Source organism: Sinohyriopsis cumingii, chromosome 11 (genome assembly GCF_028554795.1).
Source record: "Sinohyriopsis cumingii isolate HCF-2022 chromosome 11, ASM2855479v2, whole genome shotgun sequence".
In the NCBI taxonomy this organism is placed as follows: Eukaryota; Metazoa; Mollusca; class Bivalvia; order Unionida; family Unionidae; genus Sinohyriopsis; species Sinohyriopsis cumingii.
This window is the reverse complement of record NC_142971.1, coordinates 26,931,349-27,219,706: the sequence shown is the minus strand read 5'-3', so window position 1 is coordinate 27,219,706 and position 288,358 is coordinate 26,931,349. Positions and strand designations below refer to the sequence as shown.

The 288,358-nt window shown below is 37.4% G+C and overlaps 2 protein-coding genes across 4 annotated transcripts in view; both read left to right on the top strand.

Annotated features, from left to right (window-relative positions):
- The first annotated feature begins 67,082 nt into the window (after positions 1–67,082).
- Positions 67,083–208,945, top strand: LOC149787814 (uncharacterized). Of its 3 annotated transcripts, XM_089974024.1 has the most exons (13): positions 67,083–72,628; positions 72,725–72,841; positions 77,258–77,388; positions 79,910–80,062; positions 86,644–86,856; positions 113,362–114,878; positions 142,560–142,683; positions 143,625–143,711; positions 150,315–150,349; positions 151,571–151,634; positions 194,531–194,614; positions 203,017–203,202; positions 206,520–208,945. In XM_089974024.1, exons 1-13 carry the CDS (start codon positions 67,222–67,224, stop codon positions 207,033–207,035), a joined length of 8,634 nt encoding a protein of 2,877 aa, XP_089830150.1. In that variant the 5' UTR covers positions 67,083–67,221; the 3' UTR covers positions 207,036–208,945. The 3 variants fall into 3 exon arrangements, with proteins under 3 accessions (XP_089830150.1, XP_089830149.1, XP_089830151.1); XM_089974023.1 differs by having other exon boundaries at positions 67,083–72,841; XM_089974025.1 differs by lacking the exon at positions 203,017–203,202 and having other exon boundaries at positions 67,092–72,841.
- Positions 208,946–279,540: 70,595 nt separating this feature from the next.
- LOC149787813 (UPAR/Ly6 domain-containing protein crim-like) overlaps positions 279,541–288,358 on the top strand; it is a 17,675-nt gene continuing 8,857 nt past the window's right edge. Inside the window, exon 1 of the mRNA XM_089974021.1 lies at positions 279,541–279,698. Within this exon, the coding sequence (XP_089830147.1) occupies positions 279,647–279,698 (52 nt within the window). The 5' untranslated portion in view covers positions 279,541–279,646. The remainder of the gene's footprint in view (positions 279,699–288,358) is intronic.

The following is a 288,358-nucleotide window of genomic DNA, read 5'->3' as shown; positions in this document are numbered from 1 at the left end:
CATACCATTTTCCGGTCTTCTTGTCTGACTATTGTGATTGTGCTCGTCAATTGGAAACGTTTCAAAAATGGCCTACGGATAGGGAAAGATGACCTACTTCGAATGTTTTTATCTAGAACATGATTTGTCTACTTGGGACATGAGACTGGATTGGGATACGAAGTACAGTGTTTCAGTTGTGGCCTGAAGTTGCGAATGGATCATTGTATCTATAAAGATTCAGCTATAATGGAACATATTCGATGGTCTCCACACTGACCTTACCTTTTTGTGACCTTTCCACCTATCATACTGCGGTACATTTATTACGGTACCTTAGAGAAGGTAGAACCGTTGTCCATGAAGAAAAAAAGGAACACTTCCAAAACTAGACATAAAAAGGAAAGATGTACAAGCTCGAGACTTCATTACGGCTAGTATAAAAAGGGACAACGTCCAAGATCTATAGTTCAATGTAACTACCAAGACCAAGCGAGAAAGATGAATCCGTTTAAACAGACAGCATTCAAGTTCGGTGATTCTCAAGTGGAGTGCGATGCTGTACCTTGCGATGAGAACGATGCAGTAAAGCATCATGGGAACTTTGTTATAACTACTACTACCACTACACCTATTATGGAAAGTGATGTTGAGCGTGTCAAACCTGACGGATGCGATAGCGATGCTACTCACTTTCGTGGACTCTTTACTGATTCTCATTGAGGATGTCAACCTTCACGTGACACCATTCAGCTACCACCCTACGGATGACATCAAAAACTGAACAAACTTCTGCGGATTTCACCCTATCCTCATCGAAACTCTGTGAAAGACGAATATTCGTTCCCTGTGCGTTTGCCTGAATTCTGCAACTTTGAAAGTCGATTCCAAACCTTGGAAGGAAAATTGCCCAAATATCTGGGAGGACCTACCCCCGAAGCCAGAGCCGGATAATTCTACTTGGGTGAAGGGGATAAAGTCAAGTGCTTCAATTGTGGTGTGTCACTACACCAGTGGGAACAACATGATTCAGCATACCTGGAACATGCTCGATGGTCTCCGAATTGTCACTACCTACCTTTAGTGGGACAGAGTTATTGAAGTGACATACCATGTTGTTTAAGCAACCAGATTGGCTTGGAGTCAAACTTTGGACACCACCGAGACCAGTATTTAAACCCCATTTAAAAATAATATTCAATCATTACCAAGCGAACTGCAAGAGAAGATCTACAAGGACGTTTGGCAGGGACTTGCCAGAGCAAAATCTCAATGGGTAACTGTAGAACGTTTGTGTCGAGAAATTAACAAGAGGAAAAGTGAAAAAAGTCAACAAACGTGTCAGATTTCTCTGGATTATGGATGCGTTCATCCTATTATTCCGCTTTAGACCGTTTACATAAGAAGATTTTATTGACATTCTTGACCATTACCCTGGATGGCAGTGGTCAGAAATTACTCACTATGTTCATTACCTTCGCTCTAGGAGAAGATTTTAAATAAAATAATCTTGACTGACATGATCATGGATACTTTACAAGAGAACATTCTTGGTTTTCCTGTGGAGTAGAGAGAACGCATTTACCGAGAGTTGGTCACAGTACAAGTGAAACTCAAGGAACAATTGCATCCGTTACGTAACCGATGTTTAAACCACTGGTACCTGAATGCTATAAGAGGACTGATTCATTTGAAACTGTTCCAGTGGTAAGACATTGTTCAACTGGACAAGAACCAGAAGACTTTGGTGTCTACTCATCCTACTTGTTAAATGTTGGTCATACTACAACGAGTTCCAGAGGAAGAGTTAGCTGATTTCCAAAATGTTTTACGTTATCGAATTTTGTCTTTAGAGGACAATTCTATGCGATGTGTAGTGTGTGAACTAGTGACTACAAAATTTTTTTTGGCTACTGGAGTGCAGTCAGTTTTGTGCAGAAAGTACACTTATTCCCTCCGACAAAAAGAGGTTTAAAAATAGGCTACCATGCCACAGCCTTTATCACTAGTGATTCAACAAATTCCGTGGAAATCAATGAGAGTATTAAAACAGTGGACGATTACCAACATTTATTACGAGAACTGTGTCCATTGAATTGAGGTCGTCATGTGGTGTGTGACTTAGTGACTTGCTTTCTGGGATTTCGTTTATCAGCCGATTCCTTGCGGACTCTTTACGAACAAGTATACTTACCACCAAATAAAACTTAAAATTGGTCCCTTTAAATGTCCACGAGAGACTCATTTTGTTCAAAGCTTTGCGTTTTCATCTGGATACTTCTCGACCTCAACGGGGAAAAAGATTCGTCAGCTTTTAGGTACCGAAGATATGTATGATGATGTGTGTGTGTAGCTTGTGCCTTACATCCTCATTGGACAGATGTACGTGACTGGAAAAATTGAGGTTTTGGGGATTGGACCAAAGAAGTGGCCCATTATGCCCAAGAGTTGCGATTCTCCATTCAAACGTCCAAGGAAAAATGTCACTTTTATCCCTGTGTTAGTGACAGTCCCAGAAGAACCCGTCACCGAGGACAACCATTCCCTACAGGATAGGACTGTCATAGACATTTCTGAAAGACCATTACGAGAGAACACCTGTATGACATTACCCAATGTAGAGCCTGTAAGAACATCACACACTGTCCCTAGGACATCTTGGTTACCAAAAACATGTTGTACAGTGACTTGTTTATGTTACACTTTGATCGTTTTGATATGTATTTTATCGTTGTGTTTAACCATTTGGCTTTTATGTATCTTTGTCATTCGTGTTGTTCCGTTTTAACTTGCAATACACGTGTCCTGAAAAAAGTATAAAAACTTATGTCTTGTCTGTCTTCGTGTCAAAAGTGACGTTCCTTTCACTATGACTAACTCTTCTGTCTCTGCTCCTTCTTCCTCCACTTTCAAAGTCATCGACGAACACTTAGATCGTGCCAGTTGGGAGGCCTTTTATCTTAGCCATCCCTTTAACATGTTAAATGCTGAGCCTAGCGGATCAGGAAAAAACAGAATTTGTCAAACGTTTGATCGAACATCATTTGATCGATCGTCCACCTCAACGAATTGTTTGGTGTTACAAAGAGTGGCAATCGGCGTACAGCCTCTAGTGAGAAAGTCAAGGCGATTCCATCGTGTTTGTGGAAGGCATTCCTAACGAAGACGACGGAATCGTGTCTGACCCCTGTCAAACCCATCTGGTTATTTTCGACGACATATTAGGAGAAGACGAAGAAGAAATGAAATTGTGGTTTACGCGCAAAGAGCATCGTCGTAATGCCAGTGTCATTTACATTACTCAAATTTTTTTTAAACAAGGTAAAGCCCATCGCACCATCAGTCTCAATGCTCATTACGTGGTCTTGTTTAAAAGCCTTAGAGATAAATTGCAAGTCTTAGCCAAACAGTCAGGAAGGCCTAGGCTGACGCATTCATACGACGATGCCACTCTAACCCCACATGCCTATCTACTCGACGATTTGAAACCCACTACCCCCGATTATTTGCGTTTTCGTACCCATTTGTTTCACCACTGTTGTCAAGACGGAGGACCTGTCCTTTACACGTACCCAACGTCAACTTAACCCTTCATGCTCATCTTCCCGTCATATTGATTCGTGCCTTGTATGGTCTTCTATGGCATCAGTCGCGACAAAAATCCACAAATACGTGCTCGTGTCTTAGAAGCCAGTCTAAAGAAGTCTTACGATGGTTTACGGTGACAGCGCGTGAATTACTAAAAGGCATCCTTCAGATTCCTCATCAAACCAACTGGCTGATCTCCGCATCCACACTCAACCCAAAAAGCAAATCATTTTGAAACCTAGAGATAGCGGTTCTCTAGGAGGGGTCATCATTCTCTCCCTCTTACTATGTAATGATTAGGATCCCCAAAGTTGTCCCCAAGAAAAAACCCACTCCCAAAATAGCCAAACGAAGCCCAAGAAAGAAAAAGAGCAACGGTGTCAAGACGAGGTCACAGCTCCAGAAAAAGAAAAGTCCACACAAGAAGAAAAAGAAAAGTCCACAGCAAAAGAAAAGTCCTCAGAAAACAGCTTCTACCCGCAAGAGAGACACTTCGGCCAGGATTCAACCTTACATTCGCAAACCACGACCTGCAACGACGGTGATCGCTCTCCGGTAGCCTCAGGTTCTTCAACTTTACCGTTGCTGATGATGACTTCCAAACCTAATTTGACACCCGTTCTTCCTCAGTTCATGAAACAATGGAATCCCGCGTCTCCAAAACTTCTCCTCCAGTGGTGACACCATCCTCCTCTTTAGCTGCAGTGGCAGCTGTTCACAAAGTACCTGCTACCAAATCAAAGTCCAAGAGAAATCGGGTATATTACAGAGTTTACTGGATTTGTCCAAGCAGGAAATATCCCGATTTGGTCCGTTGCGAACCCCTCCACGACGCGTGATGCCTGTCATCAAGTTGATACGAAGTAAAGACATTCAGTGGCGACGCGTTCCAGTATAAAAAAAGACCTGAGGCAAAGAATGGGAATCAGTAGTTTGTGCTCACAAACGCCTAAATATGTCTCCCCCACAAGTCATCCCTCTTCTGAACCCAACGGAAAGAAAAGGAAAGGACTGCCTCCTCGTTTAGTCAAACATGGGGACATGTCGTCTGGTCTGTCCAAAGCTTCTCCACCCATGCGAAAAAAACTAATTCAAACTGTCTCCAAAGATGTCATCGATACCGTGTGCGAATATTGTTTGAACGTCTTGAAAGGCACGATACCTTTGTCTAAGCACTAGAATCAATGCTTAGCCAAACATCGTCACGTTCTTCGACAAAAGGTTCAAAAGAAAATCCCGATTCGTCGAAAGAAGAAGATGTTGCTACAACGCGGAGGAATTTTGCCTCTGTTGTTAGGACACTTGCTATAAAGAGTATTGTGAACCATGCTCGGAGGACTCGTGGGAGCAAGATAAAAGGGACCTCTGGAGTCCAAACATCTCAGACATGAAATCGAATGGAATTACGAAATTGGCATTAGTGACTTACAAACGATGGATGGAATACCATCGTTGGTAAGAACAACGAACCCCACATTTGCCTCCCAATCCTCATTTAACCGAGATGTCACAGTTACAACACGATTTGCAATCGTTGATGGATCCCCACGATTTGTGCGAAACAGAAAAATCGCAAAAGTACGGTCAACTCTTGCAACGACTACAACTCTTTCACCAGAAAGCTTTAGACGAAACAGCTATACCCACTCTGAAAGATTTCAAAACTCTGATGAAAAATACATAACCACTACCCTAAGCAGTCAAGACAGACGCAGCCCCACGAATGTCTGAGAAAGAAGAGGCACGAGAAGTTTCTCAAACACCGTTAGCAGCTCCCATTCCTAGTAAGATTGTAGCGTCCTTGTTGACTCCTTCCCCAACACTCCAACGAGAAAGCTTGGGTTAAAAAGATGATGTCCACTCCTGCGTCGATAGAAGTGAAAATGAAAGAAGAGAAATCAGAAGTGAAAAAGAAAAGAAGACCAAAGTCATTACATTACCATCACTACATTTTATTTCTACTCCCGTGGCCCATCGGACACGTAAATCCATTTCCAAACCACCATTTCGTCCCGTCCAAAGTAGCATCAGCGAAGAGTGGGTGACTTATTAAAAAATGGAGAGGGTATTACCAGCATTTACTACGATCCATCCCATCCTGCGAGTTATGGAGGAGTTCAGAAATTGTATCGTGCTGCCAAAAATACGCCTGAAAAGTCTCCGTTTACCTCAAGTCCCACGATGGTTACAAGAACAAGCCACGTACACTATACACAAACCCATTCGATAAACATTTTCAAGAAGTCGCACCCGAGTGGAGGGTATCGATCATCAATGGCAAGCCAATTTGGCCGATGTCTCTCATTTTGCCACTTACAATCGTGGCTACAAATATTTGTTTTGTGTCATCGATGTCTTTTCGAAATTTGCCTGGGTCATGAAATTGACTTCCAAAACGAACAGTGAATAAGTGCGAGCCCACAAACTGGTGTTAAAACAAAGTGGTCGTCACCCTCTTCGATGGCTAACCGACAAAGACACCGAATTTCTGAACCAAGATGTCCAAAAAGAAGTAAAGAAACATGACATTCATTTTGTCCCCACCGAGAATCCCGAAACCAAAGCCAGCATCGCGGAACGTTTTCAACGCACCTTGAAAGAACTCAAGTACATCGACATCTTACCACACGTGGTTCAAGCGTACAACCAATCTTAGCATCGAAGCATTCGACGTGCCCTCAAGAAGTGACGCCCGACAATGAAGTGACCATTTCTGAACGTCTGTTTGGTACGTCCCCGACAGTGACTGTCCCCAAGAGAAGTGAAGCGTTGACAGTAGGAGATTGGGTGCGCATTGGCAAAACCAAACGCACTTTCGACAAAGGTTACTTATCCAACTAGACCACCTAATCATTTCGTGTCACTGGACGAGTGCATGGTTGTCATCCTGACGTCTATAAAATTTAAGACATGAACGGGGAAGTGTTAAAAGGAACGTTTTACTTGCCCGAGTTACAAGGCGTCACCAAAAACGAAGACAACGTGTACGACATCGAAAGCATTCTCGAACGAAGAACGCGTAAAGTTTGAAAACGACATGTGAAAGACGTCAAAGTGCGTTGGAAAGAGTCTCCTCCCAGTTTTGATTCTTGGGTCGACGCTTCGCAAGTCATCGACTATACAATGAAGTTACCTTAATGCCCTTTCACAGAGCCTCAGCTACTGCTACCACTGCACTGACCTCTCCTTCACCCAGTTCTTCTCTGAAAGATCTACAAAAACAACCCTTGTGTGTGTGGTGTGGAAAACATGTGCCTAAAAAGCAAATCGTCTTTTTCTGCCAAATCTTTGTAGTGTATTGTGTCGTCGGTGCGGCCATAGCCAATTTGAGTTTGCAACAAGGAGACAAACAACAGTTGCATCGGTATCCTTCTTCCCAATCCGTCCCTGAAATACCGCTCTGACTTTGAACAACGGGAATCTTGCGTCCAGTGTCAGTCACCACTCCAACAATAACATTTTGGGCTGAGACACTCCTCTGACTTCGAATGACCCTTCGGACAGTTGCAGAACTTTGGAATTATGAACAACCACAATCAATTTTACGTAACGTTCCCCAGTGACAGTTCCATGGAGGTGTTTCCCCACAATACTTTGTGTTGTTACACGGCCAAATTACCTCCGGCCATCCAGTTAGATCTCGAAGCCCATTGGAAAGTGGCTTTGGTGGAAATGATTCACCCGACACAAATCCAAAACATCACTGAAAATCAAAGCACCTTTCACGTCGAAATTCTGAACGTCCTATTGCAGGAAGAAATTGATAAAATCGGGGTTTCACGTCCCCCAAAACCAGCAAGCAATCCATCATTCACCATCTACACACTGAAAATTCCGCCAGGTAATTATTTTACCGGTCAACATTTGGTGCACACCATTGTTGACAAGTTTGAGGAAATGTTTGGCAAAGCCCTGAACAGAGCCAAAAAAGTGTTAAGATTGAATAAAATAAAGTGGCTCTTCGCCTGTTGATGAAATTTCAGGATACCGACACGTTGGGCATTACATTTAATGGCAAATTGTTTGAAATTTTGGGTGGACATCCACAAATGGTAACACAGAATTTGAGCTCGAAGATCAACAGTAATATGGATTTGTACAGGGCTTTTGGATCCCTGGTAGAACTGAACCAAGGATTGAATTTCATCTTTGTGTACTCCGATGTGGTGCAGTACAACTTGGTGGGACACACCTCTGTACCATTACTGCATGTCATTGCTTTCAAAGTGGATTCTACCACGGTCGCTGACGATGAAGGTGGAAACACCTATCACGTTCACCGCGAATTTGTACATCCTCACCATTTGCTCGTCAGTAAGTCGTATTTTGACACTGTCAACATTGCTATAAAAGGAGATCTGGGACAAAATAATAATCCGTTTATCGAAAAAACTCAATTTTCGAAAACGATTCTCTAACGATTCGTAAGTCATGTATCCAGTATATTATATGGAGGTGTCACTAGACAGCGAGGACATGGATTAGGAGATGTCCTGGAATCGGACTTTCGTTCGGTGGCTCCTGTATTGAAACCGATGGTGACACGAAAATTGCACGCTTTGAAAGATGTCGCATTGACGCACGGCAAAGAATTTCTCCAGAATGTCGTAATCGACAAACAAAACCCCAAAGAAGCTTATTTGAGAGCAGGCAAAAATGTCTTGCTGCAAATGGGCAAAGACATTTTGGGTCAACGAGAGACGCATATAAATGCTCTGGACGCTGCCGAGTCAGGCATTCCTGCTTCCCTGACGAAACAGCAAGGATAAGGCAGAAAGAGACGACGAAGAAAACATCCTGTCAGATGACTTCCCACTCATAAAGCTAGAAAGACTAAAAAAAGAAGAATCGTCAGAGACTTAGACGGTTTTGATTATTAAATCATAGATACAAAAAAATGATGCACAAAGAGTCATGTGCTTGTTCCAAGTCGGAACTGGATCTGTTTGCCATGCCACCCACCATGATGACGATGCAATAATCCTAATGGGTCGAATTTCATCCTGTCTCCTCTTTGACGGATTCAGCTCCCATCGAGTTTGAAATTAAAGGACAGCCCGCAGATTACATTGCTCTGAATAGCAGTTATTTATACTTGAAAGTTAAAGTAACCAAATCGGACGGTGCCAATATAGACGACGGATAAAATGTAGCCCCCGTCAACAATTTCATACATTCCTTGTTCAGCGAAGTAGATTTGTACTTGAATAACAAGCTCGTGAGCAGCGGCATGGACACTTACCCTTACCGAGTCTACCTGGAAAATCTCTTGACGTACGGAAAAGAGACAAAGAACACTCATCTGGATATCTGCGTGGTATGGAAACCTGACATAGCAGGGGATAACAAGTTTAAAGACATAACTGCGTCAGAAGGTGACAATCTTACAAATGTGGGTTATAATAGCCGTAAAGAGAAAATCAGAGAAAGCCGTAGTTTAGAACTGATGGATCGTTTGCATTTAGACATGTGGTTGCAAGAGAAATATTTGCTGAAAGGTGTCGATGTTCGCCTGAGACTGAATCGCAGAAGTGCCGCTTTCTATTTCATGGCTAGTGATGCCACTTACAAAACCAAAATCGAAGAAGCCAGACTCTACGTGCGACGTGTGGAAGTGGTACCTAAAGTGGGAAACGACATCAGTCACACTCTGAGCACAACGACCGCCAAGTATCCGATACGACGCGTGGAAGTGAAAACTTTCACCATTCCCGCTGGACATCGATCCGTGATCGACGATCATCTGTTCCAAGGACAGTAGCCCAAGCGTTTAATCTTTGGCATCGTCAAGAATTCAGCCTTCAACGAAGCCTACGCTGAAAGTCCTTTCCAGTTTCAACATTACAAAGTGTCCAAGATCGAAGTCAGTCGCGATGGCAAGATCTTGTGTACCAGACCTTTCGAACCTAACTTTGACCAGAAAACGTACTTGAGCTTGTACTTGTCCCTGTAACAAACTACCAGGAAAATAGGGACTAACACCAGTCACGGCATTACGTATATTCAGGAGGTTGCACCTTGTGTTCTTTTGATTTCACTCCAGACCAAGGCAGCGACGAGGGACATTTCCAACCTATAAAATCCGACCAGATTCGTGTAGTTTGCACAAGCTCTGCCCCACACAGTGAACGTCCTCTTGTACGCCAAATTCGATAATACCATAGAAATCAACAGTTTGGGAAAAGTCATTCTAGACTATTAGAAGCAATGGAAGACTGTTATCCCTCTTTGAATAGTGGAGAACCTAAGGAAATGGAATGGGAGGAGAGCGTGGAAACAGAACCCCAAGACAAAGACGAAAAGGACATAGTCATGAATTCCACATGGCCAGAACAAGAACAACATTTAGTCTTCTGTTTTGCCAAACACACGGCAGAAAAAAATTACGAAATTGATCAAGAAAGATTGCTATGGATGTCAAAACGATCATCCCAGTAAAATTCAACACGATAAATGTTTGATGCTGAGTCAAGAAGAAAAATTGGACGAGTATCTCGACGAAGCGTGGAGTCACATCTAGGAAGAATCCGTGTTGCATCAGTGGTATAAAGACTTGCGTGAACATTCCTTTCATCCATTAATGACTCTAGTGATCTATCTCATCGAAGCTCTTTTAGCTCAGAGTGCAGAGACAAAACGAAGAAACGGTTTCTTGTCAGACATTTTCAAAGAGAAAATCAGGATTGAATTGATCACGTATCATTACCTGTGAAGGAAAACAACAAGAAGAAAAATCTTCACAAATAATGGATACCAGGGAACTTTATTACCTTTTGAACCACAGTTCTTACGCTGCTTCTTGGAATCATGTCGTGTGTGCTAAAGATGAACTGCTCATCGCAAGCGTCAAGACCATTAAACTTATGTCATCAACACAGACGATATTCATCTCCCAGGAACCCACTGGGTAGCCGTCTACTTTCCTAAAGATGGTTGTGTGGAGTATTTTGATTCGTATAGATTGCCACCTTTAGAAGACGATATCATCGACTTTATGAGAAGAAATGCTCAAGCAACTCGACTGAGTAATGTGAAATTACAAGGCACATATTCAATGGTGTGTGGACAATATTGTGTGTATTTTCTTCATCAACGCAGTCTTGGATATTCTTTAGAACATTTAGTGACTTATTTTGATCGTCATTCTTCTAAAAACGATGGCAAAGTAGATCGATGGTTTTGTGACCATTATGGTTATCTTTTGTCTTTAGCTAGGAAACGTAGTATACATCAATGGGCCAATGACTTCCAACATTGGAAGTCAAACTTCGATTCCCAACGTTGTCAAACTTGTTCAAAACAGATTGTTATTTGAAAAATGTTTGTTGTTTATTGAATTGTTAATTTAAAAATTTGTTGATTGTTGGTTGTTAGTTATTTGAATAAAAATGTGTTTTGAAAAAGGCGTCTGTCGTTTCTTTGCCATTTGTAACATGAACCATGCTCTTTGACTTCTCTTTCTCCCTCAAATTATACTATTTAGCGTTCCGACCCTAAACAGTGTATGGATGTTTTCTATCGCGTACGTGCTTGAACCATATAAAGCGACGCAGTCTCCACTGTGACCATCCATTGTTGACTCGTTCTCCTATGAAGATGTGCTCACGAGTAGCCAAGTTGAACGTAGCAAACGTGAATTTACGTCGTGTCAGGCAAAGCCTGATACCGGAGCATAAAGAGATGGAGAATGTCAGAATGTTGAAAGTAACTGAAGACCTGATAGAAGAGCTCTTCAGAGAGGAAATCAAGAAGGAGAAAGAAGAATGGACGGAGAAGTACAAACTACTGAAACAGCAGAGAGAGAGAGAGAGAGAGAGAGAGAGAGAGAGAGAGAGAGAGAGAGCAGCAACATCAACAACATCAGCAGCAGGAACCAGACAGAGGTTTTGTCGACTGCCTTGTAGACACCAAAGAGTTATCCTTGTCTTTCCGAAGAAGCAGACCCTATCCTGTGGGAAAGCCTGCTACTAGACGGGGATGCAATCTTAGACAATAAAATATAGCCATAGCTCCTCGTCCACAAAAGCAGCCCTTTTCAGGTCTACCCAATACTCTAGACAAGAGATAATAATTCAATTGCCGATGGTATGTTAGTAAGTTAGAAAAATAGAAGTGTATCTATAAGCACTTCATTTCTTTATCTTTGTTAGAAGTGTGAATATAAGCACTTCGTTTTCAGTAGCTTGTCAAAATTTTAATTAATTTTTGAAAAGCAAAAATTCAGTGAGTGTTTCTTTTAAGTCCGCGCAATCCATGTTCATTGGGTTAATGCTATTGGATATATAAGTTCTAATGACAGGAGATGTTTTCCTTCACGTCCGTGCTTGGCATATAAGGGGAACCCTCGTCAGTCTGGCTACCCTTGTTGATTCGTTAACTACGAAGAATAAGCAGCAGACTAACGAAGCTTCTGGAACTTCAGATGCACCTGGAGTACGCACGACGCCTGTTGGATGTGCTGGCTATGGAGGCAGTTGAAGAAGAAGCCAGGATAGAGAAGAATAAGGAGTAGAGAAAAAAGAAAGAAGAGGAGGAAAAAAACTATCTTGCCTCACCTCATACTGAGAGCTGTGTGTGAGGTCAAACCTGAGGCAAGGACGCCTCCACAGTGACAAACACTAAGCCCACTACCAACACAACAGCCTCTACCAGTACCACAGGTTTTAGCAGTACAGGTGCGTGCGGAGAATATAAGGAGACACCAACATCCTAGAGTGTGGAACAGGAGAAGAGAGAGGGAAGTCTTCACTATCCCTAAATGTGAAGACTGGGAAAGTGAAGCAAATCAACCTCCTTCAGCGCTCCCAACCACAACGATAAATTGGGAGAACGATTGGAGTAGACGATGTGTGGTGGGGGGCACGGCCTGGGAGATGTAATCACTAACAGATGCATCTGGAGTTTAACAAAAACAGCCCTTCTCAGGGTTAACCAAATCTCTAGAAAAGAGACTATTCAAGTTGCCAATTTGTGTGAATACGGAGTAGTGTGATTATAAATACTCACTCATCTGCTGATGTGTATGTGTGTGTGTGTGTTTGCATGAGCTCACGTTCGTTTGTGTGTGGATAGTATATTAGGGTTTGTTTTTGCTCCTTCCCGTGTGTGAATATTATATTTGTGGTCTGTCTTTTCTCCTTCTCGTGTGTGAATAGTTTATTTGTGGGGTTTTATTTTTGCTTCTTCCTGTGTCTGGATAGTATATTTGGGTTTTTGATAGTATAATAATGGTTAGATTTTCTCCTTCCCGTGTGTGGATGGTATATTTTGTTTGATTTTGCTTCTCACCTATGTGTGGATAGTAGATAATATGTGAAGTGAATGTAAGGGATGTTTTCATTCACGTCCGTGCTTGACACACTTAAAGTCAAAGCGTTCGTTGTTCGCGTCATTCAACCTTTAATAAACCAAGATGGTAATATACTTGTTTAACAATGTGAAGGATAGTTGGTATTGGATGGTAGATGCGGCGTATGTAGTAGAAGGACTTGATAGAAAATGGAGGTTCCCAGGCAGCCTGGACTTTGTGAACAGCCTGAAAGTAGCCAGGGATGATAGAAGAGGAAGTGGAGAAGTTGAGAGGTTTCATCAATCCTAAATATGTAAGAGTCGGAACGTTGAAGCAGACCCTTGATATTGTTATCAAAGTGAGATGTTTTTGGATGATATCTTCAATTTGACAGAGTGGTCATTTGTCAAAAGGGGACTGGACAGACTAACGAAAGCCGAAACAATTATGAGAAAAGTAATGGAAGAAGAAGTAAAGAAAATTAAAGACATCTGGGAAAAAGAGAGAACAGAAAAGGAAAACAAAAACAAGAAAGAGGAATTGAATAAGAATTGGATGAAGGTCCAGGAAAAATTGAGAGCCATTGGCCATCCTGACTGTATATCAGAGGATCAAAAGAAGAAGAAGAAAAAAATCATTGGAAAGCGAGGAGCTGGTGGAACAAATGGAGAAAATAGAAGAAGAACCGAAAGGCCCTTTTCAGGGCCACTCATATGCCTCGAAAGGAGTTGCTTTCTTGCCTACAAATTTTAGTTGTTTGTATTATCTTTTGTCTGTGTTATCTCTGTCTCTGTTCCGCCAGTCCCGTTCCAGCCAAGCGTTAATTTTTCCCCCGCTCTTTGGTCCCGATTGATTTCAGCACCTTGCTACATTGTTACCAATCTTCAGTACTGTGACGCCTCCTTACCTGTCATGTATTTTCCATTGTCGCTACACATCTTGACGCTATATAGACACAACGGTGGTCTGTTATGTATATAACTCTTGACGCTATACAGGCCCAGGGTGGTGGTCTGTAATGTATTTTCCCACTGACGCCATTTCGCCCCACTATACTACTAGTAAGATATTATCTTCTCGCCGCATATGTTGTACTCCCCTCCCCCCTTTATGTAGCCCCAATTTTTGGAAATCGGTTAAACAAATTCTTTTAACGACTTTGGCTTATGTTGAAACAGATTCCTGAATATAATCTGACCATCAGAAGTTGCAATCAAATTCGTTTAGATACGGGTTTAATTCGCTCTAAGTATTATTACATTTGACTCACACCCAGCGTATATCATACACCTACCCGTATGCTTGTTTACCCAGTTCCAAGGACTTCAAGAACTTGAAATAATTCTTCTCTAAGCACATTATGACCACATAAGAGAAATCTCTAATGTCACACTTGTATGTTTTTTGTGGTTTCACGTTTATTTGAGTCATTAGTAAGCTTTTCGAACACAAATACTAATATTTCGCGCCATGCACAACAGGACGCGACCCCAACATCTAACACAAGTAATTAATCCTATCTCAAATTACTAATTATGTATACCCACCAATATCCTAACCCCTTCCTCCACATAGTCCGTGATTTGTCTCTAGTCAGCTTTATATAGCTGGCACCAAAGAACACTTATTTCTCTAACTGGGTTAGAATAACACCAATGCATGCCCTGAAGGACTTTTAATCTTCAATAAGAAAGTTCTAACCAATTACTGGAACTGTGAATAAAGGATGAATACCTAACTAGATGTGAATAAGCAACAAGTAACCAAATGTACGTAGAAATAGCTGAATCGGGAGTAAGTAACTGGTTACTTATTCTTTATTCAATCGCTAAATGATTACTTCTTCCTTATTCAATCGGCAATAATAAATAAGGAATAAATAACTAACTTGATGTCAGTGTTTTCTACTGACTTATTGACTGGCCCTGTTACTATAACCGCTGACTCTGTAACAAGTTCTGGTATTACATTTGTAATATCAGTTATGGGTTTTGCTATAGCACCTACAGACCAATGGACTAATTTCAGGATGGAATCATCTGACCTGAAAAGTTCTGACATTGTATCTACCGGCTTAATAACAAATTCCATTCTATCAGATGACCTAGTTTCAAGTACTAATATATCAACAGACAATTTGAAAAACTTGCTTAATGTTTCAGTTGAACCAAGAAAAAGTTATTTTGTGGAATCCACTGATCATCCTAAAGGCTCCAGTGTTCAATTAATTTACTCACTGATTAGCTCTGGTATGGTACATCTATCTACTGATTTACAGGCAAGTTTTAGTATTGTATCTATTGACTTCAAACGATCTTTTGCATGATATTCACTGATCTTTTGACAATATATAATATGGTAAGCTCTGACTTGCTAAGTACCAATGATACTATTTATATTAAATCCTCTGCACCCTCCAGTACATTATCGAAAGACCTGACAGTAAGGACTGAGCTACTGACAAGATATATTACAATTCCTTGCAACATTTTCTAATTCTGTATCCATTAACCTGACAAGATCAAGTATCCGATCAACTGTCTCACCGGTGAGGTCTACCTCTGACTTTCTTATGAGTTCTAAGTCAGTATCCAGTGACATGCTTAAACATTCGAGTACTGTATCCTTTGGCCTTTTGACAAGCTCCCGTGACTTTCCAAGAAGCCCAGGAACAGCGTCCATTGACCTACTGACAAGTTTTAGAAAATATTTATTGACATACAGACAACTTCTAGTACATCATTATCTGATCAACTGACAAGCTACAGCACATTATTCCACAGATTTACTGACTTTTCACCGAATAACAGCTACTGGATCATCATTATACCCTGTTAAAGCCGCAACTAAAACATTGAAAACATATAACATGGATCCACATCAAGTTTATATAGACATAAAAGGTTATGAGCTGATTGCAGACCCAAATTCTGATTTCACATCGTCAGCTTTTTATGACATTTTTGGTTACCTTTTTGGGGTGGCGATGAGGTGGGGGAGCAAGAGATACTAAAGGCTTTGATCAATAGACAATTGCTATTGCATGTTCAATGAAAGTTGTATGCAGTAGAACATGGGCTCGTGCCTTGATATGCATTATAATAAGCCTCTGCCTTCTCACGTCACATTATTGAATCTCATTCTTGGAAAAGTACATTTAAGATAGAACTCTTATTAGTTCTATTAGTAATCAATTACTTCTTCATCATTTGTATCGAATACACAAATTTCTTGCCAGATAGTCAACCATGATTAAAGTGAATTTAAATAACCATGATTAAAGTGAATTTAAATATCAGTATTGTCTCTGTCTCTCTCTGTATGTGTGTCTGTCTCTCTATCCATGCCTCAGAAATGAACAAAAATTTCCACATATTCCCTGGATATGAAATATTTATGTGACTGTTATTTTTGGGTTTCTTTTTTCAGGAAATCTACTAATTATGTTGTTGTTGTTTTGGGGTTTAGCGTCATTTTTTAGCGCAAGATCGGCTATACATAGAGGCCAATATAACTGGTAGAGAAAGAAACTTGGAAAAATGGGGAACAACCACCGACCTGGGGGAGGCTGCTGACAGCTTTCTCACATACCCACACTGGCCGAGCCAGAGACTCAAACCGACGCGGACAGAGGTCAGATGGTATTGATAGGTAAAGGCTAATGCTTAAGACCACTTGGCCACCCGGTGCCCATTTTATCTATTAATTATCTATTTTATTCTCTGAATGAGCAGGAGAGTTGAGTTTTCGATCTCTTAACAACCTGCCTCAGCAGACACATGTAAGTAAAGACATTTGATTTAAGGACAAAATGTTTCAACTTCTTTTTGTCAGTTTATCTACATATTTCACATCTATATAAAAAACACGTGTCCGTAAAGGAGAGTATGTATGTATGTATGTATGTATGTGTGTGTGTGTATATGTATGTAAACATGCATTCACATATCAAATAGCTATGATATACCATGCTAACTAATTTTCTATAACCTGGAATTTTTAGTTAACAGTCTATTCAAAGATCTTTTGCCTCTGTTGAACTTTATCTTATACATGAAACTTTTGTTTTTACAAGTTTACATTCTGCACTTAAAAATGAGCTGATAATTGTAACTAATAATGTTTAGCTTGATATATTTGTACACCCTAAAAGTAATCAACAAAACATGTATGAAAAATTATAGATAATATGGTATGTTTATATTTCTTTCTTTTTACGTGTGTCTAGTCTTATTTAAATATTAATATCCACACAGTTTATTCAAAGGAGCTTAAGCCAACTGCTGTGTGTCATTCTTAATGGATACTAATATAACCATTATTAATACAATGTTTTGTGGCATCATTCAAACCTTGAAATACGAATCTGACATGTTTGTGAAGTGTCTTTTGCAAATAACTGTTCATGATTTGTATATTATGTATATCACGTTTTCTTTGTTGCCTACTTTTTAAGAAAAATGGAATATCGCCTATTTACTTTTTTTCTTTTAATTTTGAAAAATATACTGCTTAATAAAATAGTGTGAACTGCATACATCCGTTTCAAATATGAACCAGCTTGAGGACATGATTACCGTGGGTCACTCGTTATAAAATATTAATTTCTACACATCGCGAGCACATTTAGCGAATTTTGCAAATACAATGGTGCTTCTTTATACTGTTGTTCAAGGGATATATATATATATATATATATATATATATATATATATATATATATATATATATATATATATATATATATATATATATATAAGTAGTGTGATATATGCGGCGAGATCCTGTTAAACTGGAGGTATATTACCGTGTTTATGCAACATAAATTTAAAGCAGATGGCTGGAACTCATTATCATACATGTGTTTTATTGGCGGCCGAGTTACATTGAACGCTCTGTAAGGAAAAACCACTATAATGTCATTGTTATCAGTGCCTAAATTCATCAATATACCGCTGACGGGAAAAGGAGCCTCTTTTGTCTTCACAGATTGATCATTGTTTGACTGAGTCTTTTATGAAATGTTGAGGACCATTATATTATATTTTTCTTTTGTAACGAGTGACCCACTCGAATAGCATTTTCATTAGTACATCCATTCATCCTGTAACGGGTAAAAGGACCTTGCTGTCTACACAGATGGATATCTGTTTGAGATTCGTCCTTGAAATATACACAGGAACTGGTCCCTCATGAATAATTGTGAATTCACAGCTATAACAGACTTAAAAAGTTGTATGAAAAATGTGAATAATCAGCAACTAATTCAAATGAACTGCAATTTTCAAGCATACACACAAAAATCCTGTATATAACACAGTACTAATACTTTAAATAACAACCACAAAAGAGTATCATGTATCAGATGACAATATATATCAATAACATTACATATTTGTTCTTGTAAAACACACACTCTTTTGCAAACAACATAGTCTCAGCTATGTGTAGCATAATGCTCTAGCATTCAGTTTACAGTGATTAAAGATAAAAGTTAGTAGAATGAATTTTGCATGTATAGACACTGATCTGCAAACACTTCATGTAACAGCAGATTGGAATCTTTGATGTTTTTAGTTGGTGCACTTTGTACACATATTTGACTCTAGGCTGTTTGAAGTTGGTGCACTTTGTACACAGATTGGATTCTATTGTATGTAGTTGGTGCACATTGTACAGATTAGAATCTATACTGTTTGTAGTTGGTGCTCTTTGTACACAGATTAATACCTTAATTTCCAACTTAACGTGAAGTTATCTGTTATGAGACCAAGGTATCAAGGATTATTTTTTAAAACAAATTTCCTCATTTTAATAATTAAAAAAGATTTTAAAAAATTCTTGATTTTAGTTCCATGTATGTTGGTGTGTCTTGATTTTGGCTCATTCTGTTTGCGTATCTGGATTTCAGAAATATTAGCATACATTTGTCAACAGGAAAATGTATTGATATATCAGATGACACTGTTAAGTAAAGTGTTCGTTTCACGGGCATTCTATTTCAGTGCGTATTAAATTATACGCATATACCCGTACTTTTAACGTGCTATTTTTTGTACCTAGCGCGCTACAAGTTGCAAATAGCATGCTGTTCCTTCATTTTATCGCGCCAGAAATGAAAACTTACGAGTGTCTTATTTTCATGCGCACTAGTTTTTGTAGCTCGAGTTTTCCTTTCTTTCTTTTTTCTTCTAGCGCGCTAGTTTTGCCTAATGCCTGTCTGGCTGGCAACTTGATGAAACTAGTGCGCCAGTTTGTAATGTTCAATCGTCCAATGAAATGTGTGAATGTATGAGGCGCCGTAACGGACAAAAGCTGGTCCAATGAGAACGTTGCAGTTGAAATTTCAATGTCATATGTCGAGAATTCCAATTTCTCGCGTTGAATCAAACTGCGTATCCTTAAAGTTCCATCCTCTAGGTCGAGATTTAAAATTTTATATGTTGAATTGTGCAGCTGTGGTTGAAATTTCAATGGCCTATGTCTAGAATTCTAAGTTCACGTGTCGAATTTAACTGTTTGTGTTGAAAGTGCCATTTGATACGTCTTGTATTTAGATTTCAACTGTTGAATTACACAGCGTTGGTTGAAAGTTGGACATCAAATGCTGATTTTTTTAAGATTTTACCTAACTGGTCCAAAGAGAATGTTGCAGTTGGCATTTCAATGCCGTATGTCGATAAATCAAATTTCACATGTGGAATCAAATTTTTTTTCCTTAAAGTTCCATTGTCTAGGCCGATATTTTAAATTTTACCTGCTGAATTACACAGCGTAGATTCAAACTTCAATTTCCAATGTCGAGATTTTAGATGTAAGCTGCTGAAGTGTACAGCGGTGATTGAAATTTTTACGCTGCACATTTTGAAATACGTTTGTTGTGCTGAAAGAGGTCCATTTCGTATGTCGAGATTTTAGATTGTATCTGCTGAATTACACAGCGTTGGTTGGGGTTTTAGTGACCTTCCTCAATTGGGCGGAACACTGGCAACAATGTTGCAAGTGGCTGATCTCAGTTGGGCGGAAAACTGGCAACAATGTTGCAATTGGCTGACCTGAATACGCGCTACCCTAGGTAGAGACAAATACAGGAGTGATATAGCCATAGACATATATAACACATACAACACATAAGCATAGATTGATACCGTAGGGCAAATGAGAACATATCAGGAAAAATACCCTGGGAACGTATAGGGACAAGAGGAATTTAACATGGGTGGGACTATAGCGGGACAAGGGAGAGTTGGGACTGTATAGGGACAAGGGGAATCGAAACATAGGGACTGTATAGCGACAATGGATGGGGACTGAGTAGGGACAAGGGTAATTGAACATGGGACTATCTAGGGGCAAGGGGACCTTGAACATGGATGGGCCTGTCTAGAGACTATGATGAAATTGTATAGGGCCTGTCTAGGGACAAGGATGGTATAGGGCCAAACACAACAGAAACAGAGACAGACATATACTAATACCAAGCCCGAGATTTATATATAAAGCATTACCTAGATCTAAAATCATGTTGGCGGTGTTCATAAATTTGCGTAATTGTAATGATGCTATGATTAGCTATAATCAAGAAAAAGACCAACGCCAAAATTGATGTGAATAAAAGTAACGCTAAAATGACCAAATTGTCCCGGAATTCAGACTAAAATGGATAAACCTAGTAACTATTTATAAGCTCATGTAGTAGGAAAGTCCTATGAACTAACCTAGTATCAATTTATAGCTATAACACGTTGAACTTTCTATGAAATCCACTATCTATTTATAGGCACAACTTATGGGAAATTCCTTTGGAAAACCCCACTATCTATTTAGGCCTCAACTTGTGTGACGTTCCTGTTTAAAAGCCGGTATCTATTTATAGCTACAACCTGCGGAAAAACTCAAGTCTATATTTATAGTCTCAAAACTTCCAGCTTTAATCATGTCACTGTACTGAACACTACGGGAATAATAGAGTTGCAAGTGGCTGACCTGAATACGTGCTACTGTAGGTAGGCAGGCAGGTGAAATGTATTTGATAGGGATAAAGGAAGTTTTATAGAGACAAACAAAGACCAATACATACGCACACAAACAAACATACGCTTGAACACATACAAATAAACATACACACGCCACAGAGGGAAGAAGATAAAACAAAGCCAAAATATACTATCCACACAGAAGGGAAGGGGAAAATATGCCCAATATCTATTATCAAAAAAACCCCAATATTTACTATAAAAAGTCCAATATCTACTATCCACACAAACGTACGCGCACGCATACAAGCACAATATCTACTCCCCATACAAACGTACACGAACGCATACAAACACAATATCTACTATCCACATAAACGTACGTGCACGCATACAAACTTACACTCTCCTATCCACACAGAAGGGAAGGGTAAAAAAACCCAGTAACTACTATAAACAATACTCCATTAGTATATGCTTATTTTTTCCCCGATAACTTTACATTGTCAGAATAGTGCAATATTGCCCAATATTGAACCCGCGTGACAATACACATATAGCATTCACGTGCATAAAGGAACTACTTTCTATTGTAAACAAACAGACGCAGACGCCAGCACTTTTGATTTGTACACAAATCACGTACACTCAAGTAAGATGCTCCTTACGTTGTGGTTGTTAAAATTTGTTTCTGAATGAACTAAAACAGATGTTTCGTGGACTGTCACATACCAGCTGCTTTGGTACATTTCGCGTTGATGCAATGTTTCGGATTTAGGCTAGCTACAGTACATAACAGACGCAAGATAAGGTCCTTACAAATAACACACAAGTGACAAGTCATATACTCTCTTCTTTAGCTGGTGATAAGAATGGCAAAATAAAATATACTTACAGTTTTACATCCTGAATTTCCTCAAAATGTATTTTCTTAATTCTGCAAATCCGAATTATATGAGCCATGTCATAAGTTCTCAATCTGGATTACACATTTCGAAATTGTACTGTAATTTCGATGATAAGTGCAATTACATCCTCCTTACTGCACTCAAAATGAAGTAAGCATTAAATTCCATAGCGTCTTTTTGATAATTGCAATTGAAAGACTTCATATTTTTCACACATTATGATTTCAAACATTCAATGACAGAAACAGAAACACATTTGCAAATGTCAACACGCTCCTCCCTAGCTTCTTTAATCTCATGTATTTCATGTGGAATTGTCACATACAAATCCAGTCCATAATCACATAATTTCCTAGAATCGAGAAAAATACAAAAATCTATTCATTCCAGATCAAATGGAAAAGTTGTTGCAATGCACATTCATTCACAAGATGACTCCAAATTTCAATTTTAACTAGACACGCCATTTTCTTTCGAAAGTTATTTATCAGGGCGGAGTTATGTGCGCAGTAATAATGTTGTTGTGTAATGATGAATATACACTTGTGTATTTAGTTTGGCATGCGGCATACATTCATTTACATTGTTTATTGTAGTGTATTTTGTTTATATAATTAAGCCCTAGGTAGAATTTTTAAAAATGAGCATATAACAAAAAGGTTACTGCATTTGTATGGGAAAATACGAACTCGTTTTGTCGGAAGGATATACTTCACTCCCAAGGTCGTGCAGTATTTCCATTTGAAAAACTCGTTAATATTTTCCCATACAAATGCAGTAACCTATAAATATTTGCTATCAAGAAACCAATATCTACTATCCACACAACGTAAGTGTACTCATACAAACACAATATCTAATATCCACACAAACGTACGCACATGGATACACACACACACACACACAAACACACACACACACACACACAAACACAAACACACACACACACAAACACACACACACACACACACAACAGAGGGAAGAATAAAACAACAAAGCCAAAATATACTATCCATACAGAAGGGAAGGGTAAAAACCCAGTATCTACTATCAAAAATACCCAAATATTTACTATGAAGAACCAATATCTACTATCCACGCAAACGTAAGCGTACTCATACAAACACAATATATACTATCCACACAAACGTACGCGCACGCAAACAAACCCCAAATATAATGTCCACACAAACGTACGCACATGGATACAAACACACACACATACACGCACAGAGAGGGTAAGAAGAAAAAAACAAAGCCAGAATATGCTATCCATACAGAAGGGAAGGGTACAAAACCCAGTATCTACTATAAAAAATACCCGAATATTTACTATTTAAAAAAAACAGTATCTAATATCCACACAAACGTGCGTGAACGCATGCAAACACACGCTCTACTATCCACACAGAAGGGAAAGGTAAAAAACTCGGTATCTACTATCAAAAATACCCCAATATTTACTATAAAAACCAATATCTACTATCCACACAAACGTACGCGCACGCATACAAACACACACACTATACTATCCACACAAACGTACGCGAAATCATACAAGCAAATATACACACATACAGACACATAAACACACACACAAACACACACACAAACACGCACTCACACAAACCACAGAGGGAAGAGGAAAAAACAAACCCAAATATACTATCCACACAACGTATACGAACGCATACAAACCCCAAATATACTATCCACACACGGGAAGAAGAAAAACAAACCCCAAATATACTATCCACACAGACAGAAGAGGGTGAATAATACACACTCTACTATCCACACAGAACGGAAGGGTAAAAAATCCAAAATCGTCTATCCCAAATACCCCAATATTTACTATAAAAAAACCAATATCTATTACCCACACAATCATACGCGAACGCATATAAACACACACTATACTATCCACATAAACACACACTATACTATCCACAAAGAACGGAATGATAAAAAACACCAAATCGTCCATCAAAAATGCCCCAATATTTACTATAAAAAACAAATATCTACTATCCACACAAACGTAGGCGAACGCATACACACACTCTACAATCCACACAAATACACACTATACTATGCACACAAGCGTACGCGCATGCATACAAACAAACAAATGCACACACACACACAGGGAAGAAGAAAAAACAAACACAAAATTTACTATCCACACGGAGAGAAGCGGAAACCACAACGCACACACACTGTATCCACACAAACCCAAATATACAATCCACACAACGTACGCGCATGCATACAAACACAATATCTACTATCCAAACAAACTTACGCGAACTCGTACAAACACACACTCTATTATCCACACAAACGTGCGCGCATGCATAAAAACACACAAATGCACACACACACCACACATAGGGAAGAAGAAAAAACAAAGCCAAAATATACTATCCACACAGAGGGAAGAGGAAAGAAAGCCACACTCTACTATCCACACAAACCAAATATACTATCCACATAACGCACGCAAACGCATAGGAACACATTATCTACTATCCACACAAACATTCGCGAACACATACACACACCCTACTATCCACACAAACACACACTCTACTATCCACTCAAACACACACTCAACTATCCACACAAACTCACATATACTATTCACACAACGTACCCGCGCGGATACAAACACACACTCTAATACACATACAAACGTGCACACACACACACAACACACACACACCACAGAGAAAGAAAACCTTAAATACACTATCCGCACAGAGGGAAGAGGAAAAGAAAACAAACACACATTCTGCTATCCACACAGAACGGAAGGGTAAAAAAAAACAATATATACAATAAATAATACCCACATATTTACTATTAAAAAACCCAATATATACTATCCGCACAAACGTACGCGCATGCATACAAACACACAAATACATACACACACACGACACAGAGGGAAGAAGAAAAAAAAACACCAAAATATTCTATCCACACGGAAGGAAGAGGAAAAAAACACACACTCTGCTATCCACACAAACCCAAATATACTATTCATACAACGTACACGCAGGCTTACAAACCCCAAATACGATATTCACACACGGGAAGAAGAAACAAACAAACCCACACAAACGTACGCGTACACATAAAAACACACACGGGGCCCCGAGTGGCCGAGTGGTCTAAAGCGCTCTTCGTTACGGATCACTGCCATCTCACCTCTGTCTGCGGCGGTTCGAGTCTAAGATTCAGCCAATGTGGGTATGTGAGAAAGCTTGCCAGTAGCTTCTCGTGGGTCGGTGGTTCTTTCCGGGGTTTTCTCTGGTTCTTCCTCCACCATTAATACTGGCCGCCATGTATAGCCTATCATGTGCTGCAAAATGGCATTAAACCCCACAAAAAAAAAAAAAACACGCACTCTATTATCCACACAAACACACACTCTACTATCCGCACATACACACACTCTACAGTCCACAGAAATACACAGACTCTACTATCCACACAAACATACACCCTACTATCCACACAAACTCAAATATACTATTGACACAACGTACACGCACACAGAGAAACCCTAAATATACTATCCACACACGGGAAGAAGAAGAAAAACCCAAACCCAAATATACTATACACACAAACGAACGCGCACGCATAGAAACGCACATTCTACTATCCACACAAACAAACAATCTACCATGCACACAAACGTACGCGCATGCATACAAACAAACACACTCACCACACAGAGGGAAGAAGAAAAAACAAACCCAACATATACTATCCACACAGAGAGAAGAGAAGAAAAAACAACACACACTCTACTATCCACATAGAACGGAAGGGTCAAGAACCCAATATCTACTATCAAGAATACCCCATTATTTACTATAAAAGACACAGTATCTGATATCTACACAAACGTACGCGAACACATACAAACACACACTATACTGTCCACACAAACCCGAATATATTATCCACACAACGTACGCGCACGCATACAAACTCTACTATCCACACAAACACACACTCTACTATCCACTCTACAGTCCACAGAAATACATGAACTCTACTATCCACACAAACACACACCCTACTATCCACACAAACCCAAATATAATATTCACACAACGTACACGCACACATAGAAACCCCCCAAATATACTATCCACACACGGGAAGAAGAAATCAAACCCCAAAGATACTATCCACACAGAGGGAAAATGAAGAAAGAAAATAGGCAAGAAAGCAAATCTTCCAGGCATATTAGTGGTCCTGAATAGGGCCTTTTTTAACATCATTCCATTAACAAAGAGGGCATCGCATATGTCTTCTTTGCTTCCTCAAGCTTCTTCTGACTTCTGGACCGTAGATAAGGACTCTCTTCAGAGAGCCTTGTCTCTCCACATATATTCTTCTTTTCCGAACGCTCGTATCGGTGATCCGGATGATTGTCCATAATAATCTGACATGCATGGGTAAGTCCGTAGGGAACAGCAGACGATACGAGGGTACATGACTCAACGTTTGTCCACATCATGTGACGAGAACAGGTGAATGGAATGAAGTGCACCGGGTTATATACAGTGGAAGAGCGGATCGAAACGGATACTTTTCTTCTCACAAATCCTAACAAGCGTTACCAAATTCAGTCACAGTGTGGAGTATGTCTTCCAATCCGAAGAGAGATATCCGTGACGTCACATTCCCTATATAGATGCGCAGTGAATCAATGCGACAAAGTTTTCAAACATGACGGAAACGATGAATTGGGTTGCACCGGCCGTGGATACGAGAAGCGATGGTATAGCAGTGGCTACCAAAGTCAACACAGTCCTACTTCCAGAAGAGACCGATTTTAATTGGGATTTAGTGGATTTTCTCTCTTCGCAAGAATTTGTTCCGGTACCAGCAACTTCGCCACCTTCTTCTTTACCATTCGTCGAGGATTTTAAACACAGGCAGTAAGAAGAATTTGAGAATTTTTTACAACAGCAGAAAGAAGCAGAACAAGCTTTGCTCCTTCAAGAGCAACAGCAACAGCGAGAAGAAGAGGCAAGAACAAGGAAACGACAGGAAGAAGAAGCAGCAGCAGCAAAGAAGAAACAATGTCTATGAGAGAAGGAGGACAGTGAAAGTCAAACGGTGATGGTACTCTTAGACATTCTGGCAGAGTTAAGAGTCTGAAACAATTGTGTCAGACGTCTTTAATACAACTAAAGAGAAAAAGAGCTTCCCGAGTCAAACAACCAAACCTTGTTACTACACCTGAGATACCAGCCCTAGTGATTTCAACCATATCATCATCGACAGTAGCAAGTCCAGAAGTAGGTCTTCGCCGTGGCAAAGGCTTTAGGCAGATAAAGCTGATTAAGTTCCGTACTGATTTTTTTTATAAAAATAACACCCAACGGTCCTTTTCAGGGCCACCCACTTCTCTCGAAAAGAGGTAGTATTCATTTGGCAACGTCAAAATCCCTTTTTTTGCCCCATGATGTACGTGCATGTGTGTGTGTGTGAGTAAGTGAGTGCTTGAGTGTGGGTTCTTATTATGATTATTAAAATCAAGACCAAGTGAGACTTACGTTTTCTGTCTGGTCTATCCTGTTACAAATTTTCCAATCCAATTCACAACACAACACTTTAAAAAGTTCATAATCTTATTTATCATTTTGTTCACTTTCTCTGTTTTTTGATTTTCGTCACTTTCACAGGTTTTTCTTTCTCTTCTTCCTCACTTTGTCACCGTCTTCTTTTCTTCCCTTTTTCTCTTTCTGAACGTGACTGGGTTCTTCCTTTTGGAAGGGCACCTCTTCTTTTATTTTGTTCGGATCCCCTCTCTGCCTTTTGCTCTTGTTGTTTCTTAAGACACATGTCCTTTCTCTTGACAGTAATAACAAGAATCTTGACCTTTGTCTCTTCTGACAACTGTCTCTCTTTTTTGACGGTCTAGACTCTCCGTAGCCCAATGCCTTTTCTTCTTACAGATAAAGCAAGCATCTTGACTTTTATCTCGAAAGGAGGGGGAGCAGTCCGTCGGTTTGTCAGAAGAAAATTTTTGTATGATACCTCTCAAAGTTCTGATTAGAAGTTCGATCTGTGTGGGCTCTTTCATCGTTCTGGTCGGTATGAGAGTGAAATGAATACTGAGAGGGAAGACACTTACCCTTTATATAAGTAAAACACTAGTCTGACATGGATATAGGTACCCGTAGCGTTTAAGATGGAGTCATTTGACTTTTGCAGTTAAGGTGAAACGATCGCATCAGTTCGTGGAGAAAGGAGAAGAAAGTAAGATGCAGAAACGTGATTTATCGCCTCGCACAGTAGCTGAAGTTTTGACTCAGATTCACGCCAGCGATTTTGAAGATGACTTGAGTTATCCCGAATCCAGACCCAGAGATTCTACACCCAACCAAAGTTCACCAGTATCACCACATTCGTACTACCACATTCGAGAGATGGAAACGCGCTATTCTAGAAAATTTACAACGACGGCTTACACGTACACGGTGAAAATTAAAGATTTCAAGTCCAAATTACCGTTGGAGACAGCAGAGGGGTACATCACTGAGGTGTGGGATTTTTTGTTAACTACACCGAAACGATAATATAAATCCAAAGAAGACGATCGCTTGAGACTTTCCATTCATGGCGACAGTTTGAAGTCGCCCGTTGGATCGAGTTTAGCAGCTCGACAGGATTGACAATTTTCATATCGCCGATGGAAAAGCGACACTGTTCATAACCCACGTGTTTCTTACCCAAGGGATCGGACAACTCAGAAAAGTATTATTGGTGGACGACCTTCGTAGCATCAAGCGTAGCCTCGTCTAAATTAACAACCCTCAAGACCAGATGTGTTTAGCCAGGGCTATAGTGGTGGGACGAACGTATGCCGACAAGAACGACACGGCAGAATGTAAAAGAGCCTGAAAAAAAATATTCAACGATCGCACCGCTCCCAAAAAAACGAAGAGAAGAAGAACTCCTGTTACAACAAGCGGGGATATCCAAAGACACACCCTGTGGTATTCCTGCAATGCAAAAATTGCAAGACGTCTTGGTTCCCGCTACACCTTGAAAGTGCACACTCAAGAAGTGCGCGGACCTCCGTTGTTTCGAGGCAAAGATTTCAAAGATGGAAAATACATTCATGTTTATCATCACGATGAACATTTTCATGCCATCATCAGTATCACCGCATTCCTGGCATACGGTTACTATTGTGAGAAATGTGACTATGGCTGTAACAACTGAGAGCAACACAAGCACTGCGGATCGAAATGCTCAGGATGTTTAGCCTCTCAACACTGTCTTGACGAAGGACAAGAACGAGTGCATTGCCCATCTTTAGACAGCCCTGCCTGTTACCAACATCATCTGAAGACGCAAGGTTCACAGCAGAAAAGTGCTTGTCAACTCCCGAGAGTGTGCTCTACTTGTGAACAAAGCATACGTACCAACAGTTGGGCACACGTTTGTCGAGGAAAGAAACGATGTCTCATTTGTCACCTAATCGTGGACTTGGATCACGAATGCTTCATTCAAAAATACCATTCTAAACATCAAGAGGAAGACGATGACCAGAAGAAGAAAGGGAATTTCATCTTTTTCGATTTCGAATGCATGGAAGAGACTGGCATTCGCATTCATAAGTTCTGCATGGTTCACCGAGTGTGCGAGAAGTGCATCCAAGAGCTATCTTTAGTCAGTTCCCTCATTGCAGCAAGATTCCAAGATGACGTGGAAAAAGCATTCGGGGACCTAACACGCTAGCCTATTTTGCCCGATGGATCTTAGACCCCATCAACGAAACGTGGAGGCAAGAAGACATCGAACGTTATGGATATTGTCATCGCCATGCCACGGTAATGGCTCACAATTTCTCGGGATACGATGAACAGTTTATTCTCAGATACTATACGGAACAAACTACCGAACGTCCGAAAGTGACTTTGAACGGAGCCAAAATCATTTCCATGCAAGTGGGACAAGTGCAGCTTAAGGATTCGATGAGTTACTGCCTAAAACGTTTGGAATTACAGATATGGCCAGACTATTTTCCGCACTTTTTCAGTCCGAAGCCAATAAACATGCCGTTCAACCATATTTGCCTGAGTCTCAGTACTACGACCCCGACAATATCCGCACTGAACAATGAGAAGCTTTCTACGCTTGGTACCACACTCACGCCTCGGACCCCTTCAACTTTCAGGAAGAAATGTTAAAGTATTGTCGTTCCGGCTCGATCCTTTGACAGAAGCCTGCACCATTGCCAAAGCGCGTCCTTTAGTATACCGCCAACGAATCATGCCCGAAAACAACCTGGCTATCATCAGCCCTCAAACATACAACTTTGTCAAACGTCGATACTCGATCAAAGCCCTACGCTGTATACATTACTTGTGCGACAAGGAAGACAAATGGATTCCACATGCCCGAAACGGAGGAGGCGAAAAGACCATCGGACCGTATTCGGTGGATGGCTGGGACTTAGAAAACCCCAAGATCGTGTATGCTTTTAACGGGTGCTTATATCACGGATGTCTCCTATTCTACCCTCAACGTGACACTGAAAATCAGTTTTTACAAAGTACCATGGAAGACTTGTACGAGGCCACTTGTCAGCGACACTTGAAGTTAGAACAGCAAGGATAGCAACTGGTAGAAATGTGGAACAGAAATGTGGTACGATGACTGTTCGAAAACCGATCACGAATTTAAGCGTATCGCGGAAATTTACAAGCTGGTGGACCCTCTGAACCCGCGGGATAGTTTGTACGGAGGATTTACGAATGCCACCTCTTTGCTGTACCACGTCGACGAGGAGATAGGAAAAGAAATCAAATACTTGGACGTGTGTTCGCTGTATCCTTACGTGTGCAAATATTGTCACTTTCCCGCATGGTATCCGCAACTGCTGACGCAAAACATCGAACTGGACAACATTCGACAATATTAATCAAATGCAAAGTCTTGCCTCCCACGGACTTGTACCATCCCATTTTACCTCACCATTACGTGATAGGATTGTAAGTAGTGATATCAACAGCTTACCGATGGAAATATAAGAACATGTCTAACTGTTTCATTACAAGTCAAGGGGATAGAAGTCCAAGCTAGTGAATAAAGATGATCTTGGCCAAGAGTTGCATAGGAGAAAAGTAGATCAAGTGAACAAATATATTCGATTTATATTTGTTAGAACTTTCTTTTGGAGCCTGTACTTGTCAAGAACAGATCTGACAGCTCAACAACAGCATGATATTCTCTCCATGTATCCTATTGAATTTACTGGAGAAGTTTGTAGATATATTATGTTCTTTAAAGATTTACTTCAACGTGCGCGTAATGAAGTAGAAGCAGAATGAGGCAGAGTATTTGTTTGTGAAGAAGATGAGGAAGTAGAAGTTAGAATTTGAGTTTAACAGTACCGTTTGTGATGTGAATTTGAGTGAATATAAAAGGTTTTAAATTGAAAGATGGAGGAGAAACGTCAGCGAAAGTTTATGTCGTTACATGTGGCTAAAAGTAGTACATGGAAAGGAAATATGTACAGACTTTACACGGATAAACATGAGGAATATAGGAATTATACATATGATTTGTATAAGGACTCTGAGGCATGGAGAGATCATGGTGTAAATGGATTTGGGAGTTTATAAAATTAAACATGTTGAGTAATGAGAAATGTGTCAAGTACTTTGCATAGGGATATACAGATGAATACGTACATAACTTGTGAGTATGTTTGTTACATGTCCAATTGTTATATATTAAATAGATAATGCTTGGATCAAACCACAGATCGTAGAACTCGTGTATGTAATTGAATAAATGTTTTCTAATCATACCAGATAATTGTCTTTTTGGAGTCACTACTATTTCTGTGAGTCTTTGTTTGAAAGATCTCTGTCTTTTTCTATGTCTTTCTACCTTCTGTAAATTGGAAGTTGACATCCTTTCCATTCAAACCTACCACTAAAAACGGGAAAGGTTGCAAGAAAAAAACAACAACAAACAGTTAGTGTCATCAAGAGTGGTAGAGACGCTACTGTGCCGTTAGGACACTTACGTACTCCAGAAAACCACACTACTCGAATACGATGTCTCATTCTCTCTGCATTTTTACTTTGTCGTTGACCACGATGTCTACCAACCCTGATTTATATCGCGTCCGCGCTTGAACAATAGAAAGCGTGGCAATCTCCATTCTGACCATGAATCAAAGGAAACACCATGCCGGAAAACACCCACAAATAATCAAGGACATTATCTTTACTACCTACTTCAATAACAACAACACCACCTTCAACATCGACTGAGGTGAATCAAATCATCGCCATGGCAAGGAGAAATCTACATGAGCAACCTACAATCGACCCGAGTATACCAATGATACATCCACTTACGAACTTAACAACAACAACATCACCAGACGTAAATGTGGCACCACATAATATCAAGGCACCTACACCATGTAAACCTGAAACACCCAAAACAACTAATGAAGCCGCTGTAGCCAATGGAGCCACTGGAACCACAATTATAACAAGAGGGCAGCAAAAGAAAAAGAAAACTCAAGGAAAACTGCCTTCTTCTTTCGATTTCCCAGAAAAGGCCAAACCAAAACAACCGTAGCAGCAGCAGTACCATCATCAACAACAACAACAACAAAAACGGAAAACCAGACCCACAGCCAAACAAAATGCAGACGTGGTCAATTACATATTTAACCAGACAGACCGAACTGGAATAGGCTACATGATTGATGACGAAACAAGTGCAACCAACTTCGTTCAATATCTACAATTAGTGGTGGATAGATACCAAAGAAGAGAACACACGGGAGAACTCTTTCGACCAAGGGAAACGCCTTTCTTGAAAGTAGCAGTAAGCCTCCACCAAACAAATGGTCGTTTCTTTCTGACTCCAGTGCGAATTGTGATATTGATTGCCAACGAATTGATCAATGTACACAGCATGGACACCCAAAAATTCCAAATGACACCTGAACTTGAATACATAGCAATTGGGGATATCATCTGTGCGAAAATCATTGCGACACAAGAAGATTACAGATGACATTTTTCACCACCGAAACATTTGAAGGGTCTACTATTTCCAGATGAGGATTAACCTCAGTCCTTGTCAGGGCTATCTAATCATTGCCTCTTACTAAGAGATTTCAATTTGGCTTGAAATCCCGACTTGATAATACTTTGATACCTAATATGATCTTTTGACCACCGTTCTAAATCAAAAACCACAATACCTAACTTGACATTCAAAACTTTTCATTTGATCGCTTAGACCTAAATTTCTTTTGATTTAAAGAATTAATGCACATTTTGTGCATTTTGAATAAATTAAGACAGGAAAATGTAATACTTAAATTCAAGACTCTAACTGCGATTGTGGCTAACACAGAATTGGTAATAGGGAATGCCCAATATATAAGCAACTGGGTTGAATTTGACAATATTAATCTTGGCGTTTCAGATACGTACCGGCGACGTTTGGACCTCTCCTCCGAGTCCCTTTCCTCCCTGCCCGCTTGAACATTTAAAGACGAGTGTGTGGGCCGATTCCCACTCGTCTATAACCAGGTGCCCCGATGAGCGTGTAAACACGGAACCGGGGTGACGTCATAAGATCAGTGCCTAATCCTGTGAGACGTATTATCCTGTTATATCTTCTAATACATACATTTATTTATTTAACTTTAGTGCGTGTTGGGTCCAATCCCACTCGAGTTAGCCTTACATACAGGTCGAAAGGGACTTACTGTCCCACGACCTGTCGGCTAATCAATCAGCACTCGAAGAGTGCATTAATGCGTTAGGGGGAGGTGGCACTATCCCCTCCCCCTAGAAAAAATCTAACATTCCCAAATGGGAAATTAACTGGTCGTGAATAACCGAAAGGGTGATATACGACCTAAATCCAAAAGACAGATTGACAGTCTGACCATCAGTGGAAATCAAGGAAGCAGGACCGGTTTATCAGGAGCGGTGCAGGGCATGCAGGCGGAAAAAGGAAAACGTGCATTTAGGAACACAGAACAAAGAATGTGTCCATAGCACAGAATAAGGAATAAGAAGAGTAAAAAATATGCTCCTCGCTGCAAAGAACATACACCAAATGCTGCTGATAAGAATCTGCACAAATAGACACCGCCATGTCTATAAAGCGGTAGAAAACAACTTTAGCTGTACGAAGAAAGAAGCGGCAGCAGAGAAGTTTAAATGAAGGCGTAACACTAGATGGTCTGCTAGAAAAAAGGGAGGCGAAAGTCCAGTGACGTCACCGAAGAAACAAGCTATGCTAGCCCTCTTATACCGGAGCAGCTAACCAACCATCCGGAAGATACATGTTCCACAGTAGCAGTCACAGAGAAGAACAAGGAATCAAAGATTGCTAACATTGCCTTAATGTATCTGGTTCTCAATTTGGCTCGAGGACCTATTTTGATAATATCTCTATCTAATAACCTAATTTGATCTATTCGACGACCGCCATTAAAATTTCACTTATCTTTTATCCAATACGTGATGCAAAATGCATATAAGTCAATATGACTTCAATGATTGGTATTTATTAATATATCAAATATACACTCAGTACACAAAATTCCAACTTATTAATGTATGAGTCATTTTGAAATTCTTTAACTTAATATATTTGATCAGTTGCACAGGTGGCTTACACATTATTGGGTTTATTTATCGTCCACTAGTATAACTGGACTTGATTTGAAATTAAAATACGTCCTGGCGTTTTATAGCTGTTAGTGCGTGCTCGGTGTATCAATTAATTGAAATTAAAAAACCGATTGGCAGTTGAAAATTTCGGTTCGTTTTCTTACTTGGTGGTATCAGTTTTGTAAACCGAATTTGATTGGTAGTTGAGTCTTTTGGTTGTTTTTCTAACTTGGAGGTATCAGATATGTAAACTCGAATTTGATTGAAAGTTGAAACTCTTTGGCTAGTTTTTCTACTTAGTCTAACTCGAACAGACTAATTATGAAAGGCTGCATCTGATTGGAGGTTGAATTCTTTGGCTGGTTTCTCAACTTGTAAGGTTCGATGCATTAACTCAAATATGATTGGTAGTTTAATACTCTTGCTGAAATTTAACTTGCAATGTACAACCATGACTGAATAAATCTAACTGAGGGCTGAATTCTCAACTAATAACTTAGTTCTTTAGTTGGGAATATTTGGTGATAACTAAGAATGGAAATACTAATTGAATAAAAGGCTCTCAGTAGTTGGCGGATTGAACATTATTTGTTTGAGTTTCAGCGCCGATCCTAAATTTCTTTCCGCTTTTGCCTCATCCAGACAGATCAAGTAAGAAGTGTGACACTCACACATAAACACGGAACTGTAGCGGCACCATTTCTACAGTTTTGACTAATTAAGAATCTCGACATCGAGACTTAACCAGTCGCAAAGGCACACGATGCATAGGCGACTTTAATTTTTTATCATTTATATCATCCAGTCTGACCATCCATTGTTGACTCATCCTCTTATGAAGATGTGTTCAAGACTAACCAAGCTGAACGATGCTTACGGAATTTGCATCGTGTCAGGCAAAGCCTGATACCCAGACCGAAGAGACAGAGAATGTCATATTGTTGAAAGTGACCGAAGACTCTGCTAGAAGAGCTCTACAGAGAGGAAATCAAAAAGGAGAAAGAAGAATGGACGGAGAAGTACAAACTTCAGAAGCAAAGAGAGCAGAGAGAACATCAGCAGCAGGAACCCGACAGAAGATATGTCGACTGCCGTGAAGACACGAAATAGTTCTCCTTCTCTTTCCGAAGAAGCAGACCATATCCTGTGGGAAAGCCTGCCGCCAGACGGGGACGCAATCTTAGACGATATAAGATTGCTATAAATCCCCGTCCACAAACACATCCCTTTTCAAGGCTACCACAATACTCTAGAAACGAGATACTAGTTCAATTGCCAATCATACCATTTTGTGTGTCTATTAGCACTTCGTTTCTTTGTTTTATGTCCAAAAAATAAAAGTGCGTCTATCAACACTTCTTTCCCTGTCTTGTCAAAAAACAGTGTGCTTTTGTTTGTAATCGGTAAAAAGTAATTGAGTGTTTATTTTAGGTCCGCACTTTTGATGTGGTTTGGTAATGATATCGGTCTTGCAAGTTTTGGTATCATGGGTATGTTTCCTTCACGTCCGTGCTTGACAAATATAAAGGGAGGTGCTCGTCAGTCTGGATACCCAGCGTTCACTCGTTAACATTCAAGATAAGTAGAATCAGAAAATTATTGGAAGCTACAGATGTACCTGGAATATACCAGGAGCCTCCAAGATGAGCTGGCCATGGAGGTAATCCGGGAAAGTGCCAGACCTGAAGAAGATGAGGAAAAGAAAAAGAAAGAAGGGGAGAAGGAAAAGAAAGAAATTATCATGCCTCACCTGATGCAAAGACAGAGCTGTGAAGTCAAGCCGATGGTGATGATATATCCACAGAGCCAAGCACCATCACCAGACCCGTGGTCCCACAAATAGAGAACTGGGACCAAGAATTGGAGAGGCAGAGTCAAAAGTGGGAGCCGCAGCTTCCACAAGTGTGGAATAGGAGAAAGAGGGAAGTCTTTACTATCCTTGAAAGTGAAAACTAGGATGATGAGGCCACTCAAGCTGCCTTTGCGCTCCCAAGAACAACTATGAATTGGGAGCAAAATTGGAGCAGCCCTTGTATCAGTGGTGCCCGCCCTGAGAGATGTTACCATTAACCGGGTGCATCTGAAGTTGCCAATTTGTATGAGTGTGAGTGTGGAGTAGTGTGATTGTAAGCACTAACTCCATTACTTATATTTGTGTGTGTGTGTTTGTGTTTCATGAGTTCACGTAATTTTGTGCGTTTCTGTGTGTGTGTGTGTGTGTGTGTGTGTGTGTGTATGCGTGCGTGCGTCGGGTACATTTGTGTGGATAGCCTATTAGCATTTATGTGTTTGTATGCATGCGCGTACGTTTGTGTGGATAGTATATTTGGGGTTTGTATGCGTGCGCGTACATTTGTGTGGATAGTATATCACCACACATCGTTTGAACTCGTCCAAACAACACTTACACTAGAACAAAGGTCAGTCCATTTTTTCTGCCGATATCGCCCTCCTCCTAGTAGAAAAAAACAAGCTGACTGCATCTCTCTTTTTGGTGCAGTTTCCGAATCTCCTGGAGTATGGAAATTCGATAGGTGGCAATCTGATTATTCTTGGAGATTTCAACTTTCACTTTGACTGTCCCGGAAACCCAAACACATAAAAATTCCTAGATTCCATTAATGTTTTCAACCTCAAACAGTCAGTTAACCAACCCACCCATGACATGGTCACATTTTAGACTGGATTATTCATATACCTGATAATAATATTCTACGTTCCACCCTGGTATCCCACAAACTTGCACCGGATCACCTCCGCATTATATGCCATCTTGACGTATCAGTCCCTAACCCTCCACCTTTTTTTGCTACTAATACAAACTTCCGTATGACAAATAGAACCAAACTAATGCATGACATCCAAGCAAACCTAACAACTTGCCTACCTCCTACAGCAGAACAACTCGATAACTGCCTGCGTTCATTGCTCGACAAACATGCCGCAGCCACCAAGTACAGGGTATCAATTCAAAAGTGATCTCCATGGTATAGCACTTTTAGGGACCAGTTTCGCACTGTTAAAAGAGACCGCCGTAAAGCTGAGAGGCTTTGGCTTTCCACCAGACTCACTATTCATAAGCAAATATATGACGCCGCTAAGAGGAACGTCACAAACATAGTCCATGAAGCAAAATCAGCCCACAACAGTACTAAGATCATGGAAAGTTCCAGCTGTAAAGAGCTCTTCGAGATTACTAACAAGCTAATGTCAAGGAACAAATGTACACCACTTCCAACTACCTTCTCTCTAGTCGACCTTCCGGACCTGTTTGCAAATTTCTTCCGTGACAAAGTACAAACCATTAGAGATAAGCTTGACACTACAATATCAATTGACTCGTCGTCACCATGAAGTTGGGATACAGAATTCAGCGGCAGCCATTAGCAGCATTTGAACCTGTCTCTGTGGATTTAGTACGTACAATCATGATGCACCAAGAGTGCACCAATGTCATGTGAACTTGATCCAATTCCAACATCACTGCTACTTGAGTGCTTAGATCCAGTATTGCTTTCACTAACTAATGTTATTAATACCGCCTAATCTTTCATCAGGGGAATTCCCATCATTTTTCACAACCGCCATTGTAAAGCCTCTGCTGAAGAAACTAACACTAGACCATAACGATTTAAAGATCTACCGCCCAGTTTCTAATCTCCCATTCATATAAAAAATCTTAGAAAATGTTGTTCTATACCAACTTGTATCTCATCTGAATTCAAACAGTCTTTTTAGCAATGTACAATCTGCATATTGCTCTTGCAACAGTACTGAAAGTACTCTTCTAAAAGTAGTTAATGACATTCTCTCTGCTTTGGATAGCGGAAAATTACAGTCCTCACCCTCCGTGGTTTGTCTTCAGCATTGGACAGAATAGACCATTATAGATTCCTTCACCGTCTCCAGCATGTATTTGGCATTCATGATACGGTTCAAGTCCTACTTGGTCAACAGGACACAAATTGTGTCTGCAAATGAAATACACTCCAGCCAAGTTAATCTATGTTGTGGTGTTCCACAGGATTCTGTTCTTGGACCTGTTCTCTTCATTCTATACACTCAGCCTCTCTCAAGTGGCATAGATCATCATCCAGTGTCTCACCAATTGTACGCTGTCGACATCCAAATAAACAAATCTAGCCACCCAGCTGAAGTTGATGCTACCATCCAAGGTGTAGAGAGGTGTATTTCTGATGAGAAATCATGGATGACATGTAACAAACTGCAGATGAATGATGATAAAACTGAGGCCATTCTGATCACAACACAAAGACTTTCTCATTCACATCCTTTACCTCAAACAATAAATATCAGTAACAATTTTTTTTAATTCACACAGTCAGTACGAAACCTAGGTGTTACTCTGGACAGTACTCTCACATTGCACCAACATGTCATGAACATATGCAAGGCTGCATATCTTGAGCTGAGACGCATCAGCTCCATTTGCAAATATCTTTCAGTTGATGCCACTAAAACACTTGTGTGTTCATTAGTACTGTCAAGACTGGACTATTGTAACTCAATTATGTCTGGTTCATCTCAATATCTACTTAAGAAACTTCAAAAAGTTCAAAACGTAGCTGCTCGGATCATTCTTAGAGTACCACGATCAGAGCACACCTCCCCGCTGCTATGTACCCTATACTGGCTATCCATTCGATCCAGACTCAAACACAAAATTTGTTTTCTGTGTTATATTTCACTGACAGACTCCAGTCCAACATACCTATCCGACCTCACCCATGTGCATACACCAAGAAGATATTTACCCTCTTCTTCTGACAATCGTATACTCATTATTCCCACTACGAAAAAGAAGCCATATGGACAGCGTTTTTTTGCATACCAGGGCCCACCAACGTGGAATGAATTGCCCACTTAACTTAGACACAAAGACAAAGTGATCCCATTCAAGAGTGCTCTTAAAACTCACTTATTTCGACTGCAAGAACAAACTTAAAGACCTAATAATGTTCCCTACCTTAAATATTTTCAGCATGTTTTTATGTTTTCTAATTTTATATGTTTGTTTTCTTTAATAATATCATTATGTATGTTTTTTATGTTATAGGTGTTGTCTAAAGATTAGGCGCTATGCAAAGTCCTCATTATCATTATTATTATTATTATTATTATTATTATTGGGGTTTTCAATAATAAATATTGGAGCAGTTTTGATAGTAGATATTGGTGTGTGTGTATGCATGCGCGTACCTTTGTGTGGATATTATATTTGCAGGGTGTACGTTTGTGTGGATAGTAGAGTGTGTATGCGTGCGCGTACGTTTGTGTGGATATTAGATATTGTGTTTGTATGCGTTCGTGTACGTTTGGGTGGATAGTTGATATTGTGTTCGTATGCGTGCTCGTACGTTTGTGTGGACAGTAGACATTGAGGTTTGCGATAGCAAATATTGGGGTATTTTTGATAGTATATATTGGGGCTTTCGATAGTAAATATTGGGGTACTTTCGATAGTAGACATTGTGTTTATTTTCTCCTTCCCTTCTGTGTGGATATTATATTTTGGCTTTGTTTTTTTTCTTCTTCCCTCGTAGGTGTAATTGTGTGTGTGTGTATGTTTGTTTGTGTGTGTATGTTTTAGTCTTTGTTTGTCTCTATAAAACTCCCTTTGTCCCTATCAAATAAATTTCACCTACCTACCTACCTACAGGTCAGTCACTTGCAACACTATTGCCATTATTCTCCTAGTGTTCAGTACAGTGACGTGATTGAAGCTGGATATTTTGGGACTATAAATATAGACTTGGGTTTTTCCACAGGTTGTAGCTATAACTGGATACTAGGGTTTTTAAACAAGAACGTCACACAAGATGAAGCTGGACATAGATAGTGAGTTTTTCCAAAGGAATTTCCCACAAGTTGTACCTATAAATAGATAATGGGATTTCATAGGATGTTCAGCAGGTCATAGCTATAAATTGATACTAGGTTAGTTCATAGGACGTTTCTACAAGATGAGTTTATAAATAGTTACTAGGTTGATCCATTTTAGTCTGAATTCCGGGACAATTTCGTCATATTAGCATTACTTTTAGTCACATCCATTTTGGCGTTGGTCTTTCCCTTAATTATAGTTATTTATAGCAGCATTACAAGGTAATGCCATATATATATATATATATATATATATATATATATATATATATATATATATATATATAGTGCTTGTATTAGTAGATGTATGTCTTTCTCTGTTGTGTTTGACTCCCAACCATTTTTGTCCTTAGGCAAGCCCTATACAAATTCCCCATAGTCCCTAGCCAAGCCCATCCATGTTCAAGGTCCCCTTGTCACTAGATAGTCCCATATTCAGTTCCTCTTGTCCCTAGTCATTCCCAATCCATTGACACTATACATTCCCTATGTTCGATTCCCCTTGTCCCTATACAGTCCCAACCTATGTTAAACTTTCCCTTGTCCCGCTATAGTCCCACCAATGTTAAATATTCCCATGTTCAATTCCCCTTGTCCCTATACGTTCCCAGGGTGTTTTTCCTGATATGTTCTCATTTGCCATACGGTATCAATATATGTCTATGTGTTGTATGTGTTATATATGTCTATGTCTATATCTATCCTGCAATTGTGTCTACCTAGGGTAGCGCGTGTTCAGGTCAGCCACTTACAACATTGTTGCAAGTGTCCACTACCGTAACGACAATTCATATTGAGTCTAAACAGGCCCGTGTTCAATTCCAGTTTGAGGCTGTAGTGCCGGGACCCATTTTAACATAGAAGTCTACGTGAGGCTAAAGTGCCCCACTTAACTAATTCAAACAACACAATTTAAATCCTCAACAATGTAACAGGAACTTTCAACCATTACTGTGTAATTCAACAGATTTAGAAAGTAAAATGGAACTTTAAGGACAAGCAATTTGATTCAACACGTGAAATTGGAATTATAAACATATACCATTAACATTTCAACAACCGCGATGTAATTCAAGAGATACAATCTAAAAACTCGAAATTAGATTTCGAAGTTTCAACAAACGCTGTGCATATGAACAAATATAATCTCAATACTCGACATATAAAATGGAACTTTCAACACAAACTGTTTGATTCAACACGTGAATTAAGAATTCTCGACATATTACACTGAAATTTTAACCGCCGCCGTGTAATTCAAACAACACAATCTAAAACCTCGACCTGGAAAACGAAATAGAAATTTAAGGACATGTAATTTGATTCAACAGGTGAAACTGGAATCCTCGACATATGACATAAAAATTTAAACTGCAACGTTCTCATTAGACCAGATTTTTCCCGCTACGGGGCCTCATGTGAATGCCATTCGTGGCACTGGCAGTCTAGCTGGAAGAAAACAGCAGGCAATACTAAAGTCTTCTGCGTACAACACCTTTCAATTCATGAACCATATAGACATATCTGTTGTATAAACTTGTTGTCATATTAGGATCTATGCTGTTCGTTCTAGCTATGCAATCCAGTGGACATAATAAACATGATCTGCAGCACACTTTACAGTAATATATCCGGATCTACACTGTGTTCATTTGGAGATTTTATATTGGGCAAATGTGGTACGTAGATTGCATGTGTTACAGACAGCACTACATACAACGATAGTCCATTACAGACAAGATATATGCTGCACACATATTAGGATATGATTCAGCTTTCGAATCAAGAAAGATCAATATTTCCTGATAAGACAATTTATCCACATTTGCAGAGAATGTAACTGATGGGCACATGATCAAAAATAATATATATATATATATATATATATAGAGAGAGAGAGAGAGAGAGAGAGAGAGAGAGAGATTCACCAGAACGAAAAGGATTAATGATCTATCACTGGATTTTACCGAAGAATGCTTGATAATACTGGGCATAATTAATATTTAATAGAAATAATACTCATACAGGTTAGATAATTTTTAATTCGCCCTCTACAGAGATTCAAAAACAGGTCCGCAGGTATGATAGTATTATATATACTAGAATAATTGCATTATCTTCTAAACAAAGCAATCCAAAGTCACATAATTTGTCAGCTTTATAATTTAAAACTTCCCAGTGTCGGATGTGACGTCATTTTTAAGTCATTAGTAATTAGTAACGTCATCCTTTTCTGTTATATGTGTAGAATGGTGGCAAATGAATCCGTCTTGGAACAGAGTGATTACAATTTCTAGATGCAAAATTAGGAATCTTTAACACACACAAAATCTGACTTTGTGCGCTTCGTGAACCTAAATCCGACAAATCTGGAGTCAGTAGATGTATGAAAATATTTAGTGATGGTAGTGGGATCGTTGCAGGTAATATGAGAAAAATTGGTCAAGGATATTTCTTTTTTTTAAAAGGTGCATTATAGTCAATTATGTGGAAGTATATGTAAAGGAAGACATTCGTGTTATTGTCCGAGAACGGGTGGCTTAGTCGGATCGTAGTTGGACAGGTATTTGTTGTTGGCCAAAGCGTGCATTTTTTAAAAATACTAACGACGGAAATTCTATCTCGTACCATCTGTTTGGTAAACAAAAACAAGTCCGGATCCGTGAACAGCTTGAGTTGCCTTCCACTGGTTTTCAGCAGTGCGTCGCATGCCAACCCGGGCGCGAAGTACCAGAGTGGGTTTAGCCGGTATTACCCCGAATCAAACCCGATATGAAACGTCTGGATGAGATCAAAGCCGGTCATCATTTCTCGCTTTGACGATTTCAGCGCTGTCTGGTATGGGCGGTGCTCTCCGTGTTGTATCCTGCTTCGGATTCATACAATGATAATGATGCCCCGTGTATGAGTTTTATGAGTTCTTCTTGATGCATGCAGGAGATGATGTGTTTCACGAGGAGATTTCTGGCGTTTACGATGTTGATAATGCCATTGTCGCAGAGCTCTTTTTGCAGCGTCGCTTTGAGCAGCACGGGATCTGTTCCTGTGCCAACCACTTTGGTGAGCGTGAAGGGCACACCGATATTGATGTTGAGAGGATACGTGTTCACAATGTCATCCTCGAGATCTTTACGATTTTCCACGATGGCATGAATGGGTATCGGGTGTTGTCGACCATGTCTCTCTGTGTGTTGAGACTGCGATAATTTTAAGAGTTTTTTAATTAAAAAAAAAGTATTCCGTTCCCATGCAACTCATGAGGTCTTTGTCGTAGATGACCCTAGTGGTATCGTTTTCGGACAGCTCTCGCCGTTGTTCTCGCGTGAGCTAGATTTGACTGTGCGCCACTCCGATGGCTCTTCTCGCGGCCAGTTCTAAGTCACAGGAACGTTGTTTCTGACTAGGGTCGCGATGGCTTCGTCCAGAATGTCTGGATTGTGTATGTTGACATCGATAATGAACACATTGTCGTCGCTGCAGGCATACATTTTTTTTAATTAGAGAATGACTATTTAAATAAAGCATAATGGACGAGGTTCTACATCAGAAAATCAATGAATTTATTGCGTGAGACCGCGTCAGGCAAATGTCCCCGGAATGGTATCAGCTGACGGAAACCACTCTGGGTGGATCAGAGCTCGCTACGTCATAGGATGCTGCCCTTTTAGTGACATCGACGCGATCGTGACTAAAACATTAGCCTTACCCGGTTGTAAGATCGTCTCGATGACGTTATTGTGTTTGTGGGGTTCGAGTCTATGCTACGACATTACACGAAGAAGCTGCTGAGAGGTAAGATCGTCGGCAACGACATCAGCATCGACAACGCCATCCCGCGTTCCCATTACTCCCCGGACTGGTACATCGTGACGGATCACCAGATTGTGTTTCAAGAGTTTACGTGTCTATTTGTAAGACACGTGGGAGTGATGCCCGAATAGTATCACCCACAGGTGTTATCAGGTCTAGCCGTGACTCTGATCGCGTAAAACGGTCTGCTGATCGATGCGTGTTTCGCAAGTGGCAGCTAAATTTTACACCGCGTTACACAAAAAGAAATCATTTCAAAAGCCACTCAAAAAGATTTTAAACAACTTATTTTCAGAATGTGCTCAACAGTCTGATCAAATCTGACAGAAAACATATTGCATTAATGGTTTTAAATACATACGATGACGCTTCGCCGTTACATATGGCTGTTGTTATTAATATGTAAAATATTCTTTAAATGACTTCTCAAAGGTCATTTAAAGGAATTTGACAAAATTTATCGAAGGCTTTCTGGCATGAATGGATTTTAATTTTATATAAACTATGCCAATCTGCAATCAGTGTCGCTGCTGTTACTAAAATTATGGAAACTTTTAATAATTTCGCTAGAAAGCCGCGTAAATGAATCTGACAATGTTTGTCATAAAAGTAAAATAGCTTTAAGGCCTTTCACATTTGAATACATTATGCAAATCCATCATTAAATATGACCACCGTTACTAAAAGAAAGAGAAACATTTTACTTTAACTCAGAAAATCATTTAAACTTCATTTGAGCAACTTTGACGAAAACATGTTGGCAGAGAGGCCTTTCAATATTGAATGAATGACTCGCATGTACCATCAAATATAGATGAAGATACAAAAACTAGAGAAACCCTGAAGCATTTATTTTCGTTACATGCAATCAACATGATTGGCAGAAATTTCGTCAGAAACCACCCTGCCGATACCGATTTCTTGACTAATTGCTTCTGTTCTAGGCCTTGTCTGTAGGCAAGTAAGTGATGTCATTACCACTTGGGCCTCTTGTTCACTTATGGAATAATATAGCATTTGTGTGAATAGTTAATTTATTTTGTGCGTGCATGTTTTTATGTGTGCATGAATATATTCTTTATTATTATATTGTATATATGTACACGTGTTAAAAGAGAGCTCCGTGGTAGATTATTTTTTATTATTTGTAACCAACCGAGTCACCTTCAGAAAATAGTCTTTTTTTGTGATTATTAAAGGCGCTTTTGTAAGTGTATCTGAAAACATGCAGGTCTAGTAATGTATATTAGTGAATGGCATTGCACATCAACTTCACATAATGCCGTATATTCACGCTAGAAAAGTGACGTCTTATAATTAACAACAACATCCACCCCCACCCCCACACATCATCGCATAGTTTTATTCAGTGGAAAATGGATTCATTGTTACTTTACTGCTAGGAAAGACTGGCAGAAAGCAGACTGATAACTTCAGCAGTTTATACGATTGTGCCCACGAACTTGTAAACTGGTTACTGCCACACGTGTACAGCTGGATTCAAGTCAACGAGTTAAAACCGGTCTAAACGTCTCTGCGACTGCAGGTAAAGATAATAAAAGAAAGATTTAAAAAAAAGAATTACATGAGCGACCTGATGGCAATAAATTGTAACAAGTAAAAGCAATATCGGAAGCCTTATATGAGGATATTTTTTTTAAAAATGTCATATACAGCTTCAAAAACACTAAAATGAAAACAGCAAATTGTGCAGAAATTTTGTTTCATCAGCTGAACGGTTTGCCACCTAAATTTTCAAAAGAAAAACCTTCCAGAAATTACGATCACCAGCGTACGTTTTGAATGTAATATAAAACAATGTCTCGAATATATGGATTAAAGGGACAACATTGATATCATGTATAAACTTAAACAACTAGAGAACTAGCTATCTTTGTTTGCCATTGGAATTATGGAAGACAATAACAAAAACAAAATAACTTTAAAGATTACTTCATAGTAGAAGAATGAGATTTGATATATATGGCGTTGTATATTTTAACCTCCTCCAAAAACGTGCTTTAATGTTGTTCTTTTTTTTAAATAACAATTTTGTTTTTATATTTAACAGAAACAACAAGAAAGGCTACCTATTTTGCATCCTGGACCTTAAATGAATACGAAGATGGGATACATAATTGACAACTATGCTGCAATGGTGTAAAATATTTGTAAGAGTGTCTGTACAGTTAAATGCACCATTTATAAGTATCATACTCTCCTAATAATATACATGATGTGCACAAAGCCTACATTCTTACAAAACTTTCAATCGTTGGTTAAGATGCAGATTATTGTGCAAATATACTGAACTGAAGCTTAAAGAAAAAAGGTACATGTTGTAATAGAGATTAGTTTGTTTTATTCTAAACTAGAGATTTATTATTTTTATTCTAAACTAGATATTTCTTAAAATTCTAAATTACAGATTTGTTTTCTATACTAAACAAGAGATTTCTTTTTTAAACAAGGTGACCGTAGAGTATGATTAGGACGACCAATTCATTTATTGTGAACAAAGTGTAGTGTCATCAACATTTTAATGATTTGACTAGAATATAATTACCTCATTCAAATCGAGTGTAAGATATTATAGATTCAGAAGATATAACATGACGAAAAAAAATACTTTGAACAGATGATCTGTAAAACTGTACTAGGTCAAAGATGCAATTATGATGTATTTTTAAATTCAACTTGTAAATAACTTACGAACATTACGAACAAACTCTAGAAACAGCTATTTTTTTCTTCAACTGAATTAATTAATTTTGATATTACATACTGCATCAATTAACGTTTACCATACAGTCAGACAATCTGAGGGATCAAGAATTAATGACCCAATCTCTCATGAAAAGGGAAATTATTACTTACCCCACTCTTGAGTGAAGTTGAAATATGAATCCCTATTACAGCAAATCATGATTTTATTGTTATGACCTTGTGTGGTCATAAGTAATAACAAAACAGATTTCATTCACGTGAGGTTACTGAGTTCTCATATCAAAATCAAAGCAGAGTATTGCAACATCAAAATCAAATTGGCTAGTGGACATGGATGCTGACCAGGAGATGAACAAGAAGAAGATCATGACGTTTTCACTGGCTTTTATGCTCTGTATTCTTGTGGAAAAGTCTTCAATGGAAATGAATCGTAAGTTGATTACTTAATAATTGAATTATAAAAAGCAGTAACAGCTGAATGTCTCTCTAAACACTAAAGTTTTTGTTGAAACTTCAGTAGCAAACCATAAAAACTATTAAATACATGTTTAATACACACATCTGCCTTGGATATATGGATTGAAATTTTTTCTTTTTATGAAGTTTCCCGTGTGAACTAAAATCATGTTTTCTTGTATCATATTGATTACAAACATAGTACATTTTATTTTTCTACCCCCACCATTAATTCAGCCGAGGCATCATGATTTGTGTCCATGCCTAAACATGTCTCAGGCAAGCTCACTTGCACGCACGCACTCGAGCACGCCCGCGCACACCCACCCACCTAATTGGTAGGCCTTTCGAATTCGTATATTTAGATGAACTAATTTTACTGCCATTTAGATATTATCACATTTTTAATGCTTTTTGCAGTTTTTGGGGATTTACTAATTTTGGGGTGGGTGGGGTCAAAACCTTGTAAACAATGATTAGTAATTCATCCAAATGCAAATTAGATTTGGTAAGCATGTTTATTGTAGATAGATGGCCTAGTCAGATTGGTATGCATGTTTATATGCATTGCAGATGGCTTAGATGGATTAATTATGTATGTTTATATGCACAGTAGATGGCATAGCTGGACTGGTATGCAATTTTATATGCATTGTAGATGGCATAGATGGATGAATTGTACTAGCTTCATAATCACTCAACATTTATGGTTTTCTCTTAGCCTTCAACTTGTTCCACTTAAGAGACAATTATAAACCAACTGTACTGTTCATGTTGCTGAACATACCATATTCTGCATATCTGCAGATGCCTTAATAAGTGCATACACACCCTTTGGTTAAAATTCTATAAAAAAAAATATCAATCTTAAGCACATGTGTCTCAGTCATGGCATGCCACACTGGAGGAAAATGCTGGCTTAAACGCATCTAGAATATCCAGCTTTTCAACCTCCATTCATGCCTAATGACTTTCTTATAAATTGGGGGGTATTGTAAATAACTTGCTTACAAGTCGAGTCCATCAGAAAACTGCACAGACCTAAATCTAACATCACATAATACCCTGCCAAATCTGGGTCTATGCAATTTGTTAGGAATAATCAGAAGAAGAAACAACACAGACCCTGAACTGCCAGCACATTAAACAATGCCAGATCTAGGTCTATATTATTTGCAGTTGGACATTACTTATATGGTAAATCAGTGTTAAAAACATATACATACTAGTGTGTTTTATAATTAGCATGACAAATCTATGAAAGAGAATACACCTTGAAGTGAAAGAATCACAACATTACAATTTTTAATAATAAATCAAAGAGTTTTAACTCACCTAGCGAATCCATATATATGATATGATGAGTATATAACATCATTGGTGTGTGCATTTCATGACGACCCTTAACCTCATGAATTCTGCCCAGAAATTAAAAATAAAAAGCTTTGTCCACAGGTCAAATATCACGTCTAATGTCGGATGGTTGTTTAGTTATGATGTGCAGTGACAGTAAAGTAAAGTTTAGTTAAAAAGAAAGTTTTTGGGTGGAGGAAACTAAGTACATGTGTTTGAAACATTCTCACCAAAGAAAAAAAAAATCATTTGCCACCATATGCAAGTTCCTGAGTTTAATGAGAGGGAGGGTTATCAGTAGATCATTGTAAGTGGTCTTTATGAGTGGAACTTGTGCTACCTGAATTGTTGTATTATTTGACAATGTCTTGCATCACTTTTAGGGCTTGAGAACCTCTTGCATATCAGCAAAATCTATCTAAATCCACTCAGTTGATTCAAACCATATTGTGCCAATACACCAACTTTGCTTTAAGTTCATCTAAAATTAGGTGGGTTTAGGAAGAGAATTTCAAATTATAGTATAAAAACAAAAGTTCCATGTACATCAACATGCTAGGACTGAGCCTCGAAAATTTCACACCAATATGCAAATATCTTAACAAAGTATAAATAAATTTGTTCTACTTTACACAACAGTTACAATTTAAGAAAATGTTCACCATGAATTTTGATGTTGCACATTCACTATGCATTTGTCCAAGAACTTTGAATTAATAAAAAATAATAACAGAATAGGAGAGGGGGAGAGGTGCATCTTTATTCTTAATACATCTTTACTCACTGTAACCAAATTTTAAAATGAGACTGGACCACATACATTATTCATTAGTATATGCCCATGATATAGCAAGTTCAAAATAAAACAGGCCTATATCTGTTCTTAGACCTGTTCTCTTCATTCTGTACACTCAGCCGCTCTCAAGTGTCATAGATCATCATCCAGTGTCTCACCAATTGTACACTGATAATACCCAAATATACAAATCTAGCCATCCAACTGAAGTTGATACTACCATCCAAGGTGTAGAGAGGTGTATTTCTGATGTGAAATCATGGATGACATGTAATAAGCTGCAGATGAATGATGATAAAACTGAGGCCATTCTGATCACAACACAAAGACTTTCTCATTCACATCCTTTACTTCAAACAATAAAAATTCACAGAGTCAGTACGAAACCTAGGTGTTACTCTGGACAGTACTCTCACAATACACCAACATGTCATGAACATATGCAAGGCTGCATATCTTGAGCGGTGATGCATCAGCTCCATTTGCAAATATATTTAAGTTGATGCCACTAAAACAATTGTGTGTTCATTAGTACTGTCAAAACTGGACTATTGTAACTCAATTCTGTCTGGTTCACCTCAATATCTACTCCAGAAACTTCAAAAAGTTAAAAACACAGCTGCTCGGATCATACTTAGAGTACTATGATCAGAGCACACCTCTCCGCTGCTCTGTACCCTACACTGGCTATCCATTCGATCCAGAATCAAACAAAAAATTTGTTCTCTGTCCTACGTTTCACTGACGGACTCCAGTCCAACATACCTATCTGACTTCACCCATGTGTACACACCAGCAGGATACTTACGCTCCTCTTCTGACAATCATATACTCATTATTCCCACCTTGAAAACAAAGTCATATGAACAACTTTATTTTGCATACCAGGGCCCAGCAATGTGGAATGAACTGTCCACTGAACTTAGACACAAAGAAACAGAGATCCCATTCAAGAGTGCTCTTAAAACTTATTTATTTTGACTGCAAGAACAAACTTAAAGACCTAATAAAGTTTCTTACCTTAAACATTTTCAGCATGTTTTTTGTTTTCTAATTTCATGGTGTTTGTTTTTTTGTAATCATATCATTATACATGTATATGATTTTTATGTTATAGGTGTTGTCTAATGTTGTAAAGCTCTTACAGCTTCTAAAGATTAGGCACTATACAAAGTCCTCATTATTATTTTATTATATACAGCATTCTTATTGTATGCCCATGACATAGCAAGTTCAAATTGAGACAGGCCTACATACATCATTCATTAGTATATGCCCATGATATAGCAAGTTCAAATTGAGACAGGCCTACATATATCATTCATTAGTATATGCCCATGATATAGCAAGTTCAAATTGAGACAGGCCTGCAATAATACATCATTCATTAGTATATGCCCATGATATAGCAAGTTCAAATTGAGACAAGCCTATATATATCATTCATTAGTATATGCCCATGATATAGCAAGTTCAAATTGAGACATGCCTACATACATCATGCATTAGTATATGCCCATGATATAGCAAGTTCAAATTGAGACAGGCCTGCAATAATACATCATTCATTAGTATATGCCCATGATATAGTAAGTTCAAATTGAGACAAGCCTATATATATATCATTCATTAGTATATGCCCATGATATAGCAAGTTCAAAATTGAGACAAGCCTATATATATCATTCATTAGTATATGCCCATGATATAGCAAGTTCAAACTGAGACAGGTCTAAATACATCATTCATTAGTATATGCCCATGATATAGCAAGTTCAAAATGAGAAAGGCCTACATACATCATTCATTAGTATATGCCCATGATATAGCAAGTTCAAAATGAGACAGACCTATATATAGCATTCTTATTATTTGCCCATGACAAAGCAAGTTCAAAACGAGTGTAACATTGTCTTCTAGGGTATTACTGCTTATCTCATAGGAGGGACGTACAATTTAAATTTTTTAAATAGATGGATATATAGCTCCGAGCCCCCAGTCAGCAATGCCAACAGTCTATGTGGATAATAAATCCGGTACAAAAAATAAAATGTGGGGAAGAACAATTTAATAACAGATCTAAATATTCAAATAGCACAAGTAAATTTCCTAAATTTCTCTACTCGGTTGACCTATGGCATCTGCCAATTTCATCATCTGATGTGCAACATGAGTGTTTCCACCTGTCCCAGCTACTTTACTCATCTGTATTTTCTTTTCCTTGACATGTACTCTAGTATCCATTCCGTCCCTCGACTACATTCTTCACCCTTCCACTTCCATTCTTCCTTTCAATCTTCTGCCTCCGTTATTCTATCTGGTCTCAGGTGCATGTCAAATTTCTTTCTCCTGTGGCTAGGCTGCGGCTTGGGTGTGAATAAACAACCTCTTCTGGTTTTACTAGTTACTTCATCCCTTTAAAGAAGCCACCCCTTTGTTCCCCCCAGTCTTGATTCAAGCTGCAATCTTGCGCAACAAAGGTCAGTTGCCAACATCGTGGCGACATTCTCCACCTCAGGTAAATTGTGTACATGAGGGTTGTCTTCATAATGTGAAACCAAGACAGGCCTATATACAACATTCATTAGTATATGCCCATAAATATACAAGGTTACATTAAAAAATAGCATAGAATGATATGAAATTTTTAAAAAAACTAACTAACAATGCAAATTAAATATACATAACAATATGCCCATATATAGCATTCATTAGTACATACCCATGTCTAAGTGAGTTCAAAATGAGACTGGCCTATATGCAGAATTTATTAGTATATGCCCATGACTTAGTGAGTTTGTTATGCTATGTCTATGAATACAGCAGGGTTCCCAATCTACAAATTTGTTATCCAACCTAAATATTATTGCATATAAAAATTTTATTAAAAAATTACATGAATTCACAGTATAATCCTCAGGATAGGAATATTAAAATATGACTTAATATGTCTAGATTTTAATGTTCCATGAAGTTAAAAGAACCAATAAGGAATATATTGGCTAAACCTTTTCATGAGTATTTCTTTTTGTTTCAGTACCCATGGTAGCTGAAAAAGACAAGGAATTAGAGACTGAGAATGTAAAATTTAAACAGGTAAGTGAAATTTATTTCAGGTAACAGAGCCCTTATTAACATTATATTGATTTAATGACAGATCTAACAAGATTTTATAAATTTTGCAATGTCAAGAGTTAGTCCAAATTGAATAGATTAATTTTCTGAAGATTAGTACATGCTTTATGATAAGCCCCTTTCTGTATCTCTACAAAAGTAAATGGTATATTATATGCCCACAATGTCAAGAAATCATACAGAAAACATTTATCTTTCTAGAGTCACTATGCTATTGGCCTCTGACATTTTAACCCCAAGACCAATAGGTGTTTTGTTTAACTCGTGTGCTAAATTGAAGTATGCCAATTCCAAAATTTGGTCAGGGTATCTGAAACACAAGCATTCCTTCATTAGTCCCTATAAGTTTTTTCCTTTTGAGCCTGAAATGCATAGGTAGGTTTCTTCCTTGCAACAAGATATTTACAAAATTGTATAATGGTAGATGGAGAGATATTTTGCAATTAAGAAAAACGATATAAATTAATACAAGTATGAATACTCTTGTCAATAATGATAGAAAAGAATGTATTGAACAGAACGATATGTTAGAAGTACAAATTTAAACTAGCATGAAATTTTTGATCACTTTGATAAATTATTGCAGTATAATATATTAATCACTTGTTAATATTATTACCAAATAACTCATTAATATCATTGCTGAATTCACCTGATATTATAAATGAACCTTATACATTGTTCTATATACAAATAGAATGTATCACATGATAGAATGAGTCATGTTTGTCAGATTATAAGGAAGGTCAGTAAAAATGACACATTTTAAAGCTTTTAAGAATGCCCCTAAAATGTCTTGCATTTGAAATATTGATTGAAAAGACAGTAAATGGAGAAAAGCCTTATTCCACATACCCAGACCTAAAATATTTTCAGATCTGGATTATGTTTTTGATTATATGAGATGTTCATGAAAATGAAGTTTGGAAGAACATTTCTCTATTTTTGGCAGAACGTTTATGGAAAACCTTTGGCAAATTATTATTCTTAGAATTATAATTGATCCTTTTTGGCTCAATAATATCATAAAGGTTGGAGGTACAAGATGATGGTAATGATTGTACAAGTTAGGATTCACTCATTTTATTGTTACTGCATACTGTAATGGGAAATTTTTATCTTAAGAAAAAATAGAGTATATGCCACAAAAACAATCTATTTCAAGTATATAGGTATCATACAAGCTGTAAATGAATATTTTGAAAAAATATTTATAATCCCAAATGTAAATATTTGTAATATATCCATTTGTCCACTGAACATTAAACATCTTAGAAAATATAACAAAGGTAGCTGACATTTTTATAAATGTATTCTCCATTAAGTACAAAACTACCCAGTATAGTATCAACAAAAATGGAGTTATATACAATCAGAGAAGAATATTTTCTTTAATCTACTCAGTCATAAATAAATTAAAAACTTCAATTGGTTCCAGTTCTGGCCAATTCACAGAACACTTTTGGCAACCAAAATTAACCCAGCTCAGCATTACAAATGATATCTGCATCTGAAGCATGTCAAACGTCATGTGAGAATCTCAAAATGTAGCTAAAATTACCTGACTTGTCTGGTGCACACATTATTTCAACAGCATCTTTATCAACATATAGAGCGACACCACTCATTCAATACATGCTAAAAAGGAATGGTCTTTGTACATGTAATGTTGGTCTTGGAGAAGAATACATGTTATACAGGACTGAATGGTTATGGAAGTCATCACATGCCACATACTGTATACTCAAACATAATCTACTGCATCTACTTTTCATTGAACTATTTTAAATTTCTACCTAATGTCTATGAATTGTTTTGTCTCATGAGTAGATGATGTTTATCTACCTGTGGCATGTGACAGCCCCCATTACAACTTGATCTAACATTAAAAACAGTCTCTTTTAAAACCCCAGCAACCAACATGGTGGAATTCATGTACCGACTCTTTTAACTAATTGGATTTAAAATACCACATAAATATCTCAGTTCCTTTAGGGTGAAAAGTATTTTATTGGAAGTGGCATTTATAACTAACTAATTCTCTGTTAGCTTAATTGCAAATAATCACACAGTGCTACTGCTCAATATATTTAACCACTGCTAGCAAGTCAGTGTTAGCAATGGACATCTCATTATTATTCAATCAGGATCAGTGCTTGTTAAAGGTAACCAATAAAATATGGAGGACATTCATTGGAGTTGTGCTTAACTTTATGCACAAAATGTATAGCTTTTCGGACAGTTAAGTTGGAGGGACCTACAAATGGAGCACAACAGGGGGTTCAATATTCATAACTTACCAGTCTTTAAAGAATCTCAGCAACTGACATATATTCAAACATCTTTGTAAGTTATCACAGAAAAGTAATGGGAACTTTTAAATAATAATAATATGCGAAGTGTTAAATTTTCTATAATTCTTTATTATCTTTTTGCCCCCTCACCTCCGACTGTCAAAATTTCTACATATATTGTATGCTGTGTGTAATTTATACTGAATACTGTGTACTTAAGTATTGTATACCCAGTATTATGTGTACTTGTGTATTGTATACCCAGTATTATGTGTGCTTGAGTATTGTATATTATGTGACTTGTGTATTGTATACCCAGTATTATGTGTACTTGTGTATTGCTTTGCAGCAAGCCAGTAGCTCATCAACTCTGGCATTTCCTGTATTGCCTGAGGGAATTAAATGCAAAAAAAATATTAAAAAAAGTTCCAATGCAATCCATCTAAAACTGGGACTAGCTGTATTTTCTGTCTGTCAGACAGAAGGTTGGACACCTCAATGCAGAATATAAAATATTTACAAGACTGACCTCCTCTAATTATCATGGCTTTGTGATTTTAATGTCACTTTTGACACACTATTAGCCATGTCCTACTAAGGGAATGTGAGTCAAGTGCCTTTTCCAAGGACACTGAAACTGCTGACCTGGGCTGTCATGGATGGTTATCAAACCTGTGGCACTTGAATTACAAGTCTGACACTCTACCAACTGAGTTACTTTGGCTCCCTCACTGGAGAAATAATAAATACTTTGTAGCTTGGTATAAAAAAGCTGGGGTTATTAGAAAAGTACAGTATGTTTAAAAATAAGGCATAATTAATACTTAAAACATTACTTTTAATTAATAATTACAAGTTTTAATACTTTTATTTCAAGGTCAATACGGTTTGTATTTATGTATACATAGCATTTTCATTATAAGGTGCAATGGCAAACTTCAAAAGTTCCTGTGTTGGTCAAAACTGATCGAGTTCCATTCAGGCATTGTGAAACTGATGACTACATGTAAGAACTAATTATCTTCAAAACTGAAAACATAAAACAATTACTCACCTCTGAAACTCTGACCATGGCCACTATAATAATCATAAGTAATTTTACAAGATGCAAGAACACATGCTAAATATGTTTTTATTTTACTTCGTTCAATTAGAATCAAGACATATATTAGACTGACTTTGACTAGTCATCACAGCAAAGGAAAAGGGTTAAGTCTATGGAACTATTTTATCAGATTCTTAACAAATTGTGTTTGCCAAGCTTGTAGGTTTAAAGATAATATATAAAATTATCTAGTGAATCATCTGATAGCAGAAGTGTTTATTTAGTGGTGATGGTGCAGTTTTTGTTGTTGTTGTTGTAGGGTTCAATGCCATTTTTCAGCACAAGATAGGCTATATAACTGGTGGAGGAAGAACCCTGGAAAACCCCGAGAAGAAGCACCGACCCATGAGAAGCTACTGGCAAGCTTTCCCACATACCTATGTTAGTGATGGTGCAGAATTCGTGCAATGGTATACATGCTAATCTTGAGAGGTATAGGCATAATTATTGCTAATATAAGTGACAAAAAAGTAATCTGAGAATAAAAAGTGTAATCTAAATATTACATGCCATAATTACAGAGCACCATATGAAAAATTTATTTTTGCTACTAACCTGGATCTACAATGTTAAAATACTTGTCACAAATGGGCAAAATCCACGTGGATTAGTATCAGAATACAAAAACCAAAACATTCTGATATATTATTCATAAACAACACTCACTTGATGTAGTCTACATGTCTAACTTTCACTGAAGGATTATAAAGTCAAGTCCAAATATTCTGCAATGAACCTTATGATTTGCTCAATTTGAGCACTGTCTTACATCAGTCTCATATTCTTATTTGCAAGTGCTGTTGATCTCTTTTCTGATCTGACATGTTTTGAAGTTTAAAAATCCCTCCGCTCTAACATCGTTCAGTGATATTACATCCACGATAAGACCTGTTTCACTTGAATAACATCTGGCATCATTTATTTTAAAAAGTATAGACTGGACCACTATATATATTAATGTTGTCAATGTATGTGAGGCCAAGTTTCAAATTGAAGAAACCTGTTTTGGGGGGAAATAAGTCATATACAGTTGCTATAAATAGAAAATAAGGAAAGCACATTTAGGTCTAGGATGGACAAATGTACTCTTATGCTATTCTTATGTAGCAGTATTCTTGTTTTAAAGAATATTCTCAAATATATATGACGGGTGGTTGGGTATTAAAGAGATTATAATAAAAATCACCAACACAACAGATTATTGCTTTATTTTTATTTTACTTTTTAATGTACAAAAAAAAGCGTAATCCATATACAGGTGAGCGTGAGACTTAATTAGGTGAAAAAAATGTAATGATTACACCAAATGTGTAATGGTTGGCATGTATGCAATGGTATTCTGAATTAAGACTATTATGGAATAAATCATATATTGTATATTTGTTTAACTTCTAGGGTATTATTTTATGGTTTTTGATAAACTGATATATTTGTTGGTCCTTTAATTCATGCTTTGTATCAACCAAAAAACCCACAAAAATTTACAACATTTCACAAAAAATAAGTACCCCAGGAATAGTCAATTCACAGCATTTCAGTGTCATGAATTTAATCTTGAAAAAGACTGCTGTCACATTTGTTTAAATTTTAAGCAAAGAAAATTAATAGATAATGACCTACTTTTAAATACATTATATAAAACTATAAGCTTTGTGTCAATTACACACTTGTAAGGTGCATTTTAGCAATGGTCTAGTGTTAAGAAGGTATGAGAAATTCTTATATGAAATATAAGTAGAATTTTAAAAAGTGGAAATAGGCTGGTGTCTAGGGGTGAAACCATGGTGGTGGTGGGAGGCCTAGGGGAGCTTCAGAATTAATTATAATGCTTACAAAGTCCAGAATCCAGCTTTTCCTGAGACTTACTTTACATTTCCACTTCTTGCTTTATAATAAGATCATTTTTGAAAATTCACAAAACATTTTCAGCAATATTAACATTTCAAATGCAATCACCAAGACAATACAGTCTTCCGCAGTAATTGCAACTCTTTGCTCTAATTATTTACATCTAAATTTATTTTTACATCCTTTCTATTTCTTTCAATCAAAGATTTTCCTTGCTGTCAGGTATCTTAATCTGTAATCAAGGCACAATCAACTCTTAAGCACTATTTTTGCAATTGCTGTCACTGGCAGTAGATTTAACAGTTGATTCCATTGACAATTTGGGAACAATATCCGTTCAAACTAGCACTCTAATTAAAGGGTAAATTTAATCGGACTGTTCTGAGTGTTTGATTTAATTTAAAAAATGTTACAATTTTCACTGCAAACTTAGTCAACTGGCACAAAAGAAGAGAAATACCAGCACACATTTCTTTGAAAACATTATATTTGCATTTACCTATAAACAGAAACTTAAGAAACAAACTGTATTACCTGGATGAGAATAGTTTTCACTCATTAACTCCTGGTGCAGCATTTACATGGCAGGAGGTAGTAGTCTACTGCTGAACTCTGCAGCCTCAAGGTTATGTATGATACACTAAAGTGGGTGGTATTATAGAAAGGTAGATAGATGTAGCTCTACAACGATACCAAAACATCTGGACATTTTAGTTGCACTACAAAATACAGAGAAAAAAAACTAATTTTTTGGACCCGTTTTTTTTCACCCAAAATTTGCAAGTGATCAGAACTCAATTTTTGTGTCCGGATTTTAGACTTTTGGCCTCAGATCTAAGGCAGACTTGTCTGATCTGGACACAGACAGGTGAACCTTTGCAAAAAGTAGGATAAGGTGGACATTTGAAATAAAGAGCGGTCTGATACAAAAATGATGGGTTCATTAAGCAAAATAAAAAAAATAAAAAAATTGAACTCAAACTTTTAAACTTCTGCTCATGTGCGAGCAAAATAACCAATAGAAAACAATGTTTCTAACACAACTAGGCATTAGGCTAATGGAAAATCTCTTGGAAGTTGATGTATTACAATGTACTCAGAAATAATCCCCAAAATGAGTTTCCTACTTGCATTTGAGGGGAAAACAACAAAAACCTCCAGGGGTTAATGAATTAATGGGTGTATTTTGATGACGTCACCAAATTTGAATATTCCTTGTGTATTTAATCAAATGTACATCGACACTGCACATAAATTACAAATTTAGCCATTCCATGACAATTTGTAAAAAAATTTCTAAATCATTGTTAACTCATTAACCCCTGGTGCTGTGTTTATGTGGCAGGAGTTAGTAGCCTACTGCCGAGCTCTGTAGCATCAAGGTCATGTATGATACACTAAAGTGGGTGGTATTATAGAAAGGTAGACAAATGTAGCTCTACAAAGATACCAAATAATCTGGACATTTTAGTTGCATTACAAAATACAGAGGGAAAAACCTAATTTTTTGGACCCATTTTTTTCACCCAAAATTTGCCCATGGTCAAAATCTGATTTTGTGTCCAGATTTTATACTTTTTGGCTTCAGATCTAAGGCAGACCAGTCTGAACTGCACACAGACAGGTGAACCTTTGCAAAAAGTAGGATATGGTGGGCATTTGGAATAAAACCTCCAGGGGTTAATGAGTTAATGGATACTGAACCATGGGTGTACAATAGATAATCATCATGTACGTTTCCTTACTGGCAGTGAAGGTAAAGCACTAATAGATGTTCTCAAGGCTGCATGTGCTGTTGTCAAGCCTATTTTTTTTTTTTTGTGCCATTGGAGCTAACTCAAGGTCAGGAAAAGTATAGGTTACTTATTCAGTCTGAATAAGTAAATCATTTTAACCTCTCAAAACCAATTCTTGCAATCACGAACTTTACAACTGTATGTAATTGACAGAATATTTACAACTCCAAAATATATATTTAAAGAAAACATTTTCCTTGAAACTTATGAAAATCCTTTAAAATTACATAAACAATCCTTTTAACCAGAAAGCAAATATGTTCATGTTCATTCCAGTGCAATCTCTTGTAGTCTTGTTATCCTGTTATCTTCAAAGTAAATAAAATTGAAAGATTGTGAATTTCTTTTCTTGTAAATTTTCATTGCAGATTTCCTGCATGTCAAATTCTTTGAGTTCTGTGAAATTTCCAAGATACTTTAGAGAACTACTGCTAGATGAATCATGGGACCTGAAACCAAGTGAATGTAAAACCACAGGATCTAAACCACCTGTAGTTTCTCAATACAATCTCACAATTATAGCAGGATTTACAATATATCTTAGTGCACATGACTTCATTAACAGAACTTATTTTTGTGACAAAGACCACCCAGTTGTAATGACTCAGATGAAATTACAGACTAGCTATTGCCACATAAATGGAAGATTGCCATTTCTGTCAATACAAAGATATTGCTCACTCCAGGAAAGGAAAGACTGGTTTCTGCATCAGGCAAGTTACACTGTTCTCGAAGGCAGATTGCAATTTCTGCTCCAAAATATTTCAGCTTCAAACTTTAAATTACATTTTCAAAATGAAGTGTGCACCATTCTAATACAGATAAAAGTCTGTATGAAACATATATGTATACATGAATCAACAGCAAAGCCTGCACTTCAGGTGATGGATCTTGGACATGATGTTCATATACAAAAATTAGAGAAGCAGTCTATCATCAAGAAATCAAAAAAGACCTCATTGTTGATTTCATATGTTGGACATAGTAACTGTAGACATAAAAAAGACAACCAGTGTACTCTTTCATGCCCAAGTTACAACTTACTAAAGTGCTTATCATTAGTGACAAAGAAACTCAACATAAAAACATGTGACATATACAAACAACCAGTTTTATCAGTGAATAAAATAATAATGTGCCAGATATATACAAGCCCAGCTCTATATTTTGTACAAAGGGATTCATTAGTACTTGTACATTCCACATCTGTGTGTGTCAGGTGCATTTATTTGAAACCAAAAGGTAAAAATGAAGTGCTTCCAAATATATATGAAAGTGAAGGATCAAAACTTGTAACTCTGACAACTAACTTTATTTGCATCAAATTACCATTCATATTCATCTTCCATTTTTTGGAAAACAAATCTATAAATTTTATTTGGAAACTGAATACTTCAAAACTTTCCATCTCATGCTCAACCTTGCCATTCACTACTCTTCAACCCAATGAATCCATACATCTGATATTGTCTGGAAAATTTTGCAGTTCAAAGAGGAGTATTGTTTTGCCAGCACTATTCTCAGGTTTTCAGTGTGAGAAATTACTGACTGAAAGAAAAAGAAATAATAATTTGGTCCTTAGATATGTAACAAAAACAAATATATTTGGAATTACAAATTCACCAAATCTGCTTACATATCATCAAAATATTGCTCAAATATCTTTTGCTAAAGACACTGAGAAATGTTTGAATCTAATTCAAAATTGCTTTATTATATTACTAAATATTATTTTGTTGCTCTCTTTAACTTTTTATTCTACAGATCTGGGCTTCAAAAACCTCAGTTACTTCCAAATTCTCAAAATTTTTGGGTTAGTTTTAATTTGTGAAGCATCTTCAACACCCTCACACATTAATACAAGTTATCTATTTGCATATGAATCAGTTCTTCCAAAATCTACTTCTCCGCAAAATGTTATTCACTCTTCAATGCAACAAGACGATACATTTCCCAAGTCCCCACTATATATTTCTTCAGCTTCTTTGACTTATAATATAACATCAAAAAACCCATCAAAAAGTTCTAATATGGAATTCAATGAAGTTCTCAGACTCTCTGGTACATTAACTGCTGATGAACTGAAAAATACTGTCCTACTTTCAAACTCAAATATGGTATCTACTGTCATTGTTACAAATTATGGTTCTGCATACACTGATGTACAAACAATCTCTGGTGTAGTACCCATCGATGCAGTGAAAACTTCAAGTACTGTATCCATCAATGCACTAACAAACTCTGATATAGTACCCATTTACACAGTGAAACGCTCTAGTACTGTATCCATCAATGCACTAACAAGTTCTGATATAGAACCATGCTGCACAGTGAAAGGCTCTAGTACAGTATCCATCGATATATTGACAAGCTCTGGCATAGAACCCTTAGCCAATAACATGCTGACAATTTCTAGCATGTCATCAACTGAACTGCAGATATGCTCAAGCATGGTATCAATTAACCCATTGACTAGTGAAAGTATAGCATCAACTGCCCTGTTGACAAGATCTGGTAGGGCATCAAATGCCCTGCTAAAAAGCTCAAGTATCACTTCAACTGACTTGCTGACAACTTTTAGTATGGAATCATTAAATGACAGGCTGACAAAATTTACATTAGAATCAAATGACCAGTTGAAAAACTCAAGTTTAGAATCAGTTGACCTGTTGACCAGATATAGTATGGCATCAACTGAACTGCTGACAGTCTCTAGTGTGGTATTAGCTAATCAACTGATAAACTCAAGTATGACACAAGCGGACCAGCTGACAACCTCTAGTACGAGATCAACGAGCCTGCTGTCGAGTTCTAGTATGACATTAACTGACCCTTTGACAAGCTCAAATATGGCATCAAAAGATCTGCTGATATGCTTAAGTATGATTTCAAATCAGCTGCTAACAAACTCCAGTATGACATCGACTGAGATGCTGGCAAGGTCTCAAATGGCAAGTGATCTACTAACAAACTATCATAAGGCATCTACAGATATGCCAACAAACTCTACTATCACATCAACTGACTTGCCGACAAGCTCTAGAATGGCACCAAGGGACCCACTCATAAGCTCTATTATGGGATCAACTGACCTGCTGACAAACTCTAGTATGGCACCAAGGGACCTGCTGATAAGCTCAATTATAGGATCAACTGACCTGCCAACATGCTCAGGTATGGCATTAACTGATCCTTGGACAAGCTCAAGTATGGCATCCACTGACCTGCTGACAAGCTCTAGTAAGGGATCAATTGGTCTGCTGACAAGCTCATATATGGCATCACATGAGCCACTGGCAAGCTCTGGTATGGCATCAACTGACCTGCTAACAAGCTCTAGCGACTTGCTGAAAAGCTCTAGCATGGCATCATCAACTAAACTGCTGACAAAATCTAATTTGGGATCGACTGACCAGCTGACAAGCTCTAGTATGGCATCAGCTGACCTATTGATAAGTTCTAGCATGGCATCAGTTGAGCTGCTGAACAATTTGAGAAATGCATTCCCTGACCAGTTGATTAAGACATTAACTAAACAGCTGACAAGTTTTAGCATGGCATCAACTGAGCTGTTGACAAGCTACAGTAAGGAATTAAATGCCCCTCTGACAAGCTCTAGAATGGCATCAATTGACCTGTTGACAAGCTATAGTAAGGAATCAACTGACCTTCTGACAAGCACTAGAATGGGATCAACAGACCTATTGATAAGCTCTAGAATGATACCAATTGACCTGCTGGCAAGGTCAAGTATGGCATCAACTGACCTGCTGACAAACTCTACTATGACATCAAATACCCTGCTGACAAGTTTTAGCATGACATCAAATAACCTGCTGACAAGTTCTAGCATGACATCAAATAACCTACTGACAGGCTCTAGTATGACATCAAGTGACCTAGTGACAACCTTTAGTAAGGCATTGCCAGACCTGCTGACAAGCTATATTATGGCATCAACAGCCCTACTGAAAAGTTCTAGCATGGCATCAGTAGACCTCGAGACAAGCTCTAGTATAGCACCAAGTGACCTGGTGATAAGCTCTGATATAACATCAACAGTCCTGTTGACAAGCCATAGTATGGCATCAACTGATTTGCATACAAACTATATTATGGTACATCCTGATCTTAGTGTAATATTCACCAATATAATAACAGGAAAACTGTATGCTGACCTTTATTCAAGCTCAATGAAACTATCTTGGGATATACTGAAGGGTTCCAATAGAGAATTCACTGACCAACTGACAATGTCTACAATGGTATCCACTGACCGGTTGATGAGTTCTAACATGTTATCTCCTGATTTACTGACAAAATACAGCAAAGTTTCAAGTTATCTCATGGAGAGGCCCAATACACTGTCCAGAACCCAACAGACAAACTTTAGTAATGTATTCACTGAGCAACAAATAAGTTCAAGTTCCTTAATTTATGACCCAATTATACAGTCCAGAAAGGTATTCATTGACAAGTTAACTCAGTCTAGTACAATACTGATTAACAAATTAACAAGATCTAAACAAGTATCCACTGATCGGGTAACACATTCTACTGCTGAACTTACTGATCAAATAACAAGTTCTAGAATGGTATTTGGTGACCCACTGACAAGTTCTTTTAAAACACCAATCACTATACTGAAATCCTCTGACAAAATATACTCTGAGCATTTGACAAGATCTGGTTTGATATCCATTGATCTTGTGACAGGTTTGTATGCAGTGTTAAATAAACTACTGGCAATCAGTAGTAAGACATCCTCTGAACCATTTATAAGTTCAAACAAGGTACTCACTGATAATATTAAAAGCTTTTATACAGCATCCACTGACAATCTATTAAGGTCTGAAATAGACTGCACAGAAATACTGTTGAATACTGCTAATATTCAGTCAAGTTCCATTATCATACCAAATGACCCACTTATTAAATTTCACACAGCATACATTGATCCATCAACATGGTATGATGTGACATCTGAGATTTTTGAGATTGGCTTTAGTGTGGTATTCAATGATCCACTGACAAAGTCTAAAATGTCTACTGAAGTCCTGACAAGTTCCAGCAGAGTGTTTGCTGGCCTAATGACAAGTCCTGCAACATCTAATGACACCCTGACAAGTCCTATTGCATCCACTTACTTCCTGACAAGTTCTTCTAACTTCAATTACATCATGACACATTATACTAAATCAACAGACAAAATGACAAGTTCCAGTTTAGTATCTACTGACATCCTGATAAGTCGTACTACATCCACTGACCCCCTGACAAATTCTACAAGTTCCAGTGCTGTATCTGCTGGCCATCTGATGATTTATTCAATGCCCACTGACCTCCAGACGAAGTTTACTACATCCACTGACCTCCAGACAAAGATTGCTACATACATTTATCCAGTGAGTAGTATCAGGGTATTGCATGCCCACCTTGTAACAACTTTTTCTGAATCAGATGTCCTGACAAAGCCTACAATATCAGTTGACTTCCAGACAAGTAATACCACAACTTCTGACCTTCTCACAAGTCCTAAAATATCCACTGACCTCCATACAAGTTCTAGTGTAGTATCTGCTGACTTGACAAGTCTTACTACATCCACTGACCACACTGAAAGTCCTATTACATTCACTGACCTCCTGACACATTCTACAACATCCACTGACATACTAACAACTTCAATTGTAGTGATGCCGGGCCTTCTAACAATTTCTTCCACATCCACTGACCTCCTGAAAAGTTCTTTTTCACCCAGCAAACTCCTTACAAGCACATATGTTAAATCCAATGAACTCCTGACTAGTTCTACCACATTCACTGACCTCGAAATAAATCCTGGTTTAATGTCAACTAATCTCTGCAAAAGCAGTAGGTTAATATTAATGAATCAACTGGTGGGGTCTAGCAAAGCATATCCCATCCTCATGACAAGCTTTAGTGAGATATTTACTGATGTCTTTATAAGATTTAGTATCATATCCACTGACCAACTAACAAGCTATAGAATGACTGGAGAACTACTGAAAAATTCCAATGCAGTATTCACTAATAATCTGACAAACTATGTCATGTTATCCTCTAACAATGAGACTAGACCTAGTATAGCATCTACTAATCATTGGAAAAACTCCAGGGAAATATTCATTTACTCACAAGCAACTCCCATTACACTTTCCAATGACCAACTGACAAGGGAAATATCCAATACACTATCCAATGACCAAATGACGAGGGTAATATCCAGTACACTATCCAATGACCAACTGACAAGGGAAATATCGATTTACTCACAAACAACTTCCAGAACACTATCCAGTGATGAACTTACAAGGGAAATATCCATTTACTCACAAATAACTTCCAGTACACAATCCAATGACATACTTACAAGAGAAATATCCAGTATACTATCCAATGACCAATTGACAAGAGTAATATCCAGTACACTATCCAATGACCAACTGACAAGGGTAATGTCCAGTACACTATCCAATGACCAACTGACAAGAGTAATATCCAGTACTCAATCCAATGACCAACTGACAAGGGTAATATCCAGTACACTATCCAATCACCAACTGACAAGGGTAATGTCCAGTACACTATCCAATGACCAATTGACAAGAGTAATATCCAGTACACTATCCAATGACCAACTGACAAGGGCAATGTCCAGTACACTATCCAATGACCAATTGACAAGAGTAATATCCAGTACACTATCCAATGACCAACTGACAAGGGTAATATCCAGTACACTATCCAATGACCAACTGACAAGGGTAAAATCCAGTACACTATCCAAAAACCAACTGACAAGGGCAATGTCCAGTACACTATCCAATGACCAATTGACAAGAGTAATATCCAGTACACTATCCAATGACCAACTGACAAGGGTAATATCCAGTACACTATCCAATGACCAACTGACAAGGGTAAAATCCAGTACACTATCCAAAAACCAACTGACAACCTTAGGTACTTTAATGGAGCTGCTTAATAGCTCTAGTATGGTTTCCATTGAAACTCAGGTGAGTTATGAATTGGTAAGCATTGATAAAGTATCCAATACTAGTGATACATGGATAAGCCTTAATGAAATACCCAAATCTAGTGATTCATGGATTAGCCTCGATAAAGTATCCATTAGTAGTGATTCATGCATAAGCCATGATGAAGTATCTATATCTAGTGATTCATGGATAAGCCTTCATAAAGTATCCACTAGAAGTGATTCATGGATAAACCTTGATAAAGTATCTATTAGTAGTGATTCATTGAAAAACATTGATAAAGTATCCATTAGTAGTGATTCATGGATAAGCCATGATGAAGTATCCATATCTAGTGATTCATGGATAAGCCTTGATAAAGTATTCATTAGTAGTGATTCATGGATAAGCCTTGATAAAGTATCTATTAGTACTGATTCATTGATAAGCCTTGATAAGGTATCCATTAGTAGTGATCCATGGATAAGCCTTGATAAAGTATCCATTTCCTCACTAGCAAAATCTGAATTAGCACCATCTTACATACCAATGAATTACAATATGGCATGCATTGACTCCATGACAAGCCCTGTGTACCAGCTCATAAGCTCTAATGCAGTGTCCATGAATTTTCTCACAAACTTTGGTACTGTATCTACTGGCATTATCATAAAGTCTATTGGAATATCTGCTGACCTTTTGAATAGTGCCAGTACATTATCATTATCCAGTGTCATACACACAAGTCTTGGTATGCTATTAACAGACAAACTGACAAGAATCATATTTTCTACTGACTTATTGACTGGCCCTGTTACTATAACCACTGACTCTGTAACAAGTTCTGGTATTACATCTGTAATATCAGTTATGAGTTTTGCTATAGCACCTACAGACCAATGGACTAATTTCAGGATGGAATCATCTGACCTTAAAAGTTCTGACATTGTATCTACTGGCTTAAAAACAAATTCCATTCTATCAGCTGACCTAGTTTCAAGTACTAATATATCAACAGACAATTTGAAAAACTTGCTTAATGTTTCAGTTGAACCAAGAAAAGGTTATGTTGTGGAATTCACTGATCATCCTAAAAGCTCCAGTGTTCAATTAATTTACTCACTGATTAGCTCTGGTATGGTACATCTATCTACTGATTTACAGGCAAGTTTTAGTATTGCATCTATTGACATACAAACAATCTTTAGTATGATATCCACTGATCTTATGACAAGATATAATATGGTAAACTCTGACTTGCTAAGTACAAATAATACTATTTCTATGAACTCCTCTGCACCCTCCAGTACATTATCGAAAGACCTGAGAGTTTCTAGTACAGTAGTGACTGAGCTACTAACAAGATTTATTACAATTCCTTCCAACATTTTCACAAGTTCTAATTCTGTATCCATTAACCTGATAAGATCAAGTTTCAGATCAACCTCTGACTTTCTTATGAGTTCTAAGTCAGTATCCATTGACATGCTTAAACATTCGAGTACTGTATCCTTTGGCCTCTTGACAAGGTCCAGTGCAATTGTAAGTATTAATGGAAATGCATCAAAAACTTCAAAAATTAAATCTTCAACAAATTCACAAATCACTTTAATATCAAATCTTGAGATTGTTGTGTTTTCAAGTCTCACTGCAACTGTAAGTCATGAGGTCAGTCACGTATCAAATATCAATATCCCTCATACAGTCTTACATAGGTATGAGACCAAAGGTGAACAAAGTTTAGAAATTACTGCTTTTAGCAATAGCATTAGCATTTTAACATCAGGTCTTGAGAAAACTTATAGCCCAAGTACTGAAATTATAGCTACACCATTTTTTAAACAAAGTACTGAAATTACAGCTACACCGACACTTTATAGAACAATTACTGAGATTACAGCTACACCGACACTTTATAGACCAAGTACTGAAATTACAGCTACACCGACACTTTATAGACCAAGTACTGAAATTACAGCTACACTGACACTTTATAGACCAAGTACTGAAATTACAGCTACACCGACACTTTATAGACCAAGTACTGAAGTTACAGCTACACTGACACTTTATAGACCAAGTACTGAAATTACAGCTACACCGACATTTTATAGACCAAGTACTGAAATTACAGCTACACAAACACTTTATAGACCAAGTACTGAAATTACAGCTACACCGACATTTCATATCACTGGTTTACCTAAGTTAGAGTTTCTCATTTTCTCAGCATCTGAATTGTCTGGCAAACAAAGTTTTGGAAACACTGATGTGCTTAGTGCTGAAATAAATGTAAAATCAAGTTTTTCAAATGATGAACTACCAAATTTGCTGTATACTCCCTCATCCAATTCAAGGTTAACTGTTACCCCTAGCAGTGATAACAGCTCTATGACAAGTTCAGATGTAATCAGTTTGGAAACTACTGAAATAGCAAGCTATAAAATCAGTGTTACACAAAATTTTGAGTCCACTGATACAGGGAGTTCAACATCCAGAATCATACAATATTCTGACATAATTTTCACTGTTGCAACAAGGTCTTTTAAAACAGCTGCAAAAAATTCTGATCCTGCACCAGACCTCAGTTTTGAAACAATAAAATCACCAAATTCCACATTTGTTGATATACTTAGTAAAATTATTACTCTAACATCAAATGAAACAAATGCAGATGAAACAAGCTCAAAGATCCATTTTCAACACAATTCTAACATAACAATAATATCAAATCTTGAAATTACTCACACATCAAGTTTAGAGCTCAATTTGACAGCAAGTTCAGAGATAGCAGATATGTTTGGTTCTAGCAGTATAGTTATGCAGAATTTGGATAACTTTGTTGTATCAAACTATCCAATGAATGTTACACAAATTTCTGAGATCAGTGTTGCATCTGATTCTGAAAAGAATTTACCCTCTGAGATCAGTTTTACACCAAGCTCTGTGATAAGAATCAAACCAAGTTCTGAGATCAGTTTTACACCAAGCTCTGTGATAAGAGTCAAACCAAGTTCTGAGATCAGTTTTACACCAAGCTCTGTGATAAGAGTCAAACCAAGTTCTGAGATCAGTGTTTCACAAAGACCTGTGATAAGAATCAAACCAGGTTCTGAGATCAGTGTTACACAAAGACCTGAAATTGTTACATCTAGTTCGGAGACTACTGATATGCAAAGCGCTATGATAACTAATTCAACAATTTGTGAAACAACAGTCATACCAAATTCAGAGGTCTTTTTCCCAAAAAGGGTTTGGATCACAGATGCACTACATTCTGAAATTAGTATCAAAACAAATGGAAAAACAGCTGCTGCATCATATTCTGGACTCTCAGGCAAATTAAGTTCAGAAATCTTTGTGATAAAAAGTTCTAAGTTAATCAGTGCAAGTTCAGAGACTTCTGACAAAAGTTCTTGGATAAAATCTACATCAACTTTTACTAACCATTTAAAGCCAATCTCTACAATGGATCTGCACGCTTCTGGAATCATTTTAGCATCAACTGAAGATATTAATAATGAAACAAATTCTGAAAAAATGAACAATGAGATCGAAACAAACTCTCCAATAACACCCATTTCCAAAACAACGTTTGAGATCTCATCAACTTTAAGGATGGCAGAATCCAACTTGCAGACAAAAGCATCAAAGTCTGAGATAACACCCTCAGGATCTGTGACAACACCATCACAGCATAATGGTATGACAAATTCAAAATCTCAAATGGCATCAAGTACTGGAAGAGTGTTTTCAAATTCTGAGATTTCAAGACATTTAAAGATAACAGCAAGCTTTAAAAATAGTTCAGATTTGGAAATAACATCAATAAGATCTCAGAAGAGATCAAGTCCTGAGATGCAACCAAGTTTTACAATATCTTCCAGTTCTGAAATCATATCAAGTCCCAAGATCACATCATTAAATTCTGAAATATCACCAAGCCTTCAAAAACCGATGACACCTGAGATGACATCAAACACTGCAATCACATTATTTAATTTTATGGTAACATCTGTAAGCCCTGAGATGACATTTTATTCACAGGTGATATCAATGCCTAACAAAAAATTATTTTTTTCTGAGGTAACATCAACAAGTACTGAAACCTTTTTGAATTCCCAAGTAATGTCAAGCTCTACAATTAAAATAATAATTTCTGAACTAACTTCCACACATCCCAGAATAAAAGCCACTTCTAAGACTGAAGCAAAATTGGTAATAAAATCAATGAGCCCAATTTATGAGGCATCATTGATTTTTGATGTGAAACAAAGTTCTCATTTACTGTTAAACCCTGACATTTCATCATTAAATTCTGACATACCATCAAGAAGCCCTGTGACTTTATCATTAAATTCTGACATATCATCAAGAAGTCCTGACATAACATTGGGATCTGAGGTAATATCAAGTGCAGAAATAAAATCTTTAGCTGAGATTGGAATATTGCAACCTTTAACAAAAACCTCATGGATTAGTGACACATTATCTTCTAAAAAAAAGTCATCCACATCTAAAATGGTATCAACTTACGGAACAACATCAATTATTGAAATTTCACCATTACTGTCCAGGAAAACATCATCAAACCCTACCCTGATATCATTCAATTTCAAGATGACATCAAACTCTGAGATGATATCATTTATACCTAATATAAGTCCAACATCCAACTCTCAGATGATATTATTCCTACCCAAGGTGACTTCAAGTCCAAGTTTAAGTCCTGAGATGACATTAGTCATACTTGAAATGGCTTCAAGTTCACAAATGGTAGTGAGTTCTGCAGTAACATCAGACTCTGCATTTATGTCAATACAATCATCCTTATCGGAGATAACATTACATTCTGAGATTATATCAACTAGTCTGACAACATGCTTAGATTTGACGGTGACATTATCAAGTTCAGAGATAACATCAAACTCTGATATAATGCAACTGATTTTTGAAACAACAACATTGAGCCATGACAAAACATCTACAAGTCCTTTGATAACATCAAGTTCTGAGACAAAAGCCAGCTTTGATAGCACATTAACTATTCCAGAAATATTTACTTCTGAAAAGACATTAAATTCTGAGATAATGATGAGCCATCAGATTACTTCATTAGTTTCCAAGATAAGATCATCAAGCCTAGAGCTAATATCAAGTCCTGAGATGGAGGCAAGTTCTGAGATAAAATCAGTACCTCTTGGAATTACACCATCTAGCTCTGACACAACACTATCAAGTTTTGCAGTAACACCAAAATCAGAGATAAATGCATCAGTAACATCACAGAGTGATGAAATGACATCAAGTTCTGGTTTATTGTCAAAATCTAACATTTTATCCATCTCTGAGATAACAGACCCTTACAAAATATCAACTTCTGATGCAACATCACACTCTAAGATTACTTCATTAATTTATGCAAGAAACACAGTGAACCCTGGATCAACACCGAATTCTGATGCACAATCAAGATTTCAGATTACGTCAACACTTTTTGAGATGAAAACATCAAGTTCCTGGTTAACATTTTTGGATGCAATATCAAACTCTGAGAAGCCATTATCGATATCTTTGATGACATCAATATCTTGGTCAAGATCAAGAATGACTATGCTACCATCACTATCTAAGATAATGCCATTAGATTCTTGGATCACATCAAGAGTAGATATAAGACCATCAAGTTATTGGGTCCAATCAAGAATGGATATTTTATCATCATGTTCTGAGATAAAATCAACAGATTCTAGGATAATAACAGTAGTGGATATTTTACCATCAAATTCTGATATAATAGTAGATTTTGGGGTAACATCAGGAGTGGAACTTTTACTATCAAGTTCTGATATAACATCAGGTTCTGGGATAACATCAAGAGTAGAGGTTTTACCATCAAGTCCTGGGATGATGTTAAGTACATCCTTCAGTATAATGCAGTCAGTATCAACATCAGGTTCTGGGATAACATCAAGAGTCGAGGTTTTACCATCAAGTCCTGGGATGATGTTAAGTACATCCTTCAGTATAATGCAGTCAGTATCAACATCAGTCACTATACCCATGACCACAGCACAACAAAAAGTCAGCGATATTCTATTACTTAAGATCAAGGTGAAGAAGGATGTGGACATTTTTGGAGACAAATTCAATAAAGATACTGTGAGAGGTAAGTGGGAGAATCTCTTGCATTTGATCAACTTTATCAATTTTCATTTTAATTAGTTCATAATCACATTTTTAAGAATTAAATAATTTGAGCTAACAATTTTAGATAAATTCAAAACTGTACAACAAGCTAAATCAATTCAAAAATACCAAAATTATTATATGTTAGTAATTGTTTATTTTGATTTCTGGGTTTGCTCAAGATTTGCACTTTCTATAATTGAATTGTTGATCAAAATCCAATTTCTCCAATATACAATACCTGGCCAAAAGTGAGATCCAACTTAAACCCTTCCACATTTAACAGATTTATATAGAGACATCTCTCTCTCTCTGTCTCTCTCTCTCTCTCTCTCTCTCTCTATATATATATATATATATATATATATATATATATATATATATATATATATATATATATAATTACAAATATACACCAAACAGAATGGAAAGTACTATTCCAGGATTCTACAAGAGAATGCTTGATGATACTAAGCAGAATTAATATTTAATACAAATAACACTATCATACAGGTTTGAGAATTTTAATTCATACTCAACAGAGATTCGAACCCAGGTCCATGGGAAACAACATCTATTGTCTTGCCTGCATGCACCAGTCCATATACACCAAGCAGAACAGAAAAGTGCTATCCCTATCATGCTGTTTACCCACAGACCTAGGTTCGAATCTCCATAGAGTATAAATTAAAATTCTCTAACCTGTATAAAAATTTTATTTTTTGTATTAAATAATAATTGACAGTGGGTCATATGATGTAAATGGGACTGTATGCTGCTGTTGTACAGCAGCTATTCATCAAACTGCAAGATGATCTGAATCCCCTGATACTCAATCCCATAAATCTGCTGAAGACCTTTGGCACTGAGTCTAGATTGAATGGCATAGATCAGAACTGAATACAGTGCAGAAATTTGTTGGGGGGGGGAAAGATCTATGATCAGCTTCCATTTTTCTCTCACTCTGGGGGCCTGAAATAACCAGTAGTACAATATTGTGACTTTAAGTTTCTCTACTGTACCATCTGAAGAAGGATGTGGCCATTTCCTTGATTATATCTGATTGATGGCAGAGTTCTTGTTGTTTATTACAACTCTTTGGTCCTAAGATAAATAAAAGGAAAGAGTGAAAACCAACAAGTTTTGTAAAATTCAAAAATTAATTTATTTCCCTAGAATACAAAGTGAAAATGTAAAAATAACTTACGGTATTGCAATTTAAATCCCAAATAATCCTAGAATTTTTAAAACAAGTCCTAATGAATAAAGTTACAAATAAACTTTAGTAGTATTTCAGATGATTTCCAAAGCTTAAGGTGGTGATGTGTCTGTAGTGGCCTGTGCTTAATGTGTGTGTGTGATTTGGATTTTTAACATAGCTTTAACAATTTTTTCAGTCACATCACTATGATATCTGCGGTGTGGCAGTTTATAGTGATGTCTAGCACTGCGGATCATGCCATAGACATGTAGCATGATGTCCCACCCAGTCACATTATTCTGACAACAGACCAACCTGTCCTAACAGTAACCTCTTAATGCTGAATGCCTAACGAGGCAGCTATTAGTACCATTTTTATAAGTCTTTGATATATCTTGGTCAGGGTTTGAACCCACGACCTCCTGCATCTGAGGTGGATGCTTTAACCATTAGGCCACTGGAGTGGTCAACTGTGCTCATGTACCAATGGGCTGAATTGTAATGCTATTCCAACAGTCTTTTTGATGAATCACAATAATACAACCCAAGAAGTCCTTGTCTGAATTCACTATAATTCCAAGTTATTGTTTCTGTCCAAGATTATTATTACAGATGAGTACTTTGTATTTCCAGTTAATAAATAAATCAAATAAATAAGTTCCAGCCCAATATCAACTACTGAACACAACAAATGATTCTGCTTTAATATCTTACAACATTAATAAATAATCTTTCTGGTAAACGATATTATATAAAAAAACTAAGACACAAAAGAATAACCCAGATGAGGGCCAAAAGTTTACTTCTAGAACAATTTAAGTTATAATTAAAAGTTTTGTTACTTTAATTATGCTAAAGAACATGATAAATATAATATCCTTGACACAGACTAAGATAATAATCTTAATATTTAACCTAGACTCACAGAGAAACATCAACTATGTATCAGCTTGTTTACAGAATTAAAAAAATGGTTCTGGTCAGGTAGACAATGAAAATGATTTTGGACAAGGTTAGCTACAAGATACAATTTACATGACCCACTTCATATAATGAAAAAAAATACTAACTAATAATGCAAATTAAAATATGCATAACATGTTGTTGTGGGCTTAATGCCATTTCTCAGCACAAGATAGGTTGTTCATAGCAGCCAGTATAACTGGTGGAGGACGAATGAAGGAAAACCCCAGGAAAATCTATCACCCACAGAAAGCTACTGGCAAACTTTCTCACATACCCAAATTAGCAGAACCTAAGACTCAAAACCATATGGGAAGAGGAACTAATGGAAGATGATGGGTGTCCTTATGACAGGAGGGAGTTTGTGAATCACAGATGTAAACCCTCCATCAACTAGGAAAAGGACCCACCAGTTGTCTGTGATACTACCTGTGATACTACACCAGGCCTCTGAAGTTGGCTAATTAAGCACCTACTTGTATTAAAAAGGGGTGAACTGAATGCAAGGTGGAGGTCTTCACTGCCTTGCCCTTGCCTCTCCAGCTCCTCAGTCACAAGTACAACTGATGTGTAGTGGGTTTATAGGAACCCACCCATAACTTTGCTGTTATGGTTGCATATCCTTCTTTGGAAGCTGGTCTGCTTCATGGTTTGATCAGATTGTGCTTGTTTTAATGGGCCAATAACTGACACATAGGTCCTTTACCTATGTGGTTGGTCCTTAAACTCCTGAGATTCCATAGCAGGAATGAGATGACAAATAGTATCAGATTCCAGGAGAGCACCCCTAAGAAGGATCCAATTTGACATCTCTGCAGAGGTGGAGGTGCTTTGCCAACAATGCCAGCTTTGTTGACAATGACATCTTGACCTGATGTCTTGCTACAGCCTCTAATAACCATTTAGTAGATATTGAATCTTCCTTTAGATGAATGAAGTTGTTGTGAATGGATCAGCATGTGATGCTAAAGTCACTAAGAAAGAACCCAGGAAAACCTGAAAAGAACAACATAAGATTGGTGGGTCCTTTTCCATAATGAAAGATGTTTTACACCTGTGATTCACAGAACTCACTCCCTCTAAGATATCATCCAAGACTAAGAATTAGGTTGTGCTAATGCATATGGACTAATAACAGCATGTCAGATTGGGTCACTGCAACATGTTCTAAGAATTTCTAGAACAAGAGGATGGTGCATCTAGCACAGACAAGGTTTTTCCACTGAGGAAAGAGTAAGTTAAACAATAGTGACAGGTAAAGTATCACTGATATTAAAATGTTCAAATTCAGTCATCAATGTCTGCTTCATTTTCTCTTTTGATATTCATGAAGAGTTCAGTTATATGGAAATCAGTTAGCATCAAGTCCTATGCAAAAATAACATGCAGACATAACTTTTTTCCCCCACCAGTACAGTCAGCTGCTTGGCCCTAGCACTAAGCAGTAGGGATCATCTCAAAAGGTACTCCCTAGTATAATTGGCAACAGCAAATATATATATATATATTTGACAATGTTTGCTTCCTTTTGTACAAGAGGTTTGATTTGGCATAAAAACTTCTGAATTCCTTCCTCTTAACTACACTTAATGATCAGAGATAACATGTATACACAATGGCTAACTTTTTCGACACACAACTTCACCATGGACCTTGTGGATATCACTGCATGCTTGCATACAATAATTGGCTGTTGAGTGGGTACTTTTTTGCAAGATACCATGTGCTTAAAGAGATCTATTATGGTTCAAGTGGTTGGTCATTATACCATTATCTGTACAGAATGTTACATTTAGCCTTCTGTTTGCCACCAACATCAACAGTAATGAAACAAATCCGAACTGGAATCAGTTTGATATGCTTATTTTCATCCATTTTGACTGGAATATAAAGTTACTTCATTCTGTATTCTGCAATATTTTTTGTTTAAACAGACAGTTAAGTTACGTAAACCTTTATAAGGCTAAAATGAAATGATCTCATTTACACCTGTAAACATAATGGAGTTATTTGCAACATGATCATATAAAATGAAAACTAATAATAAGTTGATTAAGGAAATATGAGTATGCTAAATTCACTAGATTGATGAAAATTAAATAATGTTAAAATACAAAAATATCTTAACAATGTAATTACAGTTTTGCCTTCATGGAAGGAGATGTATTTTTCAATTTCATTGATATAAAAAACAAAACAACAAACATCCTTAATCTGTTCCTTACATTTCAGGATTAATAGAGTGCTTCAGAGAAGGAAGAGCTCAGTCACCACAGAACAGGAAACAAAGGGGGATAACCATGTGGGAGATAAAGAATCTTCATCAACTGAGAGAAATATTACCTGGAAATATAGAAGTCAAGGTATTATTTCAAATAAAATCACTTCTTGCCCATAAAATTTTAGCAAATATTAGGAAATAATAAATGTTGAAAAAGAATTCATTTTAATAGCAAGATAAAAAGGGTACTGTCAATAAAATGATCAGCAAAGCATGAAAATCTTTGACATAGATATGCTGAGTTTAATATGAAGTCACAAAACTGAAATGATACTAAAATATTATGTTCAGTTTGATGTTCATATTATTATCATAATTATCAATTTTTTAATGTTATGAACAGTATTTTTTCATGATGTCATAAACAATGATGCTTAATAACACTACACATATTTTGCATGCTAGATGTCTTATCTGGACTTCTGTACACTGATATTTTATTTGACTGATGTATATTGGCACATCAACACATGAAATATTATTCAGTGCTCAGGCAAAAGAACTAACAAGCCTTGCCAAGAGATACACAACAGCAATCAACGTGGGCTGATCTGGACAGGATTTGAACCTGTAGTCCATAAATTGTCAGCTAGACATGTCAAACACTCAGCCTTCACAGCTCACTATACTTTAATATTGGTCAGTATGTTTCTTCTCTATTTCACACTATAAAGCTATATAAAAAAATGAATCTAACACAACAAAATTCCAAAAAATGCTATGTCATCTGCTCCACTGCGGCATAATTAAAAACCCTGCAAAATAAATAGTGCCAAAAAAGTATGTCACTGTGACCTACTTTTGATTATGGTGAATAGTACCTTCCAAGATGAATAAACAAATCAAGTTCAATGACTTACTGAATGCAATAAACACAAAAGTAGATCTGGCTTACTTATACTGTTAGTGAGTAGCACCCTCTGAGATGAATACGTCCATCAAGTTTCATAACTTTACATACAACAGTGTATGATAAACTGAGCAAAATGCAAAAATAAAACACTGACGTTCATGCAGAAAACAAGTCAGAAAAGCAATCCCTATATCTTGACTGTTATTCTCAGGTGAGATAAAACTATCTTAATATGAAAACATGTCAACATATCAGAAAAATAATATCAATAATCGGACTTGATGTTAAAAATATCTAAATATTTCTTGAAAATGTACAAGCAAGTTGTGACATACTGCAAATATTAACCAAAGTATCTCAATCTGACAGTGTGACTGGCAACTCTACCATAGTTTATATCATGGCAAGTCATACAAACATTACAAACTACTCCTTTTGCAAAGTGGCCTGCTTTCTACAATATGCAACCTAACAAAGAATGTAATGGAAAGTAGAAGTCTAAAATTAAACTCATCTGAAATCTCATCTACAAAAAGTTGCACACCAAAGGTGAAGTTGTGATACAGAAACAAAACTACATTGCAAGGAATCTGCAATTAAACTCCAGCTGATATCCAACAGTCCTCAGTAGGTTGAAAAAGTAAAGAGATAAGGCAATCAATGGACTTGACATATTAATGGAAAATTCTTAGTAAAGTTATGTTGCAGAAACAAATGTTAGAGTGATTGCTTTTTTAAAAAAAAGGCACTTCAACACATTATTGGCTATATCATGCTGAGAAAATGGGAGTTAAGTGCCTTTTCCAAGGACACATCAAGACAACTAACCCAGAACTGTGAGTCCAATGCTCTACCAACTCTGCTAATTCATAACTCCTGTAAATGATGTCATGGAATGCTGCAATTCGAACTCATTATCGTCAGTATAATGCTACATGCTAAACTTGACTGAAATCCACCAATTCTTAGTAAAGTTATACTGTGGAAATCAAAGTTAGGAGTCAGGACAATCAGGGGTTGTAACTCCTCTAATTTATTTCTTAGAAAGCTGAAAATTAAACCAATTTGAGATCCCATTGGTATACAAATGAAAACAAAATGTTTAGTTGATATCCAACAATTGACAGTATAGTCATCTTGACAGACCGACAAATGAGCCAACATGATTGCAATAGGGCTGTTCTTCTGACTACTTTGAATGGGGCCCTAATTAGTGTCTTGTCTCATTAACTTCACTACCACTTATCTATTACATGCATGTGAAAACTGTATGACATGTCATACAACATTTTAAATGTCTCTCCAAAACTTGTGCTATCAGATACTTTTTACTGCAAATAGTTTGCATTACAGCTGTACTCAGATCTGACAACAACTCTATTTATTATAAATAGTTATTTAAAGAAAATAGAATCATCCAGGAATACTGTAATAATACATAATTTGCATGGCATATTCATATATGTATGCCAGATGGAAGTCATTCACATCGTGAACTTTTCCAACAAGCTTTGATTTCCATGTAAACTTTATTGCATGCATTCCGTACTTAAATTTGTGAAAATAATTTCTGAAATGTAACTACATTTTTGTTTATGTACTTTCTTCAGCTCAAGTCCCTGTTGATAAAAACATAAATTTACCCATGTCTGAAAGCAGGATCACCCAATCAGTGTAATCCTGTACATAAATGAGACTGGACAGTAATTGCATGATGGTAATCACATGTACAAGTATATTTTTGTTCAAGATAACTGATGTCTCTCGAGATAAAAAGACCTTAGAAACAGTCAGTGCACAATTCTATGTCAAAGAGAATGGAGCTGTAGTACCAGTCAAGGAGGCTGCAGCTGTGTATGGACAACTCACAATACAGGAAACCAGTGCACTTCTTACTTATCCGGTATGCAGACTGTCTTATAAAATAGAGGACTGAATAATAAAATTTGATGGTTTTGTGCTGTATGGTCTCAAATGTTACTAGTGTGTATATATATATATATATATATATATATATATATATATATATATATATATATATATATATATATATATATATATATAAGAATTAAGCAGAACACACGTTTTCATTTATTTAATTGAGAAATCTTATATATATGTGACATGTGACCCTTACTTTTCTAGGCACTGTATGGTCTGACTGCTTCAATGTTTATATTGTCCTAATATGACTGGAGTCACTTGAATAACATCAAAGTCTTCAACAAAACTTTCATGTTTGCAATGGAAACATGTAATGCATCTAATAGAAAACAAACTGAGTGATTATTTTTCACATTCTTTTAATGAATAAAAGGGAGAGCAAAATAATGACTGTAAAGTTAATCAATGAGGCAAGGAAATTCCGTGTCTCAGAATTACATTTTTGTTGTTGTTTGTTCAGTAGAGCTGCACAGTAGAGTTAATTAATTAAACTCTCTTGACTGGAATTTCATATTGTCTTGACCCAAACATAATCATGCTTATAAAAAATGCTATGATGTATTAACTGAATATACTCGTTTATAAGTCAAGTCCAACTGCACACAACATAAACCCTGATTTGCTGTCGCATAAGACAAAGACAGATCAGAACCTATATTGTTTGTTCTACTTATTACTCCAAACAAACTGCATTGATAGAGATCTGCTGATAACTTATGTGCTCACAGATATGGGTCTGTGCAGTTCACCAGCAACTGATGTGCTAAAAAGTCAATGTCTGCTTGTACTGTTGCTCAAACTTCCTGAATATCTTGTCAGTTTTTTCTGTACACTGGAAATGATCTTTCTGCATCTGCATTGCTGTGAAAGGAATGTCAGACATGTAATGGCTGCACTAGTTATCATGTCAGATCTTGGCAAATTGTGATGGTAGATCACAGATGCATTTCAACATTTTGCCTTCAAAGACATATTCCCACTTATGCACTGCTCCCAATTTTACCATTTCAGCTACTGAAATAATCATGCTTGACAATTTTATGATCACATCCAAAATTCAACTTCAAAAGAAACTTTGCTATAGATCAGGAAAAAAAATTAGTAATATTTAACCAAGATGACTTCAGCACTAGTATGCTGGGCAATAGGGCTAGTGAAGTAAGGGCAGAGCAATGAAGCATAGGGATGTGAAGGATGATTGTTTCTTCAGCACACATATGTAGGCTAGTGATGGGCTATTGTTTCTTCAACATACATCTGTAGGGCTAGTAAAGTAAGGGCTATTGCTCCTTCAGCACACATAGGTAGGGCTAGTGAAGTAAGGGCCTTTGTTCCTTCAGCACATGTATGTAGGGCTAGTGAAATAAACACTATGGCTTCTTCTGCATACATCTGCAGGGCTAGTGATGTAAGGGCTATTATTCCTTCAGCATATATAAGTAGGGCTAGTGAAATAACTTACTGCTTCTTCTGCACACATCTGCAGGGCTAGTGAAGTAAGGTCTATTGTTACATCAGCATATATATGTAGGGCTAGTGAAGTAATGGCTATTGTTCCTTCAGCATACATACGCAGGCCTAGTGTAATAACGATTATTGCTTCTTTTGAATACATCTGCAGTGCTAGTAAGTAAGGGTTATTGTTCCTTCAGCATAAATATGTTGGGCTAGTGAAATAATGACTATTACTTCTTATGCATACATCTGCAGGGCTATTGAAGTAAGGGCTATTGTTCCTTCAGCATACATAAATAGGGCTGGTGAAGTAAGGGCTATTGTTCCTTCAGCATACATCTGTTTTTAATTACAAAACTAAACAAATTGTCTTGCTCCACTTTGTGTACTTTTACCTGTGCCAATTCCCACAGCAGTATTGAGAGGACCAGCAATATAAATCACCCTAGCTATTGTCAATCATGTAGCTAATTAGTGGAATGGTGGTTGTTTATCTCTTACTGCTTTAATCACATCTATGACAATTATCTGTATAAAGTGCCATGCTAGTATTCCATGAGTATTGTTTCAAGTTGTGCAACTCAAGACTGGTTATTGTTTTTACAGTTTATAGGTTATGGTGTGATAAAAAGGTCTCTCTCTTTTATAAAAAATAAGATTCACTGAAAATCAAGTTTTATAAACAAAATCAAATTGTGGGGTTTGTGAGTTAAAATCATGTTGCTCATGTAACATGCTGTGACACAAGGTATGTGGTACAGTGGCTCATTTTGACCAGTCCTGGTAATGGATCTGTCCAGTTCCAGTCCATGATGTGCAACATCACCACTTGCAGACCCCAATGCTGGTTATGGTGACCATTCCCTCAATAGCCTGAGCTGGCCTATGACTGTCACAGCAGATGTCAAGTGGCCGAGTGGTTAAAGCACTCTCCATTATGGATCACTGCCATCTCACCTATCTGCATGGGTTCAAGTCTAGGATTTGGCCAATGTGGGTATGTGAGAAAGCTTGCCAGTAGCTTCTCGTGGGTTGGTGGTTCTTCCTGGGGTTTCCCAGGTTCTTCCTCCACCATCAATACTGGCCACCATACATAGCCTATTGTGTGCTGAAAAATGGTGTTAAACCCTACAACAACAACAGCAAATGTCAAACTTGCACAGGACCACATCCACTCTAGTTCTGGAACAGTCTTGATTTATCCCATGCCCTCTAGTACCAGAAATGGGAATGATGATTTATCTTCCTGGTATGCCCAGTTTTGGACTCGAGATATCGATAGTGTCAGGCATCAGGTCAAGCCATCTCCAGTTCTGGTTCTGTCCTGGATGCCTAGTGTAACCTGCACCAGATTAGGTGAATCTGTCTCCTGCAATATGCAGTGGTGGAGCGTGATGGACTGGCACATTTCAGGCAGCTTTTTTGCCACCTCACTCTTTCAAGTTTGAAGTCAATGGCACAAAACCCTCATCATCCTTTAAAGCAATGACTCGCAAGAAAGACTCATCCATAAGTATTTATACTTAAGAAGTCTTCTGGTTTATGCCTTCTCCTGGTCCATCAGTGATCTTTTGTAGAATTCTACCTTGAACACTTTGTTTTAGTTGCTGACATCCTACACTGCTTTGAAAGACAACTTCAGGATCCAAGCATCAACAGACTACTATTTTCACAATAACCCCTACCATCTAACTTCAGTCTGGCTTTCAACAAAATACACTTGACTTCCACAATGAAGTCTGCTGTTATCAGAGATATTAAAGGCCTGAAAATATCAATACCTTCCTTGATATGCATAGACTGGAAATCCTTTAGTGGCATGCAATTGGTATGCAACACTGTATCTATTGGCAGTGCAAGACATATTTCTTAATAGCTAAATTTCAGAATCTGAGTAAAACCTATATTCCTCCATCAACATATACATCTAAGAGTCAGTCTTGTATATGACACATTTTCTGGATCAAAAGGACAGCTTAGTTCTCAATCTCCTATTTCACTGCAGTCCTATCCACATCAGCACTGCCAAAAGATCTTCATAAGGCCATCTATGGATTGCAACCATTTATCTTCCAGCCTTCTATTCCAAGACCTCATAATGGAGATCAGGAAATAGGTCAGCAAAGTTGCAAAACTTGCACAGGCTCAGTATCACAGAGCCCAGCAGTTGTTTTGTAAGAGAGACAAATAAGGACCAACTTTAGCATGCCAGATAGAGAAAACAAGCCACTTTCCAAACTGAGGGCCCAGTTTATGGGAGTCACCAACAAAACAGGGAGGCAATTTCCAGCTTTGACCATGCTTCTCTCCCTAAAACTGTCCCACATAAACAGATGCTCAGCTCATATTGCTCTTCTCTGACATCCCAGTAGTAGGAACACTACAGTACTTTGCAACATAATGGGAGAGACTCTGCCCTGATTACTCATAGGTTTTACATTTATCTCGGATAAACTTGCTATGTTAAGTCACCCACACTGACTGTCAAGGGCTCCATTCACTACAGAGATCCTATTAAGTCAATGTCCTGCATGAACAAATAAAGACTCCTTATAAAAGGGCATATATTACTCAAAGTACAAACACAATGTGATTTTACTTCTGACTTTTCCTTGTTCCCAAGGTCAATGGCAAGCTCTAACCAATCATTTACCCAGCACATTCAGAAACCCAAGTTTGGAATGCTTAGACATCCAAAATACATAACGACATTTTTCCATTCACAGGCAATGGCAAATTCTTTAGATTTGCTTACATGGGTACTACTGGATATGCATCAGTTCAGGCACTCCCCGTTTGATCTGAACCTCAGTCCTGAGGTCTTCACATGAATCATAGACAGTTTTCTTCTGTGCTTGGGGTTTAATGCCATTTTTCAGCACATGACAACATACTGTAAGCAGCCAGTATATTTGGTGGAGGAAGCAGCTGACCAGCTTTCTCACATACCTATGTTCGCCAGAGCAGTGACTCTAACCCATGTGACAAAGGTAAGATGTGTGAGTGATCTGTAAAGGTGAGCACATTAGACCATTTAGCCATCTGGGGTCCCAAAACACAGACAGAGTCATATCAGTCTTCAGATTCACCTCTATGGAACACAGATACCTGAGTGAAATTCTACAAAAACATTAAGGTGAACAGATTTTTGTACCAAGACATGAAATCCCATGTGTCACTCTTGCTTTGCATTGGATTTATTGCCAACAAGGACAAATCTGATTTCGTTCCATCCAAATATTTCATTTGACATCAGTATGTCTCCCTCAAAATGTTGCCTTAAAAAGCATCTCAGTATTGTCTTCTATCCACTTTGAGAGTCTAATCACAGCCCAGGAATATCTTTGCATCTTGGCCCTTTTCAGTACATCCAGTGAGTTTCATTTTATTCATGAGATCCCTACAGATGATCCTCATATCCCAGTGGAAATTGGAATTTGCCCTCTGGATCACATGATCATAATTTTGAGCTACATCTCAGCAGATAGAAGGACCTCTCAGTGCTAACAGCAAGTGTTCCTCTTCATGCAGAACCACTTAAAATCACAATGATCTGCATGACTTGCAGGGTGCCCACTTACTTCACTCTTTTGAACAACAGTATCATCAAATTTCTAATGAGCACAAAGACTGACACTAATGAAACTTGTATCACCTTCAAACCCTCCACTTAATTATGCTAAGTCAGCATCTACAAGTTAATGCTGTAATCTATTGTCCAAGAAATGGTGACTGTGGCAGAGAATCAGTGTCCTATGAGCACATTTTCAGTTTTATTTATGTCTATGTGGTTGTGACTGTGTGTGTGTGACTTCTTGTGTGTATGTGCAAGTGAGGATATATGAAAATGCCAAGTTTACCAGCTTGTTTTCTTTTGAGGTGCCTTCAAACAAAATAGTTATATAATTTTCTTTAATTCACATCTGAATTCCCATTAATGATGTACAGGCTTATACAACTAGATAACCTATTTTCAACTGTACAGCACTGCTTATTTGGGTCTTATGCACTGACCCCACATGGGACCACAAAACCCACTTGCTGAGTCTCAATCACCCTCTCCTAATATCTGGAAGATTGGTAGGTATGGTACCATCAACACAGTGCTTGTATCCTAATATCTGGAAGATTGGTAGGTATGGTACCATCAACACAGTGCTTGTATCCTAATATCTGGAAGATTGGTAGGTATGGTACCATCAACACAGTGCTTGTATCCTCTGGCTGTGGCAGTGACAGTATGTCTGAAAACTTTGCATGAGGCCTGTAAAGGTAAAGATCGCAGGATCTTTTCTGAATTGGCAATCTTTCTACCGTAAGGAATTTAGCAATCAAGGCAGCAATGATGATGTAGTCTGCAGACTTGTGTGAATGTTTCTTAGCTCTCTAAAATACCTAGGTCAATCTCTCTTCAAACCAATGTTGCAAATGTTGCAAGTATGGTTTGAATGACACCCCATACAGTTTATGCATATGGGGAGATTTCTTCTACCAGCTTAAATCGAAAATTCGAATGTCATAGACACAGACCCAAATAAATATATTTACCTCCACTGATAACAATCCTAACATTTAACCCACACTCGTAGAGAAATATTAACTATGCATTATTTGTTTACAAAATAAAAGTTACTGGTCAGGTGCAAAGTGAACATGATTTTGGACAAGGTCAAGTCCAAAATACAATTATACATAACATATAATAATGCAGAAAAACTAAAAAATACTAATTAAATATACATAACAATAGAACACTCAGTAATAGGGATTCCTGACTATCATAACTAGCCCTGGCAAATAAAAATCATAGTTTAGCTAGCATAATTTCATGTAACTATCCCAATTTTTGTCAAAAAGATATATAAAACATATTCAGATGCCTTTCCATGCTTCCTCCACACAGATCTATACGGTCAATATTGGAATGATCATCTCCCAACCATGATATTTTTTTAAGTTACACAGGTCTTAGCATATCATTAAATTTTCATGGAATTAACTTCTGCTCCACATTTCTTATGGAGGCTGAAAAATCATACAGCCAAAAGTAATTATCATCACATCATATTAAACCATCTATTGCAGGTTCTTCAACCCATTATGTCTGCAGCTGCCATTCCAATTATAGCTCCAAAGAATGACGAGTTCTTTACACCTGTGACCATCATGTTAATCTGTATCCCTGCTGGGGTCCTTGTCTTCGCAACTATTGTCCTACTTTTGATATTTTGTCGAATCAGATGGAAGCAAGAAGAAACCTCTGCAAAATATTGGAGAAAATACAGCTCTCTTGTTAAGGCAAGTGTAGTATCTTCAAGAAATATGCTTTGAAAATATGCATCTGCCTACAGCATAATTTTTACATGTAGCAATAAAGCAGCTTAAGTTCTTGACATTTTATAACTTGCTACCATGCTACAAATAGCCGCCATCAAAATGACTGATCCCCACCCTACCTCCCAACAAATCATAGCTATTACAAATATAAAACATGCATAATTTTACAATTAAACACCCAAGGACCTTAACCTTTCATCTACTGATCAGAAAGGAAAATCATTTTCAGTTCCAGTGACCTTGACATGAGACCAAGTAACAGCAACAGCAATTATAAGGTTTCTGCATCCATCCATAGCTAAGTTATATAAGTTTTGAGAAAAAAAGACCACAGAAAGATAGAGTTATGTTTCTGAAACCACCTGGTCTATGAACAGACAGCTGGACTTCACTCTTGCATACATGCCAAGTCTCCCAAATTGTCCCGGAGTATTTTGATTTTCGACCCCATCTTCTGATCTACCGATTTGCTTGGAGAGGGAGGGGCGGCACCAGACAGATGCCCCCCCCCCCACTTTTCCCCAAAAATTAAACGTGTTTTCATGTGGATTTGTTTCCCCCTAAGGTGCTTGTGTGGGTCTTCTTTTCTTTATGAAAAGAATTTTGACCAAAAATTTGTTTAATAACAAATTTTTGATGGGGCATTTTTTTTCTCCCTAGTGTTATTTATTGGGTTGTTCATCTAGGTTTCGATTTCCTAATTGAAATCCCTTCCCGTTTCACTGCAAAAGAACTAAGGTAAAAAATACTGTTACCAATGCACTGGGTCCAATGTATGACAAAGAAGTTTCTTTACTATGCAAGTCAAACCCTTTCTCACTGATGATGGATGAGTCTAATGACAATGGTGATGAAAAGTGTGTAGCAATTCTTGAACAGGTGTTTGACAGTTACATTCACAGAGTGACAACCATATTCCTGGCAATGCCAATTTGCAGTTGATGTCTTCAAGAAGTCTTAACAAACAGACAGATTCCGTGAAAGAACCTAGTAGGGTTTAGAAGTGACAATGCAAATGTAATGGTTGGAACGAAAAATTCCATCGTCTCCAGAGTTCGTGAACAGCAACCAAATGTAATTGACTTTGTGTGTATCTGCCATTTGGCCAGTACCTGTATACAGTATGGTTTGAAGAAATTGGCTGTCCCAGTTGAAGAACTTCTGGTTGACACCTGCTATCACTTCACTTACAGTTCCAAGCATAGAGAGGTGTATAAAGAATTCCTACAGTTTACCAACACTGAGGAGTACAAACTGGTCAAGCATTGTAGCACAAGTGGCTGTTACTCCAGAAATGCATTACACACTTCTTTCAACAGTGGCCAGCTCTTCAGTCATATTTCCAGAGCCATGAAGATGCTGTGAAGACGGGGAGTAGAGTGAACAAATCTGTGCAGAACCTTGAAAACCCAGAGATAAAACTGACATATCACTTTCTACATCACGGAACCACTGAATGATTTTAACACCATGTTCCAGGCTGGTGATGCTACTGTGGGATACCTCCATGTGGAGATGGAACTAATTCTACGGAAATTCATGGGAAAGTATGTGAAGACAAGTGTTATCACTGCATCAGCCAGCATTACGGAGGTCAACTTTATGTCACCAGAAAAGCAGCATGACAACTGTTTGTTAGCAGTGAGTATGGAAGCCAGGCATTTTTGTTCACAACAACCCAGGCAACATTTCTCCAACCTAGCTGAGCTCCTTCTCTAGGAGTGTGAGGTCCTTCTATGTGGAAGTTAAAGCAAAGATTCTAGCCAAGTTTCCATTTAATGACCAGACCCTGAAGGCCCTTGGTTACCTGAATCCTGAGAGAAGATTGGAGCTTCAGCTGAGTGACAGATTGGTTACAGCAACTAACAAAAAGTGTCAGCTTGAAGATGAGTTCTGGGACTTCCAGCTCTCCCCAGTTTCACTCAGGGAGAAACACCATGGATGTCTTCTGGGTAGACATGAGCAGAATTTCCACACCCTTGAAGTAACCCAGATTCCCAAATCTAGTGATGCTCTCTATGGCAGCACTCAGCTTGTCACACAGTAATGCAGACCCTGATCACTGTTTCAGCATGTTGAGGAAGATTCAGACAGACCACAGTGGAAATTTATGTGGAAAAATTGTGTCATCACTAATATCGTGTAATATCGTGTAAGATAAAGGCAAAGTGTGACTGTTTTGAGCTCAGACCTTCAAATGATTTGTGTATCACTGCAAAATGAGCTTCTCTACAAGGCTGAAAGACAACCAACACATTCTAAAAAAAATTGAAGTTTGTTTGTGCTTGAGGTTCCAGCGTGGCATTATTTTTTGAACCACAGTGATTCTTTTGAACATTCTTAAATTATTTTTGTGAGATTAAGAAAATAACATATAACAAAATTAATAAAGTTCAGTAACTATTATTCATCATAGTTATTAACTTAGCTCTGGTAGGAACTGTACTTTTGCACTTAAACTTATGAGAAAAATAGTCATTAGGCTAATCTCCCTGCTTTGGACCCAATCACCCTGATTTTGAATACAAATCTCCCTGATTTGGTTCCAGAAAACTTGGCATGTATGCTCTTGCCCCCACCATCCAAAGACATTTGGTAAGTGGATGGCAGAGTCAGGCTTTATGTGAAGGCATCCAGCCAGACAACATACCGAGCTAGTAAATTAAGTGGAACCCAGTCTACTAGCTACACCCATGCAACAATGTATCCACTTCCCCAATAAGACGATAAAGCAGTCAAAATTTCTGAATCAATTAGTCTGAAACATTAGCATATCTCCTAGGAAACTGGTTTAAAAAAGTTCATACAAAATTATGTGCAAATTTTAGCAGAGTTTTTGTAGAGTTCTGAGTTCCATCCCAGGGGACAGTATGTGTACAGGTTAACAGTTTTTTTATTAAAAAAATGGAATAAATGCAATTACTTATCTATCCAAGACATAAAAGTCTAGGTTAACTTATGTATCCATGGCATAAGTAGCAGCAGGGAGGGCAAATCCTACAACTTTTAGAAGGTTCCAAATGCTGAAATAAGCCCTTTATAAAAGTCTAGGTTAACTTATGTATCCATGGCATAAGTAGCACCAGGGAGGGCAAATCCTACAACTTTTAGAAGGTTCCAAATGCTGAAATAAGCCCTTTATAAAACGCGATGACGCTTTATGTAAACGCAATTGTCACCGTCATTGCTGCCCTTTGTTGTCATTGCCCTCCCTGCTGCTTCCTGTGTCCTTTTTCGAAAATTAAGGTCTTTACCGAAATACGAAAAATTATCCAAAGATCGTATCAAGACCTACTCGATACCGTGTCCGAGGATCATGTAAATTTATTGTTATAAATCCATGCGGGGTTGACTGGGCATGACTAAATAAATTTCTAAACTTATTGATATCCATATCACCACTGCACCCAGTCTGATGTATATTTCGTAACGTGTGTGTATCAACTCCGTTAAACACTGCAAGAATATTACAGTTATCCCTGATCACTTTAGGAATTTGGGTGTATCGCTGGGTTACATAAATCACATCAGTGTTTTTGTGTCTGCCTCTGGAAAATATCTTGGCAGGATTTAATTGCTTATCCAACATGACATCATCAACTCCGTATCAACTCCGTTAAACACTGCAAGAATATTACAGTTATCCCTGATCACTTTAGGAATTTGGGTGTATCGCTGGGTCACATAAATCACATCAGTGTTTTTGTGTCTGCCTCTGGAAAATATCTTGGCAGGATTTAATTGCTTATCCAACATGACATCATCATAAACAACTAAATTATTAATAAATCTATCAATATCATCAATACTTGGCGCTTCATTAATGTCAATTATAAATTCAACAACATCATCACCGTCGTTTAATGACTTTGCACTTTCATTAAAATCTTTTAACACTTTGTAGCATCGTTGATCGTCCACACTTGGTGCTACCAAATACAACTTGTCCCACTTCATCCACTGCATTATTAAATTAAGTAACAACTGTGTCTTACCACTACCAGATGGGCCAATTATAATCATACGAACAGAATTTGGTAGCGCTGCGTGATGCTTAACTGGTTCTCGTTTCCTTGTAGCAGAAAAGTCAGTGATCTCCATTAGAATAATATAATATAAATATGGATTTATATTGTGTGAAATGTAGAGCACGTACCCCAACAAGTGATCTAACAACTGTTACAACAAAAAATAACAGATCTGCGGTTTCGGGTAAGTGTGAGCGATGCAGTATAAAAAAGTTCAAATTTATCTCCCTGACTCCGTCAGGTGGTAAGTCAGTGCCAAAACCAAAGTCAAGTAAAAAAAAAAACGAGGAGGTGATATTGCCGCCAAGTTAGGAAAATCACCAGGACCTCCGTGGGCTAAATACCCAGGAGAAAAACATCTACCAGGATATAACTATTGTGGTCCTGGAACCAGACTTGATATCAGACTTGATGATCAAGATCAACCAAAACCAGGTGAGTATCCGATAAATGTTATCGATAAAGCATGTCATGTCCATGATGTAGCTTATAAAAGTAAAAATCTACAAGATAGGCATCTCGTGGATGTGAAATTAATTCACGCGCTAAATTCCATCACTGATAAATCTTTCAAGGAGAGGTTAGCTAGTTGGTTAATAAAATCTGCGATGAAATCTAAGCTTGTATTAGGTGCTGGTAATTAATTATAATGGAGTCAATTTATTATTCCCCAAGAGGATACTGGAGGGGTAGCACAGCAATTAGTAAACTTGCCGGTGCAGCAAAAGTCACACATGATACTGCAGCAGATTGGTTATCCAGACAGGCAATATGGCAAATTTATCTACCGCGTCCTAAGAAAATTAATTTTGCACATTTTAATGTTAGTGTTCCTAATGAAGTTCATCAAGCTGATATATTATTTCTACCACATGATACCGTTAAAATCCAAAGACGTCAAATTACATACAAGTATGCATTAACTGTAGTTGATGTTGCAAGTAAATACAAAGATGCAGAACCGTTAACGACTAAAACAGCATCTGAGGTTGCTTCTGCTTTTGAACGAATTTATCAATGAGGACCTCTACGGTGGCCAAATCTATTACAAGTTGATCCTGGCAGGGAATTTCAGGGTGCAGTATCATCAACGATGAAGCAACATAACGTCACCATCAGACAAGGACATACTGAGATTCATCGTGATCAGGCAATTGTTGAACAATTTAATTGAACACTTGCTGAGCGGTTATTTGGATATCAGTACGCAAAGGAATTCATTCAGGACAAGAGATCTCGCGAATGGGTTGCAAGATTACCAAGCGTGATAGCTGCATTAAATAATGAAATTACTCGAACAACCAACATGAAACATATTAATGCAATTACCAAAAAAAATATACCTGTACAACGACGTGATTTTTCAGCACAACCAATACTGGATGATGTCACTGTAAGATATTTATATGAACCAGGTGAACTTGAAGATGGTAAAAAAAGAGCGACTGATCCTATCTGGAGCATCATGACACGCAAGATATCTTACATAATTAGATCCACTGGTAGACCAGCAATCTACAGACTGGATTCAACTGCTTCTCAACGTGGATTCACACGTGAACAATTACAAGTAATTCCCGAAGACACACAATTACCGCCCAAATCACTTAACTAGCACCACGACTTCGATTACATTCAAGACATGTCAACATCACATTTTGTCGTGTATCACCGCGACTATTATCTTTTCTGTCTACGGTAAATTGTTTTGGATTTTTATTAGTGTAACACCACAACATTATACAATTACAGCTCACACAGTGATTATTCTGTTGTTGTTTCAGTGTCATGATAAATTCAACATCAAGGTCAAATTCTCGATTATTTTTTTTTGTCACTCTGTTTGTAACCAGCCAATTTTTTTCTTATTATGTCACTGTCATTTTCATTATTAATTTTATCAGCCATTGACTCTTCCAAGACAATTCTTCGCAACTGAGATATTCTTCTGACTCTGGACACAGCTAAGTAAACTAAGTTTGACCACTCGATGCGATCATCAACGATCCAAACAACTGTATCAGAAATAGTCAGTCCTTGAGACGAATGAATCGTCATTGCGTATCCTAGCGTCCACGGGTATTTGTTCATTTTTAGTGCATCTTCAACAACATTGACATCAACTGTGACAATATCATTTAATACTAAATTCTGTTCTCTTGACTGTCCTGGTATATCAACGTCAGTATTTTGTAACCGCATATCAGCTGGTCTATAACACAATGGCACTGGCAACATTGGAAACTTTTCTTGTTATAATTGAAATAACTGCTGTTGAAGTGTGTCTCTGACTATCTTTCTACTTGCCACTATCAAATCGTTTGGTTTCCACGTTTTCCAAAAGTCGCTCATTGAAGTCTCTGAAATTATTTTACGCATAATTTCACATTGAATTTTATTCGGTTGTAATCTGAATAATGTTTTAAATTCCTTCAACACTGCATCAAGAGATCTATAATCACCAGACACTTCTTCATAATAATCTACAAAATCTTTTTACCACAAATGCGGAGATAGACCAACAAAAGGTGGTGGCTGACTGTGATTGTCGCACATTATCCAGCAGTATTTTTTATTAGCAGCCAGTCAAGAAATATTTTTAATATATCTGAATTTCGAAATAATTCAATCGCTTGAGTTGTCTTACCAGAACCTCCCGGTCCGTTCAAATAAACGGTTTTGTGTCTGGTGATTTAATCATTCACAGACGGCGCCAACGACATTTCTGATTTACAATAATTATCTTTAATCGCAACATCAGCGGATTCACAATATCCATGTAACATTTCCCTTTTTATTCTCCATGAACTCCATGATTCATCAGTGCTTGTAAAACGAGCCAGTGATTCTGAATATCTTTTATCGATATAAAATGAATCTGTTGCAACTCTAACTGCAGTGTCGGGAAATCTATTTACTTGCGATAGCAAATTTATAGAAACATAAGCCAGCATCGAAGATCTTAAATGTGTGTACTGAGGTGATTCTCCATTAATATAACTAACAACTGTGATCAACCGTGTTCCGTCGGACAAGAAAGCGTCCTCCCGATTACAAAATATATTTCTTGCAGCGGCATCAGCAATTATAAAATATAATTAGCATCATCCATAATCAATCGTGAGTGATGTCGTTTATAATCATATGCACCACCTTGAGTAAATTTACCGATTATTCTTCTATCGAGATCTTTTGCTGTTTTTTCACTATTGCGGAGTTTAATCCTGAAAATATTAGGAGTGTTATTGTTAATGACATCCATGGTCTGATGGGGACACTCTCATGCATATTCCTCAATGACTTCATCGAGACTGATACGCTCCGGTGTTGGTAACCAAACCGAAGTCTGCGGTCGATATGATATGATTACTTCACTGACCGTCAACGATACCAATATTCGGCTGTCCAGCATATATCGCAACAACACTATTGGTGTCCAACGTTTCTCTGAGAAATGTCTGCCAAACCAAACATAACAAATTGGATGAAGCTCTTCAGCGAATTCAAACGATGTCACACGAGCAAATCCTGTCAAGTCAAAATCGGGTAAAGGACCATTTATAGCAACTCGCATCATCGAGTTCGTGGGATGTCCAAATCTTTTAAAATATCCACTACACTTGCCCATCCCAAGAAAGCTTCCTGAATAACACGCAACTATATCAACTGATATCATCTCGCTGCGGTCATACTTGGTATTCCACAAGCCACCATGTCCATACTCGACACAACTCAATTGTATATCCTCGAGAAACTCACTTCGGGTTGGCTTCCATGAATTTCTTTCTCTGGCAGCGTGAGCAGCAACACTCGGAACTGTAAAACAATTAGTTAATAACTGCTCAGTGTTTTCTGAATATCTCTCTGCGAGTTTTTTCATTTCCTGTTGCAGAGATTCCGTCCAGTATAATTCACCGTTAGATCTTACAAATTGATCATACTTGCCATCTTCAGAACCTTTAAACAACCACATCGACACAGAGTCGTTTTTGCTTATCTGTTTAATAAAATCAAACATATTTTTACCAGAGTTCTCTGGCGGGTAATATTTCACAACAAGATCCCGCGGAAATATCATAACTGCGTTAGTCCAAGCATGAGCGTTATGATCAATGATATTTATTGGAGCTCCGTTCTGATTATATTTCGATTTGTATAATACTTCCTCTGTTATCGTTGTTACGGTTATGGGAAATCTTAGTGCTTTTTCTAGCTCGGCAACATCATTTATTGACGCTCCTGTATCCTTGACTTTTTCAGCCCACGCTGCTATCTTGGAACGTCTTAGATCAGTTAGACCATTTCCACGCATCACATTTTTTAAATGTTCCATTACTTGCTCGGCTACACAATTCAGCTTTGAGAATCTCATTGGGGCAAGTTTATTGATTTTTTATGTTTTTATCGGATAGATTCCATAAATGACCGCAGTCACAGGATATGCTTGAGCATAATATGGTTTATTAATGCCAGTCAACATTCCTGGTTTGGAAATTTTACTTAACAGAACGGTTTTCCATTAGCAAGGACAGGTCATTTTTATCACGGATAATCCACGTATCGGAATCTGCTTGCACAATAAATTTTATTCTGAAAAATATTTCTGATTATCAAAGAGGTAATCGATAATTGTTTTCGCTCGTGCATCATTCATTGTAGCATCCTTGACAGAGTCAGTGTCGCGTATAATTTTAAATGTAGACCATACGTGAGATGCTCCATCATTACGAAATTCTTTTTTGGCACTCCTGATAATATCAAACAGATCAGTCAGGGCTCGTCTCCACGAGTCAGGGGTTAGTCTGTCAAGATCGAATCTAGAAGCTTTCCAAGGCTTGATTGCGGATAATCTTTCAAGCTCCTCATATTATATTTAAGACAAACATTTAAATAAGAAATATATATATATATATATATATATATATATATATATATATATATATATATATATATATATATATATATATATATATATATATATATATATATATATATATATATAATGTCTCAAACCAATCAGTGCAAGTGGCTTAAAATGGGATCTGTAACTGTTCGTAACAAACCCTGCAGGAAAGAATTCTGCGGGGAACATTCCCAAAGCATGCAAAGGGGGAGTTTAGGACCAATACTGTGTCTGCAATGTGGTGTTGGGGTCAGGGGTAAAACACAGGTATGTGCAAGTTGCGGGGGAAAGAGATACCGTGAACTTAAAAGATATTATAACAAAAAAAATAATAATGTTGTGCTAAAATGTGAGCGCGATTATATAACTAAGTTTTCAGACAAATTATAAATTAGACAAATACATTATTATATAAAATGAATCAAGAATTTGTCCCACATCCTATCATTAAGAATTACGAAGCGAATCGTGAGGGAATAGTCAGACATTGCAGGTTGAAAAAACCAGTTGGTGCTGTTAATAATTTTGGTTATCTTAGTTTTACTGTTCCTGGAAAGAAAATATATTACTGTCATCGTTTTGTGTTCGAGGTATTTAATGGAGTGATCCAAGACGGTCTTGTGATCGATCACATCAACAATATTAAAACTGATAATTCTTTATCCAATCTGAGAATTGTTACACAAAGTCAAAATTGTAAATTTGGAAACACTGGCTGTAGTGATAAAAGCGCCAAGGGAGTTGTATCCATAAATTTAGATACGAATGAAGAAATAATATTTCAGTCAATAAACTCAGCTGGCAAGTATTTTGATATTTGTGCACCTTCAGTATGAAAAGTCAGAGAAAATATATACAAATCTGCCTTCTCAAAAAAATATAAACAAAGGATTGTTTTTCAATATTGTTAGGTACTTCACTAAAATCTTGAATTTTTTTAATGTAAATAGCATTAATTAAGGGAAATAACTCCGTTAAGCATATCTCATGCAATTAGTTCCCCCCCCCCTTGTCAAGGTGACTTTGTCAAGGTGATTTCATCAGGGAGATTGTGCAACACTCCCTGAGATGTCATTACATGTAAATTTATCCAGCACGGCAGAGTGGTATACAGTTGTTTTTTTTTACAGCCAATTGTGTACACAATGCATTGCAGTCTATAACACTTCCACGTTTGTCAGTACAGGTAAGTGTTATTTTCACAAATCCAGTTTAGAACTTAAATTTAATGTTTAAAATCCATTTCTAAACTTATTCAGCAGTAATATGTTTCAGAACTTGTTAACTGTCTGTCAGTAGTTACCTATATGATAATTTTTTAAACCCTGTATTATTAGATGAGACCATGGTACAGTTGTAGAGCAATTGTCTCTCATCCTGACTCTATCAAATGCCAGCGGTTCGAGTCTCGTCACGGACATATTGTCGATGGTGCCCATTTAGGGTTTTATAATAATTGGGGGGCTCCAGCAGGGGCCTTGTGTACATATCTCCTCCACGTCGAATCGTGGTGGTGTTTTTTTCACCCCTGGGATTTTGATCGGGGGGGGCGTATGTACACAGACAGTTTCACTTTCGCCTTGGAGCCCCCAAAAATAAACAGTAACCTTGGATGTAGAAAGCTCTACGTCACATGGGTCTCATTCAGAAAGAATGCGGCTATTGACTCTGTCACGAGGATGCCGAGAAGCCATTAGAAAGGCTCTGTAAGACTGAGATAAAATCTTCAAGATGAAATTGCCTTGATAAAATCAAGGAAGTAAAAACAAGACAAAAATCTCAAGTCTGAAAGGACCTCGTGAAACACATAGGCCAGTGAAAGACCCATGATTGATAACCACTCATCAAGGTTGCTGTTTATTTTTTTCTTTTAAATAGATAATATTTATATATATATGAATTAAGAAAATATCAATGATGTGATTGTTGCTATTAAAAATTAGAAGAGCGCGGATTTAATATATCCGATGAACTAAATCCTGAAACAATCATGTCTGATTTTGAATCACTATATGAGGATAAATGCGCAGGGCGTTATATTTTGCCTGCTCAGTACAGATTTATAAAGAGGATCCAGACGGAATTATATAAATCGCTGGCTACAGTAGAAGAAGCACAAATAAATGAATTTGTTTTGTTGTCTCGTGAAATTAGGTTGGAATTAGACCAAGAATATAAAACAAGGAAGATGATAAATACTTGTGTAAGACAGCTAAAAAATTGTATGTCCCTTGATGAGGAAGTAAATACCTAGAAATGAAATCAAGTACTTGGAAATGAAATTGAAAGTAAAAAAATATATCACTTTTTTTTACTTCCTTGATACTTGTATCAGTCCGAGTTAGATAATATTTTCCTTAGTCGATTGGATTTAATGCAAGAGTGCACATAATTGAGAATTTGATCTCGGTCACATACAACTGAAATAATATGCTCGCATCTGAGACTATCTAACTGTTGCTGTGTTAGTAAGAAATCTTTGTTTCCGTATTCGTCAATAATGAATTTAACGTTAAATTCTTCTTGGGCAAATGCGGCCTTAACTGCTTGCTCAAGCGCTTGTTTGTCATACACGAAAACATTTATGTGGTGGTACATATTTAAGATCTAAATACACGTATATACTCTAAAAATTTTTACTTTTTACTAAATTCGCATGATTTTTACTAGTAAACACCCTATCAAAATTAACAAATCCGATGATTTCTATGATTTTTACTAGTAAACACCCTATCAAATTGAGAAATTGGTCGATGTGTACAAAATATATATAAATAAAATATTTTTACCGAGCTACAGTCCACCTTGAACGTCTTAGATTTTTAAGATTTCACAAGTAAATTAATATGTAGTGTTTCACCTAAAAAATCAAGAAGATGGCCAGACTGGTCTGTTAGTTTAAAATTTATTCTGGTCAGCACGGATTATGACATCTTAGATAGACTGGGTTGATCGGCTCTTGCACGATTAGAAATCCAGGTGGTATATCTTTCCGGGTGAATGAATAAAGAACAAATCCTTGCTGTACTTGATTTGATACTGTCATGTCCGTGCTGTAACTGCCATCAATGACATCACACACAAGATTGACCGCAACCACTTCAGTTATGTTTACGATGCCCGGAGATACATGTCGTCCGTCTCTGATTTGACTATTATTGTGCCTGAAGATAGTTGGCTCCGGTAGTGTTTTTCTGTACTGTGTAAGTATGTCATCAAAGAACTCATTGATTAGATCGTTAACAGATTCTTTAGTTCGTCTGCGTTATATCCAGGAAACTTGAAATTCGGCAGCGTAGCTTCTGTTAGCGAATATGCAGCTAAAAATGGTGGTTTAGAGTGATTTACGGCATCAGTGTGATCATTTATTGCCTGAATTACTCATCGATTAATATATGCCATGTCGGATACAAGCTGATTTAATATTTCTACGCATTTGATGATTTCGCTGCATGAACTTATATCAAAAAGATGTTCCTGAAAGTACTGTTGTAATTGCTCTAGTTGTGTTTTATGTTCTTGATTAATGATTTTAAAATATTCAATAATTTGAGATAGGTCAATATACCGGGATCTAGTTTCTCCGCTAGGAATTTGTTTATACTCAAAAAGCCACCGAATAGTGTCCTTATCATAGAAGCTAAAAATACTACCCAACGTTGCATTTTTTATACTATCCAGATGTTGTTTGTATGATGGTTCAACTTCGTGGTATGACTGCGCATCTGTGACATAATCAGACTTTTTCGGTTCAGATGGTATTGGTGGTGCTGGTGGCGGAGTCTGAGGCCATCCTAACACTGTTCTGATCGAACTATTATATATATCCATGGCGTAGTTAGGGTGCTTATTTCGATGGCAGAAGACAGCGTTGGCTCATGAACAGTTATTGTTATTTTGGATTCTTTTCCTGTGATATTTTTTATTCGACGTAATTCCTCATTGATTTCTTCCATTTGATAAGACCCGGTTGGTAACCCAATGACATTCCAGTCGGGAGTACCATCGGGTTTATTTTTATGTGCAAACACAAACAAATTATTTGCTGGCAATCCACCAAACAATTTTGATCTGATATTGGGCCAGCTGTGATATATTCGTAATTGTGCTAACGCGATCTCATTTACTGGAATCGCAGTTGGAAAAATAATACTGAATTCTGGTTTAGTCGAAATTATTGTTATCACTGAATTCTTCACCGGATTTGTATTTGCGACTATATCGATCAGAGTTTGATGAAGTAATTCTGTCATTGTTATTTATCTTTTGTCGCTTTAAATGACTGGTGTAGTCTTCGTATATCTTAACCATTTGCGCGAATTCGAAATCTGATATTACTGTATCGTAGAGACTTGATGATATCAGCGACGAAAATTTCGAGTAGGCGCTCATGGCCGCATTGTTTAACTTTTCATATTCGTGCAATTTTGTTAGCGCACATGAAGATATTTTTTTCGCGATAATATTAGCAATGCCTGCAATTGTCGTTGATGTTGAAACTGTAACTGTGATTGCGATTGCAGTTGTCACTGGTGTTAGCGCTGATAATAATACTCCCGTAGATGCAACTATTGTGGATACTGAATACACTATTGTGTCTAGGATGATTACACGTCACTTGTATTTGTTTACTTTTATTGTGCATTCGTTAATGGTATTTTTTAACTCTGACTGCCATTCGCGTACTTGATCATATCTATATTGCTGCGCATCCAGTGTAGTCATTGACTCTGACGCCATTTTATTATTTTACACAGTAACCAATTGAGGTGTTTCAGCTACAAATTCCAAACACCACCAGTAAGATGTTGCGGTTAATTTCTTATCAGCGGATTCCAGTATAAATGTTTCTTCGGTTCCCTTGTTTAATATGATAGTCACAACCCCCGAATGTCGCCAGGGATACACTGTAAATATCTCAAATTTTGCAGCACTGAACACAGACAGCCTGTACACTCCAGTGACTGTTGCTGTATATTTGATAGTATTATTTTGTTTAGACCATGTTTCAAATCCAGATGATACTGTGTATACTATGTTGGTAATATGCCCGGCAGTTACTCCAGATGGGATTTTAATCAAACTGGTTTTGTTAACGATCTCAGGAATCCCATTTACGATATCTTGCTGTGTTTGTTTGATTGGTCTTGATATCAGAAAGCTTCATATCAGCGGTGGGTGGAGTACCAAAGAATTCCTCTGCGGTTTCATTAATTTTTCTAAAGTTTCTACGGAGATTTGCAAATGCGTTTACGTGAACGTCATACTCGGCCCGCAATGTGGATAATTTACCATCAACGGTGTCAACATAATTTTTCGTCGCGGCATCTTCCGGGGATGTTGGATCTCTTAAAACGGTTATTTTGTTACTGTTCATGCTGAGTTCACCTGTCATTGTATCGCCGGTCTTTTTTACACGTTCCCCTGCAGCTTTTTGTGTATCTCTTAACGCCATGATTGATATCAGTGAATCTCTGATTTTTCCGCTGTCAGTGAACACAGGGATGTTACCCGGAGTAGCTCCAATAACCCTACGAATAATTTCATGCCATTTGATATCGCTGGTTTTTAGTTTTCCGTGTTGGTCCTGAAAAATAACAAGCTCATCTGGGTCTATCCCGGTCAGACTTAAAAGATTATCGATTTCATCTTTGGTCGCATATTTTGATAAATCTATATCGGTGTGCTTCACTTTTCTGTTGAGAAGAGATCTTCCATAAATATCAACCATTATTCTTTAACGATTGTTTAAATGTATACTCATGCACGACTTTGTGAGGTGGTTTGGTTGACGCTGATATCGCATCGAGGACATTTAATACTTCACTACCACATATCGGAGGATCGGTCAGTGTTTGTGTTGGTAGCGTTGAGTACCAAACTTTTGATGGGATGTCTTTTGTATATTTTAGAAATTCAACTGGCGGTGCTAACTCATACAAATCGAAATAGATAATTCCACGTAGATGTATCGCATAAGCAACCCAGTGAGTTCCTGGACCGTTACTGTTATAGAGATTAAAAATTCCAGTTTCTGGATTGTTTAGTTGTGCTGGTAGCTGACTTCGCATAAAGAAGCCTCTGAAATTTTTTATATTTAATTGTTTAACAGCATCGAGTAAATCAAAATTTGACATCAGTGTGAAACTGTTGGTTTTCAAAACACCTTGTGTGATGTCTAGAACCGTCTTGGGTACCATGAAGGCGGAGTTCCTGGAAGTCTTAACCCATGTCCTTTTTTTTGCATCCTTTTCCACTTGCTTTCTTCAGTGCCATTCCAGCAGCTGTTCCAACAGCTCCTAACGCGGCGGCCTTAGCGACAGCTGGGGCAGCAGCAGCTATCAGTGCTGGTATCACGGCGAGAAGAGGAAATATACCACTGGTTTTAATCATGTCTTAGACGGCTTTTGGAGCAAAACTAAGTTGAAACCCAGTTTTTGCTTGTTTTGCTTTATTGAAATGATTAAGTTGTGTTTTAATCAGCCATAATTTGTTTGGACCACCAGTAATTTGATCATTTTTTAGTGTTATCGTTGCCCCACATGTGCTCACATTTTTCGATTGTAATATTTTCGCCTGACCAGAAGTCAGAGTGACATTAACGTGACTGTATGACATTTTATTTAATATGAGATTGATCTAATTGTCTACATGTTTTCTACTGGTACGTCAGTGAATCTCATTCGGCCGCCAGCACCTTCAAGTAACATGGTTTTATTGGAAAGTATAACTGTGACTGCTCTGTAGTCAGCTATAGCCCCTTTATTCATATTAGCTCTGAAATGCACATCAACGACACACTGTTTAGTTAAATCAAGATGCTCTAGTGAAAAGTAATAGATTGGATAATGTGCCATAAAATCCAATTGTGATATTTGCAAACCAGTATCGATATTTATATCACGCGTTAGATATTTCGTCAAACGTTGATATACACGTGCAACATGGTAATTATCAAAATTTAACTATATGTTTTCAGATGGTTCTTGATGCCCATTTATTCTCAGAGAAACGTCAGTAACACCGAGTTTGTCAAATATCATATGACTTTGCAGTTGTGTTCTTCGTGTAATATCCTGAAGAGCAATGAAAATATGTCGTGGTGCAAAAACTCCCTGCTGTGATGCTATATGCCATGTAAATACACCATTAATATTACTTTGAATATTATCTGTGGTTACTGTAAGCTATGATTACAACAATTTACCACCTTGATCCATAAAAGAAACCAGTCGCTGTTCTTCAGTGATTGCTGGAGTCATTACTGGCATCCACAATGAAAGTTTTTTTCAGCGTTACTTTACCAGCGTCACCCATAGGTCGCCATAAAGCATCATTGTCATCACCTTTTCTAAAAAGCACAATTGTATGTTTTGCTCCGAAAATTACCTTTCTGACATCTCTACAAAATCCAAAGATATGCGATAGTGGAATCATACATGAAAAATTTCTACGACCAGCACTTAACATTTGTCTGCATGTAGAAAAACCCAAATTAAATTCCGGATTAGCATTAATGATCATGTCTTCAACGTCAATATCAGCAGGATTAGGTGCGGCACGGTTTTTTGGTCATCTAATAATGTATTGATCACTGTTAGGAAAATTAGAAGCATCCTTGGCAAACATCATTGACGGACCAGCTGATCTTGTATAATCATCAGAATATCTTGCTAAACCTATTATTGCTATCGCTATGTCAACATTGTCCTCAATTGACTTGATTTTTTTTCTGTCAACGAGATACGCAGCGCTTTCAAACAAGGCCGAAATTCCGTTATTGACAAAACCGATTTTAACCACATCCCCGTATACTGTATCATCTGTTTTTATAATTTCACCCGCTACTTCAATAAACGCTTCTGCGGGCAAGAAATATCTACTTGTATCCTGAATCTGTAATTCAATTCGTCCTCGTTGATTTGGTTCCCGTGCGTCATAGGAATAATACTGAAAATCATGCACTGATTCATTTTTAAGAACCGGTTCGTCTATGTCAAATGCCGTGTCAGATTGATATTTAAACATTTTATTATAATTTGTTATCGTCTAAAATGAAGACCACTCCCTGCCGCCAAACTTGTATTTATCCCTTGATTAATCAAGGATGCTAGTTTTTGATTTGCAGCTTGATTTATTACTTTGCTAACATCGGTGGGCATCACTTCGGTGCTCGGTAATTTCACCGGTGGTGGAGTCCTGCATATTAATTGTGCTAGTCTATCCTTAATTTCCAAAAATGCCTTACCGGCCTCGCTACCAACAGCACCAGTAGCTTTATCTTTGATAACATCAATAGCTCTCATTGATAATTGTTTTGCAATTGATATTGCTTTAGGAGCCATCCTCGCGAATAAACCCCAAACAACATCACCGAATCCATTTCCATAAGTCATCCTGTATACGGGTACTTGTGAGTTTACAACCCTGACCATGACTGGTCTATGATGAGAATTGTGTACGATCATTTTATTTAATTAGTTATTTATTTAACTAATCGCTGTAGTAGCCACTGACACCATCCGCGAGTTCATCAATAAGTTCTCGGTATATACTAGCATCCATGATACCACCTTGAAATAATCGCTGACAGATATCAGGTGCTTCAATAATTATTTCTGGCAAGTTATTTCCAGCTCGCTTTCCTCCTATGAGAACTTCTAACCGCGATACGTCATTGATGATATTGTTAGGACAAGGGATAAAATCACTCCCCAAACCTTTGCCGGATGTTTTTTTTATGCTAGTCAGTTGTGTTATTATCGGAGGTGTTTTTAATGGTGTTGACAGATCTGCGGTCACAACAGGGCTTACAACTCTCCTTGCTTCAACATCTTTCTTAAATTTTTCAAAATCAGCTTTGTATTTTTCCGTGACCCGACTAATATCTTTGTATGTAGTAAACACCAACCATTCCCAATGATCATACCTTAACGATGGTGAACCCATCTCCAAGTAGTTTTCTTGATCATTAAATTCACCTACAAGATCAACCGCGCTTTCGCAATTTTTCATCTTAATATTGTTTGCCACACTCTCTTTAATTTCTGCTTTACTAAGTTTGTATTCTGGCGGAGCTTCGGCTCCAGGTAGCATTTCTGACGCATCTACAAAAACTTCTTCGGGTGGTCTTGTTGCAACTACGCCAGCCGGAAGATCTCGTAAAATCTTTTTTGTTTGTTTGGTTCTTCTCACAATTTTTTCAGTCTGCGTGGCAGTTTGTTTTAGCACTGGAAGAATACCCTTTCTTCGTTCCTCTTCCTCCTTAATATCATCCTTAGGATCTCCCAGTAAAGCTCTTTCTGTGATCGCTGCAGCTTTTTCAGTAGCTGTTGTTATGGGTTTAAATAATTGTTCTGCGCCTGTTGCATATTCAACTTGTGCTTCTTGCCACGCTTGTAATTTTTGTCTTACAGAATCTCTCACAGGAAGAATTTTTTTTATTGCTTCTAGTCGCTCTTGAGCTAATCTAGCAGAATGTGCTTCTCCAATGTTGGCCATTACTGTGAACTTAAATTTTTAATTTATGACAACAGACGCGCTAATGTTTTTCTCGTACCTCGATAAAGACCTTAATTTTCAAAAAAGGACGCAGGAAGCAGCAGGGAGGGCAATGACAACAAAGGGCAGCAACGACGGCGACAATTGCATTTACATAAAGTGTCATCGCATTTTATAAAGGGCTTATTTTGGCATTTGGAACCTTCTAAAAGTTGTAAGATTCACCCTCCCTGCTGCTTAAGTGTTTAGAGTTAACTTATGTCTCCAAGTCATAAAAGTCTAGAGTTATCTTATGTCTCCAAGTCATAAAAGTCTAGAGTTAACTTATGTCTCCAAGTCATAAGTGTTTAGAGTTAATTTATGTCTCCAAGTCATAAAAGTCTAGAGTTCACTTATGTCTCCAAGTCATAAAAGTCTAGAGTTAACTTATGTATCCAAGTCATAAAAGTCACAAGTTAACTTATGTATCCAAGTCATAAATGTCTAGAGTTAACTTATGTATCCAAGTCATAAATGTCTAGAGTTAACTGATGTATCCAAGTCAAAAAAGTCTAGAGTTAACTTATGTATCCAAGTCATAAATGTCTAGAGTTAACTTATGTATCCAAGTCATAAATGTCTAGAGTTAACTTATGTCTCCAAGTCATAAAAGTCTAGAGTTAACTTATGTCTCCAAGTCATAAAAGTCTAGAGTTAACTTATGTATCCAAGTCATAAATGTCTAGAGTTAACTTATGTCTCCAAGTCATAAAAGTCTAGAGTTAACTTATGTCTCCAAGTCATAAAAGCCTAGAGTTAACTTATGTGTCCAAGTCATAAAAGTCTAGAGTTAACTTACGTATCCAAGTCATAAGTGTTTAGAGTTAACTTATGTATCCAAGTCATAAATGTCTAGAGTTAACTTATGTCTCCAAGTCATAAAAGTCTAGAGTTAACTTGTCTCCAAGTCATAAAAGTCTAGAGTTAACTTATGTCTCCAAGTCATAAAAGTCTAGAGTTAACTTATGTATCCAAGTCATAAATGTCTAGAGTTAACTTATGTATCCAAGTCATAAAAGTCTAGAGTTAACTTATGTCTCCAAGTCATAAAAGTCTAGAGTTAACTTATGTCTCCAAGTCATAAAAGTCTAGAGTTAACTTATGTATCCAAGTCATAAATGTCTAGAGTTAACTTATGTCTCCAAGTCATAAAAGCCTAGAGTTAACTTATGTGTCCAAGTCATAAAATTCTAGAGTTAACTTATGTATCCAAGTCATAAGTGTTTAGAGTTAACTTATGTCTCCAAGTCATAAAAGTCACAAGTTAACTTATGTATCCAAGTCATAAATGTCTAGAGTTAACTTGTGTATCCAAGTCATTAATGTATAGCTAATTTATGTATTCAAATCACTTAAGTATAGAGTTAACTTGTGTATCCAGTATGCAAGTAATAAAAGTAAACAGTTAACATATGTATCCAAGTCATAAATGTCTAGGATTAACTTATGTATCCAATTCATTAACAAGGATTTTTTATTTTTTTTACAAATCATCAAGGAATGGCTAAATTTGTAATTTATGTGCAATGTCAATGCACAAGTGATTAAATATGCAAGGAATATTCAAATTTGGTGATGTCATCAAAATGCACCCTTTAACATATTAACCCCTGGCGGTTTTTGTCGTTTTCACCTGAAATTCGAGTAGAAAACACATTTTGAAAGCTATTTCTCAATAGATCTGAAAAGACCAAATCCCAGGTGATTTCAATTACCTACTGCCTAGTTGTGTTAGAAACATTGTTTTCCATTGGCTATTTGGCTCGTGCATGAGCAGAAAGGTAAAAGTTGGAGTTCCTTTTTTTTGCTTTTGTTTTTTTTTGTTGCTAAATGGAGCCATTATTTTTGTATCAAGACCACTCTTTATTCCAAATGTCCATCTTATCCTGCTTTTTACAAATGTTCATCGGTCTGCCTTAGATCTGAGACCAAAAAGTCTCAAATCTCGACATAAAATCGGATTCTGAGCATGGGCGAATTTTGGATACAAAAAATTCAGGTCCAAAAAATGAGGTTTTTCCCTCTGTATTTTGTGGTGCAACTAGAAATTCCAGATTATCTGGTATCATTGTAGAGCTACATCTGTCTACCTTTCTATAATATCACCCACTTTAGTGCATCATGCATGACCATGATGCTACAGAGTTCAGCAGTAGGCTACTACCACCTGCCATGTTAACTCATCACTAGGGGTTAATATGTTAACATCAAGAGTTAACTTAAGTATCCAAGTCATAACAATCTAGAGTTAACATATGTAAAAAAAAAAGTCTCGAGTTAACTTAAGTATCCAAGTCATAAATGTCTAGAGTTAACTTATGTATCCAAGTCATAAAAGTCAAGAGTTAAGTTATGTATCCAATAATAAAGTCTAGAGTTGAGTTATGTATCCGAATAAAAGAAGTCGAGAGTTAACTTATGTATCCAAGTCATAAAGGTCTAGAGTTAACTTATGTATCCAAATCATAAAGTCAACAGTTAACTTATGTATCCAAGTCATAAATGTCTAGTTAACTTATGTATCCAAATCATAAAGTCAACAGTTAACTTATATATCCAAGTCATAAAAGTCAAGGGTTAACTTATGTATCCAAGTCATAAATGTCTCGAGTTAACTTATGAATCGAAATAAAAAGTCTAGAGTTAACTTATGTATCCAATAACAAAATTCTAGAGTTAACTTACGTATCCAAGTAAATAAATATCTAGAGTTAACTTATGCATCCAAGCCATAAAAGTTTAGAGTTAACTTACATATCCAAGTCATAAAAGTCCAGGGTTAACTTATGTATCCAAGTCTAGAGTTCACTAGTTAACTTATGTATCCAAATCATAAAGTCAACAGTTAACTTATATATCCAAGTCATAAAAGTCAAGGGTTAACTTATGTACCCAAGTCATAAATGTCAGAGTTAACTTACGTATCCAGGTAAAAATAGTCTAGAGTTCACTTACGTATCCAAGTCATAAATGTCATAGGTAACTTATGTATCCAAGTAAAAACAGTCTAGAGTTAACTTACATATCCACATAAAATTAGTCTAGAGTTCACTTATGTACCCAGATCATAAATGTCACGAGTTAACTTATGTATCCAAGTAAAAATAGTATAGAGTTAACTTATCGATTTAAGTCACAAATGTCTAATAGTTAACTTGCCTATCCAAGTAATAAAAGTAGCTGTTCTATCTTCAAATTTTACTGGTTTTAAAAACATGTACATCACAACTCTGGATTACTCCTTCATTTATATCTGAAATATTTCTCTAGCAATAAGCAAGTAGTGTTTTGCCTATATCAGTTAAATAAAACATCTCAAGGTTTGATCAATATCTGAACTATCTCACATTAAGGGAATTACAAGGTTTGATCAATATCTGATCTCACATAAAGGGAATTACAAGGTTTGATCAATATCTGAACTATCTCACATTAAGTGAGCTACAAGGTTTGATCAATATCTGAACTATCTCACATTAAGGGAGTTAAAAGGTTTGATCAATATCTGAACTATCTCACATTAAGGGAGTTAAAAGGTTTGATCAATATCTAAACTATCTCACATTAAGGGAGTTACAAGGTTTGATCAATATCTAAACTATCTCACATTAAGGGAGATACAAGGTTTGATCAGTATCTGAACTATCTCACATTAAGGGTGTTACATCATAACATACTGATACACTGTTCTTAAAGGAATATGTTATATTTGCTAATAGGAAACTATTAGTCAAAAACATGAGTGCCCATCTTAACCCTAGAGGAATTTGACCTTGGCAGTTCACTTAAGAATTGTTTTTTTTATATATATTAATTTTGTTCCTTTTTTTTTCTTCAAGTTATGAAAGGTCCTTTGCAACCATGAACATGGTCAAGAGTGTGTTGAGAAACAGTTGTCAAAGATGATTCTCATTTACCTTGTAACCAGCATCACCTGGATTGGCCTTATGGACTATGACTTTAATGTGGCAGTGAAAGATATGGGAAGTGAAGAAAAGAAAGATATTATTCATATTAAAAGACTGTGCTGACTTTTTTTTAATGAAACATAAAGCAAATAAAATTGTCATTTCATAGATCTTTTCCCTGTAAATTTTATAATGTTAACATACACTTTTGAAAACATTTTTTGATGCCACCAAAAGCTTACTCCAATGATATAAAAAAGTTCTGGGGAGAACACAGAATTGTGCAGTACTTTATATGAAGTTATCAGCTGCAGCCTGAGGTTTGCAGGAGCACATGGGCAAAGTGTTTAAAATAAACCAACTTGATTTTGGAGTTTGAGTTTGTCCCCAAGTTTGCTACTTTAAAAGCTGAGAATATGGAGCCAGTAGTACCAAGGATATAGACTTTGGGGTTTTGAGACTACCAGACATATCTTAGTTGTCAGAACATGGTTTGCATGTAGAATTAGGAAGTCATGGAACTGAACTGGAAGCACGTCAGGCTTCTAATCCAAGGATCACAGGGTCTACACCTGGCCAGGCCAGACTGAGTTGGGTACCTCATTGTTTCCTTGGGAATGGTATTTTGCTCCCATTTCCAAAGCGTGACTTAGCCATTAATGTGTTAGAAGTGCTGTTAAATGCAATGAAATGAGCAGCCAACAAATGATACAAATTAAATAGTAATTTACTGTATGATATTAATGTAATTTAACAAGACTATATTGTTAATTTGGGATTTAACACCATTTCTCAGTGCAACATAAGAAGAACCCAGGAATAACCCAGTAAGAACCACTTACCAGAGGAAGCTATTGGCAGCTTTCTCACATACCCACACTGGCTTAGCCTGAGACTTGAACCCATGCAGAGAAAGGTGAGATGGTGGCAGTCGGTAAAGGCAAGCGCTTTAGACCACCTGGGGCCCCAATAAGACTATATAATGTGTGCAGTATGAAGTTAATGTAATTTCATAATACTATGTAATATGTACAGTATGATACCTGTATAGCTTAATAAGACTATACGATGTGTGAAGTATAATACTCAAGTAATTCAATAAGACTATACAATGTGTGCAGTACGATACTTGTGTTATTTACTAAGATTATTATATGCTCATTTTATTCCCTGTTAACTTTACATTGTCAGAATCATGCAATATTACCCAATACTGAACCCACATGCCAATACACATATAGCATTCACATGCATAAAGGAACTACCTTCTATTGTAAACAAAGAATGAACGCAGACGCCAGCACTTTTGATTTGTAAACAAATCATGTACACTCATGTAAGAGGCGCTTTACATTGTGGTTGTTTAAATTTGTTTCTGAATGAACAGATGTTTCGTGGACTGCCACATACCAGCTGCTTTGGCATATTCCATGTTGTTACAGTGTTTCTACAGTATACAACAGATGCAAGAAAGGGTCCTCACAAATAACATACAAGTGACAAGTCATATACTGTCTTCTTTAGCTGGTGATAAGAATGGAGAAAAAAAATATTTACAGATTTACATCCTGAATTTCCTCAAAATGTACTTTCTTAGTTCTGCAAATCCGAATAGCCATGTCATAGGTTCTCAATCTTGATTACACATTTCGAAATTGTACTGTAACTTCGAGGATAAGTGCAACTACATCCTCCTTACTGCATTCAAAATGAAATAAGCATTAAATTTCATAGTGTCTTTTCGATAAATGCAATTGTAAGACTTCATATTTTTCCCACATTATGATTTCAAACATTCAGTGACAATGACAGAAACAGGAACACATTTGCAGATGTCAACAAGCTTCTCCCTAGCATCTTCAATCCCATGTATTTCATGTGGAATTGTCACATACAAATCCAGTCCATAATCACGAAATTTCGTAGAATCGAAAAAAGAATACAAAAATCTATTCATCCCAGATGAAATGGAAAGGTTGTTGCAATGCACATTCATCCACAATTTGGCTTCAAATTTCAACTAGACGCGCCATTTTCTTTCAGAAGTTATGTCGAGCGCGCGACTAACTTCAAATTTATCTGGGCGGAGTTATGTACGCAATAATAATATTGTTGTTGTATAATGATGAATATGTGCTTCTGTATTTAGTTTGGAATGCGGCATACATTCGGTTACTTTGTTTCGTGTAGTGTATTTTGTTAATACAATTAAGCATTAGGTAGAATTTTTAAAAATAGCATATAATAAAAAGGTTACTGTATTTGTATGGGAAAATATGAACTCGTTTTGTCGGATGGATAGACTGCACTCCCAAGGTCGTGCAGTATTTACATTTGAAAAACTTGTTCATATTTTCCCATACAAATGCAGTAACCTATAACTATACAATGTGTGCTGTAATATACTTGTGTAATTTAATAAGACTATGTAATATGTGCTGTATGATACTTGTGTAATTTAGCAAGACTGCAGTATGATACTCAAGTAATTTAATAAGACTATGCAACATGTGCTGTGTGATACTCGTGTAATTTAGCAAGACTGCAGTATTATACTCAAGTAATTTAATAAGACTATACAATATGTACTGTATGATACTTGTGTAATTTAGCAAGACGGCAGTATGATACTCAAGTAATTTAATAAGACTATACAATATGTGCTGTATGATACTTGTGTAATTTAACAAGACTGTGCAGTATGCTACTCATGTAATTTAATAAGACTATACAATGTGTGCAGTATGATACTCATGTAATTTAACAAGACTGTGTAGTATAATACTCATGTAATTTAACAAGACTAATACAATGTGTGCAGTATGATACTCATGTAATTTAATAAGACTATTACAATGTGTGCAGTATAATACTCATGTAATTTAATAAGACTGATACAATGTGTGAGTATGATACTCATGTTATTTAACAAGACTATACAATGTGTTCAGTATGATACTTGTGTAATTTAAAAAGGAATATACAGTGTGCACAATATGATACTCATATAATTTGATAGGACAATATAATATGTGCTGTATGAGTGTGTGTGTGTAATTTGGATTTTTTAAGTTTTAAAAATGTATCAGTCATATCGCCACGGTCTGCAGTGTGTCATTTTATAGTGATGTCTCACACTCAGACATCAAGCCGCACACAAAAAGCACTATGTCCCACCAATCACATTATCCTGACACCAGAACAACTAGTCCTAACACTAACCTCTTAATGCTGGGTGCCAAGCAGCAACGCAGATGCTGGTACCATTTTTATAAGTCTTTGGTATCACTTGGCTGGGATTTGAAGACCATATGTGCAGTATGATATCTGTATAATTTAATATGACTATATAATATGTGCAGTATGGTAATTGTGTAATTTAACAAGACTATATAATGTAAACTTAATTTCTTTGTTTATACATAACTACCGCATTATAAGACCATTCAGTATAACATGGTTTTGGTTATAAAGTGTGCATGATCTTGGCTCCCATTTTATTATTTAGTTGTAGAATTATGTCATGTACCTCATAATAGAGATGATGTCTGATCATATCGAGTGAATCACATATATTTCATCAAGTGGTTGAAAATGCTTTAACATGTTGGCTAGCTAAAGTGTATAATAGATTAAAGTAGCAGATTTTTTAAAGGCAATGTTAGCTGTTTACCATTTATGTTCTGTTGTTTTCTGTGGCCATTCACATACAGATTATGAGCAGCAATGTGATTAAATTTCCTAATTCAAGGTAAGAAAGTATATACTTGTAATTTTTTAAAATTTATTTCATAGTGGAATTCAAAAGTGGATCTCTTGTGTGACAGGCAACATGATACCACTGCACCAAGTGACTTACAACATGACAGCTGAAATTCCTTAATCATGATATTATTGATGTCCAATAAAAAAAGTTTTAGAGTGAAAAAATAAAACTGATAATTATCATAATTATTTCTCTTGTAAAATCCACTAATTAAATGACAAGCATTAAAGGTGGTATACTCCATGGAAAGCATTATTTAAAAAAAAGAACTGTATCAGTATCAATTTTAGACTTTACACAACTTTTTAATTCTATTTTCAGAGGAAACCTACTCTAACAGATTATGACTTGATGATAGACATGGAGATGGGAGAGGTGATAGATACCTCTCGTTCACCTGGCCAATTCAGTTTTAAAAATCTTCAAAACTGGAAAAAAGAGACCTATAATGAATCCACCGATGTCAAGCAGGTGCCAGAGCTTGACATTAATCCATTATTTAAATTGTCAAAGTTTCCATCCGCAATGCTGCAGCAAGCTCTTTACACTAAGTCACAGGCATATTCTGATTCTGAGTTGCTATGGAAACAACTGGTTTGGAAACTTTCCATGGAGGAAAACAATAAAGTTATGACATTTTCCGAATCAAAGTCCAAAGATGCGAAGACAAGTGGAAAACACCTTATTGATGAAATGATTCAGACAGAGTTTGATAATTCTGAAAAAAATAGAAAAATTCAGCATAATATACTAGTTAGTAAGACTGCTGAGACTGTTACAAATGGTTTACCCCGAGGTATGGCACAGACAATTCTTAATACCAGTCCAGTTTCAAAACAGAGAAAAAGTCAATTGAAAAAAAAAACTGCTCCTATAAAATATGGAACTTTATCATTGCCAAATAGAACAGATTTAATCTCAAAAGCTGTGGAAGAATTTTCAAATAAAATTCTCACTGAACCGGGTGACTTTGAAATTTCTTTGACAAGTGCAAAGGATTACAAACAAAAACAGCTAAAAAATGTAAATGGCAATAGTTTAGTCAGTGATTCAGGAAGGGTTGTTCATCATTCAAAATTTACTTCAAGCATGGGAGGTCTACCAATGGATAAAGTGTCTATAATGAAGAACAGTGTCAAGGGAGAAAAAATCTCAACTACTATACCTACTGTTTTTCATGGTGGAAAGATGTCCCTATTTTCAGACACATCATCATCAGATGATACAAGTAGCACACGAGATAAGCAAAATTTTTTGTTCAGGCAAAGAGAACCACATGCAGGTGCACAGCAAGAAACAAAGTTTTTGAAAACTCTTAAACAATTAGGCAAAGGGAAACAAACAGAATCTGACATTTTGTTTACAAATATGACAAAAAGAAAAAACAAAACAAAATTAAAATATCCCCAAAAGTATCCAAACATTCCAGTGGAGGGATACTGTAATAGAATTTTGGAAAAACCTTTTCACACATATCTGACATTATCAACTGTAAAGCAAAAGGTCAATGCTGAAAATCATGATCAAAGTGGAGATAATGGTGACATTTCTAAGAATGATAGGTTTTGTACTCCTAAGAACGAGTTAACTCCCTTGCAACAGAATTCAGAAATTGATTCTGAATTTACATACAGCTTAATTGATGATGGACACCTCTTGCAGGCTGATGATTATGAGAGTGATCATGAATTCTACCCAATAGATCAGAATATTAATCATGATGATGACAGTGATCAAGAGACTTACCCTATGTATGAGAATGTTAGCCCAATTTGTTTGGAGTGCTTTGGCGGATTCTATGATGTTCCACAATCAACTCTCCATTTTGGCAATTTCAGGTAGGTAATGTTTGTATTTTTCAAAGTTCTAAGGTTACATACAGAAGAAAACAATGCTTTCAATTTATACATTTTATCTGTTTTGTTCTAAATATTGGAATGTTTTAAATTTAGTTTACATCACACTGCCCATCAAAACCAACATTATACCAATTTATGTTATTTGTTCAATGCCATGCCTAAAAAAATTAAATGAGGGCCAAAGAGACAGAAATTAAAAAGATGAAAAAAGCCAAGAGGGAGAGAGAGAGAGGTTTTGCAAAATCTAAGAGAGGATGACCAAAAGGATTGAAGCAACCAGTAAAATAAATTATGTAGTTTCACTGAAGTAGGTGAAAAGTGGGCCGGATGATGCAATGAGAGACAAAACAAGAAAAACTAAAAAGAATAAATGAAGTAACAGAAAGCAAATCAGCATCGGGGAGTGACAATATGTAAGTCCATGGGAAGAAAATCCAATGACCAGGATATATTGAAAGGCTTGATGTTCAAGTTGGTTAAACTGTACCGGTTTGGTGGTTTCTCGAGATCAAGTTGACTAAATGTTATTCTTCTTTTAGTGGTTTTTGAGAAGCTGTTCAAAAGTTTTGTTTTTTTATTAATAATGGTCATACTTGTTAGCAGATTTGCATTATTTGTTCAGATTTCAAAATTTCAACATGCTGTATTGCTTTCTATCACGTATGATCAGATTCTCTTCTCCAGATGAGTGCTTTAAATTTTTATCTGTTTGCAGTAATGGTGGCCATGTCATGACAGCTAGTGGTACAATGTTCTCTATTCCAGCATGCTTTCTGTCAAATATGTTCAGATTCTGTATGGTGGTTTTTTGGAAGTTTATTAAAGGTTTTTCTATATTTAGTAATAACAGCCATATTTAATGGTGGAATGGCATGATTTGCATGAATCTGAAAGATTTTCAGCTAGGATGCTATCAAGATCTGCCATTATCTATTCAGCAGTTTCGGAGAAGAAACAGCTTAATAATGTTCCATTTTTAATAATGGTGGTCACATCTGACATAAAATTTTGCATTATTTGTATCTTGTTCAAAGGTCATCATGCCAGGCTTTTCTGTCAAGTTCTATTGGACAGTTTTGAGAGTTCATTTGAATGTTATCTATTTTGTCTCTATTAATGGTGGCCATATTTAATGGCTGATAGACATCATTTGCATAAAACTGAAAGGTCTTCATGAAAGGATGCTTTCTGACAAAGTTTGGTCAAAGCCCATTCATTGGTTTGGGAGAAGTTGTTTAAAAGCTCTTCTATTTTTAGCAAGAGTCGCTTTTCTATTTTAGTAACAGTGGCCATATATGTAACTTGAAGGCAGAACAGCATAAATTGTACAAACATGAAAGGTTTTAATGCCTGGGTGCTATCAACTTGAGTCAAATGTTATTCAGTGGTCTATGAAAAGTTATTTAAAGGGTTTTTACCATTTTCAGCAGACATATATATGATGGCAGATAGACATAATTTGTACAAACTGAAAATGCCTTTATGACACAATACTTTATGCCAAAAACTGTCGAAAACTGCATAGGTTAATGGACACATAAGCATGGCAGTCAGTCACAGGGCTGTATTACATACAGCCAGGCGAGCTTTATAAAAATGGTAAACAATATGAAAAGTGAAACAAAAAGCAAGAAACTGAGTTGAATATGAAGAGAAAAAGTGGCCAAATAAATTAAACAGCCACATAAAGACCCAAAAGTGTCCACACAAATGAAAAGAACTGTGCAATAAGACTAAAATAAATTGACTGGGAAGATATTCTAAAAAGGCTCAGATGTAACAAAAAGAATCAAAAAGTAAAATGAAAGAAAAAGACACAAACAGAAAAGTGTGTGGATAAAAATCTGACCAATGTTTTGGAGACACCCAAAAGGGCAAAAAGAGTAATATAATTTTTTGTGTGAATAATGGCACACTGACATAGAAAAATGTCTAAGCATTGGCATATAAAGCCACTGTCACACTCAAAAAGTCAAAACAGATTACAAAAAGAGATGAAAGATTACACATTTAAAAAAAAAGAATAAAATCAATTACATTGATGCTGGTTATAATTTAAAAATGTCACAAAAAGCAAAACATAATTGCTTAAAAAAGATTAGGGAGAAATGGGACACAAAATTTAATAAAGGTAAGTATAAAGAGTTTTTTTAATCTTATTTTCTCACTGGTCTGCTGATCTGGGTGAGTTTATGTATTTACATGGATAAATATTTTGAGCAGTTTTGTAAACAATGACATTTATGTCAGTATTTAAATTTGCAGATTAGGTCCTACGATGATCATTGTTCATTGGGTCTTGAAATTCATGGCCTGAAGCAATGTTGAAATCCATCAAAATTGTTATTGTTAAGCCTGTCAATAACAGACACGCATTGGCCAAACTGTCCTTCATAAACATGTTCACCTGTCAAAATTGGTTTCCTAACAAATATCATGCATTAAATAACATTATTATCATTATTATTACATCAAAAGATTTAGTTTAGTGTAGTACCCAAGTTGGTCTAAAGTGATTGCTTTTGCTAATCACTGTAAACTCACCTCTGTCCATGTGGGTTCAAGTCTCGGGCTTGGCCTGTATGGGTATGCAACAAAGCTTGCCAGTATGTGTGTGTGTGTGTGTGTATGTGTGTGTGTGATTTGGATTTATTATTTAACATTGATTTTTTTTAAAAATTCAGTCATATTGCTACAATATCTGCAGTGTGGGAGTTTATAGTGATGTCTAGCACTTGGGCATCTTGCCACAGACATGTAGCATCATGTCCCACCCAGTCACATTATCCTGACACCAGCTGACTGGTCCTAACACAAACCTCTTAATGCTGAGCACCAAGCGAGGCAGCTTCTAGAACCATTCATTCAAGTCTTCGGTATGACATGGCAAGGGTTTGACCTGCAATCTCCTGCATAAGAGGCAGATGCTCTAACCACTTTATGCCACCAAAGTGGTTGAAAGCTTCCAGTAGATTCCCATGGGCTGGTCGTTCTCACAGGTTTTCCTGGGTTCTTCCTCCATCAGTTATGCTAGCCACGATGTACAGCCTATCTTGAGCTGAGAAATGGTATTAAATCCAAAACACCACCACCACCACAGACAATGGTGATTTCACATTTTGATAATAATTTGTAATATCTTCACAACAGATTACAGGGCTTTTCTACTGCACTTATGATGGAGGCAAAAAGGAATAAAATGTAAATTGCTTTTGCTTTCAGAATTATATTTATTCGTATTTCTTGGCTTGAGATTGAAGATGAACATATTTAAAGGGGCAGAAGAAAGCTATAACAATTTTGAATAACTTATTTTGTACAGCATATATCACACAGCTCTCTGTGATACTGTATCAATACCAAGATCAGCCCTTTATTCCGTTTGCAGCATGCCTTTGTTTGATCTAAATGATTATTATTGGACACATATGTATGTGCCTAAACCTATCCTAATTTTAGTCTTCCCCACCCTCCCAACCAAGTTAATAATTAAGAATGTTAGGTTATTAATCACTTGACTTGGACTATATACACCTCTCCCTCAATAACTTGCGCACAATGGGTTCTACGAACACAAACATAGACTGCACTATAAGTGAGATGCGAGTTACATAGAAAAAAAATGCTCAGGGGTGGGTGGCATTAGGGAACTGGGCTGTTTATTGACTGAATCCTCATTTTACAATCACGTCGATAATAATATTTAATAATGCGCTCTTTCTAATGAATTTGTTTGTTATTCTGTTTAAATAACATTTATTTTCAAAATGTCCAACATATGAAAGATAATTCCAACTGGTTTCAACAACCATCATATACACGCGAATAAATCTGGGTATTACGTCACTGCTTTTTATTTTCTTGATGATTCTGGTTCCCGTACTGGTGTCTAATATTATCCTGTCAAATCGGGAGGGAACTAGACTAACTATTGATACAACACCAAACAAGATTCCTTTTTATCAAAAACATGCAACATTTATTTTGTGAGACAATCATCTACGTTGAAACTCAATTTTTTTATTGCTCAATTAGTACAATCTTGATGTTGTCAGTTAATTAATTGGAATTAATAATGAAACTTCTTATCATCCTTGAGGATATCCCTAAGTGCCAGTTCAAGAATTCTCTGAAACTTGCTTGCCCACAATGGTCCGTATCTGTGAAATCAAGCTCTTTATTTTACGAAGTATTAATTTTGCTTGGATGCCTTGTTATCTTTGATCACAGTTATGAAAGAGTTGGTTAATTTAAGGTAGTTTATGTTACATACACAATAACATTTATAAGTGTTCGATTGATCAAATGAAGTGAGTTCACCCGACATACGACCGGGGCCGCTAGATTTTAAGTTTGTAGGATTTTCGTGCGTTTTAATTTTTCTTTTATTCCACCTCCTTTATTTGATTGAAAAGACATAATTAACGTGATATATACAAAGGAGGCCAGCTTTTAATTCATTGCAACAATACAACATATATTTCCGGAAGTCAGTTATCAAAACATGGTAGGCACTTAATTAGGTTTTCAGAGAAATGCTCGCGGACATAGCTGTTACGGTATATTGACACATTTTACGCTCAATTACAAGAAGACACATTGCATTTATGATGATTACCCTTAAAAGGGACTAAAAGATAGAACTAGAACACTAATTTCAATTGATAAAAAAATGATTTAATTTGTATTTATTTATTAAAGTACTGCCTCTACTCGGAGTGAGTGATATTTTCATTAATCAAAACTTCCTTACATATTGTTAATTGCGGTGTACTAGGAATGTTGTTTGGAAAGAAAATGTAAAAAATTGTATGACCTATTTTTAAATTTGATAGTTCATAGTGTTGACGAAAATTTCCAGGTCCTATCTACCGTTTTCGATGATAAAGCGAGCAATACATCAAAGTTTCCGGTACCAATTTTGATTGTGATTTTCTTAAATTTCAACAAATAGGTATCAATTTTGGGGGTATTTACTGGTTTAAAAAATGTGACCCATGCTGGATCCCTGCGTTATAAGTGGATTCGTGAGTTATCAGGGTGCAAGTTATCAAGGAGTGGTGCATAGTGAAATTGAGCAGCAAATGGAAGAAATTGGATATTTTTTATTCTGTCTCTTTTCATAATTTCATCTTCTTGTCTATTTCAAAAAACAATTTCTCATTTTGGCCACCCTCTGTGAGACAATTTTTTTTATGTGAACTACTTGGTGAATCTTTGAGGAAGTGTTACAGCTTTGTTTTATATATTATTTTCTTGTGCTTTTACACATACATTTATTAGGAAGGCTTTATCTTCCTACTTTTTGTGCAATTTTATATTTTTGGAACATAACCTTTTTGTGTTACTGCATAGTTACATTTGTGCTTAGGTGCCGTGAAATGCTACTTCATACATTATTGGACCTATTTATGCCTTTTTAACAATAGTTCCATGAACGGCTGATTGTGCTTCCACTGTCTGTTTAAAATGTCTCTTTGTGTAAGCACTATTTGGTTTACTCTGGAGATTATTGACATATGGGTCTTAGTGACCTCCACCTTTGGTCAACATAAGCAGTCTTTAACTGAATTTAATGTACTAAAACTATTTTCTTTTTAGGTTTATCATGACGTCAGATCTTTAGACCAAAGAATCAATGTTGTTTCTTAATTACTCCAAGTCCAAGCCATTAACAAAGGAACTTACTCTAGAATGAAAGTTATTGTGCAAAACCCATTTTTCTTTGAGCTACAGTGATAATGACCTTTCACTTTCAATCCCAAAATCAACAGAATTGTTTCATACATTATGCAGAAGCCCTCCACAACACTGGTCAAGATAATAGGCCTAGAACTAAAGTTATTAGGCAAAAGATGTTTCTTCTATCAGTTTGCGACTTTGACCTCTGACATATTGATCCCAAGATGAAGTCTTAATTATTAACCATTTGGTGAGATGATATCTGGATGAGACCATACAAGTTTTCCACAGAAACCATTTTTCTTCTTTCAGTCATGGTGACATTTAGCTGGTATTGAGTGGAGACTTGGTACTAGATGGGCAAACAGACGGATAAACATCACAAATTAATCTTTAAGTTTATTTATTATTTTAACTCTTTTGTTCAAAAATGGATCTTATAGTTTCCTCTATATTTATTTGGATACTTTTCATCTGTTTTGTTCCCTTTTTGCCTTAGAAAGTAACAAAAGAAACTTCTTTTAGCTGTCTTTGATCTTATTTGTTTTTAGTTTCTATTACTTTTATTTTTGTATTGCATTGTTTTTGCCTCGTTTGGTCTTCAAATGGACGTCATTTGGGTCTTTCTTTGCATAACCTGCATATATGCAGAATGTAATAAATGATTACATAACTATATGACATTTTAAGTATTTTCCAGCAGCCACTGTAGACATTAATTATCATGCAGAAAATAAATTTAGCCTGAAGTGATGATGACAATGAATTGTTGGGCCCCTGTAACACGGCATAACAATTAAACAATAAAAAAGAACATTCCTTTCTACATCAAAGCTAACGTGCTATAACAATTTAGCTAGCTGTTAAAAATCAGATACATTTTTCTTTTTATAAGAATCCTTGTTCATAAAATCTGCTGTAGAAGCTATATTGTTCATTCGCATAAGTCAGATTTTACTGGGGTGTGGCAAGTTTCAAGCAACCCTGGTGTGATAGTATGACCACTTTAACCTTGATTAGCCAATACAGCTGAGGTCTCACATGAAATACATGCAGTCCACTCTTTTAATATAACTCTTTTCATTAAAGATCTTAGTTTCTGCCACTTTTTTGGGCCTCTGTTTCTATCTCCATTTGACTTACTCTGTCTCTTTTCACAATTTATTGTTTTCTTTTTCACTCTTTAAGGGACATTATATTCTTTCTATTACATTTTAAAGCACTTGCTTGTCTATTCTTTGCCTCCAATGGCCATCCTTTAATTATCTCATCATCTTGAAAACATCCTTTTTGCCATCTATAAGTCCCTTTTTTATCACCTGTATGCCTCTTTTTACCACCTTTATGTCCCTTTTCACCACCTGTATTCCTCCTTTTTACCACCTTTATGTCCCTTTTCACCACCTGTATTCCTCCTTTTTACCACCTTTATGTCCCTTTTCACCACCTGTATTCCTCCTTTTGCTCCTTGTATGCATCTATTCACTTCAATTCTCCTTTCTTTTGTTGTTTAGGCAAACAGACAAAACACAAAACATTATATAAATTACCCAGTTATTATATTGTATAAATCCAATTGCAACATTAAAGTACCCTGCTGTAATGGATTTTAAGTTTGGCAAGAAAATCATAATGGGGTTTCAGTTAGGGCTGCCTACTTAGATGCGGTGATTATATGTATTGATAGTATACATTTAAAGCTATTCCAGTATGTTTACATAAAAGTTGTTGTTGCACTTGCCTATATTAAGTCAGATTATACTGAAAGGTACCAAGAATATGGGAAGACAGTAGTTTGATAGAATAAGCGAAACTAAGACTAAAACGTACATTGTAATATGAAAGAGTCTATAAAGTAGTTCACATTAAATGTTAAAGTAAAATAATATTTTGTGCAAATCATGTAACATAAAATCAATTTTATTTGATGAATTTGTCTAGAAAGGTTACTGTTACATTTTCCATTTTAATTAGTTTGAAATGAAAGGAGACAAATCTTATGAATGTAATTTTTCATTTTCACATGAGTAAAGGTGTTTATTATTTTGTGGTTTGATAGATATTGTTTTTATTAGAATATTGGTTTATTCATATTTATCAGATGCAGTCTATTTTTTGTAATAGAAAAGATATATAATAGTAATCCATATTTTAATATCGTGGCCATAACCATAAAAATGTCTTACATACCAAATAAAGATGTAAATGATGCCTCATGAACAGTCTGGTTATATTTAGTAGTGACTAATTGAAAAATTAACCCCCAGAAAGCTTACGTTATCATATTTATAGTCCTTATATATGTATAGATGCTGTAAAAAAAATTGCTTACTTTTTGATGAAAAGATAAAACACCTGTACACAATATTTTATTAGCTTCTCTGTAATTTCTGATGCTACCACCTTCACAAAAATACCATATCTATGAACATGAAACAACATTTTAAATTTAGCTCATTATTCTTTTATATTTGTTAGCATTAAATATTAGTCTTACATGTAAGATCTCAATGCTGATATTTATGTTTTGGGCATCTGGGTCTTACTGCCTAGCTAACAGAGCTGTGTAGCATGTTTGATGTCGACTAACATTGTAATGAAAGTAAATTTTCAGGAATATCTGACACAACTGGTAACCAATAGCGATGCTTTTCCACAAAGTAAAGTCATAATGTTTTAGTCACACCTTACTGACTCTGATGTCTTTTCTCTAATAAAATCCAATTCTCACAAAAGGAATGGACCTGTTTTCAAGTTTTGTTACATTTTAGTTGGCTGGAAAGCGATCAAAGCCAGGAATGCCGAAGTCGGGTTAAGTTGAAATATTATTCTTTAACAAACCAAATAAAAATATATTATGCTTATTTGAACTGTACGCAACGTTTTTGTTTTTTGTTCAAGAAACATATCCCCCACATGAACATGATTGAACATATTTCGGCATACCTCGACTACTGTTACATTTCAACAAATTTAAATGCATGTCAACGGAACATGAAAATGCGTTGATTTGCTAGTGTCAGATTTTGATTCCACCTGGATAAAAACAGCACAGTAAGTATATTAACTCAGGGATCGTCCTGGGCTTCGCCAATGTCGCAAATTGCGATTTTTTTTCCTTATTGGCAACAAAAATATCCCATCTGGCGATTTTTTGGGCGACAGACTTTTTGGTTATTTAATTTGTACATACAATCATGGATTTGGACTGGATAAATTAAAAGGGAGAATGAAAGGAAGCCACAAACTTGACTAAGCAATGCATAGGAATCAATCTGTTACACAAACGATCCTTTGTTCGTATTGACAACCCCATCTTTACAGTGCATTGTTACATCATAATCTGCTTATGCTGACATCTGGGCTGAGTACTGTATGCTGTGTTACAGTCAATCATGCTACCGAACTATACCTACAACTGACCGACTTCTGAAGATGCGAATAGAACAGATACAATTAATTGAATGGCTAATCCTTCTGTTGTTTTTTTTTTCTTTTTTTACATATACCAATACAATAGTTTTGTTGAACCTTCACAGAAAACTGATAATCTTTGAAGTAATGACTACTGCGTATAAATACAAAGCAAATGGAAAAAATCTCAATCACAATTATATCTGTCGCCAGTGCAGCATTTTACTCATCGATCTTTTCCTTTTGCCATCAATCCGTGTTACGGCTGCAGAGACTTAAACTCCGCAACAAAAAATAGCAAAAAAAACAGTTTTGCATAATTAATAATAATTATTTATTTCTCAAAATACAGGAGTGAAAGAATCCCTAAATTGGGTGTGAATTTATGCTTATATATATGGTCCAATATTGCCAGGTGTTGACTCATGTAAGTTTCATTCGTGGGAATGGAGATCCTATTTTGCTTGTCGAGAAAATTTATACAGCATTCAGTGATCATTCTTGGGATTTAGGAAGCAATTCACTACAAGCTTTGTGAAGCTAGCCATAAAGGGGGGGGGGGGTCTGCTGAGAGACTACTGGTGTCACCTGTCAGCACTGTAGACTGTGAATGTGGATTCAGTAAGATGAACCTCATAAAAACTGACATCAGAAATAAACTCTGCATCTCATCTCTCGAGAATCTAATGAGAATCAGCATGTACAGATGTGAAAAATTAGACTTTGAAACTGCATTCAACAAGTGGGCAGCCCTAAAATCGCGACGGATCTTCATGTAACACTTTGTAACATTTTGTTAATGCTTGTTGTAATTAGAGTATTAACTAACCCATCTTTTGTAATTTTCATTGCCTGTTACATTAATAGACTAAATTAACACTTGAAAAAATGTACACTACTTGTTCTGGCGACACTTTTTGAAAACTGGCGACAAAATATTGAGGTTGGCGATTTTTTTGGCGACAGCTTTTTAAAAGCCAGGACCATCCCTGTTAACTACATATCAATTTGTGTAAGAGTGTTGATATGGGCTGCCAACCTGTACGAAAACTTCCGCCCTGATTTTAACCAGATTCCAGGTGGAATTTTAAAGTGGATTTCACTTAAAGCCTAGATTCCACTTATTATAAATTTTAGGTGGGTTCAGGGTGGAATACAGCCCGAAATATGCAAATTAGTCCGTCTATTACAGAGCGGAATTTGTTTATTCCGCCTACTAGGCAGAATTAGTTTATTCCGCCTACTAGGTGGAATCTGTTTATTCTGCTTATTTAGCCTAGATTCCCATTATTATCACTTTTAGGCAGATTCAGGGTGGAATATAGCTCAAAATATACAATTTACTGTTACCAGGCGGAATCTTTACTTCTGCCTAATTAGATGGAAATACCTGCAGAAACTCCATCCAATAATTGAAAATGTCAAGGCGGATTTCAGTCGGGTTTTTTTAAAGCAATTTCTGCCTAAACCATAAAAAATATACTTCAGATTTCTATTAAACTGCCTAATGATTTTTTAGACATTATTGGGAATCAATGATGAATATTCACAGTAATATTTAAAATGGATCATAAATTTTATTTTGACAGACATTATCAAATAAGATTTAGGTGTTTCTTGTCCCAAGGGGCAATGCCATTTTCTTTCTTGCATACAAGATCTAATCCAACATGGCATCACTTAAGTATTTTTCATTTCACTTTAAAGTTTGGTGAGATTTCACACATATTTTGACCAAAACTTTCATTGAAATTATGTTGAGTTCTCAAAAAAATTTCTTTGAAATATTTGTGAGGTTTCACAAAAAAATTGACTAAAACTCTTGTAAGATTTCACTAAAATTTTGATCATTATATAGTATTTTACTGATTTTTTTTAGTGCTTCAGACATTTCAGCAGGTTTCAAAGAAATAATGGATATGAATTAAACAGGACTTTATTAACCAAGGTGATATTTAAGTGTGCATGAAAACAATTATACTGACGTTGTAATTATATGACATCCAAGGCAAGAGAAATGGGAGTTAATAATAATAATAATAATAATAATGACTTTATTTACAGAAGGTAATTCAATTAGCTACAGAACTAATCTACCTTGAGGCCTTCTTCTATCTGTGATGTACAACTTATACAGTATATACAACATGATATGAAGTATCTGACACTAAATAATTAAGTGGTTTTAAAAATCAAAGTATCAAGCCTGGAACATATGCACAGGCATCTGTGAACACATAAACATATATAAAATATAAAATATTAATCTGCATTGTAAAATTCAGCCGTGAAAATAATGCAAAATTACAGAAAAGCATCCATTTGAAACAATTTGATTATGAGAAGAAGAAAAGCTAGGAGCCTGCCGTATGTCACTTGTACTGTAGACTGGATTTTTTGATTGCACAAACTATGATGCTGCTGTGGTCTCTCGAATTAGTCCTTGTTCCATAAGCAGCCGTGACAAACGTTTATCATGAAATAATTACTCTTATTTTTCACTGAATTCCAACACACCAAGAATATTTTGATAATATACACAATAATGCCTCACGAGATTGAAAGTAGATTCTACTTTTCAGCCAAGAAAATTCCGCAAAGATATGACTATCTTTTGATATACATGGATATCTGGCAACAATTCCCACCAGTGATCTACACGTTGTCCCTCCTTAAATTCTGAAGTTAATCAGTTTGGAGTTGTATAACTTCGAAATCATGCTGATTCAATTCCTTGTCCTATTTAGCACGTTGGCCGCTACTGTAAAGCTCTTTATGGCACAAAAAGCAAAATGCTTGTCCTGGCGTTCAGTTTTCATACAGACTGACCAATTATGTTCCCATCAAATTTGCGTTCAGGGTATTCTCATTGCCGCACATTTTTCAAATGGTTATTCAATCTCTCGTCCCGCTCGCAAATTCGAATCGCCATGTTTAGCAAACAGGCTCTTTCCCATCAGTAATTGTTACGCGACGATTCATTGGGCAATTACAACATTTTGACCAATCAGAAAGCTTTATACAACGATCCTCTGTTAAACAATAAACGGAACAAATACTTATTTGAAAGCTCGTTGTGGAATTGGACCGGATAGAGCATTATTTAAAAAATGGGTCCATATCGAGGAAATTCAGGTCAGGAGAAAAGCGAAATTATGTTTTAAAACAGAAAACAAGATGATAACTTGTTTGAGGGCAGTTAAATCCTATTGAAGTTAAAGAAAAATACAACAACAACAAATTTGAAAAATAAATTTAACAAGGAAAGCTGTGGAAAGAAGTTATAAATTGTGCCCAAAATAAACATTATAAAATTACAGCTATCAGAAACAGGAAATATAAATGCTGCTGAAAATCATTCAAATTGTACAAGAAACAATAAATTTTATTATATCTTATTGATATTTTTATTGGACTGTAAGTGATATTACAATCAAAAAGTATCACTATATTTTCAGTCATTTAACTTTACAGACACACAAAAGCCAAGTCCTAATTATGCCATATTTAACTGATGTAAATGACTAAGTTCTTCATTCCGCATAGATGTTGGTTAGAAAATAAACTAAGTCCAGATTCCTCCTTTCATATAATAGATGCCAGTGACTAAGTTCCTAATTCTACCTAGATGGTGGGTGGAAAATCAACCAAGTCCAAAATTATGCCTAAAGATGTATTTATAGCAGGAATTTGACAAAAGTCCATCTTAGAGTCAGACGGACTCTAGATGGATTCATCTTTGACTTCTCAAATTGTCCATGTCCGCCTTTGTATTAACCAGATTTTTAACATTTTAGGCAGATTCCGCCTGGAGTATGCTTAAGTTCCAGGTGGAATCCGACAAATTATTTCGTACGGGAAGTGTGTGAGATATTCCTCAAACTTTGACTACTCATTCCGATGTCAATCGACATCGGAACGCTCTATACAAGGCCATTATTTGGGTAGTAAGACATAGCTCTAAAACATAAATACTACGCGACACGTCTTACATGGTAGGATTACATTAAATATATGATGTGACATGCTATTACTGGTCAAAGGTTGATTAGCCAAATTTTATTCTTCTTGATGTTTCATTGGCTCCGAAAACAGCTATTTTAAGTAGTATGGGCAAGTCCGTCATGTACGTCTTAATGCTGAAGAGACAGAAAAACAAAATCTTGGATACAGGACTTCTATAGTCCTATATGTAAGACATAGCACATGTTGGTTTTGTTTAGGTGCTATGTCTTACTATCCAAATAACGGTCTTGTATAGTGTGTTCCGATGTCAACGACATTGGAATGAGTAATCAAAGTTTCAGGAACATCTCACATACTTGGCAGCCTATATTGACATTTTTCCACTAATTTATGTGTAATTAATACACTTACTGTGCTGTCTTTATCATGGTGGAATGAAAATATGACACAAGCAAATGGATGCATTTTCACATTCCGTTGACATAAATTTGAATTTGTTGCAATGCGACGGTAGTCAAGGTATGCCGAAGTAAGTTCAAGTAGGTTCATGTTGGAGATAAGTTTCTTGAACAAAATGAACCGTTGCTTACAGTTCCAATAGGCATAATATATTGTTTATTCGTTTCGTTAAAAAGTAATATTTCAACTTAACCCGATTTCGGCATTATCGGTTTTAATCGCTTTCCAGTCAATTGAAATGTTGGCCAAAAAAACTTGAAAACGGGTCCATTTCTTTTGTGAGAATTTGAATTTATTAGAGAAAAGGCATCAGAGTAAGTAAAGTCTGACTAAAACATTATAACTTTACTTTGTAGAAAAGCGTCGTTATTTTGAAATATTCCTGAAAATAACGATGTTAGTCGATGTCAAAACACACTACACAGTGCCGTTAGTTAGGCTGTAATACCCTGATGCCCAAAACTTAAATATCAGCGTCAGGTCTTACATGTAGGACTAAGGAACTCTACAGAGATTATGAACTTCTGAGAGAGTGACAAAATTGTTTACATTTGCAACATGCACAATGGAAAGACTGTTGGTATAGCTTTATGTTACTTTCATGTACTGTGGGTGAAATTTAATTGGACATTGTACTTGTGGAAATTGTAAATGATTAAGCACACCGCTAACTAAAATTACTGCTGCCTTGTGCTCAAAAAATCAACCTGAAATAGTCTAAAGTACACTATCTTTAGCTGCTAATATGACAGGGAAGATGACTTTGCCAGACTTGACAAATCCAACGTCTAAAAGTGCAATGAATGTAACAAATATATCATATGTAAAAACAATGTTATGGGTGGGTGTTTGGTTTTTTTTTTTTTACAATTTACTTCGAGGGCCCCGAGTGGCCGAGTGGTCTAAAGCACTTACCGTTCCGGATCACTGCCATCTCACCTCTCTTTGCGTGGGTTCGAGTCCAAGGCTCGACTAGCGTGGGTACGTGGGAAAGCCTGCCAGTAGCTTCTCGTGGGTCGGTGGTTCTTCCCTGGGTTTTCCAGGGTTCTTCCTCCACCAGTTATACTGGCCGCCATGCATAGCCTATCTTGTGCTGAAAATTGGCGTTAAACCCTAACCAACAACAACAATTTCTTCAGAAGTCACGGAAGTGAAAAATGACCAAGAGGAGCTAGCAGTTTTTTTAGAGATACGTATTTAAAGTAGGGCCAAGCGGTATTCTTCATAACTCATTACACCCATCAATCATACACCAAACTAAAGGGAATTAAGGGTTCTTTGAACAATACCTAAAATATACAAAGGTCCTTTTTTGAAAAAAATAATCGGTTTAAATAGTGAGGAAACTTGGAAATTCTTTTTCTTTAAAATTGTAACCTTCAATACGAAACTATAGAGTGTCACCTATGTTAGGCGGATTGATATCACTAATTTTTGGGAGGTGAAAAACCGAAAATTCTTCAGTAGCAAAGTCGTTTGCAGTCTACAATCGGATTAAAAAAAAAAAGAAAAAACCTTAATGCACTAATTAGCGGTAGAATTAAAATTAGAATTAAGCTTATAAACATATTAATAACTAAAGTTAACGACTGAAGCTTAGTTTTTAATAAATCTCAATACTAGTTTTCATACACGGGAGCAAAATTTCGTCACGTGATCGTCTGGCTCATGACAGTATCCTTACGATGTATCCGAGTTCTTCAAATGAAAAAGTGGAGGTTGCTCCAAATGTGTTTTGTTATAATGTAATATTGCTATGGGAACAGAGGAAGCTACTTTGAAATAAATTGCAGGACAGCGATAGATCTGAGCACATTTCTCTTACAAGGATAGCAACAGGTATAGGGCAGTGATAAAGGCGTTACATTTTCTGAGGTAATTGATTAAATCATTGTATATACTTAAAGGCTATCGGTAATGCGAATAGGCTTGACAAGGTGGGTGGGTGTGGTATAGCCAAACATCACGTGCACTACGTAAAAAGTGAAAGGTTATACATTATTAACTTTAAAAAAAGACTCATTTAAATGAGCAAGTGCTTCATGGTATTAATGTGAGCTAAAATAGGCAATGTGATATTTTATTTTACGTGCAGTTGAGATAGTATTTATATAGTACAATTGACGCATTCAATACCGACTATTTCAGTAATGGGCGTCAATTTTTACGCTTTCATTTAGCATAACTTCAAGTGGCAAGTATTCATTTCATTTAGATTCTTATACATCCACATTTCTTTGTAAGGTCATTACTTAGATGCCCCAAGAAGTGTATATAGCAAAATCAGTGAATGAAATGATCCTGAAGGTGTGATCCAGTACAATCTGGATTGAATGTCATGCACTGTGATGGCACAATGAAAGCTACACATATTGATTGTAAATGTCCCACAGGTCATGTATATACATTTACTCATTTTAAATTAATTATTAATTGCTGTTTTAAAATTTTACACTAATTTTCTTTAGCCAAAGTCTATTTAATTCTGGTTATTGATTGCTCTGCACCTTAACTGTCATCAAGAAACTTAAGATGAAAAGTATCGATTGCTATGGTCTTTTACAATGGTGGCCATGTACTAAACTGGCTCAAGAAAAGAGCATGTGAAGTGGAACCATCACAATATAGGGTAGTATGAATTTGTTTATCAACATGCATAGCTTTCATTGTGACATCACAGTGTGTGGCATTCAGTCAGGCTTTTACTTGATCATACCTTTAGGTTGATTTCGTCAAAAAAGTGTCTATCTACTTTAACATTAATTTTGCCATATGTACTTCTCGGGGCATGTAAATAATGGCCTTCCAGAGGAATATGGATGTTTAAGGATCCAAATGAAGTGAATAATTGTCATTTAAAGGTATATAGAATCAAATTCTAAATTGTTGGTGTTGTAGGATTTAATGCCATTTTGCAGCACACGATAGGCTATACATGGCGGCCAGTAATAATGGTGGAGGAAGAACCCGGGAAAACCCCGGAAAGAACCAGTGACCCACGAGAAGCTACTGGCAAGCTTTCTCACATACCCACATTAGCCGAATCCGAGACTCGAAACCCATGCAGACAGAGGTGAGATGGCAGTGATCCGTAACGGAGAGCGCTTTAGACCACTCAGCCACTCGGGGCCCCAAATTCTAAATAATGGCACCCATTACTGAAATAGTTTATATTGAATGCTTACATGACTTTTAAGACTTTTATTGTAGTATAATTATCATGTCACATGAAGACTAAGCAAGATGCAAGATGCATCAAGAGTTACATTTTTCATAAACATTGGGCCTTGCATACAGTGTATGTGGCAAAGAGTATGATGCCATATAATGGGGACTGCAGCTGACAGACCAAAATGGTGCTCCCTTGCTGTCGTCTCAAGCACCAGACGGCGCAGAGAGGATTGATTGATTGATTGATATTATCAGATTATCAGTCATTCATTCTTGATACCTATCTAAAGCTAATAAAAAGTAATTGATATCAGCCAGTTATCCTAAATCAGTGGTTCCCAAAGTGGGTGGTGGGATTACAGAGGGGGCTGCTAATGCTGAATAATGCTTTGTATGAGGTAAGTTGGAGGGAGCTGAGGATAACCAAGGGGATGGTGGCTCGAAAAAGTTTGGGAACCATTGTCCAAAATAAAGCTTGTATGTATGTATGTATGTATGTATGTATGTATGTATGTATTTTTATGACTTGATGGTCTTAAACTAAGTAAAATTAAAGAGCAAAACCAAGATGTTTTGTAAAATTCAACAAATAGTTTATTTCCCATGAATGCAAAGTAGATAAAATGTATAAAGTTACAACTGAATTCCATTCTAATATTGAATGTGTTGATGAGCTATATCAGTAGCATATAATAATTAAGAATAACTAACAAAGAATACAAATTAAGTATACATAACAGTATAAATGGAATTGTTATCTATATTTGATTTACTTAAATTTAATTGTTCATTTGTTAGTTTTATTTTTGATATATTCTATTACGTGCTATTGTAATGTAATTTTAATTACTGGATTTGACATTGTCTAGAAATTCAGTTCAGTTCTGTTTGACCTGACTGTTTTTTTGTAAACAGCTAATAATAGAAACTTTGTATCTAATGCTGACCTAGTTCCTGACCTTGAATCAGAACCAACAAGAATTGTAATAAACAACTTTAAAATTTTTTTTAATTCTTTCTCAGAGTAAGATTCATAAAGTGAAATCAAGGCCATACTTGGAGTACATGACTAATAACATGTATCAGTTATTAGATTTTTCCAGAGGATTGACCCACATTTGTATGTTTTATGCAGTGGATTCTATGGTGTGTCAAATAGACCACATGTAGGGAAAGAGTTGATGCTTATTTATATAATTAATTATATACATATTAGTGGTGATTGTTTTTGGTATTTGTGATAGTTGTTGATAACTTATTTTATGTGTGACATCTGAACACTGTGTAAATCAGTTTTATCATTGTACAGTATAATCATTTCCAAAGACAGGGAATGGTGGGGTTCTTAAGAAAGCAGATAGATGGATAGGGTTTAATTAGGCTGGTGGTCTACATCAAGGGGAAATATAACAAATTCTTACATTTTTTGCATTTTGCCTTGAACCCATTACAAGGATAGCAGCAAAGTGGTTAGAGATTTAAATAACACATTATTTAATAAAGTATAGAAAACTGTATTACCAACTATAATAGAATTTATGCACATTTAGATAGATATATAGCATGTAGAGAAAGACATATGAGCAGAGAATATAAAAATGTTCCAGACTGTTCATTTTGGGATCATCGTAATGTTTGTAACTGAAAATTGTGTAATTATTATTACTAAAACAAATGTATAGTTGTGTAACTGTCTTCATCATAAAATGTTGCTTGTGGCCAGTACAGGCTTGCCTTCCCTTATTTATGAACTATTGTCAAGATTGTTCATTTCTGACAAAAAGCCATATTTTTACAAATGGTAGGCATAGAAAATCAACTCTTGTTCAATTTCTCCAAGTGTTATGCAAAATTCACTTGTCCTTGCCCCTCACTTGATTATTCATAAGTGTCAGTGACATCTATTTTACACTACATACAGACTCCATATTGTTGCACTCTGCATCAAAATTTTTGGACAAAAATGCATGGAATTTATTTTAATATAACTATTTCTTTAAAACACTCAACTGCTAACTGTTGTATGATACTAACATATTCCTGCCCACCTCATACACAGATTTCCAAATTATACTGTGTAGGACATGCATACACAGATTTCCAGAATATACTGTGTATGACATGCATACACATATTTCCAGAATATACTGTGTAGGATATGCATACACAGATTTCCAGAATATATTGTGTAGGACATGCACACACAGATTTCCAAAATATACTGCATAGGACGTGCTACTCAGATTTCTAGAATATACTATGTAGGACGTGCATACACAGATTTCTAGAATATACTATGTAGGACAAGCATACACAGATTTCTAGAATATACTATGTAGGATATGCATACACAGATTTCCAGAATATGCTATGTAGGACATGCATACACAGATTTCCAGAATATACTATGTAGGACATGCTATACATATTTCCAGAATATAGTATGTAGGACATGCTACACAGATTTCAAGAGAATACTGTGCAGGACATGCATACACATATTTCCAGAATATACTATGTAGGGCATGCATACACATATTTCCAGAACATTCTATGTAGGATATGCATACACAGATTTCCAGAATATACTATGTAGGACATGCATACACAGATTTCCAGAATATACTATGTAGGACATGCTATACATATTTCCAGAATATAGTATGTAGGACATGCTACACAGATTTCAAGAGAATACTGTGCAGGACATGCATACACATATTTCCAGAATATACTATGTAGGACATGCATACACAGATTTTCAGAATATACTATGTAGGATATGCATACACATATTTCCAGAATATACTGTGTAGGACATGCATACACAGATTTCCAGAACATACTATGTAGAACATGTATGCACAGATTTCCAGAATATACTATGTAGGACATGCTACACAGATTTCCAGAATATATTATGTAGGATATGCTTACACAGATTTCCAGAATATACTATGTAGAACATGCATACACAGATTTCCAGAATATACTATGTAGGATATGCTATACATATTTCCAGAATATGGTATGTAGGACATGCTACACAGATTTCAAGAGAATACTGTGCAGGACATGCATACACATATTTCCAGAATATACTATGTAGGACATGCATACACATATTTCCAGAACATACTATGTAGGATATGCATACACAGATTTCCAGAATATACTATGTAGAACATGCATACACAGATTTTCAGAACATACTATGTAGGATATGCATACACAGATTTCCAGAATATACTATGTAGGATATGCATACACATATTTCCAGAATATACTGTGTAGGATGTGCATACATAGATTTCCGGAACATACTATGTAGAATATGTATACACAGATTTCCAGAATATACTATGTAGGACATGCTACACAGATTTCCAGAATATACTATGTAGGATATGCTTAAACAGATTTCCAGAATATACTATGTAGAACATGCATACACAGATTTCTAGAATATACTATGTAGGACATGCATACACAGATTTCCAGAATATACTATGTAGGACATGCATACACAGATTTCCAGAATATACTGTGTAGGGTATGCATACACAGATTTCTAGAATATACTATGTAGAACATGCATACACAGATTTCCAGAATATATTATGTAGGACATGCTACACAGATTTTTAGAATATACTATGTAGGACTATTATTGCATACACAGATTTATAGAATATACTATGTAGGATATGCATATACAGATTTATAGAATATACTATGTAGGACATGCATACACAGATTTCCAGAATATAGTATGTAGGACATGCTACACAGATTTATAGAATATACTGTGTAGAACATGCATACACAGATTTCCAGAATATACTATGTAGGACTATGTAGGACATGCTACACAGATTTATAGAATATACTATGTGGGACATGCATACATAGATTTATAGAATATACTATGTAGGACATGCAAGAGGATTTAATGATAGTGAAGAATATAAACAACTCAGAGTTGAAATTCTAGAACCATCATATAGTTTGTAACTTCATTATATTAGAACATTATGCTGACAGCATTTTGGTTACATATCTAAAGGACATATACAATATAGATTACCATATGTACTTTTATAAATCAAGTCTTAGTGCATACTGCACCGACCCTGATCTACCATTACACAGTGTATGTGCAGATCTAGATCTATGTTGTTCATTAGGAGTAATCAGTAGAACAAACAACATGGACCTTAATCTACTAGCACATTATGTGATGGAAGGTCAGGGTCTAAGTTGTTTGCTGCTGGACTTTAACATGAGTTTGTACAATATCTATCATCTTGCTTGACTCCTTGTATCACTACTATAAGGGTACAACTAAGATGAAGTAACTTTATCCTAACCTTTACCCTTTGTGAATATGCTTGCTTGTCATTATTGCATATTGATAGGTCTTCTTGCCCAAGGAATATTTGATAATAATTATGTGTAATCATTTTTAATGAAAACTTAACTGCAAGACTGCTTCCTATTTAAAAACAAGTAGAAAATGGCACAATTTGTAAGATAATATTTATCTATTCAAGTGTCATTATGAAAACCTGCCCTATTAATTTTTTGATGACTGCATCAACTGCCCAGTTCATTTGTGTAAATGCATCAGGTACTCCCTTCAGTTGCATAGCTACCTGTCTGCAAATAACAATATGTGTACGCATGGTCTTTAAAAGGGTACATGAAAACAGAATAAAATACCAGCCTTAAAGTGAAAGAAATAGCTCTTTCAATCTCATCTTTAAATGTATTACTCATTAATAAGTTAATAAGAAATGTATTGCTTTTTACAAGGTTTTGCAAAATTTGCTTCTGATTTCTCACTATAATAGGTAAGGAGATCATTCAAGCATATTAATATTTACAACAAAATATTTTTTTTAGAAGATATATATTTTCCAAGAATTAACCCTTTTTTTGGTCAGCATTGTCAAACCTTCACATTTATGGAGCATGCATTGTAAGTTATGTCAGTCTTGTCTTTATGTATGTCCATATACACGTACATGTCTTGCAGGTCTTGTCTGCACCTTTTGAAACATTATCATATGGAATATTAAGCCACACTCTGGTAACTGTTAATGCATAATTTCCATCTTGTATGAACCTTTCAGCTTTGATTCATTCAGTAACTATAGCATGTTAGTCTGCCTTGTGACTTAATTTTGCATAGGGCATAGGATGGACTTCATATTATTCAGTTAAAATTTATTTGACTTTGATAATAATAATAATAATAATAATAATTATACTGCTACTACTACTAATAATAATAATAATGATAAATAATAATGCTCTTTTTGAACATGGTAACTCAAGTTACTATTATCTCAGGACTTCATTTATAAACTGAAAGTTGAAAAATATTGAAGTTCTCTATCCTCCTTTCCCCCCGTGCAAGAAATATGAGAGTCTAACATTGTGATCAGGTAACTGATTTTCAGTCTAGAGAGAAGATACTTATTAATTAGAAAACCACTAGGAACATATAGTATGGTATGGCACATGGCATAGATTATGGGAGATTGAAATGAGTGTAATTTACCAGTTCAGATTTCTATTCTATTGATCCTCTTTCAGTCAATTTGATTACTACTCATTGGTGTTAGTCTGATATAACTGACCATTATGTTTTGTTCCGAGTATTTTACTAACAATATTTCTGTTGATGATGGTCTGTAGACAGTCAGAAAGCATTTGCTGTTGCTGATTAAATTGGTCAGTTTTCTAATTCTTTATGGCCACATATATGTGTATGCTTTCAGAACTATGATATTCAGCATTTGGTATTGAAATATATATGTGTATGCTTTCAGAACATGATATTAAGCTTTTGGTACTGAAAGATATATGTGTATGCTTTCAGAACTTTGATATTAAGCCTTTGGTACTGAAATATATATGTGTATGCTTTCAGAACTTTGATATTAAGCCTTTGGTACTGAAATATATATGTGTATACTTTCAGAACTTTGATATTAAGCCTTTGGTACTGAAATATATATGTGTATGCTTTCAGAACATGATATTAAGCTTTTGGTACTGAAAGATATATGTGTATGCTTTCAGAACTTTGATATTAAGCCTTTGGTACTGAAATATATATGTGTATGCTTTCAGAACTTTGATATTAAGCCTTTGGTACTGAAATATATATGTGTATGCTTTCAGAAGTATTATTTACATTATATATACAATAATAAGCCATAACCCTAGACCCAGCAAGGAATCAGACATCAGAGACTTAGCATTTCAATAGAGTAGTTTTGTCAAATCTTCCTAATTAATGAGGCTTATTTGCTTCAACTCAACAATTCAGATTTCAAGAATAGAAGATTATTATATTCTCTTGTCTAAATCAAACTGTAGCTATAATTATTTTGGGCAAGAAGTTCTAAATTAAACTTATTTACTTGACGGATGTTTTATGTTACATTTTTTCATCAAGAATTTACATAGATTTATGAAATTTTGACCGTGTTAAAACAATTATTGTTATGTATATTTAAGTTTTTAATTGTTTTTATTATGTGTTACTTAAGTGTTTAACTTTTACAAGTGTTAACACATTTTAACAATAAATTAAGTGTTGAGATAAGTTTCAATGCTGAGATAAATTTCAGGAACAGGATATAAAACCCACCCTTTGGCACATCGTTGTCAAAGCTATTATGTTCACAGTGTTATGATAAACAGTGAGTTGTTTTATATTGCTAAATGAAAATGGGAAAAAGAAATCTATAAGTTTAAGATGAACACAGTAGACTTGAACCAACATTTTTAGATCATAAATTTGCTAAGCATGTTAGTAAGGACTATTTTTTCTTATTTTAGTAGTGGTCTTTTTTTGCAGAACCTAGGTTATTTTTAAAAATATCTCAGGCTGCATAACTTAACCCCTTCCTTCACAAGAAATGCACACTATACATCCAGATTACCTGATTGACATTGGTTGATAAAGACCTATTTCCTCATGGGTGTCATTCTTTATCCTTTAAACCCTGTAATCCCAGATCTATTCTATTTTAAAAATGGCCTTTTTTAGTTATAGTATTGGAACTGAATTTCATTTATTATATATCCAGCCTTTTATAACTATTGACCTGCTGTCATCTCATTGGAGATAGTCAGTTATGGAATAAAACTGGAAATACATGTTACAGGATGTAATTACTTAAAGAAGGATCATCTTCTTGTGATATTACTTAGTTGGCTTTTAAAAGTCACATGCCATGTGACCCAGTAGGGGCATTCATTTTAATATGGATCATTTTAATAGGCAAGTATGGCTGTAGATTCCACTTGATTGCTGTATATACTCACTTAAAAGTTGGTTCCAACTGGAAGCAACATAGACCCTGATCTGCTGGTGTTTAATGCTGATGAATAAGACAGAAGACACACATAAAAACAATATGAAACATTAAGCTAAAATATAGACTTATGATACAAGATACACACAGACAATAAGAGATAAATGCATTATTACAAGTTAAGCATATCACATAATAATTATACATAAAACAACTAAAAATGGTCACAGAGACATTCAAAAAAATTAAATTGATGCAGACACATGGAAAAGAAGGTATTAGGACAATATCTAATATCAAACATATCACATAAAAAACAATTATTAAAATTTTAAAAAACTATATAAGGTGGTATATCCTGTATAGAGTATTATGAGTTAGAATGATCAATAGATGGTGCTGTAATGAGTTAGTATGTTCAATAAACAGTGTTATGAGTTTGTATGTCCAATAGACAGTGTTATAAAGAGTTAGTATGTTCAATAGACAGTGTTATAATGAGTTAATATGTTCAATAGTGTTATAATGAGTTAGCATGTTCAATAGACAGTGTTATAATGAGTTAGTATGTTAAAAAGACAGTGTTAAATTGAGTTAGTATGTTCAATAAACAGTGTAATACATGTAGTGAGTTTGTGTGTTCCATACAGTGTTATAATGAGTTAGTTTGTTCAATAGGCAGTGTTATAATGAGTTAGTATGTTCAATAGATAGTTGTATAATGAGTATGCTAAATTGACATGTTTATAATGAGTTAGATGTGTTCAATGAACAGTTTTATGTGACTTATATAATGTTTAATAAACAATGTTATAATGAGTTAGTGTATTCCATTCATTGACCTCTCTGGTGGCCTAGTGGTTTGTGCATCAGTTTTGGATACGGGAGGTTGTGGGTTCAAACCCCAGCAAAGTCATACCAGAAACTTGTAAAAATGGTGCTAACAGCTGCCTCACTTGGCGCTCGGCATTAACAGGTTAATTTTAGGACTGGTTGGCCTGGTGTCAGGATAATGTGACTTTGGTCAGACATCATGTTACATGTCTGCAGCATGATGACCCTGTGCTAGACATCACTATAACTGCCACACTGCAGACATCGTAGCAATATGACTGAAGATTTGGTAGCAATCCATATTACACACACACACACACACACACACACACTCACACACACACACTATTCCATTAATTGTTTTAATGAGTTAGTATGTTCCATAGACAGTGTTATAATAAGTTAGTAAGTTCAGTGTTATAATAAGTTAGAATGTTCAGTATACAGTGATATAATGAGTATGTTCAATAGACAGTGATATAATGAGTTAATATGTTCAATAAATAGTGGGGGCCTCGAGTGGCCGAGTGGTCTAAAGCACTTTCCATTACAGATCACTGCCATCTCACCTCTGCCTGCATGGGTTCGAGTCTTGGATTCAGCCAATGTGGGTATGTGAGAAAGCTTGCCAGTAGCTTCTCGTGGGTCGGTGGTTCTTTCCAGGGGTTTTCCTGGGTTCTTCCAACACCATTAATACTGGCTGCCATGTATAGCCTATCGTGTGCTGAAAAATGGTGTTAAACCCTACAATAACTACAACAACAACAACAACAACAATAAATAGTGGTATGATGAATTGGAATGTTCAATAAACAGTGGTATAATGAATTGGAATGTTCAATAAACAGTGGTATAATGAATTGGAATGTTCAATAAACAATGTTACAATGAGTTAGTGTGTCCCATACAGTTTTATAATGAGTTGTAATGATTTAAGCGTGTACCATAGGCAGTATTATAATGAGTTAGTATGTTCAAATTAATGTATATAATGAATTGGTTTGTTCCATTGAGTGTTATAATGAGTTAATTTTCAGTAGTATTATAATGATTTGGTATATTCCATAGAGTATTCTATAGAGCATATTTGCTTGAAGCAAGTGAATATATATTTCATCAAGTGGGGGAAAAACTCAGTGTTTACTTAAGTTTTTTCACCCACAAGATGAAATCCATCCATTATTCATTCATATCAAGCAAATTTTCTTTTTATTTTATGCTTAAATGTATTGGCTAGCAAGATGTACTGTATAACAGATTTCTTACTGGATCTTGCTCAATGTCAGTTTTTTACTGTTTATGTTCTGCTATGTTTTGTTATTATTCACACAAAGTGAAATAGCACATTATGAAAGAAATAATAATAGTTCATGCCCAGTTGGATTTGAACTTCAGTCGTCTGTAATGGGAGGTGGCCATTTTAAACATCTAAGGGTAACCTTGAATTTCATGGTTATCTTGTTATTGATGTGGCAATGAAATTATTTATGTATTTCAGAAATGTTTTCAGCGTTTCTTTTATATATCATTACACTTTCCTGATATCTCTCTTTGTGCACTATACATATGTCATCTGAGCTGAAGTTAAAAGTCACTGAAATATTATGTGTAGATTTATTTTCTAGATTATTGTAAATGAGGAGATGATTCAAAAATACCGAAGATCATTTCTCTGTCACCTCTTGGTGAGATGTATTTTCTATGATGGTATTTGTGAACAAATATTATTTACACAATTTCCATAGCCCTCCAGTATGGCTGTCAACAGCATCATGTGAAAAGATTAATAATATTATAATATGTACAATACTCCCACTCTAGGCCCATGCATCCGATGAAAAGCCCATTTATATAATATGTACAATTCTCCCACTGTAGGCCCATGCATCAAATGAACAGTCCATTTATGTTATATGTACAATTCTCCCACTGTAGGCCCATGCATCAAATGAAAAGTCCATTTATATAATATGTACAATTCTCCCACTGTAGGCCCATGCATCAGATGAACAGTCCATTTATATAATATGTACAGTTCTCCCACTGTAGGCCCATGCATCAAATGAAAAGTCAGTTTATATAATATGTACAGTTCTCCCACTGTAGGCCCATGCATCAAATAAAAAGTCAGTTTATATAATATGTACAATTCTCCCACTGTAGGCCCATGCATCAAATGAAAAGTAAATTTATATAATATGTACAATTCTCACACTGTAGGCCCATGCATCAGATGAAAAGCCCATTTATATAATATGTACAATTCTCCCACTGTAGGCCCATGCATCAAATGAAAAACCCATTCATATAATATATAGAACTGATTCAATTTCAAAAGTTGCTGTTTTTATAGATTGAGGAAAATACATATTATGTCGAAAAATCCACTTGTTTACCTTTCAGACCACTTAAAAAAACATTAAATTTATGTTGATAAAAAAACTGATAGTTCGATGTCCTGGTTCTGTCGTTTGTATGCTATTTTTTTCTATTCTATTATCTTGTTTATTGCATTATGGAAATAATTACATCTGTAAGGGTTCCATTGCAACTCACCTAGCGCTCTCAGATTAAACAAGTATAATGTGGGATTTCTGAACTGGATGTTTGTTTTGTAAGCTTTTTCAAATGGAAAAATTTCTGATATGGGAAACCAAAGGTAAATGGTTTTCAGTGTCATTTGGATGAGTTATATGTTGGTAAGTTCCCTAATGCTAACACATATGCCATAAACTTGTATGTGATCTTGTTGAAATAACATATTTTTGGTCATTATAGAGATTTTTCATTTTTTTCACAGGTCAGAGGAGTTTGATGATGGGAGTGAGTTTGCAGGATATGAGTTTGAAGCTTTGAATTTTGGAGTTAGATCAAACCAACCCCATCAAAATCCAGTGAACCAAAGTTACAACACAATAATGGAGGTAAAAACTGCATTTACTCCTCAAAAAATCCAACTTAAGTCCGCCTAGTCCTATAGATTGAAGTATGGTCTGCTTGTTCATGATAATAAGTACAATTTATATCAATAGCCTAAACATATCAGCACATTATGGCAGAAGATCTGGGTTTATGTTTTTCATAGTCTTAACATTTTTCACTGACAAATACAGTTCCATTGAGTTAATGCTATAAGAATATATTGAATGGGACTCATTTGGACAAATGAAGTCATGACATTGAAAAATAAGTGGAAGAGAGATTTTTCTGCATCTTTGCTTTTTAAACAAAATGGCTTAAACATTGTTGTCTGGTAAATTACTTTGCTATAATTTTGGTAGTTGTTAATTTCTACCTTTATTTATCTCTTCTCCATTATAGTAAGAATAATGAATTGCCAGTATATTCAATTGAATTTTTTAAAATAAATTATATAGAACACAGTTATGTCCTTGCTGTAGAAGGCCTGTATGCTATATGAGTTCTAGAGATACCAATTATTTGTTCTTTCAATTTAATGAACATGTGTCATTAAATTTAGAGATTTTTAGAAATATGTTTAAGGATATTTTGTAGAAATTGTTTGAGATAATATGGATTATTATTAATGATGTTGAAAAAGATATTGATATATTAAAAAGCTATCTTCATTGTGGCAGTGTTTATCTTGACCTGTTGATACTGGTAATGATGCAGTTTGATAGAGTAAAAAAGCAAGCAACATTTATTGTCATGATCCAAATATATTGTTATTTCTTTAGCAAAAGATCTGTTTTTGCTAAGTTCATGATATATTACTAGACTGATGGAATACTTTGCCAAAGCAAATTAACATTATTCATTATTTGGATGTAAACATTTTTAATATTGCTGTTATGATTCTTCCTTGTCTGTTATGTACCAAATTACTTTTATCTTGTTGCAGCCAAATGCAGCAATATTTGAACATGTGACCAAGATGGGTCGAATTGGGATCTCAGCAGCACAAAAGTCGGAACCCGTATATCGACAGGTATATATTTATGGTGAGAGGATCGATTGCTTAGATGATGATGATGACTATGATGGAGATGTTGGTTCAGATGAAGATTATGATGATGAAATTGTTATAGCCCAGACTGTGTCAACCCAGCAGAGATCAGTCTCAGTCTATCGAAGTGATCATGGTGTATTCACAAACGTGGGTCTGGAGATGGTAACAAGCAGTGTTGTAAAATATGGCACCACATTGTCATAACCAGTCACCGGAATCACCATATATTAATTTTTTCTGTTAATATTGAATAGATATTATGGTTTAATTTGATTTTTCATCACAATCACACCATTCACATTTTCATATTATCTACATTATGGAATGTCCTTTCTTAATAATTTGTTTCACATAGAGAATATTTTCTTTTTCTATGTTACTAATAGATGTATTTTATCATGTGATACAAAAATCATGATATTTTAATTGAGTAGTGAAGCCACAAATTATTTTTTGTACCACAAAATGAAATTTATCCAGCATCTACATAGGAAAAGAAAATTTGTTTGTTATTATTTATCAAACTAATTTCATAATTAAAGCCATAAAGATTAAATTCACTCTTCACTACATTGTGCTCATTATGCTATCATAAATGAATCTCAGTTTTACTCACATTTATTCTCAGGTAATAAATAATATAAGCTATTTGAGAAAACAGTAATTTTGCAATCACCTAAGATGTTGCATCATAACTTACTGCAAAGGAAACTTAAGTGATGGAAGCACACTGAGTTTTTCACATTGTTGTAAAGTTTATTAAAGAGACATAACTTCATAAAGAAGCAAACAATGGTGGCTCAGATATCGTCATGAAAAAATAATTCTGTGCCTGAAAGGTAATGCAGTTGCTATTTATTGCTCAAGCTCACAGAATGCTTTGATATTCACACACACTTAGGCATCACATGGCATGGTGGAAATCCTTGTATTATGACATGTGAAAATATAAGGATATATTTTTCACATGTTAAGATATAGGAATTAAATAAATATGAAAAATATTTCACTAAATAAATTTCTATATAATGTTTTATTTATACAAAATTATTACTACAAATCAATAATTTACTATATAGAGGATCTCAAATGGGTAATGATTTAGTATTGAATTTATGAAACATGTTGCATAATGTCGAGCTTTTGTGAGCCTTGGCAAGGAAAACTGGACATTAATCAATGAGTTTGATAAATTGAATGTTATAGCATTACCCATTTGAGATTTTAATTTTAATTTAAGTAATTCAGAGAGAGAAGGATACATAATTTTGTTCATTCAGACTCAGATGCTGCATATATCATTTGTTGCATGTAAACAATAGTCCCAGGCACACTTTTATAACAATTAATATTTAAAAATAGATTTTTTCTTTTGAAAATTATCAATCAAAGAGCAACTGTCCTTCATAATAAAAAGAACATTTGACACAGACAAAATTATATTTCAACATCCAATGGAATTTTTATGTGATATCAAAATTTGACTCGTGTAGATGATCAGTGTTCATCCCTAAAGTGTGATAGTTTTACCAGTAAGCATTTTCATTTGTTGGGATATTCATGTGAAAGGATGGTTACTAAATGCAGACATTCCATATTCACTATAATGTATTTGTGACTGAATAGTTGCATTTTTTTATTTGGACCAGTAGACTACAGTACTTTATATATATATATAAATGATGCAAGTTTTATTTACACAGAATTACTGCTTAAAAATGTGATGGTTGGATAAATTTATGTCATTTGGGAGACTGGTTGATGTCCACATTCATCTTTGAACAGAGATGATTATATTTATTCTTATAAGCTAAACTTTAAACCACTCTTTTATACTGAGTGAATTCCTTGTTACAGGTATACTGCCGAGTCCCTCTCTCCAATCCCATTATCAGATGATCAGTGCCCTTAATTTTATTTGTTATTCTTCTTCTTGTTTTAAGTTTAATGCCATTATTTTGTGCATGATAGGCTATATATGGTGTAACAAGCCCCGTGGGCTAAATTGGCCATATTTTGACAGATGTAATATTTTTTCCTCAATTCCCTTTTGTCAATCGATTCAAAAAATGGCCAACAAAATGTTTTTAGTAATAGTAGAAGCAAAAAGTTCCAGAAGGTGGGGTAAGGAAAAATTCCCAAGGGCACAGCCAATCAGTAAAGTCAGTACTGCACAAGAATTTCATGGGCATATTTGGACCATTCAGAATCACATAAAGTGATATTTTAACATGTAATCATATAAAAAATATGAGACTGCACACATCATATGTAAAGTGTACTGACTGTGTGATAATTATTAATATTCATATACCATAAATGTCTACACTTCATTAATGTAAGTATGTATGTATATATGTATGTATGTACGTATGTATGTATTTATTACAACTTTATGGTCTTAAAATAAGTCATAAAAAAGAGTGAGAAGCACCAAGCTTTGTAAAATTCAACAAATAATTTATTCTTCAAGAATACAAAGTGAAAATGTAAAAAGAACATACTGTATTACAATTTAAATCCCAGATACTCCTAGAATTACTAACAAAAGTTCTAATGAATAAAGTTTTGAATACACTTTATTGGTATTCCAAATAATTTCCAATACAGATGATGTTCATATGCCTGTAGTAGCCAGTAGTCTCTAATTGTACTAATGTACCAATGGCCAGAATTGTAATGATGTACCAACAGTCTTTGTTGAATCACAGTAATATAATCCAAAGTTTCCTTGTTTGAATTCACTATAATTCCAAGTCACTGTCTCTTTCCAAGAATATTATTGATCACTTTATATTTCCAGAGAATAAATAGAGGATCTCAAATGTGTAATGATTTAATATTGAATTTATCAAATGAGCTGAATAATGTCCAGCTTTTGTGAGCCTTGGCAAGCAAAAGTTTAACATTATTTAATGAGTTTCATAAATTTAATATTAAATCATTACCCATCTGAGATTCTTTTTATCACATAGTTTTTATTTCAGTAGAAATTATTTGCATTGAAAGATGAATGAATATTTTTGTTTATTCTGACAGATGCTGTACCGTTCATTTCTTGTGTGTAAAAATTAGTCCCAAACAAAGTTGAAATAGTAAAAGTAGATTATATACTTTTGCAAACTATAAATCAAAGAATAAGCATCCATCCAAATGCAGAACATTTTACGAAAGACAAAATCATTTTTCAACACAAAATGTCCAATGTGTGTGATGTCGTATTGTTTGATATGGTATGCAGTATGGGTTTGAGTAGGCATACTCTACATAGTGCCAGTGTTTACCTTGAGATGTGACATCACAACTAAACATTACATTGTTGCAATATGTTTGTGAAAAGAAGATTACTGGATGCAGAAATACACATATTTACTGTAATGTCTTTGTGACCAGATATTTGAAGTATTTAATTTGGAACATTGGACTGTACAGAAAGCATAAACAATTTCTTTTTGAGTTAGACTTGCATTGCATATTTACAGCGTAAATATGTTGTGGTTGGATAAAGTTCTGTCAGTTGGGGAGAACAGTTTTTGTCTACATTGTTCTGTTAACAAAGATGAGTTTATTTACATCTATAAGTATTTAGGGTGGATTCCATGCTACAAATATACTGTTCCTCCACCCCCACCTGCTATCAACTGGACAGTACCCATAGTTTTACTTGTTGTTATTGTTCTTGTCTTGGGGGTTTTAGCCATTTTTCATGTTACGATATGTTATACATAACATATGAAAACCCTGTGGGGGTAAATTGGCCATATTGAAACAGAAGAGACAATTTTCCCCCAATTCCCTTTCGTGAGTTGAATAAAAAAATGATGGCCAAAAATGTTCAAATCACAAAATTCCAAAAGTTTTCCCATATACAGAGCCACTCAGTAAAAAGAATACTGCATAAAAATTTCATGGGCTTATTAGGACCAATCAGAATAAAATAAAGTGATATTTTAATGTGTGGTAATATCAAAAATATTAAACTGCACATAATAGAAAAGCTATACCTACCATGTGATAATAAATAATTTCACTCTAATAGATATCTCAATACAGCAATAAAAAATGATTCCTGTCCAGATGTTATCACAGGAATAAATAATTTTTCCAGAAAGCAAGATTATATAAAAAACTAAGACTCAAAAGAAGAGCAAGGATGAGGGACAAAAGTTCATTTCCTGAACAATCCAACTTATACTAAAGAACATGATAAACATAATGTCCTTGACCTAGACTAAGATAATAATCTTAATATTTATCCTACACTCACAGAGAAATATAAACTATATATTAGTTTTTACAGAATTTATTTTCAAAAAAAGATGAAATCCTCAGAGAAAAGAAAATAAGGGAGGATGCTTTTTTGTGCGTCACTTGAATGTGCATCTGCTCAGCATGAGTGGTGGAGTGCCCATCTAGATTAAGTGAGGTCCCAGATTCAAACCCTAATCCAGTTCAGTTATTTCCCCTGTGATATTTGGTGAAAGTGCTGAGATTGCACATTATAGAACTGTCATTAGAGTTTGACTTTCACTTTTAGGAGGCAGGTGAGTCTGATATATTTACAGATAATGAGGACACAGGGACATATCTTCAAAGAGGAGATGTAATGTTTTGCAAGAATGGGTTGGTGTATTTCTTGGATAGAGCACCCAGTTTGAATTAGAAAGATCCCTGGTTCAAGCTGTAGTCTGGCAATAAATGTTCCTGATGTGACATGTACATGTAACAAATGCTAAATAAGCACTGTTTATTGCACATTCAGACATCTACTTGGGCTGATCTGTACATTTGTTACAGGTACAAGACATGTGTACATCTACTTGGGTAGAATTGTATATATGTTACGGATACAAGAAATGCTTTTATTTGCAAATGTATCATATTCTATTTGAGTATGCAATTCTGTGAAAATTGATTTCATAATATGACAGGAATGATTCCTGTTTATGATGGGGTACATACTGCTTTTTCAGCCTACATTGCAAGTCATATATATTTGTGCTGGTAGATCATCAGATCTGGGTAGACCTATACATTTGTGCTGGTAGATCATCAGATCTGGTTAGACCTATACATTTGTGCTGGTAGATGTTCAGATCTGGGTAGACCAATACAGTTGTGCTGGTAGATCATCAGATCTGTGTATACCTATACATTTGTGCTGGTAGATCTTCAGATCTGGGTAGACCTATATATTTGTGGTGGTAGATCATCAAATCTGGGTAGACCTATACATTTTGTGCTGGTAGATCATCAAATCTGGGTAGACCTATAAATTTATGCTGGTAGATCATCAGATCTGGGTAGACCTATACATTTGTGCTGGTAGATCATCAGAACTGGGTAGACCTATATATTTGTGCTGGTAGATCATCAGATCTGGGTATACCTATACATTTGTGCTGGTAGATCATCAGATCTGGGTAGACCTATACATTTGTGCTGGTAGATCATCAAATCTGGGTAGACCTATACATTTGTGCTGGTAGATCATCAGATCTGGGTAGACCTATACATTTGTGCTGATAGATCATCAGATCTGGGTAGACCTATACATTTATGCTAGTAGACCATCAGATCTGAGTATACCTATACATTTGTGCTGGTAGATCATCAGATCTGGGTAGACCTATACATTTGTGCTGGTAGATCATCAGATCTGGGTAGACCTATACATTTATGCTAGTAGATCATCAGATCTGGGTAGACCTATACATTTGTGCTGGTAGATCATCTGATCTGAGTGGAACTATGCAGTTGTACTGGTAGATCATCAGATCTGGGTAGACCTATACATTTGTGCTGATAGATCATCAGATCTGGGTAGACATATACATTTATGCTGGTAGATGTTCAGATCTATGTAGACCTCTACATTTGTGTTGCACAAGGTACCAAGGCTCCTCTCAGTGGTTAGTTTACTTGAGACAAGTCTTATAAGATAAGGAATCCTAAATTAAGTGACTTTATACTTGAGACACGTGTAAGATAAGGACTCCTCTGTTGTTAACTAGTTCTTGAAACCCCTTTAAAATAAGAAATCCTGTGTTAATTGAATTGGTTCTTGAGACACCTTTAAAATAAAGAATCCTGTGTTAAGTGAACCACTTCTTGAGACACCTTTAATATAAAGACTAATGTTTGTGGGTCATTCCTTGAGACAGGCCTAATAAAATAAGGACTCCTGTATTATTGACTCTGTTCTTAAGACAGGTCTTGTAAGATAAGACCTGCTGTGTTAGTGACTCAGTTCTTGAGACAGGCCTTATAAAATAAGGACTCCTGTGTTAGTGACTCAGTTCTTGAGTTGCATTATAAGATAAGGAGTCCTATATTTAGTGACTCAGTTGATTTATTAATAGAAATTTAGTTAACACTCATTTCAGCCCACTGTAATCAAATACAGATATTCACCTGATTCTACGGAGTTAATTTTGTTACAAAAAAGTAAAGGGATGCTGAAATTTCAATAATTTTTGTGTGCTATTTTTGGAAGAATCAACATTAAGCAAAAATATTAGTTAGTTTAATATTATCTATCTTTGATTCAGTAGGAAAATATTTTCTTTGATTCTCTTTCAGCTCTCTTGTGATTGCAATGATCTCACTGCACGAAGGTAAGATCAATAGCATATAATCCAGTTAAAATCTCATCAGCATGGGGATTCCAAATTTAAATGCAAATATCTGATGGGCTTTGGATTCAGTGAATGTAACAATGATAGACCACTGCAACCATGTTCTTAAATGCCATACTGTTTAAAGTTCCTGTTTTATTAGAAGTTAAAGCTGACAGATTAGATTTTCTACTTTAAGTTCAAGTCTGTGAAAAATGTAGACTTCCATTTTTGTCTCACTATTGTCAGATGTTGCAAAAGGCAATACATTGATGTCACAGTATTCATCTGGCTGTCATTGTTACAAAAGCAAGATATGGTTGTCACAGTATTCATCTGGCTGTCAGTGTTACAAAGGCAAGACATTGCTGTCAAAGTATTCATCTGGCTGACAATTACAAAGGCAAGACATTGGTGTCATCTGGCTCACAGTATTCATCATTGTAAAAATTGGCAAGACACTGCCATCACAGTATTCATCTGGTAGTTATTTATCATCCAGTGATTGGCTAGCTTGAGTTTCAGGTTAATTATTTTTTCTTAACATATGTTTGTCAAGATGTTTCCAACTAAATCTTTGGGGTGTGTGGGTGGTGGGATTTAGAGATTAGAAAGTAGTGATGTTACTAGCTTGTCATCAACATTTTCACATCTGTTTACCATGAAACATGTAACAGTTCTGCAAACTCAGAGGTCAAAAGCAAAAAAAAAATTACATGGGCAATTTGTTTAAAGTTTCAAGGATGAAACACATAGTTGTATATAGATAAAGTATTGCCGATGCTACAGTCTTACAAGTATTTGTTACTGTGGTGATGGAAAGTACAAGCATTCCTTATTATCTCTAGTAACATAAATTTCTTGATAAAGAAGACAGAAAATATTTATCACTTTAATTTGTCTATTTTAAAGACAGTTTCATGTCACTACATGGCAAAACTTAAAGTAGTTTCTCATATATCTCAGTAGTTTCTCTTGTATCTCAGTAGTTAGTAAACTTCAGCTTGTATCTTAATTTTCACTGTAATTTACTATATGAAAGCTTTACATTTGTTATTCCCTTTCATGTGAAAATTTTCTTCAATACATGATGAATGTCTGTTTGGAAATCACTTTAGTTCATTATCTCATGTTAAAGTTGTATATCATTTGAAAAATGATTCCAAACATTGATATTGAATTTTCTATTGTAATTCATTATTTTACTTTTATTTCCAACAGCATTCCAGAACACAGAGAGAGCAGAAAGACCAAAGATATTCCTACAGAAGATGCAAATGTATACGTAAGTGTAATGTAATCCATATATGTATATATTTACATATCAATTGAGTCCAACTGCAAACAATATAGAACCTGATCTTTCAGTTGGATGTAACTTATATATAAAATGGATGGGTCAGGAACTGGTACCACGCAAGGTAGACTTTTTTACTGGCTTCGGTTTCTTCACTTCCATTTTAACTGGTTTCCACATCCCCTCTCATGCCCCGTTTTTGTCAACCAAAAAATAACAGATTTTAAAAAAATATTTTATTACTGCTTGGTTAGGTTGACCTAACAGAGCAAGAACAAGTTTTTTCTTCTTTAAATCCAGCTAGGCCAGGTATATCTAGGTGGTGCAAACCCAGTTGGGTCCAGGTGGAAGGGCCAGTTACATGTCATATCCCTAAGATATACACACACTTGCACATATATACATGAAAGTCACATAAAACTTAACAAAACTTAACAAACCTCTCTAACAATATGAGAAAGTGCATGAAAATCATGCAGATATGTTTTGCTGTCAAACTTATCAATAACAGTACTAACTCACAGCAAATAAGGCCCAAATGTTTTCCCAATAGGCAATTTCCATTATAGCAATGTGGGATGCTTGTCATTTACTGATTATACTTGTTAGGATTGCAAATTCTACAAATTATTTTTGGCAGTTTAAAATTTCTCCCATTACATGTAGTTCTTGGCCAGGTTACAATGTCTCATCTTAGATTACCACTACGTTTATGAATGAGGAAGTTAAACAGTTGTAAGTTCAATCTATATTTACTAACCTTTACCATTTTGCACAAATGAAAGCATTTGCTGTTATCCCTGGAATTGTCTTTGACAAAGTTTCTCCCCCATTCCTTCACCTTACAAAAATGTCAGTGTAGGAAATTCCCTTCCTATCAGAAAACAACATTAAGTTTTTAAGCTAGTGAAAGCCTGACAGAATCAGGAGTTAGTGGCAGTTTTTTGCCCACAGCAATATTTATATTGTGTGCATCTTATTTTGTAAGGAACCTTTATCAGGGGTCATTCTTTGGGGTTGAAAGTGGCTTAATCTTGTGGTTATAACTGCATAATTTATTATGAAGTTCTACATTAGGAATTTATCCTATCTCACATTTTGTTGCAATTTTCAACATTTTTATGCCAAAATAAAGTATAAACATACTAAATTTACTCGCTTCTAAGTTTGGTCCACTGCAAACTGCTTAGACCCAGGTCTGCTGGTACATTGTGCAATGGCAGATTTGGTTTTATGCAATTGGATCCAGCTGATAAGTGAGTATATATGGTAATTATATGTGATTCAGTTTGTATTGTTAATTCCCATTTCACATTTTACAGCAGTCTTGATTTCCAGGAAGACTCTTGAATTTATTCCAACTCATATTCAGTGTAATAGGTGTCAGACTTATTCAGGTTGGGATTTGTTTTGTTGTTATTGTTGGAGTATGGGATAATGTTTTTGTTGTTGTTGTTTTTCTTTGTTGATTTTCAGTTACAGAAAGGTATCATTTCAGCCTACATTTTAAATTTGAGGGGAAGGGAAGCAGTAAAAATAGTAAATGTTGAATTCTTCTTGATTTGGTGGACTAATTCATTTATTTCTTGCGGTTCAGTTTCGGTGAATTTTTAAAATTTATGCCAAGGAATTTGTGTCAGATGAACGTCCAGAAATTGAGTTTCAGGCCAGTAGGAATTGGGCAGCAGGTTTTTAAAAATATATTAGAGCATTCACGTTTGTTCAGCAGTACTTGGATTATGTCAGATATCACTGCTTTGTAAATAAAAGATGTTCGAATCGCTTCGGGACAAGCCAGATCTGATCCAAAAATCATTTCAAGTTTGTGGCATTAACAATAACTTGTGAGGACAGTATCATAAGAGATACTGAATGTGATGGCAGCAGCAGTGAAAAGGATGAATTTGATGGATTTGAGCCTGAGGAGGTTGAGTAGGCAATTAATAATGTGGATAAACTGAAGAATTTAAATTAAATATATTAGCAGCATTTAAGTTTGTTCAGCAGTACTTGTCATTATGTCAGTTATCACTGCTGTGAAAATAAAAGTTCGGTTTCGGAATTAGTATGTTTATCAATCACTCTGTACTGTCACTATCTACCGGTATCTCTCTCTCTTTCTTTTTCTCTCTCTCTCTCTCTAAATATATTTTTACATAATTACAGTAAATAGTTTATACTGTGCTCATCAATAGTTATTTTGCAAAAATAAGTCATATAATGAGCATGAACGGCAAATAAACTATGACATTTAATATAAAAAATCTTTGTTGAATCAATAATTAGAACAGAAAAAGTTGAAGTCATTCTTGTATACACAAATGATTCATTCTTACCTGAGCTCTTGTTCTTAGCAACTATACATCTAGGAAGAAAAGTGTGAACAATGAACACTCACAGCATTTTCTTTTTTAATGTTTTCTTTAATAAAATTTACGTTTGAGTGCATTTTCTGACATGTAATTTTCAAATGATTTAAAAGATGTCTCACAACTTATGACTCGAAAGAAAAGATGTGTCCCAGAACATACAGTGCGCAAAAAATGTTAAAAATAAATAAATGGTGTCCCAACAAATACAGTGTCCCAATATATATGGTAAATATGGTAACACTTTCGTGGGTTCGTTTGACTTATGGATGTAGAGGAGTGTTCTGGTGTCTTATTAGATTGTTCATTTTTCACAGTATAGATAAATTCTTCTGACATGTAATTTTCAAATGATTTAAAAGATGTCTCACAACTTACGACTCGAAAGAAAAGATGTGTCCCAGAACATACAGTGCACAAGAAATGTTAAAAATCAATATATGGTGTCCCAACAAATACAGTGTCCCAATATATATGGTAAATATGGTAACACTTTCATGGGTTCGTTTGACTTATGGATGTAGAGGAGTGTTCTTGTGTCTTATTAGATTGTTCATTTTTCACAGTATAGATAAATTCTTCGATTTTAGCAACCATGAAATCAATATAAATGAATACTCTACAAGTTGTTATATTGCATCATCAAAATAAGACATTAGTCTTTGCTCAGTGTAACTTTTATGATACATAGGTGGATAGACTTGTGAATTCTGTTTCTATCTGCCCAACGGTAACAAGACCAGTACACATCCAGGCCAGCCTGGGTTGACTGTCTTGGTGTAAAGGCACTTAACTTCCTAAACTTCTGCATGATAAACCAAATAAAGTGTAGAAAGTGCTATAAAAAAACAACAACCAACCAAGCAACCAATCATTCTGTTTTTATGGATTGTTCAGTAGAAAGAATATTATTGCAGTACATGCTTTTGGTGGAGATGGGGGAAAATGGACCCCTTTCACAATACACATTTTGGATGAGTTGCCATTCCTGATATCAAAGCAAAACAGGGCCGTCACTGCTGGGTGAATGTTCTTCACATTGATTAGAAAGTCTGAATATTATCATAACAACATGTACATGTACTTATAGTGTTGATAAACAAATATAAGCATTCATAATAATAATAATAATACTAATAATAATAACAACAATAATAATGATAATAACATCAACAACAACAACAGTAATAGTAATAGTAATAATAATAATAATAAATCTATTCCCCAATATATTTTATTAAAAAATACATGGCAATTAAATGAAAGATTTATCTTAGAAATCGGTTATGTACTATATATTTATTTTAGAATGTATGCTTCAGTTGTAATTCAGAATTTCCATGAATTAGAATTTATTTCTAAAACCTCTAAAAGTAATATTTCACAGGAAAAGCATTTTTGTACATTTCCCTCAGGAGTCATGAAAGTTGGATTCCTTCCATGTATGATATTTTTTTTTCCATTAGAAAATAGTCTCTACAATAGAAAACTGCTGATTTTGAATCTCAGCAAAACTGAAAACAATGTAGGTAATGTTAGGTTTTAGATTATGTAAGCAAGAACTTACTTCATTCTTAAAAGTCATTAAACTTTCAGTCTTGGCTAATAGCATGACATAAAATTTAGTCTTCTGATTTGTTAATTTTTAATGAGTTTAGTAAATACAGAGGGAACATATTTTGGTTTCCATGGTTCCTGTTCTCATAGATCCTACTTTAATTGATATTTATATTTTAAATATGTATATATCCAATTTGACACAAGCAGTACTGCACAAATTAAATAAAAATTTGAAAAAGCTGTCATTTTTGAGGCAACGAGTTTTAAATTATATATGACTACCTCTTGATTAATGACAGTGTAATAGGTGTAACAAACCCTGCATACTTTTTCTTGTTTGAATTTCCAATGTAAAGTATGACATGCAGTGTTCTGTAGTTTGTCATTACTGCTATCATTGATATTCATTTTCTTTCTGATGGATTTTCTTCATTTCGGTGCCAGTAGTTGACATGTTTGACTTTTACATTGGTGAAGTGCAAACCAAAGTTGTCAGTAGTTAAGTGGGGCACCCTAGCGACAATGGGAATTAGCATTACAGACCCCCCTGGGTCACTCTAGCGACAATGGAAATTTAACATGGGGAAAAATCATGGGTCACTCTAGCGACAAGGGAAATTAACATGGGAATAAATCGTGGGTCTGTTGAGCGACAAGGGAAATTAAGATGGGGAAAATTGTTGGGTCACTCTAGCGACAAGAGGAATTTAACATGGAACTATAGTGTGGGACTGTCTAGGGACAGTGGGAAATTTAACATTATGGAAACCCCTAGGGGATATGGCCTCAAGGGAATTTAACATATGGAAATTGAACATGGTGGGTCTGTATAGCGTCAAGGGGAATTGAACATGGTGGGATTGTCTAGGGACAATGATGGTAGAGGGTCAAACACAACAGAGACAGAGACATACATACACTAGTACAAGCGTGAGATTTATATATAAAGCATTACCAAGACCTGAAATCTTGCTGGGGTGTTCAAAAATTTGCATAATTGTAATGATGCTATAAATAGCTATAATCAAGGAAATGCTCAACGACAAAATGGATGTGACTAAAAGTAACGCAAAATGACGAAATTGTCCCAGAATTTAAAGGAAAATAAACATATCCCCAAAATTAAGTAACAATGGTTTAGACTAAAATGGATAAAATTAGTAACTACTTACAATATCAACTTGTGTGACGATCGTGGATAAACACCCATGTATCTATTTATAGCTATAATCAGCTAAAATTCATATGAAATCCCACTATCTATTTATACTACAACTTGTGGGTTATTCCTTTGGAAAACCCCACTATCTTTTTATACCTCAGCTTGAGTGACGTTCCTGTTTATGAACTCTAGTACATATGTATAGCTACAACCTGTGGAAATCCCCAAGTCCATATTTATAGTCTTAAAATTTCCAGCTTCACTAACGTCACTGTACTGAACACCTGGGGGTAAATGTCAACAGTGTTGCAAGTGGCTGACCTGAATACGCACTACTGTAGGTAGGTAGGTTGAATGTATTTGATAGGGATAAATGGAGTTTTATAGGGACAAACAGAGACCAATACACACACACACACACACACACGCACACCACAGAGGGAAGAAGAAAAAACAAACCCAAAATATACTATTCACACAGGGAAGAGGAAAAACCCAACAAATATACTATCCAGACGTTCTTACACACACACACACACACAACAGATCGAAGAATAAACCAAAATTAAAATATAGTATCCATACAAACGTACGCTAACGCGTACAAACCCCAAATATACTATCCATACAAACGTACGCGAACGCATACAAACCGCAAATATACTATCCACACAACGTCGCTAACGCATAAAAACCCCAAATATACTATCCACACAAACGTACGCGAACGCATACAAACCCCAAATATACTATCCATACAAACTTACGCTAATGCATACAAACCCCAAATATACTATCCACACAAACGTACGCGAACGCATACAAACCCCAAATATACTATCCACACAACGTCACTAATGCGTACAAACCCCAAATATACTATCCACACAAGTCGCTAACGCATACAAACCCCAAATATACTATCCACACAACGTCGCTAACGCATACAAACCCCAAATATACTATCCACACAAACGTACGCGAACGCATACAAACCCCAAATATACTATCCACACTCGGGAGGAAGAAGAAAAAAACAACCAAATATACGATCTACACAACCTACGCACACACACACACACACACACACACCACAGAGGGAAGAAGAAAACCATTATACACTATCCACACGGAGTGAAGAAATAACCCTTTATATATACTATCAACAGAGAGTGAAGAAAATAACCCATTATATTCCATCAACACAGAGTGAAGAAGAAAAAGGTTTTTTGAAAGCACCTGCAATGACCAACTCTGCCAAACACCTACACCCCACCCCCCACTCCCAACACTACAAAACCCATTTAACCCGTTATTTTATGGCATCAGTGTGATTTAGGAAACATCAAAACACAAAATGATGGATGAATAGACTGACTATTGTTTACCGACTTGCATGCCTAAAGAGCGTGCGTGAAGGAAAACATCCTTCCATTTCAATTCTAACTAAAACATGATCCAGAGGGATAGAGAGAGGTGAAAGAGCACAATTTCATAAAGTGTGAGTAAAAACAAAACACGCCATCCTTATTATACAATGTCAAGACCAAGAGACACTTACGTTTTCTTTCTGGTCTATTCTCTTTTAGAAGGTAGTATGAAATTTCACATCAGGGCCAACGCATCGGCTCACATTGTCAAATTTTCCATTTCCATGTCTTCACTGGCACCAGTTCTTCCTCATCTTCAATTTCTTCTTCTGATGAATCCCTCTTCTCTTTTTCGTCTTGTTTCTGTTTCTTCTCTTTTCTCGTAGGGCACTCTGAATCCCAGTGTCCTTTCTCCTGACAACGATATTAGGTATCTTGACTTTTGTCTCTCTTTCTTAGACGAAGCAGGTATTCTGGAGACAAATACCCATTTACCTTTGCAGATATAGCAAACTTCATCAGCACTTACACACTTTCGTATGACTCTCATCAAATCAACGACCAAAAGAGTAAGTTCTGTTGCCACTTTCGCCTGTGAATTATGCTTTCGTATGACTTTTAGCATATATTTGACCAGCAGGTCGATCTGTGCTGACTCTTCCATCTTCTTGATCGTTTGAGAGTAGAATGAATACTCTGACGTTAAGACACTTTCCCTATGTACAGGGACCTGCTGCGTATAAAACCTAGTCAAATGTAATTTTGCAGTAAGATGAAACGATTTCATTGAGAAAGTAAAAGGCAATGACGTGCCGTGTCGGCTCACACATTTTTGATGCATTTCTTTTTGATAGAAGATTTAAGGGTTTCTGGCGTTGTAACGGTATTTGTGTTGTTTAGTCTGTTGATGAAATTATCTATAGCAAAGTGCTTAAGATTTTTCAGTTTTTTTATATTTCAAGCCCTACAAAAGGAGACCAAGTTTGTCTTGAAAGAGGATTGAAACTCTAAATTACACGGGCGTGAAGGAAAACATCGTTGTGTTTATTCTAATCATGCTTGCCGTATCTCTTTGTGTTTTAGAGGTCATATTTCTTCTTAAGTAAATACACGCATCAATAGACAGACAGATTGGGTCATCATCCTTGAGTTTCACTGTACTTAAGGTTCTTTACTTCATACAAACCCCAAATTTATTAGTTTGAAGAAGAAAAAAAAGATAGCAAGCCCCTCAATAGTGTAACACGTCTGTTCTGACTCTACCGATGTGAGTGTGAGTGTTTATGTTAAAATGTTTAAGTAAGATATAAAAAAATGGTCAGCTTGAAAACGCGAACCAATACTGTGACGCTCAGTATTTTGATGTGGTAAGAAGAAATGGTAAAATACACAAAGAGGGCTTGTAATTTCACATTCCAGTCTGTCTGCACTGTAATGGTAACAACGCAAGAGCGTAGGGATTATTATGCCACACAGTCTTAGAACAAAACAATGCATCACCCGTTGTAAGCCATTTCATTGGCTATACTTATTTTCTTACCGTGTTCACTTCGAATTGACTTGAGTAGCTATTCACACAATGACGAGAATGGCCATGCTTTACTGGGTCTATCCTATAGGCGATTTATATAAAAAAAATATTTAAAAAAATTAAACTAATGCACGAACAATGGTACCATGGGCGATCCCATGGAAATTGTGTCCGTCTTATTGCAAAATACATCAAAATTTAATTTAACCGTGCAGATCGCTAGAACAAACCTCTAATAATACACATTTTGAAAAGTGTTGTGTGACACGGATCGCCATTGTCGCTTGGTGTCTGCTTTTTCTTCGAAAAGGATCGTTTCGTCTTGACTATAAAAATTTAATTTGACTAAGTTTTACGCACTACTTGAACTCATACATTTCACGTTGTAGGTGTAAGCCGTCGTTCTCAGTTTTCTGGAAGTTCGTTTTTGCGTTTCTCAGATGTGATACTATATTTTACGGACTGAACAAAATTTCTTTTGGCGTGAAGCAGGACTCGTGGTTTTGTGGCATAGGTGGAGAACATTGATTAAAGCTCAGTTATGTTGTCTTCGAAATCGCTGACACGGATTTGAGCTAACACTTCAGCTCTTGTGTGAGGCGACACGGCACGTCATTGCCTTTTACTTTCTCAATGAAATCGTTTCATCTTACTGCAAAATTACATTTGACTAGGTTTTATACGCAGCAGGTCCCTGTACATAGGGAAAGTGTCTTAACGTCAGAGTATTCATTCCACTCTCAAACGATCAAGAAGATGGAAGAGTCAGCACAGATCGACCTGCTGGTCAAATATATGCTAAAAGTCATACGAAAGCATAATTCACAGGCGAAATTGGCTACAAAACTTACTCTTTTGGTCGTTGATTTGATGAGAGTCATACGAAAGTGTGTAAGTGCTGATGAAGTTTGCTATATCTGCAAAGGTAAATGGGTATTTGTCTCCAGAATACCTGCTTCGTCTAAGAAAGAGAGACAAAAGTCAAGATACCTAATATCGTTGTCAGGAGAAAGGACACTGGGATTCAGAGTGCCCTACGAGAAAAGAGAAGAAACAGAAACAAGACGAAAAAGAGAAGAGGGATTCATCAGAAGAAGAAATTGAAGATGAGGAAGAACTGGTGCCAGTGAAGACATGGAAATGGAAAATTTGACAATGTGAGCCGATGCGTTGGCCCTGATGTGAAATTTCATACTACCTTCTAAAAGAGAATAGACCAGAAAGAAAACGTAAGTGTCTCTTGGTCTTGACATTGTATAATAAGGATGGCGTGTTTTGTTTTTACTCACACTTTATGAAATTGTGCTCTTTCACCTCTCTCTATCCCTCTGGATCATGTTTTAGTTAGAATTGAAATGGAAGGATGTTTTCCTTCACGCACGCTCTTTAGGCATGCAAGTCGGTAAACAATAGTCAGTCTATTCATCCATCATTTTGTGTTTTGATGTTTCCTAAATCACACTGATGCCATAAAATAACGGGTTAAATGGGTTTTGTAGTGTTGGGAGTGGGGGGTGGGGTGTAGGTGTTTGGCAGAGTTGGTCATTGCAGGTGCTTTCAAAAAACCTTTTTCTTCTTCACTCTGTGTTGATGGAATATAATGGGTTATTTTCTTCACTCTCTGTTGATAGTATATATAAAGGGTTATTTCTTCACTCCGTGTGGATAGTGTATAATGGTTTTCTTCTTCCCTCTGTGGTGTGTGTGTGTGTGTGTGTGTGTGTGTGTAGATCGTATATTTGGTTGGTTTTTTTCTTCTTCCTCCCGAGTGTGGATAGTATATTTGGGGTTTGTATGCGTTAGCGACATTGTGTGGATAGTATATTTGGGGTTTGTATGCGTTCGTGTACGTTTGTGTGGATAGTATATTTGGGGTTTGTACGCGTTAGCGACGTTGTGTGGATAGTATATTTGGGGTTTGTATGCGTTAGCGACTTGTGTGGATAGTATATTTGGGGTTTGTATGCATTAACGACGTTGTGTAGATAGTATATTTGGGGTTTGTATGCGTTCGCGTACGTTTGTGTGGATAGTATATTTGGGGTTTGTATGCATTAGCGTAAGTTTGTATGGATAGTATATTTGGGGTTTGTATGCGTTCGCGTACGTTTGTGTGGATAGTATATTTGGGGTTTGTATGCGTTAGCGACGTTGTGTGGATAGTATATTTGCGGTTTGTATGCGTTCGCGTACGTTTGTATGGATAGTGTATTTGGGGTTTGTTGTTGTTGTTGTTGTTGTAGGGTTTAACGCCATTTTTCAGCACAAGATAGGCTATACATGGCGGCCAGTATTAATGGTGGAGGAAGAACCCAGGAAATCCCCGTAAAGAACCAACGACCCTCGAGAAGCTACTGGCAAGCTTTCTCACATACCCACATTGGCCGAATCCGAGACTCTAACCTACGCAGACAGAGGTGAGATGGCAGTGATCCGTAACGGAGAGCGCTTTATATTTGGGGTTTGTACGCGTTAGCGTATGTTTGTATGGATACTATATTTTAATTTTGGTTTATTCTTCGATCTGTTGTGTGTGTGTGTGTGTGTAAGAACGTCTGGATAGTATATTTGTTGGGTTTTTCCTCTTCCCTGTGTGAATAGTATATTTTGGGTTTGTTTTTTCTTCTTCCCTCTGTGGTGTGCGTGTGCGTGTGTTTGTGTGTGTGTGTGTGTGTGTATTGGTCTGTGTTTGTCCCTATAAAACTCCATTTATCCCTATCAAATACATTCAACCTACCTACCTACAGTAGCGCGTATTCAGGTCAGCCACTTGCAACACTGTTGACATTTATCCCCAAGTGTTCAGTATAGTGACGTTACTGAAGCTGGAAATTTTAAGACTATGAATATGGACTTGGGGATTTCCACAGGTTGTAGCTATACATATGTACTAGAGTTCATAAACAGGAACGTCACTCAAGCTGAGGTATAAAAAGATAGTGGGGTTTTCCAAAGGAATAACCCACAAGTTGTAGTATAAATAGATAGTGGGATTTCATATGAATTTTAGCTGATTATAGCTATAAATAGATACATGGGTGTTTATCCACGATCGTCACACAAGTTGATATTGTAAGTAGTTACTAATTTTATCTATTTTAGTCTAAACCATTGTTACTTAATTTTGGGGATATGTTTATTTTCCTTTAAATTCTGGGACAATTTCGTCATTTTAGCGTTACTTTTAGTCACATCCATTTTGTCGTTGAGCATTTCCTTGATTATAGCTATTTATAGCATCATTACAATTATGCAAATTTTTGAACACCCCAGCAAGATTTCAGGTCTTGATAATGCTTTATATATAAATCTCACGCTTGTACTAGTGTATGTATGTCTCTGTCTCTGTTGTGTTTGACCCTCTACCATCATTGTCCCTAGACAATCCCACCATGTTCAATTCCCCTTGACGCTATACAGACCCACCATGTTCAATTTCCATATGTTAAATTCCCTTGAGGCCATATCCCCTAGGGGTTTCCGTAATGTTAAATTTCCCATTGTCCCTAGACAGTCCCACGATCTATTCCCCATGTTAAATTTCCCATTGTCCTTAGACAGTCCCACGATCTATTCCCCATGTTAAATTCCCATTGTCCTTAGACAGACCCACATTCTATTCCCATGTTAATTTCCCTTGTCACTAGACAGACCCACACTGTAGTTCCATGTTAAATTCCCCTTGTCGCTAGAGTGACCCAACAATTTTCCCCATCTTAATTTCCCTTGTCGCTCAACAGACCCACGATTTATTCCCATGTTAATTTCACTTGTCGCTAGAGTGACCCATGATTTTTCCCCATGTTAAACTTCCATTGTCGCTAGAGTGACCCAGGGGGGTCTGTAATGCTAATTCCCATTGTCGCTAGGGTGCCCCACTTAACTACTGTTGTCACTGAGCTAATCTGTCTTGGAAAAGAGATATTTTCACTATACAAGAGATAAACAATTCTTTTAAATGGGGAAATTAATTTTCTTTTCTTTTTCATCCATTAGAAAAATGTATGGGTAAAATGAGTATTGGCAATTTCAGATATGATTGATTCTTTACAACTAAGTAGTTGAGCTTAACCTAGGAAATTAATCTGGTATAATTTAATTTGTTCTACTTGCATCCATTAGTAGATTTTCTTGTCCAGTGTTCTCATTAAAAGTTGGAATGATGTTTGTTTGTATGTTTCTTCTGGCTATTTTCTCTTGAAATGATATATTTCATGTTTAAAAGTGATTATTTTCCATTCCAGAAATCATATATATCATGAATGAAATGTTTATTTTCTACTAAAAAAATTGTATATTTCTTGTATGAAAGTGATTATTTCAACCTTTATGTTCCAAAACATTTTGCTTCCATTTCATACTTCTGACAAGTATGAATGTTCTGTTATAAGAATGAGGAAAGTAAATGTATTACTGCACCATTTAAACATGTAGGAATGTCTTGTTGTTGGAAAAAGGAAGCCAACAGCATTTTAGTAAATTAGCAGTTATGAAGCTGTTAAATGCTAAAATGCATCATCAATCAGTTGTAATGGAAGTAGCATTTCCAATTTGGAGCCTGGGAATTTCATTTTTCTGTTTTATGTGGATCAAGCCACATTCATGTAACCAACACAAACTTATTTTTTATGCGTCAAATACCTAGAACAAACATTGTGGATGACTTTCACTCGGAGTAAGAAAGAAGCCTATTGATTTGGCGTTAAATGTCACAGTCACTGTGACAAAAAGAAGAACTTGTTTTCACCACAGTAACATCCAAAGACATGGCCAACATCCTATGTCACAGTATGTGATGCATTGCAGGAAATTTGGGCTGCCGTATTTGACTGAACTGTTGATTCGAGGTAATTTATTCAATATATGCATATTTTGAAGAGTTTTCGGATAAACATAAAGAGTGTACCTAAGTCAGCAGCTTCTCAAATTATTATCATTGTTAAATAATCATCCCAAGCGCTGCTGATAATTTCAAACACCTCAACCAATCATTGGTTGAGGTGTTTGAAGAAATTACGTTATAAAATACCAAAATAAAGATAACTTATCATCTGATAATCTGTTGTCTTTGGTACACACCATCATTTACCTGAAACTTTGATTAATACAGAATTTAAAGGAAAACATATCTTCATTTGAAGCAAAAATCCATCATGGCATCTTACAATTTCTGGAATGCATAATTTTGAGTAGGTATGTTGTAGTGGGTGGGGGGACCTAAACCAAACATTTTGGATGGTTTGGACTTAATAAAAGGGAGAAGTATATTATTTTGGGGGGCAAAATGTTAAAAGTCAAGGCTGCTGTGATTGAAGAGAGAAGAATGGTTTGTGCATAACAATTCAATCATTGGCAATGTATCTTGACCAAAGTTTGATTTTAGGGCCAAAAGATCAAAGGTTGAGATCATTGCTGTGCAAAGAAATATTGCTTTTGCAGAGTAATGATTATTCAGAAGTAAGTTCCTTTGGCCAAACTTTCTGGATGGCTTGCACTTAGTGTAATAAAGAAATCTAAAGACTATGGGGTCTAAAGGTTAGCTCTTATGGTCATGGTAAGTAAAAAAAAAAAATGGTTTCTGTAAATTAAGTTCAGTTCAAGACTACTTACCTTGACGAGATGTTAGCTTCATTAAAACCTTTGGTAAATAATATCAAGAGTTAGCTGGTGTCTACATAGAGGACCATTAGAAAGAGCATACACTTTACTTTTAATTTACCGTATGTACTCGCGTATAAGCCCGTTCGCGTATAAGCCGATCCCCCAAACTGAAGCGGTAAAACTGTTATAAAGTGCATGACCCGCGTATAAGCCGACCCATAATTTTTAGACTACCGGTACATCACAAGATGCACAAAGTGAGTTCTGAATACGTTTATTTCAGCAAATCACATTATTAAATAAAATAAAAGTAAGAAAACTAATTTATATGTTGAAATAAAAACAATTCTAAAGTATTAAGTTTTAATGGAAATTTAATTAATCCTCATTCTAAAATCATGAATTATAAAAGTTCTATCACTTTTAGAATCCTTCAAAATCTGGCTCTGTATCAGACTCGCCAAACAGTTCACGAAACTCGGCTTCTGTTACGGGCGTGTTTTCATCATATACGTCGTCATTGTCATCATGGTCATCCAATAGTGTGATTCAATTGATCAAAATATGATTGGTTTCAGCGTGGGCATAATTCAAGCATTGTGACAGTTCATAACTTTGAGCAGAAACCATGTCCACAACCATATCTCATTAAACAATACATCTGATTAGTAAAGTCATTGGCATTGTGCAACAAAACAAACCTATCAGAGATCTCGGAAACGCTTAATTACGCGTATTTGGACGCCAATTTTTGATCTGGGACGCAGAAAATCCCTGAGGCGGGAGTCCTCCGTACTCATCTTACAGGTGTGCGGCAAATTTCAAAGACTTGCCAGTCCTGCTTCAGCCACCCGCTTTGTGAGAAAATGTGATGATAATTAGCTATGCTGATATTTACAATGACAGAATTCAGTGACTGAAAGACCCCTTGATGTACATACATGTTGCCATTATAAGAGTACATCAAAAAGAACATGATGCAATAGGTGTGCGGCAAGATCAAAGGCTTTGTTTGACTGGCAGCCGGATGCGAAAATGTACAGATATTTACAGTCATTGAATTCAGAGTCAGAAAGACCCAGAGATGTACATGTGGTCATTTATAAAAGTACATCAAATAAACAACTTTAGCTTTCGTTACTGTGTTCATTTCCGAATGTATCGGAATAAGTAGTGCACGAGAATCAAGACATGTTGAGACTTAGACAAAATGCCATTCGTAATTTGATAAGTATTTTGGGGTTAAACGGCAAACTTAGGAAGATTGTAACGAGATTCAGAAGAGTGCTAAAGCTGCTAGCATTAATAGTTCGCATAGGACAGTAGCCAATTGTAAGAAAGTGTGTGATGCATAGCTTAGTGTTTGGAATAAGTCCTGACTTGGATTGACAAAATTCAGTATCACTGATGGACGAACAAGAGCTATTTAAGAGGTACACTGACTGACCATACTTTTTTTTTTTTAAATGCAGCTCGCCTTAGCCGGGTTAGTTTTAGTGTTGTATCAAAATGTATTCATCAGTACATCATTAGCTAGGCTTAGTTTTGATATCAATTACGTTGACAAACAAATTCTTACCCATTCACAAGCATATGTTTTGATAGCTGATTGACTATTAACCCTTTTCCGAACAAAGTAGCAACTATCAATTTCCTCCATGATACCCTTTAATGATAAAACATACAAACCTGTGTTTTAAGATCAGAATCGGTGATTATTAACTACCTCGTGTACACTATTTCGTCATAAAATTAGTTTGAAACTCTCAGTGAACCATTAGGCCTAACGGAAAATAATGGCGGACTTCGCTAAGTCTGGGATGTACCAGTTTATTAGATTGTCTGTTTTCTAAACCATCGGGCAACTATTTTCAGAAAAATATACAGATCATTGAAAGCAACGCCAATGTGATATTTGATTAAAGATTTAACTTAAAATTGAAAATTATGTAGGCCAGAAAACGTATGGGACACTGCTATGTTGTGGAATTCGCGAGATGCGCTTTAAGGTCTAATCTGTTTTCCGACCTGACACGTATTTGCGAAAATACGGGGGGGGGGGGAAACAGCAAATAAGATACTGTTTAATAATTGTCTAAAATTACTACAAGGACGTAGACAAATAAATAAACCAAAAACAAATTGCGATCATATCAATGGACCATTTGTAATGAAGCTATATTATAGTGAGTGATTACATTACAAAAACCTCCTTCTACAAATAGATGCACGTACGTTTATGTTGATTCTGTCGGAAAGAAGGGACTGCAACTTTTGATATGGGATTCCTATTTTTACCAAAATGGGAGTCATGGACTCCTAGTTTTAAAATCCTAGCGAGATCTCTGCATATTATCCCCGAGGCATTTACCACAGATTAAGCATATGGTAGCTATTATACAACACTCAACCGCTAACAAACCACTTTGCTTTACTAATAACCAAACAACAGTAGTATATAAACTGTGGCTGCCGATTACTTCTAAAACACTATTCAAAGAAATTCCACAATTATATTGTTTTACAATTATTCACGCTGCCTGGTATATTACCCTGTTATTTACCCTTCCTATGCGTGCGCGCAACAAACCCCTATGGAACCTCTCGATATTGTTCCTTTAAGACTATCGTACATGTATTTCTACTCTTGATCAAAATGTTTTTCGTATATACCTTCAGTATCGTAATTCTTTTATTTTTTTACGTAGATTCTTTTCATATTTACACTGAAATAAGCTAGCGTGCATTTGTACGATACCGTAGAGTTCAATGATTACTGATTAGCAGAGGGTTAAATACTTGACTGGAGATTACTAATATGGCGGTTCTTTTGGAAAATACACGCACCACCGTGGGTAAAATATCACGTATGGCTGCATTTTCTGGTGGATGGACATTTGTCAAATACACGTCAATTACGTTAAAACATGTTTTTCATTCATTATCCTACCACTTAAGTTAGAAATAAAGTATTTGTTTCTCTTCACGACAGCACAAATCTTATGAGCCATGTGGCATCATTAGGCATGTGATCTCATCTTCGGCGATCGACAGAAACAATAAATGCTAAAAATGAAGGGAAAAAAGCGTTAAAAATTTCAGACTAGGACCTTGACCCACAGATAAGCCGACCCCCATTCTTCCAGGCCTTATTTTTTTTCCTAAATTTTTCGGCTTATACGCGAGTATATACGGTATATTCTGTTGTTGCAAGAGAGGTGTTTAGTTTGAACCGGAATATACATAATCTGTGAATCAATGCCTATATTGTAATTATTTAAATTGATCCCCAAAGTTACATTCCCTCCATAACCTTAAATGCTTAAGTCAAGGAATATTTGGGATTGCTAAATGGTTACAACATTTCCTTTCCATATCTTACATCCCTTGCTCCATTCAGAACATCATGATATTTTTCTGATGCAAGTCAAATAGTTTCAGCTTGTTGAAATAAAGGTAGAAGTAGTGAAATTCATAAAAGTGTAAATTTTTGGTGGAACAGTGTCTGGCTGGATGCAAAGAAAAGATCATCATAATGAAAATAAACTTTGATTTTTTTAAATGACATTTCACCATCGTTAAATACCTGTACTTTTAATTTAACAAAATTATTAAGAAATAATTCTGTTTCCATAAACTTTAGACAATTGCCAATTACTGATGACAGATCATCAAATTGCTATGATGTCATTTAAGTTGTAATGTCTTAATAACAGCAGTGGGCATGAGGACAGTACAAAAAGGCCACTATTTACATCCAATATTTTCTATTGCATGGAACAGAAAAGGTTAAGCATATTGTGTGTAGTTCCACCAGTAATAGATAATGCTGAAGGGACTATTACCAGTCACCTGTCCATAGACTGTACAAAGTCTTCTTTTGGTACTGTCTTTTCCAGGCTTGAAAAGCTTCATCCCTATTGTGCAACTACTTGTGCCTTGAAAGTATAAACTATATACAATAGAAGCTGGATGAAGAAAAAATTCAAAGATTTTAAACAAGTGAAGAATTTAAAAAAAAAAATTGGTTTTAAGTATAATGTTTCAGAATCAATGTTCAGAATTAATACTTTATACTGGTCTTGGAATTCCTTTTGTGCAAGGAAAGAAACAAAAAGTTGAAAAATCTCTTGATCCACAAGAACACATTGAAAGCTTAACTAAGCAAAAATATAATATGTCACCTGCTAGAAGCCAAAACGGAATATTTTCATTTTGGTGAACTTCTTTAAGTAAAACTAAATCCCCTGAAACTGCAATTTTAGAAAATTGTTTGTTCCATGGAACAGTGCCTATATAGAGTCAAGATCCATATGTTATCTATAACATGGTACACTTTTATTGCTTACTATAAAGTACCTCACTATTGTGTGGTCTTTTTTATGAGGAAGATACCTCAGTGTAATGTGGTCCCTTTTATAAGGCATTTACCTCAACATAGTGTGGTCCATTTTATAAGGCAGATACCACAATAGTGTGGTTCTGTTTATAAGGCAGATACCACAGCATAGTTGACCTCTCTGCTGGCCTGGTGGTAAGAGCATCTGCCTCAGATGCAGGAGGTTGATGGTTTGAACCCAGGCTGAGTCATACCGAAAACTTACAAAAATGGTATTAACAGCTGCCTTGCTTGGCGCTCAGCATTAAGAGGCTAGTATTAATGCTGATTGGCCTGGTGTCAGGATAATGTTACTGGGTGGGACATCATGCTACATGTCGCATGTCATCACTATAAACTGTCACACTGCAGACATCTTAGGGATATGACTAAACAATTTTTTAAAGCTACGTTAAAAATCCAAATCACATCACATCACATTATCATGTGGTCCCTTTTATAAGGTTGATTCATCAGTATAGCATTGTCCTTTTTCTAGGGCAGGTATCTCGGTATAGTGTGGTCACTTTTCTAGCACAGGTATCTCAGTATACAGTATATCTGTAAATTACATAGGTGTAGACAAAATATACAGATAATACAGTTATTAATTGGGGAGATGAGGATAAGTTTTACTTCGTTTTATATTCGTCAGCTAGAACTATTATTCTAAGCATATACATCTAAATGACTTTTTCATTGTGTAGTTTGGCTGGAATGATGGATCAGTATATATATCTGCATCTAGTATGAATGGCATCTGTGCCCAGTGCTTGAAATATAATTGTTGTAGTAAATAGACTCCTTTTAATCTGCCAGTTCACCACAATTTCAGTAGTTCACCATAGTGGCTTTGATATTTATCTTATCAGAGGCCATCATCAAAGAGTTACATTTACGAATCAACCAATGAATTCACATCAAGATTTTGACTGGACACTTAATATTATCAATATAATAATGTGGATATATATATATTTGTGAGAAGAACCAGTCCATTCCATATACCCATACATGTATTGACGAAGTTTCAGTTTCGGTCAATGTTTTAATAAGCCCATCCCAGTGGAAGCTGAGTCACATTTGATTCACATTGTTTAACCAGCTATGACTCCATTTCTATATATTTTTCTTTGGTGATTGAGCTATGGTTCCATTAATGGCCGTCAGTATAGCAATTGGCTGCTAATTTTCCCATAGGGCTTCTAAATTTTATGAAATAATCTATTTTGGCTGCTGGTTTTTCCTTGTGAATCCATTGTAAGAAAAGAATTGTATTGTGATTTCCAAATAAATTTAGAATATTGACATAATTTTGGCTACTACTGACAAATGTTTAATGGGAACCTAATGACTAAATCAGAATAAAATTCCAAGTGCGACTTAATCATATACACAAATGTATTTTCATCAGTTCCATACTTTGCAGGTTTGGCATGCAATGCTTGACAGCTCAGATAACGTCAAATCTAGGTAAATTATTTATAATACCATGACTGATGACTGATTTGTGGAAGATTACATTTCAGTGCTGGACCATGATTCTGACATATCTCTTGAATCAGTGCTTCTCTCTGAACATGAATCTATCTTTGTATAGGTGTCCAGATATTGATTTCAGGCTGGGGAGAGTGGTAGATCTATTACACAACTACTGGTAGTCATCTTAGTGCTTCAGTATGGGTTAAACATTTTTTGGGGAATTCTGCCAAACTACTTAGAATGAGGTTACAGGGAATCAAGTTTTATGTGAATCAAGTGAATTTGGAATTTGTATGGTATTGGTTTATTTAATCAACTTTGGATTTGGCAGTTTATAGAATCATAATGGTTTTGTTGGCTTGTTAGACTTAATATGGTTTACAGTTTTGGTGGTCTATATCGTATTCAACTATGAATTTGGTGTTTTATGTAATCAACCATGATTTGAGTCTTTTTTTTGCATTCAGCTATAGTTTTGATCATTTCTGTGATCAGTTATGGTTTTGATGGTTTATTTAATCAACTTTACAGAGTTTTATTTCAGTGTTGTCCATAATTAGGCTGTGTGCTGTTTCCCTGTGAGGGCACTTTAAGCCAGTTAATGGGCAAAATTGGTCAATTTGTTGGGCAGTAATTGCAAAATGCAGCTATTAGTGTTTCTTGCTTGTTGGCCAGAGAATAATCACAGATGCATAAATGAATCTATTTATAAAATAAGAAAGGCATGATGCAGTAACAAAACAATCAATATCAATGAAATTCTTTGCGGTTGAACTTCCAAGTGGGCAGGGAAGAGGGGTAAAGACATCTTCCTATAATTTCTTACAAAAGACAATACTAATTTCTATTCAGATGTGCAGTGCTATTATTTAGAATAAATACATGCAGAGCATTTATAGGAAGAAACAGATTTTTATTTCTTTGTTTCTTTTCTGTTCTTTTTAAGCTCATTTTGTTATAATACCAAGTGAGCTTATTATGGTAGAGACCTGCATCCGGTATATACCTTTCAAACATGTTGTCCACTGGCACTGCAATTTTAAAGTTCTCAATAACCATTGGGTCTATTTTTGTCCAACTTGACAGGAATTGTTTACCTTAGTACATGACCTTCCAAAATTATGTTCTCTGTGGCAACCATAGCAATGATGTGGCTTTCTTGGCAACCAAAATATTTGTATGGCTTTTCCAAAACATCTAAGCCATTATTAACCAATTTGTAGGAACATTTCTTTGGACATGCTTTGTCAGAATTTTTTCCATGGGCTCCTTTAGCAATGGTATGGTTCATTAACAACCAGGTGGTACATTTATGTATGCATATAGTTTAATGGTACATCAACAGAGTCCTGAACAAACAATACCAACCAAACGTAGGTCTCTCTTAAAAAGGCATACAAAACAAAGAGAAAGCCAAAAATGTGTAAACTCCTTAGAATACGAAGGCTGGGTCTCCATACAAACTGCCTGCTTTTAAAAATCCAAGACCTCGGCTGGAGTATCATCATGAGATACATTTCAGGGCAAAATCTTCTTAGCTGGGACATCGTGAGACACATGTCAGGGCAAGACCTTCTCAGCTGTAGCATAATCATGAGACCTGTTTCAGTGCAAGACATTCTCAGCTGGAACATTGTAATGAGACACATCCCAGGGCAAAATGTTTGCCTACATTAGTCACATAGTACAACATGCAGGAGGGGGCATCAGATCTATTCTACACCCTGTCACCTCATATGACATGCAGAAGGGTGTATCACACCTATTCAACATCCCAGGAGGGTCATCAGACCTATTCTACATTCCTGTCACCTCGTACAACATGCAGGAGGGTGTATCCAAGCTATTCTATATCTCTGTCACCTCTTATGACATGCAGAAGGGTGCATGAGACCCAATCTGATTAAAATTAGATATCTTCTGTCCTATGTGATGAGCTGACAGTAACTTCATGATGGGCATGTACTGGTGACCTATGTTATTACCATAAATGCTTAGTTTATCAGCCGATCAGATGAAGTCTCATATCTTGATGTTTGGGATACTGAACAGTGTGGCTGAAGAGCATCAATGCATGCTGAATGATTTGATTCACTTTCATATTTTTGAAAGCTGCATTTCCATTGACTAATTCAAAGGTGATCAGAACATGACCCCTAAGCAGTCACTGTCAGATCTTCATGTAGGACAGTGAAGATCTGAGTTTAATGAAATTACATCAGACTTATTCTACATCCCCAAATCTGCCAGGGGCAGTGGAAAACTTTTTTTTAACCTTTTCTTTATAATAGTTGAACCAGTTATAATTTTGCTCTGTAAAAATTATGACCTTTGTGGCTTCCCTATCTAAGAACCTGTGTTGTGGCTCCAGAGCTGTCATAAGAAAAGCCTATTTCAAACCTCTTCCCAAGAACAACTGAGCTGGTCTTGTGCAAAGTTAGTAGGAATATTTTTTACAATATTCTATATTAAAATTTTGTCCGGGGATGATCCTCATGTAATGGAAAGCAAACATTGGAAAACCTACTTTAGGCTTCTAGAATGACAGAGCCAGGTTTGATCAATTTTTGCATGAGTGTTTCTCAGAACATGTTTTTTCTTTCTTCAAACATTTATCAGGTGTAGGAATATTTCTTAAGACATACAAAATAAAAATTGTTTCAGAGTTGGCTACCTTTAGCAGTTATTGTGACTTCCTTAGCAATTATGCGAAAAACTTGTTTTTGACTTCTTTAGAATGGCTAAAATCATTTTGATCAGACTTGGTATGAATGTTTCTTTGGATATGCACAATAAATGTTTCATGTCAGTTGACACTGGTATTAATGATACAAGTTGTGTAACAACCATGTAGAAAACCTTTTTCAACTTCATCTTAAAACAGCAGTTATCATTAAACCTTGTAAGAACAATTCTAAGGACATGTTCTACCAGATTTTTGCCTAGATTTATTCCCTAACAACAGTGTGACTTCCTTAGCAGATAGGTATAAAATCCAACTTCTTTTCCACAATAGTTGACTCATAGGGCCTTTTTTGATTTAACTTTGAAAAATTCTTAGCACATGCTTTGTGAAATAATTTTCTATGTTGCCTACCTCAGCGCTGGTTTGGCTTCATTAGCAACCAGATAGAAAACCTGTTTTTGTCCTTGATCTGCAGCTAGTTGTCTCCAGCAAAGCAGAGTGGACTTTTAATCAATTAATGTAGGACATGCTATGTAAGGTGGCTCCATAATGGTGTTTTTTTGCAACAATCAGGTGGAAAACTAATAAATAGCAATTGTCCCCCATTAAGTATTTTGTTATTAATATATATTTTTAAACAAAAATATTACTGAATGACCTTATATCCAAAGCTGCATTCTCATATTGGACCAGATGTGGTAGGCCAAGAGTCCAAACACCTTTCATATTATTACAAAAGGTGCAAGTGTACCATTTAGTCCACCATTTAGTCCATCTGAAGTATTCAGAATAAAAATATAGTTGAACAAAAAACAAAACCACCAGCTATGTATCACGTGAGCTGAGCAATAATTATAGGATCACTTCTTTTTACATAACTGAGTTAAGCAATTAGATTTGTTTGAATTCAGTCATAAAAAAATTACAAGATTTCATATTATAAATATACATTTGTTTGTCCTCAGCTGATGGATCATAAAGCTATTCGTGTTGATAATAAACTACTTCACAATCAATTCTGATTTTGTTTTTGAGGATTGATTAATCATTGAAAGTTACTATCTTATTTAAATATTCCTTTATATGTATGTTTTCTGAGTGATCTTTTTTTTCTTCCCCAAATCCTCAATCTTTCAAAACAAGGCACTGTTATATATCTGGCTGAAAGACAAATTTTGTCTCATTGACTTTGTTTCTTGATTTTTGGAAACCATAGACTTTAGACCTTTCGCATAATCATACTGTTTGAAGAATTGTACTGTTCAAGTATGATTTCTTGTCAAATGTTGGAATATTTAATATATTTCAAAATTAAAATTGTAGCATTAGCTACAGGTCTGGGAAAATAACAATTCTTACAGTACTCCTAGTTTAAAAACTATCCTCAAGTAAGGGTCATAAGTCATTGCTTAGGAAAGTACAAAAAGAAGTACCCTGTCACTAATTGACTAAATAGTTGAATAATTATTTAAAAATTCATCAAATTTGCACAGGCTATAGATCAAATACATAAAGAAAAAGGTACATTAAGAGAAAGAATTTTTCGTTGTGAAACAGTTATTAAGATTACAAGTTTCCCTTAACAGAAAGCCAGCATGGCCAAATCATGGCAGGTCATAAATTGCTAAAGATTTTAAAGGTCTTGTATACTTTTCATTGATTTTATCATTTTCTTTAATAGAACTGTTGTTGCGGTTATTAAATTAAAAGAGAAAAGTCTCAGACATGTCATTTTACATCGGTCTTTCCCAGAGTACATAGTATTATGATACACGTAGGTAAAAAGTCATGCCATGTAGATGATTTAATAATAAAGATGCTGTTTCAAGCTGCACAGTAAATGTTGATTTTACACAGACTGACTACCTTTATTAGAATGAGTTCAGTTGATGGTAATGGACAGTAGGTAAAACTAAACATGAGAAAGACTTGAGGTACTTTAAAAGTTTCAAATTCCCACCCTTTTTATTACCATATCATTTTCACCATCACTACCACCACCACCACCAACCTTGACCCAAAGTATCCATTACATTACATGTCTCCTACCAGCCATAACCCAGGTATTATAACCCAGTTATATCCATGTGTGTGTGTGTGTGATTTGGATTTTTAATGTAGCTTTAACAATTTTTCAGACATATCACTATGATGTCTGCAGCGTGACAGTTTATGGTGATGTCTAGCACTGGGGCATCATGCTGCAGACATGTAGCATGATGTCCCACCCAGTCACATTATTCTGACACCAGGCCAACCAGTCCTAACACTAACTCTTAATACTGAGCACCAAGAGAGGCAGTTGTTAGTACCATTTTTGTAAGTCTTTGGTATGATTCAACTGGGGATCGAACCCATGACCTCCTGCATCCGAGGTGGATGCCCTAACCACTTGGCCACTGGAATGGTTACATCCATGTTATATATATATGTAAAACCCTTTATAACATGATTTGTTATAACGTAATTCCACTTATAACGCAATGGCAGCATGGCCTACCTTTTTTAATTTAAGGTGACCAATCTTTTTAACATCCTAAATACTTGGAAAAGCCAATTATTCATATCCCTAGCAGATTTTTAATCCCAGCACTACGTTTAGTTTTGCCTTAACTTCACCATGCATCATTTCTGCCATATTGGCATGTATACAATTCAAAACTGAAGTATATTTGATATCTGATGAAACCCGGCAAACAAAACAAACAATATATGCTCAAGAGGTTAGTTACAACTGTTGACATTGAAATTTCAATGCACATTTTCTATGAGAAAGTGTTTCTAAAAATGTGATTACGCAATCCCGCCTATATCATCATGTTATTCTTTGCATCCTGAGCACTGTGTTATATAGGATTTCACCTGTATATATATAATGCATATATATATATATATATATATATATATATATATATATATATATATATATATATATATATATATATATATATCATCATTCATCATCATTGGTGACTCAGTCTCGAGAGACCGTGCGAATAGTTGTCTGTCTCTGTTGCCATCGTCTGCTGTGGCTGTGCATGCCTATATGTGAGTGACAGTCCCTATTGCAGTTGGTGCAGACATACGGTGAAATGTTGCATGCCTTCATGTCCCTCTTGCATACATCTTTGAAACAGAGTGAGGGGTGGCCAACTCTTCTCATGCCAGTGGCCAGCTGTCCATATAGAATGTCCTTTGGTAGCCTTCCATCCTCCATGCATCGGACGTGTCCCAGCCATCGAAGGCAGCATTTGCTCAGCAGGGAGTACACATGCTGGGGGTACTTGCATGCTGCAGGATCTCGCTGTGTGGAACACGGTCTTGCCAGCTGATTTTCAGGATGTGTTTTAGGCACCGTATATGGAAGGAGTTGAGCCGGCATTCTTGCCTCATGTAGGTACTCCAGGTCTCACTTCCATATAGAAGGGTGCTGAGAACGCTGGCCTGGTAGACTTGGACCTTGGTGTGCTCTGTTAGCACGTTGTTTTCCCACACCCTCTTCGTTAGTCGTGCCATGATGGTGTTTGCCTTTCCAAGCCTTCTGACCAGCTCCATATCAAGCGAGAGAGTGTTGCTGATAGTTGACCCCAGGTAGGTAAAGTTGTTGACTGCTTCCAGGGTGACACTGTTGATTTTGATGGAAGGGGCAATGGTGGTATCTTGCACACTGACATTTGTTTTTTCCAAGCTAATGGTGAGACCAAACTGCATGCAGGCATCAGCAAAATAGTCTCCCAGTCTCTGCAAAAAGCATCTCACTTTAGTCTTTGAGCGCAGTCGTGCCAGGTTGAACAGCCTCCCGTCGGACCTGATGTGTAGATATATGCCATCTGTGGATGAGTCAAAGGCGTAGGACAGGAGCAGGGAGAAGAAGATCCCAAAAAGTGTTGGTGCCAGCACGCAGCCCTGCTTCACACTGCTGTTAATTGGGAAGGAGGTTGAGGAGGATCCATCATACAGGACTGTTCCCTTCATATCTGCATGGAAAGAGATTATCACGCTGAGGAGTTTTGGGGGGCAACCGATCTTACTGAGAAGTTCAAAAAGGCCCTTCCTGCTGACCAAGTCAAAGGCCTTGGTGAGGTTGATGAACATCATGTAGAGTGGTTGACCTTGCTCTCTGCTCTTCTCTTGGAGTTTTCATAGGGAGAAGATCATATCTGTCGTCAACCTGCCTGCTCTGAAGCCGCACTGGGATTCCAGGTACACACGGTCTGCCAGCAACAGCAGCCTGTTGAGTATGATGCCAGCGTACACTTTACCAACGATGCTCAGGAGCGAGATCCCGCTGTAATTATTACAGTCACTACAGTCGCCCTTGTTTTTGTAAAGGGTCACAATTGTGGCATTGCGCATGTCTTGGGGGACTGATCCTTCCTCCCAGCAGAGGCAAAGTAGCTCATGCAGTGGTTTAAGCAGCGTTGGTTTTCCACATTTGATAGCTTCGGGCGGGATGCTGTCACTACCTGGTGCTTTGTCGTTTTGGGAGGGATTTGATTGCTTTGGCTGTAGCATCGTGCTCAGGCAGGTCCTGGAGAGCCTTGTCCAGGGCGGACACATACTCCTCCACCTTGGCAGGGACTGACATCTGCACAGTGTTTATGCGAGGGCGTCCTTTTGGTTTTGAGCGGTGCAGTGTGTGTGACTGTAGTCGTACCCTGCTGCTCACAAGGACATGGTCGGAGTCGCAGTCTATGCTGTGGTAGGTTCTGGTGGAGAGGATGCTGTTAAGGGCAGAGCGCCTGGTGATGACCAAGTTGAGTTGGTGCCAGCGATGAGACCTGGGGTGTTTCCATGACACTTTGTGTTGTGGCTTATACTTGAAGAAGGTGTTTGTGATGCACAGGCCATGGTAGGTGCATAGCTCCAGCAGTCTCTGACCATTTTCGTTGGTCTTTCCAGTGCCATGATATCTGAGGCAGGTAGGCCATGACTTGTGGTCCGCACCTACTCTGGCATTAAAGTTGCCGAGGAGGAATAGTGGTTCGTGTTTGGGGCATCCTTTGATCTGTTCGTCCAGCTGCCCATAGAACTGATCCTTTGTGTCTTCTGACAATGTGAGGGTGGGGGTGTAGACACTGATGATGTTGACAGGACCTGCAGCAGTGGTGAGGTGGATGGACAAGAGACACTCAGTGCCCCCTGTGGGAGGTTGAACCGAGGCCAGGAGATTGTTTTTGATGGCGAAGCCCACTTCGTGCTGGCAGGGCTCCTCAGGTTCTCGACCCTTCCAGAAGAAGGTTTAGTTTTCCTCTCTGAGGGAGCCACTAGAGGCAAGCCTGGTTTCCTGGAGGGCAGCTATGCTGATATTTAGTCTGGTGAGTTCTCTATCGATGATTGCCATCTTTCTGGTGTTATCCACTTCTCTAAGGTTGTTGGAGATGCCTGTACACATGGTGTGCACATTACAGCTTGCAAATCGAAGAGCTGGAGTCTTCTTTATTGGTTTCTTGTTTCTTTTGTCTGGTGTGGAATTACCCTCTGCTTGTCATGCTGAGCAACACACTGAGCTCCAGACACCCACTGGAGCAGGCAGATGATGGTGGGTCAACACTTTATTGACCGGGGGCTGCCCGGCTTGAGGCGGGCAATAGTCGGCCAGTGGGACACGATGATCCCTCCCACCGTCAAAGCTGACCCATGGCACCCCTTCCCTACGCCAATCGGTTGGGACTTATAACCCGTAAACTGTCAGCTTCCGTGTTGTTTCCTCACTCAGTAGCGAGACTGGAGTGTCCTCTCCAGGGCGCAAGCCTGGGCGTGGAGTATGGAGATCCTGGGCTGCCCAGACGTCAGGATCCCCCTCTCATCCATGCTGGTGGGGTCCAAAGGAAAGCTGAGCATGACATTTGGCACCAGTTTGGATGCAGGAGCTGCCAGAAGGAAGTTGTAGTCGACACCCAGCCGCCTTGGGGGCTCCACTCCGGATTTTCTGTCTGGGTTTACTCCCGTAGCCTTTCCTTCTCCCGAAGATATCCACAAGGCAGTGGAGCCATCATCCAATGGATGGGACTTGGTGGGTTTTGAATCAGAGTTTCCTTCTCCTAGATGAACTGCCTGACAAGGCTAACGAGCTTCATCTGCCCGGGTTTGGAGTCAGAGTTTCTCTTCTCTTAGACTGGTTGCCTGCCAAGGCTAATGAGCCCAGTCTGCCCACCCAGTTATACCGCCGGGCACTCGGTTGCGCCACACATCAGGTTCTGTGAAAACAGGGGGCCCCACATGAAGGTGCTGCTGTGGACACTTTAGTGTAGTAGAGGCCACATGCAAGTAACCTCCTGCCCAGCAGAGCGAGACAGTGGTCCTGTGGCAATTACTACCCCTGGAAAGGATAGGCTATGAGAGACGCTTCACTTTCCTTTGGCAAGTGGGACGTCAGGCCCAGGCCTCACACACACCCCTGTCCTCAAGCTTTGTACATTTATGTTTAGAATAAAAAATAAAATATTACAAAATTACAAACTTACAAAATGTTGCATGAATGCAATTATTTTTGTATATTTGACTTTAGACCTGGAACAACAGGGCATTGGTTCATAAACTATAACCCTTTTAGTGATGGTTATCACATGAGCAGTCTATGTGTGAAGTTTGGATAAATTCCAGCCAGTGAATTATTAGAAACTATACAGTTTTTAACAAACACAATATCCTTTACTAAAACATGGGGGGAGGGGATTTCATTTTTGTTCATATACATATCGTGAACCCACTGACCAAATCTTGCTACTTGTCTACACAGTGCTTGCAAATCTACAGTGCATATATAACCAGTTAGTAGAAATGGTCCTAATTTGTTTGATATTTGGTTTAATGAATTTTATTTTGATGTCATCTCTCTAAAATCCTTCATTTTCACAGTCATCTTTGAATGTGAATTTTCATGTTGAGTCCAATTAATTATTGATTATTGATGGGCAAAAAAAAAGCATATATGTGAGTGTGTTGAGAGTATTTGTCAGATATTTTTGAAAACACTACCACATGACTTTGCATGAGTTTATTACCTCAAGTATTTGTAGATCCAACTGACACAGATTTCATATTATAATCTTTACTGCATGTAATGTACACAAAGAATTCCCCCAAAAAAGAAGAAAAATCTTTTTAATACAAAGCTGAATTTCTTTTAAGGTCTCTTTTCAAGTGAGTGTTTGTATGTAGGGACCTTTGAACTTTGTTTCAATTACAGATCTATTCTCAATGCTTGATTTATTGATCAGTCATAATTTAGAGATAAAAAAATAGGCCATACCACCTCTAAATTAGCACTGTTAAAATTTCAGTTCTGTTTAATTTCAAAATTCTTGAATTTGAGATTGAAATTTGATTAGTCTATGTAGGGTTGGTTCAGTCATCACTGTATGCAGTGGCTGGATCCATAACAATTACAGAACAGACAAGGATCATTAAATTGATGTTAACATTTCTATACTCAAAGATGTTTACTTTGAAAATAAAAATGGCATGCAGCCTAGAAGGATTTTTTTTTTATGTGATAGTGGTCTGAAGATATAAAGGATGAAAACAGAGGATCATTAATTAGCAAGCAAAATTCAAATTAGGATTTCTGAGTGGTTGAAAGCTAGTCATGGTGTGATAGTGAATTATGGAGTTTTAAATAAACACAGACATGGTGTCTTTTGCGCCTGAAGTTGTTGACATCGCCATCAAACTGCCAGTTGATTGATGGATTGTAAATTGCATTTTAGTACCAGCTCACAAGACTGGCAGGATCCCTCTAAAATCTTCTTTGAATGCAAACCTTTGATTTGGAGTCCATATTGATTTTTGGTTGGAAGAGTAGCATATTTGTTAAACAAGTCAGAACTGGTGGCTGATTCAGTAACTGTAACGTATTTTGTACCTCTTTATGCTGGAAGATAATGGTAGATTATTCCTATAGGATTCATTGAATGAAGATGGCTTTTATTGTAAGCTTCTAATATTTCCATACTTGGATTGTAGAAGAGTGCATTGAGCTCCTGTAAAAAGTTAACTAGTTATACAGGATTTCTGCCATTTCTTGAAGACTATCAAGTCAACACTGTCAACTGTTGAGAAGGTTTACTTCACGGAATTGGGTATATTCTTGATATTGGATGCTTGGTTTACTGTGTATTTTTATAGAGACTTCTGTTTGCATTTTAATTTAGAAGGTAAGACATTTAAGTCATTTGTGTTATTAAGGTTGTTTGTTTCTCAATTGTTACTGTATTTATTTTTAAGGTTTAGTAACAATTACTTATTTTTCAAGGTAAGATTTTTATGGCAAAATTATTACTTTTTTGTAATCAATTATTCAAACTATATACATGTGAATGTATACTTTTTGGAATTCAGACTTTTTGTTTCTTCTTAAACAGAACTTCAGAAGTTACAGTGCCACCATTCTTGGTTGACACCTCCATTTACAGTGTACTTGTTCAGTAAGGACAATGTTTATGAATTATTTTGCCAATAACCTTTTTTATTTCTTTATTAAGGACATTACAGACTGTATGTATAAAATAATAATTGCTGACAGTTTGTACGTAGTATCATCACTACTGATTTTATGTACATTGTACAGTCATTACTGACAGTGTAGATAGTATGATGATTGTTGATTGTATGTAGATAGTATTATCATTACTCACTGCATGTACATAGTATGATCATTTCTGCCTGTACATAGCATGATAATTACTGACTGTATGCACATAGTATAACCATTACTGACTGTATGTACATAGTATGATTATTACTGACTGCATGTACATAGCTTGATTATTACTGACTGCATGTACATAGTATGATTATTACTGACTGTATGTACACAGTATGATTGTTACTGACTGCATGTACATAGTATGATTATTACTGACTGTGTGTACACAGCATGATTATTACTGACTGCATGTACATAGTATGATTATTACTGACTGAATATACACGGTATGATTATTACTGACTGTATGTACATAACATGATTATTACTGACTGTATGTACATTGTATGATTATTACTGACTGCATGTACATAGTATGATTATTACTGACTGTATGTACATAGTATGATTATTACTGACTGTATGTACATAGTATGATTATTACTGACTGTATGTACACAGTATGATTATTACTATGTACATAGTATGATTATTACTGACTGCATGTACATATAACCATTACTGACTGTATGTACATAGTATGATTATTACTGGCTGTATGTACATAGTATGATTATAATTGACTGTATGTACATAGTATCATCATTGCTGACTCTGTGTACGTATTATTATTATTATTGCTGATTATATGTATATAGACTGATCATTATTGACTGTATGAACATAGTATAACCGTTATTGACTGTATGTACATGGTATGATCATTACTGATTATATGTACATAGAATGATTATTACTGACTGTACATGCATAGTATAACCATTATTGACTGTATGTACATAGTATGATCATTGCTGACTGTATGTACATAGTATAACCATTACTGAATGTATGTAAATAGTATGATTATTACTGACTGTATGTACATAGTATGATTATTACTGACTGTATGTACATAGTATTGATTATTACTGACAGCATGTATATATGTAGTATGATTAACACTGACTGTATGTACATTGCATGATTATTGCTGTTTTTATGTACATAGTATGATCATTGCTGACTGTATGTACATAGTATAACCATTACTGGCTGTATGTACATAGTATGATTATTACTGACTGTATGTACATAGTATGGTTATTATTGGCTGCATGTACATAGTATGAACATTACTGACTGTATGTACATATCATTATTATTATAGATTGTATGTATACAGTATGATCATTACTGATTGTATGTAAATAGTATGATCATTACAGACTGTATATATATAGAGTGATCATTACGGACTGCATGTACATGGTATAACTATTATTGGCTCTATGTCCATATTATGATTATTTCTGACTGCATGTGCATAGTACAGTATTACCATTGCTAATTGTATGCACATAGTATGATACCTGCTGATTATTTGTACATAATATGAACATTACTGGCTGTATGCACATTGTTTGATCATTATTATGTACATAGTTTGATCATTACTAACTGTATGTACATATTATGATCATTACTAATCATTACTCACTGCATGTACATAGTATGATCATTATTGACTGCATGTACATATTATGATCATTGTTTACTGCATCTACATAGTATGATCATTACTAACTGCATCTACATAGTATGATCATTATTAACTGCATCTGCATAGTATGATCATTACTAACTGCATGTACATAGTATGATCATTATTGACTGCATGTATATAGTATGATCATTATTGACTGTATGTAAATAGTATGATCATTACTAACTGCATGTACATAGTATGATCATTATTGACTGCATGTACATATTATGATCATTATTGACTGCATGTATGTAGTATGATCATTATTGACTGTATGTAAATAGTATGATCATTACTAACTGCATGTACATAGTTTGATCATTATTGACTGCATGTACATATTATGATCATTACTAACTGCATGGAGGCTCCGAGTGGCCGAGTGGTCTAAAGCGCTCACCATTGCGTGAGTTCAAGTCTCAGGCTCGGCTAACGTTGGTACATGAGAAAGCCTGCCAGTAGCGTCTCGTGGGTCGGTGGTTCTTCCCTGGGTTTTCCAGGATTCTTCCTCCACCAGTTATACTGGCTGTCATGTATAGCACTATCTTGTGCTGAAAAATGGCGTTAAACCCTACAACAACAACAACAACAACTTGGTGCGTGTACATAGTATGATCATTAGTGACTGCATGTAAATAGTATGATCATTGCTGATTGTAAATACAAAATATAATCATTACTAATGGTGTGTACAAAATAGAAACTTTGCTTCATTTTATAGTTAAAATTGAACTGTTTATTTAAATAAAGGTATAATATTTGCATATCTGTTATCATCCCAGTTAGAGTTACAATTCTTTAGATCTACTCATGCTGTAAACAAAGAGTATAAAGGCCCTTGCTATTGTCTTGGCATATACTTTCCATACATTTTGGCTTGACATATAGTTTCCATACATTTCATCTTGGCATATAGTTTCCATACATTTTGTCTTGGCATATAGTTTCCATACATTTCATCCTGGCATATAGTTTCCATATATTTTGTCTAGACATGTAGTTTCCATACAATTTATCTTGGCATATAGTTTCAATACATTTTTTCTTGGCATATAATTTCCATACATTTTGCACTGTCTGGGCATTTAATTTCCATACATTTTGCATTATCTGGGCATATAGTTTCCATACATTTTACATCAGACTTTTTTAATGCAGGAAACAACCATAAATCAAGGCAATACAATTATTCACAAGGCAGATAGACCACTGAGCCAGGGTTTTCTTTCTTATTGTATTTGTTATTGATCACTCCTTTTTAGAAGTATGCATGATAACTACTTGCTATATCATTTGCCAAAAATGCTAGGCCATACCAGTGCATATTTTTATATGTTCATAGCAGTTGGTTCCATTATCTCTTTTTTGTTGTAAGGGTTTTGCATTATCTGGGCATATAGTTTCCATACATTTTACATCAGACTTTTTTAATGCAGGAAACAACCATAAATCAAGGCAATACAATTATTCACAAGGCAGATAGACCACTGAGCCAGGGTTTTCTTTCTTGTTGTATTTGTTATTGATCACTCCTTTTTAGAAGTATGCATGATAACTACTTGCTATATCATTTGCCAAAAATGCTAGGCCATACCAGTGCATATTTTTATATGTTCATAGCAATTGGTTCCATTATCTCTTTTTTGTTGTAAGGGTTTCAGAAGAGAACTTAATGTGGTGATGATAGTGTTGTAGTCAGTGCTACTGTTCTGATTGTGATGGCATTGTTGTAGTCAGTGTCAATATTGTGGCTGGATCATGGTGTTGTAGTTAGCATCACATTTCTGGCAATGATGATGATCTTGTAGTCAAATCACTTTTCTCTGAGTGTCACTTTTCTGATGATGGTGGTGTTGTAGTCAGTCTCACTTTTCAGGTGGTGATGATCGTATTATACTGTCATTAGCATCACTTTTCTGGCAGTGACTGGTGTTGTAGTCAGCATCACTTTTCTGGTTATGATGATGGTGTAGTCATCAGTATTACATTTCTAGCCGTGATGATGGTGTAGTAATCTGCTTGCTTTTCTTGTAGTGATTGTAGTATTGTTGTCAGCATCAATGTTAAGATTCTTTGTGAAAGTTTGGTGTTAAATATTTTGCAAGTCGATTGTGGTAGAGGGGAGTACTTAGTATGGTTTGCCACTAAGACACTACATCCTGCAGAACTCTAATATTTTAAATAAGGTTGGCCCTCGAGTGACTGGGAAAAGATTTTAGGCTGATATGGGTGGCCATAAACTCATGTAATTATTTTTACACTCAATATCACAAGGTCACATGAAATTTTCAAACCTGTTACTGAACAGTCTACCATATTTATCAAACAAACTGTCTACTATGTATATCCAATGAACAGTCTACCATATTTATCCAGTGAACAGTTTACCTTATTTATCCAATTAACAGCCCACACATTTATCTAATGAGCAGTCTGTCATACTTATCCAATGAACAGTCCACAAAATTTATCGAATGACCAGTATACTAAATTTATCCAATGGACAGTACACTTAATTTAGCCAATGGACAGTCTACTAAATTTAGCCAATGGACAGTCCATTAAATTTATCCAATGGACAATCCACTAAATTTACCAATGGATAGTCTACTAAATTTATCCAATGGATAGTCCACTAACTTTATCCAATGGTCAGTCCCCTAAATTTATCAAATGACCAGTCTACTAAATTTATCTATGGGACAGCCCACTAAATTTATCCAATGGACAGTCCACTACATTTATAAAATGACCAGTCTACTAAATTTATCCAATGGACAGTCCACTAAATGTATCCAATGAACTGTCTGCTCAATTTATCCAATGAACAGTCTACTAAATTTATCTAATGAGCATTCTACTCAGTTTATCCAATGAACAGTCTACTAAGTTTATCCAATAAAGAGGCTACCACATTAATCCAATGAACAGGCTACCACATTAATCCAATTGTTCATTGGTCTACCATATTTATCCAATTAACAGACTACCACATTTATCCAGTGAAAAGTCTACCATACTTATCCAAGGAACAGTCTGCTAAATTTATCAGACCATACTGGTAGTCAAAGTGGTTAAAGCATCTGCCTTGCCTGCTGGAGGTTGCGGGTTCAAACCCTGGCTGAGTCATACCAAACACTTATAAAAACGATACTAGCAGCTGCCTCGCTTGGCATTCAGCATTAAATGGTTAATGGTTAATGTTAGGAATGGTCAGCCTGTTGTCAGGATAATGTGACTGGGTGGGACATTATGCTACATGACTGCAGCATGATGCCCCAGTGCTAGTCAACACTATAAACTGCCGCACTGCAGACACCATAACAATATGACTAAAATTGTAGCTACATTAAAAATCTAAGTCATACACATACACACACACACTAAATTTATCCAATTAATAGTTTACCGTATTTAGTTAATGAACAATCTTCCATACTTATCTAATAAACAGTCTTTCATATTTATCCAAAGAACACTCTACCAAATTTATCCAGTAAAAGGTCTGCCATATTTATCCAATGAATAGTCTACCATATTTGTCCAACCATAACTGTGGTGTCTGTATGCATATCAGTCTGTCTTTCCACATTCCCATCCATATAGGTCTTTCAAGCCCTAGATTAACCTTGAACTGTTAGCAGTTTTAATTTTCCTTTTGTTCCAGTATCATTATGTCCCACACTCATATTTGGAATATAATTTGCAAACAGGTTCAACATGCAGATAATGGCTTGCATTATAAATTGATGAAGGAAATTATTGAGATTGTGTATTTTTATATCCTTGATGCCAGTCATTTATAAAATCAGGGGTGGGTGGGTTACAAGCTGCTTGGAGGGTAGGCAAATATTATAGAAACCATCCCTCTTAAATAACAACTGCACTAGAAACATTGCACTCAACCGTGATATTGATTGCAGCACTTTGAATGTTATTTTTTTCACAATATTCAGTCTGTTTCTCCAACATTTCAGTCCTTTGCTAACTTTATCAGTCTACTCAAACACATTTTCAATTCCAACCACAAAATGTTATTAACATTTACATACTAGTTGTTAATTTTAATCTTATAATACAAATTTGTTCTCAGCATGATTCATTATTGAAGAGATTCATTCCAGAAAATGTAGTTGCTGGGTTTCTTTGGTTTATTTTGTATGAACACGTACATGTAATACATTAAATATTGTAAAAGTGTTTCAACCACTTGTCAATAAGACAAAACAATGTGTAGTTCGAGACAATTGTTTTGTGTCACTGTCAGATTTAAAAGAAAGCAAATGAGAGAGAATGTTAAAGAATAGGACATTTTGTTCCAGAGCAAACATATATAGACCCAACAAAATGTATAAGATTCCATGTTTTTCTGCCACATAATCTACATTAAAAAACATGTTTGCTCGCCATTGTGAAAATTAAGACAACCATAATTGGGAAATGCAAAGGCCTGAATAGAGAGTAAATTACTCTAGGATTCTATTAATTGTTGGTACAGTATCAAATTTAGTTACTGTTGATAAATAGATGTTGATTTCTGATCTGAGAGCTATATAATTTTACTAAATTGTTATAACCCTTTTCGTAAACAGGAAGAAAATTAATTTCTACTTTTTGAACATCACCTCCTTGCCAGATGTGATTGGATTGAAATTTGAACATACGAAAAGATGAAATAAGCTACTTAAAGAAACAGTACATATTCTTTTGATAGTTCATAAACAAATTGATGACACTGCTTACTGAATATCCTTCATTAAAATTCTTTATTATGATAATTTTTTTTGGTCTTTTTCCTGAAATGTATGTTGTCTTTAAATTAATATTTTATGTATTTTACTCATACTTGAGGTGTCTCATAGAATGGACAAAAAAATCTTTTGGTTCATGTCATAGTATCACTACTGGAGTTACATTCTCCACATAATAAAACGTTTTTTATGCAAACATATTTTATGTTGATATTTTTTATATTTCTATTAGCTGACTTGTGAAACATTTAAACAAGAATCCAAAGTCAGTACCTTGCAAACGATTGTATAAGCTTAGTAAGCATGTATATGGAGTGTAATAATGGTTGTTTTTAGTCATTATTGTGTAAATATGCTGTATAATATGTAACTTTTTACCATATTGTAAAAGTGAATTCAGCTCAGGCATATGCGTTATAACTTATGTGAAAATGACAAGTGTTTTTCTAAGTGATCTTCAACAGGCATTTGTTAAATTTAAGTTAAAAAAATCTTCTTGATCACAGTGTAATATCCATAATTTAATGTCATTTGTTAACCAGTATTTTAGTTGTTTTTTTTTTCTAAATGTAGGGATTGCTGTTTTTGGAAACTATTATGGGATTTCTGGGATATATCCACTTCTTTTACTTGGCATACTCATCCTTATCAGACAAGCAGATAAGCTTACAGAATCTGCAATAAAGTTGTTGGCTATTTGTGACTTGGCCTTAAAATAATGTCTTTGAACAACAAATCCACCTGCAAACAGACCCAGATCTAGCATCCCTTAATGCACTGGTTGTTTAAAATCAGGATCCATGCTTTGTATCTAGTTATGATCTGAAGCAAGCTGTGAAGAATCTGGTCTGCTGACTGGTATATAATGCCCAATGACAGATCTATAGTTCTATTGCTTGCATTGAAAACCCTGGTTTGCTGACCAGTACATAATAACTGGTTACAAATCTGGATCAGTGCTCTATGCAACGAAAACCCAGGTCTGCTGGTACCTTATGCCCAGTGAAAGATCTGGAACTTTGATGTTTGCAGTGAAGACCCTTTCCTACTGACTAGTACATAATGCCCAGTGACCAATCTGGATCTGTAATGTTTCAGGGAAGACCCATGTCTGATGACCAGTACAAATGTTTTATGCTTTTGCAAAGTGAAAAAGAAAAATAATAATAATATAGTAGTAATGCTAATTTGTCTAATATAAAACCAGTCTTGACTTTCCAGAATTTGTCTTCGAACCATCACTGATGTAATATAATTCACCATGATCCAGTTGCCAAGACAGTTTTTATCTCAGAATGTGATTTTGAATGTCTGTAATTGATGAATCCTTAGTTTACATTGTTACACTATGAATGATCTGAAAGCCAGAATCTGGTACAAAGTGGAAATTTGTCTTTATATGTCTGAATTCTGTTGCCAAGAATTTTGCAAGAGATATATGGTATATTGGCTTAGATAAGCCAGCTTATAGAACTGGGTTCAAACACAGGTTAGGTCATGCACATTTTGTCCTGTGACATATCTATCTCTATACATGCATATATTAATTCATTCATCCATCCATCTACCTCTCTCTCTGTATCTATTTATATACATCATCAGTTGAATCAGGGTTTGGTTGCTTGTAGAAAGATGATGCTTGATAAAACAGATACAGATTGACCTGATAATGACATTTTAAATTTACTTTTTTCTTAAGAAAAGCATTTTTTTTAGTGTTTCCTCCATTTATCTGTTTATTTTTACAGTATTTTAGCCCACTGACAGATAAATTGTCCAAAGCCATATTTTTTAAATATTTCATCAATAAATCCTTGCTCAATTCAATCAAAAGCCTTTTCGATCTTGATCAAATAGTAACATCACCCCCATTTTCCCCTTGCACTGTGTATAATCAGTTACAATTTTTATGGCACATTCGTAATATTCCATCCCTCTTTCCTGCAGCTTTAGTTTTCCCACACAAGTTTCTGTCTATTTCATAGTGTCTTAATACACTGTACTTAGTATTTATAATCTGTATTTAGTAGTGTTATTGGAGCCAGTTTTTTAATCCTTCTTTTCTCCTTTGCCTTTGAAAATTTGTGTAATAACACACACTTTGATTGTCCCCATTCCCATCATTTCATTGTTTATAAGGATAGTTATACACAGTCTCTAATATAGGTATTAATTTCTTCTGGAACCTAATGGTGGCGCTCACCAGATAATATGTACTTTTGAGAGAGTGACATATGTAAGGTGAAGTAGTTTGCATTTAAAACATGCACAGTGGAGAGAATGTTTGCATATCTCTATGCTACATTAATGTAATGTGGATGATATTTCTTTTGGATATTGTACTTTTGGAAATTTTACATGATTTAAGCACACTGCTAACTAAAATGACTGCTCCCTTGTGTTAAAAAATCAGTCTGAATTAGTTTAAAGTACACTATACATAGCAGTTATTAAAATAGGGAAAATGAATTTTGCCAGACTAGACAATACCAGCTTCTGAAAGTGCAATGAATGAATTACCAAATATATAAAATGTAAAAAAAGTTATTGGCTCTTTTTTTTATACAATTTACCTCTGAAGTTCAGGAAGTGAAAATGACCAAGTAGAGCTAGCACTTTTTTGAAAGGTGCACATTTGAAGTAAGGCCAAGCTGTATACTCTATAACCCATAGTACACCCATCAATCATACACCAAAATAAAGGGAATTAAAGGTTCTTTGCATTATACCTAAGATATACAAGGTCTTTTTTAAATAGCCAGTATAACCAGTGAGGAAAGCCAGGAAAATTCTTTTTCTTTAAAATCCTAACCTATGCAAAATGCGAAACTGTATAGCACCACCAATATAAAAGTCCAAAGTTAACCTGTTCTATCCTGGTTACTTCCCCTTTGTTTTAAGTTGTATTACTGCCTGTCTTATTTCTTCTTTTCTTCCAAATTTGTTATTTTTTTTTTTTTTGACTTTTTGGTAAGTTGTATCAATTCTGTACTTCTGCAGTATTTATCTATTTCTTCCTGTGGGATATTTTGTTTAATATATGGATCTTTATAATAGCTGTATATTTCTTTTTGTTATGTCTTCCTTGTCTGAATGTTGTTCTTTCCGAGCCATTCAGTTTTTTAATTCTGTCCCCTTTATAGTTCTAATCTTCTGTTTATTCCCCTTGTTTTATTGTTTGTGCTATAACTTGTTTAGTATATCATTACATCAATATTCTGTTCCCTTTCTCTGGGTTTTATTTGATGGTGCTGTATTTCTTTGTTAGTGTTTTAATTTCCCCTTTTACTTCTTCCCATTCTTTCACTATTTTTCTACTTACCTTATTTATAAAGTTGTCCAGCAATGTACTTACTTTCTCATTGTATTCATCTTGTATAGACTTATAAAGTTTCTAGTGTTCTGGTGCCCATTTTTCATTCTCTCTTCCATTATTGTAAATATTTTAACTGTGTTGTGATCTGAAATGTTTTCTTTAACATTTCTCAGGATTGTATACAGTTGATCAACTTTCTGATATGTGATATTTATGTAAACAACATCCTTGGGTAGTCTCGTACCTATATGTATATTGTACCTTATTCTTGTTAAGTGTTCTGTATAAGTCAGTCATCCTATTTCATTTTTTAAAAGTCCTAACTAGGTTTTCTAACACCTTATCATACCCCTTATTTCCTGTGCTGCTATTTAATTCCATGTCTATCAACCCATTATAAAATTTTCCTTTGTAAAATCTGGTATATATTAAATTCATGATAAATTCCCACTTTTTTCTATTATATCATGTTGGCACATATACAATCAGTATACAGTTGATTATAATGTGTAATGGTGTTGTGTTGTAGGTGTTTTAATTATGTCTCATGAAGTATTAGGCACCATCTGCCCTACTTTCATTTATATTGCTGTTACTATCACAGCATATAGTTTTTCAATTTATGGAATTATATTTTTATCAATATTATGTACATTTTGTAGTAATATTAGGTCATAACCATTACAGAGTTTAATTACTTCTACATTTTTCTGGATTCCATTTATGTTCCATGATATAACACGAAGGTTTAATGTTATCATTGAAGAATGTACTGTTTAGTCTTAATTGTTGTTTACATCATTCTGTTGTTTGTAGTATTGTTCTGTGTGGTCAGATTTGCTAAGTTGTTGATTTGAATTTTTTTATGTCTGTATTCTTGAGTTTTTATCTTTTTTAGGGTTGGCAATATTTTTTTTGGGTGAGACAATCCCTTTGCTATAATGGAAGATCTCAGCTGGTTTTTCATCTTGTCTCTCTCTTCCTCTGGATGACCATCCTCTTGAAGTCATCATTTGCATTTTTGTGATTGCTTTGGAGTCAACATAGAGAGAATGTCTTCCCTCATTACTAGTGAGTACTCCTCACCATGTGACACATGTTAAACATGTTCTTTTATTTCTGTATCAGGGCATCCTATAGTGGGAGATTTGACTCCTTTGTTTCTTTTTATGTAGAATCTACTGTCTGTGAGTTTGGTTCCTCCAGGACAATATGGTGCTGTTGTTTGTTCCACCATTACTGGTGACCTTTCTAAATTTTCAGTTTTTTTCTCTGATTTTTCCATCACTGTTCTTCAAAAGCAGTTTCATTCTATTTTCAGTATCCTCCCTTCTAACGATTGTTCTTTCCCTCTTTCTATATCCTGAGTTTCCATTAATTTTAAGGTTGATCCTGCTGGATCAGGTTCGGGGTCCAGATTTGCTTCTAAAGCCACTTCAGCTCCCATTACCAATACATTATGGACTGCCTTTAATAAATAGGTTTCATTTGTTTTTATGTTTCTTTCAATCTAAAAGAGATTCAGTCACATCTATTTGTCTATCCATCAAAAAGAGATTCAGCCACATCTGTTTGTCTATCCATCTAAAATAGATTCAGTCACATCTATTTATCTTTCCATCTACAAGAGATTTGGTCACATCCTTTTATCTATCCATCTATTCACCTACCCATCTAAAAGAGATTATCACATCTATTTATCTAAAACAGATTCAATTACATCTATTTATCTATTGATCTGTTTATCTATCCATCTAATAGAGATTCAGTCTCATCTATTATCTATCCATCTAAAAGAGATTCAGTCACATATATTTGCCTATCCATATAAAATAGATTCAGTCACATCTGTTTATCAATCTAAGAGATTGAGTGTTATCTGTTCTTCTATCCATCTAAGAGAAATTGTTTCATCTATTTATCTATCTATTTAAAAGAGATTCAGTCACATATATTTGTCTTATCCATCTTAAAGAGATCCAGTCACATCTGTATATCTATCCATCTAAAAGAGATCCAGTCACATCTGTATATCTATCCATCTAAAAGAGATCCAGTCACATCTATATATCTGTCCAACTGTAAAACACATTAATATTCTTTAAAAATGTTATTTAAATTTGACATCACTCTGATGTAGCAGCATTATTTAATGGAGTCATAGTGGCTCAGTGGCTTATGTGCAGAACTTGTCATCAGAAGGACATGGGTTTGTATCCTACTGTGAGATTAGACATGGTCTCCTACCATAGTGTGTCTTTGGGCATATCACTTTGTTCCATTTGCTTCAGTATTAAATAACCTCACTAGTGTTGTTGTGCCATAAAACACCAAGCTAAACAAATTCTTAAATAATTAAACAATGATCTCAGAACAGCTGTAGCATTAGCAAAGTTGGTGTTGAATTAAATGCTGTGTTTCTTTAACCTTTCATTAAATTTACTTATAGACCTTATTTTACTTTTTCTTAATTTTACAGGTTGACATGAAGCTGGGAAGGAATATGCGAGCCAGACCAAGGCACACTGATGATGGACGGTCAAATGGACAAACCTCAGACAAAGTAAAGTGATGCCTTTCAGTATTGCGGCACTGCTCCATACTCTTGCCCACCCACCCCAACCCTTACTGCTTCTTCACTCATCTAGCTGTCAGATTTATTTGCAGAAAGTACAGAACTCATTTAATATATGGCCATGACTCTCTTGCTATGTCTTGTATAATGGGAGGTTATGGTAATATGTTAATCATTTCAATTTATGCATGGTATAGGTCATGAATGCCTTTGATGCAATGATATACTGGTTTGTCCATTTAAAATGAAAATATCTCTTTTCATGTGTCAAATATGCATGTAGCTCTTTATATTTATAGTTTTATGGTATCAGTTTTCATTTTGCAGAAGTAACTGTTCTTGGAATGTTATGCAACTAGTTTTGTTCCAATGAATTGAAGAACTCAAGCATAATGGTAACTTTTGAGATATTAACCAAATAATTGATTATAATTCATCTGATCACTTCTGCACCAGACCCACTGTTTCCTGTTAAGTAGATTGTACCTTTTTTAATTTTTTATTTGATTCTTTGTTTCATGGCACAACAACACGTGTTATTTAGTGCTGAACCAATTGGAGTAAAATGTCTGACCCACAAACACAACTGTAGCTGATCCAGGCTAGTCCATTGGCAGGATTCAAACTACCATCTTTTAGGTCACAAGTCTGGCATGCTGACCACTGAACCACAGTGGCTCATTGATGACAAGACTGTCATAAAATTCCCAAAATGTGGCATAGTGGGAATTCTGAAATTATTTGCAATGTTTTCTTTCTCTATTCACATTTTTATTAGAGCTCCACATCAAGATTAGAGATCTCTGTTGTTATCACATTTTCTGTCTGTTTGTCCATCTGTTGACACTTCTTTTAGCCAGCATGGCTCTGTGACCTTTCCTATTATTGGATGCCATTTGGTAGGTAAGTTGCTTATTACATGTAGCTATGCCTATTAAAGGTTCTGTCATGTTAAGTCCAATTTTAATGGTGTTATTGCCCATTTCCCATCAATATTTCATTTCCACCACATCAGGTCCTAGTGATCAGTGTAGTTCAAGAACCAAGTAACGTATTCTGATGCAGTTTGGTATGTACACTGGCTCTTAGCCCCGTACGTGCCATGACTGTTTTGTCTATTCAGCTCCATTTTAGATAGAGTTATGGCCCTTTACAACTAAAGTTTATGACTTTACTTGAGATGTTGCTTGTAACCAGCATAGCTCTGCAATCCCTTACACACATTTGGATGCCATTCAGTAAGTAAATTACCTACTAAAAGTAGGTGTGCATTTCAAATGTTTTCAGATCCAAGATTCACAGGATTATTCTCCTTTTACCAGCAATATTTAATCTCTACTACAGCAACTAAGTTTAATTGGAATAATTCAGGAACCATTCAACATATTGTGATGCAGTTTTTTTCTGTCATGGGTTTTGTCACAATAACTTCATCTTGGATCCAGCTATGGTCTTTGACAATTAACTTCATATCGGCACAAAATAAGAACCATTCAACATATTCTCATGCAATTTGGTACAAACATTGTTTCATAGCCTTACATGAGACTTATTGGGGTTAGTCTTGTGTAGGATTAAGGTGCCCAGACTTTTTGTCCTCCTGACTTTGGCTTCCATAACATAACTTCACGAAATTTTTTTACATTTGAAACAAATAAGGCACGTGACTTCAGATTCATGAAACACCAAGTGAGCTTGATTTCTAGCATTCAGTAGCATCATTTACGGGAGTTATGGGCCCTGTTTACCATCAGTCTGATTTTGGTTTCCTCAGTATAACTTTACTAACCGTTGCTGCATTTCATCCATTTTAGTCACGCAGCCTTACACTGATAAAACCTTGAATTATTTTAATTTTAAATATTCCACATTATCATATAGAAGATTTATTATTCCTGATTGCCTATGCTACCAGTTTTGCTTTCTGCAGCATAACTGTTGCATGTTAGGAAAAGTTATTGCGGACCCTTATGCTGATCAAACATTAAGCTCGATATCCAGAATCCCAAGTCATCATTTAAAGAGTTCTGGCCCCTGATTGCCCATCTCCAAACTAGATTTTCCAACTCAAGTTCTTCTTTTTTAAGCCTCGCCAAACAGACTGTAGGGAAAAGGGAAGTTTGCAATGCACCCACTGTTAGTAGCTTTCATTATGTTAAATTATGGACCTCATAAACTGGACCATTTCAGATTGTTCAAAAGGTTATATTAATTTTATTAGAATTTCTTTGATAATAGGATGTATTATGCTTCCTCTCCAGAGGTATCCCATGTTTGGGACCTTTAGCAAGACATGATATAAAAAGATTAATTGATCATTAATCAGTCATCAATCTGTTAGAGAAAACTGATGCTCAATCTTGAAATTTTAACCAAATTCCCAATACTGTATCAACAACTTGTTATAAATAGTTTCCTTCATTGAAGAGTTTATTTCCCTTTTGGTTAACTTTCTTCCATTTTTTTTAGTCAGCACCATTTAGTTATAGTATGATCTGAGGAGAGGGAAGGGGGCTCTCCATCATTTAGTAATGGTTAGCTAATCATATTTTGGAAAGTGGGTGTCAGATTATTATTATTATTATATATATATATATATATCTATATCTATATATATATATAGAGAGAGAGAGAGAGACAGACAGACAGACACAGACAGATACAAGAGAATAGTCAAAACAATATACAAGTTTGTTATACGAAATGGGAACTTAACAGAGAAACTTCATAAAAGGACTTACAAGATATAGTCAAAAAAAGAAACAGAGATATATAAGATGGGGAATTAATAGAAGAGATATAATACCAATAGATATAATGGTGTGATAGATATTATGAGTGGACAGCTGTTTCAAGAAACCATGTAGCTAAACTGTAGAGTAGAACTTAAAGAGGTGGGCAGAACTTTAGAGTGTGTAGATATAAACAGTAGTTTGCAAAATGACTTAGTGTTTTAAATATTATACCAATGACCCCTCATCCCGAAGCCAGGAGAACCCTCAGGTCAGAATTGGTTGAAAACCCAGCAGGTCAGACAATGAGACCCAACAGGTCAGAATGCTTTTACAGAGTATTGTTCAGTCAGCTTGCAAATTAGATATCTTTTGGTACCCAAAAGCACCCGTACGAAATTTTCCACATGGAATGGATATGGAATCCATACGTACTTTTACAGAAATATCCATATGGACATTTCTATTCTATAGTTAAAGCACTCTTATGGATTTCAGTGTATCCATATGGAAAATCTCATGGAATATGCTAATTAGTCCATGAGATCTGTAGGTTGTCCATATGGAATAAAATTAAAATTCCATATGGAATTTGGTAATATTCCATATGGAATTTGTGAATAATCCATATGGAATTTGGCAATACTCCATATGGAATTTATGAATAGTCCATATGGAGTTGGCAAATATACCATATGGAATTTGTAAATGGTCCATATGGAATTTGTAAATAGTTCATATGGAATTTGGTAATAGTTCATCCCGTACAAAATTTTCCAGGCATACTTAAGGCGGATTTCAGACGGGTTTTTTAAGCGCTTTGTCTAAACCATAAAAAAATCTGCTTCAGATTTCTATTAAACTGCCTAATGATTCTTGGGCATTATTGGGAATCTATGATGAATATTCACCATAATTTTTAAAATGGATATAAATTTTATTTTGACAGACATTATCAAATAAGTTTTAGGTTTTTCTTGTCCTCATTTTCTTTCTCGCATACAACGCCTAATCCATGATGGCATCACTTAAGTCTTTTTCATTTCACTGAAAGATCTGGTGAGATTTCACAAATATTTGACTGAAACTTTTTTGGGATTTCACTACAATTTTGATCATTATATAGTATTTTACTAAAGTTTCAGAAGTTTCTCATACATTTCAGAAGGTTTCAGATTAATAATGAATATGACTTAAACAGGACTTTATTAACCATGGTGATATTAAGTTTGCATGATTTATTTGTACAGATGTTGTAATTATATGACATCCAAGGCAAGAGATATGGGAGTTAATAATAATAATAAAATTAATAATAATAATGACTTTATTTAGAGAAGGTAACTTAATTACAGAACTAATCTACCTTGAGACCTTCTATCTGTTATGTAGAATATTTATAGTATATACAACATGATGTGAAGAATCTGGCTTGACACTAAATAATTAAGTGATTTTAAAAATCAAAGTATCAAGCCTAGAATATATGCACAGGCATCTGTGAACACATAAACATATATAAAATATTAATCTGCATTGAAAAATTCAACTGTGAAAATAATGCAAAATTACAGAAAAGCATCCTTTTGAGACATGAAAAGAAATGCTAAAAGCCTGCCATGTCGCTTGTGCTGCAACTTGATTTTTGATTAATGTACAAACTATGATGCTGTTGTGGTCTCTTGAATTAGTCCTTGTTCAATAAGCAGCCGTGACAAACGTTTATCATGATAGAAGTACTCATATTTTACACTGAATTGCAACACACCTAGAATATTTTAAATATACACAATAATGCCTCACAATATTGAACGATGATTCTACGTGTGGGCCAAGAAAATTCCGCAAAGATATGACCTTCTTTGATAGACATGGGTATTTCGCAAGAATTCCCACCAGTAATCTATACGTTGTCCTCGTTAAATTCATCCTGGAAGTTAATCAGTTTTGAGTTATATAACTTTGAAATCGTCCTGGTTCAATTCCTTGCCCTATTTAGCACGTTAGCCGCTACTGTGGAGCTGTTTATGGCACAGAAAGCAAAATGCTAGTCCTGGCGTTCAGTTTTCATACACACTGACCAATTACGCTCCCATCGACTTTGATTCAAGCTATTCTCTTTGCCGCACATTTTTCAAATGGTTATTCAAACTCGTATCCCGCTCGAATCGCCATGTTTAGCATTCCCGTCAGTTTCCGTTACGCAACGATTGATTGGACAAATACAAAATTTTGACCAATCAGAAAGCTCTTTACAACGGTCATCCTTTAAATAATAAACAGAACAAATACTTATTAGAAAGCCCGTTGCGGAATGGGACCGGATAAAGCAGTATTCTAAGAATAATTTTCGAAGACGATATTATAAAAAGGGTCCGTATCGAGGAAAATCAGATTCAGGTCAGGAGAAAAGCGAAATTCTGATTCAAAACAGAAAACAAGAAAACTTGTTTGAGGGCAGTTAAATCCAGTCTAAGTTTAAAAAAATACAACAACAACAATAACAAAATTTGATAAAGAAATATAATACAGAAAGATGTGGAAAGAAGTTATTGTTCCCAAAATAAACAATAAAATTACAGCTATCAGAAACAGGGAATATAAATGCAGCTGAAAATCAATCAAATTGTACAAGAAACAAAAATAAATTTTATTATATCTTATTTATATTTTTTTTAACTAAAATGTCTGTGATATTACAATCACAAAATATCACTATATTTTTAGAATTTTTGACAAACTCTCAGTGAAATTTCAATCAAAAATTCCCACTGATATTTTCAGAAATGTTGGCAGAGTCAGTGAAATTTCAATCACAAAATTTCACTGATATTTTCTTAAATTTTGGTAAAATCTCCTAAAATACCATAATTTTAGTGAAAATGGACATTTCAGTGAATGTCAGGAAATGTTCATTGATTTTGCTGAAATTTAAGTCATATTTTCACTAGGGTATGATTTTTTTGGAGCATATTTTAATAGGAAGCCAAAAAAATTACTTTTCAGAATAAACATTAGATCAAGCCCAAAATCTACCTTGCACCAAAGATTCATCTATGCTTGTATTTTAATATTAAATTTCTGATCATGTTTTCATTTTCCCTACTTTTTTGGTCATGTCTTTGTTTTTAAACATCTGTGGAAATAAAATAAAGAAAACTGACACTCGTGTGTTTCTTCAAATTTATGAGTATATATTCATCCTTCCACATCAGCTACACTGACATATACATGTACTCAAACTCCCACCAGTATTTCTATTTTAATCAGATAGTTTAGGTTATTAATTTTTCAGAGAGTATTATCCATATGCTATAATACATGAGTCTGCTTTCCATATGGAAAAAAGTTCTTATGGATTAAAGTTGCAACTTTATTCCATATGGAAATTTCACTTGCTGTGAAGTACTTATGGAATTGATATGGAATAAATTGTCTGATTCCATAAGTTTTTCAGTCCATATCTATTCCATATGGATTCCATAAGTATTCCATACGGAGTCCATGAGAAATTTCTGTACGGGCAGGATATTTTTGTTTTGTCTTGCTTGCTTGGAGTCAGGTGTTTGTTATTCTGGTTTATGGTTTTCTTTCTAGATCTGACTGAACATCTAAAACAGTTTTTTAAAAGAATAAAATACTAGTTTTTTGTGAATTTATTTCTTGGAAAATAATAGAGAGTGATCAGCATACTCATTAGTATGACATTCTATAAAATCCACCTTTTTATTGTTTTAGTTGTGTAGTGGTAATAATAATAATAATAATGAGGACTTTGTATAGTGCCTAATCTTTAGAAACTCTAAGCGTTTTACATTAGACAACACCTATAACATAAGAAACATATATGATGATATGATTACAAAAAACAAACACCATAAAATTAGAAAACATAAAAAAGATGCTGAAAATATTTAAGGTAGGAAACATTATTAGGTCTTTAGGTTTGTTCTTGCAGTCGAAATAAGTGAGTTTTAAGAGTGTTCTTGAATGGGATCACTTTGTCTTTGTGTCTAAGTTCAGTGGAGAATTCATTCCACGTTGCTGGGCCCTGGTATGCAAAAGAACGTTGTCCATATGACTTCATTTTCATAGTGGGAATAATGAGTATATGATTGTCAGAAGATGAGCGTAAGTGTCTTGCTGGTGTGTACACATGGGTGAGGTTGGATAGGTAAACTACACATTATATTTTAGGTATAACTGGGATGGTGAAATAGCATGAAAAATTTAAAAGTTGGTAAAGCTTTGAAATTGCATATATGTACTTAAAACTATATTTGTGACCCCATCAACACAAGCCATGGAAAACAATCTGCTTCATTTCTCATTTATCTATATATATATATATTCAGAGAGAGAGAGAGAGAGAGACAGACAGACAGACATTTTAAATTCTCATTTGTTCAGAATACTCACTTTGAATCAAACAAATTTGGACAGATTAAATGCTTCACCATGCGATACAAACATTGACAGATTGAATGCTTCATAATGCAATACGGACATTGACAGATGGAATGCTTCATAACGCAATACCAACATTGACAGATTGAATGCTTCATAATGTGATACAAACATTGACAGATGAAATGCTTCAGACATTGACAGATGGAATGCTTCATAATGCAATACAAGCATTGACAAATGGAATGTTTCATAATGTGATACAGACATTGACAGATGGAATTCTTCATAACGTTATATATACATTCCATCTTAGTAAATAATTCAAATGAATGTAATACTGTTTATTATATTCAGAATTCAGTTTTTCTCAGTTTGGTAATGTAAATAATTTATCAATTTGGTGCTGTAAATGATTTATCTCAGTTTTGTATCACAAATAAATTTGCACACACTTTATCATGTTAATACCACTTTAGAGATACAATAAGCCTATTTAGAAATAGCAAATCAGAACATGTTTTGCAGAGATTTATTTAGTTTGTGAAATGTTATTGATACTAAAAATAGTATGAATATCATATCCTACGACACTCCTTTTGACAGTCTGATTATGAAGTCATTATATATTTTGGAATATCAGATTATGTCGTGTTATAGTGTGACATCATGCAAGACAAAATACTAGAAATTTATCTGTCATATTAAGTCCTTATTTTTAGTCAGGCTTACTTGGAGACTTTTTGTGATATTTATTTGGTCAAATTAACTATTTCTTCAGTGACTTTTGTCACATGATAAATAGAACCTTACTTTTAATGTGCTAATATCAAATAAAATGAATTAACCTTCTTGACAACTGTCAATATTTTGCTCATGAATTCTCTCTCAAGAAAAAGTTATTACATCTATTTAACAAATGTTATATTCAGTAAGCATTTAATGAATTCATTTACTTTTGTGGCTTTCTTTTTTGTTGTTTTATGAAATTTCTTATCTCCATCACTACTTACAGTCATGGAATTCTGTTGTTTCCACAAAGGGATCATCATTTTTGGGTGTAAATTTGTGGCTTGTAAAGTTCTATTCGTTCCACAAAAGGATCATTGTTCATTGGGTGTACATTTGTGGCTTATAGCAACCATAAAATCCATAAAATCTGACATGCCATGGATGAAAAATAGTGAATTCACAGTTCAGTGAATGTAATATCTTCCTTCAATTACTAATCCTCATTCTCATCTCTTCCAGCTCGACTGTGCCGTAACTGATCCTCTGCTTCCACTCACCGCTAACTCTTCCACTAGTGCAGCAGTAGAATTCTTCTGTCACATGCACTCCAGGATGCCCGACTTGGGCACTTCCAATATCTCCCACCTTACAAATAATTCTTCCTCTCTGTCTCGCACTATTGCCTCACCCCAGCACCCAACCCAGGTATAATTATGCTCAAAAATTAGAAAAAAAGTATATTTCAAAATGCTGAGGTATGACATTTCCAGTTTTTGATATCCTGACATAGAGAGTCTTATAGTTTTAACCATGTCAGTTCCATCTTGTCCAGTCACATTACCATACGATATTGTAAATTTGGATTGAAGCTTTACAGCAAGAAGATTTAGGTCAAGGTTGTTTTTCACCATTAGAGTTGTGGCTCCTGTTTAGCTTAGAACTATTAACTGCATTATTTTGGCAGGGACATTCATATCATATGGACACATTTGTTGTTTTGGAAAATTTATTATGGTTACAAAGTGTACCTTATGTATGTTCCAGAAGTGTTGTATGACTTGAACAAACCTTACACACTATTATTGAGAAAATACTAGCAAACTAACCAGTATCCAAAATGTACAAGTTATGACTTTAATGTTATTTCAGTGGCTTTGGGTGTCCTTAGGCAAGACATGGGAACAAGGTTCTTGACCCAGTTACTATGTTCTTTTCACCCTAAAGACAAGAACCTTGTTTGAGACCCATCATTATCCTTGTTTTCAGCTTAGGAACCCATACCACCTTTGTGGATGTGGGAGTTGACAAAAAAAATATAGTGGAATATGCTGAGCATTGATCCATTTTATTTTCCAAGATCAACTTTAGTTTTTAGGGCAAGCACACTCAAGAATGATAAAAAACCAATGAGAATGTGTTCTTGATGTTTTGGTGGAATGCCAGAACAGGTCCCTTACTAGTCTCATCATAATTGTTACTCATCACAGGAAAGATGTTGGGTAAATAACTGCAGACATTTTATCACAGTTATCGAATGGTTATATACCCTCTTCAGTAATATGTGAAATAGCCTAAGCCAGTTTGCCCATAAACTGGCTATGTGGCTTAAACACTGAAGTTATGTTGCTAGTAGTGTTGATATTTTACATTGTATTGTGTATTTGTGGCCCATAGTGTTGATATTTTACACTGCAGCCTGTATTTGTAGCCACGTATTATAAAGAAATAAATGTGTAACATACTTGTGATGATAACAGCATATATGAGAAGGTATCAATCTTCCCCATCCAAATCTTAATGCATACTTAAATATTTTTACCATGAAGCTGGTAACTTGTGTAGTTCAAATATTTTGCAATTTTTTTCTTTTTCACGATTGTTATGAAATTACCAACTGTATAGTATTTGCATCACACAACAGCCAACAGTTCAGATTTTTCAGTCTTTTTTACTGAAATTCTGATCTTCCATGTAGAATTCTGATGCTAATCAATACCATTTATGAAGGAAATTACTTATACAAGTTTTTGTTTCAATTGGCCACATATCTTAAAGACAAACTACCAATGAGCTGTAATACTTTTCTACTTGTCCATAAAATATCTGTACCATGCATACTCACTTAAAAGTCAAGTCCAACTGCAAACAACATAGACCCTGATGTGCGGTTGCATAATATGTTGGCTGATCAGGTCTATATTGTTTGTTCTACTGATTACTCTTGACAAACTGCATAGACCTAGATCTGCTGGCACATTATGCTACAGCCGATCTGGGTCAATGTAGTTTACAGTTGCAAATATATATTGTAACTGCTCAAATATGTCATGAATCAAAACAAAACTCTGTATAAGATTTTATGTTAAGACCTTGATCAGTTTCAGTTTTCACCATTTTCTGCCAAATTTGATCAAGTTATGGCCCATGTTTTATTTGAAAACTTTGACATTGAACCAGGCTTGCATCATTTTGGCATTAATGTCATGTAGACACATTTCTTAATTTAGGTTAGTCCTCTGCAAGCTGATGCTGATATATATCATTTCTCTCATGAAAAATCAAATGAAGGTGGCCTAATAACTTGCTCAGAAGTGGGCTTATTTATCTGCCAAAGATGTACTTAGTAAATATTTGACAAAACTAGGTTGGGCTTATCATTAGATAAATATGGCGTTTTTTATATGCCTTGTACATCAGAAGCCCTTTGGTCATGCCTTGTACATGTGATACCCTTTGGTCATGCCTTGTAAGCTTGATGCCCTTTGGTCATGCCTTGTACATATGATGCCTTTTAGCCATGCCTTGTACACATGATGCCCTTTGGTCATGCCTTGTATACAGGTTGAGCAATGGAAAGTGAGTATGTGCAAAGCTTTCATAAAATTAGCCTAAATGTTGTGAAAGGGGCCGACTATCTTTTTATCAAAGCACAGGTATTTATCAAGGAACTACAGTACTCCTGACAATTATCTTCCAAATGCTTAATAATATACTGTGTAATATTATCAAGGAAATACAGCACTTATGGTTATTTTCCAAAGCCCTTATCAATAAAATGTGTTAAAGTTATCAAGGAGTTACAGTACTCTTTTTGATCATTTTCAAAGCCCTTATGAATATAATGTGGTAATGTTCCCAAGGAAATTCAGTACTCCTTATGATAATGTCTTCCAAACCATTATAAATACAGGGTGGTAATATTATCAGGAAGATTCAGTACTCCTTATGATTTTCTTCCAAACCATTATAAATACGGGGGGTAATAATATCAGAGAGATTCAGTACTCCTTATAATTGTCTTTCAAACCATTATGAATACAGGGTGGTAACATTATCAAGGAAATTCAGTACTTCTTATGATTGTCTTCCAAACCATTATGAATACAGGGTGGTAATGTTACCAAGGAAATTCAGTTCTCCTTATGATTGTCTTCCAAACCATTATGAATACAGGGTGGTAATGTTATCAAGGAAATTCAGTACTCCTTATGATTGTCTTCCAAGACATTAAGAATATAGGGTGGTAATGTTATCAGAAAGATTCAGTACTCCTTATGATTGTCTTCCAAACCATTAAGAATACAGGATAGCAATATTATCAGGAAGATTCAGTACTCCTTATGATTGTCTTCCAAACCATTAAGAATATAAGGTGGTAATAATATCAGGGAGATTCAGTTCTCCTTATGATTGTCTTCCAAACCATTATAAATACAGGGTGGTAATAATATCAGGGAGATTCAGTACTCCTTATTGTCTTCTAAACCATTATGAATACAGGGTTGTAACATTATCAAGGAAATTCAGTACTCCTTATGATTGTCTTCCAAACCATTAAGAATATAGGGTGGTAATGTTATCAGGAAGATTCAGTACTCCTTATGATTGTCTTCCAAACCATTATGAATACAATGTGGTGATGTTTTAATTAATCTGTGAAAACCAGTGATAGTGTTTGTTTGCTATAACTCTGAAATACATCCACAAAGTTGGAAAAATTTACTTTCCAATCCTATTTTCAGGATCTAATTGAAAGTTTGAACCGACAGAAACAGACTCGGCGACAGCTTGAAGTTGAAAAAGAGCATCATCAAGCAGAAGCTGAGACAAAACGTTGGGAAACTGAAGAGAGGATACAGAAAGAACACAAACAGCAAGAGCTTGAGGACCAAACAAGGGAAATCATGCAAAGAAGAGCACCAGTTCAGCGGGAAAAGGAGCGGCAACGAGAAGTAGAGGCAGAGAAGAGGAAAAAGCAGGATGAACAAATACAAAAATCTTTACTCCAGGATTCTTTCCCACTAGCAGATTCTCTGCTCAGAACTAATTCTCCATCTGGTCAAAAAGAACAAACATCTGCCAAGGTTATTTTTCGACTCTTAGATTCAGAGTCACAGAGTGGTTTGACCAAGTCAAAAACTGGGGGAGATATCCTTGTTAGAGGTGTAATAACAGAAAAGGATAATAATGAAGATGATGACTTTGTCCTTGAAAAAGTTGATAGCAGTAAAGAAGATTCTGACATCAATGATTTCTAGCGCTCCTGTACAACTATTCATCTGTTTCCCACATAAATTTATATAAATTTTTTTTTATGGTGTCCTGATCCTGTACTTGATATCATCTAGAATGCATTTAAACTTTTTATGGTAAATGTATGGCTTGCTTAATGGTTACCTGGTAAGAAAGGAATTAAAATAAAGACATTTATTAAAGATGTGTAAATCTAACTTATTTATAACATGTCAAAATATTTAATGTTATTTGAGCTGTAGTTTGATTTTCCAAAAGAACACAGGCTAGTATATACAATGAGACAAAAACAGTTCTGACAGCATGAAACATTTTCATTAATTCTATATTTATGCTGGTAATCCTCCACCTTAATCAACTATGCAATTTATGCTTTTCTTAACTTACTAATTTAAAAAAAAAGTTATGGTGGTTTTGTGATGTTATAGAAATAACATTTTTGTATTCATAGATTAGTCACTTCTACACACCCCACTAATTAGACTTGAACTTGTTGTTTTAGTCAATGTTACCCATGAAAGTCAGGTACAACTGTGCAATGGATGCAGTCCACCTGGATAGGTCTATTATGATCTTTTGTTTTATTTATGAAATAGCAGCAAGAAGTGTTTCATATATCATATCCTGTATCTTTTAAAGATTAATAAAATCATTGACACACCTAGATTTAACATTTACCTGGTAATAACATCAATGAACAAAGATGGAAAAAGCAGTAGCCAAGAGGGCTATTTTATAAAATTAAATAACAATCATGGAAAGTTGGTAGTTATTGTCTATTTTGGCTACAACTAATGGAAACATATATTATGCACATTTTTGTGATATAGATTGTTGATTCATCCAACAGTGATAATTTCCAGTCAGCTAAGATCATGGCTGACTATTTCTGAAAAGAGTCAGTGTAAATATGGGACAGGGTTGAAATTTAGCCTGCTCAAATAGATTATTGGGATTTTCTGTTTTTCACTTGTTTGATAAATCAGTAGAATTATTTCAGCTGGGACAGAATGTCATTTGAGTAATACTGGGAATTACAATGATTTCAGTTATTGAAATTTTACTGTACTATTCAGTAAAATGTTGAATATCTTGACACATTAGAGCACATAGATTTCCTCTGGACAAATTGCACATTTTCATATCAGCACTAACTTAGCAACAATTCTGTGTTACAATAAACTTTCTCTCATTGTTTTTCCCTCTCCTCCGTCTCTTCCTCATAATTATATTTATATTTCTTTAAAAAGATAATTTAGTTATTGATGATACAATTGTAATGATAATTTTGTTAGATGTTTTGATAGTGTTTGTTTCTGATTTAATGTTACTCTGTTCTCAGTTGTCATTATGATTGGCAGTTTTAATTGTCATTATGATTGGTAGTTTTAATTGTCATTATGATTGGCAGTTTTAATTGTGAATCTGATTTGCAGATTTAGATTCATTTCTATAAATGTATACTGTAATATGTAGAAATTATGGGGGGACATCATAGCATATGTGTGATGATAATCTTTATAATCAGCATCTAAATAATCAATCTTTTAGACTTATATTTTATTTACTTCCCTTTAACACGTGGAGTCTTATAGTTGTTTGTGGGCCAGTTGTGCGTGTTGTCAATTAGATGGGCAAGTAAAATAATTAGACAAGCTGCAATCATTTGCAGTATGCATTGCAAATATTTTGTGAAATAACCAACTCAAAATTAAGATTTTACTTTTTTAAATGAAATAAAGTGCAACAAAGTTTGAATTCACTTAATAAATATATGACACAGGGTTTGACTGTTTTATGTAATCATTTTCAAACACTTTTTTTCATCATATGATGGTATCATCTGTTATTTCTGTATTTAGTAGATTTGCTTTTTTGTTGGTTAGCATGTATAATAAACAGAGTTTAATTAATATATTGAGTGAGTGAAATCAATTCCAGTTATTCTAAAATCATCCTAAAATCATCATCTTTAATGTTGTACAGGTGTATGTGTTGTTTTGTTGTTTTTGTTTGTAAAAATAAAGTAACATTTATCAGAGAATTGCTCACACTGTAGTTAAAGTTAGGAGATGCAGGAGATGAAGTTACTCTTTGCTGCAATCCATTAACTGTTTCAGTAGAATTTCCAGTTTTATCTACACATGCTTGAAAATATGACATTACGTTTATCATATATATACTCACTTATAAGTAAAGTCCAACTGCAAACTGCACAGACCCAAATCAGCCATCACAAAATGTGCTGACAGATCTGGGTCTCTTTAGCTAAGATTAATCAGTAGAACAACATAGACACTGATCAGATGGCACATTATGCAATGGTAGACCAGGCTATGTTTTGTTTGCAGTTGGAGTCAACTTCTAAGCTAGTACACACAGTAACGGCTTTTGGAGTTGAAAACTTTGCCAGAAAACTTATTCTTTCCTCATCACTTATTTCTCTCTAAACCCATGATAATTAATGTATTTTTTGAAGTGTAAGAATTGGATTTCATCCAGAAAATTAAGCCTGGTCTTAAATTCAAGTCTGGAATCTATTAAAACAATTATCTCAGATTGAAGTCTAACTGATATTTGACCAGTCAGATATGGTATATCAAGACTTAGCTTCAAGATCTGCTGGTGAAATTGGAGAAGAAAAATCATTGTCTCTTTATTGCAGACAGCACATACCCTCACCTGGTGTTGCATGATGTATTGGCAGATCAAAATCTTTGATGTTAATTTTACTTGAAATTTTTTATTCAGCAGTGTTTACACAGATGGCTAGTACATTATGCACAGGCAGATCAATGTCTACTAAATTTAATAAGAAAAGACCCAGACTTTCTGTCATTATAGTACCTCCCTGTTCTATAAATCTTTTTTTAAACTGGATATTGTTGTATTATATCCATAAATAGGAACTATAAAACAAGGGTTTAAATGGAAACTCACTGAATAGGAGGGGTTCACACATTGCAAAGTTTGACTAAAATCTGCTCAAGGACTGTAACGCTTCAATACTGTGGTTATCCATAACGACCGTCTCATTTATCCCATTGGTCTCAATGAATGCTGTCATTACATCTTTTAGGAGTCAAAAGTATTGATATGTACAATCTTTCAAAAGAAAGATCGATCACAAAAGTCATTGTAGACAAGAATTGTAGAATCCAGATGAGGACAGAAGAGGCAATCGTAGTAGACATCATTATAAAGACCATGTATTGAGCTCTGGATTTCTAAAATTCAGCTCGACGAATTTTCCTGAAAAGTTTTAGACCGTTAAAACTGGTCCCTAACTAGATACTGTCCAAGAGATGCTGAAATCAAAATCCTCAAAGTAGGGGTACAATTAGTACAAATTATTGAGATAATGAATGCTCAATATGTGTTATTCCTATCTGGTACCCATAGGATGCTCCTTATTTTGCTGATTCCTCTTGATGAAATTTGTCAGGACATTTGTCGTGGGTGGACTCTATACCAAAGAGATAAAATATCAAAGAAAGGCCCATGTCAAAGATGCTTAAAGAGCAGACTAATGTCCCAACTGTATAAGTAAGATATAATCTTCTTATGGCATGTGCTGTACCCGGTTGCATTTATCTAGCCATGAATTTCTCAAAATCGGCTCGACAAATTATCTTTTATGTTTTCCTACTGTTGCAAAAGATCCCAAGCTAGATACTGTCCAAGAGGCATTGACATCACAATCCTCAAAACTGTAGTCAAATTATTACAAATCTTTTATATATTAGAGGCATATTGAGCCCAATACTCATAGGTGCCCCTTAATTCGCTGATTCCTCTTGAAGAAATTCATCATGGGCAGATGCTGACCCCTAGAGATAAAATGTCAAAGAAGGGTCCATGTCAAAACTCTTTAAAGAGGGGACATAATGGTCCAACTATATAGGAAAAATGTAAACTTTTTATGGCATGTGCTGTACCCAACCTCTTTATTTAGCCTTCAATATTAATTTGCAAAATTTTGACAAATATTCTTCAAAACTTCCCTACAGTTGGAAAACATACCTAGCTGAACACAGCTGAAGAAGTGTTGAAATAATGAGTCTAAGTTGGAGTTCAGTTAGTAAAAATAGATTATATTCATTGGTGGGCCAGATGTCCCACTCACCAAAGGAAAGTAAAGCATCTCTCACAGCCTGTCCTTTCCAGGTGTAGTGATTGTCGCGGGACCATTGTCTGGCTTTGCTGGGCAGGAGGTTACTTGCATAAGGCCTCTCCTACACTATTGTGTCCACAGCAGCACCTTCATGGCCCCCCCCCTTTTTCACAGAGCCTGCTGTGTGGCACAACCAAGTGCCCAGTGGTATAACTGGGTGGGTAGACGGCTCATTAGCATTGGTAGATAGCCAGTCTAAGAGAAGGAAAACTCTGACTCCAAACCTGGGCAGATAGACCTCGTTAGCCTTGTCAAGCAGTTTGTCTAGGAGAAGGGAACTCTGATTTCAAACCCACGACGAGCTCCAGCCATTGGATGATGACTCTGCTGCCTTGTGGATATCTTAGGGAGAAGGAAAGGCTATGGGAGTAAACCTAGAGAGAAAATCTGGAGTGGAGCCCCTAATGCGGTTGGGTGTCAACTACAACTTCCTTTCGGCAGCTCCTGCATCTGAACTGGTGCCAAATGTCATGGTCAGCATTCCTTTGGACCCACCAGCAAGGACGAGAGGGGGATCCTGACGACTGGGCAGCCCATGATCTCCATACTCCATGCCCAAGCTTGCGCCCTGGAGAGGCCACTCCAGCCTCACTCCTGAGTGAGGAAACAACATGGAAGCTGGCAGTCTACGGGTTGTAAATCTCACCTGATTGGCGTAGGAAAGGGAAGCCACGGGTGAGCTTCGACGGTGGGAGGGATCATCGCATCCCACTGGCCGACTACCGCCCACCTCAAGCCGGGCAGCCCCCGGTCAGTAATCAGTAAGGTGTTAGTCCGCCAACGTCTGCCTGCTCCAGTAGGTGCCTAGAGCTGTGCGTTGTTGCTCACAATGACAAACAAATGGAAACTCCGCACCAGACAAAAGAAACAAGAAACCAACCAAGAAGACCCCAGCTCTTCGATTCACAAGTTGGAACGTGCGCACCATATGTGCACAGGCATCTCTGATGACCTCAGGGAAGTGGACGACACCAGGAAGACGGCCATCATCGACAGAGAGCTCACCAGACTAAATGGCAGCATAGCTGCCCTCCAGGAAACCAGGCTCGCCTCCAGCAGTACACATTCTTCTGGAAGGGTCGAGAACCTGAGGAGCCCAGCCAGCACGGAGTTGGCTTCGCTATCAAAAACACCATCCTGACCTCGGGTGAGCCTCCCTCAGGGGGCATTGAGCGGCTCTTGTCCATCCGCCTTGCCACTTCTGCAGGTCCTGTCAACATCCACAGTGTCTAATCCCCTACCCTCACGTCTTCAGAAAACCAAACTGATCAGTTATGTGGGCAGCTGGACGAACAGATCAAAGGATGTCCTAAAGACGAACCACTATTCCTCCTCGGCGACTTTAATGCCAGAGTAGGTGCGGACCACGAGTCATGGCCTACTTGCCTCGGACATCATGGCACTGGAAAGACCAACATAAACGGTCAACGACTGCTTGAGCTGTGCACCTACCATGACCAGTGCGTTACAAACACCTTCAAGTGTAAACCACAACACAAAGTGTCGTGCAAATACCCCAGGTCTCACCGCTGGCACCAGCTCGACTTGGTCATCACCAGGCGCTCTACCCTGAACAGCGTCCTCTCCACCAGAAGCTACCACAGTGCAGACTGCGACTCCGACCACGCCCTCCTGATTAGCAGAGTGCGCCTACAGCCACACACACTACACTGCTTCGAACCAAAAGGTCGCGCAGATGTCGGTCCCCTCCAAGGTGGAGGAGTATGTGTCCACCCTGGACCAGACTCTCCAGGACATGCCAGACCATGATGCCACAGCCAAGAGGAACGCCATGAAGGGTGCTATCTACAGCACAGCCATGTCCACGTTTGGCAAGTCAGGACTAGTTCAACGCACACCTTTCAAGGATGGGACTAATAATCGAGGACAAACGAAAAGCCTTCATAGCTTACACAAATGCCCCAATGAACTGACGCTTGCTGACCGCAGAAGTACCCGAATTACCACCAACGCATCGCTAGACAGTACGCGAACGAGTACTGGTAACAACTGTGTGAAGGAATCCAGCGCAGTGCCGCATCTGGAAACATCCAAGGCATGTACATTGGCATCAAGAAGGCCCTGGGCCCTAAGGCGAAAGTGATCGCTTCCCTGAAATCTCTGACAGGAGAGAAGATCACAGACCTTGAGCAACAGAAGGCCATATGGGTGGAGCGCTGCTCAGAGCTGTACGTCCGAGAAACGTCAGTCACGGATGCGGCCCTTAGCAGCATACAGAAACTGCCCACCATGGAGGAGTTCGACAAAGTGCTCACCTTAGAGGAGCTCAGCAAAGCCATCGACTCCCTCCCAAACGACAAAGTACCAGGTGGCGACATCATTCCGCCACGAGCTATCAAACGTGGGAAATCAACAGTGCTTCAGCCGCTGGATGAGCTACTCTGCCTCTGCTGGGAAGAAGGAGCAGTCCCCCCAAGACATGCCCGACGCCACCACTGTGACCGTTTACAAAAATAAGGGCGAAAGCAGTGACTGAAATAAGTACAGAGGATCTGGCTCCTGAGCATCGTTGGCAAAGTGCACACCTGTATCCGCCTCAACAGGCTGAAGCTGCTGACGGACCGTGTGTACCAGGAATCCCAATGCGGCTTCAGAGCAGGCAGGTCGACATCAGACATGATCACCCTCCGTCAGCTCCAAGAGAAGAGCAGAGAGCAAGGTCGGCCACTCTACATGGTGTTCATCGACCTCACCAAGGCCTTCAACCTGGTCAGCAGGAAGGGCCTATTTGAACTTCTTTTCTCCCTGCTCCTGTCCTACGCCTTTGACTCGTCCACAGATGGTGTATATCTGCACTCCAGGTCCGACGGGAGGCTGTTCAACCTTGCATGACTGCGCTTGAAAACCAAAGTGAGGTCGGTGCTCATCAGGTGGCGCTATACAGTTTCGCATTTTCCATAGGGTTAGGATTTTAAAGAAAAAGAATTTCCCCGGCTTTCCTCACTGGTTATACTGGCTATTTAAAAAAGACCTTGTATATCTTGGGTATAATTAAAAGAACCTTTAATTCCCTTTATTTTGGTGTATGATTGATGGGTGTACTATGGGTTATAGAGTATACAGTTTGGCCTTACTTCAAATGTGCACCTTTCAAAAAAAGTGCTAGCTCTACTTGGTCATTTTCACTTCCTGAATTTCAGAGGTAAATTGTATAAAAAAGAGCTGATAACTTTTTTTTACATTTTATATATTTGGTAATTCATTCATTGCACTTTCAGAAGCTGGTATTGTCTAGTCTGGCAAAATTAATTTTCCCTATTTTAATAGCTGCTATGTATAGTGTACTTTAGTCTAATTCAGGCTGATTTTTTAACACAAGGGAGCAGTCATTTTAGTTAGCATTGTGCTTAAATAATGTAAAATTTCCAAAAGTACAATATCCAAAGAAATATCATCCACATTACATAACTGTAGCATATAGGTATGCCAACATTCTCTCCGTTGTGCATGTTTTAAATGCGAACTACTTCACTTTACATACGTCACTCTCTCTAAAGTACATATTAATTGGTGAGCGCCCCCTCAGGGAGATGCTTTCTGCTGATGACGCGGCTCTTTTTGCTCTAACCGAGGATGCCCTCCAGAAACTGGGAGACCGTTTTGGCTGATGCCTGCAAGCAGTTCGGGCTCACCATCAGCATGAAAAAGACAAACGTCAGCGCGCAAGATGCCATCACTGTCCCATCCATCAAAATTAACGGTGTCACCCTGGAAGCAGTCAACAACTTTACTTACCTGGGGTCAACCATCAGCAACATTCTCTCGCTCGATGTGGAGGTGGACAGAAGGTTCGGAAAGGCAAACACCATCATGGTGCGACTAACAAAGAGGGTGTGGGAAAACAACGCTAACAGAACACACCAAGATCCAAGTCTACCAGGCCTGCGTTCCTAGCACCCTTCTATATGGAACTGAGACCTGGAGCATCTACACGAGGCAAGTACGCCGGCTCAACTCCTTCCATGTACGGTGCCTAAAACGCATCCTGAAAATCAGCTGGCAAGACTGCGCCCCACACAGTGAGATCCATCAGCGTGCAAGAATCTTCAGCATGTACTCCCTGCTGAGGAAGCCTTCGATGGCTGAGACAACTCCGACGCATGGAGGATGGGAGGCTGGCAAAGGACATCCTATATGGACAGCTGGCCACTGGCACCAACCATAGCAACTCAGATTTCCCAATACGTCTGCACCAACTGCGATAGGGACTTTCGCTCGCGCAATGGTCTGCACGGCCACAGCAGACGAAGCCAAAACCCCAAAGACATACGAAACTCCATGGGCGCTACTCGCATGGTCTTCTGAGACTGATCCGCAAGTAAATGAATGAAGTTAGGGTTCAGTTACTGAAAATATATTCTGTTCATTGAGCATGTTTTCATACCAGGTACCCATAGAGTGCCTCTTATTTGCATGATTCATCTTCACTAAATTCGCCAGGACTTCTTTCGTGGATCGCCTCTGTCTCCAAGATATAACATGTCAAAGAAGGGTAAATATCAAACCTCTTTTAGGAGGGTACGTAATGTTTCAACTTTATATGTAAGATATAATATCCTTACTACATATATTATACCCAACCTCTTTATCTGGCTTAAAAAGTCTCGAAATCGGTTCGACGAATTTTCTTTAAACGTTTTTTTACTGTTGTACACGATACCGGTTTAGATATCGCTGAAGAAGCATTGAAAGCAAAATCCTCTAAGAAGGAGCTCAATTGGTAAAAATATTGATCCAATCGATCGACGTTGTGCATGTTTTCATACCCTGTAACCATAGGTTGCCACTGATTTCGCTGATTCATGTGGACGAAATTTGTCAGGACTTCCTTCGTGCTTCGCCTCTATCCAGCAGAGATAAAATCGTAAGAAAGGATCCATTTCCAAACTCTTTTTAGAGGAAACGTAATGTCCCAACTGTATATGTAAGATATAATCTTATGGCATGCACTATATAAAAAACGCGTTAAACAGCCGAAAAGTTCTTGAAATCGGCTCGACGAAGTTTCTTTAACATTTTCCTTCTGTCAGAACACATACAAATATAGATACCGACGACGAGGCGTTAAAAGCAAATCCTCTAAGTAGGTGTCAAATTAGTAAAAATGATCGATCCAATATATACACATTATGTGTGTTTTTCATACCCGGTATCCATAGGGTACCCCTTATCTACTTCCCTGATTTTTTTATACGAGATTTGTATGGAGGTCCTTCGCGGGTCGACGCTATCTCCTAGAGATAAAATGTCAAAGAAGGATCCATTTCTAAACTCTTTCAAGAAGGTATGTAATGTCTCAACTGTATACGTAAGATATAATCTTCTTACTGCATGCAGCGTACCCAAACCACTTTATCTAGCCAAAAATTTCTCAAAGTCGGCTCGACGAATTTTCTTTACAATTTTCCTACTGTTGGGATATATATAAATCTAGATAACTCAGACGAGGCGTAGGAATCAATATCCTCCAAGTACGTGTCAAATTAGTACAAATGTTGATCAAATCAATACTCGTTGTACCCGGTGCCCAAGGGTGCCCCTTCTGTAACTGGTTATTGTCAATGAAATTCGTCAGGACTTCCTTCGTGTGTGGACTCTAAACACTAGAGATACAATATCAAAGAAGGTTTCATGTCAAAACTCTTGAAAGGGTGGACGCAATGGTCCAAAATTTAAACGTAAGGTACTTTCTTCTTACATACTGTATTGAACCCAACCTCCTTCATGTAGTCGCGAATTTCTTGAAATTGGCTCGACCAATCTTCTTTCATATTGCTAGGACGGGTACCTATTTAGATACTGTCCAAAAGATGCTGAAACCAAAATCTTCTAAGTAGACTGAAATCAAGTTGGTTACTTATTCCTTATTCAAAAAGGAATAAATAACCATTTACTTATTCCCGATTTAAATATTTTCACATTAATTTGAATACTTATTTCTTATTCACATCCAGTTGGCTAGTTATTCATTATTCCCAATTCAGTATGTAATTGGTTACCACTTAGTTAATGTAGATGAAAGTTCTTTAGAGCATACGTTGGTGTTACTCTAACCCGATTGGAGAAATACGAGTGTTCTTTTGGTACCAGCTATATAAAGATGAGTACAAACAGATCACGGACTACATGTAGGAAGGGTTTAGGATATTTTGTTTGGTGTACATGTTTAGTACTTTGGTATATGATTAATTAGTTGTGTTAGTTGTTTGGGTAGTGTCTTATGGTGAATAGCGTGAAGTATTCGTATTCGGATTCGAAAAGCTTACTAATGAATCAAGCAAACATGAAACCACAAAAAGCCATACAAATGTGAAATTGGTGATTTCTCTTGTGTGACCATCATGTCCTTAAATGAGAATTATATGGAGTGTTTACGAGTTTAAGAAGCCTTCAGTTGACCTTGACTGTTGTCTTGAAGTCCTTGGAACTGGGATACTTATTACATGGGTAGCCGATTTCCAGAAATTGGAGTTACATAAAAGGGACTGGAGGGCGGGTAGAACACACGCAGCAAGACGATTATATCATACTTGTACTGTTGGGCCATTACGTATCATCATTAAAGAGATTTGACATGGACCCTTCTTTGATATTTTATCTATAGAGGATAGTGTCGAGCCACGAATGAAGTCCTGACGCATCTCGTCAAGTCGTTTTCGAGAAATCTGCGGCTAGATGGAGAAGGTCGCGTACGACAAATACCGTAAGAAGATTATGTCTTACGTATACATTTGGGCCATTACGTCCCCTCCTTATAGAGTTCTGACAGAGACCCTTCTTTGACAGTTTACCTCTTGGGGGATACAGTCCATACACGACAAATGTCCTGACGAACTTTGTTGAGAGGAAACAGCAAACTAATTGGGCGCCCTATGGGTATCTGGTATAAAAATAATAAAAAAAACACGCAAATGTTAATAGATTCTATCGATAGTTTGTACTAATTGAACCCCTACTTAGAGGATTTTTATTTCAAAGTCTCTTGCATAGTATCTAAGTAGGTACACGTTCGAACAGCAGCAACAGTTTTAAAAAAGTCTTCGAGGCGATTTCAAGAAATCTGCGGCTAGATGAAGGAGGTCGCGTATAACCCATAATAACATTATATCTTGGATACAAATTTGGGCAATTACGTCCCCTCTTAATAGAGTTTTGGCATGGAACCTTCTTTAATGTTTTCTCTTGTGGATAGAGTACACCAACAAAGGAAGTCCTGACGAATTTCGTCGATAGCAAACCGTGATATTAGGGGCGTCCGAAGGGTACAGGTCATGAAAAAGTTGCAAATGTTAATATACTGAATCACTAGTTTGTACTAATTGAACCTCTGCTTAGAAGATTTTGGTTTCAACGCCTGTTGGAATGTATATAATTAGGCACCCGTTCTAACAGTAGAAAGGTTTTTTTATTTAAAAGAAAGTTCGAGAAATTCGCGGCTAGATAAAGCGGTTTGGGTACGCTGCATGCTGTAAGAAGATTATATCTTACGTATACGTATGGGCCATTACGTTCCCTCCTTATAGTGTTTTGACATAGACCTTTCCTTGACATTTTATCTCTAGCGTGGGTACGTGGGAAAGCCTGCCAGTAGCTTATCGTGGGTCGGTGGTTCTTCCCTGGGTTTTCCAGGGTTCTTCCTCCACCAGTTATACTGGCCGCCATGTATAGCCTATCTTGTGCTGAAAAATGGCGTTAAACCCTAGAACGACAACAACAACAACAACATTTTATCTCTAGTTTATACACGAAAGAAGTCCTAACGAATTTCTTCTCGAGGAAACAGGGAAATAAGGTACCAGATGTGAGAAACATGCAACTGTTTATCGATTGTAGAAATAGTTTGTACTAATTTTACCCCTACTTAAGAGAGCTTTTATTTCAAAGTTTCTCGCACAGTATCTGTCTAGGTACACGTTCGAACAGTAGCAAAATTTTTAAACAATTTCGTCGAGCCGATTTCGACGAATTCGCGGCTAGATGAAGGTGGTCGCGTACAAAACATGCGGTAAGAATTATATATGACGAATATATTTGGGCCATTACGTCCCCTTTTTATAGTTTTTGAAATAGACACTTCTTTAGCATCTTATCTCTAGGTTGACAGAGTCCATCCACGAAGGAAGTCATGACGGATTTCTTTGAGAGGAAACAGGGATATAAGGCATGCCATATGGGTACCGGGAATGAGAAACGAGCAAATGCTTATTAATGTATCGATATTTTGTACTTATTTAACCCCTACTTGGAGGATTTTGAGTTCAATGTCTCCTGCACAGTCTCTATCTAGGGACATGGTCTAACAGTAGCGAAAGATTGAAAAAATTTCGTTGAGCCGCTTTTGAGAAATTCGCGGCTAGATGAAGGAGGACGCGTACAACACATGTCGCAAGAGGATTATATCTCATTTGGGCCATTATTTCCCCTCTTTACTGAGTTTTGACATGGACACTTCTTTCATATTTTATCTCTAGGGCATAGAGTCCACCTACGAAGGAAGTCACGACTAATTTCGTCGAGAGGAAACAGCGATATAAGGGGCGTCCGATGGATACCGGGTATGAATAACACGCCAGTAGTGACTAGGGATACTATAGCCTCAATGGGAATTAGCATTACAGACCCCCGCTGGGAACATATAGCCTCAAGGGAAATTTAACATGGAGAAAAATCGTGGGAACATATAGCCTCAAGGGAAATTTAACATGGAGAAAAATCGTGGGACTGTTGAGCCTCAAGAGGAATTGAACATGGGAATAGGGGACTGTATAGCGTCAAAGGAATTTAAACAGGGTGGGACTGTATAGCGTCAAGGGAAATTGAACATGGGATTTTTTTTTAAAAAAAATTTTTTAAAAAAAGGGTAGGCAATCGAAAGTCATTCCCTTTTCGAGAAATGTGGGTGGTCCTGAAAAGGGCCTTTGGGTTTATGTTAATATTAATATTAACATAGATGGCATCTGTCACATCTTCTTCTTCTTCTTAAATTCCTTCTAACTGCAGGTCCATACACAAGTACCCTCTTGAGACATCCTTGTCTTTCTATGTAAACTCTTCTCATCCATAGACTAGTATCTGTCCTATCAACAACAGTCCACTTGGACCGGACATACATGAGCATGTCCGTCCTTAACATCATTGAAGACACAAGGGTGGATGATTCAACTGTGGTCCACATCTTGAGGCGACGAGAACAGGTGAATCAATGCAGTGAACTGCGCTTATTTATAGGTAGAGGAAGGATTGAAACGGATTGAGTTCATTCACCAATCCGATCACGCGTGACAAAATTCAGTCAGCCCCCATCCAATCCGAAGAGAGCAGTCTGTGACGTCACGTGGTCTATATAGATTCGCTAGCGCTTGTGTGCAGTCAATCTATGCGACAGTGATTCAACATGACGGAAATTCAGAAAACGATCCATTGGGGTGCACCAGCAGTGGAGACCGCCCAAGGGAACCCGGACTTACTTTCAGAAGAGGTACATTGGGATTTTGTGGATTTTCTTACCTCGCAAGAATTTGTTCCGGAACCTTCGTTACCTTCTTCATTACCGCAAGTGGAGAATTTTAGACAGAGACAGAAAGAAGAATTGAAGAAATTTATACAACGACAAAAGGAAGCGGAACAAGCATTTCTCCTACAACAACAGCAGCAAGAAGAAGAGGTAAGAAAAAACAACAACAACAACAACAAGAAGTAGCAGCAAAGAAACAAGAGGGTGAAAATCAAACGGTCACGGTACTATTGGACATTTTAGCGGCGTTAAGGAGTCTGAAACAAATGTATCAGACTTCTTTATCACGACCGAAGAGAATACGACCTTCCCGAGCTAAACACGCCAACCCTGTGACTAAGCCCACCGTACCACCCTTAGTGTGATTTCAACCCAATCATCATCATCACAAGTAGGCCTCGGCCGTGGCAAAGGCATAAGGCAGTTAAAGTTGATTGCTTAAACTCACCCCTACACCAAAAAAGGCCCTTTTCAGGGCCACCCACATTTCTCGAAAAGAAATAGCCTTTCAATTTGCCAATAGCTCAAAAATCAACAAAATAACCCATTTTACCCCTATAGTACGTGTATATGAGTGCGTGAGTGTACGTTCTTATTTTAAAATCAAAACTCAAAGACACTTACCTTATATAATTAATTTATTCTTTTATCAATAGTTACAATCCAATTCACAATTCACAACAGAACACTTTAAAAAGTTCATTGATTTTCTTCTGTCTCATTGTTTACTCTCTCTGTTTTTTAAATTTCTTCACCGTCTTTTCCTCTTCTTCCTCCTCACTTTCTTCCCTTCTTCTTTTCTTCTCCTGTTTCTTTTTCTTCACCTGTCTGTTTTCTTCCTCTGAAGAATCCCTCTCTTCTTCTGAAGAATCTCTCTCTTCTTCTGAAGAATCCCTCTTTTCTTCTGACTCCTCTTGTTTCTTTTTTGGGCAATCTGGAGACCAATGTCCTTTTTCTTGACAATAATAACAGGTATCTTGACTTTTGTCTTTTCTATCCCCTTTTTTTCTTTTTTGACGGTCTGGACACTCTGAAGACCAATGCCCTTTCTTCTGACAGATATAGCAAGTATCTTGACTTTTATCTCGAAAGGAAGGAGAGTAGTCCGTCGGCTGGTCTGAAGAGAATTTTCTAATGACCCCTCGCAAAGCTCTGATGAAACGTTCCATCTGGGTAGTCTCTTCCATCGTTGTGCTCGGTTTGAGAGTGAAATGAATAGTGAAAGGACAAGACACACACCCTTTTATATACGCTGGTCTGTCATGACTATAAATTAGTCTATGGTGTTTAAACTTGAGTCATTTGACGTTTTGCACTCAAGATGAATCGATCCTATTCATTCGAGAAGAAAGAAGAAGAAAGTAAGAGGCAGAAACGTGATCTATCGCCTCGTGCCAGAGCTGAAGTCTTGGCACAAATTCATGCCAGTGATTTTGAAGAGGACATGAGTGAACCAGAATCCGAACCCTCTAAACCAAGTTCGCCACCCTTAGTCAACCCTGAAAAATACTATTCCATTCGAGAGACGGAAAAGCGCTCCTCTAGAAAATTTAGAACCACGGCTTACAAATACACGGTGAAGTTTAAAGATTTCAAGGCTGAAGTACCATTAGAGAAAGCAGAAGGGTTCATCACCGGAGTGTGGGATTCTTTGCTCACCACACTCAAGCGACAATGTCAACCCAAAGAAGACGATCGCTTGAGACTTTCCATACAACACGACGGTTTGAAATCCCCTGTTTGGATCGAGTTTAGCACCCCTGCAGAATTGACCACTTCCAAAGTCATGGACAAAATTCAACACGTACAACAATCTAACGATCAGTTTGACATCACCGATGGAAAAGCCACACTGGACATGACCCATGTCTCTCCTCCTCAAGGGACTGGACGCAAAAAGATGTTATTGGTGAACGAGCTTCGCAGCATTAAGCGTAGCCTCGTCCAAATTCACAACCCTCAAGACCAGATGTGTTTAGCCCGTGCCATCGTGGTGGGACGAACCTATGCCAACAAGAACGACACGGTACAATGGAAAAGAGCCTGGAAAACTATTCGACAATCGGACCGAGCCAAACAACGAAACGAAGCAGAACTCCTGATGCAACAAGCTGACCTATCCAAAGACACACCTTGTGGCATTCCTGAGATGCAAAAATTGCAAGATGCCCTAGCTCCACGCTAAACCTTGAAAGTGCACCCTCAAGAAGTGCGCGGACCTCGGTTGTTTCGAGGCCAAGACTTTAAGGACGGAAAATACATTCATGTCTATTATCACGATGACCATTTCGATACCATTACCAGTATCACTGGATTCCTGGGATACGGTTATTACTGTGAGAAATGTGACCATGGTTATAATAATCGAGAGCAACACAAATATTGCGGATTGAAATGCTCAGGATGTTTGGCCTCTCCACCCTGTCTGAGCGAACTTACGCACTTTAGTGAAACGGGCCCCTTAAGTACTTGCTGTACTTAATACCGTGTCAAGGTTATCAGCGCCGCCTTATAAACTTGTCTGCGCACGTTTGTCAGCCCTGCCTGTTACCAACAACATCTGAAGACGCAAGGTTCACAGCAGAAATGTGCTTGTCAACTCCTGAGATTGTGCCCTACGTGTGGACAAGGCATATGTACCAATACTGCCAAGGCACACGTATGTCGAGGAAAGAAAAAATGTCACATTTGTCACCACATCGTGGACTTGGAACACCAATGCTACGTGCAAAAATACCAACCCCCACCAGAGAAAGAGGACGGTCACAAGAAGAAAGGCAATTTCATCTTTTTCGATTTCGAATGCATGCAAGAGACCGGCATTCACATTCCTAATTTCTGCGTGGTTCATCGAGCGTGCGAGAAGTTCATTCAGGAACCTATCTTCAGTCATTGCCCTCACTGTAGCAAGATTCCCGGAGGGCGTAAAAAAAATTTTCGAGGACCGAACACGTTAGCCGATTTTGCCCAATGGATTTTAGACCCCATCGACAAGACGTGGAGCCAAGAGGACATCGAACGTTACGGAGATTGTCATCGTCATGCCACGGTGATGGCTCACAATTTCTCCGGATACGATGGACAGTTTCTTCTCAGATACTATACGGAACATGGCACCGAGCGTCCTAAAGTGACTTTGAACGGAGCCAAAATCATTTTCATGCAAGTGGGACAAGTACAGTTTAAAGATTCGATGAGTTACTTGGCCATGCCTTTGAGCCGAATGCCTAAAACGTTTGGAATGACAGAAATGGCTAAAGGGTACTTTCCACACTTTTTCAATACGGAAGCCAATCAACACGCGGTTTTAAACCATTTACCTGAGGCTCACTATTACGACCCCGACAACATGCGTACCGAACAACGAGAAGCTTTCTACGCTTGGTACCAGGCTCACGCCTCGGACCCTTTCGACTTTCAGGAAGAAATGCTAAAGTATTGTCGTTCCGGCGTGGACATTTTACGGCGTTGCTGTGGAAAATTTCGAGAACTGTTCATGGAACACGGAGGGGTCGATCCTTTGAAAGAAGCTTGCACCATTGCCAAAGCGTGTTCCTTAGTGTATCGACAACGATTCATGCCTGTAAACACCGTGGCTGTCATCAGTCCTCAAACGACCCACTATGACAAACGTCAATACTCGGTCAAAGCAATACGCTGGTTACATTACTTGTGCGACAAGGAAGACAAATGGATTCAGCATGTCCGCAACGGAGGGGGCGAAAAGACCATCGGAACGCATTCGGTCGATGGCTGGGACTTAGAAAACCCCAAGATCGTGTACGATTTTAACGGTTGCTTATTTCACGGATGTCCCGTCTGTTACCCTGACCGTGGCACTAAAAATGAGTTTTTACAACGAACCATGGAATACTTCTACCAGGACACTTGTCAGCGACGCCTAAAGTTGGAACAGGAAGGATACCAAGTGGTGGAAATGTGGGAACACGAGTACGATCACCGTATGAAAACCGATCCCGAGTTTAAACGCCTCGTGGAAAGTTACCAGTTCATGGACCCGCTGAACCCGAGGGATAGTTTGTACGGAGGAAGGACCAATGCCACCTGTTTGCTGTACCAAGCCGACGAAGAGAAAGGAGAAGAAATCAAATACTTGGACATGTGTTAGCTGTATCCCTACGTGTGCAAATATTGTCGCTTTCCTGCAGGGCACCCACAATTGTTGACGGAACACATCGACCTGAAAAACATTCGACAATACGAAGGTCTGATCAAGTGTAAAGTTTTGCCTCCCACGAACTTGTACCATCCCGTGTTACCTCACCATTGCCAAGGCAAACTGATGTTTCCATTGTGCCGTACTTGTGCCGAAACGTGCAACCAAGACCAATCTTGTCAGCACACCCTGGAAGAACGTGCCTTGACGGGAACCTGGGTCAGCGTAGAATTGTTCAAAGCTCTGGACATGGGATACCAACTGTTAGAAGTGTACGAAATTTGCCACTTTCCCAAGACAGAACAATACCACAAGGGTGACCCCACTCAGAAAGGCATTTTCGCCGACTACGTGGATGCCGTTTTGAAACTTGAAGCAAGAAGCCAGTGGCTATCCTTCCTGGTGTCACACTCCCGAAGACCAAATACAATTCAAAGAGAAATACTATGAACAAGAAGGCATCTCTTTAGACCACATCGAGAAAAACGAAGGCAGGCGATCGTTTGCCAAAGTGATGTTAAATTGCTTGTGGGGTAAAATGGCACAACGACCGTGTTTACCCAAGACGGAATATTTGACAGAACCTTCCCGCTACTTTCAGATGATTCACGATAAAACCAAATTCATGAAACACGTGGACGTCGTTCGCGAGGATTTGATCTTGGTCAATTACGAAGAAGATCTGGACTTTGTACAAGACGACCCTTTTGGAAATGTCATCATTGCGGCTTACGTGACAGCCCATGCTCGCTTAAAATTGTACGAAGCTTTAGAACTGTTAGGGGAACGCGTCCTGTACTTTGACACGGACAGTTGCATTTACATCGATCACCCGAGTCAACAGCACCCTGACATCGAAGGAGACCGTTTAGGAGCCTGGACAGACGAGCATCCTCACGACAAGATTCTAAGTTTCGTCAGTGGCGGTCCCAAAAATTACGGCTACGAATACCGGGACCCACAAGGAGAAGTGCACACGACGTGCAAAGTGAAAGGACTGACTCTGGATTATCGTACCAGTCGTGTGGTCAACTTTGGGGTATTGAAAGAAGCCTTGCAATCGGGAGAGGATGGAAACTTTAAAGTGACCACCTATCAACCGAACAAGATTGTACGTTTACCCACTCACCACATCGTCAGTCGGCCCTTGGAAAAAGTCTATCAAATCGTGTACGAGAAGCGAGTTCGACTTCCCAATCATTTCACCTTACCGTATGGACACGTCGGTATTGGTCTGTATATAAAAAGGAACTCTAGGCAAGATCGATAGTTCATTGTGACTACCAAGACCGAGCGAACAAGATGAATATTTTCAGAGAAACACAAAAGAAGTTGTTTAGAAAGGCACAATTCAAGTGTGGGGCTTCTGAAGTGGAATGCGATTGTGAGCCTTGCGATGGGTACGATGCTGTACGTTGTGACCTTAGCGATGCAGTAAAGCATCATGGGAACTTTAGTGTCACTACCCCTATCATGGAAAGTGATGCTGTGCGTGTCAAACCGGAGAGATGCGAAAGTGATGCCGCTCGTCCTCTTGGACATTTTAGTGGGTTTCGTTTTAAAGGGGAATGTTCACCTTCACGTCTACCCCCCTACGGATGTCATCCAGCCCTGAGCAAACTCCTGTTCATGTCACCCAACCCTCATCGAAAAGAACATGTGAAAGACGAATATTCGTTTCCTGTGCGTTTGTCGGAATACTGCGACTTTGAAAATCGTCTTCAATCGTTCAAAGGAAAATGACCTAAGTATCTGGGAGGACCGACCCCCGAAGAATTAGCCAGAGCCGGATTTTTCTACTTGGGCGAAGGAGATAAAGACAAGTGCTTCAGTTGCGGTGTGTCACTTCACCACTGGGAACCGCAAGATTCGGCCTACGTAGAACATGCTCGATGGTCACCGAATTGTCATTACTTACCCTTAGCGGGACCGAGACACTGAAGTAACTTACCATAATCTGTTCATGGATACTTTACACGAGAACATTCGTGCTTTGCCTGTGGAGTTGAGAGAACGCATTTACCGAGAACTGATCAAAATACAAGTGAAACGCAAACGCAAAGTTATTGAACCCGTTTTTAAATTATGCTCTGTTCCAAAGTATAAGAAGACTGATTATGAGTGGATATTACATCAGGCACAAAGGTAAACGAGGCTTTTGGCAACCACCCAAGGATTCCAAAAACAGTGTATATACTTATGGATACTTTACAAGAGAACATTTTGGGCTTGCCTGAGGAGTTGAGAGAAAGGATTTACCGAGAGCTGGTGAAAATACAAGTCAAACGTAAAGAACAATTGCATCCGTTACGTCACCAGATCTTTAACCACTGGTACCTGAATGGTATAAGAGAACTGATTCGTCAGAAATTGTTTCAGTGGTCATTCCTTGTTAGTGAGTTAGTGAATGAACGAAATGTTCATCATTTTGGTTACTTCGAGATTCACCTAGAGCAACGCATTGAGGAAGACGAGTTAAAGGATTACCAACATATGTTACGTGGAATCTGCTTAGTAGAAGAGAAAACTTCTAATCGAAGTTTGAACTGCAGGTTACAGTATTCTAGATTTCCTACTGCAGAACGAAGACGTCTGGGTAGAATATACGTGTATTGCTTCCGAAAAAAAGAGAGCATAAAAACAGGAATCCATGCCACGGCTTATGTCACAAGTGATTGAACAGATTCCGTGGAAGGAACTTAATGACCATATTCAAACCGTGGATCATTACCATCGATTATTACAAGAACTGTATCCATTCAATTTGGGTCGACAAGTGGTGTGTGTCTTAGTGACTTGTTTTCTGGGATTTCGTTTACCAGCCGATTCTTTGTGGACTCTTTACGAACAGTACTTACCATACCCCCATGGCCTTAAATGGTCACGAAAAACTCCTTTTGCTCAAAGCCTTGCGGTTTCTTCTGGATACTTCTCGACCTCAACAGGAAAAAAAGATTCGTCAACTTTTAGCTACCGAAGACGTGTATGACGATGTGTGTCGCTTGTGACTTACACCCCCATTGGACAGATGTTCGTGACTGGATAAAGGGGGATTTTGAGGCTTGGACCCAAGAAGTGGCTCAGTATGCACAAGAGTTGTTCAAGGAAAAAAGTTACTTTTCAACAACCTGTGTTAGTGACAGTGCCAGAAGAACCCGTCACCGAGAACAACCGCTCGCTTCAGGACAGGACTGTCATGGACATTCCTGAAAGGTCATTCCGGGAGGACACTTGTGTGACAATACCTCATGTAGAGACTGTAAGAACATTACACACAGTCCCTAGGACATCTTGGTTACCCAAAACATGTTGTACAGAGACTTGTTTATATTCCACTTTGATCGTTTTGATGTCTTTTTTATTCCAGTACATAACTATTTGGCTTTTATGTATTTTTGTCTTTCGTGTTGTTCATATTTGAAACATTTAATAAACGTGTTCTGAAAAAAGTATATAAACTCTTGTCTTGTTTGTTTTCGTGTCACAAGTGACATTTCTCACACTATGGCTACCTCTGCTGTCTCTGCTCCCTCTTTCTCTACTGTCAAAGTCATCGACGAACACTTAGATCGTGCCAGTTGGGAGGCTTTGTATCTTCGCCATCCCTTTAACATGCTCATTGCTGGACCTAGCGGTTCAGGCAAAACCGAATTCGTCAAACGTTTGATCGAACATAAACATCATTTGATCGATCGGCCACCTCAACGGATCGTGTGGTGTCACAAAGAGTGGCAATCGGCGTACAACCTCTTGCGAGAAAGTCAAGACGATTCCATCGTGTTTGTGGAAGGCATTCCTAAAGAAGACGACGGCTTCGTCTCTGACTCCCGTCAAGCCCATTTGGTCATTTTTGACGACATGTTAGGAGAAGACGAAGAAGAAATTAAAGTGTGGTTCACGCGCAAAGGGCATCACCGTAATGCCAGTGTCGTTTACATCACCCAAAATTTGTTTCAACAAAGTAAAGCCCATCGCACCATCAGTCTCAATGCGCATTACGTGGTCTTGTTTAAAAGCCCTCGAGATAAATCGCAAGTGCAAGTCTTAGCCAAACAGTTAGGAACGCCTTGGCTGATTCAGGCGTACGACGATACCACTCAAACGCCACACGCCTATTTACTCGTCGATTTGAAACCTACGACCCCCGAGGATTTGCGATTTCGTACCCACTTGCTTCACCACTGGTGCCAAGACGGAGGGCCTGTCCTGTACAAGTCTCCGTCCTCGACTTAATTTCACTCCACATAAAAAATATCTATAAAAACCTCAGACCGTTTTCGTCTGTCTCACACACATTTTGAACATGACGTCCCTTCAGTCACATCTTCCCGTCAAATTGATTCGTGCCTTGTATGGCATCAGTCGAGAAAAAAATCCACAAATACGAGCTCGTGTCTTAGAAGCTAGTCTCAAAGAAGTCTTACGATGGTTCACGGTGACGGCACGTCAATTACTCCAAGGAATCATTCAGATTCCTCATCAAACCAAACGCTTTTTCGATCGAAACAAAGTCGCTTTGGTCCAACTGGCCGATCCCCGCATCAACACTCAAACCAAAAAACAAATCATTTTGAAACCTGGAGGGAGCGGTACTCTAGGAGGGGTCATCATTCGCTCTCTCTTAAGATGGGATCCTAATGCCCCCAAACTTCTCCCCAAGAAAAAAGTCCAACGAAGCCCCAAGAAGAAGAAAAAGACCAGGTCCCCAAGAAGAATAACTTCTCCAGTGGCGGGACCCTCCTCTTACCAGACACCACCCCGGAAAAAGAAAAGAAGCCCCCAGAAAAAGAAACAGAGAAAAAGTCCCCAGAAAAAGAAAAGCCCACAGAAGAAAACTAGTCGCAAGAGAGGCACTTCGGCCAGGACGCAACTTTACACTCGCAAACCACGACCTGCCACGGCGGTGACCGCGTCTCCGGCAGCCTCACGTTCATCCACTTCTCCTTTGATGACGCCAAGAACTGAAGAGTACTTGGAGACGTTGATCACACCAAGAACTTCTCCGTTGATGACCCCAAAAAGAACTTCCCCAGTGGCAGGACCCTCCAATTTAGTGGCAGTGGCTGCTGCTCACAAAGTACCTTCTCCCAAAATCAAAGTCCAAGAAAGATCGGGCATGTTACAAAGTTTACTGGATTTGTCCAAGCAAGAACTGGCTCGATTTAGTCCGTTGCGTACCACTGCACGACGTGTCATGCCTGTCCTCAAATTGATACGACGTAAAGACAATCAGTGGCGACGCGTTCCAGTATAAAAAAGGTGTGTGACCAAGTAGGGTATCAGTGTTTTTTTGGTGGTCCTGAAGACTCAAAGATGTCACCCTCCAGAAAAACCCAAGGAAAGAAAAGGAAAGGACTACCACCACGTTTAGTCAAACATGGGGACATGTTATCTGTCCTGTCCAAAGCTTCTCCACCTCTACGAAAAAACTCATTCAATCGGCCTCCAAAGAGGTCATCGATACCGTGTGCGAATGTTGTTTGAACGTCTTGAAAGGCACGATCCCTTTGTCCAAACACTAGAAACAATGCTTAGGCAAACATCGTCACGTTCTTCGCCAAATGGTTCAAAAGAAAATTCCCATTCGTCAAAAGAAGAAGATGTTGGTCCAACGTGGAGGCATTTTACCTCTCTTGTTAGGCCCCTTACTGAAAGGAGTCTTGGGAACCATGTTGGGAGGACTGGTGGGAGCAAGATAAAAAGGCCTTCGGAAGTCCCAAGATCTCAGAATCGACCCCTGACAAACCCATGGAAGGACGAAAACTAGCTTTAGTGCCTTACAAACGATGGATGAAATACCATCGTTGGCAAGAACAACGCACCCCGCATTTACCCCCCAATCCCCATTGAGCGAGATGTCCCAGTTACAACACGAATTGCAATCCGTGATGGATCGCCAAGATTTGTCCGAAACAGAAAAATCCGAAAAGTACGGTGAACTCTTGCAACGACTGCAACTCTTTCACCAGAAAGCTTTAGACGAAACAGCTCTACCCACTCTGAAAGATTTTAAGACCTTGATGAAAAGTCCAGCACCATCACCAGTACCAGTACCAGTACCACCACTACCAGTGACCAAGACAGAAAAAGGAGAAGAAGAAGAAGAAGAAGAAGAAGGGTTTCAAACTCCACCAGAAAAAGTACGCAAGTTAACAACACCACCTACCTCCAGAATTGGATGGATTAAAAAGATGATGGCCACCCCTTCTTCATCACAAGAGAAAAAGAAAGTGAAGACAGAAGTGAAGACAGAAGTGAAACAAGAACCGATATCCCCCGCCCAGACATCCTCCTCTTCAACACCTATTGCCGGTCGCACACGCAAAGCATTGCAATCGAAGAAAATACCCCAAGAGAAAAAGAGTAGCATCCTCCAAGAGTGGGTGTCTTATTAACACACCAACCAACACAAAAAAATGGAAAAAGTCTTAGCCAGCATTTACTACGATCCCTCCCATCCTGCAGGTTACGCAGGAGTTCAAAAATTGTATCGTGCTGCCAAAACTCGACTGAAAAGTCTCCGTTTACCTCAAGTGCAACGATGGTTACAAGAACAAGCTACCTACACTTTACACAAACCCATTCAACGCAAGTTTGCCAGAAGTCGCACCCGAGTGGAAGGCATCGATCATCAATGGCAAGCTGATTTAGCCGATGTCTCTCATTTGGCCAGCTACAATCGTGGCTACAAATATTTGTTTTGTGTCATCGACGTCTTTTCCAAATTTGCCTGGGTCGTGTCCTTGACTTCCAAATCGAGCAGCGAGTTAGTGCGAGCCCTGCAACGGGTGTTGAAACAAAGCGGTCGTCACCCTCTTCGATGGCAAACGGACAAAGGCACCGAATTTCTGAACCAAGCATTCCAAAAAGAATTAAAGAAACGTGACATTCATTTTTTTACCACCGAGAATCCAGAAACCAAAGCCAGCATCGTGGAACGTTTTCAACGTACTTTGAAAGAACGCGTGTGGAAATATTTTACGCATCACCACACTCTGAAGTACATCGACATCTTACCGCACCTGGTGCAAGCGTACAACCAATCTTACCATCGAAGCATCGGACGTGCCCCGCAAGAAGTGACTCCCGAGAACGAAGTGTTGGTGTTTGAGCGCCTGTTCGGTACGTCCCCGACGAGGGCTGTCCCCAAGAAAAGTGGAGAGTTGACCGTAGGCGATTGGGTGCGCATTGGCAAAACCAAACGCACTTTCGACAAAGGTTACTTACCTAACTGGACGACGGAATTATTTCGTGTCACTGAACGAGTGCATGGCCGTCATCCTGCCGTCTAGAAATTGGAAGACATGAACGGAGAAGTGCTCAAAGGAACGTTTTATTTGCCCGAGTTACAACGTGTCACCAAAAAAGAAGACTTCGTGTACAACATCGAAAGCATTCTTGAACGCAGAACCCGTAAAGTAGGCAAACGACGTGTCAAAGAAGTCAAAGTACGTTGGAAAGGATATCCACCCAGTTTTGATTCTTGGATCGACGCTTCGCAAGTCATCGACTATAAAAAGAAGTGACCATCATGCCCTTTCACATAGACGCAGCTACGTCGACCACTCCTTCACCTAGTTCTTCTGTGCAAGATTTGCAAAAACAACCTTTGTGGGTGTGGTGTGGAGAACGTGTTCCTAAAACGCAAATCGTCTTTTTCTGCCAAATCTTCGTGGTGTATTGTGTCATCGGGGCAGCCATTGCCAATTTGAGTTTGCAACAAGGAGACAAACAATTGTGGACTATTTTATTGAGCAGTTGTATCGGTTACCTGCTTCCCAATCCTTCCCTGAAATTCTCTTCCAACGGGAACCACGGGAACCTTGTGTCCAGTCTCAGTGCCAGTCACCACTCCAACAACAACAACAACAACCCCATTTGGGCGGAGACACGCCTCTGGAATTATGAGTCACCAAAACCAATTTTACTTAACCTTACCCAGTGACAGTTCCATGGAGGTGTTTCCCCACAACACGTTGTGCTGTTACACGGCCAAATTACCTCAGGCCATCCCCTTACATCACGAAGCCCATTGGGAAGTGGCTTTGGTAGAAATGATTCACCCAACACAAATCAAAAACATCACTGAAACTCAAAACACTTTTGACGTCGAAATTCTGGACCCAACAGTGCAGCAAGCCATGACGAACAGTCCTCAACATAGATTATTTCTTGCGAAGGAGCCATTACCCCGTAACAGCAGTGACACTTCTCCTCCTCTTTACGTTTATCACTTTAAAATTAACTCAGGCCATTATTTTAGTGGTCAACATCTGGTGGAGGCCATCGCTGACAAATTCTATGCAACATCTGACAAAGTTCTGACCACACTAAAAAAACGTGTCACCACGGAGTACCACAAACTGTCTCACCGTCTACTCATCAGATTTGAAAGTGAGGAAAAAAGTATACGTATTAAATTTTGCCCAGAATTATTGGACATTTTGGGTGGAAACCTCAATTTGGTCACGGATAAGCAGACCAAAAAGATAGAGAAAGCAGAGATTGACAACAGCGGGCATTTTGCGAGGTATTTTCGTTTCCCGGTAGAACTGAACCAGGACTGAATTTGATCTTTGTGTACTCCGATGTGGTGGAGTACAACGTGGTGGGACACACCTCTGTGCCGTTACTGCGTGTCATTCTTTTCAAAGTAAATTCTGCCACGGCTACTGACGAGGAAGGTGGAAACACTTACCACGTCCACCGCGAATTTGTACATCCTCACTATTTGCCTGTCAGCAAGTCGTATTTGGACACGGTCAACATTGCTATAAAAGGAGATTTGGGACAAAATATTCAATTCACCAAAGGAAAAGTCACGGTGAAACTCCATTTTTGAAAACGGTTCTCTCACGACTCGTAAGTCATGTATCCAGTGTACCTAGGGGTTACTCGACAGCGAGGACACGGTTTAGGAGATATGTTAAAATCGGCCTTTCGTTCGGTGGCCCCGGTGTTGAAAGCGATGGTGACACGCGGATTGCACGCCTTGAAAGATGCGGCACTGACGCAAGGCAAAGAATTTCTCCAAAATGTCATCATCGACAAACAAAACCCCAAAGAAGCCTTCATGAGGGCAGGCAAAAATGTCTTGCTACAAACGGGTAAAGACCTTTTGGGCCGACGAGACACACCTATAAATGCCCTGCACGCTAATGAGTCAAGCTATCAGCAAGGACAAGGCAGAAAGAGACGACGAAGAAAACACCCTTTCACCAGACTTCACACTTCTAAAGCTGGAAAGACCAAGAAAAGAAGAACCGTTCGAGACTTAGACTTTTTCGATTATTGAGACACAGCAACAAAAAATGATGCACCTAGAGTCATGCGCCTGTTCCAAGACGGAACTGGATCTGTTTGCCATGCCCCCCACCATGATGACGATGCAAGAATCCCAATGGGTGGAATTTCACCCCGTCTCCTCTTTGACCGATTCCGCTCCCATCGAGTTTGAAATCAAAGGACAGCCCGAAGATTACATCGATCTGAATAGCAGTTACTTGTACTTGAAAGTCAAAGTTCTAGATAAGGATGGTAATGGAGTAGAAGACAGTGAGAATATAGCTCCCGTCAACAATTTCATGCATTCCTTGTTCAGCTCAGTGGACTTGTACTTGAATAACAAACTGGTCATCAGCAGCATGGATACTTACCCTTACCGTGCCTACCTGGAAAATCTCTTGACGTACGGAATAGATGCCAAGAATACTCATCTCAATGCCTGTGTGCTACGGGAACCTGACGAAGCGAAGGCGTTTGACGAACTAGATAAAGACAATGACGGCTTTGTGGAAAGACGAAGCAAAATCTTAAATAAGAAGAGTTTAGAACTGATGGATCGTTTGCATTTGGGCATGTGGTTGCAAGAGAAATATTTGCTGAACGGGGTAAATGTTCGCTTGAGACTGAATCGTAGCAGTGCCGCTTTCCATTTCTTGGCTGATACTGCTGCTGGCAATCCCAAAAGCCAAATCGAGGAGGCCAAACTCTACGTACGACGCGTGGAAGTGTTACCTAAAGTGGGAAACGACATCAGTCAAACGTTGAGCAGAACGACCGCCAAGTATCCCATACGACGCGTGGAAGTGAAAACGTTCACTATTCCCGCTAGCCATCATTCCATGATCGAATATCATCTGTTTCAAGGACAGTTACCTAAACGTTTAGTCCTTGGTATGGTCAACAATGCAGCCTTCAACGGAGCCTACAGTCAAAATCCTTTCAGGTTTCAACACTTCAACGTGAAGAAAATCGAAGTCAGTCGCGATGGCAAGACCTTGTGTACCCGACCTTTCGAACCTGACTTTTCTCCCAATAAAATGAATTACTTGAGATCGTACTTGTCCCTGTACGAAGCCACCAGTCAGTTAGGAACCAACACCAGTCACGGCATTACGTACGAAGATTACGAAGGAGGCTACGCTTTGTGGGCTTTCGATTTCACTCCAGACCAAGGCAGCGACGAGGGACATTTCCACCCTATAAAATCTGGCCAGATTCGTGTGGAACTTCAGTTTGCAAAGCCACTGGACGAGACAGTGAACGTCATCCTGTATGCAGAATTCGATGATACCATAGAAATCAACAGTTTGAGAGAAGTCATTCTAGATTATTAAAAGCCATGGAAGACTGTTCTCCCTCTTTACCTAGTGGAGAAACTTTGGACATGGAATGTGAGGAGACCGTGGAAGGAGAATCCCAAGACAAAGACGAAGAAGTTGTCATGATGAAGTCGAGATGGCCAGAACAAGAAGCCCATTTAGTCTCCTGTTTTGCCAAACACTTGGTGGAAAAAATGACGGAATTGATCAAAAAAGAGTGCTATGGATGTCAAAACGATCATCCCAGTCAAATTCAACACGATAAATGCCTGATGCTGAGTCAAGAAGAAAAATTGGACGAGTATCTGGACGATGCTTGGAGTCTCATCTCGGACGAAGACGTGTTGCACCAGTGGTATAAAGACTTGCGTGAACATTCTTGTCCACCATTAACCACTCAAGAGATCGATCGTATCGAAGCTCTCCTGAATCGAAGAAACGGTTATTTGTCAGACATTTTCAAGCACAAAGTCAGGATCGAATTGATGACTTATTATTACCTGTGAAGAAGAAAAAAACCACACAAAACATGGATACCTGGGAGCTTTATTACCTTTTGAACCACAGTTCGTATACGGCTTCTTGGAATCCTGTCGTCTGTGCTAAAGATGAATTCTCTCACCGCAAACCTCAAGACCATCAAGCTTACGTGATCAACACAGACGACAATCATCTCCCAGGAACCCACTGGGTAGCCGTTTACTTTCCTCAAGAAGGATGTGTGGAATATTTCGATTCGTACGGATTGCCTCCTTTGGAAGACGATATCATTGACTTTATGAGAAGAAATGCTCAAACCACCCGATTCAATAATGTGAAATTACAAGGCACAGATTCCTTGGTGTGTGGACAATATTGTGTGTATTTTCTGCATCATCGCAGCCTGGGCTATTCCTTAGAACATTTAGTGACTCATTTTGACCCTCGTTCTTCTTCAAGAAATGATGTGAAAGTAGATCGATAGTTTTGTGACCATTATGCTTATCTTTTGTCTCAAGCTAGGAAACGTAGTGTCCATCAATGGCCTAATGACTTCCATCAGTGGAAATCACAATTTCATTCACAACGTTGTCAGCCCTGTTTAAAGTAGAGTATGAATTGGAAAAAATGCTTGTGATTAGAAAAAAATGTTTGTGATTTGAAAAAAAAATGTTTGATGTTATAATGTTGGATTATTGTTAAAAAATGTTAGAGTTGTTGTTGGTTAGCGTTAAGTGATTTTTGAATAAAAAATGTTGTATTTTGAAAAAAAAAATGCCTTTGTCGTTTGTTTGGCTATAAGAATGTTTGATTCATGCTCTTTGACTTCTTACTATCCCTCTCATGTCACTCATTGAACGTTCCGGTTCGAAAACCGTGGAGGGATGTTTTCCTTCACGTCCGCGCTTTGACTTTAAGAACCGGGGCAGTTTCCAGTCTAATCATAAGTTAGGCAAAAAAGGAAAATGGACAAAATAAATGCTAAAAAACACACTACAGATTCTACTCCTACGCACATAGGAACTTTTAAAACTACACCAAGCTCCAAACAAATACAAGCCACGGAATTATCCTTCACTTCCTCAACCCCGGACTTTGAATTGATAAGAGCACAGGCAGTAAAACTCAGCCCTAGTTCTCCCATCATATTCAATACTTACGATACCTTGCCGGGGGGGGGGGGGGGGTTTTGGAGAGTACCTTGGCCATGGAAAACAACACGATAGACCTTTCTTTTAGAACACCAACCCGCAATTTTCAAACATTGGCATTATCCCCTAGAAAGCTACCTATAACTATACAAATTGAGACAAAAACAGCAGGGGCAGGAAGTTATAGCGAGATAGCACATCAGGGGATTAAGCAGACAAACAAAGGAAACTCAACAATAACGCCTACGGGCAAAACCCAAACAAAACCCTTAAATCCGACCAAAAGCTGTGCAATTAAATACCATAATAGTCAAACCGCGGGGCCATCCAAACCATTAACGGAAAAAGACTTACTCTATAGTCCAACCGATTTAGAATCCACCCCCACCCCCGTTTTTACACCAATCAAACAAAAGGGATATTTAGGAAAAGGAAAAGGACCTTTGAAACAAAAACTGGAACCAACTAACATGACTAATACAAAACGGACTCCAGCAAACCAAATACCACAAATAGAAGAAATTACCAAATTAGAGAAAACCACCTACCCCCAAACAAACTGTACAAAACCGCAAATCAAAAACCAAAATCTAAGTACCACCCTTTAGAACTAACACTATACATCAAAAGTAGAAACCCCAGATTTACCAACATGACTGCAAACAGTATCATAGGAGCCCTACAAAGAAATCACTCAGGGCAGCTCAAAATAATTAGACCTAACACAGGATACATAACAGTGCACTGCGGCACTCAAAGGCAAATGGCCAAATATTTAGAAATAAGGGACATCAACACTATACCAGTCCAAGTAGAAAAACACCACCAAACAACCACAGGAGCCACTCTCAACTCAAATATCAGAATTCCAAACAAACCTAGGTATCCAACTCAGGAAAAGGCAGAGCCACCAAAAACAATTTTCAAATCTATCCTGAAGTTAACCAGAAATCTGCAAAAATTAAACAATGAACAAATCACTGCTCAAATCAAGGAAGGTGGAACCCAAATCAGTAGAGCCTTCAAACTAAGGAACCACCACGGATTCGAAACTAACACAGCAGTAATAGAATCTAACCTATCCCTATCTACAATAATTAAATTAAACCCCACAGGAATCAGATATAAACTTGAAGCATATATCAATAAACCCAGACTATGTAACAATTGTCAACGCTGGGGCCACTATGGCACTAAATGCAAATACCAACACACATGTAAACAGTGCGGGGGTAACCACAGAGGGCAATGCAAAAGGGAAACCCCACTATGTACAAACTGTAAGGGAAACCACCTCCCCGACACACCAAACTGCCCCCCATGCTATTAGAGAAGAACAAATTATACAACTAATGAATTCCAAAAACATGAGCTACCATCTAGCTAAACAGGAAATATTATTAAACAAGCCGAAGCAAACTGTATCTAACAGCACAACAAACTTGAAAGCTGCCACTTCAAAAACCTCAAAAACTTCTAGCAGACCTACCATCCCACACCCACCCTCCCCACAAAGGTCACATATCATTAACACCACTCAAATCAAGGATCCAACAAATATTACAAATAACAAACTAGACGCACTAGAAAGTAGAATCAAACACCTAGAAACTATACTAAAACTCATATTGGAACAAGTAGGATATAAAACTCCACAACACCATAGACCAATAAATGAACATAACCTTCATGTATAGTACAACAAATAGGGACTTAACAATATGGCAATGGAATGCGAGGGGACTGTCAGGCAATATAGATGAGCTAAGACTAAAACTACAAAACTTATCTATAAAACCTGACATAATCTGCATTCAAGAAACAAAAATCACCAACAAAATAAGGGCCCTACCAAAAATTCAGGGTTACGCCCCAGGGTACTTTCAAAATAGACTCAAAGGGCAAGGAGGGGGGTTAGCTACCTTCATTATAAATAACATGCCCAACGTAACACCAGTGCCCATACCTCTTAAAGTAGACGAAAATCAGTCAGTGGAAATTCAATCACTAATAATAAACACTGGAATAGAGAACATCCAAATATTTAATTTATACGATCCAGGAGGCAGTAGTAAAAATTCAAACATAGACTCATACCGACAAACTAATGACAATAAACAGGTGGACCGAGTAGTCATATGCAGAGATTTCAATGCGCATAACGAGATATGGGGAAGTGATCAAACGGACAAAAGAGGCAGGTTGGTTGAAACTTGGATAGCAGAATCCAACCTGACCATACTAAACAAAGGTACCAGAACTCGATTAAACCCCGAAAATGGTACCCTCACCGCCATCGATCTAACTATATGCTCCACATCAATAGCACAGTGGCGGAATGGAGAGTGGATCAAACTGACACCGTAGGCAGTGACCACTTCCCATTGATAACCACCCTGCAAATGACTACTCAGTTCAATTCACAACAAACACAACCCAAGTGGAAATACGAAAAAGCAGATTGGAAAATGTATAAAACCTTACTCAGCATAATAGACCACAAGGATATAGAAAATGATAACTTAAACACATACTATGATAACCTGATTAATACTATCAATCTAGCTGCAACATCTAGCATACCTAAAACAAATGGCCGCCCCAACAAACAACCAGTCCCGTGGTGGAGCGAACTATGCCAACAAACACATAAAGATAAGAAAAAAGCACTCAATAAATTTAGACGCACAGGAAACTCACTGGATTTCACCACTTACAAAAACAAAGAATAGGAACTCAAAAAAAAATCATTAAACAAGCCAAAGAAACTACTTGGCAAAAATACTGCAAAAGTATAAATATCAAAACCAGTACCAAACAAGTATGGGACAAAATTAGAGCCATTAGAGGAAAAACATATAATAGCACACCAAAATTACCAGGGGCAATTACAAACAAAGATAAGGCTGAAACACTAGCTAAGCACTTTGCAGAAATGAGCAGTAATAAAAACCACACCAACTCATTTCAACAACATAGAAACAAGGTAGAAAGAACCCATAGTAAACTATTTACTGACCTTGGCAATACAAATTCCTACTTAAACAAAGATATTACAACTGCTGAGTGGGATAAAGCACTAAGCACCAAAAAAGAAACTTCCCCTGGAGAGGATAAAATCGGATATATCATGTATAAAAATATTCCAATTAACATCAAAAAATCAATAATTAATTTCTTAAACAAAATCTGGAAAACAGGAATACTACCTGATAAATGGAAAACTGCTATAGTTATTCCTATCCTGAAACAAAATAAGGACCCCCAACACGTCAGCTCACACAGACCTATCTCATTAACAAACAATATATACAAGATCATGGAAACAATAATAACTAATCGCCTAAAATGCCACCTAGAGCAAAATAATTTAATATCCGAAAACCAATGCGGATTTAGAAATAAAAGATCCACTACGGATCAACTCATAAGACTGGAAACAGCGATCAAATTAGCCCTTAACTCAAAAAGGAAAGCAGATAGGAATCTAATAGCGGTATTCTTAGACTTAGAAAAAGCATTTGACCTAGTATGGACCAAAGGCTTATTAGCCAAATTAAATCACTATGGAATTACTGGTCAAATGTTCAATTTCATCGAAAACTTTTTAACAGACCGCAAAATAATAACTAGAGTTGGAGACACACACTCTGAAATACACCCCCTTGAAAATGGAACTCCACAAGGCAGTGTACTCACTCCCACTCTTTTCAACTTAATGATCAACGACCTAGATAAAAATCTGGCAACCACACAAACTGAAATTTCGCAATTCGCGGACGACAGCGGAATATGGAAAGCTGGCAACCCCAGCAGTCAAAAAACCATACAAACTATACAAGATAGTCTAAATAACATAGGAAAATGGGCTGACAAATGGGGGTTCAAACTGTCACAGGATAAAACAGAAGTCATAATATTTTCACCCACACGTAAACTAAATAAACCACAACCGACTTTTACAATAAACAATCAAGTAATTAAATAGGTTAAATTTAAGAAGTTCCTGGGTATGTACTTCGACGAACACCTAAATTGGGGAAAACACATACATGAAGTAGTACAAAGATGCGATAAGGACATCAATCTAATAAGAAGCCTTAAAGGATCGAACTGGGGATCCAATCAGGAAACACTGTTAGCAATATATCGGACACTAATAAGATCCAAACTTGATTATGGGTGCCAAGTTTACAACCTAGCACCAGCAAAACAACTAAAAAAATTAGAGCAAGTACAACGAAAAGCCCTAATTACAATAACTGGAGCATTACCATCAACTTCACTAGCAGAACTCCAAGTACTAACAGGTGAGCTACCGCTCTATCTCAGAAGACAGGAATTAATACTGAGATATGCAGCCCGATTACGAACACAATCAAACACTCACCCCACCTTATTAGCAATAGAGAAATGCAACATCTCCTTTAGCAACACCCAAAAGCACCACGTACCAACAGGAAAAATAGTGCACGAATTAGCAAAACTACTTCCCATAGACATAAACCAAAAAGAAAAATACAATAACTTCGACCCTGAACCTTGGTATAACGAAGATCCAAACATCAATACCTCTATCACCAAACATGGTAATAAATTAAATCAAGAACTGCAGCTGCACACTATAACATCAGAAATTTTAGCAACTAAATATGCAAACCATCTACAAATATACACAGATGGTTCAAAAACCACTAAACCCGCAAAAACAGCAGCTGCATACGTAATCCCCAAACTTAAAATACAAGTTGGTCACCGACTACCGGACCACTGTTCAATCTACACAGCAGAATTCTGGGCAATACTACAAGCACTAGAATGGGTGAAGAAAAACAACCCACCCCAAACAGTAATAATAAGCGACTCGCTAAGCGTCCTTACAACCATTCTAAATAATAGCACCAACAGCAGAGAAAACTTCCTAAATAAAACCAATTTAATACTAAAGAAACTAAAAAGCAATAAACAACAAGTAGAATTCCTATGGGTCCCATCCCACATAAACATACTAGGAAACAATCTAGCAGATGACTTAGCTAAACTAAAACTAAGCGAGCTAAACCACGTACCACTGGCTTACAGTGTTAGTGAAATCTACAGCCTAATCACAGTTATGATAAATCAGAAATGGCAGGAATATTGGGACAATAGCAAGACAGGCAAAGAGGGATCAGTGTCTTTCATGGCTTCTCATAGTCTAGAATGACTTCTCTCAAACTGGTGATTTATATCGTATTGTCGAATTCAGCATAGAGGATGACGTTCACCGTTAAATCAGGATTTCTGTTTTCAAACTGAAGTTCCACACGAATGTGGCCGGATTTTATATGGTGGAAATTTCCTTTGTCGCTGCCTTGGTTTGGAGTGAAATCAAAATCCCACAAACCATAGTCTCCTGCATACTCCTCGTACGTAATGCCGTGACTGGTGTTGGTTCCTAACTGTCCGGTGGCTTCGTACAGGGACAAGTACGATCTCAAGTGATTCTTTTCGTCACCAAACTTACGTTCGAAAGTCTGGTACACAGGGTCCTGCCATCGCAACCGACTTCGATCTTGGACACGCCAAAATTCTGAAAGTTGAAAGGATTTTTTTCTGAGGTTTCCGTTGAAGGCTTTATTCTCGACGATACCAATGATTAAACGTTTGGGTAACTCTCCTTGGAACAGATGATCTTCGATTATCGATTTTCTGTCCTCTGAGAATGGTGAAAGTTTTCACTTCCATGCGTCGTATCAAATACTTTGCGGTCGTTCTGCTCAAAGTGTGACTGATGTCGTTTCTCACTTTAGGTAACACTTCCACACGTCGTACGTAAAGTCTGGCTTCCTCGATGATGATTCTGTAATCAGCAAAATTAGCCATTAAATGGAAAGCGGTACTGCTGAGATACAGTCTAAGGCGAACATCCACGCCGTTCAGCAAACAATTTTCGTGCAACCACATGTACAAATGCAAGGAGTCCATCAGCTCTAAATTTCGGCTTCCAGCAATTTTCTTTCGTCGTTCGATAGATCCCGATAAATTTTGCTCGGCCCCATCAATCTGAGTGCTTCGAATTTGGTGCCTATTGCGACGGGTTTACATACCACACAAGCATCCAGATGAGTTATCTTGGCCTCTTTTCCGTACGTCAAAAGATTTTCTAGGTACGCTCAGTAAGTGTAAGTATCCATGCTGCTGCTGACCAGTTATTCAAGTACAAATTCACTCCAGTGAAAAAGGAATGCATGAATATGTTGATGGGAGCTACTCTGGACGCATCAGTTAGATTGGGTTCGTCGCTTATTTTGATCACTTTCACTTCCAAGTCAAGATGATCGATGTCATCTTGGGGTTGCCCTTTGATTTTAAACTCTATGGGAGCGGAATCCGGCAATGAGGAGATGGGATTAAATTCTACCCATTGGGATTCTTTCATCGTCATCATAGTGGGTGGCATGGCAAACAGATCCAGTTCCGACTTGGAACTTGCGCAATACTCTAGGTGCATCATTTTTTTGTATGTATGATTTAATAATCAAAAACGTCTAAGTCTCTGACGGTTCTTCTTTTCTTAGTCTTTCTAGCTTTATGAGTGTGCAGTCCTCTGAAGAGGTGTTTTCGTCGACTCTTGCTGCATTGTCTTTGCTGTTGCGTTAGGCAAGCAGGAATGCCTGACTCGGTTGTGTCCAATGCATTTATACGAGTTTAACATCAGCCCAAAATGTCTTTGCCTGTTTGAAGCAAGACATTTTTGCCTGCTCTCAAGAAAGCTTCATTAGTGTTTTGTTTGTCCATGAGGACATTTTGGAGAAATTCTTTGCTTTGCGTCAACGTGGCATCATTCAATGCGTGCTATTCTCGTGTCACCATCGGTTTCAAAATCGTTGCCACAAAACGAAAGGCCGATCTCAGCATATCTCCTTAACCATGTCCTCGCTGTCGAGTGACGCATAGTAACACTGGATACATGACATACGAGTCGTTAGAGAATCGTTTTCGAAAATGGAATTTCATGGTGACTTTCCCTTTAGTAAATGGAATATTTTGTCCCAGATCTCCTTTTACAGCAATGTTGACAATGTCAAAATACGACTTACTGGCGGGTAAATAGTGAGAATGTACATATTTGTGGTGAACTGATAGGTGTTTCCATGTTCCTCAGCAACGTTTGTGGCAGAATCTACTTTGAAAGGAATGACACGCAGTAACGATACGGAGGTGTGTCCCACAACGTTGTCCTCTACCGCATCGGAGTATACAAAGATCAAATTGAGTCCTTGGTTCATTTCTACCGGGCTCCTAAACAACGGCGCAAAACTCAAGTTGTCGTAAACGATTGGTAATTTGCCTTTTCTCACCATATTCATCCTTAACTTAGTGTCCGCACCCAAAATCTGAAACAATTCAGAATAAAATAAAATGGACATCATTTTGTCTTTTGTAAATTGAATCAGTAGGCGATGAGCCACTTTGTGGTACTCGATGGTGACACTTTGTCCTTTTCTCATAGGCTCTGCTAAACACGGCATTGAATTTGGAAGCAATCATGTACACCAAATGTTGACCACTAAAATAATAACTAGAGGGAAATTCCAAACGATAGGTGGCCGATCTTGTGTTTGTGTTCTTTTTTTTGTAAAGAGTTATTTGCAACTGGGTTTTGAGTTAAGAATTTTTGTAAATCCTTGTCATGTACTTCGACCTCAATAGTGTTTTGATTCTCGACGATGTTTTCGATTTGTGTAGGGTGGATGATTTCCACCAAAACCACGTCCCAATGGGCTTCGTGATCGAATTCGATAGCCTGAGGTAATTCGGTCGTGTAGCAGCATAACGCGTTGTTGGGAAACATCTTCATCGAACTGTCACTGGGTAAGGTTAGGTAAAATTGGTTGTTGTTCATAATTCCAGAGTTCTGTTGCTGTCCGATAGGTCACTCGAAGTCAGAGGAGTGTTGAAAAGAGAATTACTGTGGTGGTTATTGTTGTTGTTGGGGTGGTGACTGACAATAGGCACAAGGTTCACGTTGTTCCCAATTGATAAGTAGTTCAAGGAAGGATTGGAGAGAAGGTACCCGATGCAACTGCTCTGTGAAGGTGTGGTCACTGCAGTGGTAGCGGTTGAGGCTGTGTGGAAGGGCATTATGGCCACTTCTTTTTATAGTTGATGACTTGCGAAGTGGCGATCCAGGAATCAAAACTTGGAGGATATCCTTTCCAGCGTACTTTGACTTCTTTGACACGTCGTTTTCCCACTTTACGGGTTTTTCATTCTAGAATGCTTTCGGTGTCGTACACTTCGTCTTCTTTTTTGGTTAAGCGTTTTAACTCGAGTAAGTAAAACGTTTCTTTTTAACTTTTCCCCTTTCATGTATTATAATTTATAGATGGCAGGGTGACGGCCACGTACTCGTCCAGTGACACGAAGCAGTTCAGTGGTCCAGTTGGGTAAGATACCTTTGTCGAAGGTGTGTTTGATTCTGCCAGTGTGCACACAATCTTCTGCTGCCAACGCTCCACCTTTCTTGGGAACAGCCACCGCTGAGGACGTACCAAACAGGCCCTCCAATACGGTTACTTCGTTGTCGGCAGTCACTTCTGGGGAGGTGGGGTACGTCCAATGCTTCGATGGTACGATTGGTTGTGCGCTTGAACCAGGTGCGGTAAAATGTCGATGTACTTGAGAGTGTGCTGATGCGTAAAATATTTCCACATGCTTTCTTTCAATGTGCGTTTAAAATTTTCCACAATGCTGGCTTTGGTTTCGGGATTCTTGGTGGTGAAAAAATGAATGTCACGTTTCTTCAGTTCTTTTTGGGAAGCTTGCTTCAGACATTCAGTGCCTTTGTCAGTTTGCCACTGAAGAGAGTGAAGACGACTTTGTGTCTACGCCAGTATGAGGGCTCGCACTAACTCACCTCTCAATTTGGAAGTCAATGGCACGACCCAGAGAAATGTGGAAAGGACGTCGATGACACAAAACAAATATTTGTAAGCACGATTGTAGGTGGCCAAATGAGAGACATCGGCTAAATTGGCTTGCCATTTATGATCAATGCCCTCAACTCGGGTGCAACATCTGGAAAATTGTCATTGAATGAGTTTGTGAAAAGTATATGTGGCTTGTTCCATCTGGAAAATTGTCATTGAATGAGTTTGTGAAAAGTATATGTGGCTTGTTCTTGTAACCATAGTTGTACTTGAGGTATATGTGGCTTGTTCTTTTAACCATAGTTGTACTTGAGGTATACAAACACGTTTCTGTCGCGTTTTGGCAGCACGATACAATTTCTGAACTCCTTCTTAACCTACAGGATGGGATGGATCGTAGTAAGTGCTAGCTAACACCTTTTCCATTTTTAATAAATCACCCACTCTAAGCTGATGCTATTTTGGATGGCGCGAGATGGTGGGCTGGAAACGTCATTACGTGTCCGTTGTGACACGGGAGCAGAAGTCGAGGGTAGTCGTGGTGGTGGGGTGGTAATGGAATGGCTTTGGTCTTCTTTTCTTGTTTCACTTCTGGTTTCTCTTCTTTCTTTTTCACTTCTGTCGAAGAAGGAGTAAACATCATATTTTTAACCCAAGCTTTGAGCTTTTCTCGTTGGGAAGTGGTTGAATTTGTCAAAAAGGACGCTGCAATCTTGCTAGGAATAGGAGCTGTTGACGGTGTGTGAAAGACTTCTCTTACCTCTTCTCCCTCAGGCATTCATGGGGCTGTGTCGGTCTTCACCTCTGGTGGTGATGGTGATTTCTTCAGGGTCTTAAAATCTTTCAGAGTGGGATGAGCTGTTTTGTCTACAGATTTCTGGTGAAAGAGTTGCAGTTGTTGCCATAGTCGTTGCAATCCATCTGTGACTGCAGTTTGTATTGTAACTGGGTCATTTCGGTCAGATGATGATTTTTAGGCAAATGCGGGGCTTGTTGTTCTTGCCAAAGATAGTTTTCCATCCACCGTGTGTTAGGCACTCAAGTCAGTTTTCCTCCTTCCATTCTACTTCAATAGTCACGTCTAAGACTTTCGTACTGCATAGGTCCCTTTTATCTTTGAGCTATGACGGTTAAAACACTTCCAAGGAGTCCCAACGTAGGTCCTACTATTGCTTTGGTAAGAGGTCCTAACAGAGGTAGAAATACTCTGCGTTGGACCAACATCTTTTTGTTGAGACGAATGGGTATTTTCTTTTGGACCATTTGGCGAAGAAAGTTTCGATGCTTGGCTAAGCATTTTTTCTGATGTTTAGACGAATATATCGTGCCTTTCAAGACATTCAAACAACATTCGCACACGGTATCGATGACATCGTTGTAGGCCATTTGATTTGTTTTCGCATTAATGGAGAAGAATTGGACAGGACGGACAACACGTCCCAAAGTTTGGCCGAACGAGGCAGTCCTTTCCTTCTCTTTTCGTTAGGGGTTGAAGAGGAATGTCTTCCGGGGTGACATCTTTGTTTGTCGGTTCCAGGAAACACACCAAAAATACACTGACTTAGATGACTTGGTACACGTCATTTTATCTTTATTTGACTATCGTTTCGTCAAAAAGGTAACATGTGTTTTCCAAAATTGCTAAAGAATCCTACCTTTTGGTTGCTCCTCTTTTTCTTTGGATGATGTCTTTTATGGGAGTGACGTCGATGCTTGCCTAAGCGTTTTTTTCGAACGAGACTGTCCTTTTCATTTTCCACTTTGGACAGAGGAACGACAGTGGTGGTAACGGTATGCACTTCTTTGAGGGGGCATCTTTTAGCATTCAGGAGCAGAAAAACACTGAACTCCGTCCTTTGCCTCATGTTTTTTATATCCTGGAATGCGTCACCACTGATTGTCTTAACGTCGTATCAACTTGATGATGACAGGCATCACACGTCGTGGAGGGGTTCGCAACGGACTAAATCGTGACAGTTCTTGCTTGGATAAATCCCGTGAACTCTGAAGCATGCCCGTTATCTCTTGGACTTTGATTTTGGGGGAACGTACTTTGTGAGTAGCTGAAACTGCAGCTAAAGAGGAGGAAGGTGTCACCGCTGGAGGAGATGCTTTTGGAGAGGCGGCTTTCCATTGTTTCATCAAATGAGGAAGAACGGATGTCAAATTGGACTTGGCAGGCATCACCAGTAACGGAGAAGTGGAAGAACCTGAGGATACTGGAGACGTGGTCGCCGTCGCTGCAGGTCGTGGTTTGCGAATGTACGGTTGCGTCCTGACCAAAGTGCCTCTCTTCCGGGTAGAAGCTGTTTTCTGGGGTCTTTTCTTTTTCTGGGGATTTATCTTTATCTTTTTCTAAGACTGTGACCTTGTCTTTGCACAGTTGCTTTTTTTTCTCCTTTGGGGTTCCTTTGGCTATTTTGGGAGTGGCTTTTTTTCTTGGGGAGGACCTAGGGGGAATTAGGATTCAATTTTAAGGGGGAATAAATGATGACACCTCCTAGAGAACCGCTAACTCCAGGTTTTAAAATGATTGGAGTTTTGGTTTGAGTGTCGATGCTGGGATCAGCCAGTTGCGTCAAGGCTGCTTTGTTTCTCTCCAAAACGCGTTTGGCTTGATGAGGAATGTGAATGATGCCTTGCAGTAATTAACATGCTGCCGCCATAAACCATCGTACGACTTCTTTGAGACTGGCTTCTAAAACATGAGCACGTATTTGTGAATTGTATTCGTACATGGCACGAATCAATTTGACGGGAAGATGAGACTGAAGGGACGTCATGTTAACACTATGAGACAGACCCAAAGTATCCGAGGTTTTTATAGATTTTTTGTCATTGTTGTTAAGTCGACGACGGGGACATGTACACGACAGGCCTTCCGTCTTGTTACCAGTGGTGAAACAGATGGGTACGAAATCACTAATAATCGGGGTGGGTGGGTTTTAAATCCACGAGGAAATAGGCGTGTGGGGTTTGAGTGGCAACGTCGTACGAATGAGTCAGCCAATGCGTTCATAACTGTTTGGCTAAGACTTGCACTTGCGATTTATCTCTTATGGCTTTTAAACAAGACAACGTAATTGACATTGAGACTGATGGTGTGATTGGCTTTAATTTGTTGAAGTACATTTTGGGTGATGTAAATGACACTGGCATTAAGATGATGCCCTCTGCGCATAAACCACAGTTTAATTTCTTCTTCGTCTTCTCCTAATATGTCGTCGAAAATGACCAGATAGGTTTTACTGGGATCAGACACGATCCCGTCGACTTCGCTAGGAATGCCTTCCACAAACACGATGGAATCGCCTTGACTTTCTCGCAAGAAGCTATACTCCGATTGTCACTCTTTGTAACTCCACTCATGTTGAAGGGACGGCGAAGATACAAGACCTCTCAACTGGCACGATCTAAGTGTTCATCAATCACTTTGAAAGTGGAGGAATTGGGAGCATAGACAGTAGAAGTAGCCATAATGCAGGGAATGTCACTTTTGACATGGAGACAAAGAAGACAAGTGTTTTTATACTTTTTCAGGACACATTTATTTGTTTCAAGTGGAACAACACGAATGACAAAAATATATAAAAGCTAAATAGTAAAGTACAACGATAAAATACACATCACAACGATCAAAGTGGAGCATAAACAAGTCTCTGTTCAACATATTTTAAGTGAACTAGGGACAGTGTGTAATGTTCGTACAATCTCTACATTGGATATAGTCACACAGGAGTCCTCCTGGAATGGCCTTTCGGAAATGTCCACGACAGTCCAGGCCTGAAGGGAGTGGTTTTCATCGGTGATGGTTTCTTCTTCTGGTTTAAATGTTACTTTTTTCACTGTACGTTTTAATTGAGGATCACAACTCTTGGGCATAATTGGACACTTCGTTCGTCCAAGCCTCAATATCCCAACTTTCCCAGTCACATACATCTGTCCAGTGAGGGTGTAAGTCACAAGCGACACACACATTGTCATACACATTTTCAGTACATAAAAGTTGACGAATATTTTCTTCCCGTAGAGGTCGAGAAGTATCCAGATGAAAATGCAAGGCTTTTAACAGAATGAGTCTCTAGTGGACATTTTAAGGGACTACTTTCGTGTTTTATTTGGTGGTAAGCACTGTTCGTAAAGAGTCCACAAGGAATCGGCTGGTAAACGAAATCACAGAAAGCAAGTCACTAGCACACACACCACACGTCGAGCCCAATTCATGGGACACAGTTCTCGTAATAAATGTTGGTAATCCTCCACCATTTGAATACTCTCATTAATTTCCTTCCACGGAATCTGTTGTACCACCACTGATAAAGATCGTGGCATGGTAGCCCTTTTTATACCTCTTTATGTCGGTGGCAATAAGTCTACTTTCTGCACAGTGATGATCGTACTCCAGTGGCAAATTTAACTGGTTTATTCACTAAGTTGCACATCACAACGCACCGTTCAAAAGTTTCCTCTTGAACTAAATTTACGTTGTGTAAAACATTTTGGTAACCCTCTAACTCTTACTCTGGAATTATTTGCAGTAAATCTACCTTGTAGTAAAAAAGAAGTAGTCACAACAAACCAGTCCTTCTCTCCCACGTCCAGTTTAACAATGTCTGACCAATGGAACACTTTCATCTGAATCAGCCCTCTTATAGAATTCAGGTACCAGTGGTTTCAACATCAGTGACGTGACTGATGCAATTGTTCTTTGCGTTTCACTTGTATTTTGACCAGCTCTCGGTAAATGCGTTCTGTCAACTCCACAGGCAGACCACGAATGTTCTTTTGTAAAGTATCCATGATCATGTCAGTCAGTATTTATACCCACGTTAGGTTGTCACTTCTAATTGTCCTTATTTTATTTAAAATCTTCTCCTAGAGTGAAAATAATGGACATAGTAATTTCTGACCACTGCCATTCAGGGTAACAGTCAAGAATGTCAATAGAATCTTCTATTGTAAACAGTCTAAAGCGGAATAATCGGATGAACGCAGACTTAAAACAGATAAATCTGACGAGTTTGTTGACTTTTTTCTCTTTCCCCTTGTGAATTTCTCGACATAAAAGTTCTACAGTTACAAATTTGGGGGTTTGCTCTGGCAAGTCCCTGCCAAACATCCTTGTAGGTCTTCTCATGCAGTTCATTTGGTAATCCTTGAATATGACTTTTTATATGGGGTTTAAATACCTGTCTCTGTGATGTCCAACGTTTGACTCCATGCCAAGCTGGTTTCTTATCTCATTCAACCCCAGTCCCGCCTGTAGGCGTGAATAGGCTGTACCCTATTTCCGAGCTCTGCAGCATCAAGATCATTTAAGATGCACCAACGTGGGTGGTATTACAAAACAGCAGACTGATATAGCTCTAAAATGATACTAAATAATCTGGACCTTCTAGTTGCACTACAAAATACAGAGGGAAAAACCTCATTTTTTGGACCCGTTTTCTTCCCACCCAAAATTCGCTCGTGGGCGGAATTTTATTTTGTGTCCGGATTTTAGACCGTTTGGCCTCAGATCTAAGGCAGACCGGTCTGAACTGCACACAGAAAGGTGAACCTTTGCAAAAACTAGGATATGGTGGGCATGTGGAATAAAGAGCGGTCTCCATACGAAAATGGTGGGTCCATTACGAAAGAAAAAAGGGAATAAAATCCAATCTATTCAAAGCCGATGTAGTACGATGTATTCAGAAATAGCCCCCCCCCCCCATGGCTTTCCTACGCGTATTTCAGGCGAAGACGACAAAAACCTCTGCGGCCGAATGAATTAAACAACGTGGTATGCCACTTCAATGACTAGAGTCCCACTAAAGGTATTTAGTGACAATGCAGAGGCCATCGAGCATGTTTCAGGTAAGCCGAATCCTTCTGCTCCCACTCATGAAGTGACACACCGCAACTGAATCACTTGACTTTGTCCCCTTCGCCCAAGTAGAAAAATTCGGCTCTGACTAATTCTTTGTGGGTAGGTCCTCCTAGATATTTAGGCCATTTTCCTCGAAACGTTTGGGATCGACTTTCACAGTTGCAATATTCAGGCAAACGCACAGGGAATGAATGTTCATCTTTCATATGTTCATTTCTATGATGGAACGATGAAATCTGCAGGTGTTGCTCAGTTTTGGATGACATCCATAGGGTGGTACCTGCATGAATTCACGTGGAGGATGACATTGACAATGGAAACCAGTAACTAATCCATGATAACGATTGGGATCGCTTTTGCATCCGTCAGGTTTGACACGCGCAGCATCACTTTCCATGGTAGGCAAAGTCGTATTAGTAGTCACAGCAAAGTTCCCATCATGAGGTACTGAATCGCTGAGGACACAGCGTTCGGCATCGCTGTCATCGCATGGCAGAAGCATCCCACTCCACTTGAGAATCCCCTAACTTGAATGTCTGTTTAAAAGTATTCATCTTTCACGCTTGGTCTTGGTAGTTACAATTAACTATTGGTCTTGGACGTTGTCCCTTTTTATATGCTGACCAATATCGACGTGCCCGTATGTCAAAGTGAAGTAGTTGGGACGCCGCACTCGCTTCTGGTACACGATTTGATACACTATTTCCAACGGTCGACTGACGATCCGGTGTGTGGGTAAACGTACAACCTTGCGTGGTTCATAGGTGATCACTTGAAAGTTTCCATCCTGTCCAGACCGCAAGGCTTCTGTCAGTACGCCAAAGTTAGCCACTCGACTGGTGCGATAATTAAGAGTCAGTCCTTTCACTTTACACTCTGTGTGCACTTCTCTATGTTTGTTCCGGTATTCGTAGCCGTAATTTTTGGGACAGCCACTAGCAAAACTTAGAATCTTGTCATTGGGGTGCTCTTCCATCCATGCTCCTAAACGGTCCCCTTCGATTTTAGGGTAACAGTGACCTAGGCAATCGATGTAGATGCAACTGTACATGTCAAAGTAAAGGACGCGATCTGCTAAAAGTTCTAAAACGTCGTACAATTTTAAGCGAGCATGGGCTGTCACGTAAGCGGCGATGATGACATTTACAAATTCGTCGGCTTCTACAAAGCCCAGTTCTTCGTAATGGACCAAGATGAAATCCTCATGAAGGACATGCACGTGTTTCATGTATTTGGTTTTGTCGTGAAACATCTGGAAGTAGCGGTAAGATTCTGTCAAATACTCTGTCTTGGGTAAACACGGTCGTTGTGCCATTTTACCCTACAGACAATTCAACATCACTTTGGCAAACGATCGCTCTCCTTCGTTTTTCGCGATGTGGTCTAAAGTTGTGCCTTCCTGCTACAAGTATTTCTCTTTGAATTTCTTTTGGTCTTCTGGAGTGTGGCACCAGGAAGGTTAGCCACGTAGTCGGCGAAAATGACGTTCTTTGTCTCGTCACCCTTGTCGTACTGTTCTGTCTTGGGCAAGTGGTAAATTTCGTACACTTCTAACATTTGGTATCCCAGGTCCAGAGCTTTAAACAATTCAACGCTGACACGTGTTCCCGTCAAGGCACGTTCTTCCTGGGTGTGCTGACAAGGCTGGTCTTGATTGCACATTTCGGCACATGGGAAACATCAGTTTTCCTTGGCAATGGTGAGGTTAAACGGGATGGTACAAGTCTGTGGGAGGCAAGACTTTGCACTTGATCAAGCCTTCGTATTGTCGAATGTTGTCCAAGTCGATGTATTCCGTCAGCAATTGCGGATGCCCTGCGGGAAAGCAACAATATTTGCACACGCAAACATACAGCGAACATTCATCCAATTATTTAAATTTCCTCTCGTCGGCTTGGTCCAACAAACAGGTGACATTTTTCCGTCTTCCGTACAAACTGTTACGCGGGTTCAGAGGGTCCACCAACTTGTAACTTTCCACGATCCTTTAAACTCGGGATCGGTTTTCAAACGGTCATCGTACTCGTGTTTCCACATTTCCACAACTTGATATCCTTGATGTTCTAACTTCAAGCGCTGCTGACAAGTGGTCTCGTACAAGTATTCCATGATCCGTTGTAAAATCTGATTTTTGGTGTCACGTTGAGGGTAGCAGAGGGAACATCCATTGCTATAAGCATCCGTTAAACTCGTACACGATCTTGGGGTTTTCTAAATCTCAGCCATCCACCGAATACGGTCTGATGGTCTTTTCCCTCCCCGTTGCAGGCGTGCTGGATCCATTTTTCTTCCTTGTCGAACAAGTAATGTATTCATTGTTTGGCTTTGACCGAGTATCGACGTTTGACAAAGTTTGTCGTTTGAGGGCTGATGAAAGCCAGGGTTTGATTGGGTATGAATCGTTGGCGGTACACTAAGGAACACGCTTTGGCGATGGTCCAGGCTTCTTTCAAATGATCAATCCCTCTGTGATCCATGAACAGTCCTTGAAATTTTCCACAGCAACGCCGTAAAATGTCTACGTCAGAACGACAATACTTTAACATTTCTTTTTGAAAGTCGAAGGGGTCCGAGGCGTGAGTCTGGTACCAAGCGTAAAAAGTTTCTCGTTCGGTGCGCATGTCGTCGAGGTCGTAGCAGTGAGCCTCAGGCAAATGGGATAGAACGGTGTGTTGATTAGGTCCGGTATTGAAAAAATTTGGAAAATAGCCTTTGGCTATTTCTGTCATTCCAAATGCTTTAGGCACTCGGCTCAAAGGCATAGCCAAATAACTCATCGGATCTTTAAACTGTGCTTGTCCCACTTGCAAGGAAATGATTTTGGCTCCGTTCAAAGTGACTTTAGTCCATTGGGTAATTTGCTCCGTATAGTGTCTCAAAAGAAACTGTCCATCGTATCCCAATAGATTGTGAGCCATCACCGTGGCATGGCGATGACAATCTCAGTAACGTTCGACGTCCTCTTGGCTTCACGTCTTGTCGATGGGGTTTAAGAGCCATTGGGCGAGATTGGACAGCGTGTTAGGTCCCCGAAATATTTTTTATGTCCTCCAGGAATCTTGCTGCAGTGAGGGCAGTGACTAAAGACAGGCTCTTGGATGGACTTCTCGCACGCTGATGAGCCTAACAGAAATTAGGAATGTGAATGCCGGTCTCTTGCGTGCATTCGAAATCGAAAAAGATGAAATTTCCTTTCTTTTGGTCATCTTCCTCTTGATGTTTGGAATGGTATTTTATTTAATGTTGCATTCGTGTTCCAAGTCCACGATTTGGTGATAAATGTGACAATGTTTCTTTCCTGAACATACGTATGTATTGGTATTATTGGTGCGTATGCCTTGTTCACAAGCAGGTCACAATCTGAACAGCTGACAAGCACTTTTCTGCTGTGAACCTTGCGTCTTTAGAAGTTGTTGGTCAAAGGCAGGGATGACAAAGGTGCGCTGACAAGCTGGGCAATGCACCCGATCTTGTCCTTCATCAAGGTTTGAGAGGCCAAATATACCTCACATTTCGATTCGCAATGCTTGTGTTGTTCTCGATTATAGCAGCCATAGTCACACATCTCACAGTAATAACCGTATCCCAGGAATGCTGCAATACTGGTGATGACATCAAAATGTTTATTGTGATAATAGACGTGAATGTGTTTTCCGTGTTTGACATCTTTGTCTCGAAACAACAAAGGTTCAGGCACTTCTTGAGGGGTGTACTTTCCAGGTGTAGCGTCGATCCATGACGTCTTGCAAATTTTGCATTTCAGGAATGCCACAGGGTGTATCTTTGTTTAGCCCCGCTTGCTGTAATAAGAGTTTTGCTTCTCTTCATTGTTTGGCTGTGTTCGATTTTTGAATAGTTTGCTAAGGTCTTTTCCATTCTACCATGTCGTTCTTGTCGGCATTCATTCTTCCCACGACGACAGCTCGGGCTAAATACATCTAGTCTTGAGGGTTGTTAATTCGGACGAGACTCTTTAGTGCTGCGAAGGTCATCCACCAATAGCATCTTTTTGTGTCCTGTCCCTTGTGGAAGAGACACTTGGGTCATGAACAGTGTTGCTTTTCCATCGGTGATGTGAAACATGTCGTTGGATTGTTGCACGTGTTGAATGTTGTCGATGACTTTGGAAGGTGTCATTTCTGCTGGGCTGCTAAACTCGATCTGAACGGGGGACTTTAAAACTGTTGTGTCGTCTTCTTTGGCTTTACATTGTTTTTTAAGTGTGGTTAACAAAAATTCCCACTTCTCGGTGATGAAACCCTCTACTTTCTCCAAAGGTACGTTGAACTTGAAATCTTTAAACTTACCTTGTACTTGTAAGCCGTAGTTCTTCATTTTCTAAAGGAGCGCTTTTCCGTCTCTCGAATGTTATAGTACTTTTCAGGGTTTACTGGTGAACTTTGTTGGGTGTAGACTCTCTGGGTCAGGATTCTAGCTTACCCATGTCATCTTCAAAATCACTGGCATGAATTTGAGCCAAGACTTCAGCTACTGTGCCAGGCGATAAATCACGTTTCTGCCTCTTACTTTCTTCTCCTTTCTCCGCGAAATGATGCGCTCGTTTCATCTTGACTGCGAATGTCAAATGACTACATTTTAAACGCCATGGTCCCCTATATCCATGTCAGACCAGGGTCTTCCCAATATAATGTGTCAGTGTCTTCCCTTCCAGGATTCATTTCACTCTCAAACCGACCAGAACGATGAAAGAGCCCACACAGATCGAACTTTTGATCAGAGCATTGCGAGGTATCATACGAAAGTTTTCTTCAGACAATCCAACGGACTACTCCCCCCTCCTTCTGAGATAAAAGTCAAGATACTTGCTATATCTGTAAGAAGAAAAGGCACTGGGCTACGGAGTGTACAGACCGTCAACAAAGAGAGACAGGTGTCAGAAGAGACAAAAGTCAAGATACTTGTTATCATTGTCAAGAGAAAGGACATTGGTATTCAGAATGCCCTACAAAACAACAGGAGCAAGAGGAAGAGAGGGTTCTGAACAGGAAGAAGAGGTACCCTCCCCAAAGGAAGAACTCAGACACGTACAGAAAGATAAAACAAATAGTAGAAAGTGAGGAAAAAGAGGAATAACCTGTGAAAGTGCAGAAATTCAAAAAAGAAGAGTGAAGAAAGATACTGAAGATTGGATTGTAAAATTAGTACCAGAATAGACCAGACAGAAAATTTGTCTCTTGGTTTTGATTTTTAGAATAAGGACCTACACTCACGCATTCACTCTCTCTCTCACGCGCGCGCGCGCACACACACACACGCACACACACACACATCATGAGCAAATAAAGGGATTTCGAGTTTTAACTGATTCTGACAAAATGAATAATTATCTCTTTTCGGAAGAATTGGGTGGCCCTGAAAAGTACTGTTGGGTATTATTTTTAATAAAAAATAAAACAAATCAGAAACAGGAACAGGAGGTAATCAGCTTTAACTGCCTTAACCATTTGCCACGGCCAAGGCCTACTTCTGGATTTGTTCATGTCGATGATTTGGTAGAAATCACTAGGGTGGGTATCTGAGGCGTAGTAGCAGAGTTGGGTTGCTTGGCTCGGGAAGGTCTTTTTATCTTGGGTCGTATTAAAGAAGTCTGATACATATGTTTCAGACTCCTTAACTCTGCCAAAATATCTAAGAGTACCATGACCATTTGACTTTCAGTGTCCTTCTTCTTTCTTAGACTTTATTTCTTCTCTGCTGCTTCTTCCTGTAGTTTCCTTCTTGCCTCTTCTTCTTCTTGCTGTTGCTGTTGAAGGAGAAAAGCTTTTGCTGCTTCTTTCTGCTGTTGTAAAAATTTCCCCAATTCTTTCTGTCTCTGTTTAAAATCCTCGATTTGTGGCAAAGGAGATGGTGGCGAAGGTACTGGTACCGGAACAAATTCTTGCAAAGAAGAAAGAAAATCAGCTAAATCCCAATTAAAGTCTGTCTCTTCTGGAAGTAAGACTGTGTTGACTTTGGTAGCCGCTGTTATACGATCTCTTGTCATCTCCATGGCCGTTCTACCCCAATTCATCGTCTTCTTAGGTTCCGTCAGGTTTGAAAACTCTGTCACATGGATTCAATGCACACAGACGCTAGCGCATCTACATAAGGAATGTGACGTCACAGGCATCTCTCTTTGGATTGGAAGGCATCTCTCTTTGGATTGGAAGACAGACTTCACACTATGACTCAATTTTGTAACACTAGTTTGGATTGGTGAAAAAATTCAATCCGTTTTTATCCGCTCTTCCACTATCAATAACTGCAATTCATTTCATTCCCTTCACCTGTTCTCGTCACAAGATGTGGACTAACGTTAAATCGTCTACTCTCTTATCATCGATAATGTTCCTTACGGACTTCAAATCATCATGGACAATCATCCGGATCGCCGATACGAGCGTTTGGAAAAGAAGAATATATGTGGAGAGATAATGTTGTCTGAAGAGAGTCCTCATCTAAGAAGCAGAAGTCAGAAGAAGTTGGAGTAAGAGTAGAAGACTTATGCGATGTCCTCTATGATGGAATGATGTTAACAAGAAAAAAATGCATTTTCCATGGCCACTCATATGCCTCGAACAGATTTACTTTCGTGCCTAATTTTTTTTTAATCAGTTATATAGTTGTTTGTGTGATGGATTAATGTTCGTCAATTTATGCCTGTATGTTGTGTGTGTGTGTGTGTATATATATATATATATATATATATATATATATATATATATATATATATATATATATATATATATATATATATATATATATATCCCGCCAAGCGTTCTATGTTTATTTCCTGCTGTTTGGTCCAGTTGAGGTCAGCCCCTTGGAACATTGTTACTAATGTTCAGTACCATGACGTCACCTCACCTGTTCCATTCATATTGTCGCTAAACAGCAACTCCACTTTCCCGTGTCCTTATACAGTCCCAATATTCCCCATGTTAAATTCCCATTGACCGTAAACATTCCCAGGGGGATCTAAAAAGCCTTGTCCATAAACGTTCTCACGACCTTTTTGACTAGGATTAATTCAACTGTCCGTAGGGTATCCCGCTATACTACTCACATATTAAGCTGTTTATGAGCCATCATTCTAAGCAATGTTTTTCAAATCTTAGAATCATCCAACTCCTCGAAGTCATATTTAAAATAAAGCTTCACAGCATATTTTATGAATAAAAAAGGAAAAATAATTAATGAATAGTAGAAAGATCATATACTAGTGGGTTGCCTATTCTAAGTTATTAAGGATCATAACTCTTCAAATATCTATAAAAACAATTTAATGATGAGATTGTTCACAAGCCATTAAGATGTCAAATTCTCACTAGGTAAATGGCACTAATTCATTCAAATGTAATCAACATCTGGTCCTTTATCTGTGATGGGACTTCACAGCAAATTTGGCTGAAAGTCCAAAACAGTGGCTGCTAGAGTGCTTACATCCTTGTTCACGGACTGTCTATTTCTGCTTATCCTTGCCTCATGCATATCAGATACTTATTTACATACACACGATGCATATCATATTCGTTGTTTTCCACACAGCCTCTGCTTTACATAAGAGGATTAGATGACAACAATAATCACACCTCAGTATGGACGTCAATCACTCAGAAAATAAGTGTGGGCAGCAATCTGGACAAATATGTAAATGTGAGGAGGATTAAATAAAAAATTGTAATTTATTGCTTATAAATTTGTATTCCTGATCAAGAACAACAACTATTACTACTACTACTAATAATGTTGTTGTTGTAGGGTTTAACGCCATTTTTCAGTACACGATAGGCTATACATGGCGGCCAGTATTAATGGTGGAGGAAGAACCCGGAAAAAACCCGGAAAGAACCACCGACCCACGAGAAGCTACTGGCAAGCTTTCTCACATACCCACATTCTACTACTAATAATAATGTTATTACTATTATTATTGTTGTTGTTAGTAGTACTACCAGCAGCAGTAGTAATAGTGTTGTTGTATACTACTGTACTGTTATTATTAACTAATTGTTTAGATTTTCTGACCAAGACATTTTGAGGACAAGTCAATGAATTAAATTTTACTATAGATAAATTTGTTTTTGGCAATAATACATAGATACATACATAGATACATACATAGAAAAATACACACACACACATGAACACACATACATACATACATACATACATACATAATAAAGCCCTGAGCAACCCAGTCAGCAATGCCCACGATCTAGATATATAAATAACTCAAGGTGAAAAGTATAACAATTTAATAAATATAACAAATGTATTCAATAAGTTCATTGACAAATTTCTCAATCGCAATTTCTTCGAACTAATACAGCCAATCACATATTAACAATTACCACTTAGTATTTCATCTCTTGAACGTAAATGTCTTAAGTTAGAGTGTTTCCTTTCAGTGTTGTCTCTGCTACTCATCTGTCAATCACCGTCTTACGCTTGTTTATCTTTGGTATTTCAGGTACTCTTGACAACATGCTCTCCTGGCACTTCCGGATCAGTTCCTCAGACACTTCTGGTGCTTAGTATCATCTGCTCCTTTTGGCACTGCACCTACACACAAACTGCTGACGTCACTATAAGCGCCTTCCTCGTCTCCAATTCTTGGGTGTAGAACCTCTAACTCCCGGAAAGCTTCCTTAAGATGCCTTTGTTCACAAATCCCAACCTAGAATTCACTTCCCTCCTTCGACGAGTGTGAAAGTTTATGCCACCCGGAGTACAGTCTAATGGCTCTTAAATTCCCTATGATCTGCCTCTGGCGAGGTCCACACATGTACATAAACGGCTTGCTTCTTTAGACTCTACCCTAGACTTGAATCTCTCAGTTTTGATTGGATAGGGTCTGGTCTTTTTGAAAACTGCCTCGATTAATTTAACACTTACTTGTCACCCTCTGGTTCTCATTTTCCCTAAGCCTGAAATTGCTTTCATATCAGTCGTGACATCACTGACACGTTGCAAATCAAACATTCTAGTCTCTCCTCTCTCGTCCCTAGTTATAGTATTCCCTTTGAAATTATGCCGACAGGCCGCTGATCAATGGTTAAACAACAGACAGGCAGTTTCTTTGTATCCAGTTTTAGGTCTATGGTGTAAGCTTACGTACTACATATTGACATTATCCAGGCTATGCTCAGGTGTCCTTAACTAAGATCTAAAAAGAGACTTACACGAATTAACTATAAGAAGATGCAGCTGAAAAGTTTTGCACAGTGTGATACATATATACATAATCCAATGGCCTAAGTGGTTAGAGGGACCGCCTTGGATGCAGGAGGTCGAGGGTTCGAACCCTGGCTGAGTCATACTAAAGAATAGTCTGTATTGTGTGCATTGCAGTCACCCCAGATAATGATATTAGTGACCTTATCTTTAAATAAATCTATATAGCTTTGAGTGGGGTTAGCATTATTTGCCCCTGGGTCATATATATTGCAAATGTTCAATTTTTGTGCCCTATGTTGACGGTGAATATTTGATATTCCATAAGGTTTCCCTTTAAGTCAATGTTTGGGTTTATTTCTATCACTTCTGAGATGGTGATATGGATGTAGATGACTAGCCCTCCTCCTTTTATCCCATTGTTCCTGTATTTGAAGAATTTTGTGACATACTCGGTTATGTTAGGTATTTTTTACCTATTTCAGTTAAGTGTGGTTCTTGGAGACACATGATATGAGGCTTGTTGGCGGCAGTGTTGCTGGCTGATATCAATTCACCATGCTTTGGTATTAAGCCTCTGCAATTCCATTGCCATATAATGAATTAATTTGTATAGGTTTTATCATTATGTATATCCACTGTTTTAGGTTATTGGTTTATGTATTAACTGAGTTGTAGGGAACTTTGTAAGTGTTTGTTGCCCTTTGGAAATGTTTTTTAACATCACAGAAAGTAGTAGGAACAAATCCTGCTTTTTAATCTGGTTATGTTGTATGTTTTGTTGAATACCTTCTCGTAGTTCCTTGAAGTATTGTGTTATCTGGGTGGGGTTGAGATAATCATTTGCATTGTTATACCTTTTTCAACGCTGTGGGTGTTATTATACATGTTTGTGGGTTGATTATACCCTGATTGTTGTAGATTGCCTTGCAGTGAATTGTCCCCTTTTTGTTTATTATTTACCTTATGCGTTGAGTGTTGTATATTGTGTTCGTGAGGTGTATTTGTTTGTCTTGTCGTTTTTTGTTGGTGTTCGGGAGACATTGTTTGTGGCTTGAATTCCTTCAGTGGGAGTTGCTGCTGGTTGAGTAGGCGTCCTTATATTTGTTGGGGTCGTTGTTTGTGTTGTGCTGCAGCGTTTGTTTAGTGTTTTGGCTTGGTTGTATGAAATTTGTTTGTCTTCCATTATTTGGAAAGTTTTATCTCTGCTGTAGTGTAGGGACACTCTTTAGAGCAAGGAGTATGCTTTCCTCTGCAATTGGCACATTTGAGAGTTTTAGCAATACATTTTCGTTTGTGACTGCCGCCACATTTGGAACATCGTGTGTGGTATCGGCAACTTAAAGTAAAGTGCCCCCAGCGTTGGCAATTGTTAGAAAAACGAAGTCTGTTTATGTACTTTTGTAATTTGAAGGATTTTTCGTAGGGTCCTAGCATGATTGGTTTTGGTGGATGCTCTGCAAATTCTAGCAACACTGTAGGAGTTTCCCTTCCCTGACTGTTTCTGAGTTTGGTTATTCGCCTATATTTGATGTGGTGGTATGTGAGATCATATGCTATTTCTCGAGTAGTTTTCCATTGGAATGTGCCATATAATTTGAGGATAGCTTTAAATGCACAGCTTGGGTTGTTGTTATCTTCTCTTTCTCGAGTTGTAGTGGGTGGTTTGTCGGTGTCCCTCCTTGAATTTTTGGGTTTGTTTGTTGGTTGTTATCGGTTATTGCTGTTCTTTTGACGTTTTGTTTTCCTTTAAATTTTTTTCCGTTTCCTTTCAGGGCTTCTACTTCATATTCTGGCTTATTGTAACCATTGTTTGTTGATGTTTCCTGTTTTTCATGGTCTGCTACTTGAAGGGCCTTTTTTATTTCCTCCGTATCCCTTGATGTTATGTGTTCCGATGGACCTGCTTATTGACTATTGTGTATGGTGCATTTAGAATTTTTAGTTGTTGGTTGGCGTTGTATAGTTACATGTGTTGTTGTTGTTGCTGTGGGTGTTGCGGTGTTATTGTTTGTTTGTGTAGTTAAAGGTACTGGTGTGGTTATTGTCTTTCTGTTGTCTATCACCACCGGGTTGATGTGTACTTCAATGGCATCCTCATTGTTCTCTATTGTGTCTTGTCCGTTTTGGAATTCTTGATCCTGTTGGGTGCTGTATGTTTTGGAGTCGATAGGTGTTATAGATGTTGTAGTGGTTTCTGTTTCTTTATTGTCAGCCTTATTATTTCCTGTGGTTGTTGTATGCTACTATGTTGTTCTTTTCGGTTATGTTGTCCTCTTGGGTCTCTTGGTGTTGTTTAGAGTTGAGTGCCATGTGGTAAAGAAAGGACTCGATTGAAAAAATCCCTGCGGTTTTGCAGGAACGCTGTAGCTAACATAACCCAGAGGAATGGAGAGAAGTGAAAGAGAAAATATTCATAAAGTATCCATTTTTCAAAATACATTTTTTTAATTCACAATAAACAAACAAACAAACAGCAATAAATACAACATTAACAAAGTTAACTTTTTTCAAACAGGAACTTATTTACATAGTTGACAGCTTTATGAAGTCCATATCGACTTCTATTGATTTAGGTCATTTGGCCATTAATATACACTACGTTTCCTAACTAAAAACAAGAGATAAGCATAATGTTCACTAAAACCATATTTCTATTGTATCATCGTGTCGAGAAGAGTCATGATCAAAATAAGTCACTAAATGTTCCAAGGGACATCCAAGATTGTGCTGATACACGCAATATTTCCACATACCATGAAATATGTGCCTTGTAATTTCACATTATTGAATCGAGTCGTCTTGGCATTTCTTCTCATAAAGTCGATGATATCGTCTTCCAAAGGCGGTAATCTATAAGAATCAAAATTCTCCACACTGTGATCGTTGGGAAAGTAGACGGCCACCCAATGCGTTCCTGTGAGATGACTGTCGTCGGTGTTGATGACATAAGCTTGACTTTCTTTAGGTTTGCGATGAGGAAATTCATCTTTAGGTCACACGTCAGGATAATGAAGTTCCCAGGTATCCACGGTTTTTCTACACGTAATGATAAGTCATCAATTCAGTCTCGACTGTTCGCTTCAAAATCTATGTCAAGTATCTGGCCTTTCGCTTCGTCTCCAAACTATGTGGAAAGAGAGCTTCGACGCGATGGATCTCCATATAAGTTCATGGAGGGGAGATATGATCACGCAAGTCTTTATACTACTGATGCAGTACTGCTTCTTCTGAGGTGAGACCACAAGCGTCAGCCAGGTATTCTTCCAATGTTTCTTCTTGGCTAATCATCAGGCATTTATCGTGATGATTTAGACTGCCATGATAGTTTTGACATTCCCAACAAAGTTGCTGGGTTAACCCTGTAATTTTCTCAGCCAGGTGCTTAGCAAAACAGGAAATTAAAGGTTCTTCTTGTTCTGGCCATCTCGACGTCGTGATGTCCTATTCGTCATTTACTTTTTCTTTTGGTTCAAAGGCATCATTGTCTGTCATTTCCAAAGAGGCTCCAAAGTCCAAAGAGGGATAAGAATGTTCCATAGCTTCTAATAGTCTACAATCACTTTTATCAAGCTGTTGATTTCAACCGTATCAACGAATTCTGCCTAAGAGATGACACTTACCATATCGGTTAGAGATGTAGCAAAATGAAATTCCACACGAACTCAGCCAGATGTATAGGGTGGAAACGTACATCATCCCTGCCTTGGTCTGGAGTGAAGTCGAACGCCCAAAAAGCATAACCTCCTGCCTGATTGTCGTATGAAATGTCGTGGCTAGTTTTGGTCCCTAACTGTCCCGTGCCTTCGTGCAGGGACAAGTAGAATCTCAAGTAATTCTTCTGCTCAAAGTTAGATTCGAAGGATCTGGTACACAAAACTTTGCCATCTCGAATAACTTCGATCTTGGACACTCTGTAGTGCATAAACTCTAAAGAATTGGCAGTGATGAGGCCTCTGAGGTTGCATGATTAAACGTTTGGTTAACTGGCCTTGGAACAGATGATCTTGGATCAGAGACTAGCGGCAGTGGTGAAGGTTTTTACTTCCACTTGTCGTATCAAATACTTGGCGGTCGTTCTGCACAAAGTGTGACTTATATCGCTTCCCACTTTAGGTAACACTTCCACGCGTCGTATGTAGAGTCTGGCTTCTTGGATGATGGTTTTGTACTACTTTGTCTTAGCCATCAAATGAGAAAAGGTAGTGCTTCGCTTCAGTCTCAGGCGGACATCTACTTCGTTCAGCAAATGTGTCTTCCAACCACATGTCCACATGCAAACGATCATTTAGTTCTAAACAACGCCCTTGTAAGATCATCTTTGGACGGTCGTTAAATCCCACATTGTGAGGAACGTCAGTTCCTGTCACGGCTGTGTTGTTGAATTTGTCCTCGTCTGCCAAGTCAGGTTTCCACACACCACAACCATCCAGATAAGTGTTCTCGGCGTCTTCTCCGTACTTCAAGAGGTTTTTGAGCTGACGAGTTTGATAGTCAATTAAAACTCCGCTTCGCTGAAGAAGGACTGCATGAAATTGTTGACGGGAGCTACTCTTTCATAGGCTGCTAGAGCCATGTGTCCGTTTTGAGAACTTTCATTTTTAGGTCAAAGTAATTGCTATTCAGATCAGTGTAATCTGTACTTTGATTTCAAATTCGATGGAGGCTGAGGTAGTCAAAGAGGGGACGGGGCTAATTCTACCCAATGAGATTCTTGCATCATCGTGGTGGGTGGCATGGGAAACCGATCCAGTTCTGACTTGGAATATTCACAAGACTCTCTGTGCATCATTTCTACTCTCTTTAAATAATCAACCACATCGGAGGTGAAAGAAGTTTTCAAAAGAGGGTTGTTACTGTTTGGAGGATGACGTGTATTTCCGCAAGGCCCCCGTTGTTGCTACTAGTGGAATATTTAAGGGAAGGATTATATAGAAGATCACCGAGTCAGCTGCTAAGTAAAATGGTCCACAATTGTTTGTCTCCTTGTTTCAATCTCAAATTGGCAATGGCGGCACCGAATGACACAATACACCACAAAAAAAAGATATCTCTTTTCTTCAATTATTTTTTGGAAAGCTTGGTTCAGAAATTCAGTGCTTTTGTCGGTTTGCCATCGGAAAGGGTAATGACCACTATTTGTAACCAATTTTAAGGCTCGCACTAACTCAGAGCTCGATTACGAAGTCAAAGATGCGACCCAGGTAGGGTTTCCCAGTGGCCCAATGGTTTAAGGCGCTCACCGTTACGGATCAGTGACATCTCACCTCTGTCTGCGTGGGTTAGAGTATCGGACTCGGCCAATGTGGATCTGTGAGAAAGCTTGCCAGTAGCTTCTCGTGGGGCAGTGGTTCTTTCCCGGGTTTTCCCGGGTTCTTCCTCCACCATTTATACTGGTCATAACGTATAGCCTATCCTGTGCTGAAAAATGGTGTTAAACCCTATAACAACAACAACCTCCCAGGCAAATTATTTGGAAAAGACGTCGATGACACAAAGCAAATATTTGTAGTCACGATTGTACATGGCCAAGTGAGAGACATCGGCTAAATCGGCTTGACATTGATGATCGATGCCATGCACTTCGGTGCGACTTCTAGAAAATTTTCGTCGAATGTGTTTGTGTAACGTGTACGTAGCTTGATTTTGTAACAATCGTTGCACTTGAGGGAAACGTACACTTCTCTGTTGCGTTTTGGCAGCACGATACAATTTTTCAACTACTCCGTAACCCGCAGAATGGGCAGGATCTTTGTAAATGCTGGCTAAAAGATTCTCCATCAGAACTCTCTCTTGAATAAGTCACCCACTGTTCACTGAGCTACTCTTGCTTTGATGGGATGGTTTGGAAACAGCTTGACGTGTAAGACGCGCCGGAGGAGTAATAGTCGAGGGTGGTTGTGGTGGCAATGGGATTGCTTTTTTAATGCTTTCTTTTTTCACTTCTGGTTTCCGATCTTACTTTTTAACTTCTATCAAAGGAGGATTGGACGTAAAACTTTTAACCCAAGCTTTGAGTTCTTCTCGTTGGTGTGTGGGGAAGTGGCCACCAAGGACGCTGAAATCTTACTAGGGATGGGAGCTGCCGATGGCAGTTGAAAGACTTCAAGTGCGTCTTCTGCCTCTGGCATCCGTGTAGCTGCGTCTGTCTTGGTCAGTGAGTGTTGGTGGTGGCGATTGACGTTTCATAAGGGTATTTAAATCGTTCTGAGTCGGTTTAGTTGTTTCGTCTCAAGCTTTCTGGTGAAAGAGTCGAAGTTGTTGCAAAACTTGGCCATACCGTTGCGATTGTTTCGTTTCTGACAACTCGGTGCGAGAAGCACAAGAGCAATGATGAAGATTGTCTGGAACATGACTTTTTATACTGAAATACGTCGCCACTGATTGTCGCTACGTCGTATCATCTTCATCACGAGAATCACTCGACGTTGAAGTTTCGCAACGGACTAAATCGTGATAAATCCAGGAAACTCTGTAACATTCCAGATCTCTCTTGGACTTTGATTATGGGGGAGAGTATTTGTTTTAGCGGATGCTGCTACGGATAAAGATGAGGAGGAAGTGGTGCTCGCCGACGGATGAGATGTTCCTTGAGAAACGGGTTTCCATTTTGTGATCAAATAGGGAAAGATGCTTGTCAAATCGGGTTTGGGTGGCATCACCAGCAACTGTGAAGTGGAAGAAGCTGCTAATGCTGCTGATACTGGAGACAAAGTCCCAGAGAGTCATGGTTTGGGAAGGTAAGATTGCGTCCGGACAGCACTGCATCTCTTTCGGCTAGAAGCTATTTTCTTGGGACTTTTCTTTTTCTGGGGTCAAGACCTAGTCTTGATACTGCTCTTCATCTTCCTGGAACGTTTTTACTGTGGAGAGGCTTTTCTTAGGTGGTTGGTGCTGGGGTATTTGGATCGCATTTGAAGAGGGAGAGAATGACGACATCTCCTAGAGAATCGCTAATCCTAGGTTTCAAATGATTTGCTTTGTGGTTCGAGTGTCGATTCTGGGATCAGGCAGTTGCCACAAACTACTTCGTGTTTGTCAAAAAAGCGTTTGGTTTGATGAGGGATGTGAATGATGCCTTCAAGTAATTGACGTGGTGTCACCGTAAACCATCGTAAGATTTCTCTGAGACTGTCTTCTAAGACACAAGGATGTATTTGTGGACTTTTTCGCGACCGATTCCGTACAAGGAACGAATCAATTTGGGTGAAGATGAGACTGAAGGGATGTCATGTTGACGATGTGTGAGACAGACCAAAATTGTCGGCGGTTTGTATAGGCTTTTTTTTTCCCCCACACCGACGGGGACGTGTACACGACAGGCCTTCCGTCTTGGTGTCTGTTGTGAAACAGATATGTACGAAATCGCAAATAATTCGGTGGTGGTGGGTTTTAAATCGACAAGTAAATAGGCGTGAGGTGTTTGAGTGGCATCGTTGTATGCATGAGTCAGCCAAGGAGTTCCTAACTGTTTAGCTAACACTTGCACTTGCTATTTATCTCTGGGACTTTTAAACAAAACCACGTAATGAGCATTGAGACTGGTGGTGTGATGGGCTTTATTTTATTTAAATAAAGTTTGGATGATGTAAACAAAAGTTTCATTTCTTCGTCGTCTTCTTCTAACGTGTCGTCGAAGATGACCAGATGTGTTTAACAGGTGTCAAACACTATCTCGTCCTCTTCGCGAGGAATGCCTTCCACAAAACGATCGAATCTCCTTGACTTTCTCCAAGCAGAATATAAGTCGATTGCCACTTTTTGTAACAACACACAAAGCGGTGAGGTGGAAGATCGATTAAATGACTTTTATGTTTGATCAAACGTTTGACAAATTCTGTTTTGCCTGAACTACTCCGTCTGTCAATTAATATGCTGAAGGGATGGCGAAGATACAGAGCCTCCAAACTGGAACGATCAAAATTTTCGTCAGTGACTTTAAAAGTAGAGGAAGAGGAAGATTTAGCATATCGAAGGTGTTCCCAATTTTAAAACTAACACAAACAAGACAAGTTTATTCAAAAATTTAAAATTGGACACGAAATACAAAAACACATAAGAGCCAAATGGTTAAGTACATTTCTAACGTGACAAGCAAAACAAACAAACAAGTCATCGTACAGCATTGGTGACGAAGGTGCGGTGTGCTAGAGATAATTTGTAATGTTCTTGGAGTCTCTACACTAGGTAGTCTGACTTGTGTTCTCCTTGAGTGACGTTTCGGGGTTGTAGATGTCGACGACGGTACTGCTGCTGTTCTGAACTGGGTGGATTTCCTCGGTGTCGGGTTATTTTTCTGGCACTGTGGCTAATAAAGTTCATATTTTCACTGTACGTTTTAAGTTCACCTTCTTCTTGGAATTCATGACACAAACCTTTGGCAATATCAGCTACTTCTTCCATCCAAGCGTCGAAACCAAGACTTTTCCAGTCACGTACACCGTTCCAGTGAGAGTGTAACCAATTCATAAAACTTCTTAAGCATCCACTGTGGAAAAATTTTACGAAGAAACTTTTCTTCAAACAGAGGTTGAGAACCTTGGAGATGAAAACACAACGCTTTTAACAGTCTCTCGTGCTCACTGAACGGAGACATCATAATATTTTGTTGTAGGTACTGTTCATAAATAGTCCACAAGGAATCTGCTGGTAAACGAAATTCCAGAGAGGAAGTCACTAGCACGCACACGACATGACGTGCAAAAGTAAAATGGAAACAGTTCTTGCAAAAGGTTTTGGTAATCCTCCAAGGTCTGAATAGTGTCACTGACATCCTTCCTCGGAATATGTTGTATCACTTCTGATGAAGGTGGCGGCATGGCGGTGAGTTTTTATACCCACGTTGAGTAACTTCTGAATGCCCTCAGTTAATCAAAAACTTGTCTCAGAGGGATTTGATTGAGGCAGAGAGTAAAGTCTGCCCGCTACCATTCAGGGTAATGGTCAATAATGGTAATACAATCTTCTAAGGGAAACGGTTTATACATGAATATTCTAAAGAACAATGTCTTGTTCCAGAGAAATCTAATGAGTCTGTTCGCTTTTGTCACTTTCTTCTTTTGATTTTCTCGACATAAAAGGTCTACAGTCACAAATTGAGATTTTACTCCGGCAAGTTCCAATCAAACTTCCTTTTAGATCTTCTCTTGCAGTTTGCTTGGCAATCCTTGAACATTACTTTTCAAATAAGGTTTAAATAATTGACTCATACGAGGCAATGGTGCTGTCCAACGTTTGACTCTCCGCTAGTCTGGTTTCATGGTATGCAGGCCTGTTTGTCATCGGGTCTTGGCCAAAACCCTTGTTTAAATTTGTGGCTTAAGTAATATCCTCCCAGAATCAGTATTGGTATATGTTGGAAAATAGTTATAAAAAGAAATGTATAAATGAGTTTGCGTTTGCATTTCACTTGTATTTTGACAAACTCTTTGCAAATCTGTTCTCTCAACTACAGAGGCAATCCGCGAATGTTGTCTTGGAAAGTATCCTTGAAGTGGTTACTTGGATCATATTAAAAGTACGTAGTGACAGTGCGGAGACCATCGAGTATGTTCCAGGTAAGCTGAATCTTTCTACTTCCACTCGTGAAGTGACACACCACAACTGAAGTAGTTTACTTTATCACCTTCTTCCAAGTAGACAAATCCAGCTCTGGCTAGTTCTTGGGGGGTAGGTCCTTCCAGATAATTTGGCCACTATCTTTTGAACGTTTGGAATCGACTTTCAACGTCGCAGTATTCAGACAAACATGCAGGGAATGAATATTCTTCTCTCACATGTTCATTTTGCTGAGGTGATGATGGAACCCGAATTAGTTTGCCCATACATAGATGACATAATTAAGGTGGTAGCTGTACGGTATCATGTTGAGGATGAAAACCAGTAAAGAGTCCACATTAAGGAGTGGCATCGATTTCGCATCCGTAGGTTTTGACACGCACATCATCACTTTCTATGGTAGATATAGTAGTCATATCAAAGTTCCCATGTCGTGCTTAATCGCTTATGTCTCAGCGTACGGTGTCGCTGCAATCGCAAGGCACAGCACCGCACTCGACTTGATCATAACTGAATCTAAACCTCTTGCTGACTTCTGTCTGTGTGAAAAGGTTCGATTTCTACATTGGCATTTGTAGTAGAAAAAAATGAACTATCGGTCTTGGAAGTCTTCCCCCTTTTTATACTGGTCGTAATGAAGTCTCGATCGTGTAAATCTTTCCCTATTTATGCATATGTTTGGAAGTCATCCTTTTCTCCTCCTTGACAATGGTACTACCTTCTCTAAGGTAGCGTCACAAATATACCGCAGTGTGGAGGGAGGAAAGGTCATGGAAAGGTAAGGACATTGCAGAGACCATCTAGTATGTTCCAAAATAGCTGAATTTTTATAGATACATAGATCCATACCCAACGTCAGACCACAAATGAAACAATGCAATTCGATTCCAAGTCCAATCTCAGATCCCAAGTAGACAAATCCTGTTTTGGCTAAAATAATTGGGGTACGTAATCGTTTCCTATCCTTAGGCCATTTGTAAACGTTTCCAATCAACTGGCGCAATCACAACAGTCCGGCAAGAAGACAGGAAATTTGTATTGTTTGAAACTTGGAGTTAGCAGTGGGTCTCTCGCTAATTCTGTGTCGAGGTCATCATTATTGTTGCTGACTATCGTCATGAAACCACTTTTTTTAAGTTAAGTGGTTGAGAATCCGCACTCGCTTCTGGTACACGATTTGATACAGTTTTCTAAGGGCCGACTGACGATTTCGTGAGTGGGGATACTTTTAATTATGTGAGGTTCGCAGGTGGTCACTCTAAAATCTCCATCCTCTCCAGTTTGCAATGCTTCCTTCAGTACACCAAAGTTCACCACTTGACTCGTTCGATGATTTAGAATCAATCTTATGACTTACACTCAGTGTGCACTTCTCCACGTTTGTCCCGGTATTCGTAGCCTTAATGTTTACGATCTACGCTAGCAACACTAAGAATCTTGTCTTCGGGGTGCTCGTCCGTCCAGGCTCCTAAACGGTTTTATTCGATTTCAGGGTAACGATGGTCATCAGGACGGTGAATGTATATGCAACTATCCGTGTCAAAGTACAGAACGCGATCAAGCTGGTGTACGACTTCGTACAATTTTAAGCGAGCACGGGCTGTCATATAGACCGCAATGATGACATTTTCAAATTCGTCGGCCTCTACAAACTCAACTTCTTCGTAATTGACCAGGATCAAGCCTTCACGAACGACGTCCACATGTTTCATGTATTTGGTTTTGTCGTGAATAATCTAGAAGTAACGGGAAGATTCTGAGAAATACTCCGTCTTGGGTAAACACTTTCGTTATGACATTTTTCTCCACAAACAACTTAGCATGACTTTGGCAAACGATCGTCGTCCTTCATTTTTCTCCACGTGGTCTAAAGTGATACCCTCATCGGACAAATATTTTTCTTTGAATTTCTCTTGGTCTTCTGGAGTTTGACGCCAAGAAGGATATCCATCGGCTTCTTGTATCATTTTCAAAAAGGCATTCGCGTAGTCCGCGAAATATCCTTTCTGAGTGTCAAAACCCTTTTGGTATTGTTTTGTCTTGAGAATGTGGTAAATTTCGTACACTTCTAACAGTTGGTATCCCAGTTCCAGAGCACGAAACAATTACACGCTAACCCACTTCTCCGTCAATGCGCGTTCTTCCTGGGTGTTATGAGACGTTCTTGCTTACAACTTTCGGCACAAGTGTGACACAAAGGAAACATCAGTTTTCCTTAGCAATGGTAAGGTAAAACGGGACGGTGGGAGGGAAGACTTTGTACTTGATCAATCCTTTGTATTGTCGAATAATTTCCACGTTGACGTGTTCCATCAGCAATTCTGAGTGCCTTTCGGCAAAGCGACAATATTTGCACACATAAGGATACAGCGAACACACATCCAGGTATTTTATTTCGTCTCTTTCTCTACATTCGTGTGGCACAACAATCATGTTGCATTCATTCGTCCTCCATACAAACTATCCTGGGGATCGAGACGGCCTACCAGATGGTAACTTTCCACGGTGCGTTTAAATTCGGGATCGGTTTTCAAACGATGATCATACTCGTTTTCCCACATTTCCACGACTTATTATCCTTGCTGTTTTAACTGCAAGCTTCGTTGACAAGTGTCCTTGTACAAGTCTTCCATGGTACGTTGCAAAAACTGATTTTTAGTGTCACGTGGAGAATAACAGATCGGACATCCGTGAAATAAGCATCCGTTAAAATCGTAGACGATCTTAGGGTCTTCTAAGTCCCAGATATCGACTGAATACGTTAAAATGGTCTTTTTGCCTCGTCGTTTCGGGCATAATGGATTCATCTGTCTTTTTTTCCGCACAAGTAATGCAACCAGCGCAAAGCTTTGACCAAGTATGGACGTTTGACAAAATTGGTAGTTTGAGGGAAAAGACAGTCAGTGTGTTCTTGGGCATGAATCGATAGCGGTACACTAAGAAGCACGATTTGGCGACGGTGCAGGCTTCTTTCAAGGGGTAGATCGTTCCGTGTTCAACGAACAATTCTCGAAAATTTCCACAGCAACTCCGTAAAGTGTCCATGTCGGAGCGACAATACTTTAACATTTGTTCCTGAAAGTCGAAGGGGTCTGAGGCGTGAGAGTGGTACTAAGCGTAGAAAGATTCTCGTTGTTTGGTGCGCAAGTTGTCGGGGTCATAGTAGTGAGCATAAGGCAAACGTGACAGAACGAGTGTTGATCGGCCCCAGTACTGAAAAAGTGTGGAAAATAGCATATAGTTATTTCTGTCATTGCAAACGTTTTGGGCATTCGACTTAACGGTATGGGTAAGTAACTCATGGAATCTTTAAACTGTACTTGTCTCACTTGCATGGAGATGTTTTTCGCTCCGCACCAAGGTGACTTTAGGGCGTTCTGTGCCTTGTTCCGTATAGTATTTCTGAAGAAACGGTCCATCATATCCCGAGAAATCGTGAGCCATCACCGTGGCATAGCAATGACAATCTCAGTAACGTGTTTTATGTCCTGTTGGCTCCACGTCTCATCGATAGGGTAAAATTTCCATTGGGCGAAATCGGCCAGCGTGTTAGGTCCACGAAATAGTTTTTCACGTCCTCCAGGAATCTTGCTACAGTGTGGGCAATGATAAAAGATTCTTGGATGTACTTCTCGCACGTTCGATGAGCCATGCAGAAATTAAGAGTGTGAATGCCGGTCTCATGTATGCATTCGAAATAAAAAAGATGAAATCCCCTTTCTTCTTCTTGTCATCCTCCTCCTATAAATGCTTGGATTGATATTTGTAATGTAACATTCGTGTCTCAAGTCCAAGGTCTGACGACAGATGCGACATAGTTTCTTTTCTTGACAAGTGTTTGACATGGCACTATTAGTACGTATGATTTTTCCGCAAGTAGAGCACTATCTCAGCAGTTGGCAAGCACTTTTACGCTGTGAACCTTGCGTCTTGAGATGTTGTTGACAACAGCTAGGACTGAGAAAAGATAGCTGGCAAGCAGGGCAATGCACACGTTCTTGTCCTTCGTCAAGACAGGATTAAGAGGCCAGACATCGTTGACATTTTTAACAACAATGCTTGTGCTGCTCTCGATTGCTATGCCCACAGTCACATTTCTCACAGTAATAATCGTATCCGAGGGATGTCGTGATACTGGTAATGGCATCAAAATGTTCATCGTGATGATAGACGTGAATGTACTTTTCGTCTTAGAAATCGTCGCCTCGAAACAACAGATCTCCATTCACGTCTTGAGGGTGCACTTTCAACGTATGGCGTGGAGCCAAGACGTTTCGCAATTTTTACATTTCAGGAATGCCACAGTGTGTATCATCTCCAGCAGTACGTCTGACTTGAAATCTTTAAATTTCACCGTGTAAGTGTAGGTTGTCGTTCTAAATTTTCTGGAGGAGCGTTTTTATGTCTCTCGAATGTGGTAATACTTTTCAGGCATTGTTGGTGAACTTTGGCTTGTGTAGACTCTCTGGGTCTGGATGCAGAAGTAGAAGGTGTTGATTCAGGCTAGCTCATGTTATCTTCAAAATGGCTGGCATGAATTTGTGCCAAGATTTCAGCTACTGTGCAAGTTGATGTATCACCTCGTGGCCTTTTACTTTCTTCTCCTTTCACATGGAAATTGTGCAACAGTTTCATCTTTATGGCAAATGTCAAATGTCTAGATTTTAACAGCCATTGTCCCCTATGTATAGAGTGAGTGTCTTCCCTCAAAGTACTCATTTCACTCTCAGGCATTCAAGAAGATGGAAGAGCCAACACAGATGGAACTTTGATCAAAGCTGTGCGAGGCGTCATACTAAGGTTTTCTTCAGAGAAGGCGACAGTTTGCTTCCCCTTCCTTTTGAGATAAAAGTCAAGATACTTGCTATATCTGGCAGAAGAAAGGACATTGGGCAATGGAATGTCCACAGCATGAAAGTAAGACAGGTATCAAGATACCTGTTATCATTGTCAGGAGAATGGACATTGGTCTTCAGACTGCCCTAAGAAAAAAGAGAGCTGATCAAAGAAACAACAGGAGGAAAGGGCTTCCGAAAATGAAGAACCCTGCGAAAAGGATGAAGAACAATCAACATTCCAGAAAGAGAAGAAAAGAAAACGAGAAGACAGTGAAGAAGAGGAAAAACCCGTGGATGTGTAGAAATTCAAGTGGAGAGAGAGAGAGACAGAGACAGAGACAGAGAGAGACAAGCAAATAACTTTTAGTGATGTGCTGTGAAGGTATTTTTCTCTTGGGTCGAGGTAAAGAAGTCTGATACATTTGTTTCAGACACCTTAACTCTACCAAAATGTCTAAGAGTACCGTGACCGTTTGACTTTCACCGTCCTTTTTATCTCCTACAGTACAAGTCGCATGGGTTATGTATGTGCATTTACTCATTTTAAATTAAATATAAATTATTTTAAAATTTAACACTAATTTTCTTTAACCAAAGTCTATTCAATCCTGATTATTGAATGCTCTGCACCTTAACTGTCACCAAGAATCTTCCAGACGAAAATTATCCATCGACCATGGGTTTTACAATGGTGGCCATGTACTAAACTTGGGTCAAAATAAGAGCACGTTGGGTGGAATCGTCACAATCGAAGGTAGTACGAATTTGTTTATCAATATGCGTAGCTTTCATTGTGACATCGCAGCGAGCGATATTCAATCCGGATTCTACTGGATCACACCTTTAGGTTCATTTAGTCCAAAAATATCTACGTATTTGAAACTTGATTTTGTCTCGAGGCGTCTAAATAATGACCTTCCAAAAGAATGTGGATGTTTACGGATCCAAGTGAAGGGAACAATTGCCACTTAAAGGTAGGTAGAATCAATTCTACAAACTGACACCCAATACTGAAATAGTCGGTGTTGAATGCCTACATGACCCGTGTAACTTGTACTATAGACCTCGTTCTTCTCTGCTCATTCTTCCTCTCATTTCTTTCTTGCCTCTTCTTCTCGTTGTTGAATGAGAAAGGCTTGTTCTGCTTCTTTCTACTGTTTCTACTTCTTTCTACTTTCTTTCTGACTTTGTCTAAAATCTTCGACTTGAGGTAAAGAAGGAGAAGGTGGTGAAGGTACTGGTACAAATTCTTGCGAAGAGGAGAGAAAATCCATTAAATCCAAATCAAAATCAGCATGGGCTATCACGAAGATCACAGATACGACCATTTGGAAACGAAGGATCTATGTGGAGAGGCAAGACTGTTTGAAGCAAATCTACGATCCGGATGTCAGACAGAATATGAGGAAGAGAAGACCTGTGCGATGTTCCCTATGTTAACTACGTGGTGTTACCAAAATCTCAAAGGCCCTTTTCAGGGCCACTCGATTACCTCGAAAAGATCTCTACTGCCAAATTTGTTTATGTATATATTTGTGTATGTCTGTGTTGTGTTTGTCCGTTGACCCCAGACAGACACTCCGACCTGATTCATTTTCCCGTGTCCCTCGACAGTCCCACCCTGCTCAAGTCCCCTTGTCCCTAGACAGTCCCACCATGTTCAAGTCCCATTGTCCCTCAATCGTCCCAAAAGCCCAGGTTAACTTCCCATTGTCCCTTGACAGTCCCACATGTTAAATTCCCATTGTCCCTATAGTGAAACCCCATTTTTTAACATACAAGTCCCATAGTCCCTATATCGTCTCCATTAACTACTAATGAAGTTGAAAACACCTAGTTTGATTCTCACGAAATATTTAAAACGAATCAGGTACTTTTAACTATATTTAAAACGCTGACCCGAAAATTTGTACGAGTACAGAACGAAATAAAATCGCGATGATATGTGGAACGAACTATAATAAAAGTAATACATTTGAGAGTTTAAGGTTATTTCCTTTGCATATATGAACACAGCAATTACACCGCTTGTTATATCCATGTGAAAGGCAAATTTGTAGTTGTCAGTCATTTCCTTTGTTTGATTCGACATTGTACACACTGGAAGCAGACGACAGTATTTTCTTTCTATGTACATACGTGTATAGTCGTGCATACACCCTTTCTCTTAAAGTGGAATTGTGCAGGAACTGGAAATGACTGGCGAGCAAGATTGTCTTTTACACCAGAAACTTCCGTTTGGGATAGCATTATTCTTGTAGGGTTTAACGCCAAATTTTCAGCCCAAGATAGGATATACATGGCGGCCAGTATAAATGGTGGAGGATGGACCCGGGGAAACCCCGGAAAAAAAACACCGACCCACGAGAAGCTACTGGCAAGCTTTCTCACGTATTCACATTGGCCGAGCCCACGCAGGCTGAGGTGAGATGGCAGTGATCTGTAGCGGTGAGCGCCTTAGACCACTCGGTAGTCCAACATGTAAGACCTGACGCTGATATTTATGTTTTTTTCAGGGTCTTACTGGCTAACTAGCAGTGCTGTGTAGTGTGATTTGATGTTGACTAACATCGTAACGAAAGTCAAATTTTCAGGAATATCTCACACAACTGGCAACTAAAATAACGGTGCTTTTCTACAAAGTAAGGTAATAATGTTTTAGTCAGACTTTACTTACTTTGATGTCTTTTCTCTAATAAAATCAAATTCTCACAAAAGAAATGGGCATGCTTTCAAGATTCGTTGGCCTACATTTCAGTTGATTCGAACGCGATGAAAAAAGGAAATGCCGAAATCGGGTTAAGTGGAAATATTATTCTTTAACGAAACGAATAAAAATGTAATATGCCTACTGGAAATGTAAAGCAACGTTTCGTATCGTTCAAGAAACATATCAGCCACATAAACCTACTTAAACATACTTCGGCATACCTCGACTACCGTCGCATTGCAACAAATTCAAATGTATGTCAACGGAACTTGAAAAAGTGTCCATTTATTTGCTTGTGTCATATTTTCATTCCGCCAGGATAAAGACAGCATAGTAAGTATATTAATTACACATAAACTAGTGGAAGAGTGTCAATATATGCTGCCAGATGTGTGAGATATTCCTGAAACTTTGACAACTCATTCCGGTGTCAACGACATCGGAACACATTACACAAGGCCGTTATTTGGATAGTAAGACATACCACCTAAACAAAATCAACATGTGCTATGTCTTACATGTAGGATTAGACCACTCAGCCACTCGCCCTCCCCCCCCCCCACCCCACCCCCGGTTTGAAATGAAACGCGCAGACGATAACCGTGTTAGCCCCCCTCCCACATAATAAGGTTATAAGGTTTGAAATTATAAATCAGTAAATGAAATGACTAAGTTCTGTGCATCTTTTACCTCATTTGTGATTTTTGTTTTTTAAATCGTGGGGGGGGGGGGAAGATGATAGAAGCTAGAATATAAACTCTCGATTTTTTCATGAATTCAAAGTGTTATAGTCAATTTGAAATCTGTTAAACAAGTAAAAAAAATGTATTAAAATTTATTTGTAGACCTTTTAATTTTCATAATTCTATTTTTAGCATAAAAGCCAGCCGTATAAAATATTGTTAGTTGGGGGGGGGGGGTAAAATTTTATTTGGGGGGTCACTGAAAGTTTGACAGTTGATGACAAGGGGGGGGGGGTAAAACATTGCCTAAAAATTGTTGACATAATTAATGGACGTCCCCATAATACCTTACTGATCTTGTAAAACGTTTTTAGCGATTAAAAAACGTCTGGAAATATTTGGATGAGGCGCAAAGAATTCACTAATTATTGAATAGACTATGTTTAGACAATATTAGAATAAAAATTTTAGAACAACAGTTAATATTTAATTTAAGATGAGTAAATGCGATTGTATGACCACATCGACTCAAACTACTGTATAAGCCTGTTACAATGTTCTCCCAGGATACCCGGCACAACTGTTCACTTTATTATACAATAATAAGACAAGGGTACCAGACTAACTGTTCCTCCGCACCTGTGGATAGCCGTTGATAATTTTACCTGGCCAGGTGGCGCAGGTATGCTTCCTGTCGCATTCGACCTTCAACTTCTTGAAATGTAAACGGAAAAGAAAATTTAAGATGTCAAAATATCTTTTACTTTTCGTTATTTTGCCCGTTTTGTGGCAAAATGGTAAGTTTTCACTGTAATCATTAATAATATCCATTGTACTTCATTGGAATTTTAGTGTTGTAAGCGTGTAATGAGAAAATAACTTTGATCCGCCATGATGTTTGAATATACATCACACAACACTGGTGTGACTAATCACTGCGGAATGTGTTGAAAAATACATCTGTAGTTTCTGTTTCATAGTTTATCTGCCATTTGAAGAATTATACCATTAATGCATGATTTCGCTGACATTATTTTCATCTAGGAAACCCAGATCACTGGATTACGACAAGGTTTTCTTTTAAATTTGTTTTTATATTGGGTTTTTATTGTTTTCTCTCGTCGAGATCCCTTTGAAAGGTCAACATCTTAACAAGTTGCAACGTTGGTACAAAAACCTATATTAGGAAACAAAGACTTACGGTTGAAGCGATTTGAATGGCCATCACACACCAAGACTGTTCGCATGGCCGATATGTGCATCATCTGGAAAGACTATTCATATTGACATTGTATATAATTTATGTAAAGCTCTTTATATGTGGCTGCTGCAAACCTGATGTGCAAAACATATTACATGTAAAACAGACATGTACTTTCAAATAATACAATCATTATTATATAGTACTTGAATGATTTATTTCAAGTACTGATATGAGTTCTGTGCTGCATCTCCTCTGGTATAATTAATATATGTTTTAGTAAATATTTAGTTAATTTCTCAAATGAAAATCTCCAGCATTGTCACTGAATTTATAATTGTTTTCTGTTATTCACTCAGAGCAAACATATTTTCAATTTTTTATGTTCAGACAAGATGGCTAGCTAATGTATGTTCAAAGTTTGAAAGTACTGTGGTCCTCTTCCTATATGGCCCCACTCACCAGTAAAGCTGTCAATATTTCTTTAAACTTGTACTAGGTACCCATGATTAATGATGTGTTACCTGAGTACCCAATCAAAGGAAATTGTATTAAAAAAGTACATATCTGATGTAAAGAACACATTTTTTAAAAATTCACAGTACAGTGTATCTATAAATATCTATACCTAATATAAAAAGTCCAAGAAGTCATCCTTGTTGTCTGATCAAATTCAAAAATCCTCCATCAAGTAAATTGTCATGGTCTAGCATCTTAAATATCTGTCTTCCTTTACCTCACTCATATGCAGATGCTTATTTTAGAGACCAAGTTTGAGCTTTGCAAGTAACATGTTGATTGCAACTGAACACATGTCAGTTGTACAGCAAGATCAGATAACCACCCTCTTTTACTTGCCACTGTACCACACTCAGAGGTTTGTCACTTGGGAAAATGAGCTATGGGATTAAGGTCAATTATTTATTGAAAGAGGCAGGACTCTGCTTGCCAATGAAAAGGTACATGTATTCACAGCACAATCAAAAGAATTATCAGCTTGAAAAAAAAGTGAATATTGCCTTTACAAACACTGACAGATAACGTGTATGTGGTAAAACGGTACCCTGTGGGTTATTTTATTTTAGGGGTTATTATCAGTGGGCGGGTACCTGAGCACCCAGATACCCACTGACATCTTTACTCATGAGCATCAACCTCCTCCTCATAACTAGTTTTACCTGCATGAACAGATAATTAATTGATCCATGCCATGTACTGATAAATGCACACGTTGTTTCTCTACAGGAGAAAGATAGCACTTCTTGCCACTGGCAAGTAAAAAAATTACAAGTGAGGATACATCTTCCTTGTATGGAACTTATTTATTAAATTTTGTTATTTTTCTTTTTGCTAAATAGATAAACTAAATATGTGTATGTTGGTAGCATACTACTACTGATAGTGATGATAATAATACTACTGATAATGCTAATGTTATTTGGTTCAGCACTTGTTACAAACCCAGTTGGAGAACTAAACCTGACTTCAGGTTATCTGTCTGCGAAGACAACTTCTGCCATTTCCCTGGGTGGCTGCTTTATACAGGTTTCAATATACACAGCAATTTTTGTTTTTAATGTTGCTGTAAATATTATAAAATTACATAATGTGTAGGTGTCAAAGTATTTTACTGAAAAATATTCTCTTTTTAGTGTGACATTGTAAATGGCTAAGAATTCAACTCTGATATTATTAAAATAATGTGCCTGTGCTGCCCTTTTTCCTTTCTATCCTTTTGAAAGCAAGGGACTCTGAAATATGATGGGGATTTGAGTTCCATGAAGGGAGAGTCCAAAATTCATCATCCTGAAACTCTGTTTTGAACCTTTCCTATGTTGATCAAGTTATGCTTTTAAAAATTAGCTCAGGTCATAATTCATACAGTAAGGTAAGTAATCTGAATAACATTTCCTGTATGTTTCTAGATATCATGTTTTTCATTACTTGGATAATTGCTTATGGCCAGTTAATATTATAACATTACTTTATATAGAAATGCCAAAATTTACAGGAAATGGTCTTGACAGTGTTGTGATAGGGTTTGGGGCTTCAAACAGCTGTTGATAATTATGACCAGAGCTATATATCTATATATATATATATATATATATATATATATATATATATATATATATATATATATATATATATATATATAGAGAGATAGATAGATAGATAGATAGCTGTTTTGCTCTTACTTGATGCCTGCCAAATATATAAATATAATTAAATATAATTTAACATCATTCAGTAAACCATTCAGTGAAAAAATATACCAAGGAACATATGATATATCCAAAAAATATCCCCAACTAATTCAAAATAAATGTTCCTTACTAAACAGTAATTAAATTAAATGCCTTAAGAGTTGGCCCTATAGGAAATATTAAGTATCTTGGTAAGGTTACTAAATACTGTACATGTCACTTGCAAATGCAGATTGAACTGTTGTAAAGATGAATTTATACATTAGTTTTAGGTGCTGGTACTCAAATATCGTAAATCAAATGTAATTTTCACATATTCTTTTTTCCTTTTGTTGGCATTGATGCTATTTTCCTCAAGTGAATTTCCTAAAAAATGAAAACAGATTTTGCAGACTCATTTTTATGAGTCAACATAATCTTCTGCACTCTCTTTAAAAAATCTGTACTGATACTGTGTTTATGTGAAAAAGCTTGCCATTAGCTTCCCATGGTTCATTGGTACTTACCAGGGTTTTTGTCTGGTTCCTTTATCGCCAGTTAAACTGCTACAGTGACCTAAAGTTTTAGTGTTCCACCTCAGATGCAAGTCGTTGTGGATTTGAATCCAACCAGAGTCATATCAAAGACTTAAAAAAGTGGTACTGGCAACTGCCTCTCTTGGCACTCAGCATTATGAAGTTATTGTTAGGACTGGTCAGCCTGGTGTCAGGATAATGTGACTGGGTGGGATATGATACTACATGTATGCGGCATGATGCCCTGGTGCTCATCATCACTATAAACTGCCACACTGCAGACATCATAGCGATATGACTGAAAAATTGTTAAAGCTACATTAAAAATCCAAATCATACACACATCCTCCACCAGTTATACTGGCGACAAGGTATAACAATCTTTCGCGGGGCCCCGAGTGGCCGAGTGGTCTAAAGCGCTCTCCGTTACGGATCACTGCCATCTCACCTCTGTCTGCGTGAGTTCGAGTCTAGGATTCGGCTAATGTGGGTATGTGAGAAAGCTTGCCAGTAGCTTCTCGTGAGTCAGTGGTTCTTCTCGGGGTTTTCCTGGGTTCTTCCTCCACCATTAATACTGGCTGCCATGTATAGCCTATCGTGTGCTGAAAAATGGCATTAAATCCCACAACAACAACAACAATCTTTCGCTGAGAAATGGTGTTCATCCCAAAACCCCTGCTACTGTAGTGACCTGTAGAAAACAAAGTTATGTAAATTGCAGTTATTATTATTATGGCAGATCAATGATTTGTTATGTATATTTGATTTAATTTGTGTTTGATTTGTTTGTTTGTGGGTTTTTGGAATCTTTTTATTTTCTTTACTTGTCAGTGAAATTTAATTTTGTTTGCTAGAAATTTGATATCTTCCAGAAAATTCAGTTTGACCTGAATCTTTCCGTAAATACCAAATAATAGAAACACTTGTTTCTATTTTTGACTTAGTTCCTGACCTTGATTGAGGGTCAAGTAAACAACTTTATTCTCAGGATAAAATGATTGGTTCTTATCAAGAACATACAGGGGCTACATGATTTTTATATATAAACATGATCACATGATCCTTTTTTACAATTAAGCATTTCCAAAATTGCGAAATACTTAGTATTAATAGTGATGTATGGAGAGAGAGAGATCTCAGAGTTCTGGGTCTTTTAAACACTTGATGTCAAGTTGTTTTCTTCTGTTGTGACTAATTTTTAGTTTTATTTTAATTTTTCGGATTCTAAAAGATTAATTCGTTTCTATGGAAATATTTTGTGCCCATACAGAATTCTTGAACAGAGACATTTCTTGAAAATATTACTTGGATTTCCAAGACCGGAGGATTAATTTATGTTTCTAGAAGGAACTGTAGACTTAAACACAGTACAAGTTACAGCATATGTCATCGCTTTCCATCTTGGATTCTTCGTCGGGTCTCAGACTTGAATTAATTAGAACATTTTATTATTAGGACTTCTTAAATATTATTCATGGATTATACATGTTCTTGGATTATTTTTGGATTTGATTCTGGAAACCGTAAGTTTATTTATTTTCATTTTTACAGAATTTTTCCAGGGAAATAAATTATTTGTTATATTTTTCAATGCTTGTTGTTTTCACTCCTTCTTGTGTTACTGTTTATTTGAGCCTAAACACGTAACATAAGAGATATGACAGTATTATCCAAATCAGGCTCTGAGAAAGCTTTGATTACCTCCATGATTTTGATTTGCATCGTCAACAGTTTAATATAAACACCATTACAGTAGAAAAAGTCATCATTTTTTTGTCAATCAGCCAGAGGGCTTACATGCAAGGTTTCTTTAGGTACATCACAGTAGCCATTTTGAGCAGCGCTTTTCATTGTCAAGGATTAACTGTTAATTAGTCACACTGGCTTCATGCCCGTGTCTAAACATGAGCCTTTAGCTACTCTGCAGATTGGCCACATCTTGCCAAAATATGATGATGGGGAACATCCTGGGGAAAATGAAGTATATCAAAGGGATGTGTTACAGCGAGAAAGGGTGCATCCTCTAAAAATGTTATGCATATTTGACCTGGAAGCTCAGGTCCCTAAGAGGCCTGATTGACTACATATTGCTTTTGTGGATTCACACACAATGATATGAACCTTGAACTAAACAGGGTACCAGACAAAGACCAAAAATCACACGATAATACATGTATCACTCTCTTTATAAAGAAGGTATTTTGTCGTGTTTTAAAATATTTTACATGTGTTTTATATTTTATTTCATATACATATTAAAGAATTTTAAATTCTTTGTTTTATATTTTATTTTGTAGTGTAATACATACATGCATAAATATATACATAATATTTACATACATACATACATATATACACACACATACATGCATACGTACGTACATACATACATACATACATACATACATATGCAATGGATGTTCTTGAAAACAGATGAAGTTGGAAAGTGATTTTTTTTTTTTCCAGTAGCTAAAAACAATAACTTTCAAGTTTTGTGGTAACATCAGGGCTCTAAATAGAGTTTCTGGATCATGGGTCGTAGGCTATTCACTGATGTAGTTCCCAGCCTTAGAGTCCCTAACATAAACTCAGGAGTCCCTCACTTTCAGAAGAAAAGAATGGAAAATTACATCTAATTATTATTTTATTACATCTCAGCCATGTATAATGCAGTAAAACCTGTTTGGAGATCTCTCTGTGTGACCCCCTGTCATTTACAACTATAATTGTAATGCACAGATTGATTTTATGCACTATTGGTAGTGACGGCATGCAGAATGCCAACAGCCATGATTTTTTTGTGTGCAAAATAGGCATTTCAGCACTGATATAAAACTTATGAATTACCATATTGTGAGAAGAGAGATAAAACAGTATTAACAGAGACAAAGATCACTGACCTTTAATCCTTTTAATCACAAAACCGCTTAAAAAATAAAGACTATTCTACCCACTCCCCCCACCCAAAAACAATACTGGCCACCAGTTTCCTAAATTTTACAGTTCATGTAGTGTTGTATGATATAGACTGTAAACCAGACTCAAGTACATGTCCCTAACTGCCATGATTGTAGCCACTCTGAACCATTGCCTCAAAGGAAGTGATTCTATCTGGTGATTTGCTAAACTTTTTGGATATTATCCGTATGCTAACCAGCTCTGAGGTCATATCTATACTTTAACAAAATAGTTCCAAACACTTGGTCCATATGCTGTTAAAACAAAATAGGGCATCATTTGGCAAACAGTTGAATGTGCTAATATATAGAACATTGGTTTCTTCCTATGCAGCCTTCAGAGGGGCAGTTCCAGTTCTTTTCACAAGATAATTACAGTGATAAGATTTATACTTTGTATTTCTTGCTTTACTGCAACTTCTCCCTGTGCAGGATAAGTCAATTCTGTCTAAAAGTCCAGCTTGACCCCAGTATTAAAGTATCTTGTGCAATGAAAAGAAAATGGATTTAGTATGGATATCTGGCTTTTCTTTTGGTTAGTAAAGCATCACTCTTGATTTTTTTGTGGGATATATATTACATTGTTGTGGGTTTGACAACATTTTTCAGTACACTATAGGCCAGACATAGCGGCAGATATTGCATTAAAGGACATGCATGGTACCATATTTTCCAGGTCTTGACATAGATGAAAAAAAGAACTTTTTAATTGGAATGATTATTATCCATTTGCCTTTGCCATACTTCCAATGTAAGGCATTGCAAGCCACTGTGAAAAACAAACAAGACTGCATTTCGTTATTGCATTTGGCTTGCCTCCGTAGTGAGTTATTGTAAGATACTATCAAACATGAATAACAAAGCATTTTGGTATTGCATGAGAATAGAATATTAAATTTAGTTTAATTTGAATTTTTTTAAAAAAATACTTTGAAAAGTTTGGGGGGATTCATTCATACAGCTGAAAGGAAGTGGGATGTTTGTTAATACAGGAAAGATTTAATGTTAAAGTTGAGGTAGGGCTTGAAAAAAAAACAGACATAATTTTCACACATTTGGTCGACTGCTTAGTGATTTTTAGCTTTACTGGTCACAATTCAGAAGAGCTTGTGGGAAGGCCTGTAACTGTCTTCCAGAAGTTACTATTTCTCTTCAGCTACTTGGAGGATTGCCATGAAACTTAACAAACACATTCAGCCGAAGGTTTCTTTGTTTCTAAATAAAAAGGGTTCACCTCAGACATCAAATATGGCCACAACTACTGCCATCTTGAAAATCTTGTTATCACTCTTCCTTGTGAATAGATTGTCTAATCAGTGTGGAGTTTTCACTAAAAGAATTCTTTTGCTGTCTTGTTGTTCCTAAATGAAAATGCATCAATTATGCTGGGCATTGCCAGTGCTGCAAATTGCGGGCAAAAATTCCTTTTTGGTGACCAAATACACCATCTGGCACTTTTTGGGTGACAATATTTTTGGTTGTTAAAACTTGTATATATATATAATCTTTGGATTGGAGTGGAGAAATTCAAAGACACCATGAAAGAAAGCAGCAAAATTGGATATAAAATGTGCAGGAATCTTTTTATTGTTACATAAACAAATCTTCTGTTCATATTGACAAATGATCTTGACAGTATTTTGTTATATCATAATCCACTTACGTTGATGTCTGTTCTTATTGCCACCACTGAAGGCAGGAACAGGAAAGACTACAATCAACCACATAGCACCTAAACAGCTGATTCTTTTGTTTAAACAAATGTGCCACAAAAATTAATTTTGCTGAAACTTAAAACTGATTACATTTGAAGCACTGATTGTTCTGTATAAATATTAAGCAAATGAAAAACAAAATTCTGTCCCAATCAGTGTTCTACAATTGTTTGATGTTGCTGCAAAAATAACAGATGGTCATTTATTTGGTCCTCCAAATATGGCCTTTAGTGGCGACTTCAATAATACATGCACCTTCATCAAAGCAAGCTGACTACAGTCTTCAATAAATACAAAGGACCTTTCATCAAAGGATGTCAGCACCAAACTTAAATAAAAGCAATGGAATCTGATGGATTGTTCTAATTTAGTGATTGAAACACATTTATTGTGTCACGAAAGTTTCCTGTTTGCACGGAAAATGCTTATGCTTTCATCATTATGATCACCACCAGTGGTGGCATAAAACGTAAAATAAATTTCCAATCTTTTGAAACTACAGATATCTGGCCCTCAAGTTAATAGAAGGTGGGACATCTCTCAAGATGTTTGTTAGTTTAATATGTTCACATGTTTTCATTTCCCACTGAATAACCTCATCCCCTTGGCAGAAGATGATAGTTGTCTTTGGCTGACCAAAATCAAGGCCAATTTGAAGTACATGTACATGTAGCATGTAAACAACTACAGAGCCATGTGACACTAAGGACAATGAATATCGGAGTGAATTGTTTGTTGACATTAGGATATAGATCAAATGAGGACTATCATTTATTTATACATGTTATTTGCATTTTCTAATGGGATGTGACTGGTACATGAATTTTCTTACATATTGAACAAACACTCGAATTCATTGATT

Bases quoted from the DNA above. Each gene is read 5' to 3' on its own strand.
- LOC149787814 (XM_089974023.1), top strand. From the start codon at position 67,222: ATGAATTACAATATGGCATGCATTGACTCCATGACAAGCCCTGTGTAC. The intron at 77,389-79,909 runs GTATTATTTCAA...TTTTTGTTCAAG, and splicing joins CTGGAAATATAGAAGTCAAG to ATAACTGATGTCTCTCGAGA. The intron at 80,063-86,643 runs GTATGCAGACTG...CATCTATTGCAG, and splicing joins GTGCACTTCTTACTTATCCG to GTTCTTCAACCCATTATGTC.